This window comes from Macaca fascicularis, chromosome 15, assembly GCF_037993035.2.
Source record: "Macaca fascicularis isolate 582-1 chromosome 15, T2T-MFA8v1.1".
Lineage (NCBI taxonomy): Eukaryota > Metazoa > Chordata > Mammalia > Primates > Cercopithecidae > Macaca > Macaca fascicularis.
Genome location: NC_088389.1, coordinates 81055680 through 81306138, shown reverse-complemented (window position 1 = coordinate 81306138; position 250459 = coordinate 81055680). Strand labels below are relative to the sequence as shown.

The 250459-nt window shown below is 39.3% G+C and overlaps 1 protein-coding gene and 1 long non-coding RNA gene across 6 annotated transcripts in view; both read left to right on the top strand.

Annotated features, from left to right (window-relative positions):
• The window catches only part of LOC123569037 (uncharacterized), a 2038-nt gene extending 1441 nt beyond the window's left edge, over positions 1-597 (top strand). For both annotated transcript variants that reach the window (XR_010581737.1, XR_010581736.1), the window contains exon 3: positions 1-597. This exon is cut by the window's left edge and continues 435 nt beyond it. This is a non-coding gene — a long non-coding RNA (uncharacterized lncRNA).
• Positions 598-12147: 11550 nt separating this feature from the next.
• SH3GL2 (SH3 domain containing GRB2 like 2, endophilin A1) lies at positions 12148-244587 on the top strand. 4 transcript variants are annotated; one of them, XM_045373289.3, is made up of 10 exons: positions 12505-12726; positions 147632-147696; positions 193325-193393; positions 209351-209423; positions 233905-234048; positions 234902-235035; positions 236912-237070; positions 238765-238868; positions 240854-240984; positions 243001-244587. In XM_045373289.3, exons 2-10 carry the CDS (start codon positions 147649-147651, stop codon positions 243198-243200), a joined length of 1062 nt encoding a protein of 353 aa, XP_045229224.1. In that variant the 5' UTR covers positions 12505-12726; positions 147632-147648; the 3' UTR covers positions 243201-244587. The 4 variants fall into 4 exon arrangements, with proteins under 4 accessions (XP_065386555.1, XP_045229224.1, XP_015292604.1 ...); XM_065530483.2 differs by lacking the exons at positions 12505-12726; positions 147632-147696 and adding an exon at positions 12148-12411; XM_015437118.4 differs by lacking the exon at positions 147632-147696.
• Positions 244588-250459: the final 5872 nt, after the last annotated feature.

Genomic DNA, 250459 nt, shown 5'->3' with positions numbered 1-250459 from the left:
TAGGGGCAGTTGGAAAAGGACAGTAAAGGGAGACAACAGGCTGGGCACTAGGGGAGAATTTCATTCGGCACTTAGAATTGGAGAAGGGAAGGAATTTGGGGGAAGCAACTGATGACCACTTTGGAGAACACTGTAAGTGGCAGAGACAATCAAATAACCACGAAGTGGCAAATCTGCCTTGGAATTTAATTTGGAACCAGTTCCATCGGACCTGGAGTTCATGCTACCAACCTCCATGCCCTCCTGTGACAGCAAGAGAGAGCCAGGAGCTTTTCAAAGAGATGACCAGGGTTATAGGTTACAGATCTGCATGGAGGGCATTTTTAGACACACAAATCCAGGCATGATTGTAGCTGAAAAGGAACAAGGGGGAAGGGAAGCAACTAGAATTGCATTTTTCATCAACATTGCCTTTCGTCCACTTTACATGGGTGACTAATGAATATGCTGACTAGTGTTCCATGAAATATTTAGTATGTGTTAACTTTGTCTTTGTTTCAAGACTTCCTGCTTTACTCTTACATGTTAAATTATTGAACATTTGAATTATAGAATTCTCTGAATACAAGTGTTTATCTCTGAGGATTTCTTCTACAAAATTGCCTCTGTGTACCAAATCTTTGTTATATATAAGCCAGCAATAGATCTGGAATTAGCTTAATGCAATATATATATAAGTCATAGATATACAAATAATTTTACTGGGATGTTACCTTAAGCTTCAGATATAACCATAACCACAGTCATACATCATCTTTTGTAAGATAATTGTTTTGATTATATAGATTCCCACTGGAGGGAATTTAGATAATACCATAAATATAAACAAGATAAAAATTACCCATAGATCTTACCACTCAGAGATCATCATTCATATTTTAAAATATTTTCAACTACTCTTTTTTTAATGCCTATGCAGACAGTTATGATTATATAATTGAAATTATTGTGGCTTTTTACTTTTATATACTGCCGTTGTTAATTAATACTAAATTCTGACAATTTTAAGATACCAAGAAATGTTCTTTAGAAATTTAATTTATAATGGCTATGCTCTATTCCCCACATGTGGATACATCATAATTTATTTGAACCTTCGTTAATGTTGGAGTTTTAGCTTGTTTTCATTATTTTCCTATTATATCATGTTGTGATAACTATCTTGATACAGTACTGATATTTGCCTGAACTTTTGCTTTTATAACAACTTGATTGAGCTCTAATTCACACACCATACAACTCACCCATTTAATGTGTACAATTCAATGTCTGTTAGTATATGCACAGCCTGGGGCATCTTTCACCAACATTCATTTTAGAACATTTTCATTATCCCCAAAAGAAACTCCACCCCCTTTAGTCATCAACCCCCAGTTCTTCCGTATGCCCCACCTGCACTGTACACAACCACAAATCTATTTTCTATCTCTAAAGATTTGCCTAATTTGGACATTTTAAATAAATGAACTCATATGATATGTAGTCCTTCCTGGCAGTCATTTTTCATTTTGCATAATTTCAAGGGTGATCCATGTGATAGCATTTATCAGTACTTCATTCTTTTATTACCAAATAGTATGACCTGCATGGCTATACCACATGTTACATATCCGTTCATCAGTTGGTGGATATTTGGATTGTTTCCGCTTTTCAGCTATTACGAAATAATGTTTCCATGAACATTCATTTACAAGTTAGTGTCGACAAGTTAAAACACAAGTTAGTATTTTTATTTCTCTTGGATATATAACTAGGAGTGGAAATGCTGGGCCCTGTGGTAACTCCATGTTTAATCATTTTAGGAATTGCCAGACTGTTTTTCGAAGTGTCTGTGCCATTTTATATTCCAACTAGAAATGTATAAAGGTTTCAATTTCTCTACATCCTCACCAACATTTGTTATTATCTATTTTTTTAAATTATAACCATCCATTTGGGTATGAAGTATCATCTTGTGTTTTTGATTTGCATTGTCCTGATGGCTAATTGCCTGAATTTCTGTTGTTTCAAGCAACCCAGTTTGTGGGCCTCTGTTACAGCTGCCCTTGCAAACCAACACAGGCTCCAAATCTCTAGCCAAACTGCTTAATAATTTTGCCTCTATTTCTTTATCTGTGGGATAAAAGTTATAATAGCAGCCCAGTGTAAGGATCCAATGGACTTCTTTATAATGGGAAAGCGTCTACGTTTGGCTACCTGGGGCTTCTGGCCTTAAACCTTGCACCCTTCCCTGTCAGCACTACTGCTGCAGTTTAGAGACAGTGGCTGTTAAACTGCAGTACACATTAGAATCACCAGGAGGGCTTGTTAAACACAGGAGGCCTGACCCCACCTCCAGAGTTGCTAATCCAAGAGGTCTGAAGTGGGGCCTTGATAACTTGGGAGTCTAACACATTCTCAGGCGGTTCTGATGCTGCAGGTCCAGAGACCACATTTTGAGTACTATGGAATTTCACTTGGGGAAGATTTATGGGGAACAAAGTAACAAGGCCAGCGTTTGAGGGAGTTCTGAAAGGGCGGGAGGCTTTGCATCATGCGTAGATAAGCCTTATTCTTGTCATCACAATGGTCTCAGCTACCCTGCCCTTCTCCTATGCTGTAGCACATGGACATTTATGCTATCTTATTGGCTACAGGTTCTTTTCCAGTCTTCATTCTGAACTAGGAAGTTATTTTCTTGCACATTCTGGGCTTGGACTTGAATATCTACCTATTTTCCGTTTTGAGCTTCCCTGAGTGATGAGGTTTGAGATCTGATCTAAAGTTAATTTTAGCATCCCTTTGTTTGACCTCCCCCATGAACCCTTTTCTTCATGACCTCTTCCTTCCTAACACATACTTTCTTTTCTAAAATTTCTTACATATATGTATGTATATATATATTTAATTTATTATACTTTAAGTTGTGGGATACATGTGCAGAATGTGCAGGTTTGTTACATAGGTATACACATGCCATGGTGGATTGCAGCACCCATCAACCCATCATCTATAATAGGTATTTCTCCTAATGCTATCCCTCCCCTAGAACCCCAACCTTCAACAGGCCCCAGTGTGTGATGTTCCCCTCCCTGTGTCCATGTGTTCTTAATGTTCAACTCCCACCTATGAGTGAGAACACACGGTATTTGGTTTTCTGTTCTTGTGTTAGTTTGCTGAGAATGATGGTTTCCAGCTTCATCTACGTCCCTGCAAAGGACACGAACTCATCCGTTTCTATGGCTGCATAGTATTCCATGGTGTATATGTGCCACATTTTCTTTATCCAGTCTATCACTGATGGGCATTTGGGTTAGTTGCAAGTCTTTGTTTGTGAACAGTGCCGCAATAAACATACGTGCGCATGTGTCTTTTTTTTTTTTCTGTTTTTTATTATTATACTTTAAGTTCTAGGGTACATGTGCACAACGTGCAGGTTTGTTACATATGTACACATGTGCCATGTTGGTGTGCTGTACCCATTAATTCGTCATTTACATTAGGTATATCTCCTAATGCTATCCTTCCCCACTGCCCCCGTCCCCACAATAGGACCTGGTGTGTGATGTTCCCCTTCCTGTGTTCAAGTGATCTCATTGTTCAATTCCCACCTATGAGTGAGAACATGTGGTGTTTGGTTTTCTGTTCTTGAGATACTTTGCTGAGAATGATGGTTTCCAGCTGCATCCATGTCCCTACAAAGGACACAAACTCATCCTTTTTTATGGCTGCATAGTATTCCATGGTGTATATGTGCCACATTTTCTTAATCTAGTCTGTCACTGATGGACATTTGGATTGATTCCAAGTCTTTGCTATTGTGAATAGTGCCACAATAAGCATACGTGTGCATGTGTCTTTATAGCAGCATGATTTATAATCCTTTGGGTATATACCCAGTAATGGGATGGCTGGGTCAAATGGTATTTCTAGTTCTAGATCCTTGAGGAATCTCCACACTGTCTTCCACAATGGTTGAACTAGTTTACAGTCCCACCAACAGTGTAAAAGTGTTCCTATTTCTCCACATCCTCTCCAGCACCTGTTGTTTCCTGATTTTTTAATGATTGCCATTCTAACTGGTGTGAGATGGTATCTCATTGTGGTTTTGATTTGCATTTCTCTGATGGCCAGTGATGATGAGCATTTTTTCATGTGTCTGTTGGCTGTATAAATGTCTTCTTTTGAGAAGTGTCTGTTCATATCCTTTGCCCACTTTTTGATGGGGTTGTTTGCTTTTTTCTTGTAAATTTGTTGGAGTTCTTTGTAGGTTCTGGATATTAGCCCTTTGTCAGATGAGTAGATTGCAAAAATTTTCTCCCATTCTGTAGGTTGCCTGTTCACTCTGATGATAGTTTATGCATGTGTCTTTATAGTAGGATGATTTATAATTCTTTGGGTATATACCCAGTAATGGGATTTCTGGGTCAAATGGTATTTCTGGTTCTAGATCCTTGAGGAATCGCCACACTGTCTTTAACAATGGTTGAACTAATTTACACTCCCACCAACAGTGTAAAAGTGTTCCTATTTCTCCACATCCTCTCCAGCATCTGTCGTTTCCCAACTTTTTAATGATCACCATTGTAACTGGCATGAGACGGTATCTCATTGTGGTTTTGATTTGCATTTCTCTAATGACCAGTGATGATGAGCTTTTTTTCATATGTTTGTTGGCTGCACAAATGTCTTCTTTTGAGAAGTGTCTCTTCACATCCTTTGCCCACTTTTTGATGGGATTTTTTTTTCTGGTAAATTTGTTTAAGTTCTTTGTAGATTATGGATATCAGCCCTTTGTCAGATGCATAGATTGCAAAAATTTTTTCTCATTCTGTAGGTTGCCTGTTCACTCTGATGCTAGTTTCTTTTGCGGTGCAGAAGTTCTTTACTTTAATTAGATCCCATTTGTCAAGTTTGACTTTTTCTTTTTCTTTTTTTTGAGACGGAGTCACCCAGACTGGAGTGCAGTGGCATGATCTCATCTCACTGCCACCTCCTTTGTATATGACTTACTAGGTGCTTAATCATACATTCACCTATGGAACGAGTTTTCATGTGGTTGTCACTCAGAGACTTTCCTCTTGATTTGTAAACCCCCCACCCGCGCCTCACTCTGATCATGTTCAGCTAGACTTAGGAAGCTAGGCCATCACTGATCCTCCAAAACACTTTAATTGCTTTTAAGTTTTACTAAATTTTCCAAAACTTTCCCACCCATTCATTCATTCATGAAATGTGGAACACCTCCTGTGTGCTTTCAGTGTATGCTCGGCATGCAGTGGTGAACAAAACCCAATGGTACGTGCCCTTGAGTTTGCAGAATAGTGAGAGAAGGGGGAGATACACATTTGAAAAAATCACATTAATACATGCAAAATCATAGCTGTAACAAATGTATCAAAGGAGAGTAGTACTTAGCTCTACAGGACTATACTGGTAAAATTTGACACTGTTAGGAAGTTCAGAGAAGTCTTTTGAATGGAGATCTGAAGGGCATTCAGGGAATTAGCCGGGTATAAAGTAGAAAACGATCAGGCAGAGAGAATAGTGTGTGCAATGCTTGGCTAGATGAAGGAGTGTACCAGAGACCAAGCTTTAGTGTGGGCATCAGGGTACATGAGAGGTGCCGTGCCGTGTGGCTGAACAAGTGGGGAAGTGCCCAGAGCGCATAACGTTCTTAATGCTGTGTTCTCATTCTGACCAGATCTGAGCCTTTGGGCATCTCACTTGTTTCCACTGGCTGCCCTCCCATCTGTCATCAGACTTCCTCCACTTATGATGTGGACTTCATCCCTCTGCACCTTCTCACCAGTGCTCTGTCTCAGGGGAATAGGCACCCCACGGAAATAGGCATCCCTTCTCCTTTCCCAGGTGACCTCTCCATTTGGCCTTTCTTCCTTCCCTACTGCATTCTCCAGTGAGTGTGCTCAGTGAGGCCGTAAGTCTCCAGTGTGACTTATATCTGAAATGTAACTGGTTCCTTCCCTTTATTCATTAACACACCCAGATGGTCCAGCTTAAGAAACAAACAAACAAACAAAGAAACAAACAGAAAACTTCCTATCAGTTCCTTTGTTATCCATGACCTAATGACTGGCTTCTCCCTTTTCATTGGTGGTAATGGTGTAGGGGGACAACTGCTTTTGCTTCTTCACTTCCCCTCTTCCCCTGACTCCTCAGTCAATTCTGCCTTAATAGAGAATTCTTCATTGTTAAATGTGTTCACTGGTCTTAAGCTTGAGCTTCGGATGGGATTTCCTCCCCTCTGTAATACACCTTCCAAGTTAAGGAAGGGCATCTTAAGAGTTGCCGTCAACATTCCCCAATTCAACTTAATTCCATTCACAGAAAACTAAAACTATTTTCTAGATCTTTGATCTAAGGAATTTCCTACTTGGCAAACTTGCTGTAACTGGACCTCAGAGAAAATTAATTTTCCTGAAAGGATAGCATTTTAACGTTAAATGTTTGAAATGTAGTTTTTAAGTGGTGATTTATATTTGATTTGATGTCTTTGAAGTCGGCATTATACATGTGGCCCAGAGAAAAATACAAGCTGAGCATGTTTAATAAAACAACCAATCTGAAAAATTGTTTTTCAAGGGGAAAAAGAAAAGCCTGAGCCAAATAAAGATGAATCATCTATATAAATAGTTGTAAATTGCTGATTGTTTTATCCCTTCTTAAAGTGTAATTTTCTGTTAAAAACATAGTAAAGTAGGGCCAGGCTGGTGGCTCACGCCTGTAATCCCAGCACTTTGGGAGGCTGAGGTGGGCAGATCACAAGGTCAGGAGTTTGAGACTAGCCTGGCCAATATGGTGAAACCCCATCTCTACTCGAAATACAAAAATCAGCTGGGTGTGGTGGCGGGCACCTGTAGTCCCACCCATTCGGGAGGCTGAGGTGGGAGAATCACTTGAACCCAGGAGGCAGAGGTTGCAGTGAGCTGAGATTGTACCACTGCACACCAGCCTGGGTGACAGAGCGAGACTCCGTCTAAAAAAAAAAAAAAAAAGTAGAAAAGTAGAATAAATATATTATCAGTATTCGTTTCATATATAAAGTTGATACAGAATATTGGAAGCTTGTACTCAGAGTTGTTAGTATTGTTGACAGGTTTATACTAAATTAAATAATCTCTCCTTTCACACTTGGATTTTCTATAATCAAGAGAATGCATCATTTAGATGATGGGGTAACGTGCACACTGTGACTAAGGAAAAGCTTTTCTCTGTAAGGCTAACTAGCTACTAAAATAGCAACAGAACCTGGCCTTTTTTTTTTTTTTTTTTTTTGAGACAGAGTCTCACTCTGTTGCCCAGGCTGGAGTGCAATAGCATGATCTCGGCTCAATGCAACCTCCTCCTCCCAGATTCAAGTGATTCTCCTATCTCAGCCTCCCATGTAGCTGGAATTACAGGCACATGCCATTGCACCTGGCTAACTTTTGTATTTTTTTAGTGGAGATGGGGTTATACCATGTTAGCGAGGCTGGTCTTGAAGTAGTGATCCACCCACCTTGGCCTCTCAAAGCGCTGGGATTACAGGCATGAGCCACCGAGCAAGGCCAGAACTTGGCCTCTTTAACACAGTACTTTAATAGGCTGACTAGCCAAATCCTATGTTCAGGGTTAACAATATGCCTTCAACATTTCTAGTGATAATATTCAGACAAGGATAGAATAAATAAGCCAATGGTAAAGATGCCCTAATAATTTGCCCTTAATTAAGATGATTCTTATTACAGAAGTGCCACTGCTGTCTCAGAGTCCAGTTGCTTGGCATTTATTTGCAAGCATTCAGATGCCAATTCCCAGGGGATTGGGAGGTTCAGACCCTGGCAGCCTGAACCATATCAATCACATAAACAAAAGGTTTGATTTATAAATCAGAATGTCAATATCTTATAGGGAGAATTGACAATTTGCTAAAAGACTATACTCCTTGTCACTCAATCTGTCCACCCTTTTCTGAGAAGGAAGCCTAATGCAGTGCTTAGCAGGAACTCTAGTTGCCTAAATATCTGAGTTGCTAGCCAAACAAGAAATGGATCTGAGATTAGAATATTATTGCAGAAAGGTGAAAGGGGATGTACCGCCAAGTGTTTTTGATTGCAAGCAAGAGAAAGCAGTGTTGCCTGAGTGAACAAAGGGGAATTTATGGGAAAGGCATTGGGAGCTGAACTGTCAGGACCCTGGAGAACCGGGCTTGGACACATCGAGGAAGTAGTAACCATAACCACTGAACAATCTGGTCAGCCAGTTTCCCAGTCTTTTTGACCCTCTGCTGGACCTAGCTTTCAAAATTTAATCAGGCTTTTAAAACTGCAATTAGCCCATATCTAGCAAGTATTTGTATTATCTGTGAAGAGTTATAAAGACACTGCACTCAAAGAGGTAAGCAAACATCAGAGACTATATATGCATGTCTACAGTACATATTCGACCAAATACAACACAATCAGGGCTGAGGCCTCAAAAATAAAGAGGGGACATGAGGGTAAAAGGATGGGGAAAGACTTCAAAGGAAAAACACTGCAAATGGGCACTGGAGGTGGCAGGATTTTGTGGAGAAATTAGAACTATTTCAAACTGGAATGGAAATAGTGACCATGGTACAGATATAAGAGTCTGACATGAGTCACCCACTTGGTTAAGCCTTTTCTTCTCCTCTGTGATTGGGTTAAAAGGGTTTAGCTAGGTGACAAGGAAGTTTTTGCAGGGAGAGGCCCCTGTACTTTGGAGGGAGGAGGGCTATATGGGAGAGAAGGAAAGGTGGGGAAGGTGGCCATCCCTGGCAGAAAGACCACACATCCACTTGAAAAGAGGTTAAAAAAAAAAAAAAAAGCTTCTCTCTGTGTATCTGTTGGAAAGTGGGTGGTAGATGACAAAACTGGAAGCAAGGAAACAAAGATGGTCTTTCCCTTGCTTTCTACTCTCTAGGAAAGGGCATGTTAGCCCTGCCCTAGCTGGGTAGGGGGTTCAATGCTACTGGTCGCATCCAAAGGCACAAAATCTTACGTTAAGTGCCACTCACCCTGAAACAACTGTCTGGGTCATGCACAATCAAGGTTTTAGTATCTGGTGAAGGCTTTTGAACATCAGATCCAATGTGGTCAGAAGAAAGCATCAGTGTCAATGATACAATGGTTCATTCTTTTATTCATTCATTCATTCATTCATTCCTTTTCTATTTATTAACACTGACTGGAGGCTCTACCCTGAATTGAGGCTAAAGGCTAGAGTAGAAAAAGTAAGGATAAGTCACTTCCTTTCATTGCCTCTGTTTTCTCATCTCTAAAATAAGAAGTTGGAGTTTAATGCCTTTGCTTTGCAATGTCTCTTGTGCTTAATGAGCTTACACATGAAGTCAGGGGTAGTTTGCCCCGGTATGAGCCAGAGGCACAGTGACAGGGGTTGAAGCTCAGAAAGATGAATGCTGCTGCTTTTCCTCTGCCTCCTTGAAGCTAGGGACCCTCTGAAAGGTGCCAGGGATGCAGCAGCTCTATGCAAATGAGAGGTCTGGTATTTGCCGGAAGCTTTAACATAATGCAAGGAGAAATAGTGCATGAATGATGTGATGGGATTATTGCTGACCACAAATTTACTGCCCAATTAGTGAGCTGGTATTGTGTGGGGGTTTCATTTAATTGGGACTTTCCTGAGTGGATCTAGGCTTATTTACATTTTACATTGATTTTTATCTTGGGAGACTAGGGCAGCATGCTGAATTACAACAACCTTTTACCAAACAAAGCTCTTCCTCATTGACTTTTGATTCCCCTTTCTCTGCATTTCTCTCCAAAGCCTCTATTGAAGATTCTTTGCAACCAAAGACAGCATCCATGTTTAGAATTGCTCAGTGTCTGGGGTATTTACTCCTCTGTATTCAAGTAACAATAAATGTCCATAGGAAGATTTTTTCAAATTACTGGTCTGGAAATCCCTTGGGATTCAAGGTCCAGCCCACACATGTCTTGATACCTTCCCTTCTGAGTCCCAGCATCTCCTACCATGATGCTTGCTAGTACGAGGAGCTTAACACATTTCTTCAAAGGTGACATCTCAAAGGTCTTTAAAGGCATAAATTGTGGCTTCAATATAAATGCTGGCTTTAGATGATATATCAGTCCGTTTTTACGCTGCTGATAAAGACATACCCGAAACTGGGCAATTTACAAAAGAAAGAAGTTTAACTGGACTCACAGTTCCACGTGGCTGGGGAGGCCTGACAATCATGGCAGAAAGTGAAAGGCACCTCTCACATGGCAGCAGACAAGAGAAGAGAGCTTGTGCAGGGAAACTCCCGTTTTAAAAACCATCAGATCTCGTGAGACTCATTCACTATCACGAGAACAGTGTAGGAAAGATCCACCCCCATAATTCAATCACTTCCACTGGGTTCCTCCCACGACACATGGAAACTGTGAGAATTACAATTCTAGATGAGATTTGGGTGGGGACACAGCCAAACCATATCAGATGAGGTGCAGAGGATGCCTGGGAGACTGAATCAATGGTTTCCAAAGGATTTAATGCCCTTAAGTCGTTTTTTTCTCCCAAGGTAGTTTCTTTGAAGTTAAGCAGCATGAGACTTTAAGTTGGTGGATGAAGAACCAGGGAAAGATAGAAGCTGCCTTTTGTATAATGTAGGGCTCAGTTAAGTATTCAAAGTTCCAAGGAGGCGATTCAGGCCCCCATTTCACATCTTTCTTGGTTAGAGAGCAGAGCTCCTATCCATCCCAGGCCCTTCCACTTTGTAGATCAGTTGCTCTATCTTTTGGCAGCTTCATCCAAGATCTATCTTATGAAAACGTTTCATTGTTCAGATCAGGGACCCGGTAGTAAAAATTAACTATAAAATGCTTTTTTTTTTCTATTATGCAAGTAATTGGTAGCCTTTTAAAAATTGGAAACATAGAGAAAAAAGTTTATTCCTAACAACCAGAGCCTCAGTGGATTAAAATTACTCATGTTTCTCACTGATGCTACATGCCCATTGAACATCAGCTGGGGACTCTGCCCTGCTTTAGTCTCACTCTGGATCCTGGCTGGCAGACCACAGCTTTTTAGAATATTATGGCAGAGGAAAAGAGAGCTTTGCAGCATCTCATACTCACATCTCATATTGCTTCTGCAGAAGTGATAGTCACTTTTCCTTCTAACCCTCTAGTCAAAACTTGTAACCATGTCTCCACTTAACAAGAGGTTTGGAAAGTGCAATTCTGCCATGTAGGGAAAGGTATATGAACAGCGGTAAGGGCTACCACACGGAGAATAGCTCCTTTCATCTGCCTCTCTCTGCAGCCCGTGTCCCTAGTCCATACGCTTTACTGCCCCAGTGCCCACCACTGCTTGACTCTGCTTTTGTGTGTGTCAGTTCACATTATCAATAAGGACCATGACTGGTAGCTCTATGGATGGAGGACCCTTTTGTATCAGGTGTTCACCCTGTGCCCAAGCTGCAGTGCCTAGAAGAGTCGGGGTGGGTCTGTGGTTCCTATCAGACGGCAGGAGTTGTGGAGACAGGGAAAGTATTTCTAGGACTCCCATTTGGCCTTTCTGTCTCTACGCATCCTTGGCAATTTCTGCCATCTTGGCTTCTCCTTCTTATCACGTTGGTCCACATACGGGGACAGCGTCTAAGTTTTTTCTGACCAGCTCCTCAGTCCTAGAAAAACCAGATTTGGTTAAGTACCGGAGCACAGAAGGCATTTGGTGCTGCTCTGCTCCCAAGTCATCTATCAGTTTCACTTTAGCCAGTCATGCCTCCTTAGTTACATATGAAGTATCTATATATAACTTCGTATCATGCTTTTTCACATTATATTTTGATTTTTATCGGATCAGAAACCCTAAATCCACAAGCATAACACCAAGTTCACATTTGGGCTTTTTCATTTCTGTAACCAGATGATTAAACGCTAGTTTGTAGTAAGACTTCAATTCAATTCTATTTATCTGTCCAGGCTTAAGGGTTCCTGTTCTTCTTTTTAAGTCATTAAATTGTATCAGACAAGGGGGAAAAACCGTGTGTGGCTTTCCCTAAGGTAAGATAGGCTTAAGGGATATTGAAACTAGGGCAGAGAAATGTTTTCTGTGACCAACCAGTCACGGCAAGGCATAGAAGGAGCAATGACTTATTCATTAGTCCAGAAAGAAGGCCAGTCCTTTTCGGGCTGCGGCTGCAGAGAGGCCAGGCTCAAAGGGGAGGAGAGCCGTCTGCAGGCAGCGCCGCCGCGGCCACCTGGAAGCCCAGCAAGTCACCTGAGTCGTGCGGGTGCCTGCGCTGCCAATCTGCAGCGACCCGTCCGCAGCCCCCGGGGGCAGGAACACCAGCCCCGGGACAGGAGGACGTCCTCGGCCCGCTGACTGGGGATCCACCCGCGGGTGCCGCTGAGCCACATCCTCGCAGCGGGCGCCGGAGCCCAGGTACCGCGCGCCACAGCACCTGCCCGGGCGTTCCCGCGCTTGGGGCGGGGCTTCCCGCGTCCCCTTTAAGAGGCCGCGTCACCCGCCCTTGACGTCAGAGTGTCTCTCCGCACGAGCCCGCGTCCTGCTAGGCTCCGCGCCCTCGCGCCCACAGCCCCGGCGGCGGCACGACCAGCGGCGGCCAGGCGAGCGCGCCGCCCCGCTCGGCCCTCCCGTCCCGCCCCGCCGCCTCCCTCCCGCACCGCAGCCGCCAGCGCGGCCTCCTGCACCATGTCGGTGGCCGGGCTTAAGAAGCAGTTCCACAAAGCCACTCAGGTAAGGCGCGTGGCAGGTGCGTCCCGGGGCAGTCCGGGGCGAAGCTGCGAGGGGGGCGCTCGGCGCTGGCCGTCCGGCGGTAGCTTGGGGACCTCGGCACCGCGCCTCGCCCGCGCCGGCCGCGCCCCGCCTCGCAAGCCAAGGCGGCGGCTCGGGGCATCCCCAGGCTGGGCGTCCGCCCTCGGTTCCCCACCCCCGGCTTGGTGCGCGCTGCCTGCCCGCGGGTCCGCGGCGTCCCGCCTGGTTGCGCCGCTTGCCGCCCCCGCATCACCTCGCGCCCGTGTTGCAGGAAGGGGACCGCGGCTGCACTGCTGCCCGGGCGGCGCGGCGGGGATTATGTAAAGTCGCCTTTTCCCGGGTGACCTTGCGGAGTCGGTGCGCCCGGCTGTCCCGGGATGTGTTGGCGTGAGCGGTGACCGCACTGGGGGTGGCGGCGCGGAGGCCGGCGGTCTGCGCTCCTTTCCCTTCTGTGGTCAGAACCCTCCTTCCCCGCCGCCCGCAGGCTCCAGAGGAACGGAAGGCTGGGGGCTTCCTTTGGAGACTCGCATACATTAACTTTTCCCCGGAGAACTCGGTCGTCAAACTCCTTTGAGGCCAGGGCATGACCACAGTCTGCGGGTCTTAAATATTTCCCTTCAGCAACCAAATTGTTGAAGACTTAAAATCATCATGTATTTTAAATCGTTTTTAATGAACATTTGACATCGTGGATGTGCCCATTTTTCTTTATGGGGTTAATAGGTTGTGACTGTAATAAAACTAATTAATTTAGATTCTAATAATTAAAATCATTGGACTCGAAGAATTTTACATAGGGACAATTAAGCGAATACTTATGCTGTGACCTATTTCTTACATAATGTGTGTGATTACTAATTTTTTGTCTTTCCGAAACAGGTTCAAATTTACGGGATCTTTAGCTAAGGATTTTGATGACTTACCTCGAAATGTTTTTCATAATTTAGTGTTAAATAGTTTTTCATAGGTTAGCCTTAATTCATGAGCTTTCTCATAATTTCTCGGAAGTAGTGAGGTTTTTCCTGGGCTACCCCAGTGGCAGCCCTGTTATGAACCACATCCAGAAAAGGTGAGGGTTGTGTTTTACAGAACCTTGGTTAACTTAGGGTGACAGATGTAGCGTGAAATTCACATCGTGTGTGTGTTTCCACGCATGTGCATCATCTTCATCACATAGACTTGCCTTTATAGAATCAATTATACCTGTCAACTTAGGAAATCAGGAAAAGTAAGACTATTTAAAAATATTTCCTAATGTAATTATTTTTGCTTTTCTATTACAATTGGAGTTATGTGTGACCTCTCTGCCAGACATGTTTATGAAAGTAAGTGCTTTGTTTGTTGATGTAGTTTGGAAGGCTTCTAATAACTTTATACTGCAAGTTCTTTCGGATTTACAGAACCAAGCATATGTGCTGCCCAGGAATTCTCTGGAAAGACTTCTTCGATATTACTAACCTTTTTGATTGCTCAGTTGGTCACTTCTCTATAGCATACCTCAACAATACTGCGTTTACCAACACGACGTCTTTTTTCCACTTTGATTCCATAGATTTCTTTTGCAAAGCTTAGTGCCCTCAAAGGCAATTAAAAGTCCTGGCTTTGGAGTGGGAAAGGCTAAGGTTTGAATCCTGCCTCTACTGCCTCTGACCTTGAGAGAGTATTTAACTTCTGAATCTGTCCTTGCTAAAGTGATAATTTCCATTTCTCAGGGTTGAGGTGAAGAGAAACGAGTGTGTAGAACACACGTAGAAAGTGTTCAATAAATGATAGTTGTTGACATTAAGGATATTTTTATTAGTATAAAATACTACCCCTTATGCTATGAAGAAGTTACCCAAGCTAGACTTTTTAGTTTTTCCAACTTAAAAAATAATTAGAAGGCTCCATTTCAGCTAAAGCTTGAAGTTCTATGTAGCTCTAAAGTGTAGAAAAAATAATTTGAACTGTGTTAGGAAAGAAATTAAAAGGTTGGAGAAGGTCAGCGTGTGATGCGATACAGTTACTATTTATCACACCGAATCCAAATGCAGAATCACTGCGTCATTGTCTTCCTTTTACTGAAAAGCCTTTTATTTGAAAGGTGAAGCAGCACGTGATCTCTTTTCCATAATTTAGTGTAGCACACTCTTAGAAAGTCTAAGGCACAGGTTACTGTTCTGTGCATATGTATACTTAGGAGGGTATGTAATATCTGTGTTAATGTTTGCATGTGACAAAAAAATTACAGAAATAGTCCTGTCCTACTTTTTTAGCGATTTTTTTCCATGCAGGTCCGTGAACCTGATGTTATCTACAGAGAAGCTTTAGACCTAGAATTACTTCCTTTTGAGAACTGATGTGCTGGATAATATAGCCTGGGTTGGTTGGTTTGTTTATTTATTTGAGACAGAGTTTCGCTTCTGTCGCCCAGGCTGGAGTGCAATGGCGTGATCTCAGCGTACTGCAACCTCTGCCTCCTGTGTTCAGGCAATTCTCTTGCCTCAGCCTCCCGAGTAGCTGGGATTATAGGCATCTGCCACCACACCCATCTAATTTTTGTATTTTTAGTAGAGACAAGGTTTAGCCATGTTAACCAGGCTGGTCTTGAACTCCTGACCTCAGGTGATCTGCCCACCTTGATTACAGGCTGAGCCACCGCACCTAGCCCGTAGTCTGGGTTTATAAGTGGAAGGAGTCTGTTCAGGCAAACGTTTCTTTCTATGGAATTGAGCTTTTTTGCTTGTGTTAGTAAGGGATGATATTTATGTTAATAAAAGTATATTGTTTGTACTTGGAATTTCTGATTAAATGTGTTACAACTGTTGTCTTATATTAAAATTGATTATTTCTACCTTGTTGCTGACAGTTATTTTCAATATATTTACGATTTGGAGGTAAAAAATGCTTTTGCCGAGTAAAATTTATTAGAGGAGAAAATCCTTTCCGCATGAAAATATATAAAGATACAAAAAATTGATCATCTTATTTTCATATACTTCATTACTTAATTGCTCATAAAGATTATTCTTTTTTACTGTAAAAAAGGGCAAATGATCTTGTGTTGCTCTTTTAGTGAGTTTTATTCATATTGAGATTTCATTTTACAAAAGTCACGTCAATTTTTTTTCACTTGCTTTAAACTGGCAGCAACTTAGTTAAAAATAGCTGTTTCCAGTGAACATGAAGCTCCTACAAAATCTGTACTTTTAAAAATTCACTCTATCGTGCATATGATGTGTACACATTTGGCTTTATAATAACATCTAAAAGTCTATTATAAAGTAAAATATATTAGGTCATTTTATGATTTTGCTGGAGCTGCTGTAACAAAGTACTACAAACTGAGTGGTTTCAACAACAGAAATGTATTGTTTCCCACTCCTTGAGATAAGCACACTTGAAGTCTGAGACCAAAGTGCCAGTAGAGCCATGAGCCCTCTGAAGTATGAGACAGGATCTGTTCCAGGCTACTTTCTTAGCTCTTGTGCTTTGTTGGGAATCTTTGGGCTTCCTTGGCTTGTAGATACGTCACCTTGGTCTCTGCCTTCACGTTCACATGACATTCTCCCTGTGTGTGTCTCAGTGTCCAAATTTCCCCATTTTGTAAGGACCTCAGTCATATAGGGTTGGGCAAGACCATCCTACTCCCAGTATGAGTTTATCTTAAATAATTACATCTGCAATGCCCAGCCGGGTGCGGTGGCTCACGCCTGTAATCCCAGTACTTTGGGAGGCTGAGGCAGGCGGATCACGAGGTCAGGAGATCGAGACCATCCTGGCTAACACAGTGAAACCCCATATCTACTAAAAATACAAAAAATTAGCCGGGTGTGGTGGCGGGCACCTGTAGTCCCAGCTACTCAGGAGGCTGAGGCCGGAGAATGGCGTGAACCCGGAGGGCAGAGCTTGCAGTGAGCTGAGATCGCGCCACTGCACTCCAGCATGGGCAACAGAGTGAGACTCCCTCTCAAAAAAAAGAAAAAATTACATCTGCAATGCCCCTATTTCCAAATAAGGTTGTATTGTGAGCTACTGTAATTAGGACTTTAATATGAATTTTGGGAGGAGCACAGTTCAATCCATAAGTCATTATTTGCCTAAAAGGATTAACCACACTATTCTATATTTGATTCAACATCTAAGAGGACAATTCAGCCTGTAAATAACATATAATTTTCTATTGCATCAAAAAGATATACTTTCTTCTTTTTTAATGAGTTGGTTAGTATATTGCTAAGGTCTGATTGTGTCCCCCTAAAATATATGTGTTGAAGCTTGACTGCCAATGTGACAGTATTAAGAAATGGGGCCTTTAGGAGGTGACTAAGTCATGAGAGCACTCATGATTGAGTCATGAATGGGATTAGTGCTCTCTTAAAAGAGGTTGAAAGGGTCACCCTGTCCCCTTCCACCGTGTGAAGGTTTAGCAACAAGGTACCATCTTTGAAGCAGAGGGTGGGCGCACACCAGGCACAGATCTGCTAGTGCCTTCATCTTGGACTCCTAGCCTCCCAAACTGTGAGAAGCAAATTTATGTTATTTATAAATTACCCCATCTAAGGTATTTTGTTAGTAGCCTGAACAGACTAAGACAGAAATATACCTATAATAAACTGTGTTTTCTGATTTTTTTAAATGATAAAATTAATTTGGGTAGTCTGGGTTTTATGATACAGTCTGGTATGTGCTTATTTGTCACACTTGGATTCCATAACTGGGAAAATTTCATTATGTTTGTGTTCTGTGTCTTTTTGTTTTACCTAATTTCCTCATTGAGAATGCTGTATTTTATATAGATGCTTTGCTCAGGAGACCATTACATAAATCTTTTCATGCATTTGTTGATTTGGTGAAATGTTAAACTTGCTAAGATATTGGATTAAATAGCTAATTAGTTATGACTTTATATCAGTGAGGTTTTCAGTTTTTTAATTGCCTCTAATCAGTCAACTCTCTGCTGCCTTTAAAATCTTGGCTGTGGCTTGTTGCTTGACCCAGGATTTCTACACCCGTACCCTATCAGATTCTTAGCCAGTAGTCTCTAATAGGCTGCAAGGGGCCTATATATTTTATAAAATTATAAGTCACATTTTATACATGCATTTTTCTGAGGGAGAATGTCCTTAGCCTATCACCACATTCTTAAATAAATTCCTAATTGCTGCCCCTCCCTCCTCCCAAAAAGTAAAAATACGGTGGGGCGTGGTGGCTCACTCCTATAGTCCCAACACTTTGGGAGGCCAAGGCGGTTGGATCACTTGAGGTCAGGAGTTCAAAACCGGCTTGATCAGTGCAGTGAAACCTCGTCTCTACTAAAAATACAAAAAGATTAGCTGGGCGTCATGGCAGATGCCTGTAATCCCAGCTACCCAGGAGGCTGAGGCAGGAGAATTGCCTAAACCCAGGAGGCGGAGGTTGCAGTGAGCCAGGATGGTGCCACTGCACTCCAGCCTGGGCAATAGAGTGAGACTCCATCTCAAAAATAAATAAATGAATAAATTCATCATGTCATCAGGAGAAAGTGAGTGTTTCTTACAATACCATCACTCCCGTTCTGTTACTGGGCTTTAGGATGCCTGATCAAAATGCAGCCTTCTCTGCATTAGTTTTAGCAGCAATCAAATATAAAAAACCTTTCCAGAGGTGTCAGGATTGAATGAGATAATGCTTGTGAGAGTGCCATGCTTGCATAATAAGGATCACTTGAACCATGTAAAACAAAATGTTAATGAGCTTGAAGTCATCGATACGATGATACACTGGCACATGGGCCTGTGGGGTATATGAAAAGAAAATGGTGACTGAAAATGATTTCCCTTTAGACTGAGAGTCCTCTTGATTGAAGTTTGTGTTGTTGAAACAGTTGTATTTTTGCAGGCTTTTTTCCTGTAGTAATTCTTTAATGTTTTAAATTGAGTTTATATGAATTTTGGTTTCAGTCTACTTGGAAAATTTTAAAGTAGCCTGCAAATTAATTAGAAGTGCCCTAAAAAATGGCAAGACTTGGTTGGGGCAAATGGTGACTGTTTTGAGACAGATGTCATGGTGGAAGGGAGAGGTTTAATATTCAGTGGAGGGGAGCTGAAGCTTGCAGAGCAAATTCCATTCTGCCAGGCTTCTTGTGCTGCATACAGAGTCTCAGGGCGTCAAGCAACCCGAGGGCTTTCTTCAGAGGAGTAGCTTAAGGCAGCGGAGAGAGAAGGGCAGCACACACTGACGAATGAATAATGAGAATTAGGTGAGGAGATGGAGTTTAGGAACTGCTTCAAACTTTAAGGTGGATTCCTGGTGGGCCTTTCTAGGGATGAGCAATTCTTCTGAATTTAAGGCCAGATAGGGGAGACGCTAAGTGGGTAAGAAGTCAGTGGATTTTTTGGCCTCCTTTTTTCTCTTTTTGTTCTTTTACTCCTTTGTCCTGTATTCTTTTAGGTAATGGTCAGTGAGGTGTAGCCACAAGAGGGGACACTGGAGAGGCTCAAGAAAACAGAGTTTATTATACTCACGGGTCTTAGAATGACAGTAGCACTGTATAGGAGGATAGGAGGGGGACACATGTCAGGTGGAGGTAACAGCTCTGAGAGCAGGATCACCTAAGCAGGTGGGAAACAGGTGGGAGCAGAGAGAGCAAGGACTGTGGGCCAGTGCCTTTACTAGTGGTCTCGGTGCAGTTCACAGGAAAAGGTGGGGGGGGATTTCACTGGTGCATTTTGGTGCATTTGGTGCATTTGCATTGGTGCATTGGTAGGTCGTGGTCAAAAGAAGACAGAGTTGAACTTGTGGTACGGGCCAACCTTATCAAACTTGTGCACCTGGTTACCTGGGTAGGGTGTTCACAGTTAGTGTATGTGGGAAGGAATGTTGAGACAGCAGTAGACAAACTATGAAGTTTTGAACCTTTGTAATACAACTCTTCTCAGTGTTTTTGGTTTAGAATTTCTTTGTTTCCATAAACACTTAAGGAGCCCAAAAGCTTAAGAATGATGCACATGGTATCTGATGGATAATAAAGACTAAAAAGAGAGCTATAACTATACTTATTAAAATACCATGATTGTGAGACCCTGCCAAGTCTTTTATGTTCTACCAGCAAAATATTTTCATGCTGTACTAAATCATTAGCTGATGAAAAATGCTTCAGGAAATAACTTCACTATTTATGAAGGTTTTACATTTAGTACAACTTCTAAATGCCAAATATGATGTTGTAGTTGCTCTACCCTAATCTCCCTCCCCACCGGGTCAAATTGTATATAGTAGGGATGAATATGGAGAAGCTGTCAGTAATACTTGTGAAGAACCCACAGCTCCATGGAGGTTTGCTTGGGTACTTAGGACACTGAAGGACCTCTAGGCAGTGTTTTCTGGATCCTTTTGAATTATGATATATACAAAAAATAGAAATATCTTTTTTATAGTTCAAACTAACCTTTCCCCATAGATATTAATGGAAACAGTTTTATAATGCTGAGAAATATCTCAATATCAAGGTATATATTAGTCTGTTCTCATGCTGCTAATAAAGACATACCAGAGACTGGGTAATTTATAAAGGAAAGAGGTTTAATTGACTCACAGTTCTGCATGGCTGGGGAGGTCTCAGGAAACTTAAAATCGTGGTGGAAGGGGGATCAAAAATGGCTTTCACATGACAGCAGCGTGGAGAAGTACAGAGCAAAGCGGGGGAAGCCCCTTATAACACCTTCAGATCTCGTGAGAATTCACTCACTATCATGAGGACAGCATGGAGGTAACCACCCCCATGATTCAGTTACCTCCCACCAGGTCCCTCCCATGACACATGGGGATTATGGGAACTACAGTTTAAGATGAGATTTGGGTGGGGACACAGCCAAACCGTACCACAGAGTAACGCTTGAAAGAAACATAAAGCAGATAGTCAGCTATGCTTTTAAATGTATGGGAAATCGGCTGGGTGTGGTGGCTCATGCCTGTAATCCCAGCACATTGGGAGGCTGAGGCAGGCAGGTCACTTGAGGAGTTTGAGACCAGCTTGGCCAACATGGCAAAACCTCGTCTCTACTAAAAAAACAAAAATTAGCCAGGCGTGGTGGTGTGCATCTGTAATCCTAGCCACTCAGGAGGCTGAGGCAGGAGAATTGCTTGTGCCTGGGAGGTGGAGGCTACAGTGAGCCAAGATCATGCCATTGCACTCCAGCCTGGGCAACAGAGCGAGACTGTCTCAAACAAAACAAAACAAAACAAAAAAACCTAAAACAAAACAAAAAAACAGGAAATAATGTCCACAGTGAACGATCCCAGTGAGGAATGGAAAGAAGGGGAGTCAGGACAGTTATTGTCTGTAATAATGATGGCATCCTGCAGGGGGCATCGTGGAGTCCCCTGCCTGCCAGTAGAGGAAGTTCCTTGGTTTTGCAATCTGGCTCTGCAATCTGGGAATAACTCTTTTGTTCTTTCTTGTATGTATTTGGCCAGGTCTAAGGAGGGTGAGAAGAAATGTGCCCTCTTTGGGAACAGCATAACTTTTTCAGTCAACGTCCTGTTTATTTAAATTTGGGAACTGTTTTACAGTCACAGGCTTTTAACTACCCGTGGTTGATTTGAGTAATGAAATTTCTTCAGAAACTTACTAGGCTTCTGGCCAAGTGCTGTAGCTTATGCCTGTAATCCCAGCACTTTGTGAGGCTGAGGTGGGGAGATCACTTGAGGCCAGGGGTTCAAGACCAGCCTGGCCATCATGGTGAAGCCCCTTCTCAAACTACAAAAATTAGCCAGGCATGGTGGCCTATGCCTGTAGTCCCAGCTACTCAGGAGGCTGAGGCACGAGAATTGTTTGAACCTGGGAGGTGACAGTTGCAGTGAGCCAGATGGTACCACTGCACTCCAGCCTGAGCAATAGAGTGAGTCACTGTCTCAAAAAAACTAAAAGCAAAAAACAGAAAAACTTCAACTTAATAGGCTTCTGATCTGTTTTCTTCTTGTCAGTTTCATTTGCCAATTTTGATGATGGAAATTCTTTTTTCGACCTAATTTTCAACCAGTAGACTTGGTTGTGTTACTCTGAACTTAGCAAGAGGGCCTGATACTTTGGCTTAGCCGAGAAGTCTTAATGGTACTTTGTTGCTCAAAGTCTTTTTCATTTATATTTCCCGTTATTTGCTTCAGGGACTCAGGATGACCCTGGATGGGTTCTGCCGTCTGTAACACATGGTTTTCAAGGTTGCCAAAGGGAAAGAGTATGTTTGAACAAGCATAGGAGATATCCATAAGCCAGGCCTGGAAGAGGAATATGGTAGACAGAACGCTATGAATGTTGGTGACTCTTGCTGTTGTGTATTCTCCTCCCCTTTGAGTGTGGGTGCAATGTTCAATTTGAAAAGATGTTATTCCTGAGATTTTAACTTTATAAGACAAAAGGGAGATTATATGATTGGACTTCATCTAATCTCATGAGCCCTTTAAAAGCAGGATATTTTCTCTGGCTGGTAGCAGAAGGAAAAATCAGACAGACTGGAAGTATGAGCAGGACTGGACATGCTGTTGTTGCTTTAAAGAGGGAGGGGCCATGTGAGTACTAATGCAGTAGCCTCTAGGAGCAGAGAGCAGCTCTTGAATGATGACCACCTAGGAAAATAAGGACCTTAGACCCACAGCCTTAAAGAACTAGACTCTGCCAAGAATCTGAGGGGAAGGGAATTCTTGCCCCCAGCTTCCAGATAAGAGCCCAGTCTAGCCAACACCTTGATTTTGGCCTTGTGAGGCTCTAAACAGGGAGCTCAGTTAAGCAGGCCCAGACTTCTAATTTATAGAATTGTAAGATAATAAATGGGTATTGTTTTAAGCTGCTAAATTTGTGGTAATTTGTTATACAACAGCTGACAACGAAGAGAAGGAATAGTTCCTTCTGTTTATGTTTGGTTGGCTGGAACTTGTAACATGGCCCCTCTGTGGGCCTTGTTAAGCCTTTTCTCTAAGAGAAAAGCCTAGCTATGTGCCCAGGATGTAAAAGTGGGTTTTTGGTTAAAAAGCTAGGAGTTTTGCCATTACTGTGCCTATAATTAATTAATTGTGTGTCTGTATATTAATGTATTTGTGAGCTTGTAGGTGTATGTAGATGTGCATATGTACCTACACAACATGCATATGCTTGTATGAATTTTAAGTCTAGTTTGCTGAATAAGTCTTTTCTTAATACCTACGGCTCAATATGTTCCATGTGCCTTTTGAAACAACATTTCACTCTGTCACCCAGACTGGAGTGTAATAGCGCGATCACATCTCACTGCAGCCTCAATCCCCTGGGCCCAAGCAATCCTACCACCTCCGCCTCCGGAGGCATGTGCCTCTATGCCTGGCCCGTATGCCTTTTTAATATATTTTATATTTTATAGATTTTTTCCTACAGTGCTTGGGCTTTTTGATATTTAGATGTTTTTCTTTGATGAGGCACAAGTTTATTTCTGTGGCCCCGATCAGTTTTTTGTTTTGTTTTGTTTTGTTTTGTTTTGCGGATCAGTTTTAAACAATGGCACTGTTCAGTACTTGCTGAGCAGTACCTTAGCTTGGTGGGCTGGTGGAACAGTGACAACTTCACTAACCTTGGAATAGGGGCACTACGGATCTGCAAAGAAGTTTCTGAATTCTTAGTCTCTGACAGTGTGGCAGGGATTTCAGTGAGAGTAGAGGAGTTGGCTGTTAACCCTACATCTGTTTTTGTGCTTGGGGAAGGCTGACACCAACACAGACAGTTAAATGCCCTTACCTAGTACAGGCACATTAGATGGCTACATGGTACTTTGAAGTGGTTCATTATGTTGTTGAGGATTGCAGATTTGTGTAACACACTTGAAGTGTGTTGTGGTGTAAACAGCAGGGGTGAGGGTGGTCGTGGGCCCCGTAGCATGTGGGCCATTGTCTGTGATGTGTTAACCCCATGCTCTTTGATGTGATTCATGGATCCTTAGCCCTGAATGGTTTTCTAGGTACATGTGGTAGACGATGCCAGACACAATTTGGAAGGCATGAGGTCTGGCATCCTGAGATATATTTTAGGGACTTGGTGTCAGTTGAACAGCTTGGCCAGGGAGAGAATAGTGAGGCCTGATTTTGTATCTGAGTGGTAAGTAACCTGAAGGAGAAGTGTCCTATAGAAATTGATTACAGGGAGGACACACCTCTCACTTCTGTTGTCATTTTCTGCATATGCTGCTCACTGAGGTGACCCTAATGTGCTTCTTTCTGTTGAGTTAATGTTGTGTACAGTGGCTTGATGGTTGAATTTGTACCATTCATTATTTTACTGCTTAAGTGGCTGCATCTGGGCAGGAAGGACCTACAAACCCTTTGCCGTGGCCATCGCACATCGTCATCCTCTAATTCACTGGATAAAGGAAGTGTTTTCTGGAGGTGTTCGTCAATACTGTAGTTAAGAGTTTACTGATTAATATTAATAGCCTGTTGTCCAGAGATCTTCTACTTCTTATGATCAACCTTGCACTTAAGTTCTATCTCCCATTTCACTTTTTAATTAAGTTTAACAAACAGTGAAATTGTTGTCCCTTGTTCTCTTTTCCATTCATCTCATCCATTATGCTCTATGTATTTTGGGCCATTTGAAGCTCATAAATATAAAATCTTTGGATTTTTCACCTTTTGGTCATCGTATTCACCTTAAACCCAGTCCAGATTTTCCAGAGATATTTATAGTGCTCATCATCCCTGTGTTCTAGACATGGAAAGCTCCTTTTTCCTAGCTCCGAGAAAAGCTAGAATGTCATTCTTTACGCAACTTACGTTGTTCAGAAGATATTTTTGTGATCATTAAGGTGCATTTAGTTCATTTTTGCTTTATTTTGTTTTTGAGACAGGGTCTCACTCTGTCTCAGTGGCGTAATCACGAATCACTGCAGCCTCGTCCTCCCAGGCTGAATCCTCCCTCCTCAGCCTTCTAGGTAACTGGGACTATAGGCTCACATCACTACTCCTGGCTAATTTTTTTGTATTTTTCGTAGAGACAGGGTCTTGCTACATTGCCAAGGCTGGTCTTGCACTCCTACTCAAGTGATATGCATTCCTCGGCCTCCCAAAGTGCTGGGATTACAGGCATGAGCCACTGTGACTGGCTAACATTTAATTCACTTTTTACAAGCTCTTTAAGCTACTTTCTTTGTCTGAAGACATACACATTTAAAGCATTTTGATACATTTTCACCAAAAAAAATCACCTTACATAAAAGGACATGTCTTAAACAGAAAGCTTATCATAAAATCTCTGTGTCAATTGTTTTCCTAAATTGATGACTGTTACCTCTTCTCCTTTTATGAAGCAGTGAGTTATACTGATAAATGATGTATACTGGCTTGCCCTTTATAATATCTAAAGTACCTAAGTTCTTAGTGTTGTCACCCCTCCAGTGACCGCCAAAAAAGGTCAACAGGTCAGAGGTAAGTTAGCATTTATGCAGGAATGGGGGTTGCAACCTGGCTAGCAGTCAGAGATTGCACCACTCGAGAAGGGCAAGGGGGCTATTTATAAGAACTTATTTAGATTATGTAAGTTGCTTGTCACGTTCTTTCATTGGTGTATTAAACAGAGAAGTCTTTGATCAGTAGTAGAAGGGTACATTTGCATCAGTCAGTCAGGAAAAACCTATATTCAGAGGGTTTGTAAAGATTAGGACCAGTTTTACTTGTATTGTGTAGTGGTGAGAGCACGGTTGTTTGTGAAGGAATGTTTTTCACAGTTCCTTTTTGGGTCTCAAAGTTCATCAGCAGTTTAACATGGAGTCAGTAGCCCAAGATGGAGTTACTCTGATGTAAAGCCTGGAACATTGCTAAGCTCATACTGTCCAATAAAACTGTGTCTAGTGGTCGCTGCTGTGAGTGACTCAGGTGAACGTAGGCATTTTCCGTAGGCTTCTTCCATATATGGTAGAATAATTTGGCTGTTTCCTAAGTGTATCATTCAGTTGTATCTTTATGACATTTTGTCGATCTGTGTTCGTGTTTACTGACTATATTAGGGTTCTCCAGCAAAATAGAACCAACATGATGTATAGATATATGAGAGGGATTTATTATGGGAATTGGCTCATGTGATTATGGAGACTAAATCCTGCAGTATACTTTCTGCAAGCTGGAGAACTAGGAAAGCCGGTGGTGTAATACAGTCCCAGTCGAAAGGCCTGAGGACCTGAGGAGCTGCTGGTGTAAGCGACAACCTCAAAGGCCCAAGAATCTGGAGTTCTGATGTCCAAGGGCAGGAGAAGATGGAAGTCTTGCTTAAGAAGAGAGAGCAAATTTGCTTTTTGCTCTTCCCAGGCCCTCAAGTGATTGGATGTCTGCTGCCCTCAGATCTTCTTTGCTCAGTCTACTGATTCAGATGCTAATATCTTCTGGAAATACCCTGGCAGACACACGCAGAAATATTTTACCAGCTATCTGGGTATTGCTTAACCCAGTTAAGTTGACACATAAAATTAATAATCACACTGACATAATTTAAAACTGAATCATTGTATCATTTTCATAAATGGAAAAATCACTATCAATTATCTTATAAAACAAAACTAAGTCCTGGATACTCTTGCCTGAGTAAATCTGTGAGCTTGAGGTTTATTCTGGCTTTGTTAAAACAGGAGATTAACAAATAAACAAGTAGTAGATATTCTAACAATACCCTGAGATTTCCTCCTTCACTAAATTAGAATGGAAGAAGAATAAAACGGATATTTTAATTTGGGGATTCAGTGTTCTTAAGGACCGTGATATTGTGAAATATGTATTTTGTCTCCCTGTTTCCTCACAGAAAAAAACTTCTAAAACCTATGGGATCACCAGAGTGGTAACTGTCTTTTCTCTGCTATGAGATGACCGGTGGCTGGGGACTCCTATAGCTTCAGGTTGGGGGCCATTCACCAGAAAGACCAATGTATGCTTAGAGGGTTGGGACTTTCAGCTCCACCCTCCAGCCTCCTTAGAGGGGAAAGGGGGTGAAGGTTAAGTGGATCACCAAAGGCCAGTGATTTAATCAGTCATGCCTACTTAATGAAGCTTCCATAAAAATCCAACATCACAGGGTTTGGGAGGATTTTCACCCAGCTGAACATGTGGCGGTTCCTGAAGGAGGGTATGCCTGGAAAGGTTATGGAAGCTCCAGGCTGCTTCTCCCATACCTCGACCTATGCATCTCTTCCATTTGACTGTTCATCTGTATCCTTTGTAATACCTTTCTAATAAATGGCTAAACCTAAGTAAGTGTTTCCCTGAGTTCCGTGAGCTGCTCTGGCAAATTAGTTGAACCACAGGAGGAGGTTGTGGGAACCCTGATTTATAGCTGGTAGGTTAGAAGCACAGGACTGTGCTTGTGACTGGCATCTGAAGCCAGTTGTGGTACTGAGCCCTCACCCTGTGGGATCTGACGCTATCTCCAGGTAGTGTCAGAACTGAATTGAATTGGAGGACACCCAGCTGCTGTCCAGTGGGGAATCATCTGTGGAATGGGTTGCTGGTAGGGAGAAATCCCCCACATTTTGATGACCAGAGGTCACAGAAATAGTCTCTGCTGGGTATTTTGAGATATATATAATAGGAGAAACTGAGTTTGTTTTTTTTCTACATCCTTACAAGGACACAAGTCTGTACCAGCTGTCTTGTTCAAAACATGGCCCTTCCCATACATAATTTGACTATGGAAATGGTTGACCTTTTTCTGACTACCAAGGAGTTTGCTGGCCATAACGGGTATTTAATTATATTTTAGAAAAAGGAAGGTCATTTGGTTAGAGCAGCACTGAGTCATCTGTTCTGTGCTGATGTTCAGAAAGGAGGTAGACATGTTCTTTAAGGGAGGCTCTTGAGATAATTTAGAAAACGGTGCAGCAGCATCCATCATCAGGCTGTGTGGCACAAGATCAATAGGAGCCCAGAATTAGAAGCTCAGAGACTTCAGATCTCCTACTTTTCCCCTTCTGAGCACTTGCGAGACCCCAGGCCGTCACTAGTCATTTGATCTCAACTTCTTCCTCCTCACACCCACATTTTCTCGGTTGCACAGCTGAGGTGATGTGGTCCTGGGCATGATTTTAGGTTCTGACATTGTGTGCTTCTGGTCTTGTTCCCCTCTGGTTCATTATCTAGTGTGGCTATAGTGACTTTTCTAAAGAGCAAATCTAGCATTTTTTCTTCTTCTTGAAACTCTTCAGTGGCTCCTTATGGCTCCCAGGATAAGTTCCTCTGGAGTCCTGTTCAGGAGTCTGAAGTGTCGTCTGTGTCCTGCTCAGTGATCTACTCTCCTCTCACGCTCGAAATGTACCCTGAGCTGTAGCTGTGCTAGTTATCGTGACATCTCGCAATTCTACCATACAGTGTTCCTTGCCTTTCAAGCCTTCCCACCATGCTCTTCCCTCTCTGTGGAAATTCCCTTCCTTCCACTTTGTATTTGATTAATCACTACTTTAATTTATCAGCTTGATATTTTCTCAGAGAGGTTACCCTTCCCTCATTTAGTGTGGGTTAAATGTCCTTCTGTGTGCAATGAAAATTGCGTGTTGTGGGAGAGGAACAACATACACCAGGGTCTGTGGGGCAGGGGTGGGAGAGCATCAGGACAAATAGCTAATGCATATGGGGCTTAAAATCTAGGTGACAGGCTGATAAGTGCACCAAACCACCATGGCATATGTATACCTATGTAACAGACCTGCACGTTCTGCACATGTATCCTGGAACTTAAAACAAAAATTAAAAAAAATTGCCTGTTGTACCTCTGTGAAGTGTAGTGCTTGGCCCACTGCTTTACAAGCACCAGTCTCCTTGATGGTGTCCTCTAGGGTGGGTATAAAGAGAGGGACCCTGCCTTTCTATACTTCATTCTGTTGCCAGTTCCTAGCCTGTAGTGGGCATTTAATTGATAGTTGTTGAATGAATATGTAGTTCCTGTTTCTTTCTATTGATCCTTATGTATATTTAAAAGGGGGTCCTATGCATATATTTTTGATGTATTCATTTCTGCTTAAAATATATCACAGATTTCTAAAAGTGAATGTAGAATTTAAAGCACACCCTCATAAAATTGTAAGTCTGTAAGTTTAAAATAAACTTCCTTCATTGTACAGATGGCTAGCCTAGGTACTATTTTAACTCATTTATTACAGCAACCCTGTGGACACTATTCTCCCCATTTTACAGATGAGGAGGCTGAAGCACAGAGGTGGTTATACAGCTTCAGTGGCAGAGTCAGGATTGAAACCACACCACCTGGTTTCAGAGCCAGTAACTGCCCGTAGTTTTTAACCATGAGTCCTATTGTCATCTTAAACATCAAACCAGGACATATCTAAAAGATCTTAGCAATCACCAAGAAGAAGAAATGAACACTTTAGTACAAAAATTAGGCAAAAATATGGAAAGGCAGTATTTGAAAGAACAAGTGGCCAAGATACGAATGCAAAAATCAAGGAAATCAAACAGCAGTATCTGACATTTTTCATTGTTTAGATTGGCAGAGATGAAAAGGATAATAACATTCTGGGTTAGCAAGCGTGTGAGAACATGAGTCCCCGTTTATGGCGGGAGTGTAAACTGTTAAAACACTTCTGGAGATCAGTAGTTCTTTTCCCTGTAATTCTATTTTTAGGAAACTATTCACAGAAAATAAATGTTTAAGTATGTACAACTTATAAGTATGTACAAGATTGTTCACTGTAGTAGTTATTGTGGTGAAAAATTGTAAACAACCTAAATAAGGGATAAGGAAGTAAATCTGTATGTCAATATTGTGAAATCTCTACAGTTGTTTTATCTATAGGGCAATATTTATTGCAGTAGGGAAAGATTCATGATTATTGCCAAAATGAAAAAAGCCGGCCATAAAGCAGATATGTAATATATAGTAAGCCTGATATTGTAAAAATATAGCCGTTATAGTAGCCAAAATGCACTGAGAATTTATAGACCAGGCACCATGCTATATTGTTACAGTAAGATTATTTTTTAAATGAACATTTGAACAGTGATTATTCCTGGTCAGTGGGTTTATAGGTGAGCAGTTAGTGTTTCTACATTTTTTTTCTTATCTTTGGTAATTTGATATATTAAAAAATTTTTTTCCACTTCATTATCTTTACTTGAACCCCACTTTCTCAGGATAAGTTGAAAACAGGGAGTGAAATAATTTTAGGAACCATCATGGGGACTAGGAGCAAACCTAGTTTCTAGCCAAGTTCTAGAACTATAAATAGATGTCAGTTTGTTTCATTAGGCATTTAGCTTAAAACTATGGGAACACCTGCCCTGCCCTCCATAGAACCCTGAATTAAGTTGTGCTGCTGGGGTTTCTTCTGAATGCATGGCTACTTTTCTGGTTTCACCAAGGAGAAGTGTACGAACATTATAAATAAGCAGCTGCTAATGACTTTTGCTGGCATTTCTTTTAAATGAAGATTTTTTTTCAGTTCCCTAGTCTTATCCCTAGGAAAAGTAGTGTCATAGCATTGACACTGTTTCTTCGTAAAGGGAAAGAGGGCAGCTAAGACGTGTATAGTGTATTGGAGTGCACCTGTAAGATGTTCTTGGTAATTTGGTGTGGGCTGTTCAGCCTCATTCTCCAGCCCTTAGGCCAGGAGTCTCCAGGGCATCTGTCACTTCTTAGCTTCTCAGCAAAAAGCCTGTAGGCAGTGCCACTCTAGCAAAACAAACAAGCTAACAAAAAATGAAGTGAGGGAGTGATACCTGAGAAGATAGGAGACATTCCCAGTGATCCCTGTTGAACTTGAATGCAGAACATTGTTAACAGTCTTTGGCAGGCTTCTATTTTGAAGGCGAAAATACAAAGTTTAGGAAACCATAAATGATAATATATTCTTCTCACCAACCCAAACAAAATAGATCAAAATGGAAAAAACACTACCGTGAAACACAGCCTCAGTAATGAGATGGGCAGGCCACTTTTGCCTTTCTCCCAGAGAGGACACGTCTAGCAAGATCCACCGGACTGCTGATGGTGGTAGATTGCTGTGTACAGGCATGCGTTTATGGAAGGTCTGGCTTTGTCTAGGAACTGCCACTCTTTGATGGCTTCAATGGCAAGTGCTTCGACCCCTGAGATAAATAATTTCTGTGAAATCATTTCTAGAGTAAGGCTTACTTTTCCAGCCTCTGCAGCATCTTGTGATGTTTCTGGGGACAATGTTAACTTGTAAGTTGAGAAACAGTTGAGACTGCTTCAAGAGATTTGTTTTCTTGTGTAGTAATCTGCTGAAGCATATACCAAATTGATGTTTTTATTTGCTGCAAAACCTCAGGTTTTGGTCCTTTTAAAGTAGTTTCAGATATCAACATTTAAAAATAATTAGCCAGGCACGGTGGCTCATGCCTGTAATCCCAGCACGTTGGGAGGCTGAGGCGGGTAGATCACTTGAGTTCAGGAGTTCAAAGCCAGCCTGACCAACATGGTGAAACCCCGTCTCCACTAAAATACAAAACAATTAGCTGGGCGTGGTGGCACACGCCTGTAATCCCAGCTACTCGAGAGGCCGAGGCAGGAGAATCGCTTAAACCCAGGCAGTGGAGGTTGCAGTGAGCCAAGATCATGACACCGCACTCCAGCCTGGGCAGACAGAGTGATACTCAGTCTCAAAAAAAAAAAAAAAAAAGAAAAAAAAATTACTATGTAACAATTGTTTTTGAATGAAGGTAGATGTAGCATAATGGACCTTTGTTACTTATGTATTCTGTATTATGTATTATGTGCTTCTTAGGTGGTTCTCTTAAGAGTGAGGGTTTTACAAGATGCTTCTTTCATAATTGGACACTACTTGTAGAAAGTGAGCTGTGAGTTTGTTTGATTTGTATGTTTTTCTTACCAGATTATGGCACTATCCATTAATGAGCTACTCTATAAATTATTTGGATTAAAAAACTCTCCTTGGAGAGTTGCAAGGGCCTGCCTGATCTGACCCTGGCCTCTCCATCCTGATTGAGGGCCAGTTTCCCCCCTCTCTATTCTCTGGTCATCCATTTGTTACAAACAGTAGGCATTCATCCATTACCTGCCAGGCTCTGTGCCAAGTTTTAGGTATAGAGAGATGCATAAAATACTCATTCCCTGCCACCATGGAACTGGCAGTATAGTGTGGGAGACAGGCCAATGATTATGCAAATATATAATTAGAATTTGTCACAGGTGCAACAAAGAGCAATGCAAGGGCACTCTCACGTGGAGGTCATACCTGACATTCTGTTGTGGAGAGAGACCATGTTCTTTTCAGTATGTAGAAAGGTTAAGGTTGTCTGTGAGGTACAGCTGGGGAAGCTCTCATCAGCTGGCATCATTCAAAAAGTGAACAGGATACTACTATTTGTACATAAAAAAGAGCAGGCTATGGTTTCACAGACACTTTAGATTCTTACTCAGAGAGGATAGCTTTGAGGATAAGGAACTACTTCTCATGTCTTACTGAAGATAGGGTCATGGAACATCTCCAGCTGGAATAGTTTCTGTTTAATAAGATTGTATGATATGATTTTACATCATTATCTTTCTTACCAAAGACCATAACTCTGTCTCACAGAAATGTGTGGTCATGGAGTGTTTCCCTGAGGTTGTGTCTTTAAACTGAGAAATTGAGGCTGAGAAGAAACCAGGCCTTTGCAGAGCTGCTGGCCGAGGGGTTTGAGCCCACCCCCCACCTGCCCACTTCATGTCATCTTGGAGCTAGTTCACTCCCACTCATCCTTTAGACTTTAATCCAGATGGTACTTATTGGAATCCCTTTCTCTGACCTAGTAGGTTGGATCAGGTTCCTTTTATTACATTCACCATGGTTTGTGATTGTGCATTAACTTTATGGCCATTCGATTAAATGCCTGTCTGCTTCATTTGGTCTCTAAATTCCTGAAGGGAGGGATCAAGTATCTGCTGATCTCTTGGGGTAGTTACCATTATGCCCATTTTACTGATGAGGAAACTAAGGCACAGAGAAGTGTAGTGCCTCATCCAAAATAATACATAGTATTAATGGTGGAGGCAGAGTTTGACACTGGCAGTCCATCCTTTCGAAGTTGGAATAGATTTTAAACGAATCATTTAATTATTTAATCGGTCATTGGAACAAAATAGGTAGTCCAGCAATAAGTAGTACATTGTGGTTATTTGGTGTACAATAAAGGCAGTATTTAAAATCATCAAAAAAAAATAGATTATTTAGTAAATGGCATTTGGACAGTTAGCTTTCCATTTGAAAAATAAAATTTAATCCTTTTTGTCACATCTTAGAATAAATTTTAAGTAGTTGGAAAATATGAAGGTAAAAGAGTGTAAAAAGAAAATATGGTTTCTTTTTAACTGGGGGAATACTTTGTAAACGTAACGTATCGTACAGAGACTATGCACTATGGATGAAGGCTGGTGAATTTTTGCTACTTGTAAAAATGAACTGCTGAGTAGCAAAGGATGCTAAAGATGGTTGAAGTGACTAATGGAATTAAGATTTGCAGCATACTAGTAAAAAATAAAATTTACAAAACCCAGCCTTGGCAAGGGTATGGAGCCAAATGGCACTGTATTTCCTGCAGGTTCTTCTTTCTGGGATCCAGTTAGGCAATATGTGGCAATATGCAGATTCCCTTTGATAAAGGTGCTTCTTGGAATTTATCACAAGTAGGATAATTGGGGATGTGCAAAGATGTATGTTCAAAATTTATTGCTGTGTTAATGGTAGTGAAATATTGGTCCAGTCATATGATAGAGTTTTGTGAGGCAAGTGGTGTGATCGATATTCACATGGAAACCTTTCTTTGTTTCTTTGATATTCACATGTGTTCGGTTGGGAGACAGATTCTAGCCAGGCATTTGTAGCATGAACCCATATGTAAAATTGTGGGTGTGGCCTGTGTATGTACTTTTGGATGGGTGGTGATTTGGAACTAGGGTCACAATGTTAATTATCTCTAGATGTGGGCTTTCAAATGTCTTCTTTTTCTTACAATTTTTAAAAATGTTTCCTTTAAAAAATATAAACAGCAAACATATGCCTATTGATAATAAACCTATCCAGAAATGGGAATAAATATCTAAGACTAGCTATCTTTTTTTTTCTAATCTGAACAGTTTATTTTGCTTATGAAAGACAAAATTAGGACACTTTGTCATTTTGTGTTTAAATTCTTATAATACTTATTTTGGGCTCCTATACATGCTCTTCCTGCGTTTGGCTTTCGTAGCCACTGTAGTTGGGATGTTTGAAATATTCAGGGTGCTGAACAGCAGTTTAGACACAAAAAAGTACATGGGTGCAGAAGCATTTTCATTACAATTGCATGAACGCTGGAGTTTATTCTACAGCACAAAGCCTTCCTGGATGAACTGGATCAATGTTTGATAGAAACACAGCCTCTTAAGCATCAATGTTCTTAAACTCTTTAGTTATTAATTAAATGTCCTATGTTCTTTAGCCTTAAAAAGTAGGAGAAACTAAGACAAAGGAGAAAAAAAAATCAAGATGTCAAAGATAGGAATGTAATGTTGAAGGGAGAATTTCAGATAACCCACCTCCACACACGCCTTTCTCAGAGTGACTATTAAACAGCACAGCTGGCTCCGATTCTGATCTTTTCTCAGTCAGATCTTCAGAGAACGGTTTTAATAAAGCATTAATTATGGAGCATCCCTACACAAACTGTAGACAGGGATCATTCAGCTGCGTAATGTTGCTAATGATATATTTATGGAATGCTATTTCCATCCTAGTTTACGGTATCTGTTGCTCTTAGTTACTGGGACTATGCTGATTTCAGAACTACAAACAGCTTTTAACATTCAACACGCTAACTGGTTCGGTGTGTATGTTGTACTACTTTGGTTTTTGTGGGGAATGGACTTTAAAGATTAGTTTCATGCTTATCCACAGTGTGGGGACATGTTTGGTATTTTTAAAAACTCTTTACTTGTTGTCTGAGGTGAGAAATTGTTGGAAGGCAGAGCAAAGGGGAGAAAGATTACGATATTTATGCAGGTTAAAAATACCATGTGAATTTAGAGTTTAGAGGGTAGGATATGGCAACCTTAATGAGTGTTGGAGCTGCAGTAGGTAATGGATCTTTAAATTTTTTTCTGCAATTTTTGTTGTTTTCATTAGCTCAGTGACAATCACTGTGATCACCTCCCTTAGTCAGCATGTCCCTCAGCATTCTTAACCATTGTGTATGTGTATTACTAAGCTTTTCCCTGGGTGCCTTGTATGTGGTGGTGTTTCTACAGCTTTATTGCAGTGCTCGATGTCTTCACTTAATAGGTCATGTGGTGGCTGTGCCTGACCTTCACATGGTCATTTCTTTTTGGTTGCTGAAGCCCACACATTTTTGTTGTTGTTGTTGTAATCAGTTTTTTTTTTTTTTTTTTTTTTTTTTTTTTTTAACAAAAGGGCATACAGCAAGATGGGTGAAAGGTGGAAAAAATAAACACAGGGCTTAATGTTCACAGGATATTTTTAGACTTAGAAGCAGCTTGCTGCTTTCCATGAAATAGTTGAGTGTAATTCATGACTCATGTTTCCTTTTTGGTGGTTTTTCTTTAAAGGATGAAGGCTGGATTTAATTGTGTGTTTGTGCATGCCCCTGCAGTTTGGTTCTCTAGATTCATAGGAGTGTGTTTATTTATTAACTATGTCCATAATTTCCTTTCATCCTTTGTAAAATATCTTTTTAGTCATAAAAATCAAATCATCTTCCCATGTAAGCTTCGGAAAGGTGAGGTTACATATTGAAACAAACTATGACTGTAGTTAAATTTTTTTATTTTTTAGGGATAGCAGAGGAAGCGAGTGAGTGGTTCAATAACATTGTTAATTTTCGAGTTCTCTGGAATGCTTAAATAGAGCTGAAGTAATTTTTAGGTCATTTTGAGTTGGTACACTTTATTTTGTGACTTGTTGAATCCTAACCCCAAAAACTTGGGTTATGGTCACTGGGGAAGAGAATCCTGTTGGTGGGAAATCTTCATCTGTCTGTGATGGGTTTGATGCTGCCAAATAGTTAAAAGTAATTACAATTCTGGTAGTTATGAAAGAGAAATGGTCAAGCTTGGGAGTCATGAATTGTACTTTTGGGCTGGGAATCTTATAGATTGTTCATATATGGAAAGCATTTTAAGGGCATTGCAGAGAGCCTTATGGTTTAACTTCATGAAACTTAACTCTTCCTTCCAGACTCCCACCTTCAGAAAACCACAGAAACAGCTCTATTTATTGGGTTCTATGACTTAAAAGAAGAAAAGACTGATGAGTGACAATTAGACGTCTTTAAAGTTCTTCTCTGGACCTAAGGCAGGATGCTTGTGGCATTTCAACACCTTCCTCGGGATCAGAGTGGGGAGAGAGAGAAGTGATCTTTATTGGCCGGGCGCGGTGGCTCAAGCCTGTAATCCCAGCACTTTGGGAGGCCGAGGCGGGCGGATCACGAGGTCAGGAGATCGAGACCATCCTGGCTGACACGGTGAAACCCCGTCTCTACTAAAAAATACAAAAAACTAGCCGGGCGAGGTGGCGGCGCCTGTAGTCCCAGCTACTCGGGAGGCTGAGGCAGGAGAATGGCGTGAACCCGGGAGGCGGAGCTTGCAGTGAGCTGAGATCCGGCCACTGCACTCCAGCCTGGGCGGCAGAGCGAGACTCTGTCTCAAAAAAAAAAAAAAAAAAAAAAAAAAAAGAAGTGATCTTTATTTTTGGGACCACAGCTTGAAATGGGGCCTCTGGACTGTATTGGATTTGATTCTGTCCAAAAAGTGAAAGTAATGATAGCTGCTGGGCTCCCATCTCCCATGAAAACCCAGTCAGTTCCCTGTCAGTTTAATTGTTGTTTTCTGAGCTCTTCTGTTTTGAACATTTTTAAAAAAGGCTTCTGCTTTCTTCTAAGTGTTTTGTATCATACCCCAGTGCAGAGGCCACCGGCCACCTTGCCTCTTTCACCTCTGTCTCCAGGAGATTGGCAGGTCTAATGGCTGTCACAGTAGAGCAAACCTTCCAGGTGACTCTTGACCCCTTGAATGAGTAGTAGCCTGATCCCATGTAGACCTGGCAGTATAAAAAAACTTTAATATTATTGATTTTCAAAAGAAGGATTATAAACAAAATGCTAACAAGACAGTTGATTGTCAGATTTTCCTCTTTATTTCTCCATTTTTGGGGAAGATGGAGTGGGAATAAGGTAGGAAACACATGCACCAAAATGAAAACATTTCGTGTAGGTTAGAATAACAAGGACTTCTATTACTGAAGCATTCCTTTTTTAATGTTGACTAACTGCAGGATGGTTAAAGAAATCCTACAATTATTCTAGACGTTGATGTGCTATCAAGAAAAATCCATCTTAAATCCCCTGCAAAGTTCATTCAGATCTTCCTCATTGTGTTACTCTACTTGAGATTAATTTCTTTAGGTAGCATGTTTTTACTTTATTCTTTAGTCATAGGCAAAGGGCCACATTTACAACAGGAGCTTCGGCCCAGTAATGAAACAGTGCTATGTGTGCGCATCCTGTGGGACTGATTCTGGGGACATGCCACTGAGTCTTTGCGCCTGTGCTTGGAGAGGTCACCTTAATTCCAGAGCAGCAAAGAATTTTGTTTATGAGAAATGTCCTGATATATTAAAATATGTTTTTGAAAATATATTGGATCAATTTGCCTTATTAAAAACCCAGCATTATTTGTATGCCAATGTTCATTGCAGCATTATTGCCCATAGTCAAGAGGTGGGAGCAACCCAGGTGTCTGGGGAGAGATGAATAGATAAACAAAATGTGGTAGACCCTGTCACATGGTACACCACGGATGAGCTGTAAGGACATTCAGCTAAGTTAAATAACACAGAAATAAAAGACAAATACTCTGTGATCCCACTTATAAGGTACCTAGAGTGGTCAAATTCATAGACAGAAAGTAGAACGGTGGTTGAGAGGGGAGGACAACTGGGGAGTTGTGTAACAGGTACAGAGTTTCAGATGGGAGAGATGAAAAGAGTTCTAGAGATGGATGGTGGTGATGGTTGCATAAAACATGAATACACGGCTGGGCGTGGTGGCTCACGCCTGTAATCCCAGCACTTTGGGAAGTCAAGGCCAGTGGGTCACCTGAGGTCAGGGGTTCGAGACCAGCCTGGCCAACATGGAGAAACTCTGTCTGTACTAGAAATACAAAATTAGCCGAGCGTGGTGGCGCATGCCTGTAATCGCAGCTACTCGGGAGGCTGAAGCAGGAGAATCGCTTGAACCTGGGAGGCGGAGGTTGCGGTGAACTGAGATCGTGCCATTGCACTCCAGCCTGGGCAACAAGAGCGAAACTCCGTGCCAAAAGACAAAAAACAACCATGAATAAACTTATGCCACTGAGTTGTACGCTTACAAGTTAAGATGGTAAATTTTATGTTACATATATTTTACTACAAGTAAAAGTTAAAAAATAGGAAAAAAGGGTGAGTCTCCGATGTTTTGTTTTTAGTTTCTGGTCATGGTGGGGTGTGGCTGCCCTGGTCCTATGCTTGTTGCAAAACTACTGGTAGGAAGGGTCCTTAGACCTGTCATCTGCTCCAACACTTTCATGTCATACGTGAGAAAACTGGGTCTCAGAAGTGAGGTATTTACCCCGCCTTGTGTGGGCTTCATCCTTCAGTTTCCTGGAGAGGCTGTGCAAAGTGCAGCAAGAGCTGGACACTGGAGTCTACTGCCTGGGCTCCACTCTGCTCTGCTGCTTACTCGCTGAGTCCATACAGATGGTCAACTTTTCTACACCCTTTTCTGATTGTATAAAGTGAGAATAATGTCAGTATGCTATGAGATTGTTATGGGGATTAACTGAGTGAATGCCCTTTGGGTGCTTAGCATAGTGTTTTCACACAATAAGTAACACATGAATCTTAGCTGTTTGCTATTGCTTTGTTACTGCTGTTGTTACTGGCATGTGCTGCAAAGAGCCTTTAGCGACAGAGGTTTGGGATTGAGGCTCAGTGGCAATTACTTGTTAGTTCTGTGTCCTTAGCCATGCTGCTTAATTTCCCCTTGTTTCCCAGTGCATGAAGTAAGGATGGATGAAGTACTTGTCTTGGTCTGGTGCTTGTGAAGGGAGAGAGTGGAGTACCAGACAGAGCACTTGGTGAGTGGTAATGATCCAGGTCAGTTTTAGTGCATGAGGGGAGGTCACTGCAGCCTGGAGGGCTGGCGTCTGCCCAGGTGTGGTCTTCAAGAGCGGTGCTGAGAACAGGCATGCCCAGCTCTGACCTTGGGCTACAGTGGAGGTGTGTTCTTCTAGGCCCACTTTCTAGGGCATCCTGAGAAAGGGGTCACTGGACTTCTCTAGGTCGGTTGTCCCTAAAAGCAGGTCGGGTGCCTGCAGGTAGAGCCTGGTATAGTTTGAGTCAGGGACAGAGGTATTAGTGTTCTTTCACAAGTCCCCCCCTTTTTTTTTTGAGATGGGGTCTTTGTGTCCCAGACACTGGAGTGCAGGGGCACAGTCATGGCTCACTGCAACCTCAACCTCCTGGGCTCAAGTGATCCTCTCACCTTAGCCTCCCGAGTAGCTCGGAATACAGGCATTCATCACCATGCCCAGCTAATTTTTTTGGAACATTTTTTTGTAGAGATAGGATCTTCCTGTGTTGCCCAGGCTTGTCTTGAACACCTGGCCTCAAATGATCCTAACGCCTTGGCCTCCCAAACTACTGGGATTATAGACACGATCTACTGCAGTGGGCTACGGTTACTTTTGTTTCTGATCCCAGGTGATAAACATCCCCTCACTACTGACTCATCGCCTTGCTGGCTGTTTTTTACTAGCTTAGCCTTACCCACTTCCGGAGGAAGACTTCATCCGATATTGATATGACCAGGGAGGTCATTTGTGCTCAAGAAAAATTCATCTAGAACCAATATATGATGGGGTAAGAGGCTAGAAATATAAAAGGAAATGAAATGCTCCTGGCATGCGGGGGCTTAGCACTTTCAGTATACAGTCCTAGTACCTGAGAGTTACCAAAAAACAAGCAGAAATGTTCCTCTCTTAGCCCAGGCAGCTCCTCAGTGTGGGGGCCTGGTGCCAACATTGCAACTGTATTGTGTATTATTTAAATGTGTTTGTATGTTTGTGTTCAGTGTATATATGATGTTTTCAGATTTGTGAAAAATATATAATAAACTGCATGTCATAAAATTCGTGGTGTGAGATTTGTCATAGTCTATTACATTCCTAAAGACTCTCTCAATATTGTGGGCATTCAAACCAAGTGATTCCAGAAAGACTTTAAAATGCTGATGTCAGAGCAGGCCGTAGACATGTCTTCCTGTATGGGTGTGGGCATATTCACCTGTATGGGGCCCAGGCAGTAACTGAACTGATAGTTTCATCCAAGTCAACACATTATTTTATGAACTCTGGCACTTCTATGCTTGATATGCTTGAGCACATGATTCCTTTCATTAATGGCTTATTTTTTTCAAGTAGTCTCATTCTACCCTTCTCAACCCTAACAACAGGGTTAGCTTCACTTGGGTGAGGTTTTTTTTTTCTTTTTTCTTTTTTTTTTTTTTTTTTGAGATGGAGTCTCACTCTTGTTGCCCAGGCTGGAGTGCAATGGCACGATCTAGGCTCACTGCAACCTCTGCCGCCCAGTTTCAAGTGATTCTCCTGCCTTAGCCTCCTGGGTAGCTGGGATTACAGGCGCCCACCACCATGCCTGGCTAATTTTTGTAGTTTTAGTAGAGATGGGGTTTCACTTTCTCAGCCAGGCTGATGTTGAACTCCTGATCTCGTGATCCACCCGCCTCGGCCTCCTAAAGTGCTGGGATTACAGGTGTGAGCCGTCACGCCCGCTCAGACCCCATAACTCCCAAGGCCAACTAAACCAGAAGCTTCCCAAGTGTTACCAAGATGCAGCCTGGCTTGGGAATCATTGGCCTATCCAAAAGCTTGACTAGCATCTCCCTTCCCTTTTGATTGATGTGAACGATGCTAATCTTGCTTTGATGGTCCACAGCTGTACCAGTTCAGCTGCTTCTTTGTAGCCATCATGAGAGATCTGATCTAGGAAGCAAAGCTGAAATCAATTTTAAAAGTTTTTCCAGATTTGCTTGATGTTCTCTGATGAAGTGAAAGCTTGATATCCTCCCACTATCTGAGCTGCCTGCCACCTTCTGTTTTCTGTTCTGTTTCTCTTTTCTTCATTAGGAGAGTAAAGGTGAAACTTAATATTAGTTGTTCCATATCCTGCAATGCTGAAAACTACCACAACCAAGAAATAAAATTATGAAATTCAAGATGTATTTTGACTAGCTTCACCCTTTGTCCGGGCAACTTCAGTCAAGTGGCAATTTAGAAATACAGGATCAGCAGTAGAAAGTAAGACCCCACTTGTGATTTACCCTGAATTCTTCTGAAAGATGCAAGCCCTCCTACAAACACATGGTGATTCAGAGGAGCATGTTTACCAGCTGAAGCCTTTTTTTTTTCCTCTTCTCATAAGGCCGGTTATCAAGGGGCTTTGTGTGTCTGGAGAAAGGACTGCTTTATGATAGTTCCTTAAAATTATGATATACCGTTATGCATCATGTAACAATGGAATATATTCAGAGAAATGCATCATTGGGTGATTTCATCATTGTGTGAACATCCTAGTGTGTAATCACACAGACCTAGATGGTGTAGCCTGCTGCAAACCTGGGCTATATGATGTAGTCTGTTGCTCCAAGATAATGAATCTGTACAACATGTTACCGTACTGAATGTTGTAGGCACTTAAACACCATCATAAGCATTTATGTATCTAAACATATTTAAATGTGGAAAAGGTACAGTAAAAATATGGTGTGAACGATTAATAATAGTATACCTGTCCAGGGCACTTTCCATGAATGCAGCTTGTAGGACCGGAAGTTGCTTCTGGGTGAGTCCACGAGTGGTGATGAAATCATCTAATCAATTATGACATAACAGAGTTTTTCAAGTCTTATAATCTTATAGGACTACTGTCATGTATTTGGGCCATTGTTGACAAAAATGGCTATGTGGCACGTCGTGGCTGTATTTAGCTGAACAATTAAGTAGAAATAACAATATTAAGACCTTTTTCCAAAGTATTTTTTGCAGGTTTCACTGTTAACATTCTGTATGTATTTACATCATACTATATGGTCTGCAATTGTATTTTTGACTTTTTCTTCAAATTTTGAATGACTAAAAATTCCAGCAGGCTTCAAGAGCTTGTCCTTTTTGATTGTGTTTGTTTCATCTATAGCAGAATTGCCTAGATTGAAATAAAATGAAAGTAATTGTATGACACTTGGTACCATCACAAACTGATCATTCAAACGAATACTGTTCATGTCATGATTTATGGAATGTTTTCCTGTCCCAAATACTTGTGCTTTGTTCTAGATATACAATTATATAAAATGTTTATTATAGTGAAGAAATTCAAGATTTTCCTTCACCTTACTTCATCTATTCAAATGAAAATGGTATCCTTGTGTTTGGGGGGCTGATTTGCACTTGTGTATGAACAACTGAGGAAGCTGGATATTTAGGAATAAAATCTCTTTTTGAATTTAGGATTTGTAAGCTTTCCTCTTAAGTCAATCTTACTTTTAGTAAGTAAGTCAAATCTTACTAAACAAATCCGTTAATGGAAACTTTGATAAACACCATGAACAGATTTGGTTCTTCCTCATCCACATAGGTTGGAAGCAACAAGTATTTTGATTTTTGAGTCATACTTTCTCAAGTGAAGTGACAATGTGTTGATGGATTAAACACAGTTATTTTTAAGCTGCTTTGACATGCTCTAGGCAAAGTATTATCAGGAACAGAGCCCTGAGATTTGAGAGTTGCAGATGCTTTCATGATTCTTCACTGTCTCTCCTTACATAAATGTTTCAAGAAAGCTAATGAAATTATTCCTCAAGGTTGAAAACAAGGGAGTTACGAGCTGGATTTGGGGTTGAAATTAGGTGGAGGAAAACATGAATTATTTTCTGTCACGTAGAAGTGGAAACAATTTAATCAATCCTTTTTAGTTTTATTGAATGTAGACACACACTTTCATGAGGGTGGCTGCATTGCTTTTCATTTACAGTAATTAAAAAACGTTTGAGTAAAGCAGCTCTGTTTTGGTGGACAGAGATCCAGGAGACCCACTTTCACTTACAGGTGATCCACGCTTTCACTGATCCCAGCATCTGCTGCTTCGGTGTCACACCACTTGGGTGGGGGGGAGGGGGGATCCAGAGCTAATGAAGGCGTGGTCCTGGCTCTGCTTTGTCCAGCAACTGACAATGTTAGCAACCTGCATTATTGAGCACTTAATAAACAGTAATTCTAACAGCCCGATGAGGTAGTTTTTTATGGCATCCTCATTTCTAGATGAGGAAATAGAAATGCAGAGATGTGGTAGCTTGCCCAAGATCTGTCTGTAAGAGGTATAGAGTTTGAAGCTAGGTAACCAGAGTTTTACAGCCCAGGCACCAAATAAGATAGAATTTTTTTTTTTTCTGGATATTTTGCAGAGAAAGTTTGAGACTTAAGGAAAGAGCAAAGATGCTCTTGTGTTGAAGCAGATCCATTGAGCACTTTTTGGGTCATGGTCTCTGTACACATAAAACTGAAAAGTACAAGGGTTACAAATCATATGCCTGCAGAAGCCAAGCAGGTGGAATAGAGGCGTGAAGTTGGCCAGGTGGTCTGTGGTGAGCCGGGGAGCTCTCCGTGGGGCCGTCTTCCTGCAGCGGTAGCCAGTGAGAAGATGAGCCCAGTATGGCTGATCTCTAGAAGGGAAGCTAATTAAAAGTTTAACAAAACATCTCTGGGTCATAAAAACTGATCTTTACGTCACACCAAGTTTGTCAGTATGCATTGTGAAACCTTTAGATATGTACTTGATATGGCTTTGGGGAATTTATTGAGAATCGGGGAAAACATTTGTTCTCGAAAAGAAAGTTGCAGATCATACTGCAAAGTGACAGCTGAGCAAAGGCTGCCCCTTGAGAAGGGCATGTGCTCCTCAGCTCATGGCATCTGGGCTCTCATTGATAATGGGGGGTAGGTCGGAAGATTCTTAGAAGCCACAGCAAGACACATCACACCTGTGCTCCCATCATCATCTTGCCACCCTTGAGAGCTCCAGACACACGATTGGCCCTCTAATAGGAGAACATTTTAATACAAGTGTGTACTGCTCAAGGACTCATTTGCTGTTAGGGGCAGACTCTTTTGTACCATCAAATCCTGTTTTTCCTAAATTGGTCAGTGTATTGTCATATCCCCTGGGTGCAGTTTTAACTCTGTGGGTCTGGGTTCGAATGGACGCCCGGCTTTATTCTAGCTGTGCAACTGTGGTCAAGTTCCATCTTCTCCAAAGTTATCTTCCTCAGGGTATTGCAAGAATTAAATACCAAAATGCACATAAGCGTCTGGCATACAGTAAGTGATAGCTTCCTTTCTTTTCCTCATTTTAATCAATTACCCCGTTTGTGGATGTGATAACAAATGAGCTTCCTGAAGATCAGAGCTGTGTGTGAGGGTAGGGCTCAGATCCTCTTTATGTATTCAGTGAACACTATGTTCTGTCTAATAGGCACCCGCTCTAGGGCATTAGGGGCATTAAAGGCGTGTTTATATTCTCCAAGAGTTTACAATTTAGTGAGAGACACAGAAAAAGCTGATGTGCGATTGTTAGATTAGTTTAAGTGGTCGATATATACTTGGAATGACTAAGATCACTGTTTAACATCGGTGAGTGCACACTGCAATGGGAACTTTATAATGTTGGAGAAACCCTCAGCTGTTAAACATATACTTAAAAAATCAGGGTGTAAGGATCCCTGACTGAATAATGTTGAGTTTTTTTCATTTTCCTTTTTTTGACAAAGAAGTTTAACACAAAGTTATTAAGCAAAGCTGTTCAAGAAGTATAGCAAGTTTTCTAAATTTTTTAAAAATAAAAGCTAACCTTATCTTCTCCTATAAACTAGTTTGCTGACCCAGAAATTGAATTGTGATTAAAAAATAGGGCAATGCCCCCTCAAAATGAGAGTTCTCTTATGTTATGGGGCACTTTTTTTGGTGAATACATTATATTTAGTAATCTCATAAGGTTGTAGGCTCCCTATGGTAAAATTAATACAGTGAAAAATTACAGTCTGAATAAAGAGAAGATGTGAGTGCCAGTGTTAAATAAAACCCTTATTTCTTCTTAATGAAGGTTCTTTTTTCAATTGACAATTAACTGGATTTTTCTATATTTCTCTAAGAGTTATTCATTATGACATATTTTGTTTCATGAAAGACGTAAAGAACTTCTTTAATTTTTGATGTTCACAGAGTGGTCATCATACAATAATAACCTTGCAAATAGGAAGTATCCTTCATTGGTCTTTTTTATTTCATAAAGCTTAACAATTATTTTACCATAGGGAAATATATAGGTTGAGTAACTCTATAGTGTTCATGGTCATGAAGTAACTTCCAAGTTATTTCATAGGGTAAATGTGGGTACATGATAGATATGTAGGACATTTTGTGTTCTTTTTTTTTCGTTTTTGCTTTTGGTTGAAATTGTTCATGGAAGCTAAAATACATTCTGCGGTGAAATAAATTTTCACTTTTCCTGGGGGCAGTACAATTTAATAGAAAGAGAAGCTCGTTTAGAACTTTATTGGCTTCGGTTCCTTCTGGCTACAGCATAATCAGAGACCTTGACTTTTCATGTCATCGCAGTGGTGTGTTTGAGATGTGTGTGACTTGAATATAGGACGTATCTGAGACTCTGTGACTGGTGACCGAGGCTCCCTATTATTAAGTTCATGATATCACATTGCTGTTTTCATGAGAAGCCAGTGGATCCCTGAGACAGGGACTAAAGCTTTTAATGCCTCTCAGAACATGTCTGGTTAACTTTGGTCACTGCAGTCTTCCTGCTCTGGGAACCGGCCTTGCCCTTGCTATACCCCGTCAGGAGATTAGAGGTGATCATTGCTTTGGGCTCTGTCTTCAGTGCCAACAGAAGGAGACGTCAGGACTTGCTGGCCCCAGTTCTGCCCAACTCCTCTTGTCTTTGGTGCCCATAATGGGAATTGTGATGACAACTTGCCTGTCTCAACACTTTCCCACCATAAAGTAATAAAATGCTTTATGGTTTTGTAAGCTCTTTTTGTGTGCATCATCATCTTTCACCCTGAAAACAACTTTGTGAAGTCAGTAGGTAATAGTATTGGAACTAGTTGTACATATGGGGAAATTCTCAGAGAGAGGAGGTGCCCGGGGCAAAGTTGCCCAGCAGCAGAGCTGGCATAGAAGGCAAGCCCGTGACCTGTCTGTATGGGCCAAAGTCCAGCTCTTCAAGGGTGGCATTGCCTGTCCTCTCTCTCTAGTTCTGTGCACAGGAGGAACGGGGAGGAAGAGCTCTTCCCAGGAGTGCTCCTGAGTGTGGCTTGTGGTGAATTTGTGGTAGTAGCTCTGGTCAGATTTTAGCACTTAGAGTATGTTTTGAATCCATATATGCAGTACAGTCTTTTTGTGTGGGACTGACACAGCCCTCTTAACCTTACCACATCTGGGTACTTGCTTGAACTGCTGAATCTCAGACCCTATCTCAGACCTAAGGAATCATAGTTGCTCTTAAACAAGGTTGTCAGGTGATTCTTATGTACATTAAGTTTGCAAAATGCAGCTCTATTGAAATACAGAGTACCAGAGTAATTGAGAATAAGATGAGGAGAGGAAGGGGTGCATGTGTGTATGTGCGAGAGACTGGGAGGATGCGTTTCACTTGTGTATGTAATTGTGGGAGTGTGTTCTCATTTCACTTGAAAAAGCAGCTCACCGAGATATAATTCACATACCATGCAGTTCACCTATTGAAAGCGCACTGTTTAAAGTAAACCACTTGTTGGTTTTAAGTGTGTTCACAGTCTTGTGCACCCATAACCACAGTCAATTTTGGAACATTTTTACACCTAGAAAGAAACCCCATACCTACAAGCAGCACTCCCCATTTTTCCACAATGCCTACTTTGCTTCTGAGAAGCCCCTGATTATCACTCATGTACTTCTGCCTCTGTCTATTGGATTTGTCTATTCTGGTTATTTCTTGTATGGCTGAAATCATACAATATATGGTCTTTTGTGTCTGAATTTTTTCACAGTTCATCCATCTTGTAGCATGTATTAGTGCTTCATTCCTTTTTTACTGCTGTCATTTTGTTGTCTTAAGTTTATTTTGAGCAAGAATACAGAGATTTCACCTTTATCCTTAGCTTTGATGAAGCTAAGACTTCGATGTCTTTAGGCTGTCCAAAGACAGTCTTTTGTTGTACAATAATATTCAAGAATAATTTCTTAGTGTGACCATTTCTTTTCTGATACCACATACTCTAGAATCTGAAAATTGGCAGTGAGGCAGTAGAAGTATTCTTAAACGTATTCAATTGAAGAAGCAAAATATTAGTACTTTCCATTTGTAAAGTTTTGGTTCGTTAATTTTCAACCACTTTCTCTGTAAAAGCAGTGGTATGCCATCCATGCTCTGCTGAAAACTGTGCATGTCTTTATAAAATATCCAGCTGATGTTGCTGAAAATTAAAATGACAAAATATTGTGTTTAGATAAATAACAACAATGGCAGTATTTTTGGCAAGAAATCACATATTGTCCTTCCCCCAAGCAGTCTGTTCCCTGCAATTCTGAATGTTTGGTAATTTTAAGCACCCCAGAGGAAGACAGCATTCTTCCCTTGGTGTCAGTGCTAAGCTCTGAGATTGTTATTTGTCAAATAAAGCGCAAATGTGTTTTCCTCTAGATATGTAAAGACCTTTCAAGAAATTTTTCGTGTAGAATGCCTTACTGTTTGGAGAAAATCTTGGTTTGGTTCTTGGGCTCTCTGGTGATCATTTTATAACGCTCATCATGAGAGGTGACAGGGGAAGAATGGCCAGCAAGACGCTCCAGCCTGCAGAATAGTCACTTTAGCATTTCCCTGCTTTGACTATGGCACACGGACATTTGGAAATTCTTATTCTGGTTTTAGCACGCAAAAAACTTTCCTTTTTCCTCTTCCCTCCTTGCTGACTAAACTCATCTTAATGCCACTAAATTACCAGTGCCTTATTTGGCAGGCTGCCTGGTAAATCAAATGAATGACGACAATACTGGAGATCTTGTGTGGTCACTTTCTAAAGGGTTTTGTGCCTCCTTTATACTCTTGTCTCCTTCTCCCTCTTTGGCGGGTTGACTCAGTTATTTGGCTCTGTTTGAGAAGGCTCTGGGAAAAATGCCATTTATCTATCTTTTCAACTTGAGGGGACATGCTTTCTTCACAGATTTCTTTGGGATGGAAAGTTCTTTCTTTAAGCTGATTACTATTTCTAGGTGCTGTAAATTGCCGATGATTCTCAGTACATCACAGGCATTCTGTTCTTTATCAGTCCTGAAAAAGTTGCCGTTGTGCATATGTGTATTTGTGTGTGTGTGACAGGGAACATGTATGGTTTCTGAAAAGAGAGTAAAAAAAAATCCTTGCCCCTTTTAGACTTGGAAATTAGCATGGCTAGGCTAGCCAGATCCCTCTTTTGGAGGAAATGGGAAAGATTGGATTGAGCCCTTATGTCAAGGAAATTGACTTGGCTGGATTTCAGGAAGCAGGGTGGACTGGCTCACTAAAGATCTGTGTCAGTATCTTTAGTGGCACTGGAATTGGGACAGCGTAGCTATTTTCTGTAATAGGGCAAACTCGGGGGGGAAAGGGCAGGCACCCAACATTCTGTGAGAACTTCCGTGTGTCAGAGAGTGTTGTATAAACTCTATATTCTTGTGTAGTATGACAACCTTGTGAACTGTATATTACTATTATTGTTATTATTGTTGTTATTACCATCACTGCTTCATAAAAGGAGAAACTGAGGCCCAAGGAGGTCATATTTCCTAAAGATCTATAGCCAAGAAGTGGGCTACGGAGGCTGCTGTCCTTTTCTACCAAGTGAAGCTTGTCTTTGCTCTTTCTCCGCCATATTCTTTAAAGGTGCAGATGTTACAAGGTTGATGTGGCCGATAGAAACACTAGCATAGGACAGAAATACAAAGTCCCCTTCACAGACTCAAATTTCCCCACACCCAAAAGGCTGTACGACAGCATTTCCAGGTACAAGGGCAAGCTTCTGTGGCCTCCAGCCACCCCAGAGGTGCCCAGATGCCGATGACACTGTGACTAGAGTGAGCATGTTCTCTCTGCTCTCAGAGTCCTCCGTCATTGGCCTTCTCCCAACTGCTGTGGACACTTGGGCTGTGTGCTGCCCACGCCCAGGTGTTAAGTTACTGGTAGGACCCACTGCTGTGTGTTTATTGGACAATTTGGTGAATCGAAGGCTGACTTCCTGGTGAGCACCCCCTAGTAGGGTGAGGTATGGACCTTTCTTGGAGTCCATTTTGCCTAAAGTGTTTACTGGGATTTTTTTTTTAATTTTTTTTTTATTATTATACTTTAAGTTCCAGGGTACATGTGCATAACGTGCAGGTTTGTTACATATGTATACTTGTGCCATGTTGGTGTGCTGCACCCATCAACTCGTCAGCACCCATCAACTCGTCATTTACATCAGGTGTAACTCCCAATGCAATACCTCCCCCTTCTCCCATCCCCATGATAGGCCCTGGTGTGTGATGTTCCCCTTCCCAAGTCCAAGTGATCTCATTGTTCAGTTCCCACCTATAAGTGAGAATATGCAGTGTTTGGTTTTCTGTTCTTGCGATAGTTTGCTGAGAATGATGGTTTCCAGCTGCATCCATGTCCCTACAAAGGACACAAACTCATCCTTTTTTATGGCTGCATAGTATTCCATGGTGTATATGTGCCACATTTTCTTAATCCACTGTCACTGATGGACATTTGGGTTGATTCCAAGTCTTTGCTATTGTGAATAGTGCCACAATGAACATACGTGTGCATGTGTGTTTATGGCATGATTTATAATCCTTTGGGTATATACCCAGTAATGGGATAACTGGGTCATATGGTACTTCTAGTTCTAGATCCTTGAGGAATTGCCATACTGTTTTCCATAATGGTTGAACTAGTTTACAATCCCACCAACAGTGTAAAAGTGTTCCTGTTTCTCCACATCCTCTCCAGCACCTGTTGTTTCCTGACTTTTTAATGATTGCTATTCTAACTGGTGTGAGATGGTATCTCATTGTGGTTTTGATTTGCATTTCTCTGATGGCGAGTGATGATGAGCATTTTTTCATGTGTCTGTTAGCTGTATGCATGTCTTCTTTTGAGAAATGTCTGTTCATATCTCTTGCCCACTTTTTGATGGGGTTGTTTTCTTCTTGTAAATTTGTTTGAGTTCTTTGTAGGTTCTGGATATTAGCCCTTTGTCAGATGAGTAGATTGCAAAAATGTTCTCCCATTCTGTAGGTTGCCTGTTCACTCTGATGGTAGTTTCTTTTGCTGTGCAGAAGCTCTTTAGTTGAATGAGATCCCATTTGTCAATTTGGGCTTTTGTTGCCATTGCTTTTGGTGTTTTAGACATGAAGTCCTTGCCCATGCCTATGTCCTGAATGGTATTACCTAGGTTTTCTTCTAGGGTTTTTATGGTATTGGGTCTAACATTTAAGTCTCTAATCCATCTTGAATTAATTTTCATATAAGGAGTAAGAAAAGGATCCAGTTTCAGCTTCCTACTTATGGCTAGCCAATTTTCCCAGAACCATTTATTAAATAGGGAATCTTTTCCCCATTTCTTGTTTTTGTCAGGTTTGTCAAAGATCAGATGGCTGTAGATGTGTGGTATTATTTCTGAGGACTCTGTTCTGTTCCATTGGTCTATATCTCTGTTTTGGTACCAGTACCATGCTGTTTTGGTTACTGTAGCCTTGTAGTATAGTTTGAAGTCAGGTAGCGTGATGCCTCCAGCTTTGTTCTTTTGACTTAGGATTGTCTTGGCGATGCGGGCTCTTTTTTGGTTCCATATGAACTTTAGAGCAGTTTTTTCCAATTCTGTGAAGAAAGTCATTGGTAGCTTAATGGGGATGGCATTGAATCTATAAATTACCTTGGGCAGTATGACCATTTTCACGATATTGATTCTTCCTATCCATGAGCATGGTATGTTCTTCCATTTGTTTGTGTCCTCTTTTATTTCACTGAGCAGTGGTTTGTAGTTCTCCTTGAAGAGGTCCTTTACATCCCTTGTAAGTTGGATTGCTAGGTATTTTATTCTCTTTGAAGCAATTGTGAATGGAAGTTCATGCATGATTTGGCTCTCTGTCTGTTACTGGTGTACAAGAATGCTTGTGATTTTTGCACATTGATTTTGTATCCTGAGACTTTGCTGAAGTTGCTTATCAGCTTAAGGAGATTTTGGGCTGAGATGATGGGGCTTTCTAAATATACAATCATGTCATCTGCAAACAGGGACAATTTGACTTCTTCTTTTCCTGACTGAATACTCTTTATTTCTTTCTCTTGCTTGATTGCCCTAGCCAGAACTTCCAACACTATGTTGAATAGGAGTGGTGAGAGAGGGCATCCCTGTCTTGTGCCAGTTTTCAAAGGGAATGCTTCCAGTTTTTGCCCATTCAGTATGATATTGGCTGTGGGTTTGTCATAAATAGCTCTTATTATTTTGAGATATGTTCCATCAATACGGAATTTATTGAGAGTTTTTAGCATGAAGGGCTGTTGAATTTTGTCAAAGGCCTTTTCTGCATCTATTGAGGTAATCATGTGGTTTTTGTCTTTAGTTCTGTTTATATGCTGGATTATATTTATTGATTTGCGTATGTTGAACCACCTTGCATCCCAGGGATGAAGCCCACTTGATCATGGTGGGTAAGCTTTTTGATGTGCTGCTGGATTTGGTTTGCCAGTATTTTATTGAGGATTTTTGCATCGATGTTCATCAGGGATATTGGTCTAAAATTGTCTTTCTTTTTTTGTTGTGTCTCTGCCAGACTTTGGTATCAGGATGATGTTGGCCTCATAAAATGAGTTACGGAGGATTCCCTCTTTTTCTATTGATTGGAATAGTTTCAGAAGGAATGATACCAGTTCCTCCTTGTACCTCTGGTAGAATTCAGCTGTGAATCCATCTGGTCCTGGACTTTTTTTGGTTGGTAGGCTATTAATTATTGCCTCAATTTCAGAGCCTGCTATTGGTCTATTCAGGGATTCAACTTCTTCCTGGTTTAGTCTTGGGAGAGTGTAAGTGTCCAGGAAATTATCCATTTCTTCTAAGTTTTCTAGTTTATTTGCGTAGAGGTGTTTATAGTATTCTCTGATGGTAGTTTGTATTTCTGTGGGGTCAGTGGTGATGTCCCCTTTATCATTTTTTATTGTGTCTATTTGATTCTTCTCTCGTTTCTTCTTTATTAGTCTTGCTAGTGGTCTATCAATTTTGTTGATCTTTTCAAAAAACCAGCTCCTGGATTCATTGATTTTTTGGAGGGTGTTTTGTGTCTCTATCTCCTTCAGTTACTGGCATGTTTTAGCAATTCTCAGATGAATGTATATGATAGCCTACCTTTATTTCCTATGAATAAATTGGATATTTAAGATGTATATTCTTTTCATTTGTCACTTTCCCTGGGTTTAAAAATTTCCCCTCATTAATACATGTTTATTGTGAAAAATTTAGGACAAAAGTTAAAGAAAACCCATACTTCTTAATTACAGATATCTTCATTACCATAATTCTGTATTTATTTTCTATAGGAAAATTTTTAATGCTAACTTTCTGGAACTCAGTCAAAAAGTACTGTAATCATTTTAATCAGCTGATTAATTTGCTCCAGCAGCTTAAAATATTTTTGCTTCATTTTACTTTTTCTACTGCATGATAGAAAAATTGTTGTTCTGTGAATGAGAAAGTTAAAATTTGTGCTCAATGGCAGGACGCCAGAGAGATGTTTCTGGAAATTGAGAGTCAGAGGCAGCCTGCATTCAGCTTTCTCCAGGTCACCTTTATTAATGAGGCCCTTCATCAGTAAGGTGGATTAATTACCCATTACACTTATTCTGCATCAGCCATAATGTTTTAAGGAAAATATATTTACTAAGCTGTTTGTGTACAGCAGTATCACACAGTGGATGAAGCACTTAAGTTCCTGGAAAAAAAAAAAGATAAATTAGGAAGTTTTCAGATTTGTTTATAAAAGAAATACAAGGCTAGGAAAGAAGCATGATGACTTTATGTGATACACACAGTGAGTCAGCGACCTGCTTTCCAGAAGTTAGCAGCTGCATTTTTTTCCATTGGGGGTAAAACATAATATATGGGTATAACTTTAGTGCTAGCTAAGTATTTCTATTGGTACTTAAAAAATTTAAAATCAACAAGGAGAAATCTACCCAAATGATCCAATATACACTGAACTAATAAAAGAAGGAGATGTACTTTTTGTGGGGTGGTATTTTTATTTTGATTATATTGAAGTGGTAGAGAAAGAGGGGGAGAGACCTGGGGGTCTGAGAGTCAGAGGAGACTACAAATAATATAGCAAAGCAAATAACTAGATTATGAATCTTTTGAAATCAAGCAGGGGAAAAAATATTGTTACTGCCTTTTCAAAAAGTATTTTCTCCTTTATAATTAAAAAATCAAGCAGGTATCAACCTTAAAAATCATATCATTGAATATGGTAAGTTCCTTATTTCTTTTGTTGATATAGCCTGTTGTTTTAGTAGATTTTTGCATCTTATTGTCTGATGTTTATACCATACAGACTGATAAACATTAGTTTATGCACTTTTCACTTTTATTTCTGAATATGTAATACAGTTGGCATAGTATAAAAGGTTAGACAGTGATGTCTGAATTCTACTCCTTCCCGTAGCTAGTTTCCTTCCCAGAGGCAACCATTGTTACTGTTTCCAGGTTTTTCTAAAGATAGTTCCTGCAAATGTTGGCAAGTTTGTGTGTGTTCTCTTTCCTTGTCTCTCTCCCTTCCTTTCTTACACAAATGCTAGCATACATAATATAATATTCTGGGTCTGTCTGATTGTTTTTACTTCATGAACTCTGTAGATTATTTCAGTACACCAAGAGCTTCCTCATTGTTTCATAGTTGGGTAGTATTCTGTTGTATTATTATGCCATGATTTATTTAAGGAATATGCTATTGGTGGACATTTAAATGTTTCCAGTTTGCTCCTTTAAACAATGCTGCAGTATATAAAGTTGTGCACATACGTAGGTTTGTTGAGAAATAAGTAGAAGCCCATAGCTGAAAGTTGGTTTTAGGATTGTCTCTGGGAGTTAGGACTCTGTCATTGTTTCCCAGGCTGGTGCTGCTTGGAACCCTCATCAAGGAAATAGGCATCATTGGAGCAGAAAACAAATGGGATTTCATGGCCAAATAAATTTGGGAAATGCAGTATCCTTGATTATTCCTTGAAGCTTCCTAAAACAACTAGCATGTTAAAGGCTTAACGTGCTCATGTGGTGGTAATAACAACAAGAAAACTGTCAAAGATCAATTTTCAGGCTTACTTGAGTATCACATATTTGAGGATGCCTGTTGACATCTTTCAAGACAGTTTCTGGGAAAAAATGGTTTTGGAAATGCTGACCTGTGTGATTATCTGTCTCACCAATTCCAGAGATACTGGAAACTAGCTAACTGATTTTTCAGCTGTCAAATTGCTTGCTTTTGGAGTCAAGTTTCTTGACATCTGTAGCTTGTTCACTTCTCTGGTCCCACTGCTTAAAGTGAGAAATAGCGTATTTGGAAGGTTGTATGTCAGGACCATCTTCTGTTTGTGAGCGTGAGAGAAGGTAGGATCAGCTGTCTTGGGTGGAGCTCAGTCTCCAGCTCAAGACTTCTCATTTGTAAAAATCGTGTTGTATTTTGGGACAAAAATCAAGAAGTTCATTTTGGCTAGGGTTTGGGGGATAGAAATGGGTAGAGGAGAGCCGTAAGGCTGTCTAAAACAAGCAGCGCTACAGCAGAAGTTGCAGTTTGGAGTTCTGTTGTAGAATATGTAGAGGAAAGCAGTAGATTTTTTCCTCTAGTTTGCATTGGTTCTCAACCAGGGATGATTTTGCTCCCCTGATAAACAGGACATTTGGCAGTGTCTGGAGACATTTTTGGTTACCACGATTGGAAAGGTGCTACCGGCATCTGGTAGGTAGAGATCAAGGATGCTGCTAAAAATCCTGCAATGCACAGGACAAAATTCCACAGTAAAGAATTATCTAGTCCAAAATGTCAGTAGTACCTCCATTGATATGCCCTTCTCTAGTGGGATTCTACCAGGGTTGGAGAGTTAGGAAATTGTTACTTTTTTTCTTCATACATGGAGAGGGGCATAAGTGAGCCATGTGCCATTCCTGACTGAGGTGCCACCATGATGCCAGCATTTGATAATAGTAAACTTATGACCCCTTATTCATAGTTTGAAAATTTAGAAAAATGCTGGAAAATGTGACATTTCTTCATAATTCAGTTAGCAGTAAAACCTTGCCTGTGTTGATGTAAAGGTATTTATAGTCTTGATTTACCTGATTTTGTGTGAATGTTAATGTGCTTGACTGTAGGGTGCTGGCCTAGACCTGGCTTGGGGTTTTAAATAGTAAATATACTGTATCACTCTTCTAAAGTCTGTAACATTCTATGCTTGGAAACACTTTGGGCCCCAAAGGTTTCAGAGAAGAGATTGTGAACTTATATATTGAACTAAATTTTTGCCAAATTTGGCTTATTTTTAAAAATTCAGAGCTTTTAGTAATGTTTATTGATTTTTTTGAATTCCATAAATGACATAAGATTGTTGTGAAGTGTTTAAGTACAAAAAAGCAGTAATGTTATCAACCAAATGTGGGGTACTTAACTGTGTGCTAGATACTATTCTCACTACTTTATATGCAGTAACTAATTTAATCTTCGGAATCCCATTATACATTCTTTACAAGTGCACAAACTGTGGCATAGTAACTTGCTCAAGATCCCCTAGTTGATAGCAGAGCTGAGCTTTGAACTCTGGCACAGAGAAGGAAGTGACTCATAATCTCAACAGCTGGAGAGGGCTGCTGTGTTGACGTGAGTGTATTTCCTTATAGCCTTCTTTCAGGGCCCCCTACTCAACTGTATTTGAGAGTTTCCCCTGTTGTCTTAAATATTTTCTAAAAACTTGAGTGTTGAATGGCTGAAATAGGTGAGGTGGGGCATGGTGTCTCACGCCTGTAATCCCAGCACTTTGGAAGGCTGAGGCAGGCAGATTACCTGAGGTCAGGAGTTCAAGACCAGCCTGACCAATATGATGAAACCCCATCTCTACTAAAAATACAAAAATTAGCTGGGCGTGGTGGCATCCACCTGTAATCCCCCTACTTGGGAGGCTGAGGCAGGAGAATCGCTTGAACCCGGGAGGCAGAGGTTGCAGTGAGCCAAGATTGTACTATTGCACTCCAGCCTGGGCAACAAGAGCGAAACTCCTTCCCCCCAAAAAAAAAAAAAAAGGATAGATGAGTGAACCATAAATTATTTAAACATTGTTTTGTTGTTGGGCATTTAGGCTCCATCCATTTTTTCACAATAGAAAGTTGACATGAACACACTTATGTATAAATATCCATATCTCTGATTATTTCTTTAGAGAATGTTTTAATGGGACTTTTTGATAGACTCTTCATATATACTGTGAAATGTACCAGTTTATTCTCTTATTAGAATTCATTGTCATCAGCCTGGAGTGTTAAATGCTTTTCTGTTTGATTTCTGATTCTGTGATGTAGTATCTTGAAGTTTTCTGAGAAAATCAGACAGATGATTAGAAATTTAGTATGATTTTTAAAATTGATCAGTAAACAAGTAGTTGGAATAACTGATTTTATAAAATTTTGTATTTCAAAAAATTCAATTTTAGAGCCATTTTATTTTCAGGTTAACCCATGAAGTTAAATCAAGGCTCCATTTCACATTGTTATGAAGAACTGGCAGAAATAAGGATAATGCAGCATTAAGAGATACTCTGACCTGAAGCTTACTGGTATGTGATCAGTATATGCCTAAAACAATCATTCAGTAAACATTTATGGAGGGTCTGCTGTGCACCATACACTGCATTTTGCATTGGATTTCCAGTGAGGAACAAGTTTATAAAAAGAAAAATAGCAAATACTTACACAGTGCTTTTTAGGTGTCAGACACTGTTTTAACAGCTTACGTATGTTACTTAATTTATTACTCCCAACAACCCTGTGAGATAGATGCTATTATTGTATCCATTTTACTGATGAGACTGAAGCACAGAGAAGATAAGTAATGGGCTCACAGACATGCAACTACTAACCAAGCCAAACCACTGACTGTGCTAGTTTGGAGGAGCAGACAGAAGAGGGTTGGTGCAGTACTCTGGGCATGAGAAACTGGTGGCTTTTGCCACCAGCAAATTGGTCAAGCAGTTCAGCAATGTGATTGGAGAGAAATGGAGGGATCAGAAAGATTTTTCAAGATAGAATTTATCAGACATGGTGATTGAACATGGAGGGAGAGGGAGAAGTCAAGGGCAAAGCCTAGGTGTCTTGGTGTGAGTGACCTGCTAGATGATGGAGCCCTTCAGCGAGTCCAGGAACAGTAGGAAAGAATGAGGAGCATGTTTTAGATTGGTGATGTCAGAGGGGTCTTAAAGGCGGAGGTAAGCAGAGGGGCATTATCTCCAAAATATTTGGAGTCATTAGCTTTGAAGCTCACCAAATATGCCCTGGTGGTTTACTTATCAGAAAATGAGTTTTTAAAAATACTTACAATGCGTAGTTCATGAAAAAGTTTTCCAGCGTTTAAAGATCTTGACAGAGTTTCAATTGATTGCTGTGGTTTTCGTGTATGAAAGACATGTAAAATTTGTGTCAGATTAATGCCCTTTTAAAGACTAATTTCAATGCCTATAGACAGATTTCTAATGTAGTTGTATCATGATTTGGGTTACAATAATCTGTGAATGTATAGATTGTTGCCATTTTTCTTCATTGTAGATAATTTTACAATGAATGTCTTTATGCATAAAACAGTTTTGAGATGCAGGATTATTTCTTTGGAGGTATAGCTGAACTATAATTACTGAATCATACATATCACAAAATTACTTTCTAGAAAGACTGTGCTAATTTATGTCTGCCAACTACGTGCAAGACCTGCCTCTTAATCAGCCCGTGAATTGAATTGTCCTGATGATTTTTGTGGCACCTTCATTCACTTCCTTTCCGTAACATATCCCATGATCACAATCATATGATGACTTTGTATCCTGTGTCTTTATTTTATTATAATCAATGCCTGATTCATGCAGAATATTGCCAAGAAGTTTTACAAATATAATCAGATAAGAGAGGAGAGATCAGGATCATGTTCTTTAACTCTGTATTGATGTCTGGATGATACTTCAAGTTGTTTGAGATGAAGTCTTTGTGCCAAAACCTGGCTAATGGCTGTGAGGGCACCTAGAGGACTCACTAAAAGATGACTGTTCTTCAGTGTGCACGTTACCTGCCTCCATATGGTAAGTGGTGGAGAGTTAAAACCATTACATGGATCACTTAGGACAAAAAAAATTTTACTTTAAATTTTCTGGTGATTTGGGAGCAAAACTAGGATAACTCTTTCGCACTTGCAGTATTCCATAATTGCCGCAGTTTTTGACTTTTTCTACTTTGCGCAGTAAAAATGTTGCTCTACAACCCTTAATTTCTGTAATTTTTCCAGCCTCAGTTTTCCTCAATGAATGTTCCTAGTTTGTGTAATGTTCTTTAGGTTGCTAATTTCTGCCTCCAGAGCCAGGAGGTCTGTCTTCTTTTAATTATTCAGAAACGTAAATTTTGGGGAAACCAGAATCAGGCTATTTCCCTGTTTTTCATTTGGAAATTCCTGCATTCATAAATAGTTGCTTGTAACCTTTTAATGAATATGCATTAGGAACTGTTTTGAAAATTTATTATTTAGGGATTATTTATTAGCCTGGTTACTTGCCAGAGTGGTACATTTAAAAAAAGTTTGTCCACCCGTCTGCTTCGTCCCATAATCCCCCCAAACAGTCATCAACTAGGAGAATTGTAATATGCAAATAGGCCATCTGCAGTGTCTAAATGGGAGGATAGCTTCCAAGTTTTAGTCAGAAACCTGCCAGGGGCAGGGCAATAATTTCAGTAGCATTCTTCAAAGGGGGAGGATCTCTTAAGAGGCAGCATGATTAAAAATGCTTCCGTAGTAAATAAGGACACTAGAATTGGGTGTCCAGGCCACTTGTGAGCAGAAAGTCTCCTGTTTCCAGATTTGGCTGCACTTATGGGATACTCATGTTTCATCATAGGTGTGTGTCCTCAGCTTTATTCTTTTAATACCTCTACAAAGACAAAAAAAGTGATACCAGTTTAAAAATGTGGAAGAATATTAATTGGAATTGAACAGTACCTGTGGTTTTCTCGTATGACCTTGGGCTTGTCTTATTCTCTGAGAAAGTGGGCTGGTAGGTAGGTGCTCTCAATGTCCTTAATTTCAAAATGAAGAAGGTCAGAGCAGCCATGGTAAGTAAAGAATAATGGATCCTGAGCCTGACCTTTTGGTCACTCTGTTGGCAGGGTACGTGCCTGGGGCATGAAAACCAAGACTTAAAGACGGCCAATCCTCTGCGGCCGTTTTTGAGAGTAAGACTATGCTTGCTATAATATGGCAGAATGAAATTATACCTGCTCCTTTCTTAGTTCTTCCCTTTCTTTCTTTCTTTCTTTTTTTTTTTTTTAAGCATTCATTCTCCTTTAGTTTGTTGTTTGAAAGTGTGAAATAAAGTCCTGGTTCTATTCTTTCCCCTTCCCCTTCCATCCAAGTGGGCCCCTTTGTGGTAAGGGTGAGGGATGAGAAGATACATCTGAACGTTGCCAGATGTAGAAGCTGTGTCCTGTCACTAGGAGGAGCTTGTGGGAAGCTAGCTAGAGAGGTTCAGAAAGTAGAGTTGTTGGATATATGGCCCTAGGTGTTGTATATGTATGTAGTTCAAATGGAATTAGATTCTATATAGGGTAGTGTGTAGACTGAGAACAAAATGACCTATCAGTCTTAGGGAATGAATTAAGAAGGTTGCCTGTGAAGGACAAGCCAGAGAGAAAGTAGGAAATCCAGAAGAGATTGATGTTCTAAAAGTTAAGACTGGGCAATGTTTCAAGAAGAATGTAATCGGCAAATGAAGGTTCAATGTGTTTTTTGTTTGCATTTGCTTTTTATTTGGAAATCATTTCAAACTTACAGAAAAACATTATAAAGAATACCTGTTCCTTTGTTTATCTAATTCACCTTTTCTTATATTTAACCCTATTTACTTTATAATTTCCTGCACACACACACACACACACACACACACACACACACACCACTCACCATATATTTTTTCTGAACCATTTTGAGGATACGTTACTATATCATGGCCCTTACTTCTAAATACCTAAGTATTATTCTCTTATACTATAACCCCAGCACTATTATAAACTTGAGTAAATTTAACATTGATACAATTTTAAAAATCAGATCTAATATTCAGATTCCAATTAACCAGTTAACCCAATGACATTTTAATAATATTTTTCTCTCTCATACTGGTTCTATTCTGGGGTCAAATACTTCATTTTGTTTCATTCATTCTTTTCTTTTAATCTGAAACATTTGCACAGTCTTGGTTTATCTCATTTTTAAGACTGCATCCTGCCCATTAAAAATGCAGTGGCTTTCAGTTTGAGGTTGTTATTGCCTCTTGATTAGATTCAGGGTAATGCAATCTCAGTTGGAATATTGTGTAGTGATGTGTCCTTGCCAGGATGTACAATCTGCAGGCACCTAATGCCCATTGGTGGCGATAATTTTGAACATCCCTTCACAGTGTTGTCTAGTTTCTTGGTTATATAATTATTTTCTCTTTCTTCCCTTGCAGTAAGTGGTCTATGGGGAGCTACTGTAAGGTCATGTAGATATCCTCCTTCTCCTCAAAATCAGTGCAAGATTTAGCATCCATTGATGATTATTACTGGGTCCAGTCTTTACAGTGATAGGTGCGCAAACATGATTTTCCATCTCCATGCTCTTTCCATGTTTACCATTCAGCCTTTGACAATTTTACTGTAAGCAAGAGTCTCACATCATTTCCATTTATTTATTTTTTATTTGTGTGCACTCATGAGCTCCCATTTTCCATTGGTTCATAATTTACCACTCCATTCAATTTGAGCCCTCCATCAAATTTGAGTTGGTCAGTGTGGGCGCTTTCAGCCTGGCTCCTGTGTCCATGTGGCATGTTCCCTTTACTTATTTTTGACAAATTTTTCACTTTCTGGCATAACAATGTGATTAGGCTCATCTTGTATATACCGTAGCCCTGGAGCCATCCATTCCTTTGAGGAGCCCAGATTCCTTTTAGTGGATAAAGGGTACAGGCAGTGTGGTCTGTGTTTTCCGTGAGCCTCTGTGCCGTGTGAAGTGTTGGGCCCAGGCTTTGGGAACTATCTGTTTCTGGGTAGATGCTGGGTCAAGTGGAAATGTTGGGGGTACTAAGGAAGAACGGTTTTGATTTGCAGTTGTTAACTGAAGAATATCTGTTCAGAGTGTGAGTGAGATGAAAATTGTTCCTGTATTTAATTTGTTTGTAAGCCTTGGCTAGAGTTGGCCTGACAGATTGTATCCCTTTCCCTCTGGTCATACTTTTTTGGGAGGGAGCTGGCCTGCATTTTAATGAACACGCACATTTTGGCACTCTCTCATGCTTGCATTTTTAGTTGTCTTCTTGTCTCACCATGCTCTGTGGGTGCCCATTTAATACTGGTTCATCCTATGTGAATGGGCAGGGGGAGGTGGTGAGTGGAGGGTATTCTGGTTCCCTTGGTGGCAGCAGCCTGCAGAGGCCACATAGTCCACTTCTGTTGTTGATTGAATCCTGGTCCAGAAGCCCCACTTTGTATTGCTGTGTGGAATGAGCAGAATCTTTACTGTGGCAACACACAGTTCATTTTTTACAGTCCCCCTCCTTTCATTGCCTCCTAACTTGCAAGTCACCTGATGCTTTCTGACACTTTCTTACCAGTATGGAGCTATTTAAAATGCACTCCTATTTTTCTCATCTCATGGGATCCTCTGGACAATACCTTGTGTGATAATCAGGCAGAGATTAATTCTATTTTACAGACAAGGAAACAAGGCAAAGAGAGTAAGTTTCCAACGGGGAAAGTTAGTCTCTTTTCCTTAGTAAGTAACAAAGTGCTAGTAAGTGGCAGAACCAGAACTTTAACTTGGCACTTCTGCCTCTCTGTGCTTTCTTCTTGTCTTAGTCAAAAACTGAAGAAGAGAAATGACCCCTGTGGACGAAGCTTAGGTACAGGAATTGGTGGGGTAGATTTCTTCCTCCTTAATCAGCTTCCTGTCTGAAGCTTCACATATTAGGGGTGTCATTTTTCAATGTGAAAGAGAGGCTGAGGTCACTTTGCGTCTTCATGGGAAACCTGTCCCAGGAGGTATGTCTTAAACCCCAGGCTTACCTCAAAACAATTAGAGAACACGGTGTGTGTGACAGCATCAGTCTCACTGCCTGTGGTTGATGAAGCAGAGCAGAAAAGCTGTTTTCTTCTCCTTGTCCTTTATTTCAGTCTTCCTCATCTCATCTTCCCTACCTGAGCTGATGGACTATCTTGTGAGGCTGGGGAGGTGTCCACTTGGCTCTCTGGTTTTGGTTCCCAGAGGGAGGCTCTGGCCGCAGGATACAGCAGATGGAGCCTGTGGGAACCCACGTTTGTGCCTCGGCAGGTGTGGGTCCGGGATGGGTCTGACCTGCACCTGGCACCTGCTTCTTTTATTGCCTCCATATGTCAAGGGGATATGAGCCCATGTGAGTGCTTTCAGATTGCTCTGACCTGAGGCCATAGTTGGGAACGGCAGGAGCATGTTGGGAGGAACAGGGACCTTTGTGAGGGACAGTTGAGGAGCCAGTCTGAGGTTAGAGGACTACACAGCTGCCCCTTTTAGAAACCTTGCTGGGCCGGGGGTGTGGCTTCATTAAGGTCCTAGTTGGGCTGTGTTCTCATCTCCCTTTTATTTCCTGCTCTATTTTTGATTTTGTTATTTTGTTAAAATCTTCATGCTCATGGATTTTTCAAATGGCAGTAATGATTTTTATTTTTATTTTTTTTAAAGAGTAAAACAATGGCAGTCTAGTGCAATTACTTTACGATGTAGCAGGTAACCTCTACCAGTAAATCGAAGGCCATTGAATCAGGAATGTATAAGGATCTGTGAACTCCCTAAAATTAGATGCAAAATGTTACATGTTTGTATGAATATATTTTTCGGAGGAATGGCTCCCATAGCTTTCTGCTGATTCTTGTGGACGTTTGATAGCCCCTCTCCAAAGCATGGCCTCCAATATGTCTTCTTCACATTCCTTTGGAGGACTTGCTTTTCCTTCTGTGTCTCATAGATATCTGAGCACTTTAATTTGTGGAAGAGTCAAAGAAGAGGAGGCCTTGAAAATAGTCTCCTTTCTAGCTGCAAAATTTAGGGGCTGGCTCAGCTTCCCTTCCCCCATTACTGGTTCCCTGAGCAGGTCTGAGCCAGGATGATCTTCTTTAACCTCCACTTTTTGTCAGGCCCTGGTCGTGTGCTGGATGTACCTCTCCTCATCTAATTGTCACAACTACCCTGTAATGAAGGTGCCAAAGACTGAATAACATGTTTCAGTTACCAAATAGAAGAATTGGGACTGTTGGTAAAATCTGCCAGATTCCAAAGCCTGAGTTCTTTCAATACACTCAAGGAATAAAAACATCAGCTGCCGTTTTTATTAGCACTCACCAATGAGACACCATCCTGTCCTATTCCCTCTTGTTCATCCTGCAGCACCATGTATTGCTTCAAAGCCTAGATGGTGCCCAGAGCCCACCTACAGCTCATCTTTCTGTGAGGCAGAGAGCTAGCTTGATCTTTGGGGAATAATGACAGAGCTCTCAGAAGGTGCTGGATCCCTAACCACTTTGCTGGGTTCTTCATTCCTGGCCCACCCGAGAGCTCTTTTGGAAGTAAAGGCCTGAAACCGTGACCTTCTTGGCAACAGTAAAAAGTAACAGATGTCAAGTGTTAGCAAGCAAACCCTATCTGTTATTTGACTTTTAAAATCACAAATAATGAAGTAATCATTATTACAAGGTGTTTTTAATGTAGTCACATTGGCATGAAAAATTTTAATTCTGAGAGTGTAATTTGTATGAAATGCTACGAATATAGTAAATTAAAAAACAAATTGCTGTGACTGTGCTCTGATGGCATTTCGAAAAGGTGTTTGTCATCCTCCCCTGCCCCTTCATCCCTCTGTGATAACGGTAGACAAAGGATAAAACCGAGGTGGACCTCCTTACATAGAGGCTCCAGATGGCATCAGCTGAAAAGACACCTGGCGTCCAGAGAGGCCGTGTGGCTCTTTGTACACAGACCATGGGGATTGTTTATTTTTACTGCTCTGGTGACTCAATACAACAGTGGTCTGGGAAGATTTGGCTTTAGCCTCCTCTCTGTTGTGTTTTAACCTCTTCATGTCTCAGGCTTCTTACTTTTCTCCTGGTGTTTTAGAGTGCAGAGTGGTTGTGTTGATGAGTTCACAGACATTTAAGAGCTCTGAGTTCTTTTGGGTCAGAGGAGTGATTTCTCTTTTTTGCAGTGTAAGGTACAAAACATTAAATATCTGAGACGTGACTGTGAGACCCAAGTCTCAGTTTCTTCTTTGAAACGTGATTATATCATTCAAAATAATAGACTGTATCTTAAATGAGCCAGAATGGATCAAACGTTTTGCATTGTTACTGGCACATGGGCATTCACGAAGTATCTAACTCTTCTCTGTACCCCCTCACTTCTGTATACATGCCTTCAATCTAAATAGAATCTTTGGATTGGCTGGAAGTAGAGTAGGAACATTAATCTATTTCCCAAATGCAGTGCCAAGCTTAAAAATGCATCTCTAGTTCTGGAGATGCCCAGATAACTGTATTTTGGGTGCGTGTGTGTATGTGCACGCACATTTATCTATTTGTGTAAGTATGCATAAATCTGGGTCACCAGATGAAATGTGGCTTGCCTTGCTGACTTTGGACATTTTGATTTAAAGATCTTAAGGTAAGAGTAGTAGAGTAACAGCATACATTTAGAACTAGATGCCTTAGCAGCTGGCTTGGAGGCTTTTTTGTTTTTCTTTTTAATGGGTAGCTTTTTTTTTTTTTTTTTTTTTTTAAATGGGTAGCTTTAATTTCAACCAGAAAGTTCTGGGTAGATTTTTTCTAGCTCAAGGGAGAATTGTATATTGGGCACTAAGTATTAACAGGTAAAATCCTGCCAGCTGCCCTTTTATAGATCTTCAGTGTGAAGCAAGGCTTCGTATAGATTGCCAGTCAAAAATTGATATTGGATCCAATTCCATCAGAGAAGCTTTAGTATTTTTAGAAGTAACACTCACCCTAGCATAGCATGCGGTGATACATAATACCAACTGTTTATAAAAATCCATGTTTTAATTAATTTCTAGAAAATTAAATTACCTTTTTATTTTCCCCCCCGATGCCTTCTGTCTATCAAACAGAAGGAAACTGCATTAGAGTTCATGATGTGGCCTTTGCAGGGACTTAGATGAACTGGGATGTTGACCTTTATAGTATGATGATTGCGTGGAGTTTGGGTGGCGGGGAGGCAGGAAATCTGGGTTCTAGCCCCAGTTCTGCCTTCCGTGAAGTATGTGACCTGGACTAGTCACAAGGCCTTTGTGGCCCTCAGATTGTGAGTTATTAAACAAAGGGGTTGCATGAAATTCCCATTGTGTTTTAATTTTGGTAAATTATTATAATTTCATGATAGAAATGAAATATAGTGTGCAAGTATTTTTCCTAAAATTGTGAGATCATGTCTGTTAGATCCATGCAGCTTGGGTGGATCCACCAGCCTTTTTTATAATGAAGGCTCTGAAATATTTATTGAATGAATGAATGGTGCTAATAAGGTGATGGAAATAATTTTTCATTCACAAATTGCTAACATGCTGCCTTTCATTTCATAACATTCTTCCAAAATATGATATTCTTGTGGCTGTTATTGAGTATAAACTGGATACTTCTGGATACAGCTCTGGTTGTACATAAGTGTTTTTCTAACTAAAGGATAGTTTGGGGAAAATGAGATTTAAAGAACCAAGATAGTGATTTTTGGTGATTTAGCACTATATCCTTGCCATTTTTCGTGGATTCCCTTGTCTTATATTCAAAGAACATTTTCAGATTGCCTTAAGCCTGTTTCCTGTTTATCCAGGTTTCACTTTTCATTGGTGGGCTACTACAAGGCCTAACTCCTGCATATACCTGTGTCTGGGTGTCTCAGTCCAGGAAGTTCTGTAGTCCTGTTTATGCCATGGATTTGGACTTTGAAATATTCAGCAACTATTTTTTTCTGTATATATTTTGGGTTCTCTTACACCACTGTTTAAAATGTGGTTCCCAGGCCACCTGTAATGGAATCACGTGGAGGTGCTTGAAAAAGGGGCATGTTTCTGGTTAATGTGCCATTCTTACTGGAGCAGAACCTGTTGGGGACAGACATAAAAAGACTCATATTTTGCAAGTGACTCAAATTTTAACTCACCTCAGAATCATTGCTTTTGGAAATCAGGGTTATAGCTTTGTTCATGTTCTTAGAATCTAACATAGAATTCAATGAATATTTTTGAGCAATAAGTGAGCCATGTGAGTTGCTGGATTTGTAGTAATTAGAAAGCTATACAATACCTTTACCAGCCTTTTTATAATGAAAGCTCTGAAATATTTATTGAATGAATAAATGGTGCCAATAATAAGGTGATGGAAATAATTTTTCATTCACAAATTGCTAACATACTGCCTTTCCTTTCATAATGGTCTTCCAAAAACCAGTATTCTTGTGACTGTTATTGAGTATAAACTGGATACTTCTGGATACAGCTCTGGTTGTACATAAGTGTTTTTCACCTTGTATTACACACTTACACACACACACACCCCACTCTGTTTTTTGGAAGCCTGCAAGTGATCACACGTATCAATGCTAGGAATGACGTCAAGTAGACTGGCTGGGAAGGGCAGAATGTGGTAGGTGGTTAAAAAGCAAAAGGCGGCCGGGCGCGGTGGCTCAAGCCTGTAATCCCAGCACTTTGGGAGGCCGAGACGGGCGGATCACGAGGTCAGGAGATCGAGACCATCCTGGCTAACACGGTGAAACCCCGTCTCTACTAAAAAATACAAAAAACTAGCTGGGCGAGGTGGCAGGCGCCTGTAGTCCCAGCTGCTCGGGAGGCTGAGGCAGGAGAATGGCGTGAACCCGGGAGGCGGAGCTTGCAGTGAGCTGAGATCCGGCCACTGCACTCCAGCCTGGGCGGCAGAGCGAGACTCCGTCTCAAAAAAAAAAAAAAAAAAAAAAAAAAAGCAAAAGGCACGTGCTCTGTGACTTTTTGCCTTTTCTTGTTGTCTTAAGACTTTTGTGATGGTTACATAACACCAGTGGGACCAGAGACTAGGGAAGGCCAAAGATGCACTGCTTAAGGAAATTTCTACTGCTTAACAGTTATTCTGGAGCTCAAATATTTCCTGTTTTTTATGCAATAATGTACCCTTTCCAGTCTCCAAATCCCATTAGGCAGAAGGAGGTCGGGGAGTTGGAGATAGTAGGTTGGATCTGAGGCTCAGTCTCTTGCCTGCTGTTTTATGGGCAAGGTGGGGCAGGACCTGTAAAAATTCCTTCACCCATGGCCCTTTTCTCCTACAATGACTGTAGAAAATTAGAACCCTTTAAGCGTAAGGATCCAATTAGGATGATAGGAAGGAGAGATAAGTAGCAATAGATTTAATATGTGATTTTTGATAATGTTAAAAATATCCCAAGCCTATGCATGCAGTGATTGCTTGATATTCTAGTTTTAATTTGAGTTATAGCATAGAGATGGTGACACTATAGAGGAAAAAGCCCGCAATTACTTTTGCACCAACCTAATACTAAGTTTTATATTTCACATTTATAGGCTTGTTTCATCAACAGAGCAGTTTCCAAGGGTTCAAGGAAACGTTGTTCGATGTTTTCTCTCATCCATCCCCCTATGGAGGGACGTGGAGAGGAGAGTTGGTTTTGAAGGTGCAGTTCTTGCTTTTGTAGCATGTAGTTAAAATAAAAACCACAGTGTAGTGTTCTGACATCCTCTCTTGCTCAGACATGGGGCGTATTTGGTGAACCTTGGCCATTCTAACAACTGTTCCTGCGGCTGTTTCTTGTGTCATTCTTTTCTGGGCTTTATTGTAATGTAAACCCACCAAATAAGATTTCTGGCAGTTCTGTAGATGGAAAATATAAGGACTCAATTTGTAGGTAAGTGGTTTCTATCCTGGAGAAAGCAAAGCCCATCATACTGGATGTTCACATCAGCTGGGCTGGATGACAATGTTGGTGAGTCAGTGCTTTGAAGGCCCTAAGGTTAAATGTTTTGAATACCACTCTCATGCATAGTATTTTGGGTTCAGTGGGGCTTTAAAACGTCGTTTGTTCTCCTCATTTTCCATCATCTTCTGCAAACTTAACAATTTCCTATACTTTTTCTGAAAATGAGCCTTTTAATCTCCCAATCCATAGCTGGAGGAGCCTCACTTTGAAAAGTAAAGTGGTTGGCTTATTGATAACTTCAGGGCTGCTCCTTGCTTACATGCTGATGTTTACTTTTTGAACTTGACCTAAAAAATGTCAATACTTTGTTATGGTTTTGAAATGTATCTGATAATTTCTTTCTGAGCATGTTAAAAGTCTTAATTTTCTTGGCAAAAGAATTTTCCTTTTAGGGTTCAGTATCTGCTTTTCAGGGTTGTTTCTGGAAAGATTTTAAGATAGCTTAAGGGCTTTCTTAACCACATAAAACATAATTTCCTCAATACATTTTGGGGGAAAAATCAATAATCAGTGTTAGTGTAACACTAATTAGTGAATGCCATTTGCTTTAATGCTGGGCTAAAATTGCCCTTGAATTTAAAAATTACTTAAATCTTATAGCCAAAAAAAAAGGGAAATATTGCAAACAAGTCTTTTGTCATAATAACAACCTATCCATGGCAGTAGAGAAAAATAATTTAAAAATCTACGATCTCTAACACTACTGTTTTTAGTTTTGCATGTTCTGTCTTTGCTGACATAGCTACAAAGCACAATTATTGGAACTACAGTATTTATTTTGATTTTTGGTTTTTATTATGTATCTAATCACCGTTTTCATTTTCCCATATACTCTACAAATGTCACTGTCATGGCTACACATTGGGTTGTCCAGGTGATTTACTGTGAGCATGCCCATATTCTCAGAGTTTAGATTCCATCCAGTTATTTGAAATTGTAGATTATGTTATAGTGAATGTATTTTTGCCTATGTTTTTCTTTTAATGATTACATCTTTTAATTAAATTTGGACTTTTAAATTTGGAATTTCTGGGTCACAGTTATTTTGTGGCCCTGAAATAATATTCTGTGTTATACTTTTAGAAATAGTTTTTATTCTTCTAACCAACCAGAGCACAAGTGACAGGCAAGCTTTTAGCTTTAGTACAAGGATATTCTTAACGCATCCTGAAGATTTTGTGCTCTCAATGTGTCCCTGCTATTTTGAGCTTTCCTGAAAAAGATTCTGTCAGGGGCTTCTGCTAATTAAATTGAATTGGTCCAGTTTTGTTGCAAACAGGTAACGGATTGTGGTGTTTTATTCCTTGATACTTATTGCTGAAACAAGTTTTATGAAAAAAAGGAGAGTATTAGCCTGGGGACAAAAGTAGTTTGGAGTTCTGTAGAGGAGCTGCCAGTATTAATGAACTATCACTTGGAGCCTGCAGCCTGCCAGACTCGGCTTTTCCTCTCCTGGGCCAGCCATCATTGGTCTTCCACATTGCCAACTAAGCCTTTTCAGTGGCTTCTGATATAGGTCTTGTTTCTCAAGTGAGTGTGCCCTCAGGAGGGAAACTGGGCAATCTGAGAAGGGAGCTTTGATTTCACAACCATGTGGGAATGCCAGTAGAATGAGATGCCATGATGAGCGTGGGTACCTGCCCTTCTTGGCAGGAGTAGACTGGAAATCACTTGGTGTTACTGCAAGCCTTTCCATTGATGTGTACCTCCGGTGTGGGAGGATACTACTCTCGATGGCTGCACTGCTGCCAGTGACGTTAAAAAGTCACCCAGGTAAAAGCATGGGTAACTGCTTAACATGTATTAAATGAAAAAGCAAAATGCGAAATGGTCTAGGTACTGTACAAGTGTCCTAAAATTTCAGCATATGGTCAAAATAATATTAATATAAGAAAGTGCAAATAGCTGTAATAAGTTGTAATGAGATTAAAAGGCATTTCTTTTTCTTTTTCTTTTGCACCAACATGTTCTTTTTTTTTTTTTTTTTTTTTTTTTGTTTGGAGCAAAACAGATTTATTTATTTATTTATTTATTTATTTTTTTTTAAAATTTATTTATTATTATTATACTTTAAGTTGTAGGGTACATGTGCATAACGTGCAGGTTTGTTACATATGTATACTTGTGCCATGTTGCTGTGCTGCACCCATCAACTCGTCATTTACATCAGGTATAACTCCCAATGCAATCCCTCCCCCCTCCCCCCTCCCCATGATAGGCCCCGGTGTGTGATGTTCCCCTTCTTGAGTCCGAGTGATCTCATTGTTCAGTTCCCACCTATGAGTGAGAACATGCGGTGTTTGGTTTTCTGTTCTTGTGATAGTTTGCTAAGAATGATGGATTCCAGCTGCATCCAAGTCCCTACAAAGGACTCAAACTCATCCTTTTTTATGGCTGCATAGTATTCCATGGTGTATATGTGCCACATTTTCTTAATCCAATCTGTCACTGATGGACATTTGGGTTGATTCCAAGTCTTTGCTATTGTGAATAGTGCTGCAATAAACATACGTGTGCATGTGTCTTTATAGCAGCATAATTTATAATCCTTTGGGTATATACCCAGTAATGGGATGGCTGGGTCATATGGTACATCTAGTTCTAGATCCTTGAGGAATCGCCATACTGTTTTCCATAATGGTTGAACTAGCTTACAATCCCACCAACAGTGTAAAAGTGTTCCTATTTCTCCACATCCTCTCCAGCACCTGTTGTTTCCTGACTTTTTTAATGATTGCCATTCTAACTGGTGTGAGATGGTATCTCATTGTGGTTTTGATTTGCATTTCTCTGATGGCCAGTGATGATGAGCATTTTTTCATGTGTCTGTTGGCTGTATGAATGTCTTCTTTTGAGAAATGTCTGTTCATGTCCTTTGCCCACTTTTTGATGGGGTTGTTTGTTTTTTTCTTGTAAATTTGTTTGAGTTCTTTGTAGGTTCTGGATATTAGCCCTTTGTCAGATGAGTAGATTGCAAAAATTTTCTCCCATTCTGTAGGTTGCCTGTTCACTCTGATGGTAGTTTCTTTTGCTGTGCAGAAGCTCTTTAGTTTAATGAGATCCCATTTGTCAATTTTGGCTTTTGCTGCCGTTGCTTTTGGTGTTTTAGACATGAAATCTTTGCCCATGCCTATGTCCTGAATGGTACTACCTAGGTTTTCCTCTAGGATTTTTATGGTATTAGGTCTAACATTTAAGTCTCTAATCCATCTTGAATTAATTTTCGTATAAGGAGTAAGGAAAGGATCCAGTTTCAGCTTTCTACTTATGGCTAGCCAATTTTCCCAGCACCATTTATTAAATAGGGAATCCTTTCCCCATTTCTTGTTTCTCTCAGGTTTGTCAAAGATCAAATGGCTGTAGATGTGTGGTATTATTTCTGAGGACTCTGTTCTGTTCCATTGGTCTATATCTCTGTTTTGGTACCAGTACCATGCTGTTTTGGTTACTGTAGCCTTGTAGTATAGTTTGAAGTCAGGTAGCGTGATGCCTCCAGCTTTGTTCTTTTGACTTAGGATTGTCTTGGAGATGCGGGCTCTTTTTTGGTTCCATATGAACTTTAAAGCAGTTTTTTCCAATTCTGTGAAGAAACTCATTGGTAGCTTGATGGGGATGGCATTGAATCTATAAATTACCTTGGGCAGTATGGCCATTTTCACGATATTGATTCTTCCTATCCATGAGCATGGTATGTTCTTCCATTTGTTTGTGTCCTCTTTTATTTCACTGAGCAGTGGTTTGTAGTTCTCCTTGAAGAGGTCCTTTACATCCCTTGTCAGTTGGATTCCTAGGTATTTTATTCTCTTTGAAGCAATTGTGAATGGAAGTTCATTCCTGATTTGGCTCTCTGTTTGTCTGTTACTGGTGTATACAAATGCTTGTGATTTTTGCACATTAATTTTGTATCCTGAGACTTTGCTGAAGTTGCTTATCAGCTTAAGGAGATTTTGGGCTGAGACAATGGGGTTTTCTAAATATACAATCATGTCATCTGCAAAGAGGGACAATTTGACTTCTTCTTTTCCTAACTGAATACCCTTGATTTCTTTCTCTTGCCTGATTGCCCTAGCCAGAACTTCCAACACTATGTTGAATAGGAGTGGTGAGAGAGGGCATCCCTGTCTTGTGCCAGTTTTCAAAGGGAATTTTTCCAGTTTTTGCCCATTCAGTATGATATTGGCTGTGGGTTTGTCATAAATAGCTCTTATTATTTTGAGGTACGTTCCATCAATACCGAATTTATTGAGCGTTTTTAGCATGAAGGGCTGTTGAATTTTGTCAAAAGCCTTTTCTGCATCTATTGAGATAATCATGTGGTTCTTGTCTTTGGTTCTGTTTATATGCTGGATTATGTTTATTGATTTGCGAATGTTGAACCAGCCTTGCATCCCAGGGATGAAGCCCACTTGATCATGGTGGATAAGCTTTTTGATGTGTTGCTGAATCCGGTTTGCCAGTATTTTATTGAGGATTTTTGCATCGATGTTCATCAGGGATATTGGTCTAAAATTCTCTTTTTTTGTTGTGTCCTTGCCAGGCTTTGGTATCAGGATGATATTGGCCTCATAAAATGAGTTAGGGAGGATTCCCTCTTTTTCTATTGATTGGAATAGTTTCAGAAGGAATGGTACCAACTCCTCCTTGTACCTCTGGTAGAATTCAGCTGTGAATCCATCTGGTCCTGGACTTTTTTTGGTTGGTAGGCTATTAATTGTTGCCTCAATTTCAGAGCCTGCTATTGGTCTATTCAGGGATTCAACTTCTTCCTGGTTTAGTCTTGGAAGAGTGTAAGTGTCCAGGAAATTATCCATTTCTTCTAGATTTTCCAGTTTATTTGCATAGAGGTGTTTATAGTATTCTCTGATGGTAGTTTGTATTTCTGTGGGGTCGGTGGTGATATCCCCTTTATCATTTTTAATTGCGTCGATTTGATTCTTCTCTCTTTTCTTCTTTATTAGTCTGGCTAGTGGTCTGTCAATTTTGTTGATCTTTTCAAAAAACCAACTCCTGGATTCATTGATTTTTTGGAGGGTTTTTTGTGTCTCTATCTCCTTCAGTTCTGCTCTGATCTTAGTTATTTCTTGCCTTCTGCTAGCTTTCGAATGTGTTTGCTCTTGCTTCTCTAGTTCTTTTAATTGCGATGTTAGAGTGTCAATTTTGCATCTTTCCTGCTTTCTCTTGTGGGCATTTAGTGCTATAAATTTCCCTCTACACACTGCTTTAAATGTGTCCCAGAGGTTCTGGTATGTTGTATCTTTGTTCTCATTGGTTTCAAAGAACATCTTTATTTCTGCCTTCATTTCGTTATGTACCCAGTAGTCATTCAGGAGCAGGTTGTTCAGTTTCCATGTAGTTGAGCAATTTTGAGTGATTTTCTTAGTCCTGAGTTCTAGTTTGATTGCACTGTGGTCTGAGAGACAGTTTGTTATAATTTCTGTTCTTGTACATTTGCTGAGGAGTGCTTTACTTCCAATTACGTGGTCAATTTTGGAGTAAGTATGATGTGGTGCTGAGAAGAATGTATATTCTGTTGATTTGGGGTGGAGAGTTCTATAGATGTCTATTAGGTCTGCTTGCTGCAGAGATGAGTTCAATTCCTGGATATCCTTGTTAACTTTCTGTCTCGTTGATCTGTCTAATGTTGACAGTGGAGTGTTGAAGTCTCCCATTATTATTGTATGGGAGTCTAAGTCTCTTTGTAAGTCTCGAAGGACTTGCTTGATGAATCTGGGTGCTCCTGTATTGGGTGCATATATATTTAGGATAGTTAGCTCTTCCTGTTGAATTGATCCCTTTACCATTATGTAATGGCCTTCTTTGTCTCTTTTGATCTTTGATGGTTTAAAGTCTGTTTTATCAGAGACTAGTATTGCAACCCCTGCTTTTTTTTGTTCTCCATTTGCTTGGTAAATCTTCCTCCATCCCTTTATTTTGAGCCTATGTATGTCTCTGCGTGTGAGATGGGTCTCCTGAATACAGCAGACTGATGGGTCTTGACTCTTTATCCAGTTTGCCAGTCTGTGTCTTTTAATTGGAGCATTTAGTCCATTTACATTTAAGGTTAATATTGTTATGTGTGAACTTGATCCTGCCATTATGATATTAACTGGTTATTTTGCTCATTAGTTGATGCAGTTTCTTCCTAGCCTCAATGGTCTTTACATTTTGGCATGTTTTTGCAATGGCTGGTACCGGTTGTTCCTTTCCATGTTTAGTGCTTCCTTCAGGGTCTCTTGTAAGGCAGGCCTAGTGGTGACAAAATCTCTAAGCATTTGCTTATCTGTAAAGGATTTTATTTCTCTTTCACTTATGAAACTTAGTTTGGCTGGATATGAAATTCTGGGTTTAAAATTCTTTTCTTTAAGAATGTTGAATATTGGCCCCCACTCTCTTCTGGCTTGTAGAGTTTCTGCTGAGAGATCTGCTGTTAGTCTGATGGGCTTCCCTTTGTGGGTAACCCGACCTTTCTCTCTGGCTGCCCTTAAGATTTTTTCCTTCATTTCAACTTTGGTGAATCTGGCAATTATGTGTCTTGGAGTTGCTCTTCTCGAGGAGTATCTTTGTGGCGTTCTCTGTATTTCCTGGATTTGAATGTTGGCCTGCCCTACTAGGTTGGGGAAGTTCTCCTGGATGATATCCTGAAGAGTGTTTTCCAACTTGGTTCCATTTTCCCCCTCACTTTCAGGCACCCCAATCAGACGTAGATTTGGTCTTTTTACATAATCCCATACTTCTTGCAGGCTTTGTTCATTTCTTTTTCTTCTTTTTTCTTTTGGTTTCTCTTCTCGCTTCATTTCATTCATTTGATCCTCAATCGCTGATACTCTTTCTTCCAGTTGATCGAGTCGGTTACTGAAGCTTGTGCATTTGTCACGTATTTCTCGTGTCATGGTTTTCATCTCTTTCATTTCGTTTAGGACCTTCTCTGCATTAATTACTCTAGCCATCAATTCTTCCACTTTTTTTTCAAGATTTTTAGTTTCTTTGCGCTGGGTACGTAATTCCTCCTTTAGCTCTGAGAAATTTGATGGACTGAAGCCTTCTTCTCTCATCTCGTCAAAGTCATTCTCCGTCCAGCTTTGATCCGTTGCTGGCGATGAGCTGCGCTCCTTTGCCGGGGGAGATGCGCTCTTATTTTTGGAATTTCCAGCTTTTCTGCCCTGCTTTTTCCCCATCTTTGTAGTTTTATCTGCCTCTGGTCTTTGATGATGGTGATGTACTGATGGGGTTTTGGTGTAGGTGTCCTTCCTGTTTGATAGTTTTCCTTCTAACAGTCAGGACCCTCAGCTGTAGGTCTGTTGGAGATTGCTTGAGGTCCACTCCAGACCCTGTTTGCCTGGGTATCAGCAGCAGAGGCTGCAGAAGATAGAATATTTCTGAACAGCGAGTGTACCTGTCTGATTCTTGCTTTGGAAGCTTCCTCTCAGGGGTGTACTCCTCCCTGTGAGGTGTGGGGTGTCAGACTGCCCCTAGTGGGGGATGTCTCCCAGTTAGGCTACTCAGGGGTCAGGGACCCACTTGAGCAGGGAGTCTGTCCCTTCTCAGATCTCAACCTCCGTGTTGGGAGATCCACTGCTCTCTTCAAAGCTGTCAGACAGAGTCGTTTGCGTCTGTGCAGAGGTGTCTGTGTGTCTTAGTTTACTGTGCCCTGTCCCCAGAGGTGGAGTCTACAGAGACAGGCAGGTTTCCTTGAGCTGCTGTGAGCTCCACCCAGTTCGAGCTTCCCAGCAGCTTTGTTTACCTACTTAAGCCTCAGCAATGGCGGGCGCCCCTCCCCCAGCCTCGCTGCTGCCTTGCCGGTAGATCACAGACTGCTGCGCTAGCAATGAGGGAGGCTCCGTGGGTGTGGACCCTCCCGGCCAGGTGTGGGATATGATCTCCTGGTGTGCCTGTTTCCTAAAGCGCAGTATTGGGGTGGGAGTTACCCGATTTTCCAGGTGTTGTGTGTCTCAGTTCCCCTGGCTGGGAAAAGGGACTCCCTTCCCCCTTGCGCTTCCCAGGTGAGGCAATGCCTCGCCCTGCTTCAGCTCTCGCTGGTCGGGCTGCAGCAGCTGACCAGCACCGATCGTCCGGCACTCCCCAGTGAGATGAACCCAGTACCTCAGTTGAAAATGCAGAAATCACCGGTCTTCTGTGTCGCTCGCGCTGGGAGTTGGAGACTGGAGCTGCTCCTATTCGGCCATCTTGCTCCGCCCCCCCCAACATGTTCTTTAGTGTTTTAGCACGTTAGTAGTAGAGTTTTGAAGTTATTTTTACAAATCAGATATGTAGGATTCCAGGTCTGTGAAATGAAATTGAATGAACAGGATTTGACAGTCTTCTTAAACTTCTGGGAAATAAAGGCTGAAAGCAGCAGGCTTTCATCTGTGTATCTTCTGAAGCTGAAATGAGCACTGTGCCCATTTTCCTGTATGTCCATTTGAGTATTTTCTAAAATCTTTTTGGGGAGCAGGTGTATCTTCAGCTGAAAGAATATTTCTAAGTATCCAAGTCCTTCAGGAAGCTAAAAGTTTTGAGTTATGCAAGTGAGCCTTCGGTGTCCTCTGGCAAACCCTTTCTGCACTTTCTCCACTGCTGTGATATGTATCTCGAATGACCATGTCCCTCTTCTTGCTCAAAAAAGCCTTGAGCTTAGTTGTATATACCTTGCATAAAGCAATAGAGCACAGAAGTAAAGAATGCCGGTTCTGCACTCAGACTCTTGATGTGGAGTCCTGGTTGATTTTGGGAATTTGGGCTCTTGAAGGGAGTATCCTCATCTGTACAGTGGAGACCACACAGTACCCTCAAGTGGCTGTGAAGGTTTCATTGGTTAACACTAGTGAAGTCCTGAGTGCAACGCTTGGTCCACACTAACTCAAAACTGCAGTGATGATGATACATATGATACATCTTCTTGGGTAGTTACATGTTTTCTTCTTGTTACCAGAGTATTCATTTTAACTATTGAGAAATCAGAAAAATACAGAAAATCACAAAGAAGAGAATAGAAATAAACCAAAACTCCACAACAGGTTTTGCTTTTTGTCTTCTCTGATGATGAAATAAAAGGTGTTGGCCGTTGGGAGAAGTAAAGATGTTTGTAAGTGGAGTGTTTCCAGACCCCCTGAAATATATGCCTCTTTTCTTGCTAGTCCTAGTACAATACGTCACTCATTGTCACCCTGTAGAGACTTAGCTTCTTGTTCTTGGTTCTACTACTAAATTTTGTGACTTGGGCAAATCATTTAAATATTTCTAGGTGTTCTTTAAGGCTTAAAAACCAAGGTTAGTTTAGCTTTGTCATTCTTTCTTCTCTTAACCTGTGACTTGGTTTATTTATGGTTTGTTCATTTCCTTTATATGTCTTCAGTGAAAGGAGCCCAGAGGATGACTTTGGCCACCTCTGTCAGCCAACAGCTTTTGAGCAGACACTCTTCTGGCCCTGGGAGTTACAGAACCACACAATATATACACGGTCTGTGGCTCTTGGAGCCTGTGGCAGGGCCCTGGATAGGGAAGGGTAAGCATTCTAATGCTATAATGTGATGGAAACTTCTGTGTGGAGAAGCATAGGATTCAGTGCCAGTACTTGTGATGCAAGTAGTTATTTGAGCATTCTTTTTGTTTTTAACTTTAAAGTTCAGGGATATGTGGGCAACACGTGCAGGTTTGTTATATAGGTTATATAGGTAAATGTGTGTCATGGGGGTTTGTTGTACAGATTATTTCATCACCCAGCTATTAAGCCTAGTGCCCACTAGTTATTTTTCCTGGATCCTCTCCCTGTCCCCACCTACCACCCTCCTATAGGCCCCAGTGCATGTTGTTCCCTCTATGTGTCCATGTGTTCTCATCATTTAGCACTCACTTACAAGTAAGAATATGTGGTATTTGGTTTTCTGTTCCTGCATTAGTTTGCTAAGGATAATGGTCTCTAGCTTCATCCATGTCCCTGCAAAGGACATGGTCTCATTCTTTTTTATGACTGCATAGTATTCCATGATATATACGTACCACATCTTCTTTATCCAGTCTATCATTGATGAACATTTAGATTGATTCCATGCAAGTTCTTAGAGACCTTCAAAAAAATTTGAGCATTTCTAACTGGAAGGAAGTGAAAAAGAAAGGTGTGGTGAGTTGAGCAGCTGGCTGGCTATTCAGGAGTCCTGGGTTTGAACTGCTTTATCTGTAAGAGCTCAATTTAATTCAGAGTTAAGTGCCTAAAAGGTATCCATCACATACCTCCTGGGGTTCGGGATGTACTGTTCTTGACCTCACAGAGCACCTATTTAAGCTGAAAGGCATGTGCCTGCTGTGAGATTGGGCGCTCTGAGTGTACACAACAGGGGAAATCTGGCTGGTCTATGTTATCTCCTTGGAATGTCTCATGGAGTCAGCTGTGATGCCCCTAGGGGTTCAGGAACAAGGGAGAAAAATGAGTGGACATCCTAAGGCTCTCTGAGGATTTCCTTGTTTCTTCCAACTCAAATTGAGGAATATTACCAGAAGGTTTGGAAGGATAAAAGCCATAAATGGCAGTTTCTATTTTCTCTAACCTCCATTTATCAGCCTGGTCACAGCAGCAGGGAACCAAGAGGTCCTGAATGCAGTGTCCAAGCTGTATGTGGGCCCAAGACCTGCCAAGGTTTTCAAGTACAGCCACACTGAAGCTTTGCTTTCTAGGCACAAAGTTTGATTATCTTGTGTCTCCTTGCCATGCTTTTTAATATAACTGGAGTTAGATGTTGGGGTTTCTCAGTATGTGGACAAATATGCAGGTGTTTGTGTATGGAATATTAATGATGGAGTTTAAAAAGTTACTTAAGAAGTAGTATCTAGCATGGGATAATCTTGGATTGAGAAGCACAAAGTGCGTCTTATGACTGAATTTCTAGGTCCGAGCACAGAATTTTCCACTGTAGGCAGCATGGGAATGTTCAGTAATGGATGGTTGGTCTGTGTTCTGAATAATCTGCCTGACCTATCTGGAATTTCCAACATTTATCCCACACCCAGAACTCCCATCTTTGCAAACAATATTATATTGCCCTTGCTGCTAAACTGTTTGTGTAAGGACACCTTATAATGTATAACAGCATGGCATAACCTGATCCATCATTCCATTCTCCACATTGATCATAGCTCTACAAAGTGACCTTCTTCACTACTGGAGTCGTGCCACAATACAACTTCCAGCAGTGTTGCTGTTTTGATAATGTTAAGGGAAATTAGGTATCATTTTCTTTTGGTCCAGGAAGGTTATTTTCCCATTGTGCAGGTTTACTACCCATAGAGTTAATAACCCTCACCTTTATATCAACTGGCATATTTATATTACTCTGGGAAATGATTTTAAGTGGATATTTAATTCAAATCTTGTTACTCTTGTGTCCACTGAACATACTAGTTACCTAATCCTTGGTTTAATCTTTAATGCCCAAATCAAAATTAAGGCCAGTTCTCTATTTATTGTGATAACAGTTGCCTACCCTGCTTTTCCTGGGTGGTTTTCTTTATGGTTTAAAATTCATTACAGTGATCCTAGTGTGTTGGATACTAGCATAAAAAGAAGGTTTTCAGTCCCTTCATGTGTGATGTGTTGTTACTGCTAAATTTTCTTAAAATTTACTTGTAGTAGGATACTTGCGTTAACCTGCCAGTTGCCTGGAAGGGAAAGGAATATCAAAGGTGAACCTAGTGCATGAAGTAATTATGACCCAGATGGTCTCTTCTGTTCTGAGAAGAACTGAAGTTGTTGAGTGGAGTTTGCAGTAAATGGTGGTGTCTTGGTTTGATAGCTTTGGGACAGGAACACAAACATTTAATGGTGAATTCAGGGTATGTTACATTTCAGCCCAAAGTTAAGACCAAAGCACAACTTTAGCCACATATTTTATTAATGAAGCTTATTAAGTGAGTAAAGGAATGAAAATGGAAATGGTTGGAATGTGACCATCAGATTCAGGTCTAACGAGAGTATTCTTAAATTCCCAGTCTTACATAAGAGGTTGCTTTGGAACTCTGGGGACCTTGTCTGAATTGCCATAAACGTCTGCTTATAGCTCCCTTGTAGCACTTGTGCTGTTTGTTATTGCTTTTATGTCTGTGTTCTTTACTTAGTCGGGAACTCCTGTAGCTAGGAACTGCGTCATAACATCTTTGAATGAATAAATTCGTATAAAAGACAGAATTCCACCCTGGCCTTCCTACAGACAAGGAAATAGTGGCAACAATATTATCTTTGGACACACAAGTGTGGTTTGAATCCTGTTTCTTTTGTTTACTAGCCATATGCCTTTAGGTAAGTGTCTTGTCCTTTCTGAGCCTTAGCCTCCTCACCAGTAAGAGTGGGATAAAAATCTCAGAAGTTATTAACATATTCAGAACAACCTAAGTAGGTGCTTTATGGAGTTGTAGCGTGTAATGAAGTACCTAGCATAAGGTCATGATTACCGATAATCTTGATCAGACACTTGATATAATATCTGTTCCTCCATCCAGCTTACCTTTTGATCTTTTTTTTTTTTTTTTTTTTTTTTTTTTTGAGACAGAGTCTTGCTCTGTCGCCCAGGCTGAAGTGCAGTGGCGGGATCTCGGCTCACTGCAAGCTCTGCCTTCTGGGTTCGTGCCATTCGCCTGCCTCGGCCTCCAAGTAGCTGGAACTACAGGCACCCGCCACCATGCCCGGCTAATTTTTTCTTTCTTTTTTTTTTTAGTAGAGATGGGGTTTCACCGTGTTAGCCAGGATGGTCTCGATCTCCTTACCTCGTGATCCACCCACCTCGGCCTCCCAAAGTGCTGGGATTACAGGCTTGAGCCACCATGCCCAGCCACCTTTTGATCTTAAAACACTGATTTCATAGGACCAATGTTTTGCAAGATATCCTAAAGAGGACCTTAAAAATGTATCATTTCTCATTTTCAAGTCAGTATCCAAAAAGTCCTTATTTTGTTAGATATTCATTTATGATCCATTATCCAGATAGTTATTGGGTTTCTGCTATATTCCAGGCCCTGCGCTGAGTGCTAGAGGTATGTAAAGCAGCAAAACAGATACGTTTTGGGTTGCTCTACCGGTATCTTAGTTACAGTAGAGACAGACAAAAGAGTCAACAAGTAAATGAAAACATTGTTGTGAAAGTATCATGAGGAAAATCAAATGATGAGCTGAAGACTGGTTGGGAGTGATGGAAAATTATTTTGTATAGGGTGGTGAGAGAATGCCCCTTTGAGAAATGATGTATAAGCTGAGGCTTAAAGAATAAGACACTGTCACCACGGCTCTCCTCTTTGTGGGCTTGGGGGACGTGCAGAACAAGGACTTCTTGCCCTGTGGGCTGAGGCCGTACCACCAGCTTCCACTGAGGTTACCCTGCCCTTGGAGCTAATATTAACAGGTAGGTGGGCCTCCCCTCAGCTAACCTGCCACCCTCTCCTCAGCAGAGGGTCGTACCAGCCACCCCTCCTTCATGTCTTATAAGCCGATCCCTTCAGACTGGGGGAGGGGGTGGTGGTGTCTGGCTTCTCTCCATTTCCCTGGTTCTGCAACTTCTAATGGACATCTGAATTATGGGGATTTTGTGAGAATTACATTGTTGAATCCCACCTCTAGAGTTTCTGGTTTAAGTAGCACTGAGAATTTTCATGTCTAGTAAGTTCACAGGTGAGGTTGATGCCCCTGGTGTAGGGACTACACTTTGAGAGCTACTAGTGGCTTTTTGCCCTCAAGTAAGTTATGTCATTTTCTCTATCTATAAAGTAAATATTGAGGAGGTGACAATTACGTAGTGCTAACAATATGACAGGCAGTGTCCTCAGTGCTTTGCGCATGTTAGGTCCCTAATACTTATAGGATCCTTTGAGGTAGGTGAGTTATTACTATTTTTCTGTGTTACTGATGAAATTGAGACAGAGAGAGATTGCAAGCCTTCGAGGACATTTAGCCAGGAAACGGTGGAGCTGGGATTTGAACAGGAGCAGTTAGCTCCAGAGTCCACGCTCTTAATGATTAGGCTAAACCAGAAGTAGTGGTAGTATGTAATGCCTATGATATTAAAATGATGATTATATTAGATAATCTAGATAGTGGGCTGAGATGTGTCTTTTTATTTTATTTTTTTGGCTTCTTTCCCCTATCATTCATTATGCTATATGTAAAAATGGAAACTAATCTATCCATTATTAACCCTGGTTGTACTTTAAAATTCTGATTAAGAAATGACTTTTGGCAGGAGAGGCTACTAAGTAGCCAAGTGTAATTTATGTAACACTTACTCTGTAAAGGTATGTTGAATAAATGTATGAATTCTAAATTGTAAGATTTGAAATGAAACCATTGCCATTTTCTCTCATGACATTTGATTATGGAAAGATTTATTTTAAAAGACATGGAAGGCATGAACTATAAAAGAAAAATGTGGTAAAATGGACTTCATCAAAATTTAAAACTTTTGTTCTTTGAAAGATAGACCTGGGGGAACAAGGCAAGTCATAGACTGGGAGAAAATATTGTAAAACATAAATCTAATGAAAGGCGTATGCTCAGAATATGTGAAGAACTCTTACAACATATAAAACTGACAACCCAATAAAAATATGGACAAACGGTTTGAATAGACATGTTATAAAACAAGATACATAAATGATCAAAAGTACATGAAATTTCGAGGAAATGCGTATTAAAGCCACAATGCGATACCACTGTATACCCATTGGAATGGCCAAAGTTAAAAAAACAGTACCAAGTGCTGGTGAGGATGTGGAGCAACTGGCACCTTTATACATTTTTGATGAGAATTCAAGTTGGAAAACATTATGGTTGTATAAAATAGCATAAAATTGCTATATAATTCAGCAGTTCAACTCCTTGGTGTTAGTTGAAGAGAAAGAAGAACATGTCCATACAGGTTTTATGTGAATATTCATGGCAGTGCTGTTCATAATAGTCTTAAAAACTGGACACAACGTAATTATGATATGTCTGTACTATTGAATATTACCTAACAACAAAAAGAATAAAATATTAGTACATGAAAAGACATGTTGAATCTTAACGAAACTTCAAAAAGTTATGCTAAGTGAAAGATGTCAAACCAAAGAGAATAAATACTGTTCAATTTCTTTATATAAAAATTGAATTTTGGCAAAGCTAGTGATATAAAGCAGATTAGTGATTGCCTGGCCTGGGAGTTGAGAGACAGCATTTGACTACAAAAAGTACCAGGAAACTTTTTAGGGTGATAGTATTATTATTTATATATCTTGAATGTGGGGGTTATAAGGTTGTGTGCAATTATGAACACTTATCAAAACATAAAATTAAAATGAGTGCCTTTTATTACAATTTATTATTTTGTTGTTAATTTGTAAAATTATAAATTGTACCCCAATAAAGCAAAAACATTTAAAAATATATAGTCTCTGCCAGTGTATATTATTCGCTTCTACTGATGAAACATTCTGCAGTGTTTTGTCATTAAATATAATAATAAAGGATTATTTTTCTAAGCATTTTATTTTCTTATTCTTTTACAAGTCATTATATGACTAGAGAATTTGGAAAAGGGTTACTTTTTTCTTTGTTTTTTTTAAACCATATTAATCCAATTTGCAGACCTTTTCTTTCTTTTTCCAAGGGCATTATTTCCACTATGAAAAGACTGGACAGGTTTATGGGGCACATTTTTTGTTTTGAATCAAAGAGCTTGTCATAATATTAAGGAAAACCAACAACACTGGTATGATTTAAAAGGAGCGCTCTCAACCGGCTGTCCTTGGTAAAATAGGCCCAGTCATGCCCACCTGCAAGGCTGTTGTGAGGATGAACTGAGACCACCTATGTCAGATGTAGCAGACAGCATATGTCCTCAGTAGGCTGGTGGCTTTACTGTGTTTTTCCATAACACTTCTCATTTCTCAGAGCCAAGGTCAGGGGATGTTTTGAAATGTTTATTTGAAAAGTATTTATTGTGCATATATCATTTATTCATTTACTTACAATGTCCTTGAAATGGAGATTGTATTATACAGATATTCAGGTCAGCTTTAACATATCTTTTAGACCTAATAACTTTTTTCTTTCAACATGCCTAATGTAGCATAATAGTTAATAGCATAGTAGTTTGACTTTTAAAATGGATTTCTAGGGAAGAGTGTAAATATAGGAAAGCTTCCTGTTAAAGATAGTAAGTAAAACTCTGAATTTAAGTATGTAATTGTAGAATCCCTTTGGTTATAGGAAAATTGAAAAAAATTGTTTTTTACCTAGATGAGTTTATTTTAAAAAGTTATTAAGCATTTATAAAGGAGCCTTTTTTGGTGTGGTTGCTAATTATTACCAAGTTTCCAATATTATAAACTCTGTGCTTGAGTTGAATATTACAGTTTAGGCTTCTATCTCCTAGTAGTGTTTCCAAGCAAACAGTTTGTCCAGTCTCTCAAAAGTTCATTTCAGCTACCATCTCCTCACTATTCCTGGAGTGTATGTTGCTTATGGTAGCAGCTCAAGGGACAGATGTATGAATGAGAGCAATCCATAAATGTTTGAATTCAAATTATAGTTTTTTTAAATAAATTCTGCTATAAAAAGAAGTGAAATATTTGTCCATGCTAAAACATGGAGAAACCTTGAAAACTTTATTTATTTGTTTTTATTATACTTTAAGTTCTGGGATACATGTGGAGAATGTGCAGGTTTGTTGCACAGGTATACATGTACCATGGTGGTTTGCTGCACTCATCAACCCGTCATCTACATTAGGTATTTCTCCTAATGCTATCCCTCCCCTTGCTTCCAACTCCCTGATAGGCCCCAGTGTGTGATGTTCCCCTCCCTGTGCCCGTATGTTCTCATTGTTCACACACATTTATGAGTGAGAACATGCGGTGTTTGGTTTTCTGTTCCTGTGTGAGTTTGCTGAGAATGATGGTTTCCAGCTTCATCCATGTCCCTGCAAAGGATATGAACTTATCCTTTTTTGTGGCTGCATAGTATTCCATGGTGTATATGTGCCACATTTTCTTTATCCAGTCTATCACTGATGGGCATTTGGGTTGGTTCCAAGTCTTTACTATTGTGAATAGTGCCGCAATAAACATATGTGTGCATGTGTCTTTAGAGGAGAATGATTTATAATCCTTTGGGTATATACCTAGTAATGGGATTGCTGGGTCAAATGGTATTTCTAGTTCTAGATCCTTGAGGAATCACCACACTGTCTTGCACAATAGTTGATCTAATTTACACTCCCACCAACAGCGTAAAAGCGTTCCTGTTTCTCCACATCCTTGCCAGCATCTGTCATTTCTTGATGATGAACTTTTTTTCATATGTTTGTTGGCTGCATAAATGGCTCCTTTGGAAAAGTGTCTGCTCATATCGCTTGCCCACGTTTTGATGGGGCTGTTTGTTTTTTTCTTGTAAATTTGTTTAAGTTCGTTGTTGATTATGGATATTAGCCCTTTGTCAGATGGATAGATTGCAAAAATTTTCTCCCATTCTGTGGGTTGCCTGTTCACTCTGATGATAGTTTCTCTTGCTGTGCAGAAGCTCTTTAGTTTAATTAGATCTCATTTGTCAATTTTGGCTCTTGTTGTCATTGCTTTTGGTGTTTTAGACATGAAGTCTTTGCCCATGCCTATGTCCTGAGTAGTATTGCCTAGGTTTTTTTCTAGGGTTTTTATGGTTTTAGGTGTGACATTTAAATCTTTAATCTGTGTTGAGTTAATGTTTGCATAAGGTGTAAGGAAGGGGTCCAGTTTCAGCTTTCTGCATATGGCCAGCCAGTTTTCCCAACATCATTGATTAAATAGGGAATCCTTTCCCCGTTACTTGTTTCTGTCAGATTTGTCAAAGATCAGATGGTTGTAGATGTGTGGTGTTATTTCTGAAGCCTCTACTCTGTTCCATTGGTCTATATATCTGTTTTGGTATGAGTACCATGCTGTTTTGGTCACTGTAGTCGTGTATAGTTTGAAGTCAGGTAGTGTGATGCCTCCAGCTTTGTTATTTTTGCTTAGGATTGTCTTGGCTGTATGGGCTTTTTTGGTTCCATATGATATTTAAAGTAGTTTTCTCTAATTCTGTGAATTTTCTAATTCTGTGAAGAAAGTCAATGGTAGTTTGATGGGAATAGCATTGAATCTATAAATTACTGTGGGCAGTATGGCCATTTTCATGATATTGATTCTTGCTATCCATGAGCATGGAATGTTTTTCCGTTTGTTTGTGTCCTCTCTTATTTCCTTGAGTACTGGTTTGTAGTTCTCCTTGAAGAGGTCCTTCACATCCCTTTTAAGTTGTATTCCTAGGTATTTTATTCTCTTTGTAGCAATTGTGAATGGGAGTTTGCTCATGATTTGGCTCTGTATTGGTCTATTTATGGTGCATAAGAATGCTTGTGATTTTTGCACATTGATTTTGTATCCTGAGACTTTGCTGAAGTTGCTTATCAGCTTTGGGAGTTTTTGGACCGAGATGATGGGGTTTTCTAAATATACAATCATGTCATCTGCAAACAGATAGTTTGAGTTCCTCTCTTCCTATTTGAATACCTTTATTGCTTTCTCTTGGCTGATTGCCCTGGCCAGAACTTCCAATACTATGTTGAATAGGAGTGGTGAGAGAGGACATCCTTGTTTTGTGCCTGTTTTCAAAGGGAATGCTTCCAGCTTTTGCCCATTCAGTATGATATTGGCTGTGGGTTTGTCATAAAAACTTCTTATTATTTTGATATATGTTTCATCAATACCGACCTTATGGAGTGTTTTTGTCATTGGTTCTGTTTATGTGGTTTTTGTCATTGGTTCTGTTTATGTAATGGATTACGCTTATTGATTTGTGTATGTTGAACCTGTCTTGCATCCCATGGATGAAGTCAACTTCATTGTGGTGGATAAGCTTTTTGATGTGCTGCTGGATTTGGTTTCTTAGTATTTTATTGAGAATTTTCACTTTGATGTTTATCAGGGGATGTTGGCCTGAAATTCTCTTTTTTGTTGTGTTTCTACCAGGTTTTTGTATCAGGATGATGCTGGCCTCATAAAATGAGTAAGAGAGGAGTCCCTCTTTTTCTGTTGTTTGGAATAGTTTCAGAAGGAATGGCACCAGCTCCTCTGTGTACCTCTGGTAGAATTCGGCTATGAATCTGTCTGGTCCTGAGCTTTTCTTTGGTTGGTAGACTGTTAATTACTGCCTCAATTTCAGAACTTGTTATTGGTCTGTTCAGGGATTTGACTTCTTCCTGGTTTAGTCTTGGGAAGGTGTATGTGTCCAGGAATTTATCCATTTCTTCTAGATTTTCTAGTTTATTTACATAGAGATGCTTATAGTATTCTCTGATGGTATATTTCTGTGGGATCACTGGTGATGTTCCCTTTATCATTTTTTATTGTGCCTATTTGATTTTCCTCTCTTTTCTTCTTTATTAATCTGGCTAGCCATCTATTTTGTCAACTTTTTCAAATAACTAGCTCCTAGATTAATTGATTTTTTGAAGGGTTTTTTGTGTCTTTATCTCCTTCAGTTATTTTCTGATCTTAGTTATTTCTTGTCTTCTGCTAGCTTTTGAATTTTTTTGCTCTTGCTTCTCTAGTTCTTCTAATTGTGATGTTAGGGTGTTGATTTTAGATCTTTCCCTCTTTCTCCTGTGGGCATTTAGTGCTATAAATTTGCCTGTAAACACTTCTTTTGCTGTGTTCCAGAGATTCTGGTACATTGTGTCTTTGTTCTCATTGGTTTCAAATAACTTACTTATTTCTGCCTTAATTTTGTTATTTACCTTGTAGTCATTCAGGAGCGGGTTGTTCAGTTTTCATGTAGTTGTGCGGTTTTGAGTGAGTTTCTTCATCCTGAGTTCTAATTTGATTACACTGTGGCCTGAGACTGTTTGTTATGATTTCCGTTCTTTTGCATTTGCTGAGGAGTGTTTCACTTCCAGTTATGTGGTCGATTTTAAAATAAGTGTGATGTGGTACTGGGAAGAATGTATCTTCTGTTGATTTGTGGTGGAGAGCTCTGTAGATGTCTATTAGGTCTGCTTGAGCTTAGTTCAAGTCCTGAATATCCTTGTTAATTTTCTGTCTTGTTCATCTGTCTAATATTGACAGTGGGGTGTTAAAGTCTCCCACTATTATTGTGTGGGAGCCTACGTCTCTTTGTAGGTCTCTAAGAAGTTCCCTTATTAATGTGGATGCTCCTGTATTGGGTGCATCTATATTTAGGATAGTTAGCTCTTGTTGCATTGATTCTTTTACTGTTGTGTAATGCCTTTCTTTGTTTTGGTCTTTGTTGGTTTAAAGTCTGTTTTATCAGAGACTAGGATTGCAAACCCTGCTTTTTTTTTTTTTTTTTCTTTTTTGCTTTCCATTGCTTGGTAAATCTTCCTCCATCCCTTTATTTTGAGCCTGTATGTACCTTTGCACATGGGATCTCCTGAATACAACACACCAGTGGGTCTTGAATCTTTATGCAATTTGCCAGTCTGTGCCTTTTAATTGGGACATTCATCCTGTTTACATTTAAGGTTAATATTCTTATTTGTGAATTTGATCCTTTCATTATGATGCTAGCTGGTTATTTTGCCCATTAGTGGATGCAGTTTCTTCATAATGTCGATGTTCTTTACAATTTTGTTTGTTTTTGCAGTGGTTGGTACCGGTTTTTCCTTTCCATATTTAGTGTTTCCTTCAGGAGCTCTTGTAAGGCAGGCCTGATGGTTACAAAATCTCTCAGCATTTTCTTGTCTGTAAAGGATTTTATTTCTCCTTCATTTATGAAGCTTAGTTTGGCTGGATATGAAATTCTAGGTTGAAAATTCTTTTCTTTAAGAATGTTGCGTATTGGCCTCCACTCTTTTCTGACTTCTAGGGTTTCTGCTGAGAGATCCACTGTTAGTCTGATGGGCTTCCCTTTGTGGGTAACCTGACCTTTTTCTCTGCCTGCCCTTATCATTTTTTTCCTTCATTTCAACCTTGGTGAATCTGACGATTATGTGTCTTGGGGTTGGTCTTCTTGAGGAGTATCTTTGTGGTGTTCTCTGTATTTCCTGAATTTGAATGTTGGCCTGTCTTGCTAGGTTGGGGAAGTTCTCCTGGATAATATCCTGAAATATGTTTTCCAACTTGGTTCCATTTTCCCCATCACTTTCAGATACACCGTTCAAACATAGATTTGGTCTTTTCACATAGTCTCATATTTCTTGGAGGCTTCGTTCATTCATTTTACTTCCTTTTTCTCTATTCTTGTCTTCATGCTTTATTTCATTAAGCTGATCTTCAATCTCTGCTTAATCGATTTGGCTGTTGATGTTTGTGTATGCTTCACCAAGTTCTCGTGCTGTGTTTTGCTGCTCTATCAGGTCATGTATGTTCTTCTCTAAATTGGTTATTCTAGTTAGCAATTCCTCTAACATTTTATCAACGTTCTTAACTTCCTTGCATTGGGTTAGAACATGCTCCTTTAGTTTGGAGGAGTTTGATATTACCTACCTTCTGAAGCTTACTTCTGTCAATTCGTGAAACTCCTTCTCTGTCCAGTTTTGTTCCCTTGCTGGCAAGGAGTTGTGATCATTTGGAGAAGAGGCGTTCTGGTTTTTGGACTTTTCAGCCTTGTGCTGGGTTTTCCTCATCTTTGTGGATTTATCTACCTTTGATCTTTGCTGTTGGTGACCTTTGGATGGAGTTTTTGTGTGGTCTTCTTTTTTTTTGATGTTAATGTTATTGCTTTCTATTTGTCAGTTTTCCTTCTAACAGACCTCTCTTCTGCAGGTCTGATGAAGTTTGCTGGGGGTCCACTCCAGACCCTGTTTGCCTGGGTGTCACCAGTGGAGGCTGCAGAACAGCAAAGATTGATGCCTGCTCCTTCCTCTGGAAGCTTCATCCCACAGGGGCAACTGCCAGATGCCAGCCAGAGCTCTCCTTTATGAGATGTCTGTCGACCCCTGCTGGGAGATTTCTCCCGGTCAGGAGGCACAGGGGTCAGAGACCCCACTTGAGGAGGCAGTCTGTCCCTTATCAGAGCTCAAGTGCTGTGCTGGGAGATCCACTGCTCTCTTCAGATCCAGCAGGCAGAAACGTTTAAGTCTGCTGATGCTGTGCCCACAGCCACCACTTTCCCCGGGTGTTCTGTCCCAGGAGATGAGAGTTTTATCTATAAGCCCCTGACCGGGGCTGCTGCCTTTCTTTCAGAGATGCCCTGCCCAGAGAGGAGGAATCTAGAGAGGCAGTATGGTTACAGTGGCTTTGTGGCGCTCTAAGTTCTTGTGTTCTAATGATCTGAAGTTAACAGGATGCAGACCGCATATCTGAATTGACTTGTAAACATTTATTTTAGGAAATGATAGTATATTCTCTCATCACCAATATATTTCTGTTGCTTCAATGTGCAAAACACTATGCTAGATATTGTGGGGAAGACTAAAATGAATAATCGCTAACACTAGGCAAGGTCACATTGTATGCCAGATGCTATGCTAAATGCTAGATGTGGGTGATTTCATTTAGTGCTAAAACAGCCCTATAACAGAGCTCTTGTTAGTCTCTCTCTCTCTCTCTCACACACACACACACACACACACACTCTCACTCTGTCTCTCACACTATCTGTCTCTGTCTCTCTCGCTCTACCATTTGAGGAAACTGATGCCTTAGGAAGACATAAAGACGCAAATAGTGCAACTGGGATTCAAATTGAGACCACAAAGCTGTTGTTCTTAAATCTCTAACATACAAAGCCTCACCTTTCTCATCTGAAAGTGAGGGTAACAAGCTACTTGTTGCAAAGATTAAATAAAGTAATGCTATAAAACACTTGGTACCACAGAGTACTACCATTACTTCTTAATGGTAATAATTATTATGGCCACCATAGAGGAGGGATTCTAAAGATTAAAATAAATGGTACACATAAAGGATTTAGCATGGAGTATGGCATGTAAGGGCAGTCACCAACTCAAAGAGGCCATCCTTTAAATTGGAGCATGAAAATTGACAGAATTTTTACAGTTGAACTTTGAACAACACAGTTTGAACTGTGTGGGTCCACTTATCTGCAGACTTTTCTTCCACCTCTGCCACCCTTGAGACAGCGAGGCCAATCCCCCCAGCTTCCTCCTCCACCTCAGCCTACTCAACACGAAGATGAAGATGGTAATGATGCACTTCTATTTAATGGACCATAAATATATATTCTCTTCCTTATGATTTATTAATATTTTCTTTTCTGTAGCTTACTTTATTGTAAGAATACAGTATATAATACATATAACGTACAAAGTGTGTTCATAACTGTTTGTGTTATCGGTAAGGCTTCCAGTTAACAGTAGGCTATTAGTTAAGCTTTGGAGAGGTCAGAAGTTATGTGTGGATTTTCAACTATGCAAGGGGATTGACGTCCCTAATCTCCATGTTGTTCGAGTATTTCACTGTACATAGAGAGATCTGTGCTTGGGGGAAAAGAACATGATCAAGATTAGGGGAATGCATGTACAAAGGTGCTGTACAAAGATGAAATTAACACTGTTAAGTAGTCAGTTTAGCTACACAACGGTACTTAGGAAGGTAGTTAGGATTGGAAAGTAATTTGGGAACAAATCTTACAGATCTTCAAGGCCGGGCAAAGAAGTTTGGCTTTTGTCTATCTTTTGGAAAGCCAGCATACTCAAAGTTAACTCAAAAACATCCAGAGTTTATTTCTTAGCATTGGTAAATGAATTCTTTAGACACTGAAAAAGGAGGGTTCCCTTTGAGTACTTTGTTGTTGTCATTATTATTTTAATAAATTTATTTTCCAAAATGTACTGAGGTAGTGACTTGACAGAATCAAAGCATCTCAGAAAATGAGTCATTGACTTCTTTCTAATAACTGCTTAGGATTCTAAGTTTTTGTGTTGGCAGATCTCACATATTTTCTTAAGTCTGTGTGAAATGTTCAAAAGAGTTTCCTGTGATAATGTTTGGTTCATTCAGGTTGAAAATGATGAAAAGAACTTCTGGAAAGAGATGACAGTGTAGGTTACATCTCACAACCCAGAAACAAAGTTCTGTAGACTACTCATCACATCAGTCATTTTTCCCCAAATTATTATGGTGAAATCTAGATACAAAGAGCACTGTTCCATCAGGGATCTTATCTACCTCCTGTGTGATGTTGTGTGTGAGTGCTTGTATATAAAAATAAATCTGTCAATGTGGCCTTTTTTTCCTTTTTCTCTTAACTCAAGGATTAATGATAAGGTTCTATAGTGTACATTTTTCATTATTGTTTTGAGAAAGAGTCTCACTCTGTCACCCAGGCTGGACAGTGACATGATCTCAGCTCACTGCAACCTGCACCTCGTGAGTAGGTAGAATTACGGGCACGTGCCACCTCACCCGGCTAATTTTTTGTATTTTTAGTAGAAGTAGGGTTTTGCCATGTTGACTAGGCTGGTCTCGAACTTGTGACCTTAAGGGAACCACCTGCCTTGGCCTCCCAAAGTCCTGGGATTACAGGCGTGAGCCACCATGCCTGTCCTGTCACGTACATTGTTAAAGGCACAATTAAAACCAATGTTTTGAATTAAACCACTCACATTAGCTTACAAATACTACATTCTGATTTGGTTGGATCTCTGTTTTCAGTATAATTTAAGTGAAAAAATAATAATTGTATTATAAAGATAAATCGATGTTACCAAAGTATGGTATTTAAAAGGGCATTGGGAAATGCCACAAAACTTGTTTTATATTTTAGATGAAAAAAAAATAGTTTACTATGTGCCTATTTAACTTACACAAGTGAGTTTGCTTTATCAGAGTAACTGCAAATGAGGCAACAAAATTTTTCTTATGGTAAATACATATATTAGGTCTCATTTCAGGTTTGAGGAAAATAGTGAATGTTTTCGGTTATTTTGAATACAAATATATAATATTCTTTTTCTCAAAAGTCTAAGTAGTTTTTCTTGCTATGCCTGAATTTTTACAGATAAACATGTCAAACCAATTTGTTATACACCTGTTGTAACAGAAGTGAGGAAGAAAAATCACAGTTCAGAGTTTTGATGGGTTTGTACCAAAATGGTGTTTAGTATATCTAGGTGTTCTAGCTAGAAAAAAAAAAAAAAAAAAAAAAAAAAAAAAAAATATATATATATATATATATATATATATATAGAATGGCTTAACTTTAAATTAATTAATCTAAAAAGAAAATCCTTCATAACCACCAGTTTTTATTTAGTTTTCCACACATTTCTAATATTCCAACAAGGATATCTTCCCTGGAGAGAGTAAAGTTGACATCATACCAACTCTGATTAGAATTTTCACTTAAGAACAGCAGTTGAGATGATGTTATCTACATTCAGATTCCCAACTTAGTTACGGAATAAAATATTGCACATGCTGTGTTTGATGTAATAAAAAGTAAGTGAAATGTGAGTATTGTCAGGATTTTAGTTAAACTAGAAATAAATGATGTCCTTGTAACAGTGTGAAGTACACAAAAGTACATGATATATCCTCTTTCTCAAGCCTTACTAATCATGTTGTCTTTATGGATTGGTTGAAGATTATTTGAGGTGATACACACTTGAGATTTTTTTTTTTTTAAACGGAGTCTCGCTCTGTTGCCCAGGCTGGAGTGCAGTGGTGCAATCTTGGCTCATGGCAACCTCTGCCTCCTGGGTTCAAGCGATTCTCCTGCCTCAGCGCTGGGATTACAGGCGTGTGCGACCATGCCTGGATAATTTTTGTATTTTTAGTAGAGACAGGGTTTCACCATGTTGGCCACTCCTGACCTCATGATCCACCCGCCTCAGCCTTCCAAAGTGCTGGGATTACAGGCGTGAGCCACCACACTCGGCCTCCACTTGAGGTTTTTATGGCTGAAGCATACTTTTGTAAATCATGTTAATAGTGATGTGATGGATAAAGCAGACCTAAATACATTACACAGTCTTTCCTATTGTGAACGTATTAATTAACTTGTGAGATTGCTCATGATAATTCTTTTTACAGCATCTTGAGACTGCCTTCTGCTGCATTCGGAGAGTTTATTGTTTTATGAAATACTTGTTTTCTCCCCATCACTGGTCATCCTATGTCCTAATGCTAGTACAATAAGAATTTTCCCAGGGCTGAATTCTGGCACCATGTCATACTAGACCTTTTCTCTGATTCTCCCCTTTTCCTGTGTGTGTGTGTGTGTGTGTGTGTGTGTTTGCACCTGTGCACACTTGTATGTGTGATGTGTGTGTGTGAGAGAGACATAGAACACCTGTTCTGTTTCTTGGCTTTGCTTTTGACTTTTTCATTAGTTTTTACTGTTCTTAATTCCTAAGACATAATTTTAATATCTGGTGGGGTAAACTTTCAGCTTTTATTTTCGTGGAAAAAAAAGTCTAAGCCATTAATTTTCTTTTTTTCTCCATGTATATTTTTAGATTTAGTTTGTTAGACTTCCGCAAATTCCTGATGGGATGTAATAGGAAATCCTCTGAAACTATAAATTAATTTTACAGGGATTTGACATCTTTAAAATGTTGACTCATCTCATCCACGAGCATCTTCTTTCTCCATTTATGCAGGGAATTTTAAATGTCCTTTAAAGTTTTGACATTATCTCCTGAGAATCTTGTGTGATCTTTGTTAGATTAATTCCAAGATGTGTTGTTTTTGTTGCTCTGATGATTAATGCTGTATTTGCCTTTTTTCTGATTATTGCAGAAGAATACTCTTCACTTTATGTATATTGGTTTTATATTTTACAGCTTTGCAGAATTCTGTAATTAGTTCTCAATTATCTTATTAGCTGCATATCTTTGTTTTAGCAGTTCGTGGGTGATAAATTCTTTCTGCTTTTGTCTGTTTAAGGAAGTCTTTATTTTGCTTTTTATTTTGAAAGAAATTTGTGTTGGCTAAAGAATTCTAGGATGACTTTTTTTCCTTTCAGCACTTTAAAGATGTTTTAATATTTCCACTATTTCCTCATCTTTACTATTGATATTGCTTAATGTGTTTTAAAGTCTTATTTTGTCTGTTTTCTCACTCATAACTTCAGTAGTTATTTTTCCTCTATTTTTATTCCGTCTTCAAACTGCCTAGGGTTTGCTTTTACTTATGGTGTGAGTTAGGGATCTTTGCCAAATCATTGCCTCCTGTCGCTTGTCAGTCTTGCCTGAGAAGACTGTTCCAAATTATTAGCCTTTTCAAAATACCACTTAGTGGTTCATTAATCAGTCTGAGTGATGAATTGATTGATTGGGTTTTTTTTTTAGTTCATTGATTTCTGCTTATATCTTTTATTTTTTGCTTTTTCATTTCTGGCTTTATTCTCTTGGATTTGTCCCCTTTGGTGGATTTAGTTATCAGCTAATTGTAAATCATTATTATTTTCTGTTGAAGGTATTTAAAGCTCAGAATTTACCATTGTTACTGTTTTAGGTGCATGCCATAAATTTTGGCATGAGTTCTTCCCTTCTCATTATGCTTTGAGGATTTTATAGTATCCCTCATTTCTTCTTTAAATCATTATTATTCATTATTATTTTTACATATATATGTTTTTATTTTAGATTTCAGGTATGTACAGTCTCTTCTAGTCATCTTTTTTATTGTTTCTACCTTTATTATATTGAGATAAGAACATAATCTGGTGGAGTTTTGTAATTTTTTGGTCTATGAAGTGATCAAGTTCTGTGACTGTTCCGAGTGCTTCAGAAGAGCAGCTAGTCTTTGTCACAACACCATTAATTAGTGTATTTACATTTTCTCTGTCATTTCTGAGATGGGTGTCTTAATACTATATCTATGTTATATAGAGTGAGTATCCCTAATCCAAAAATATAAAATCCAAAATGCTTTGAAATCTGAAACTTTTTGAGCACCAACATGACACTCAAAGGAAATGCTCATTGGAACATTTTAGAGTTCAGATTTTCAGATTACAGATGCTCAACCTGTATTATTAATTGATGTAAATGTTCTAGCAGTTACTATGAGAAGCATACTGAATTATCCAGTGAAAATAGTTGAATTTGTTATTCTAGTAGATCTGTTACTTACTTACTTCTGTATTTTGAGGTCATATTTTCAGGTACACATACTTCTGTGATTGTTGTATTTTTGTTCTACAGCATTCCCTGTAGGTAAATTCCTACAAAAATAGGTAAATTTCCTCTTGGTCCTTTATGATGTTTTTGGATGCAATTCTATTCTGACAATAAAATTGCTACATGGGGTTTCTTCCATTTTGTCCCTGTCTGACATAATATTTTCCATACACTTAATGTTGACTGGTTGAATCATGGTTTTTTCAAAAATCCAATCTGAAAAGTCTTTCTTTTGGTATTAAGTTTCATCCAATTATAATATTTTCATCATGATTACTCTTCTATCAGGTTTATTTTCACTGTCTTGTTTTCTGTCTTCTATTTATCATAACTGTTTTGTCTCTTGCTCATATTGCTATTTTCTTTTCTACCTTCCAGTGGAGACTCTTTAAATCAGATGTCTTATTTTTTTCCCTCAGTTCTGGGAAATATTTGACTGTTACTTCTTCAATACTTTCTCCCATCTGTTTACTTTCCCCTATTCTTTTGAGATTCCTAATACTTCTAGCCTCTAGATTTTTAATCTTATATCTCATTATTTTTCCCTTTTAGATGCCATCTGGAGAGATTTTTGGCCTGATATTCTAAGATACTATGTAGGTTTTTGAGCTGTTATCTTTTATTGATGGTGCTTGTACTCCTCAGTTGCCTCATAATTTTCTCTGGACTCATCTTTAATTCCCCTGGAGTTATTGCCTGCTGCTGTGGTTGGAATGTGTCCCTTCCAAAGTCCAAGTGCTGCCAATGTGATAGTACAAAGAGGTAGGGCCTTTAAAAGGTGATTAGGCCATGAGAGCTCCTCGTCTTGTGAATGAGACCATTCCGTTGTGCGCTTAAATGATTTATTGCTCAGAGGAACTTAACTTTTACGTGGAAGTCTGAAAGGTGAAAGCAGTTCAATTTGAGGGTGGCTGAATTGGGCTAGTCTTATCAAAGAAGAAGACAGATACTGCCTTGGTGAACATTCATGGAAATATTAACAAGGGGCTGATGCAGAGGATATGTGATGACCTAGCTTCAAACAGGTAGAAAACATCACGTCTGTAACAAAAGAAATGACTAGGCAGATCTTCTTTTTAAACTCTGGGAAGAGCAGTTGTGTGCTGTATTTACACAGCAGCTATCCTGTCATTCCTTCTGCATTTAAGCTTTGACTTTACCCTCCTCTCTCATTAGCAGCTAGCTTCTAGAAGGCATCAAGACACGGAGAGAACTGCAGACTGGGGGAGGGCAAGAAATCTAGAGTCAAATGATCATCTTTCCCAGTTAGAAGAAAACCAGACTGGAAAAACTAATACTTTGGCTGCTCCTTCTTCTCTCCACTGACCACTCCTATGCTGCCGAAGACTGAATCATCCTTTCTCTGTCTTTGCTCATGTATCATTCATAATATTGCTTTACTGTGTTGATGATAACATATTACCCTATGGTTTTCTGTGCTGCTTCCCCAGAACAAATGGACTCCTTGAGGGAAGCGGGATTGTCGTATTTTTTTGTGTGTTCAGTATGCCTGTCAGTAAGACTAGTCTGTGAAAGCATAGTTAGGGCTCGGAATGGATAGAATTTAATGATGAAAGTTAATCTTTATCATCTATCTATATCATGTCTAGCCATCTTAGAAAATCAATGCTTAGAAAAAATTATGAAAATAAATTTGTAGATAAAAATGAGTTTAATTATCACTGACTGTATTAACCAATAGCTAGTGTGAACAAGAAATAGCATGCTGGCGGTAATGAGAACACATTAGCATGTGACAGAAGTGTAATACCTAACTGCAAAGGTGCTGTAGGGTCAAAATGCATAAAGGAAATGAGGTAATAGTTCAAAATAAAAATAACCAACTCCTGGTAACATGTAGACAATTTCCATCTAAATTGTTACTTTGAATGACAAAGTCATGCTGCTCCTGGAGGATGTGATGGGAGCTGTGCAGTGAGATTAAAGACGTCTTGGAAGAAACCATAGTTTGGTGTTCTGCAGTTGTTCATAGATCAAATAATTCTTTGCTTTGCTGTGAAAAATCCCCCAGCAGAGAGAGACGAGGAGGAGGAATCAGATCATCATGAATTTTCCTTTTCCTCTAGAAAGCTTCAGACACCTAAGGGCTTCAAGCTAGAGTCCGTAAGTGGAAAACTGTAAGGGGAAAAAGAAAATTTATAATCCAACAGGTGAGAAGACTGTAATTTCTGATGAAATAAATACCTAAGTGTTTCACTGTCTCCAACGAAAGGAACTACTACGTAGTACTTCCTTTCTCAAATAACCTTCAGCATACATGCTGTCTTTTGTCCCTCCCTCTTCCTATGCCCAACTGGTAAGGAAATTGGATGTTTTACTACAATCTCTGGCTCCCCACACCTGCCCCCTACTCAAAAGCTTGGGAAGTGATGATATGCACTGAGTCCATTCTAATAAAACACACAACATGACTTACTGTTTCACGATATGTTTTAGAAGATGGATTGATTTATGCACTTTTATAAGTTGAGTCTGAATAATCAGTTTTCAAAGTGAATTAAGAATAAATTTTTGTTACATTGCATCTTATCAATAAGCATTTTAAAACCCCAAGCGTATTTATTTGAACATATCATTTAAAAATAAATATTTTGAAATGGTGGTTGAAGAACCTTTTCTTTATTTTTCACATTTTCTGATGTACTTGCTGTTCTCATCTTCTGGTTTCACACTCTCTGGCCTTTTAGCCCTGTTTGTGGTTTCTGAGCACATTAAACATGTCCGATCCATGTAGTCTGAACCTGTTGCTCTCTGCGGGTTACCATACCCATCTCTGCATGCTTGCCTTTATCTGGAACCAGCCTGATGCATTCCAAGAGGAGGATAGAGGTGGGTCCAGGTCACATTGCACAGGCATCTGCACTTCGTGATCCAGAAGAAAAGTGCTTTGAAAGCCCAACTTGGCACATTTTAAGTCAAGATTAGGTTTGTGGCAGTTGGTGCATCTCTTAAATTCTCTATTTTCTAGTCCCCTGAAATCATATTTGGAGTGAAAGAGCTGAAAGAGTTAGAAATCACTCTCTTAGATTGGCTTTCTATAATTGATTTATCGGCTGCTTAGGCAATACTCCACTTTCTTTATTTTCTATGTAAATTGTGTTGATGGATCGGTACACAATATTACATAATTTATCATTTCTATTGGAATGTTTTTTATTTTAATTACTTTGGTACGCTGATTTGCACTAAGAAAGTTACCCAGGGATAGATATGTTAGGGGATGTTTTAATATTCTTTAATATGTAATATTCTTCAGAAGATTAACTGACTAATGTATCATAAAATCAGTAGGGTAAGTAGCTTCATGAAATTGTAAGTTTGTTGAAAATTGAATTTTTTTTTACTGGAGATGAGAGTTCCATAATTGAAAAAACATTCCATGCCAGTGCTTTGTACATTGCAAGTAATGTGGATAACCTTTCCGGTAGTTCTTTGATGAAAATGATCTGTTGCGTTTACAGTATCACAAGTAATAAATTATTAAAGTATATGCCTGTGATTGGTATGTTTTATCTTAATTTATTTATTCTCTTAGTCATGCAAAGAAGAAATAACTGCCAGTGGTAGCTGTTAAAATTACTTTCATATCTATTGAGGAGTATGTTTTGAACATCTTTTATATTTATTTAAAAAGACTTTTCTATGTATGAGATTCTCATTTGTTTAAATTATACATGTGATTACTTGACAAGTTAAAGTGTACACAATTTAGGAAAATGGGATTAAAAATCCAGAAACACTAAAAAATTCTTATGGTGAAGATTAAAAAAGTGATTTCATTTAATGACTTTCAGAAAAAAAAATCACTGGGTGGAACATAAATGGTTGAAGTATTCTTGAACAGAAGTGCTCTCTGATACTATAGACATAAAAATTCTTAAATTACCCATGAAATGTGGCTGTTCCTAGGGAATGGTTGTGAAATACAGTTTAGTCACTCACCTCATAGAGAAATGTAGTCTGAAAAGCTCGTACACACTGAATTACTACTTCAGTTTAACTTCTTTTGTGCCTACTGGTTAGCTGCCAGGCACTTACTAGTAGTGAATAACAGACACCTGCTTTTCAAGAGCTGCTTCTGTAGTACGAGAAAGAGATACATGAACAGACAATTTTAATATACTGTAGTGAATGCTGTCATAGATGTGCATGCACATGACCTGTTGTAAAATCTGGAGCATGATAGGAGAGAGAGAGATTTGGGGGCAGGTTGTCTTCTAGGTCTCCTTTCCCTCAACACCATGTAGATGTGAGCTCTCTGGTCTCGGCAGTAGTGTGGTTGTACTACAAACATGGGCAGGCTGATGAGGTTGGCTTGGATTTTGATGTTATTCTAATTATTCCTTTGAGCAAGTCATTTACCTAAGTCTGTTTCTTCTCTGTGAATTAAGGAAAGTAGTAAAACTACCCTGCCTCCCAAGGCAGTTCTGAGGACTAGTTGGGGTAATGTGCCTGAATGGGCTTTGTAAATAGGGAAAATGTATATAAGCTAATCGTTAGAATTTGTGGCACTGACTCTGTGATTTGGCCTATTTCACCTCGCTATGCTCTGGATTTATTATCTGTACGAGGGGGACAATAATGGTTGTTCTTACAATGGTAATTGCGAGGATTAAATGAGTTAAAATATGTGAAGCCTTTAAAACAGTTTCTGGCATACAGTAAATATTGGCTCTTATTTTAATATTCTTATAGCAGAAGAGGTTGACCCTACCTCTCTGTTACCCTCATAGAAGGTTTTCAAGATACTCATTTTGTGGTGCCCTGGACATTAAGATTCCATGTAATTTTGATGGCATGATGAAAACTTTGTTGTTAGACAGCTGTTGTAGATGAGCATAGAGAATTGGATTAACTGATCCACTGCAGGTAGGAACTTATGAGGTGAGCAGTGCTCCCTGTTAGCTCACACTATTTGCTGAATAGTTTGGAAATGCCTCTTTCTGGCATTCAAATAATATACTCTTCTCTAGTTGCAGAAAGTCAGTTTAATGAACAGTGATTAAGATGCTACCTTTTGGGGCCGGGCACGGTGGCTCACGCCTGTAATCCCAGCACTTTGGGAGGCCGAGACGGGCGGATCACGAGGTCAGGAGATCGAGACCATCCTGGCTAACACGGTGAAACCCTGTCTCTACTAAAAAATACAAAAAACTAGCCGGGCGAGGTGGCGGGCGCCTGTAGTCCCAGCTACTCGGGAGGCTGAGGCAGGAGAATGGCGTAAACCCGGGAGGCGGAGCTTGCAGTGAGCTGAGATCCGGCCACTGCACTCCAGCCTGGGCGACAGAGCAAGACTCCGTCTCAAAAAAAAAAAAAAAAAAAAAAAAAAAGATGCTGCCTTTTGGACAGTCATTAATAAATGTTAATTAAAAACCCCACTCTGGAGCATCTGCCATTGTCCCCTCAGATGGGTAGCTACCATTTCAGATTTGTTTAGAGAACTACAGCAGAGAACTACAGCAAGCTGAGTAGCCATTTTCGATACTGTTTTAGTAGCAAGTTATAGTGCTGGTTTGATTTCTTCCAGTGACATATTTTATTTTCCTGCCTCCTCAGAATGTCTGGCAAAAAGCTTTATTTCATCTGAATTCCGCTGGGTCATCACATTGGACATGTGGAAGAAAATGGATTTATAATAGCAATTAATAAAAAATAGTAAGAAATAATATTGCTTAATAGTAAACATGTACTATATGTGCCAGCCACAGTGCTAGGCGTTTTAATACAAAAGCTCATTTAAATCATAAAATAACATTGTGAGATATCCCCTAGCAATTTTAAACTTAAACTAGATGTTTATTTGAGGGCAGCTGGAAGCTGCATTTGTATAGCAGGCGCTTTACAGTGTATTTATTGGGGGGAGAGCTGTTGGAAATCAGAGAGCTGTTGGAAATTAAGCCCTAGCTAATTCTCAGGGTTTCTTCCAGTATTGAACTTGTCTGAAAAACTGTTGGAAATTAGTGTGCACTGACTCCCCCAAGATGCCCCTGGAAATCACCACCACTTGCTCTACCAAGGTACCAGAAAATCTACCCTGGAAAATGAGTGCTTTGGATTAAATCTTTCCATGTTTATGACCTGCTTGAAGTGCGGGTGTCTCTGGAGAGGGAACTAATTAAATCATTTAACAGTTAAATAGGGATTCAGTTATGAAATTATCTTCTGAGAAAGAAAGGAGCTGAAGGCTCAAGTAACTTTTAATGGGAGAAGAAAAAGGTGATGGAAGATTTCTTGCTAGTGGTACTTCCTAGGGAATTAACTGGAGATAGAACTGGGAAGCCAGGGAGAGAATATAGAGTGCAGAGGAAGAACGGGAAAGGGAGGATGGGAGTGAGCTAAGCTCAGCCGCCAAGGTCCCTTCCTGTATTTACACTGGGATCCCATATCATGGAGAAAGTCCATTTGGCTCTCTTCCCCATCTCAGACAAAGCTTTGGTTCCCTTTGGTTGGCAGCAGTGTCTGTGTTCCTGGGAGAACTCTTCAGTTCCATTTATTGGCTCAGCAGTAGATGCTGTTGCTATAGGATGATGGCTGGCAGAGCCATTCCCGAGTAGCCTTGTAGGTATGGGAGCCAGTGTCATAGAATTGTCCTTGGAATGTCATCCATTGAAGTAAGTGGTGTGTGTGTGTGTGTGTGTGTCTGTGTGTTTTCTCACACCAGTGTATCTTGTATTCGTGAGTTGGAGAGATGTTAATGAATTTGTGGAGGTTAGGAAAATAGCTAAGCTCTAGATTGTCTCATTTAGGTTCATGGAGAGAAGGCGTCATCCTTGTAACACAATGTTGCACTTACATGCTGTCTGGAATTTGAGTTAGAAACTGGTGGTATAACACAGAAATGCGTTTACTCTCAGAGTTTACTGATTATTTCATCAGATGTGGCTCAGAATTAGTGTTGTTCCATGAAAGTTGAAATTGGTTCATTTTAGAGGCACAAGAATCTTGACTTTCAAGCTGAACAAAAAATAATTGGGAAATTAGGAGGTATCTTCTAGTTTAACACTCACTGCTTGAGAGCGCTTCATCGCCATTAAAATGGGAAGACAAAAGTATTTCAATTTTCATAAAGCTGGGTTCTTGATATGACTTTTGGCTAGAATTTACTAATATCTGAGATTACTTTCCCCAGTCTGTAAATATGGATAATGGTAACTGCCTGTAAGGGTAGTTGTAAGTATAGTGGAAGTATTAAGTAAACAGGCTTGGATTATGACTCTACCACCTATTGGCTATGTGGACAACTTTAATTAGTGTCTTTGAGTTAGAGTTGCCTCATCCATTAAAACCCTGGCAGGGTAAGAATTTAATAAGATGTATGTTAAATGCCTGGTATGCATTAATTTGGTTTGCCATTCACATGTGCTTTCTTTGGCCAAGGCTGTGTTAAATTTGAAATAGTTTCTAACACTTAAGCATCAGATGATTCCACTATAATAATCTGGATTTCAGAAATCAGAAGATCTGGCAGCCTTGTGTCTGTACCTCTAGCTGCCTGACTCCTCAACCTATGTGTCTGTGGACCTCTTTGGGTAGGATGTGTTCTCCAGTTTTCCACAGAACTGCTGCTTCCTATAGGCTTCTACTCTGACTGTTCGTTCCCATATGTTCTGTAGCTGAGCCTGTAGACATTTATTGTTCTGCCAGTAAATGGATGTTTTGGTTAAAAAGTATGTTGCACTGGGTGTGATATTTGGTGCACAATAGATGGTCATTAAATATTTCCCTTTTTCTCTGTTAGGCTGCTGCTGATGTAGTGAAGAAAAGGTTTAAATCCAGATGATTTCAGCCCTGAACTAGAAGGTTCTGTTTCAGTGGGCTGTGTGATCTCAGAAAATCACTTAATTTCTCCAAGGCTCAGTGTTTTCCTAGGGACACTAGAAAATTTGGACTAGCTGATTCTCAGGGTTTCTTCCAGTGTTGAACTTGCCTGAAAAGTGATACATAACCACACACAAACTTCCATGGGGTGTTTGAATAAAAACTTATATCCTATAAATAAAATAGTGAAGTATGGATTGTAAGAACAATTAGATTAATTACAAAGTGGCTTAAAATTAATGTCCAGGCTGGGCACAGTGACTAACGCCTGTAATCCCAGCACTTTGGGAGGCTGAGGTGGGCAGCTCACTTGAGGCCAGGAGTTCGAGACCAGCCTGACCAACATGGTGAAACCCTGTCTCTACTAAAAATACAAAAATTAACTGGGCATGGTGCCAGGTGCCTGTAATTCCAGCTACCTGGGAGGCTGAGGCAGGAGAATCACTTGAACCTAGGAGGCGGAGGTTGCAGTGAGCCGAGATTGTACCACTGCACTCCAGCCTGGGCAACAGAGTGAGACTCCGTCTCAAAAACAAAAACAAATTAATGTTCAGTGTTGTTGGTTAGTACCAATCTACAAAACTGAAGAATTTAATCTTTTAGTCCTGTGCTGTTGATTTGGATAAAGCTATGTAGGACAGGAATATCAATATAGGAGCTTTTGTGAAGCTGGGTGTGACAGTCATATGATGGATGACAGGCTCAGGATGGAAAGGTATCTTCATAGCATGGAGCAGTGGACACAAAATTGAACAAAGATATGCACACAATGATGTGATTGGGTTTGAAAAAAACCAACCGAACGAGTAAAGATGAAGAAGGAAATAGCAGGTGGAAAAGATCTAGGGTTTTAGATTAAATGTTCAACCTCAAGTGATATACATGGCCATCACTGTGTCACATAAAGAGAATATTAGAATTTCCATTTATGTTTATTTAGATAAGCAACTTTTCAGTGTGTGTGTGTGTTGAATTACATAGCGGGATGGTAGTACATGAAAAAAACAAAACGCACTTGGGGTGTTGCTGTAATCTTTTTTTAACTAATAGGAGAGTGTGATCAAAAGTTTGCTGGCTGCTGGATTGGAAGTTCCGTTTGTTGAAAGGTAGCATAGTATAGTGGAAACTACAGGCTTTAGGATCAGATAGTCCTAAATATAAACTTTAACACGTAATGCTTATGTAACATAACTTAATGAGCCTCGCTTTCATTGAATGTAAAATGTATGTTATAATACTTCTCTCATAGGTATGTTGGGTGGTTGCAATGGGATGATTTTACTGCTGTCTTTTGGTTAATTTCTCTGTTTTTTGTCTTTTATGTTTGATTCTTTAGGACTGGAGAAGATACCCTGTATAATTTTACTCTTTTAAATTTGTTGGGTTTTAAAAATGACCCTTAACTTTCCAATACAAAGTGTATCTTGCTGAATATTTCATGAGTGCTTGATAAGAATGTGCATTCTTTGTGTTCTGTAAATGTCAGTTAGATCCTGTTGGTCGATGTCTTATTCAATTCTTCTGTATCTTTGCTAATTTTCTATTCATTAGTTCTATCAGTTGTTGAGAATGGGATGTTTGGTCCCCATGATGAGATTATTTTTTACAATTAATTTTTAAAAATGTACATCTGTGTCTGGCCTTGTGTGACCCAGAGTGGTCAGCGTAGTATAGAAGGAATGCAAAGAAGCTGTAGTGAGAGAATAGCCAGCTTCATACAGCAGAAAATGTTCTCATCCTATGATTTCCCATGAATTCAGCAGCAGAGTCTGTCACCATTAGCTTTCCGGGGTTTGTAGAAATACTGTCATGCCTTTGGTCTCCTTGTTATTATTGAGCAACCTTGCATACTGGAAGCTCCAGTGCCTTCTTTATACAATGAGCTGGTTTAGGTTAGTTTTCTAGTATTTAGTGACTCTTTCAGTCAGATACAGACTCATGTTTGACCCCCTCTTTTGACATGTTATCATGCAGAATTAACCTGTTTTCACATTTCGCAGTAGCACTTGTGAAAATACATGCTTTCAGTTTTTGGCCAAGTCCTTTTCTTTTTTTTTTTTCTTTTTTTGAGACAGAGTCTTGCTCTTGTCACCAGGCTGGAGTGCAATGGCACGACCTTGGCTCACTGCAACCTCTGCCTCCCAGGTTCGAGTGATTCTCCTGCCTCAGCCTCCCGAGTAGCTGGGATTACAGGCACCTGCCGCCACGCCCAGCTAATTTTTGTATTTTTTAGTAGAGATGGGGTTTTGCCATGTTGGCCAGGATTGTCTCCAACTCCTGACCTTGTGTTCCACCTGCCTCAGCCCTCCAAAGTCCTGGGATTACAGGTGTGAGCCACCGCGCCCGGCTGGCCAAGTCCTTTTAAAATAAACCTCTTGGGGAAGATATATTCTAGTGAAAAAGAAAGGATGTTAAGTGACAAAAAATATCCTCAGGCTTTGGGTCTTAACAAAGCAGTCATTCTTGAAAAGTCACATTTTGTTTCTGTATTCCTTATTTTCTAGAGTAACCCATCAAGTTCTTTTAAATAAATGTGTCTGTTTTAAATAACAGATGGCTGGAAAGATACCCCAGCTGAGAATTGATCTTTTAGGTGTTGATTTTAGTATAAAACAGTTACATTGTCTCTGATGATTGTTACATTGGGATTTATATCCTTCAGTTTTTTTGTGTTAGATTTGCTTTTTTACTGTTTATTAATGCTTTCCTTTTTTCTGCTTTCCTCCTATTAAAAATTTTTTCTTATTATTTTCCCTCTACTCGTTTGGCCATTATGTATTCTGTTAGACTGAAATTTTAACACACATACTCTGATTAATTTTACAAAAGATGTATCTGGGTTTTAGCAATTTTGTGAATCAAAGAACTAGGAATTTATTATCATATCAAAAAACATGACCACAGGGTTCTGAAATATGGATTTATTGTTGTTCTGTGACTCTAGTCCGTTTCGTAGCTACCTGCTAATTGTGTTGTTATTAATGGTTCTGGAGAAGGATCCATCATAGAGATGTCAAGGCTGGTATAAATTTACTGAGGAACAGTTTAATCCATGCTTCAGCACCGCAGACTTACTGTTAACAGATCTGCAATTAAAGTGAAGCTGCTGCCAGTTGTTGAACTTGAGTTAGAAACTGCAATAAGCCACAGGAAAAGAAGCAAAAATAAACCTCTTTTCAGATGAAATTGAAAATATCTATTGGAATAACATGAATTAAATACTTGTCACTTCATTCGTGAACTTTTGTTCTTTTTTTCCTTTTTGTTACGGAGACAGACACTTCTCTAGTCTCCATTTCTTGGTTACTGTCACCAACAGTGGCAGTTTTCGATAAAATAATGTCAAGGGAGAAGAATACTGAAATGTAAAAATGTGGTGGTGGTAGTTATATTTTAAAAAAATATGTATCCTGTGGAAATAGTTTGCAGTTTTAGCTTCGCTGTATCCACCCTCCTGGCATTAATTCAGTATCCTAAATGAAGTTGCTAGCTACTAAAGGAGTAGTTGGACTGCTGTGAAGCGAAAATCTTGAATTAAAACATGGAAATTGTTTTTCTAATTTCATTTGGGTAAAAATGAATTCCCGTGAATACATGTCAGCAAATAACAAAACTTCCTTTGTTATTTCTCTTACCACAGAGACAATATCCAGAAATGTGTTGATGTGAAACAAAATCAAGGTGGTTGTCATGTGGATGTTGGATCAGGCTTCTGGAATGTTCAGCTCGTGCGTTGCTTTGCAGTTCTCAGTTGCAGATGCACTCACAACTTTATACCTCTTTGCCTTAGTTTTTTGCACTTTAAAAATGAAAACTATAATGATCTTGAGCTCACATAGTTGTCAGACAGTGAAGAACTTTGAAAAAGGCAATTTTTCATTTAAGTACATTACATATTAAAAAATTAATATCAAACTTAAGAAAAATAAGTTTATTTGACAAAAAAGCAAGTGATATTGGCTCTACAAAATGTACTTCTGAACTTTCTGTATGATTATGTATTTCTATAATATATAGAAATATATGGAAATATTCTGTAATATAGAAATATATAATCATGTAGAAAATTCAGAAGTCCATTTTGGAGGGAGTCGGAATATTTTTCATCCACTTTCGTGCATAATCTTTCTTTCCTAGCCCTTCTTTTTTCCACTTTTAATTCACTCAGCTGTCCTAGAGGACAGTGACATTTTAGGGGAAATTTATTCAAACCAGAGGGAATATTTAAGAAGAGTTTCTTTGCTTGAAAAAGAAATATTTCTTTGCTTTGATATTTTAAAGAAATTAATACTTTTAAAATTACTTTTAATTTCAAAATGATATCAAACTTATATAAAAGTTCCACAGGCAGCATAAGATACTTCCATGTGTACTCTTTACCTTGATTCACCAGTATTCATCTGTTTGCTTCATTGACTTTATCATTAGTTCTGTCTCCCTTGTACACAAACTATTTTTCTCTGAACCATTTAAGAGTTCTTGTAGACTAACCCTTAACTGTTCCAATGCATACCTCCTAAGAATAAGGACATTTTCTTATATAACCATAGTACAGTGATAAGAAACAAAACTTTTTATATCCAGTCCACAATCTGAACTTAAATTTTATCAGTTGTCTCAATAATAACTTTAATAATATTTCTCTCCTCCACTGGGTCCAGGATCCATCTACATGTATTGTGTTTAATTACTGTGTCTTAAGTTTCTTTTAATCTTGAATTGTTCTTCATCCTTTTTTCTTCCGTGACCTTGATGTTTTTGATGAGTACAGGCAAATTATTCTGTAAAATGTGTCTTAACAGATTTGTCTGCTGTTTCTTCATAATAGTATTCAGGTATTTATTTGCTTATTTATTCATTAACGTTTATTATGTCCTCTTGGATTCTCATATAATGTTATAAACTATTACTATCAACATTTATTCTGATGCTCAACTTGGTACAAATCTGGCCATTAGGAGCCCTGTCAGCGTAAAGAACGATGTCATCACTGTTCTTTACATCATACATCATCTTGTACTTTTTCTGCTGCATCCTTGGAATCAGCCAGTACTCTCAGGACCCCTGGTTCTTTTTAGCGGAGAGTGGTGTTCAGGTCTTGGTGCTAGATGTGCTTATTGCTGCCAGAATGTCATAACTTTTAGGTCTTCTTGGAGATCAAAGTGAGGGGAAAAATACACACACAAATAAATATGCCGCTGTCTGTTCATCCATCCATCCATCTAGTTGTCCGTCTATGCATGAAAAACCACGACTTTATCCTGATACCTTCAGTTTCAGTCTAGTACCACAGGGTTCATTGCAGTATTCCTCCTTTCCATATTTGTAGCTCTACCACCTAAGAAACATGGCTTTATTATTCTTAATATACCTACTTATTTGCTCACTTTTAACAGAAAAATATTTAAAATTTCTACCCTATAGCACCATGAAAAAGTAACCTAATGACTAGAGTTTAGTGTTTGCTTATGGTTCTTTTTGTCTTAGGCTGAGGTTATGTAGTCAAAGTACTGCATTCAGAAATTACTTGGGTTGGTTCCTTTTTTCCTCTCTTCAATGTTACTGTGTTCTTTATTTGAAATACAGTAAGGTTCATATGTTTCTGTTGTATTCCCTTTTAGCATTCCTTCACACATGCTTGTTGATTTTATTTGGATATATGAAACAATATGGTTTCAAAAGTGAAAGACGTCCCCAGAAACATTATGACTCTAATTCTTTCAGTTTCTCTGCTCTGTTTATGCAACTCCCACCCTAGTTCCTGTAACCTGTAGGTCACTAGTATCATTAGTTTTTGGTTTATCCTTCTTGTATTTCTTTTGCAAAAACAAGCAGATTCGTGTGTTGTCTTTTCCCACTCTTTCATACACAAAGGTAACGTGTGTGTCTGTGTCTCTCTCTCTCTATATATATATTTTCTTAATAGACCTACTTATTTGCTCACTTTTAACAAAAAAAATTTAAAATTTCTACCCTATAGCACCGTGACAAATATGTATATGAAGTTTCATATATATGTAGTTTGCTTTTTTCATCAGTTCATAGAGATCATTCTTGTTCATCCTACCAGCTTACTCAGCCAGTTTTGTAAATAATCGGCATTTTGGTTGTCTCCAGCAGCTTGTGGTTCAGAAGCACTGCCGTGGATAACCGAGTGCATATATATGTTTACAATGTTGGAGGTGAGCATTCTGGGTAAATTCCTGGAAATAACATTGCTAGGTCAAAAGGTAAATGTAAGTACTTTTGTTGGCTATTGTCAAATTCCCCTCCGTAAAAGCTGTACCAGTTTTCATTTGCACAAGCCAGGTTGTGAGAGGACCTATTTCTCCACGGTCTTGTCAACAGAATGTGTTGTCAAATGTTTAAATATTTGCTGATCTGAAACATGAGAAATGGTATTGCAGCATAGTTGTAATTTGCTTTTATTATGTGTTAAGTTGAAGAGTTTTCACATGATAAATACAATTTTTAGATCTTATTTTGTGAACTGTCAATGTCTTTTGGCTGTTTTTTAAGTGGTGTTTTTGATCTTTTTTCTCTTTTAAACATTCTTGGTATATATTATTAGTGTTATTGGCTTTTTAACTGTTATACACGTTGCAGCAAATATTTTTTTCTAGCTTGTCATTCGTTCTTTTTTGATTAGGATATAATTCACATACCATAACATTAATCCTTTAAAAGTGTGCAATTCAGTGATATTTAGCATATTCACAAGATTGTACACCATCATCACCATCTAATTCAAGAACATTTTCATCTTCCTAAAAAGAAACCCATGCCCCTTGGCACCTACTCTCCTCTACCCACAAATCCCATGACAATCACTATACTTTCAGTCTCTAGGGGTTTGACTACTGTTTTTTTTATGGCTAACTTCTTTCTCTTAGCATAAGGTTTTCAAGGTTCATATATATTATAGATGCATCAGTACAACATTTGTTTTTATAGCAGAATAATATTGTATGAATATAAAACATTTTTTCATCAGTTGTTGGACATTTATAATGTTTCCACTTTAAGGCTATTAAGAACGATACTGTCATGAACCCTTGTGTGCATGTTTTTGTGTGGACAAAAGTTTTCATTTTTTTTTGCATATACCTTGGTGGAACTATCAAGTCATATGGTAAATTTATGTTTAACCTTTTGAGGCACTGCCAGACTGTTTTCCAAAGCAGTTGTAGCATTTTCCAATTTTGGCAGTGCTTGAGAGTTTCCATTTCTCCACATCCCTGCCCACACTTGCTCTTATCTGTCCTTTTGACTGTAACCATCTTATTGGGTGTGAAATTGTATCTTATTGTGATTTGATTTCTGTTTCTCTTGAGACTAAGGATGTTGAGCATCTCTTCATGTGCATATTGGTCATTTGTATGTTTTATTTAGAGAAACGTCTTCTTTAAGTCTTTTGCCCATTTTAAATATTGAGTTGTTTTTATTGTTGAGTTTATATATTCTGGACACTAGACTCTTGTCAGATATATGATCTGCAAATATTTTCTCCCATTCTATGGGTTGTCTTTTCATGTTCTTGATGAGGTTCTTTGAAACACAAAGTTTTGATGAGGTTCAGCTTACCAGGGTTTTTGTTTTTGCTTTGCTTCATATCTAAGAAGCCACTGCTTAAGCCATGTTTACAAAGACTAATGACTGTGTCTTCTTTTAAGAGCTTTATTGTTTTAGCTTTTACATTTAGATCTTAAATTTACTGTGAGTTAATTTTGTGTAAAGCACATGGTAGGTGTCCGGCTTCATTCTTTTGCATGTGAATATCCAGTGTCCTATCACCAGTTTTTTTTATTTTTTATTATTTATTTATTTATTTATTTTTATTATTATTATTATACTTTAAGTTCTAGGGTACATGGGCATAACGTGCAGGTTTGTTACATATGTATACTTGTGCCATGTTGGTGTGCTGCAACCATCAACTCGTCAGCACCCATCAACTCGTCATTTACATCAGGTATAACTCCCAGTGCAATCCCTCCCCCCTCCCCCCTCCCCATGATAGGCCCCGGTGTGTGATGTTCCCCTTCCCGAGTCCAAGTGATCTCATTGTTCAGTTCCCACCTATGAGTGAGAACATGCGGTGTTTGGTTTTCTGTTCTTGTGATAGTTTGCTAAGAATGATGGTTTCCAGCTGCATCCATGTCCCTACAAAGGACACAAACTCATTCTTTTTTATGGCTGCATAGTATTCCATGGTGTATATGTGCCACATTTTCTTAATCCAGTCTGTCACTGATGGACATTTGGGTTGATTCCAGGTCTTTGCTATTGTGAATAGTGCCGCAATAAACATACGTGTGCATGTGTCTTTATAGCAGCATGATTTATAATCCTTTGGGTATATACCCAGTAATGGGATGGCTGGGTCATGTGGTACATCTAGTTCTAGATCCTTGAGGAATTGCCATACTGTTTTCCATAATGGTTGAACTAGTTTACAATCCCACTAACAGTGTAAAAGTGTTCCTATTTCTCCACATCCTCTCTAGCACCTGTTGTTTCCTGACTTTTTAATGATTGCCATTCTAACTGGTGTGAGATGGTATCTCATTGTGGTTTTGATTTGCATTTCTCTGATGGCCAGTGATGATGAGCATTTTTTCATGTGTCTGTTGGCTGTATGAATGTCTTCTTTTGAGAAATGTCTGTTCATATCCTTTGCCCACTTTTTGATGGGGTTGTTTGTTTTTTTCTTGTAAATTTGTTTGAGTTCTTTGTAGGTTCTGGATATTAGCCCTTTGTCAGATGAGTAGATTGCAAAAATGTTCTCCCATTCTGTAGGTTGCCTGTTCACTCTGATGGTAGTTTCTTTTGCTCTGCAGAAGCTCTTTAGTTTAATGAGATCCCATTTGTCAATTTTGGCTTTTGCTGCCGTTGCTTTTGGTGTTTTAGACATGAAGTCTTTGCCCATGCCTATGTCCTGAATGGTACTACCTAGGTTTTCTTCTAGGGTTTTTATGGTATTAGGTCTAACATTTAAGTCTCTAATCCATCTTGAATTAATTTTCGTATAAGAAGTAAGGAAAGGATCCAGTTTCAGCTTTCTACTTATGGCTAGCCAATTTTCCCAGCACCATTTATTAAATAGGGAATCCTTTCCCCATTTCTTGTTTCTTTCAGGTTTGTCAAAGATCAGATGGCTGTAGATGTGTGGTATTATTTCTGAGGACTCTGTTCTGTTCCATTGGTCTATATCTCTGTTTTGGTACCAGTACCATGCTGTTTTGGTTACTGTAGCCTTGTAGTATAGTTTGAAGTCAGGTAGCGTGATGCCTCCAGCTTTGTTCTTTTGACTTAGGATTGTCTTGGAGATGCGGGCTCTTTTTTGGTTCCATATGAACTTTAAAGCAGTTTTTTCCAATTCTGTGAAGAAACTCATTGGTAGCTTGATGGGGATGGCATTGAATCTATAAATAACCTTGGGCAGTATGACCATTTTCACGATATTGATTCTTCCTATCCATGAGCATGGTATGTTCTTCCATTTGTTTGTGTCCTCTTTTATTTCACTGAGCAGTGGTTTGTAGTTTTCCTTAAAGAGGTCCTTTACATCCCTTGTAAGTTGGATTCCTAGGTATTTTATTCTCTTTGAAGCAATTGTGAATGGAAGTTCATTCTGTTCTTTCCTCATTGAATGTTCTTGGCATCCTTGTCTGTCAACAATCAGATACCCATAAATTTGTGGATTTGTCATTTGTCTTTTGAGATTGCTTATGATTTTTTTTGGCCATGCTCAAGTTCGAATATTCATGTAGCTGAATTTATCAACATTTTGCTTATCGTAATTTTGAGTCAAAGAAAGTTTTTTCCTACACTTAAGTTATGGAGGAATTCACCCATGTTTTCCCCTTGTAATTGTGTCATTTTCAAAACGGCTGTTCTTTTGTCTCAGAACCGTTTATTTTATTTTATTACTTTAGAAGCAGGGTCTCATTTTGTTGCCTAGGCTGGAGTGCAGTGGCACAATCATAGCTCACTGCAACCTCAAAGTCCTGGACTCCATTGATCCTCCTGCCTCAGCCTCCTGAGTAGCCAGGACTACAGGGGCATGTCACCATGCCCAAGTCGTTTTTAAAATTTTTAATAGAGATGAGGTTTTGCTATGTTGCCTAGGCTGGTCTCAAGCTCTTGGGCTCAAGCAGTACCCCTGCCTTGGCATCCCAAAGTGCTGGGATTACACAGGTGAGTCGCCATGCCTGGCCAGAATCATTATTAAAAGTCTGTTTTGCTCAGTGATTTCAGGTGCCACCTGTTGCAGAAACTAGATTTGCATATGTATATGAGTCTATTTTTGGACTTTCAAGTCTGTTTCTCTGTTTATGTAATACCATGATTTTTTTAATTAAAAATTTTATTGTGTGTTAGTTTTAGATTCATATACAGTTGTAAGAAATAATATAGAGATTTTCTGTAACCTGTATCCAGTTTTCCCCTGTGGTAACATCTTGAAAAACTGTAGTGTGATATCAAAACCAGGATATTGACATTAATAACAGTCTACAGGTTTTTTGCAGTTTACTTGAACTTATTTGTGTATATATGTGTGTATTTACTTCTGTGCCATTCTGTCACATATATAGGTTCAAGTGTTCACCACCACAGTCAAAATATAGAGCAGTTTCATCACTGCAGGGATCATTTACGTTGCTTTTATAACCAAACCGACTTCCTCTTTTATCTTCCCTAGCCTCTGGCAACCACAGAAATATTCTCCATTTCTGTAATTTTGTCATTTTAGGCATTAGAAAAGCAGAATTATACAGTATATAATCCTTAGGGATTGGCTTAAAAATTCTTTTCTCAGTGCAGTTTCTTGGAGATTTACTCAAATTGTTGCATGTTTATTGTTGAGTAGTAGTGTACAGTATGGATGGACCAGTTTGTATAATTGTTTAGTTTTGAAGGACACTGGGGTTGTTTCTGGGTTTGTACTCATAAATAAAGCTACTGTGATCACAGGTTTTTGTGTGAACATAAGTCTTCCACATTCCTCTGAGATAAATGCTTATGAGGGTGATTGTATTGAAGTGGCCTTGTTTTTCTGGAGTGACACTCAGAATTCTTGGTCTCATAGCCAAGGGAATCAAGGACATGGATACACCAAGGGTAAAGTTTAGAGCAGAAATTTAATAGGAGAAAGAAAAAGAACAGCTTTTTGCTACAGAGAGGGGTCCCAGAAAAAGGGTTGCCATCCTGCAGTGAAATGCAGGAATTTATACAGATGAGCTAGTAGGGAGGCGATATCTGGACACAGGGTGAGAAAAACCAGTTAGGACCAGGCGTGGCATCTGCATAGGGTGCAAATCTCTGGAAGCCCCTACCCCAATCTTTTATCATATAGGCAGGCCCTCAGCCTGAGCTACTCCGTATTGCTTATTTCTTTCTTACTGTGCATGTGCTCAAAAAGGGGAGGTGGAACCCCCATGGTGGACATGCCTGGCTCCAGCTAGCCCTTTCTGTCCGTGCAACTGCTGGCATCCTCCAGTGCAAGCTTCCGGGTTCCTTATCTATGTTTGCAGCCTGATATTCCAGGCTACTCTTTGTTAGAAAATAAGCAATTTCTTGGGCTGCTTTTTGTTAGAAGGGAAGTTCTGCCAAGGATGCTTTGCCCTCACTATCTGCCTAGTTTTTTCTACTTCCTGTATCATGACAATGGCATGTTTAGTTACGTAAGAGACTGTGAAACTGTTTTAATTATAGGGGCTTTTCAGTGTGTTTTAATATCTGGTGGGGCCAATAGCCCCTAACAGCTTTTCTTTTCAAGTATTTTCCGAGCTTTTACACACAACAGTTGTATTATGCCAATGATAATGTTTTTGTCTAAATGATCCTGCTCATAGGATTGCAGATGGACCAAGTAGCATTTCCTTTGTTTTCCCAACTTCAGCTCTTGACTATCTTTAGTCCAACTTGGCTGGCAAATTGTCATTTTAGTATGTCACATTTGCTTGCACCTTTTCTGAATTTCTCTATTCTTTTTAAGAAACTAAAATTATGACATTTTTATTCCTCTTCATATTCATTTCTTATCTACTTGAAATAATGGGACTTACATATACATCAGTAATTCTCAAACATTAGTGGGTAACAGATTCACCTGGAAGGCTTATTAAAACACAGATTGCTAGGCCTCAGCCCCAGAGACTCTAATTCAGTAGGTATGGGGTGAGGCCTGACTATTTGCATTTCTGCAGCACCAGGTGATGCTGAGGCTGCTGGCCTGGGGACCACATTTTGAAGACTACTAGTCTATGTTAGTGTAATGGCTTATGGAGTGGCTCTGGTAAGATTGCTGGGTCTTACGATTGACACTATATTTGAATGATTGTGTAGGGCACATGTCATTAGGTCTGTACTGCTAAAGAAACAAGATACATGATGCTGGTATCTAATAGACTTTTAAATCTTAGTCCTGAAAGGAGATAGAAAAGTTCATCTTTTAAGTCATTCATTTATTGAATCTTTCATTTATTCATCAGATTTCTTCGCTTCCAACTACATTTGCTAGGCAGTGAAATGGATTTTGTTTTACACAGTGAGGAATTTTTTTTTTCGCCCAGGCTGGAGTGCAGTGGCGCGATCTCGGCTCACTGCAAGCTCCGCCTCCCGGGTTCACGCCATTCTCCTGCCTCAGCCTCCCGAGTAGCTGGGACTACAGGCGCCCACAACCGCGCCCGGCTAATTTTTTGTATTTTTATTAGAGACGGGGTTTCACCGTGGTCTCGATCTCCTGACCTTGTGATCCGCCCGCCTCGGCCTCCCAAAGTGCTGGGATTACAGGCGTGAGCCACCGCGCCCGGCTAGGAATTTTTTTAAGAAAAGTTAAATATATCTTCTAAAATTCTATATTTAAGAAGTAAAAAGTTACTAGAGATTAGGAAGGGTAGTGTGTCGCAGGGTGAGGGGAACGTCATGAGACGACAGCACAACAAGGTGACTGTAGTCAATAATAATTTAATTGTACATTTAAAAATAAAGAATATAATTAGATTGATTGTATCACGAAGGATAAATGCTTGAGTGGATGGATATTCTATTTTCCATGATGTGATTATTACTCATTGCATGCCAGTATCAAAACATCTCATGTACCCCATACATATGTACATCTACTATGTACCCACAAAATTAAAAAAAATTATAAAAGCAAAAAAGCAAAAAAGAAAAAGAAAAGCCCTTGACTTTCAGAAGCCTCTGAATAACCTTTGCAGTATTGTGCCTCTATTCTACACATAATTAACTGTGTTGAAACTGAGAATTAAAGCTGAAATGTAATTTTACAAACTTGGTAATGGCCTTTATAACTGATAATGACATTTTGGTTGCCTTGAGACAACAACCAAGGACTTGATTTCCTTGAGATAAGGACTTTGGTTGAATCAGTATTTCTTTAAGTATTTATCTTGTCTCATAATAATGGTGTTACCTCAACAAAGGTTGTACTCATACTTTGACAAATGAAACTATACCAGTAAATTAATTATATTTAAGAGTAGGATTGACTAGCAGTTACCCACAGACTAATATCAGAGCCCAGTGTGTTCCATGAAACTGAATTGGAAACTGACCTCTGGAACTCGATGTTTTGTTTTGACCTAAATCTACTCTGCAGTGTGAGGTAAATACAATTGCTTAAAGATTCTTAAGCAATTGATGTTGAATTTGCTTATTTAGTATTTGATTAAAATGGTACATACAGATATGTGTGTAGTGTGGTTTGGCAATAGTTAAAATTGGGAGCAGAGAAGGAAAATTTTAGAAATCTTGGTTTCCAAGCAACCAAACACACAATATCAGATCCGTGTACCACTTGCTTAATGTTAAGATGCCCTAAATGTAAATAATTGATTGAGCAGAGACTGAAACAACCATTATAGTCAGCTGAATTCCACGCTCCTTGACCTGAGCTCATTATGTTCAGGTTGGAGAATAGGGTGGCTGAATTCTCTCAGAAAAAGAGCCCAGATAATTTCTGGCATGCACATAGATCTCGAAAATTAGCTGGACTTAAGTAAGCAATTGGTTTTCACGCTTTAGTTTAGTGAATGTGGGGATCCTGATCTGTAATCCTTCAGGAGGCAAATGAGCTGCAGCAGAGCCATGGTCTCTCCCCCGCCTTTTCTGGGAGCCACACGCCCCCTCCACCCAATACAGAGGACCTAAGGAGTGATTGATTTTATAAAAGATACAGAGTAACACACTCTATATATTCATCAAGCCCTGTAAGTAACTTTCACTTCTAGACCTCTCTGATACAAATATATCTCTTTTCACTGGGTGATTTCATCCATGTTGGTGGTTTTAACTCTTGTGCTTATATGGATGACTTCCAAATGTGTATCTCTGCCTCATTCTCTTTCAGAATTAGATTTTCATATTGTAACATATGCTGGACAGTCATTCATAGGTCCAACTCAAAATGTCTAAAATGAATTAATCTCTTAGCTGTCTTCTGCTCCAGAGAAGACTACTCTACCTGCCCTGCTCTGTCCTGTCTTGGGTTGTATTTGGCAGTATCACTGGGCTCTTTCATTTCTTGCCCTGTTATCCTTACATGTGGCTGTTTCCCATGGTCTGTCAATTTTGCCTCAATAGTCCTCCCCAATAAATCTTCCCTCTCTTTTACTGTTAGAGCCTCTCACCTTGACTCTTTTTTTTTTTTTTTTTTGGAGACACTCTCACTTTGTCACCCAGGCTGGAATGCGATGTCTCTTTTAATTCTTTTGCTTTCAAGACTTTGCTCTGGCTCACCCATCTGCTGTCATCCCAGATTATGTCAGTTGACTTTATCCTAAGGTCTCCATAGGGCGTCCTGTGTCTATCTCTGTGGTACATCCTTGCCCACTTTATTGAGCTCATCTTTAAGCTCCTTGAATGGAGGGTCTGTGTTTTATTTCTCTGTTTCCCTCTTTCCTTGTGTGGCTCTTGAAATCATTATTAATTGATCTATGCCTTATGGAGGCATGCAGAATAAACTCCATAATTGTGGCAAGAAATGTCTTTGCTTTTTCTTTTTAATGCCAATGAGAGTTAGTAACATGTTCTTTGTATTTATCTTGGGTATCCATTGCTGCATACCAGATCACCCCAAAACTAAGCAGCTTAAAACAATAAACATTTTGTGTGTATGTGTATGATTATTTTTTTAAGATGGAGTCTCTCTCTGTTGCCCAGGCTGGAGTGCAGTGGGGTGATCTTGGATCACTGAAACCTCTGCCTCCCGGGTTCAAGCAGTTCTTTTGCCTGAGCCTCCTTAGTAGCTGGGACTACAGGTGTGGCCCACCATGCCTGGCTAATTTTTGTATTTTTCGTAGGGACACGGTTTCACCGTATTGCCCAGGCTGTCTCGAATTCCTGACCTCAAGCAATCTGCCCACCTTGGCCTCCCAAAGTGCTCAGATTACAGGTGTGAGCCTGCCCAAAACAAAGAACATTTTATTTGTTCACGATTTTGTTGGAAAATCATGGACTCATGATTGAGTTTGGCTCAGCTGGGTGTTTCTTCTTTTTGTCTTGGTAGGGGTCACTCATGGGTCTTCATTCATCTGGTCGCCCAACTGAAGGTAGAAATTCTAGAACGATCTTACATCTCTGGCAATTTGTTGCTGGCTGTCAGCTCTGCCTCCCTCTCTCATGCCTAAAGGGACTGGCCAGGGTTTCTTTCCATGGCAGTCTCGGAGCAGCAAGAGACTAAGGGTGAAAGTTGCAAGGCCTTTAGAGGTCTAGGTCCAGAAAGTGTACAGTGGCAGTTCAGTAACATTCTCTTGGCCAGTGCAAGTCACCAGACCAGCTCAGATTCAAGGGGTGGGGAATAGACTTCATGTAGATGGTAGGAGCCACCAAGTCACATTGCCAAGGAGTGTGCATACAGGGATGGGAGGAATGTGATTGTTTGTTGTGTCAGCACATATACCTTGCTAGAACTGAATTGACGTCTCTACTTTTTGAGCATTTTTTGTACATTGTTTTGTTATTTCTCTGTGGTAGTCATCTCACATGCTTTAAACTTTGTATGTCTTATTTCCTTCCTTAGTAGGTCACATTGGGAGCTCATCTTCCTCTTACACTTAGGAGACAATGCAATAAACATTTATATGTCTCATAACACATACCAGATTTTTAAAATTTGGCAGGCTTTAAATAAGGACTTAAGGGGTGAATTATCTTTTTAAATAAGTAGTTCAAGTATATAGAAAAGTAAAAGACAGGCATTTACCTAATACTCTGAACATCTTGAGATAAAGTAGTGCTGTGAACTGATAGCTAAAATAACATTACCAAATTTAGTTGGGTCATAATTTGGGGCTTGCCTTTAAAGCTAAAGAAATTCCTTTATATATGAATATTACAGGCATTTGTGTAATATCAGTATATCTCTGAAAAGACAGAACTCTTTAAGTTGTACAGAGGCTATTTTTCCCTAGAACTTCAAAATTCTTTGCTCCGCAAGAGAGGGAAGAGTAAAGAAGGTGCCTTAAGGATGTAGACATGCTGTATCTAGCACTGTTATTTGTTGTCAATAATATACTGATAAAAATGCTAATGCCAGGTCGGGCGCATTGGCTTATGACTGTAATCCCAGCACTTTGGGAGGCCGAGGCAGACAGATCACGAAGTCAGGAGATTGAAACCATCCTGGCTCACATGGTGAAACCCCGTCTCTACTAAAAAACACAAAAAATAGCTGGGTATGGTGGCGGACACCTGTAATCCCAGCTACCGGGGAGGCCGAGGCAGGAGAATCACTTGAACCTGGGAGGCGGAGGAGGTTGCAGTTGGCCGAGATCACACCACTGCACTCCAATCTGGGCTGACAACAGCGAGACTCCGTCTCAAAAACAAGAAGAAAAAAGCTGATGCCTTTCTTGCATATTGGGTTTGTTCCATGGATGACTTTTTCCTAGAGTTCTGAGAAGCTATGTGTAACCAAAGGGGGCTGGAGAGTGAGAGAAAGCAAAAGATTTGACTAGAATAATGGAGAGAAATACATTCTGGTTTAGGGGCTATGGGTAGACCTAAGTTTTTGCACTGCGTTGTATCTAAAAAACATAAATCCTTGCTGTTAATCTTAATTTCTAATCTTAGTCTTTAGTGTCTCTTCTTTTCTCGTTTTCCTTCCCTTCTTCTCAACTTTGCCATAAAAAATATTGACGCATGTAGAATGGGAAGAATTATTTTTGCCCAAACTGTAAAAAGTGTATCACAGGCTGGGTGCGGTGGCTCACGCCTGTAATCCCAGCACTTTGGGAGGCCAATGTGGGTGGATCATTTGAGGTCAGGAGTTCGAGACCATCCAGGCCAACATGGTGAAACCCCATCTCTACTAAAAATACTAAAATTAGCTGGACATGGTGGCGGGCACCTGTAATCCCAGCTACTCCAGAGTCTGAGGCAGGAGAATCACTTGAACCCAGGAGGTGGAGGTTGCAGTGAGCCAATATTGCGCCACTACACTCCAGCCTGGGTGACAGAGCAAGACTCTGTCTCAAAAAAAAAAAAAAAGAGTATATCACAAATATTGTTACATATTCTTCCTTAATGCATACTTATACATCCCTAAAAGTGGCATTTTACTACATAGCCTCAATACAGTTTTCACAACTCAATTTTGCCCTCTTAAAACAAGGTTGCTGGTACCATCTTCACTGATGAAAGGCTTGTGGCTAAGAAGGTCTGAGACATAACAGATACTTCTCCATCTTGCTTTCCCATCTTTCTCTAGTTAGTTTATTTTTGTCCTTTTAATCTTTTTATATTATTTTTCTCTTCTCCGTAATTCTGCCTTCTGCCCTCTTATAGAGATGTCCGCTCTCTGTGCCAAATATGCCTTAAATTCCTTCATCTTGGCTCCCCTTGGGAGAGACTAAGGGAAGACACTGCAGTACTAGGTCTGCTCAGAGGAGATCCCGGCCTGCCCTCATGGGATCATTTGGTGATATCTTCCTCCATCACGCCTGCAGTCACGCCTGTGGACTTCGAGGCTGAGCAGGATCTTCTGTCCTGAGAGAACTCACGTTCATATTCTGACTTGGTCTCTGTGAAGATTTTAAAAACATTTTTGTTTTCTGAGAAGATACAGCTGTACCCATTTATACACACATGGAAGTCTGTTCATTATTTTCTCCTTTTTATTCATTCTCATGTTCACATTAACTGTATAATCTTGTTTTTGGCTTATCTTTGACCTTTTTTACATACTACATAGATTGGACAATTTTCCTGGTGATAAGGTACTCTGACATTGTGAAGGGGTGACTCAATATTAATTTTAGAGTGGATGCTTTGAAATACTATCAATGAGAAGATTTTAGCATTTTATAGCCTTCAAGCTCTTATTTTGGGGGTCTGCAACATTCCCTTTATGTGTTAAATGAATGAATGATTATTTTACACAAGTCACACCAAATCTTTTAACTACCCATGCTTATGGAAGCTTTCAAGGAATCAAAAAGGGGCTGTATTAAAATGGGGAAAAATAGGAAGAAGCTTAGAAATAATTTTTAGGAAATATATTACCTTTAAATATAGAACTAAGGAGGAAGAGGTAAGTGGCAAGACAACAACAACAACAACAAAAGACAGTCTATTCAGTATGTGGATTGGAAGCCTGTACTGTAGTGAGCAGTACTTTACAATATTACCAATTAATGCTTGCCTTTTTCTGTTCTCTTTTTCTTTGTCATCATTGTATTTTCCTTTGTCTCTTGATTTATCTGCAAAAATACAGGCACATTTCTAAATCTGTGTTAGGGTTTCCTGTAGCATGGTCATATGTCACCAGTGAGTCCACTGACTCTGAATTAAGAAAACATAGGCTTAATATGCAGAACACTGAAACGGGACTCCTTCTTTACACCTTATACAAAAATTAACTCAACATGGGTTAAAGACTGAAATGTAAAACCCCAAATCATAAAAACCCTAGAAGAAAACCTAGGCAATACCATTCAGGACATAGGCATGGGAAAAGACTTCATGACTAAAACACCAAAAGCAATTGCAACAAAAGTCAAAATTGACAAATGGGATCTAATTAAACTAAAGAGCTTTTGCACAGCAAAAGAAACTATCATCAGAGTGAAAAGGCAACCTACAGAATGGGAGAAAATTTTTGTAATCTACCCATCTGACAAAGGTATAATATGCAGAATTTATAAGGAATTTAAACAAATTTATAAGAAAAAAAAACCTATCAAAAAGTAGACGAAGGATATATGAACAGAAACTTCAACAAACATACGAAGAAAAGCTCAACGTCACTGATCATTAGAGAAATGCAAATCACAACCCCAATGAGATACCATGTCATGCCAGTCAGAATGGCGATTATTAAAATGTCAAAAAACAATAGATGTAAGACTGTGGATAAATAGGAACGCTTTTACACTGTCGGTGGGAATGTAAATTAGTTCAATCATTGTGGAAGACAGTATGGCGATTCCTCAAGGATCTACAACCAGAACTACCATTTGACCCAGCAATCCCATTATTGGGTATACACACAAAGGATTATAAATCATTCTACCCTAAAAACATATGCATGCATATGTTTATTGCAGTATTATTTACAGTAGCAAAGTCATGGAACCAACCAAAATGCTTATCAGTGATAGACCAGATAAAGAAAATGTGGTACATATACACCATGGAATACTATGCAACTATAAAAAGGAATGAGATCAGGTCCTTTGTGGGGACATGGATGAAGCCAGAAGCCATCCTCAGGAAGCTAACACAGGAACAGAAAATCAAACACCGCATGTTCTTATAAGTGCGAGTTGAACATTGAGAACACTTGGACGCAGGGAGGGTAACAACACACACTAGGGCCTGTTGTGGAGGGAGGCGAGGGGAGGGAACTTAGAGGATGTGTCAATAGGTGGAGTAAACCACCATGGCACATGTATACCTGTGTAACAAACCTGTACATTCTGCATATGTATCCTGGAACTTAAAGCAAAATTTAAAAAAAAAAAAAAAAAAAGGAAAACATAGGCTTAAATAGGGCACCAGATCTATTCCTCCTTTGGAAAACCCATTAAGTTTGGATAAATTCTAAGAGGTATTGTTTTAACTAGCATCCTAAGCACTTCCTAAGCACATTCTCATAGTTTGCAAGTTAGCATGATGTTTGTGTATTTATGTGTTTTAAACTCCAGCAACTTTTGTATTATTGAAACCAAAACTGACAAGAAACTTCCTATGAACAGTCTTCTGCTGGGGTGTAGAAAGCTGATAAAGTGTTGCCTCCATGCTTACAATAGTAAAAAATCCAGATAATATGCAAAAGACAACTTTTGGTCTCATCAGAGAATTTTGGTCATGGAGCAACTAGCTAGCCTGAAATCTGAGGAAAGGGTATGAATTTCCGAGTAGACAGGACAAGACATTTGCTTAACTGGGGTAAATGCTGATGCTGATGTCATATAAGCTAGTAAGAAAAAAACTCAGTTACGTTTTAAGTACTAAAAGCTGAATGTATGTCAGCATGGGAACTGCAGCTGCAAGGAGTATTCAGTCACATGCAAGCACTTCTCCACAGACCTCACCTTGTGCTCGTGGGGAAGACTAGGGGCAAGGCAAGTGATAGAAGAATGCCATTCTTACAGGGCAGGCCTTGGGGGAGGCAAACAGCAATCAGCGCAAGAAAGGCATGGAGCCCTCTGGATCCTTCTTCCCTAATCCTTTCTCTCTTATGGAACAAAAGCTCCTGGGGGAAGGGCAGCAAACTCTAGGCTCAGGGGAAAGGTGAAGACCTATTTCAGCTAGGGAAAAGGAACAGGAAAATTGCTCCACATTTGGAGGAGGGTCAAATAAATATTATCCACTGGGACTACTCCAGATCTCCTAACATTGTGGGAAGAGGTAGATCACTTGGAACGTCCTACTCCTATACCCAGGCAAACAGATCCTGCCTAATACTGAGGTTGAACCAGAACAAGAGAGTACTTTCTCTCTACACACACCAGGATGCTAAGCTCAGAGTAAGAAATACTGATGGTGTACTGCTAGGGGAGCGGGAGAACATGGGGAGAGACACTTCCTAAGGTACAGGCACAAAGGGAAGACCTAAAGCTGAAGGTGAAGCAGACATTGAGAAAAACACTGTAGCAAACCAGCCCCACCTGAAGAACAAAGTAATGCTGAAGACACCTGAAACCTGGGTTGTGCAGAGGATAATAAGCCTAAATTCAGGTCTCAACTCCTGAATCCTGACTAAATTGAATCAACTCCTCACACTTAAGACTAGCAGGATGCGAGACATGTTCATTTCCAGGAGTAAATACTACATAGCTCCGTCTCTATAGTTTGGCCCAAGATGGCTGGCTTTTAACCAAAAATTACTGAGATGCACAAAAAGTGAGGTAAAGCAGCACACATAAAAGAAACAAACCAATCAATAGAACCAGACTCAGATATGAACCAGATGTTAGAACTATCAGAGAATTTTTAATAACTAAGATCAATATATTGAGAGTTCTAGTGGGAAAAGTGGGTAATATGCATGTACAGATGGGGAATTTTAGTAGAAAAGGTGAGATTACAAAAAAGAATAAAATGAAAATGCTAAAATGAAAAACTTAGTAACAGATGAAAGATGCTTTTGATGCCTCATTGGTAGAATTGATGCAGATGAAGAAATAATCAGTGTATTTGAAGATTGGTCAGAAGAGATTTCTGGGAAATCTGAAACAAAGAAAAAAGAGGGTGTGGCAAAAAACTCCAAAATATTAGAGCCCGTAAGAGCTTTAGTACAATATCAAAAGTTCCAGTGTGTATGTAGTTAGAACCCCAGAATGAGAAGAGAGTGAATAGTATGGTATAAAATAGTACAATACAAAAAGTATTTGAAGAGATGATAGTACAGAGTTTTCCTAAACTAATGATACATACTAAATAACAAATCCAAGAAGCTCAGTAAGCAGAATGAGTATCCCTCAACACCACGCATACAGTCAGACATGTCATATTGACACTGAGAAAAAACAAAATTTCAACGTCAACCAGAGAAAAAGACACATTATACACAGAAGAACAAAGATGAGTCAAAGCAGACTTCTCATCAAAATTAGACAAGATTATAGTCCTAACAGAATAAACTGTCAACCCAGATTCCTATGTCCTGCAAAGTATCCTTCAAAATGAAAGAAAGCAAATATACGTGATCTTATTACTCTTCATTTCACTGCCAACATTTAAATATCAATGGAAATGAAGATAAGGCTCTGGTCTCAATCACATTGATCTGAACTGACAACTGTGACAAATCAGCTATGTGTCTTGATTTATGAATTTGTCTGATGTTTGAGTTTTGTTTAATCCTAGTACATTTGTCTGATGTTTGAGTTTTGATGGCTTTTAAGGGTAGTGTACTTGGTACCTGTATCAGCCAAGGTTTTCAAGAGAAACAGAACCAGTAGAATGGACAGGGGTGTGTGTGTATGTCTGTGGGTGTATGTATATTTATAAATGGATGGATATCAAGATATTTATTTCAAGGAATTTGATCCTGTGATCTTGGGAACTGACAAGTGCAAAATTCATAGAACGTGTTTGGATGAAAACCCCCCAGTCAGGAGTTGATGCTGCATTCTTGAGGCAGTTTCTTCTTCTTCAGGGAAAATATAATGCTTGCTTTTGAGGCCTTTCACTTGATTGGATGAGGTCCCCCACATTACTGATGATAATCTTCTTGAAGTTGCTGAATGTAGATTTTAAGCATATCTACAAAATACCTTCACAACAATACCTAGGTTGGTGCTTAATTAAATAACTGGATACTATTGTCTAGCCAGGTAGACTTATAAAACTAACCATTACAGGATCCATTATTAGAATTGTGGGAAGATCGACAAGGGATTCTTTGCAAAACAATGGAATTGCGACGGTGAACTACATTTTGTTTGTATTTTTAGCATGGTGATAAGAATGATCCCAGACTGAAGATGCACATTAAATAAGCTGGTAATAGTAAGAATTTAAGATGTAAACTAGCATTAAAAAATTATAAGCCTTTAAATATGCTCTCTCACATTAAATGTATGCTTTGATTTTTCTTATAATCATTTCATCATCTAGAATCATTTAAATTTGAGTTTTTTCAATCCAGTTTCACTTAAGCAGTCATCTTTTCATGGAAATCATCAGATTAACATAATTGGTATGAGGTATTGAAAGTTTGCAGTTCACTATGACTTCATCAGCAAGTGAAAAAGTATTATTTTGGGATTTTGTGAGAACAGGAGAGCCTTAAAAGGCTCTCACTGAAGTACAGTATTGTTGCAGATATTGGAGGAGGAGTAAGCTGAATGGTGACACTGAGACTGTTTTTGACTCTGCCTGTAACAGGGTACATAGGTTAGAAAACAAACTTTTTTAAGTGCAGCAAAAAATTTCAATTGTAAATACAATTGTAGACATACAGCATAGCTGAGGTAAAAAGTATGTTCTTCATAGTATAGTCCTGAAGTTCTAATGATAAAAATCAGAATGTTAAAAACAAACTATAACATACATATAGTTAAATTGAAAATCATGTTCCCTATAGAATATAATGGTATTTCTCTGTCGTGGTGATAAACTTTAAATCGAGGATTTGTCTTTGGCCCCTGAAAACATTATTTTGCTGATTCTAATAATCATACTTGTTAAACCAGAGAGAAACAATGATGTGAATCTCAAGGCAGTATGGGGAAAGGGTCTCAAAGACTGCTTATTATCTGGGGCATATAATTTAGAAAGTAATTTTCATATTTGATACCATGGCAAGGATTGCTGCCTACAGCCAGTTTTGTTATGTAACAAAATTCATTTATGAGACGCCTGACAGTATGTTTCTGTAATGCTCTAGTATTTAAAAAGCAAGGACATAGATTGTGTTGCATAGTTCAGTATGATGGTAGCTGCTTCTCTAGTATACGAGTTAGCCTTCTGCTCCCTGCTTTCACCTAGGTTCATCTGTTCCAGTCTCTGTCTACTTATAAAATTAAAATACCTCTGAACTTGTTTTGAATTTGCAATGGCTGCCTCGTGTCAAGGGGTACCAAGATTATTTGGTTCTAACCACTGAGTTCAATTTTATGGGAGACTCAGCATCACAATGGGCAGCCTTTTTGGCCAGATTTTTCAACCAGTAGAATTGCCTTTTGGAGAGTGATTTTCTGTTTATGTAGTATTTTCTATAGCTTGCTTTGATCAACAGTGGAAAAATATGGAGTTTGGGATGGAAATTGGGTGAAAGGAGAATATTAGATATAAGAGAAGTAACATACTCTTTAACAGGTGAAACTCTGGATACATTATTTATAAGCAGGAGAAGACAAAGGAAAATAAGACCCAGTGTGAAAAAATAACAGAGATCATGAGCACACCTAGTGCTCAGCTCCAGTTTCCAATACCATTCTTCAGTAAAAGGAAACAGGACACCTTGGAGAAATGGCTGATTCTAGTACTGGGGCAGGAAACATGCAAGATGAGCTTGGAGCATTTTGTAGTGCGAGAAAGGAAAGAGGTGCTAAAGAATAAAATCTCCAGAGAATATGCTGATGGGAGTATGTCAAAGGGATACAGAAGCCAACTCAAAGAGCTCCTAATGGCCAAAGATAGAAAAATTTGAACAGAAAAATAACACAGTATTGCATCATAGAATGATGTATCAAATAAATATGAGTTCTTACTGATGGAGGTAAACGATGGGATAAATTAATAAATGGGGGAGAAGACACATATTTCCTGTGCAGAGGAATTCCAAATTATACACTCTGTCCTAGCACACCTGCCCACTCTTTAACTGTGAGGTGCTCATGGAGACTGCCTCTTGAAGCGTACAGAATGGAGAGGGGGTGCAGTGGGAGAGTCACTTTACAGTGCAGAAACCCACACACACTACCCAAGTCAGGTGATCAAGGTCCACGTCATCAACAGTGGTAAATCATGTTGATAGTGTGTTCCCTTAATATGATGTGATGAAAGTGACACTTCACCTCTGTGGTCTTCCTCCCTTAAACACCCACCTCTAGTTTCATCTTGAGAAAGAAACACCAGAAAACCCCCAATAGAGGGTCATCCTATAATATACCTGATCAGTACTTAAAACCTTCAGGGTCATCAAAAACAAAGAAAAGTCTGAGAAGCTGTCAAACCAAGAGGAGTCTAATGAGATATGAAAACTAAATACATGGCACCCTGAATGAGTTCCTGTAACAGAGGGAAAAAAAAGCCACTAGGTAATAAGCAAATCTGAATAAACTGCTTTCGTTCGTCATGATGTATCAATATTGACTCATTGATTGTAACAAATATGCCATACTAATGTACAGTGCTAATAAGAGGGGACACACATATTTTAAAGCTCAGTGCACATGACCCCTCCTTTTGAGCGTCCTCACCATTGCCTACAAGGCCCCATGTGATTTGGCCCTTTCATCTCTCTTTAATTGCATGTCTTAGCCCCTCCTCCTTAGCACTGTCCCTGCTACTCTGGCCTGGTTGCTACCCCTTGAACATGTAAGGTTATTCCTGCCTTTCATTTGCCATTTCCTCTGCCTGAATCTTCATGTATATTGTTTATTTCATTTTGGTCTTTGGGCAGATACCAAAGCCTCTTCTGACCATCCTGATATAATTGTATCTCCTGCATTAGAAAAGCCTCTTCTGACCATCCTGATTATAATTGTATCTCCTGCATTCTATAACCACAAAAACCTGTGTTTTTTGTCTTCATAATACTTAGTTACTGAAATTATTTATTTTAACTTCTTATCCCACTAGAAATTAGGCATATGAATTCAGGGACCTTGTTAATTCTGTTTATTCCTCTTTCTGTAGCAACTAGAACAACTCCAGGCAAGAGGTAGGTAACACTGAGTAAATATCATGTGAATGAAAGAATTCTCAAATTCTGCCTCCTTCCTTTCCTCTGAATGCTTAACTGCACATTCTGTGTGACGCTTGGAAAGGTTGTTCTCTGCTGTGTATTATCTTTTAGTGCATGTATGAGACTTTGTTTCCCTTCTGGATTGCCGACACTGCAGCAGTTGTATACCTCTGATTTGCGTCTATACCCCCACAATATGTAGCTGGGTGCCTGCCAGAAAGAAGTGACTGCTCAGTAGCGTTTATTGGATAAACATATGTTTCTGCTTTGGACCTGTCCTTTTACTGCATTTAGCATTCCCCTGGGAGAGGCCTCAGGCAATGCATAAAAAGTTGAATATGTCTGAGTTTGTTTTTACGAACTCCTCCAAGCTTTACCTCCCTAACCACTATCTGAACTTTGTGCTGTAGCTCCCTTGATTTTGACCTGTTTGGCTTTGGTCTTGGTTTCCCCAACATCACATGTCCTCTTTAGACTTAAAGACATCACTCCCATTTTTAAAAACAAGGCCCTGACCTAGAAATCCCATAGGATCTCGCCTCATTTTGCTCAAAAATTATGTTACGAGGCCCACCAAGCTCCTGTGGCTAGCTAAGCCCAAGACAGGTGTTAGCACACCTGTCTGGGGTGGAAGCCCAGTGGTAGAAATGTACACTGTGACTTGCATGTGGCAATCTACCTAATGGGGAATTACTCTCCCTTCTTTCCCAGCCCCTCACATTTATTAAGAATAACATGAAAAGTGCCAGGTACTAGGGGCACCTATGTGAATAAAATACAAAGACTGAAGAACTCATAATGGAAACATATGGTCCCCATATCATGAGAATCATTATTTATCCTCTGGAACACCAGGGAATTTGTTCATGAAGCTTTACCCAGAGTCCTCTTGTCTACTTAGAAGATCTAGCCAGAATGGGTTACAGACATAGTGACTAGCTAGAAGTAAACAGACTTCTGCAACCTAGCCTTCAAAACCTTACCACCAAAGTAGTGGCAAATATTATACTCTCAAATAATTTCCTCCTGTGGAGAAAGGGACATGCTTTGTCAAACAGAGACTTTTGAAACTTTTCATAACCAATAAGAGCTTTAACATGCTAGGGTAAAGTTAATGATGAATTGGTCTCAGCAGGTGCCACAGGCTAGATTTTCTGCCATTTAATGTTTGTGGTTTTCACTTGCCACGGGGTGACCAAATATTTTTCAGTGTTTATTTCCTGTCCCAGTTGTTGCTTTATAGCTTTTTGCCAGTTTTCATCTTTGAGACATAAATTGGTCTTTTAATTCCTACTAACCCTAATTCTACTTGTATTTTACCTGTCAGAAAATATTGCCACAGTTATCAATAAAAACATTGGAAAGATGTGTTTTGTTTGTCTCTTTTTACATTTGTTTTACAGATAATAGAAAATTTAGATAGTAATATATTGCATGGAAAAATGTACTTAGGACATTTCTTTCTGACTTTAATTTTTTGGGCAGCCTACAAACGAATCCCTATATAATTGATTTTTGTTAGAGTTTATAACATTCTAAGCCTGATCTTTAGTTGATTTGCATATGACTCCTACATGTTGAAACCAAAACACTCAGTTTATTGAACATATGAAATAAGGCTGGATTTTTAAAAATCTCCAAATTGAGTTGCTTTCTTTTAGCTCTCAAAAAATTAATGGGATTTATAGTAAGAGAAGATTTTACATTAACATAGTTGGTATTTTATTAAAAGCAAATTTGTACTATTCAGTAACAATATAGATTATAGATGTCCTTATTCTTTTTCCTGGAACATTGCTCTTTATCTTGTCAGTATTTGATTTGGACTTTAAAATTAGTGGTTTTGTACACTTCTGACAGTTATTATAAAGTACTATATATTCCACATAAACTGCATGATGTTCTTTGAGAGTACATGCTGAAAAGTTTTTTTTTTTTTCAGCCAGCAGAAGAAATGGAAGAGTAGGACCTACCTAATTTGACAATATCTATAAAAGTTACAAATGCAGTCTATTTCTCAGAATTCATTTCTGAAGTATTCTTTCTTATGTGTGACATAACTCGTGCACATTTATTAAATACAACATTTTTGAAATCATAAAGCATTGGAAAGAGACCAAATAAGTGTATATTAATAGAAGATAGACTAAGGGATGGTACATCTATATAGTGGAATATGCAGATGTTAAAAAAGTAGAGGGCACTTGCTATGTATGGATATGGAGGACAGCAAGGCGCAGAATATGCTTATGTGAGCTTTTATGTAAGAAGGAGTGCTATATAATGATATTTTTATTTCATTGTATTTTTTATTTTATTTATTTGTTTTATTTTATTTATTTATTTTGCCTAAAGAAACCCTAGAAAGATATTCAAGAAACTATTAAATGTGCTTTCTTGTAAATATTACTTGGAGAACCTGGGTGTGGTGGCTCACACCTGTAATTCCAGCACTTTGAGAGGCCAAGGTGCGTGGATCACTTGAAGTCAAGAGTTCGAGACCAGCCTGGCCAATATGGTAAAAACCCATCTCTACTAAAAATACAAAAATTAGCTGGGTCTGGTGGTGCATGCCTGTAGTCCTAGCTACTGGGAGACTGAGGCAGGAGAATAGCTTAAAGACGAGAGATGGGGGCTACAGTGAGCTGAGATTGTGTCATTGCACTCCAGCCTGGGAGACACAGTGAGACTCCATCTCAAAAAAATAAATAAAAATTTACTTGGAAAAAATAGGGCAGCTAGGAGGGGCAGAGGTGGATAAGAAATATTTTTCACTGTATACTTTTTATTACTGTATTAGTTCGTTTTCACACTGCTGATACAGACATACTTGAAACTAGGAACAAAAAGAGGTTTAATTGGACTTATGGTTCCACATGGCTGGGGAGGCCCCAGAATCATGATCGGAGGTAAAAGGCACTTCTAACATGGTGGTGGCAAGAGAAAAATGAGGAAGAAGCAAAAGTGGAAACCCCTGATAAACCAATCAGATCTCATGAAACTTATTCACTATCATGAGAATAGCAAGGGGAGAGACCAGCCCCCATGATTCAGTTAACTCCCCCTGGGTCCCTCCCACAACATCTGGGAATTCTGAGAGATAAATTCAAGTTGAGATTTGGATGGGGACACAGCCAAACCATATCAAATACTGTTTGGGTTTTTTGAGCCATGCCACTGTATTGTCCATTGAAAATAAAACTTTTTTTTTTTTTTTTTTTTAAGTATTGGGAACTTGCATGTATACTAATATTGATAGTGGGTTTTGGAAATTTACTGAGTGTCTGTTTTTGAGCAGAAAATGTTATGTTTGGACACATCGGAGTCCTCCTTTTGAGACTTTTGGTTGTTGGTGATTTTTTTCTCCATTGTCAAGTACTTGAGCATTTCTTCTGCAACAGAAACCCTACCATTAGGAAGCTTAATGGATGCTCTTTTGGTTGCATTAGATGGATGAAGAAACAAAGATGAACTAAATATCCAACTTCTACTTTCTAGGAGTTGCCATTACTTCTGTGTAAAACAGGGATAGAAAGTTTTTGTTTTATTTTATTTTATTTACTTCTGTGTAAAATAGGGATAGAATGTTTTTGGTTTATTTTGTTTGCAGAAATGTGAATGGTGTAAAGCTTCTTCAAACATGGACACACATACACACACACAAATAAAAAGAAAGGCTACCTTTCCTTCTGCCATTTTATGTAAGAGTCTTTCTATACATAAAAACAGACAGCAAAATTGCTACTGAAAATTTGTAATTCTTTTCCTAGATGATATTTTTCAAAAGCCGAAGTTGCTAAGAACTCCAGTTCTCTGCATGAACGAAATTTCGTCTGGCAAGGCTGTTGATGGGAGAGGAGTCTCATTTTGCTTTCAGGATAGACACTAAGCGTCAGTACATTTGTAATCGTGGTAACTACTCCTGTCTTGGTTAGAGCTTTCATGGTAATAATTTCTCTTGATAAAAAATTTATTACTGAATGTATAGTGGAGAAGAGGAAGCTTATTAATAATCTGAATTTATGTGAGGTATATGCTATATTTTATTTTCCCACTTTCTTCCATGTCAAATATTTTTCAAGATTTTTAGTGGCAGTGCTTCTCTCTTTTTGCTAGTTGGAAACATTCATATTATTCAGAAACAAAAAATCCTGTTGAGGAAATTGGAGACCAATTTTCTGTATTAGTCTGTTCTTATACTGCTATAAAGAAGTACCTGAGACTGGTAATTTATGAAGAAAAGAGGCTTAATTGGCCGGACGCGGTGGCTCACGTCTGTAATCCCAGCACTTTGGGAGGCCGTGGCAGGCGGATCATGAGGTCAGGAGATCGCGACCATCCTAGCTAACACGGTGAAACCCCGTTACTACTAAAAACACAAAAATTAGCCGGGCGTGGTGGCGGGCGCCTGTAGTTCCAGCTACTCGGGAGGCTGAGGCAGGAGAAAGGTGTGAACCCGGGAGGCAGAGCTTGCAGTGAGCCGAGATCACTCCACTGAGCTGAGATCACTCCACTGCACTCTAGCCTTGGCGAAAGAGCAAGACACTGTCTCAGAAAAAAATAATAATAATAATAAAAAAAAATAAAAGGCTTCATTGACTCTCAGTTCCGCCGTGTGTCCAGGAAGCTTGTCTGGGGGGGCCTTAGGAAACTTAAAACCATGGCGGAAGGTGAACCGGAAGCAAGCGCATCATCACAATGGCGGAACAGGAGAGAGAGAGAGCAAAGCTTAGAATATACCAGGAGTCTGGTGTTGCTTGCCTGTTTTTAATGCTAATAAGTAAGTGTTAGCTCTTTTTCTCTGGGGGATTTCTTAACTGTTCTATTGTAAAAGCAACTACTATAATTGCCTTGTGTAATACCCAGATCACTGGATTTGCTATATACTAGGCTTCATGTACCTGAAGCTGCTAACAGGATTGTCGTTTAGTTTTCAGAATTCAATTTATAAAATGTCATTATTTTCCCCCTTCCACTGCAATAGTGGAGCTGAAGACAGGGAAAAACAAGCAAATATTTGAGAGTGTGAATTGCTTAAGTTGAGGGTGTGAATGTTGGAAATAAACATACTGACCTCTAAATAAAGTGAGAGAAACCATTATTCTTTCTAAATTTTCCATGTGCCCGTAAAATGGGAATGGTGATTTCTTTAAGGTATTGCTCTGGAGAATTTAAATAATTGAGTTAAATACCAAACTTCACATTTATAGAGCCTACTAAAACCTTCACAAGTGGAGGCTTACAGACTAGAGTTTTAGTTTTATTTTTATTTTTTCTGTAGGGAGTGGAGTAGGGGAGGCAGCAGCACACTTAGGTGATAACTTGCACAGCAGTCACAATGTTGAAATTTGAAGAAATCTAGTGAAAATTAGAAAATTAGAAAATTTTCACTAGACATGAATAAATAATTAGGAAAGAATATAAAAATAGCTGGAGATCACTAGAGGGGAAAGAGGCACTGCAAAAGTTACTGGAGGCAATACAAGAGAAGAAAATAATTAGGAAACAGTCAATAAGAAATGTCATCCCATTCTCTCCCCTGGCTGCTTTTTGTGCTTTGTTCAGTGGGTGAAAATTCTGGAATGTTTGTTGGTGTCTCTTAGCACAACATCTTATCAAGATATTTTCATTTTCTCAAAGTGAAATGCGATCCCTCTACCTTCTTAGGATGACAGGCACATGTGGAAGCATCAGAGAGGAACTCGGGATCCCACGAGCTAGCCTCTGCTTGATGCACAGTGGAGGAGATGCCTGAGGTGTCAGCAAATACTGAAGATTTTTATTTCCAGGGGGTTAGAAACTTTACCTAGCTTCTCTGCTCTGCACACATAAGGAGTAATTGGATTATTTTCCCTGAGTCAGTAAGGTTTTCGGTGTCACATAATCTCAGGGAAACAAATGCAATTGCTTAGATCTCAATATACTCCTCAGATGGCAACTTTGAGGAGGTAACCAGGAGGTATCTGCACTCCCTCTGTGCTCGCCTGGGGCCTTCTGACCTTCTCTATAAAAAGCCCTTTTTGTATTGATGCTCCTGGGTGGTAGTGGGTCGGATGGCCATTACATAATAACAACCTCTTTTTTTTCAGTCAGGCTAGCTGTTATGCAGAGAGCTAGGAGTGGATTACTTCTTGGCAGGAATAGGCACAGAAAAATCTATCCAGATTTTTTTAAAATGGAAACATTGTGAAAAAAATCTTGATGTCTCTGAAATTGGAGGATGTATTTTATCTGAAGAAAATGGGCTAGGGAATGTTGGGGTCGTTTCTTAGCTCTGACCTTAGTAAGTCATACAGGCCTTTTTATACTGATGTTGCATTTTTAAAAGACATCTTTACCTCATGGGGGGAAAACACTAGACCAAAAGAAGGCAGACTTGATAGTTTTAGTTCAGGCTGTGTTGTCTGAGTTGTCCTGCAAGCTGATACCAATCACAACTTCCCCGAGCCTCTCCTTTCTCATCCCTTCAGTGAAGGCCCTCTGTAATACCCAAGTCCTTTCCAGTTCTGAAGTCTGTTCAAATTGGGGGCAGCTGGAGGACTCATGGAGGTCCACACTACTGAAATTAAGAGGACTTTTTTTTTTCCTTTTTTAAAGAGAACATTTTTAAAATCTGGCTTTATAACTCAAGGATATTTTAAATACAGATTACTATTACATTTGTATTTTGTAATGAATATTTCAGATTTATGTTTGTGCCTTAAAGCTAATTGACTGTGAAGAAAACAGTTTTATAAACAGAGCCAAAGAGAAAGTATGTATGCCTGGATGTATTACATCAGACAAATAATCACTTTACTCTCATGATATATTAGTCCATTCTCATACTGCTATGAAGAAATACCTGAGATGGGGTAATTTATGAAAACAAGAGGTTTAATTGACTTACAGTTCCACATGGCTGGGGAGGCCTCAGGAAACTTACAGGCCTGGCAAAAATTGAAGGGGAAGAAAGGCACCTTCTTCACAGGGCAGCAGGAAGGAGAAGTGCCAAACAAAGGGGGAAAAGCCCCTTCTAAAACCATCGGATCTCGTGAAAACTCACTCACTGTCATGAAAACAGCATGGAGGAACTGCCCACATGATTCCATTACCTCCTACCGGGTCCCTCCCATGACACATGAGGATTATGGGAACTACAATTCAACATGAGATTTGGGTGGGGACGCAGCCAAACCATATCACATGGGTTTGGATTATCCCTTCCTTTTTTCAGTTTTTCATAGCCCATTTTTTGTGGATGCTAAAACCAAAATTGCTGTCCACATGCATAGCATATCCATAACCCTCTTACCTTCCATCACTTTCTGGGACTTGTTCTTATTTTAGAGTAATTTTAAAGACTGAACATGCAGAAGCCTCATTGCCTCTTAAAGATAAAGGATGCACTTTTAGAGGATGTACTAAGTCTGGTGTTGGAACCTTGATACTGTCAAGGGCTGACATTTCCTCTTTAAGAATCAGCTCCCTCACACCACAGGGTACTAGAGAGGTCACATGGGCTGTGAAAACTGGGCACTCAGGGCTGGATAGATTGATTGCTAACAGACATATATATAGTCTGCTTTCTTCAGCAGAATTAGTACCTGGCTTTGCACCTTCAGCTTGAGCATGAGCTCAAATGCATTTTCTTTCCTTCTTTTTTTTTTTTTTTTTTTTTTTGAGACGGAGTCTTACTCTGTCGCCTAGGCTGGAGTGCAGTGGTGTGATCTCGGCTCACTGCAAACTCCACCTCCGGGTTCAAGCGATTCTTCTGCCTCAGCCTCCTGAGTAGCTGGTATTACAGGTGCGTGCCACTATGCCTGGCTAATTTTTGTATTTTTAGTAGAGACAGGGTTTACCATGTTGGTCAGGCTGGTCTCAAACTCCTGACCTCATGATCTGCCCACGTTGGCCTCCCAAACTGCTGGGATTACAGGTGTGAGCCACCGTGCCTGGCATCAAATGCATTTCTATACAAGGTCCAATCAGAGTAGTGGCCAGTCCCACTCATATGTTCAAAATATATCCTGAGGAATGCAAAGCAACATTTTTAGTCTTTTGTCTTAATAATTCTTCTATTAGCAACTTCATTAGACATGCCCTAGTGTGTAACTTCGTCACTGAAACCATATCATTGCCTCCCAGATAGCCTTCTAGACTCCTAACCTTGGAATAGACGGAGGAATATTTAAACTGTCTCTTAGTTTTACAGAAGCAGAAAATGCTAGGGTTGTAACCCAGGTCTCCCTGACGACTTGGCCTGTGTTGTGCCTACTAAATTCTTCTTGTCGTCTCATTTGCTCTATTGTCATGATGTTGGTTGAAGGGAATTAGTAAAATCGGGCTGGCATTAAATCTCTGGGAACTAGAAAATGGGCTAAGATTTAGATGGCATATTCACTTTCTGCATTCCCTTTGTCTGTGTGCTTGTTCTTATTCACTCCTAATTTTTTCCTGTAGCTGGTCTTTTAGCATTTTGTTGTCAACCTTGCATATAATTGCCTGGGTACTCCCTGAGGTGATCCTGCTAATTTTAGAAGAACTGAAAGATGAATATTACATATGGTAGTAGAAGGAGTCCTGGATAGGAAGACTTTGCAGTCCCGGCTTCAAGTCCAGATGCAGGCAGTCACCTGTCACTTTGGTCAACATCTTAAGGCCTCCAGGCTTCAGTTGTCTTGTCTAAAACATGGCACCTTTTGCCTCTGAATTTCTGACTCATAAAATGGTCCAAGCCATATTGTCAGTGATTACTGCTTTTGATATCAGCTTCATACGAGGTAGCTTTCCAGGCTGCTCTAACTTTCGGATTACATAACAGAGAGAGAGAGTGGCTGATGGATGGGTATCTCGATATCTGGCATGTTGTGGTGAGTGGGAGAGAGCCAGAAGAAAACCCTTGGAAAGTATTTTTTAAAATCTGTGTGAATATGTTTATATTGGGATGGTTCTGAATTCTAGACTTTAGATAAACTAAGAAAATTGGATGTAATATCAAGAGATAAAATTCCATGAGCTGAAGCTGATGAGTAATATACAACTAAGAGAGGAGAAAAGGAAATAAGAGATTAAATGAGGTAGAGAAAAATGATGTTGGGCAGGCCATTTAACAAATTATCTGACTTTGTTTCTGCTTATGCAAAACAGTTGGACTAAATTATACCTGAACTCCTGTTCTGTGAAGGTCACAAGTACAGATGTTTCTAACCTTGAAGGGAAGTAAGATGTTTATTCATTTTTTGCTTTTAGTTTTTGTTCTTTCCCTAAAGATATAGAATATGCAAATTATTTAAAAATCAAATACAGGCCAGGCGCGTGCCTGTAATCCCAGCACTTTGGGGACCAAGGCAGGTGGCTTACGAGGTCAGGAGATTGACACCATCCTGGCCAACATGGTGAAACCCCATCTCTACTAAAATACAAAAAAACTAGCCGGGCATGGTGGTGCGTGCCTGCAGTTCCCAGCTACTTGGGAGGCTGAGGCAGGGGAATCACTTGAACCCAGGAGGTGGAGGTTGCAGTGAGCTGAGATCGTGCCACTGCACTCTGGTTAGGTGACAGAGTGAGACTCCGTCTCAAAAAAAAAAAAAAAAAAAAAAAAAAAAAATCAAATACAGAAAGACATGGGGGAGGAAAAGCCAAAATTCTCTTAAATATTCCTCTCTATATAAAACCATGATTGCGTCACTGTCAGTGAATTGGTAAAGATACTATTAGACTTCTGTGCAAGCAGCATGAACTGTTGCATAACATTCAAGGTGAAGGAAACAAGCAGTCACAGCTTATATTTTTCCAAACTAAATTAAATCCAACTGAAATGTATACTTGCCAGATTGACAGGAATTTCAATATCACCCTCCAGGGATATTCTCTCCTGTGCCTAGTTTGCCAGCTCCTGAACCCCAACTACCGCAAGTGTGTACAGTCTAGAAAGGAATTTGGTGAAATCTGCTTTCAAGCAGAGAAGAGCCTTACCATCCACCAATCTCCTACTGCCATCCCTGCCCTGCCCTCAGCCTTACTGCCATGTGGCACCACTATTGAGCACTAGCCCCTCTTGGCTGTCCAGTAGCGCTTGATTTTGATACTGTGAAATATGAGCTTGAGCTCCCAGAAAAGACCACGTGCCTCCTTGAACAAGGGCAGCTCTATTAGTTCAGTGCATCAACCATTTTCTGTGTTACATAATATATCATTGATGACATATGCCATCATTTATTCAGCCAGTCATCTCATGGTAAATGCTCAGATCAGTATTAATTATAAATAGTGTCACGATGAACACTTTACATATATCTTTGACCATCTATCTGTGTTTTTAGAGCTAACACTCAGGAGTCATGTTGCTGTATCAAAAGGTTTACCCGTTAAGTTTTGACCTGTATTGCAAGTTTGCATTCTGGAATAGATGCACCGGTTTACATTCCCGAGGTGCATTGGAGTGCATTTCCTTGTCACGTTTGCTGATGATCTCTGTGCAAGAAGAAAATAGTTCTGGCTACCACAATCTCAGAAGAAGAACATATGGTCATACACATGGCAACATTATCTCTAGAGAACTTGGGTTCCTCTGGTGTTCAGGATCCATCTGCTATGGATTTATAATTTTTCTTGTTTCCCCTCCCTAAGTTGGTGTTGAATTGGTCATGTTGACCCATTTAAATTCAGAGGATGAGCTATTTTATTTATCTCACATTCTCTTACCATATTTGAAGAAATGGCCAGATTTTTCTCAGCCTTCCAACCCTTTCACTGTGTTTTGTCATGTATGTAGGATTTACCCAGTAGCAAAACTATGAATTCAGGGTCTTTAAGCTAAAACTTCCTAAAGCAATACCCAAAGACTCAGTTGTGAACTAAAAAATCTATGGGACTCTAGAGGAGTGGGATATCCCCCCCCTTGACCTTTTGGTTCCCTGGATTCCTGTGGTTAGGTTAGCTGGAACTAATTGCTGAATATTTGTTGTTTTCTGAAGATAACCAGTTATTGTCTTGTGTTATCTTATTGTTCTTTAGCCACATTAATTTGTCTTTCTGACTTGTGTATTTTACCCTTATTCTTTTTTTTTTTTTTTTTTTTTTGAGACGAAGTCTCGCTCTGTCACCCAGGCTGAAGTGCAGTGGCCAGATCTCGGCTCACTGCAAGCTCTGCCTCCCAGGTTCACGCCATTCTCCTGCCTCAGCATCCCCAGCAGCTGGGACTACAGGTGCCCGCCGCCACGCCTGGCTCATTTTTTGTATTTTTAGCAGAGACGGGGTTTCACCGTGTTAGCCAGGATGGTCTCGATCTCCTGACCTCGTGATCCGCCCTCCTCGGCCTCCCAAAGTGCTGGGATTATAGGCGTGAGCCACCGCACCTGGCCACTACCCTTATTCTTTAGAAATATTTCTCTGTTCTGTGCTTGTGATTGATTTCTAAGGTCTCCTAGAAGTTACAAAGGGCCTGTGTTAAAATCCTGTCAGCAATAACGCCATATGGTTTCCTAGATGTTCTGCAGACTAAAGAAAACACTTGTTCTGATATTTTAATCAAACTCTGAGGACTTAAACATATGGTATAAAGAATGCTAGTTAATAGCTTTTTGTGTTATTTTAATGGCAGAAACTACAAGTATGTTTGCACCAACCTAAAGAGAACCATGTCAGAGTAGCAGAAGAGCTCATCTCAAAGCCTATCTTAGAGAGATGGGTGGACCTGTTCACTGTGTTTCATCATGCTAATATGAAGTGTGCCTGCCTTTGGGCAACTCATTTCATATTGAGCCTTAATCCCAATTGGTAAAATGAACTATAATCTTTCATCATTCCATAGATTTCAGCTTGAAGTGGGCCCACAGAGTAAGAGAGGGTAGGGAGTGAAAATGGAGTCACAAACCCAGCAGAGAATCCTCCCTCTGGTTTCTGAATAAACGTCGTATATGCAGAAGAAATCAATACATAGAACCTTCCCAGAGAAATCAGACTAACTGCAAAACTTGAAAAGCTTTTGCTACAAAATACGTAGAAATGATGGATAAAACAAAACAAAAATATGTTTTCATTCAGAGCTAACCAGAAAGTGTTATCAGGAGCCTAAAATGAAGAGGGAAGCCAAAGACCTGAGCTGTTTCAGGAGTGAGGGGAGAGGTGGCAGCAGGTAGTGGGGGTGAGGGTAGGGCTTGAGTATATCATGTATCATTTGGGGCCTCTTTGAGAGGAGAGATTGGAAATGAGTCACAAGCATGAGTATAGAAATTGGGAAAGAGGTAGTAAAATAATTACTGTTATTAGTTGATATGATTATATACCTAGAAAACTTTACAGGAGCAATTGAAACAACACGACAAACAATAAGCGTGTTCATTTTAACATACAGAAATATTAGCATATAGAAATAGCCTACATAGATGCAAACAGCCACTAATTAGAAGATATCGTGTAAGGAAAGATCTCATTTGCGGTAGCGTTAAATAAAGATAAAATTCCTAGGTATAAATGATATAATTTTTCTATTTAAAAAATAAATATACCACATGTATAATTTTTCATGAAAGAAGACATAAGAAACAGAAAAGCATACGATGTTCTTTTTATGATTGAAAAGACTTAGCATCATAAAGGAGTCAGCTTTCTCTAAGTTAAACTATAAATGTAATGTGATACTTATACAAAAGATACTATTTTTAGTAAGACAAGCCTATTATAAATTTATGGAAAAAAGTTAAGTATAGCCCAGGAAAATATAAGGAAGGATAATAAGGAAAACTAGCCCTAATATATATTTAAAATTTTTTTAAAATCTTTGATATTTAAAACAGTGTATTACTGATTAATGAAGAAACAGATTAATAGTTTAACATAAGATACAAGTAGATTTCAAATCAGTAAAAAAAATAGATAATTCAATAAAAGGTTTTGGGAAAGATGGATAGTCCTCTTGGAAAAAAGACTAGATCCATAATTCACATCTGGGATCCATAATTCACATTGGCAGGACCAGGAAGAGTTTCCAGTGGAATAAATAAAGATGTAAATGTTAATGAATGAAATCATAAAAATCACTAGAAGAAACCATTGAAGAAATTTGAAAGTAGTTTTGATTTAATGGAAGCTTTTCTAATTATGATCCCAAACGCAGAAACAATAGAGGAAAGAATCAGGATGTGTACCTATATAAAGAGAAATCATGTTGCAAAAAAAAACAAAACATGAGCTGGGTCATGAAAAAATTTAAACAGATGAAAAAGCAAGGAACAAAACATAGTGAACCCTCTTGTTTCCATCTCCCAATTTCAGCCATTTCAAACTCATTTCAAAGCTGAATTTCTTTATTTTGAAGGTAATCCTTGCTTATCATATCATTGCATCTAAAACAATCTGCCTGTGAATAGAAAAGAGTCCTTTTTTTCCTCAACATATTAAAATGCCATTATTACAATTAGGAAATTAGTGATTCCCTAATATTCATGATCATTTTTAAGGCATAGGGAAAATGAGTCTTCCAGTAAATAAATAATATCCACTTAAATATTTAAAAGGCATATTCTGTGATTTTCAGAAATTTTTTTTAAAAAAGAGATTAATATACTACAGAAATTTCTATTAAACTAAATTTAGACACGCTTCCCTCTTTCAGTGTTCCAAATGCCCTGAATCTGTTAATGCCTTGCCGTCAGCTGGTTATGCCACTTGATTATGCTTTTGTTAATCCTGGATCTTTCTCTGACCTGAATGAAGCCCATTGCTTTATCCTGCCTTAAAAATCGCTTAGGACTGTGACAGATGACGGCGCAGCAGTCTGTAATAAATCCCTCAAGATGGGGACACATCAGACATTGTCAGGACCCTCAAGCTCTTGAAGGAGGATTCAACAGAGATGAAATTTGGAGGTAGTAGTAGCCTGGGTGCCACCAGAATTTCCCACCCTTTATCAAATGAAAATGAGCTGCATTCTTTGGGTAGGGAATGATTTTAAGGATTGTATGGCTCGGGGAAAAAAAAAAATAAAAATATTTTATAAACAACTAGCTTGAGTGAATCTCTTTTCATAAAAATATTTAAGATGCAGGTAACATCAATCAGTAATGAGTGATAGATGTTGAATTTTGATGTAATAATCACAAGTTTGAATATTAAAATTAGTGTGTTTAGAATAACATGGCAGTTTCATTTCCAAACAGTTGAGGAGGAGGGACTCCACCTTAACTCATTCTGTGAGGTCAGCATCATCCTGATACCAAAACCTGGCAGAGTCACAATGAAAAAAGAAAACGTCAGGCCAGTATCCTTGATGAATATAGGTGCAAAACTCCTCAGGAAAATACTAGCAAACCAAATCCAGTAGCACATCAAAAAGCTAATCCACTATGATCAAGAAGACGTTATCCCTGGGATGCAAGGTTGATTCAGCATATGCAAATCAATACATGTGATTCATCACATAAACAGAGCTAAAGACAAAAACCACATGATCATCTCAATAGGTGCAGAAAAGTCTTTTAATAAAATTCAGCATCCATTCATGTTAAAAACCCTCAACAAACTAGACATCAAAGGAATATACCTCAAAATAATAAGAGCCATTTATGACAAGCCTACAACCAGCATCATACTGAGTGATGAAAGCATTCCCCTAGTAAACTGGAAGACGACAAGGATGCCCTCTTTCACCACTCCTATTCTACATAGTAGTGGAAGTCCTAGCCAGAACAGTCAGCAAGAGAAGTAAAAAGCATTCAAATAGGCAGAGAGAAAGTCAAACTATCTATCTTTGTAGACTATATGGTTCTATACCTAGAAAATCCCATAGTCTCTGCCCAAAAGCTCCTTGATCTGATAAATAACTTTGGTGAAATTTCAGGTTACAAAATTAATGTACAAAAATCAGTGGCATTTCTGTACACTAACATCATCCAAGCTGAGAGGCAAACCGAGAAAACATCACAATAGCCAGAAAAAGAATAAAACAACCAGGAAAACAGCTAACCAGGGAGGTGAAAGATCTCTACAATGAGAATTTTAAAAACTGTTCAAAGAAATCGGAGATGACACAAAGAAATGGAAAAATATTTTATGCTCACAGATAGGAAGAATCAATATTGTTAAAACGGTTATACCCTCCAAAGCAATTTACAGATTTAATGCCATTCCTATCAAAGTACCAATGACATTCTTCACAGAATTAGAAAAAATATTAAAACTCCTATGGAATCAAAAAGCCTGAATAGACAAGGCTAAGCTGAAAAGACAAAGCTGGAGACATTGCATTACCTGACTTCAAATTATGCTACAGGCTATAGTAACCAAAACAGCATGGTACTGGTACAAAACAGACACACATACCAATGGAACAGAATAGAGAGCCTAGAAATAAAGCCACACACTTACAACCATCTAATTTTTGACAAAGTTGACAAAAAGAAGCAATGGGGGAAAGTATTTCTTATTCAGTAAATGTTGCTGGGATAACTGGCTAGCCAATATGCAGAAGATTGAAACTATACCCCTTCCTTACATCATGTAAAAAATTAACACCAGAAGGATTAAAGACTTAAATGTAAAATCTAAAACTGTAAAAATCCTAGAAGGATAACCTAGGACATATCGCTGTGGACATAGGACTTGGCAAAGATTTCATGATGAAAATGCCAAAAGTAATTGCAACAAAAACAAAAATTGACAAAATAGAGATCTTCTGAATAGCAGAAGAAATTATTAGCAAACAGACAACCTACAGAATGGGAGAAAATATTTGCAAACTATTCATGCAACAAAGGTCTAATATCCAGAATTTATAAGGAACTTAAATTTTATAACAAAAAAACAACCCCATAAAAAAATGGGCAAAAGACATAAGCAGACACTTTTCCAAAGAAAGCATACATGTGGCCCACAAGTATATACAAACATGCTCAACATCACTGATCATTAGAGAAATGCAAATCAGAGTGACAACGAGATACCATTTCACACCAGTCAGAATGACTGTTATCAAAAAGTCAAATAACAGATGTTGGTGAGATTGCAGAGAAAAGAGAATGCTTATACACGGCTGCTGGAAATGTAAATTAGTTTAGCCATTGTGGAAAGCAGTGTGGCAATTTCCAAATGGAATTACCACTCAACCCAGCAATCCTATGTTGGATATAATCCTAAAGGAATAGAAATCATCCTACCATAAAGGTACATGCATGCGTATGTTCAGCACAGCAGTATTCACAGTAGTAAAGACATTAGAATCAACTGAAATGGACTTGATGTGGAAATATGTATCATATGTAGCATATTCAGGCCACTTAGGTTGACATAGATTCAACGTTTTACAACGTTTTAGTAGATATCAAAGTAATGTCTATATATCTAATGTAAGAGATAAAGTAATATATTCTAAGTAAAACTTAGATTTGTGTCATTTGAGAGTTTACCCCTTTTATTCTGGAGTGCAAAGGGACATGCCCAAGGCCACTAAGTAGGGCCTGAATCCCATCTCACAATCTCAGTGCCTTTTTCCTTTTCATGTGATCATACTTCTTCCTTTCATACCTTTAAATCGATTATCTTCCTGCATTAGAATGTGTGTTGAAGTTTTGAACAAAGCGTAATAGGCATGAACGTGTTTTTATGCTTTCTTAATGTAAACTGTTTTTCTCCCCATTGCCTGTGATGCTAGCACCTCTTCATGAACTTTCCTGTCCTCTCAGTTGCACCAGGCTTTTGATTCTGCCAGATGCAGTGGGAAAGCAATTGCTCTTCCTAAGGAAATCCATGGTTGGATTTATTTTCCTCTTACCTTTTCTTGCCATGGTAAACTTTTATGGTCATTTATCTCTGTCATAAAAATGAATGAATATAGTACATGTAATCTTGCCTGTCTTAAATTATATGACATATACTGTTTATGTCTTCATTCTAGTTTCTTTTATGTGAATGGGCATTTTGGTTTATGAAGAAAGATTTGTATCTTGTTTTGTTCCTCCTGGCTTTAGACATCTTATAGGTGAGTCCCTTAGGGTGTTGGATCTTCCTTGCAGGGCCCTCTATTCCTGATATCTAAGACTAATCTTACACCATTAAAATGAATAATGAACCTGAAAAAAATGGAATCCTGCTTCTCACATAGGAGAGTCAGGAGAGGCTAGAAAATGTTGCTGTAGGGTTTTGCCTCAACAAAATAGTAAGCATTTGAAAGGAAATTCAAGCAGTGTGCTTTGGCCAGAGAAGTGTAGCATCTCAGAGTAAAGGGGATTTTTAGGCAATTTATATGTACATGCACTTGACATATAAAACCCTTACACTGCTAACCAGTAGTCAGCCAATCCTTGGTTAACCCTGCTGAAGACCAGAAAATCAGGAGAGCAGCCTACAGTAATAGGAGGAACTTGTGCTTTTAATCTGGCAAATTTCTATATCCTGACTGCAACACACACATGCTGTGACCTTGGGTAAGACCCTTGACTCTCTGATTCTCCATTTCCTTATTGTGGTCTCATTAGAGAATTAAATGACATATTAACTACTATTATTTTAATCTATCACATCTGAGCTGAAATATCTTCCACTAGTTCTCATTTATTCCTTCCAAATCTTCCTCTTGGGGTCATACAGAACACAGTTGTAATCTCACTAGTTATCTTCTAGGTGTGTTTAATTTCAAGTCTCAACTCTCTCTAGGGCTGTCACTATCTTTTATGTGTTTGAAAGCTGTGCAATCAAAGGACAATGGAGACAGAACACTGGTAAGCTGAAGTCGCCTTCTAGCATTCTCTATGATCTACCTGTATTTTACTGTGCTGTACTAACTTTGTGCCGTGCAACAGTCACTTTGTGAACTTGTGGTGTTTGTGAACAGAAGCTCAAATTAAATACTCAATTTCAGTCATTAACTGATGTGAAAAACTGTTCCTTTTCTGGATGAAAATATACATATGTTTGGGCAAAGGAGCGTGAAAGTTGATATTGGTACCAGACACTTTACAGCTATTAGACCTTACCCCTAAATCCTTACATCTAAGATTTAAAGCACGGTCTTTACGTAAGCCTGTTTCACTTGCTACCGATAATAAAAATCCTGTCCTAACACAGACAATTGAAAAAGTAACCTCATATGCATATTCTGTTTCACACTCCTCTTGTGTATTTACTCTTCATGTGTCTCTGAAATCCAAATAAAAGGTGAGACCTAGAGAGACACATATTCACGTTTGTCCTCTTAGAAGCATGTAGATTTTATGCATGATGTCCCCATTATTGTAATTGGAGTGTGCAAAGATAATTCAGCAAGTCCTTATGTCTCAGTGTCTCAATTATGAATAGTTTTTGATTCAGTGTTGCCCTGAGGGCCTCTGAGATGGGTAAAGAAACTGTCTGTCTCCAGATTCTGGACTCTTCCCAAGGTCTTGGCTTCTTTCTTGCCATCGTGGTCATTGTTCTTCCCAAGTTCTCTGCCTGCTTCTTGACATCCTCATCACTGTCCCCACTCCTTTCATTTTTCTCTTCATTTTTCTACAGTCTCACTCGTATTTGTATTTGGTTTTGATAGTGAGACTGAATTTTGTTTCATCCTAAATGATTGTCACAGTTTATTTCATTTTTTGATTTTGACTCTTAGTATTCTTTCATGTCAAATGTTTCTGGAGAAACTCTACTTTGCGTAATTTAGGGACCCCAGAGTAGAGCAATTCCAGTTTGAAAATATTCTAATTTGGCTTTTAAAAATGTAAAATGTGAGAATGAAACCATTAGAGCTTGACTTTCTTAGAAATTTGTCAAGTATATATTTAACAAATATATATGGTTACATTATATTCTATTTATAAATTAAATGTTCTTTAACGATGAACACCTGGTCAAGTCTCTCTAGTGGCTTTAAGTAAAGACCACTTCATTTACCCTCATGTGGCTAAGATAATGCTTTTTGTTGTGCTTCAGGTTCATTATGTGAAAGCAGTCCACTTCTGAGATTAGTTTAAAATGTTCTATTTAAAGGCTGTTTGTGTGGCCCCATTTAAGAAATTAGGCTATGCAAATACAACCTGATTACGAGATTCAGGTTTAAAGAAATTTGAGGTGCATTTGAGGTTCTTTGTTACCATCGATCGTAGGTTTTACTGGAACTAAACCCCTGAGATTCAGGCTTGTTAGGTTTTACTCAAGAATTCCATTTCCAGCACCAGTACCTTTCATTCTGAGTGGTAAGTGACCAACCTATGATTTTTCTCCCTATTCAGCAATTGATTTTGTTTCCTTGATATACTTTTATTTGTCAGTTTCCTGCTGCCATAATTCTTACTCCTATCAAGACATTCATTTTTGTTTCTAATGTGGGTAAAGTGTTTAGACCAGAGGTTCTGCTGATCTGTGATTCTCTAAATTATCCAGGTTGAAATGTTTCCCAGGGCTTGTTCATTTGGGGACCATGAAAAATCCATTTGGCCTAAAAAGCTTGGTTTATTTGTGTACTGCTTATAAGATAAGTCAATCGCTTACAATATCCTGTCGTGGATGGAATAGACCACTCATGAATAGAAAACAGAACGTATTAAAACCTTTAATCAAAGGGTGGCGCCAAGATGTCCAAATAGGAACAGATCGGCCTCCAGCTCCTAGCATGAGTGACACAGAAGATGGGTGATTTCTGCATTTCCAACTGAGGTACTGGGTTCATCTCACTGGGGCATGTTGGACAGTGGGTGCAGGACAGTGGGTGCAGCCCAACAAGCGAGAGCCAAAGCAGGGTGAGGCATCACCTCACCCAGGAAGCGCAGGGGGAAGGGAATTCCCTTTCCTAGCCAAGGGAAACTGTGACACACACCACCTGGAAAATCAAGTCACTCCCACCCTAATACTGCGCTTTACCAAGGGTCTTAGCAAATGGCACAAAAGGAGATTATATCTCACACCTGGCTTGGAGGGTCCCACGCCCATGGAGATTCCCTCATTGCTAGCACAGCAGTCTGAGATCTAACTGCAAGGCGGCAGTGAGGCTGGGGGAGGGGCGCCCGCCATTGCTGAGGCTTAAGTAGGCAAACAAAGCGGTCAGGAAGCTCGAACTGGGTGGAACCCACCCCAGCTCAAGGAGGCCTGCCTACCTCTGTAGACTCCACCTCTGGGGACAGGGCATGGCCAAACAAAAGGCAGCAGAAACCTCTGCAGATGTAAATGTCCCTGTCTGACAGCTTTGAAGAGAGTACTGGTTTTCCCAGCAGAGAGTTCGAGATCTGAGAATGGACAGACTGCCTGCTCAAGTGGGTCCCTGACCCCCTGAGTAGCCTAACTGGGAGACATCCTCCACCAGGGGCAGACTGACACCTCATACCTCACACGGCCAGGTATACCTCTGAGATGAAGCTTCCAGAGGAACGATCAGAGAGCAACATTTGCTGTTCAGCAATATTCACTCTTCTGCAGCCTCTGCTGCTGGTACCCAGGCAAACAGGGTCTGGAGTGGACCTCGAGCACATTCCAACAGACCTGCTGCTGAGGGTCCTGACTGTTAGAAGGAAAACTAACAAACAGAAAGGACATCCACACTAAAACCCCATCTGTACGTCACCATCATCAAAGACCAAAGGTAGATAAAACCACAAAGATGGGGAAAAAGCAGTGCAGAAAATCTGAAAATTCTAAAAATCAGAGCACCTCTTTCCCTCCAAAGGAACACAGCTCCTCGCCAGCAATGGAACAAAGCATGACGGAGAATGAGTTTGACGAGTTCAGAGAAGAAGGCTTTAGATGATCAAACTTCTCCGAGCTAAAGACGGAGTGTGAACCCGGCATAAAGAAACTAAAAACCTTGAAAAAAGATTTGACGAATGGCTAACTAGAATAACCAATGTAGAGAAGTCGTTAAATGACCTGATAGAGATGTGAAAACCATGACACGAGAACTATGTGACAAATGCATAACCTTCAGTAACCGACTCTATCAACTGGAAGAAAGGCTATCGGTGATTGAAGATCAAATGAATGAAATGAAGTGAGAAGAGAAGTTTAGAGAAAAAAGAATAAAAGGAAATGAACAAAGCCTCCAAGAAATATGAGAATATGTGAAAAGACCAAATCTACGTCTGATTGGTGTACCTGAAAGTGATGGGAGAATGGAACCAAGTTGGAAAACACTCTGCAGGATATTATCCAGGAGAACTTCCCCAACCAAGCAAGGCAGGCCAACATTCAAATTCAGGAAATACAGAGAATGCCACAAAGATACTCCTCGAGAAGAGCAACTCCAAGACATAATTGTCAGATTCACCAAAGTTGAAATGAAGGAAAAAATGTTAAGGGCAGTCAGAGAGAAAGGTCGGGTTACCAACAAAGGGAAGCCCATCAGACTAACAGCAGATCTCTCGGCAGAAACTCTCCAAGCCAGAAGAGAGTGGGGGCCAATATTCAACATTCTTAAAGAAAAGTTTCAACCCAGAATTTCATATCCAGCCAAACTAAATCTAATAAGTGAAGGAGAAATAAAATCCTTTACAGAAAAGCAAATGCTGAGAGATTTTGTCACCACCAGGCCTGCCCTACCAGAGCTCCTGAAGGAAGCACTAAACATGGAAAGGAACAACCAGTACCAGCCACTGCAAAAACATGCCAAAATGTAAAGACCATCGAGGCTAGGAAGAAACTGCATCAACTAACGAGAAAAATAACCAGGTAACATCATAATGACAGGATCAAGCTCACATATAACAATATTAACCTTAAATGTAAATGGGCTAAATGCTCCAATTAAAAGACACAGACTGGCAAATTGGATAAAGAGTCAAGACCCATCAGTTTGCTGTATTCAGGAGACCCATCGCACATGCAGAGACACACATAGGCTCAAAATAAAGGTATGGAGGAAGATCTACCAAGCAATTAGAAAACAAAAAAAAGGCAGGGGTTGCAATCCTAGTCTCTGATAAAACAGACTTTAAACAAAGATCAAAAGGCACAAAGAAGGCTATTACATAATGGTAAAGGGATCAATTCAACAAGAAGAGATAACTATCCTAAATATATATGCACCCAATAGAGGAGCACCCAGATTCATAAAGCAAGTCCTTGGGGACTTACAAAGAGACTTAGACTCCCACACAATAATAATGGGAGACTTTAGCACCTCACTGTCAACATTAGACAGATCAATGAGACAGAAAGTAAACAAGGATATCCAGGAATTGAACTCAATTCTGCACCAAGCAGACCTAACAGACATCTACAGAACTCTCCACCCCAAATCAACAGAACATACATTCTTCTTAGCACCACATCGCACTTATTCCAAAATTGACCACATAGTTGGAAGTAAAGCATTCCTTAGCAAATGTAAAAGAACAGAAATTATAACAGTCTTTCAGACCACAGTGCAATCAAACTAGAACTCAGGATTAAGAAACTCACTCAAAACCACTCAACTACCTGGAAACTGAACAATGTGCTCCTCAGTGTCTACTGGGTACATAAGGAAATGAAGGCAGAAATAAAGATGTTCTTTGCAACCAAAGAGAACAAAGATACAACATACCACAATCTCTGGGACACATTTAAAGCAGTGTGTAGAGGGAAATTTACAGCACTAAATGCCCACAAGAGAAAGCAGGAAAGATCTAATATTGACACCCTAACATCATGATTAAAAGAACTATAGAAGCAAGAGTAAACACATTCAAAAGCTAGCAGAAGGCAAGAAATAACTAAGATTAGAGTAGAGCTGAAGGAGATAGAGACACAAAAAGCCCTCCAAAAAATCAATGAATCCAGGAGTTGGTTTTTTGAAAAGATCAACAAAATTGATAAACCGCTAGCAAGACTAATAAAGAAGAAAAGAGAGAAGAATCAAATAGAGGCAATAACAAATGATAAAGGGGTATATATCACCACTGACCCCACAGAAATACAAACTACCATCAGAGAATACTATAAACACCTCTACGCAAATAAACTAGAAAACGTAGAAGAAATGAATAATTTCCTGGACACATACACTTTCCCACGACTAAATCAGGAAGAAGTTGAATCCCTGAATAGACCAATAACAGGCTCTGAAATTGAGGCAATAATTAATAGCCTACCAACCAAAAAAAGTCCAGGACCAGACGGATTCACAGCTGAATTTTACCAGAGGTACAAGGAGGAGCTGGTACCATTCCTTCTGAAACTATTCCAATCAATAGAAAAAGAGGGAATCCTCCCTGACTCATTTTATGAGGCCAACATCATCCTGATACCAAAGCCTGGCAGAGACACAACAAAAAAAGAGAATTTTGGACCAATATCCCTGATGAACATCAATGCAAAAATCCTCAATAAAATACTGGCAAACCGAATCCAGCAGCACATCAAAAAGCTTATCCACCATGATCAAGTGGGCTTCATCCCTGGGATGCAAGGCTGGTTCAACATACGCAAATCAATAAATGTAATCCAGCATATAAACAGAACCAAAGACAAGAACCACATGATTATCTCAATAGATGCAGAAAAGGCCTTTGACAAAATTCAACAGCCCTTCATGCCAAAACCTCTCAATAAATTTGGTATTGATGGAACGTATCTCAAAATAATAAGAGCTATTTATGACAAACCCACAGCCAATATCATACTGAAAGGGCAAAAACTGGAAGCGTTCTCCTTGAAAACTGGCACAAGACAGGGATGCCCCCTCTCACCACTCCTATTCAACATAGTGTTGGAAGTTCTGGCCAGGGCAATCAGGCAAGAGAGAAAGAAATAAAGGGTGTTCAGTTAGGAAAAGAGGAATTCAAATTGTCCCTGTTTTCAGATGACATGATTGTATATTTAGAAAACTCTGTCTCAGCCCAAAATCTCCTTAAGCTGATAAACAACTTCAGCAAAGTCTCAGGATACAAAATCAATGTGCAAAAATCACAGCCATTCTTATATACCAATAACAGGCAAACAGAGAGCCAAATCATGAGTGAACTCACATTCACAATAGCTTCAAAGAGAATAAAATACCTAAGAATCCAACTTACAAGGAATGTAAAGGACCTCTTCAAAGAGAACTACAAACCACTGCTCAGTGAAATGAAAGAGGACACAAACAAATGGAAGAATGTGCCATACTCATGGATAGGAAGAATCAATATCGTGAAAATGGCCATACTGCCTGAGGTAATTTATAGATTCACTGCCATTCCCATTAAGCTACCAATGACTTTCTTCACAGAATTGGAAAAAAACTGTTTTAAAGTTCATATGGAACCAAAAAAGAGCCGACAATGCCAAGACAGTCCTAAACCAAAAGAACAAAGCTGGAGGCATCGTGCTACCTGACTTCAAACTATACTTCAAGGCTACATTAACCAAAACAGCATGGTACTGGTACCAAAACAGAGATATAGACCAATGGAACAAAACAGAGCCCTCACAAATAATACCACACATCTACAACTATCTGATCTTTGTCAAACCTGACAAAAAGAAGAAGTGGCGAAAGGATTCCCTGTTTAATTAATGGTGCTGGGAAAATTGGCTATTCATAAGAGAAAGCTGAAACTGGATCCCCTCCTTAAATCTTATAGAAGAACTAATTGAAGATGGATTAGAGACTTAAATGTTAGACCTAACACCATAAAAACCCTAGAAGAAAACCTAGGCAGTATCATTCAGGACAAAGGCATGGGCAAGGACTTCATGTCTAAAACACCAAAAGCAATGGCAACAAAAGCCAAAATTGACAAATGGGATCTAATAAAACTAAAGAGCTTCTGCACGGCAGAAGAAACTACCATCAGAGTGAACAGGCAACCTACAGAATGGTAGAAAATTTTTGCAATCTACTCATCTGACAAAGGGCTAATATCCAGAACGTACAAAGAACTCAAACAAATTTACAAGAAAAACACTCCATCAAAAAGTGGGTGAAAGATATGAACAGACACTTCTCAAAAGAAGACATTTATGCAGCCAACAGACACATGAAAAAATGCTCATCATCACTGGCCATCAGAGAAACACAAATCAAAAGCACAATGAGATACCATCTCACACCAGTTAGAATGGCGATCATTAAAAAGTCAGGAAGCAACAGGTGCTGGAGAGGATGTGGAGAAATAGGAACACTTTTACCCTATTGTTGGGACTGTAACCTAATTAAACCATTGTGGAAGACAGTGTGGCGATTCCTCAAGGATCTAGAACTAGAAATACCATTTGACCCAGCCATCCCATTACTGGGTATATACCCAAAGGATTATAAATCATGTTGCTATAAAGACACATGCACACGTATGTTTATTGTGGCACTATTCACAATAGCAAAGACTTGGAACCAACCCAAATGTCCATCAGTGACAGACTGGATTAAGAAAATGTGGCACATATATACCATGGAATACTATGCAGCCATAAAAAGGGATGAGTTCATGTCCTTTGTAGGGACATGGATGCAGCTGGGGGCCATCATTCTCAGCAAACTATTGCGGGAACAGAAGGCCAAACACCGCATGTTCTCACTCATGGGTGGGAGTTGAACGGTGAGAACACTTGGACACAGGAAAGGGAACATCACACACCGGGGCCTGTTGTGGGGTGGGGGGAGGGGGGAGGGATAGCATTAGGAGTTATACCTAATGTAAATGACGAGTTAATGGGTGCAGCACACCAACATGGCACGTGTATACATATGTAACCAACCTGCACGTTGTGCACATGTACCCTAGAACATAAAGTATAATAATAATTTAAAAAAAAATTTCAAAACATTTCTATCTTAACACAGGCTGCTTTTTTAAAAACTTTTATTTTAAGTTCAGGGGTACAAGTACAGGTTTGTCACATTGGTAAACTTGGGTCATGGGGATTTGTTGTACAGATTATTTCATATCCCAGTTATTAAGCCTAGTACCCATTAGTTATTTTTCCTGGTCCTCTCCCTTCTCCCACCCTCCACCCTCCACCCTCCCAAAGGCCTCAATGTGTGCTTTTTTCTTCTGTGTCCGTGTGCTTTCATCATTTAGCTCCCACTTATGCGTGAGAACATGTGGTGTTTGGTTTTCTGTTTCTGTGTTAGTTTGCTGAGAATAATGGCCTCTAGCGCCATCCATGTTCCACAAGGGACATGATCTCATTGTTTTTTTGGCTGCCTATGAGTTTATGTTTTAAGTTTCTGTGTAATAGTGAACCCTATTTGTATCTGTCAATTTTTCTGTCTAAAGTAATACATGTTGACAATTTGCTTATGTATATATATGAAGGTTTTTCTCCAAATGTTGAACCATATTTGTAGAAATACCGTATATCTATATATCTATCCAATATATAAAAACCATCTGGAACTAATATATACCTAACTAAACTGCAACAACAACAATAAATAAGTCACAACATTCCTCTTTAAACAATAAGAAATAAATAAATAAAACCTTTAATCAAGAAATCATACCAAATTCCTAATTGCAGATGTAAGAGCGTATTTCTTGTGTGGCAAGTCCATGAAACTAAAGGCCTGATCCATACATAAATGTGTGATACCCCTCAGCAGAGAGAGATGCTCCAGATATTAGGCTGTTTTTGGTACTGTCTCTAACATGCAAGTGGGCTGTGTATCATTGGTGTCTTTTTCTCCAGTGTGCCTAGTAGAGCATCCTAAAGTAAAGCATCTTCAGCATTACAACTGAAGGTGTAAATGAGCATGTGAATAATTACATGCTTCGTAAAAAGAAAATGTTTCTCATTATATTAACATAAATATTATATAAGTGTGTGTATATATAGTTTAACCTATTTGTATTAGAGAGACACACACACACACACACGTTTAACCTGTATTCTGTCTCCCCTGTTACTTTGCTTATTTTAGAGTATGGCAATATTTTAATATATTGGACAGCTGAACTGACATTTATTCAATGTATTGAGCTCCTAGTATGTTCCAGGCACTGTGGAAGGATGGTGAAGATACAAAGAGGAGTAAAAATATGTATCCTTTTCTTAAATAGTTTGAAGCCTAGTGAGGGAGATAGAAATATATACCATTAACAATAGTGAGGGAGATAGAAATACATACCATTAACAATAGAATGAGGGTGGTACTCCTAGAGGCCTTATAGGTACAAAGTGCTTTGAAACCTTAGAGGAAGGAGTGGTCCTTAGGGTTGGAGTGGAATTCTCTGGGAAGGACCTGCTATGTTGAAGAGTCTGAGTTTCACCCTAAAATCAGTTAGAGAATTGATAAGGTTTTGCTGTGTCCCCACCCAAATCTCATCTTGAATTGTAGTTAGCATTCAAGATGTAATCCCCATGTGTCATGGGAGGGACCCGGTGGGAGGTAATTGAGTCATGGGGGCGTTTACCCCGTGATGCTGTTCCCATGATAGTGAGTTCTCACAAGATCTCATGGTTTAACAGGAGGCTTTCCTCCATTTTGCTCTGCCCTTCTCGCTGCTACCATGTGAAGAAGGATGTGTTTGCATCCCCTTCTGTGGTGATTGTAAGTTTCCTGAGGCCTCCCCAGCCCTGCAGAACTGAGTCAATTAAACCTCTTTCCTTTGTAAGTTATCCAGGACATGTCCTTATGACAGCATGAGAGCGGACTAATACAGGGACCATTAAGGAATTTTTAGCCTTGGAGTGATAAGGTCAGGTATTCCTTCTAGAAAGTTGATACTGTGGACTACAATTTAGGAATGAGAGGCCAGAGGAATTTTTCAACAAATTAAAACAATGAATTACTATATGATGCAGCAATTCTACTTCTAGATGTAGACCCAAATGAACTGGAAGCACAGACTCGAGCAGATATCTGTACCTCCATGTTCACAGCAACATTACTCACAATAGTCAAAAGGTGGAAAAACCCAAATGTCCATCAACAGTTGAATGGATAAACAAAATGTGGTATATATATATGCAATGGCATATCATTAAAACCTTGACAAGGAATAAAATTTTGACATATTCCACAATAGGGATAAACCTTATAGACATTATACTAAGTGAAATAAGCCAATCCTCATCTTCGAAGTGTGGTGATAATAATACAGCTCTCCCCTCTTATCTGCAAGGGATATGTTCCAAAATCCCCAGTGTATGCCTGAAACTGGGTATTACTGAAAGCTGTATATATTGTACTGTGTTTTTTCCCTATACTTGCAATACTATAAGATTTAAGTTATAAATTAGGTACAGTAGGAGATTCACAATAACTAAAATAGAACAATTATAACAGTACACTTAATAAAAGATATATAATTGTGCACCTTCATTATCTGTCTCTCAGTCTCTCAAAATACCTTAACTATGGGTAACTGAAACTATAGAAAGTGAGATCACAGATAATGAGGAAAAAATTGTATCTATTTAATAAAACTACAGGGTGGTGGCCCTGAGGAATAAATTGGCTAACTCATGTAAAGTGCTTCAAAGGATGCCTGACACAGTAACTCCTCAATAAATGTGAGCTGCTACTGAAGTGCTTTTGTTACCACTGCCACTATTACTGTTTTTTTATTTGAAGAACTAACTTAAAGATATGGCATATTAATCTTGTTTCCTTGACTTTGATGGGATATCTTATTTTAATAGCTTTATTGTGGTATTCTTCACATATGGAAACTGTACTTATTTAAAGCATATAGCATGATAAGTTTTGACATACATGTACATCTGTGAAACGATCACTGAAATTCAGAAAGTGAACAGCATCCATTACTTTCTCAATAGAACCCAGTGCTTTCTCAAAGCCCTTGGTAATTCCTCCATTTCCCCAGATGACCACTGTTATTCTTTCTCTTACCATAGATTAGTTTGAGTTTTCTAGAGTTTTATATACCTGTAATCATATAATATTGTATTCCTTTTTGTCTGACTTCTTTCAATCAGCATAATTGTTTTCAGACTATATGTTTTTGTGTATATAAAGTTAATTCCTTTATGTTGCCAAATGGTATTCCATTGTATGAACATACCACAGTTTGTTCATCCATAAGCCCTGTTGATGGATACTGGGTTGTTTTCAGTTATAGAGAATTATAAATAAACCTGCTATGAATATTCTTGTACCAGACATATTCTTTTAATGGATGTATATTTTCTTTAGGGTAAATCTAAGAATGGAATAGCTGGATTATGTAATAGATATATGTTTAACTTTTTAAAACAGTATTCAACAGTTTTACGAAGTGGTGGTTCTGTTTTACATGCCAGCAACAGTGTACGGGAGTTTCTGGTGTTCACTAATACATCCTCACTAATACTTGGTATGGCAGACTTAAATTTTATCCACTCTGATAGGTGTGCAGTGGTATGTAGTTGTAGTGTTAACTGATATTTCCTTAATGACTAATGATATTGAGCATCTTTTTATGTGCTTGTTTGCTATTCTTGTGTTTTCTTTGATGATGTGTATGTTCAGGTCTGTTGCTCATTCCTTTATTGGGTTATTTTCTTATTATTTCTTTAGTTTTGAGAATTATTTATATACTGTGGATACAAATTCTTCGTCATAGATATGCTTGTAAATATTTTCTCCCCATCTGTGGCTTGATGTTTTATTTTCCTAACAGTGTCTTCTGGGGAGCCGAAGATTTTAATTTTGATAAAAATCCAGTTCATCCAATTTTTCACTTACGATTTATAATCTTGGAGTCATCTCTAAAAAAAATCTTTGCCTAACCCAAGGTTACAAAGATTTTTCTCTTTTCTTTCAGAAGTTTCATAGTTAGGTATTATAGGTAGACATGTGATCAGTTTGTGCTAATTTTGTATATTACTGAAGATGTGGATTGAATGTTTTTTGTTTTGCATATGAACATCCAATTTCTCTAGCATCATTTATTGAAAACTCTGTTCTTCCTTCACTGGATTGCTTTTCTATCTCTGCAAACAATTATTTGTCCTATATATCTAAGTTTGTTTCTAGATTCTTTATTCTGTAGCATTGATCTATTTGTCTTTTTTGATGCCAATACCTCATTGATTACAGTAGCTTTATGATAAGTATTGAAATCACATTCTTCTAAGTTGTTCGTTCATCTATGTCCTTCACAACGTTCTCAAATGGATTTAGAATCAATTAGTCAATCTATTTGTCTGTATATCCATCCGTCCGTCCATCCATCCATCCATCCATCCATCCATCCATCCATCCATCCATCCATCCACCCAGTCATCCCTCTCACTAGCTATAACCTAGATTACAATGTTCAATAGAAATAGTAAGCGTGAACATCCTTGTGAACATTCTTGCTGTGTTACTGATCATAGAGAAGAAGCATTCAGTCTTTCACCATTAAGGATGATGTTAGTTATACATTTTTCTTATAGGCCCTTTTTAAAGTTTAAGGACATTCCTTTCCCTTCTTAGTATGCTGAGTTTTATTTTAATCAAAAGTAGATGTTAGATTTTGTCACATGCTGTTGAGATGATCATGTAGTTTTCCTTTTTGGTTTTTTTAATGTGGTGATTGATGTTTTGAGTGTTAAGCTAACTCTATATTCCTCAGATAAACTCCAATTACCACTTTAAAATTTGTAGAATCTGTAGTGATATCCTCTCTCATTTGTAATATCGATAATTTATGTATTCTTTTTTGTGATAAGTTTTCCTAGAGATTTATCAATTTTATTGATCTTCTCAGAGAACCTGCCTTTGGCATCATTGACTTTTCTCTATTGTTTTTCTGTTTTTTATGTCACTGACTTTGGCTGTGAGCTTTATTGTTTCCTTTCTTCTGCTTACTTTGGTTTAATTTGCTTTTCCTTTTCAGTTTGTTAAGATCATTCGTTTGAGACCTTTCTTCTTTTCTAACATAGATGTTAGGTGGTATAAATTTCTTCCTGAGTTAGTACTATGGTAGTGTCATCCCACAAATGCTATGTTATATTTTCATTCAGCTCAAAATGCATTCTAATTTTCTTTTGATTTATTTATTACCCAGTAGATTATTTAGAGGTGCATTATTTATAAATATTTGGGGATTTTTGAGATCTGCTTTTTATTTCTGATGTAATTTCATTGTGGTTAGAGAAAATACATCATATAACTTGAGTCCTTTTAAATGTATTGAGAATTATTTTACAGTCAAGAATATTGCGTGTCTTGTATACATGTTTCATGTACACTTCAGAATTTATATTTTGTTGTTGTTGGATGGAGTCTTTTATAAATGTTAATAAAGTCAATTTGGTTGATAGGATAGTTCCAGTCTACTGTATGTCTGACAATTTTCTGTCCATTTGTTTTAATTATTGGGAAAAGGGTACTGAAATCTTCAACTTTAATTTAGGATTTTGTCTGTTTTACTTTATTTCTGTGTTTTTTCTTCAGGCATTGGAAGAAATAATATTGGGATGTAAATACTAAGGATTGTTATATCATCTTGATTAATTGAGCCCTTTATTAGTATGAAATGATGGTTTTGAGCCCTAGAAATAGTCCTTACTATGGTGTATTTTTTACTTGTGTTGACGTGTTACTGTGTGTGTCTTTTTCCATTCTATTACCTTTTGTTCTAATCTATTAGTGTCTTTGTGTTTAAAGTGTAGGTTTGTAGTAAGCAAATATTGTTACGTCTTTATCTTTTATCCAATCTGAAAATCTCTGCCTTTTTTGTGAATGTTTAGAATATTTACATTTAATATGATTATTCATATCTTTAGGTTTAAACCTGTCATCTTGCTGTTTGCTTTCTATTTGTTTCATCTGTTATTTATTCATTTCCTTTGTTTTTCCCTGCCTTTTTTTGGATTGAGTATTTTAATGATTCTGGTTTATCTCCCTTGTTCTTATATTGTTCATAGCAGTTTGTTCTGCTACTTTAGTGACTGGTAGTGCCTACATGGTCTATAACATTCCTCTTTAACTTATCACAGTTTAAGTGATATTTAGGACTTCACTTATTGCATACAAACCTTAGAGCAGTATACTTCATTACTCTCTCTCTTGGCCTTTATGTTACTGTTGTTGTGTGTGTGTGTATGTGCGTGTGTATATATAGATATATTACTTATAGCTATATTATAAAACCCTGAGTACATAGTTGTTTTTGTTTGAATAATCAATAGTCTTTTAATAAATTTTAACAACAAACAAATCTCCCATCTACAACCTGTAACATTTTCTATGCTTTTCATTTCTTATGTAGATCCAGATATTCATCTGGTATCATTTTCTTTTTGCTTGAAAGACTTTCTTTAATATTTCTTTTTCGTGTGGTTGTCGAGTGATGAATTATTCCAGCTTTTATATGTCTGAAAGTAAGTCTTTATGTTGCCTGTGTTTTTGAAAGGTGTTTTCATTGGATATAGAATTCTTGGTAGACATTTTTTGTCCTTTTAGTGCTTTAAAGATGTTATCAGCAGTCTTTTTGTTTTGTATTGCATATGCAATATTCATATCTCTCATCCTTTGTATATAATTATGTCTTTTTCCTCTAGCTTGTATTTAAGATTTTTTTCCTTATCACTGGTTTTGAGTGTTTGATTATGGTTTCTTTCTTTCTTTTCTTTGTTTGTTTTTTTTGATATGGGTTCTCACTTTGTTGCCCAGGCTGGTCACAAATTTGCTTTGTTGTCCAGGCTGGTTATGAATATGATTTCCTTTGATGTAATTTGCTTAGTGTTTCATGTGTTTAGGGTTCATTCAGCTTCTTGGATTCATCAGTTTGTTGTTTTGCTCAAGTTTGTACATTTTCAGCCATTAACTTTTCAAAAATTTATTTGTCCCTCTCCAGTTCTTCTCTCCTTCATGAACTTCACTTACTCATCTGTTAACTCACTTGATATCGTCCCATATCTTACTGATTATTTTCTTTCTTTTTTGATTCATTTTCTCTGTGTGTTTCATCTTTGGATTGATTTTATTGCTAGGCTTTAAATTTCACAAATCATTTTTCCTGCAAGATGTCCCGTGGTTAATACCATCCAGTGTATTATTTATCTCAGACATTGTATTTTTTATGTCTGGGAATTATACCTCATATTTATGTGTATGTATATGCAGCTGTTCCTCAACTTGTAATGGGCATCACATTATGTCCAGATAAACCTATCATAAGTTGAAAATATCGTAAGTTGATAATGCATTTCGTACACCTAATATACCAAACATTATAGCTCAGCCTCGCCTACCTTAAACATGCTCAGAACCCTTACATTAGCCTGTAGATGAGCAAGATCATCTAACACAAAGCGTATTTTATAATGAAGTGATGAATATCTCATGCAGTTTATTGAATACTGTACTGAAAGTGAAAAGAAGAATGGTTTTATGGGTGTTCATAGTGTGATTTGTACTGAATGTGTATCACCTTTGCACTGTTATAAATATGAAAAATCTTAAGTTGAACTATCATAAATTGGGGACCGTCTATGTTTGTATGTGTGTATGTATATATTCTACATCTCAATTTAACTTTTTAAACAAATGGAAAGTAATTATAATTATTTTAATATCTTTGTCAAACAGTTGTATCATCTGTGGCATACTGAGTTGGACTTATTTGGTTGTTTTTTCTCATTATGGATCATATTTTTTTTGCTTCTTTGCAGTGCCTAATAATCTTTAGTTGTATGATATTGTGAATTTTACTTGACCTGGGGGGCTGGGTGTTTTAATTTTTCTATAACAATTCTTGGTCTTTGTTCTGGGACACAGCTAAATTACGTGGAAACAGTTTTATTCTTTTAGGTCTTGCTTTTACTATTTGCTAGGAGGGACCAGAGCATCAGTTAGTTTATAGCTAAAGCGCCTTGCTTTGCACTACTGAGATAAGACCTGTCTGAATTCTCTACTCAATTCCAGGTTAATTATAAGGTTTTCCAGTATGTCCAGTGGGAATAGGCACGCATCCTGGCCCCATGGCAATGTGCTGAGTGCTGTTCCCTCTACTGTTTTTGGATTCTGTTCTCAGTCTTGGTTAGTTTCCTCACATGCATGTGTTGATCAGGACTCTACTGAATAGTTAAGGGAAACGTTTTATAGATATCCTGGGTTGTCTCTCAGTGCAGCTCTATTCACTCTGGTACTCTGTCCTGCAAACGCTAGTCACCTTGGTCTCCTCAGATTCTGATCTCTCTTCACTCTGTTCACCTGTGTTCTCTCTCTTTGCATTGTGACCTGGAAAATCTCTCAAAGCAGTAAACTGGGACAATTGTAGGGCTCACTTCAATTGTTTCCTCTCAGTCAGGGATCACTGTCCTTCATTTCTTGATACTTATTCTTGAAAATGGTTGTTTCTTATATAGATAGATATATACATACATATGGCTGATTGATTGGTTGGTTTCAGGCAGGAGGTTAAACCTAGTCCCTCTTACTCCATTTTGCCCAGAACTGTTTGCTTGCTTTTTGTTTTGTCAGAACCTGGTAGCTATCTATATCTTTAAAGGCATTCATTATGGTCCAGTGGGAACAGCAGTTTAAAACTGAAGGTCTCATCCTATTTCTACCAATTACCAGCTGTCTCAAGGAACAGACTTACGGAGTCTCCTACTCAGAAGGTCATGTGGCTGATCCTCCAGTGCTGCATAAATCGCTTTCTGTACAGTCTCTCTTTTATGCTGTCACATGGTGGGCAGCTCTCCCTTTTGAAGAACACATTTCCTATTTTAGGTATTTCTCATAATTCGAAACATCTTTTTCATATTAGCTGAAATTGGTCTTTTACTAACCTCCACCCACATTTATCTAGCAAAGTCATATGAGATTAGTCTAATCTTTTTTTCCCACACAGTAGCCCCACTCTTATTTGAGGGCTTTTGTCCTCTTCCTTCCCAGGTCTCCCAGAGTAAAACCTTTTGAGCTCTGTGAGCCTTAGTTGTCTAATCTATAAAATGTTCTATTTATTTTAAAAGGATTCCTGTATCTGTGAGTGCCTTCTTTAATGAGTCAGATACCATGCCAGATGCTCAGGATGCAGAAGAGAATATGCCCTGTCTGCCTTCCAGGGACTCAGACGAACTGGGGGAAGAGAAATTAAATGATACAGCACGGAGATAAAATTGCTAATAGAAGTATGCCAAGCATGCTGGGCACTCCATAGGATTTTATAGATGAAATTAATGCAAGTATGTGAAATGTACTCTATGTGCTGTAAAGGACTGTATGTTTGATTATGTTTGATATTAGTAGTAGTGGTCAAAGATGTATCAGCAACTGCTCCATACCCATTTTTTTTTTTTTCTGGAGTGTGTTATGCTTTGACCTTTTCAATGTTAAGGTTCTGTTTGAAACCTCTGGGTTCCACATAATTAATTAGTTTTAGTGTGTGCCAACAGGAGGTGGAAACATGATAATAAGTTCATTTTCCTCCTGCTGTTGCAGGTTATTTAGGCTTACTCTTATAAAAGACAACTTGTACCCAGTGAATTATCATATGAATTCTAATCTTGTAAGCTAGGAACACTGTAAATCTCTACTGATGCTTTATTGAGTAGGACTTTACAACTCCAGATGGCAGTTGTAGTACTTTAGCATTTACCATACGGAGAAATAGAAAACAATTTTCTGAAGAAAGCAGTGACAAAATTCCAATATCATGGTTTTGTAGCACTAGTTCATGCCATCCTCCCTCACACAGTGTTGGAACTTCTTATTGTGGTTTATCAAGCATTTCATTACGTTGCCAACAATATAAAAAACAAAATTAAGAACTACTGTTTACTGATGTGGCATGATGCTTAAGTCAGGCTTTGGGGAAGTACACAATGTGGCAGCATTTCTTAAAGGCTTGGAGACCATGTTAAAAATGCAGATTCTGACCAGGTGTAGTGACTCACTCCTGTAATTGCCACACTTTGGGAGGCCAAGGCTGGTGGATTGCTTGAGCCCAGGAGTTCGAGATCAGCCTGGGCAACGTGGTGAAATCCCATCTCTACCAAAACAACCCACAAAAATTAGCTGGGCATGGTGGCACGCCCTGTAGTCCCACCTACTCAGGGGGCTGAGGTGCAAGGATCACCGGAGCCTGGGGGAGGTCAAGGTTCCAGTGAGTTGTGATCATGCCACTGCACTCCAGCCTGGGTGACAGAGACCCTGTCTGAAAGGAAAATGCTAACTCCCAGGCCCCACCTCCAAATATTCTTATTTAGCAGTTCAAGAAAGTGGAGGCTGCACTGTACTTTTAATTAGTTTCTGGATGATTCTGGTTCAGGTGGGTCCTGCTTCGAGGAACACTGGTGGAGGGAGTGACCCTGTATTGTAAGGAGAATCGATTTTCCTTCTTCTGCCTGTGACCTTGTATTTATTCTGCCATCCACTATAACTTCTGAGGGTTTACTTTTTATCAGGAATTTAAATCCCAAGGTGTCAAAAAGAGTTAAAATGGTTCTGTTATTGAAGTATCTTCATTGTGGCCTGTCTGGTTTAGTCAGGGTAGCTGCCTAATCTTGAATGGGTTACTTTTGAGCTCACTGCATATAATTGGAATAATATGGTCTACCTAATCTTCAGGAGGGTTGTTGTGAAAACCAACTGAACATCAAGTACCTTGCAACAGTCATAGCTAATACTACTTAGTCCTCTCTTAGCATTAATTATGCCAATATTACTTCTTTCCAAAGTGGTTAAGGTATCTAAATAAGATTCTGAACTCTAAAACTTGAAACACTGTAAAGTGATACATGTGAGTTAACTATTTATAGACTGTTTCTAGGAACTGCCAGGCCTAATTCCAATCAATGTTTTCATGATCTGCCAAATTCAGAGCAGCTTATAAATATGAAGAAGGAACAGAATCCTGTCTAGAGTGTAAAGTTAAGCTATTGGAGTCAGATACATCATGTCCTTCTCAGTACATTTGCAAGTTTTTGGCTGGGCACACTGGCTCATGCGTGTAATCCCAATACTTTGGAAGGCCAAGGTGGGAGGATAGCTTGATTGAGCCCAGGAGTTTGATCCCAGCCTGGGCAACATAACGAGGCCTTGTCTCTACCAAAAAATAAAAAAAATTAGCTGGGCGTGGTGGCATGCACATGTGGTCCTGGCTATTTGGGAGACTGAGGTAGGAGGATCCTTTGAACCCAGAAGTTAGAAGCTGCAGTGAGCTATGATTGCATCACTGTACTCTAGCCTGGGTAGAGACCCTGTCCTAAAAAAAAAAAAAAAAAGTTGTAATGCCCTTGTGCTATTGGTATTTAAAATAGCTATGTGAAGAATCATTTCCACATTTGATTTCATGTATCACCTGTGTATATATAATAATAAACTATAAATTATATTATTTTTGATAAGTAGAATTTCTTTTTATTTCTATATGCTAATTCAAAAAAAAACCTCCTCTTTATTTTTGGTGTGTTGAATATCCTGTTTATAAAGTTGCAGTTGACCAAAACAAATATACAAAATCTTCAGTGACAAATTAAGTAGTATTACATTTTATCAATAGAAGGAAAGATGTTTATTTTTCTTGATTCTCAAATTTTAATTTTAGCAGCATCCCCTCTTCCAAAGAAATTAACTTGGTACCAGAGACATGATGTGTCAAAGAAATTGTCCCAAAAGAGAATTAACTGCATCATCTTCTGCCTCTTTACAGACAGGAGGGGACAAAAGAAGAAAGTTACTTTCTAACATGCTTTCGATACTTGTATTGTTAAAAGAAAAACCTTAGACAAATGAAATTTAACGGAGTTTAATTGAGTGAAGAATGATTCGCGAATCAGGCAGCCCCTGAGCCAGAATACGTTGAAAGAGACTTTGGCCTGCCTTGTGGTTGAGGGAGATTTATGAACAGAAAAGGGAAAGTAAAGTACAGAAAATGGAAACGAGGTACCGAGACAGCTGGATTGGTTACAACTCAGCATCTGCCTTATTTGAACATGGTTTGAACAGTTGGCAGCACTTATTGGCTGAACCCTGGTGATTGGCCCAAGAGTTGGTCACAGTCTGTTTGCACATCTAGTTAGGTAACCTTACAATTCACTACCTGCTAAGAAACCTTTAGACTGAACCTAAATTATGTAAGGAGGCAGTTTTAGGCTAAGCTCAATTTAACAAGGTGAAATAAGATATAAAGAAATGTAAGAAATAATAATGAAGGACTTACCACTCAGTTTTCTAAATTTAACTTTTCGAAAAGCCTGATGGTCTTGGTATTGAAGATGCATACCTGTCTAAACTGGTGGTTCTTGACTTATCAGCCATGATATGCTTTTCTTCCAGGACCTCTTCATAGATGAGCCACCAAAGTTTGATGAATGTGGACAATTAGCATTTGCTGCAGTGGTCACTACAGTGGCTTTCCAGAGGAAACATTTTGATTGGATTGAGTGGTAGTGTGTTGTGAAGCCGGGTACAACTTGTGGCACATAAGACATGGAAGCCTTGTAGACTGGTAATAAAACGAGGTCAGTGTTTCAGGCCACATCTGCTCTGCTTTCTGAATTCGCACACTCTCCTCTGGCTAGTTCTTACTAACCTACTTGGTCCTGAGTCTCTTTGTGGCCCACTAGATTGGCAACTTCGTTAAACTGACTGCTTTGAATCCCTGGTTCTCAGGCCTAAAGAGTTGGAGTGAGCCATACCGCTGGCTCTTCTGGTTCTCCAGCTTGAAGAGAGTAGGCCATAGGCCTTCTCAGCCTCCACAACACATGAGCCCATTCCCCTAATAAATACCCTTTCGTTTATCTGTATGTCTATATCTCCTGTTGATTCTGTTTCTCTGGAGAACCCTAATACAACCACTAATAGGAAAATTAGGACAATGAGATGGGGGTTAGTTCTGGAGAGAACCCAGTGGAGGTGTCAGTAGTGAGGTGAGGCGAGGTTGATAGTTATGCTGGTGCCCAAGACACACGTATAATTTTCATAACAGTAGCTAAGGATTCACTCTCTCTGCGTTGCTATATCCACTTGTAAGTACAATTTGTAGACTCTACTTTGGAGGAGTCTGAAGGTGGTGAAGAAGTGAAAGACCTGCCCAAGGTGACATACCCAGGAAGTGGCAGGATTGATACCCAGGAAGTGTGACTTTTTGGGCTTCCTCTCTTTAAGTTAACCTCAGATCTGTTCTGTTCCTGCAAAGAGAAGGTAAATATGTTTATGAAAATCTTCTATTTAGTAAGCTTTACTGGTCTCTACTTTTAGACAAAATGTCAGTTGTCTGTATATGCAGTACCAATATATTGCAGATACAGAAAACTATTGCATATACAGACATATAGTTAATGTCTCAATACTCAAGAGAAAGTATTTCTCCATGCAATCATGAACAATCATTTACTATTGGAAATAGTCATTGCATGTTTGCACTCTAAACCTTTCATGATTGAGTGTGGCAATGAGTATGCAGTAAAATGTTTTTTTAAAAAATTCCTCTATTTACCAAATAGCTCATCAGAATTTACATACCTCTGGATCACTTCCCTTCAGCATCTGATAAGGCTTATACATACATTGTCACTTATTTTCTTCATAAATTAGCCATTTTTTTCTGTCAGTAATTTATGTCCATATCTGACTATAACTAGGATTCTGGTAGGATGTGGCAGATACAGGTGAGAGATGCATATCCTGGTTCTTTGTATCAGCTCATTATCTCAGCTTCACTGCTGATCCTTTCTCTCACAGAGGCTTTGAATCAAAATCACCAGTGCCTGCTTAGTAATTTTACTAAATTGTAAAAGATAAATAGTACTATACAGTCAAAGTACATTTAAAACACACTCACAGTTTGTTTTCTGTCACAGAAAACAAAACGGAAAAATGTTTTCTGGATGCCATTGCAAGCTTATTGCATTGCTGTAGATAAATGGTCTTTGTGGATTTTATTTGCTTCATATTTGTACAAAGCTTTCATAATGTACTGTCAAATTCTCACCTTATGTATTTTTTATGTTTTTTAAATTAGTGTTCAGGGAGCCTTGTAACATTTCTTCTATGTTCACTCTTTTTACCAAACTTCACTATCTATATTTTCAATTAAAAAATTAGAATGAATAAGTTCTCTGGTTGTTTATGTAATTAATATCACATTATTTTTGCCTTCAGTATCATGTACATGGTACATGTTTATGAACTGTTGTTAATAATTTAGCAACTTCTTTGTAAACAAATGATTTTATACATCTTTCATATATGAAGCTAAATACAGAGCAGTTCACTGCCAGATGTGGTTGAGAAATGTATCTCAATAATTTGTTGAGATCAAAAGTTGTTAACTTCTCCTAAACTTTCAGGCTGTGTAACAAGAGGGATTGCCTCTATTTAACCTTTAATGGGAAGGCAGGTTTCAGATAAAGTCTTTTGACACCCGACATCTTTTTCTTCATGACTGTGTCTTAGAATTTCCTTGCTACCACTTTTATCTTCTTCCTCTATTTTCCTGAGGATTTCTGTTGTCTATGAAGACTTGTCTCCAATGATTTTTATGTTTTTTTTTTCTCTCTCCCAAAATAAAAATGTACGTGCCTTTCCTGATTTCTTTCAGCACTTTGAATGTGTCATCCTGGTGTCATCTGGCCTCCATTGTTACAGATAAGAAGTCATCTGTTCATCTTATTGTGATGCCATCATTACATGATGAAATTTATAGTTTTTCTCTTATTGATTTCAAGAGTTTATTTTTCAACATTTTGAAGTGACTGGTGTGGTTCTCTTTGAGTTTTTCCTACTTGTAGTTCATTGAGCTTCTTTGAAGTGTAAATTAGCATTTTTCATCAGTTTGGAAAGTTTTTAACTATGATTTCTTTGAAGATTCTTTCTACTCCTTTCTGTCTCTCATCTCCTTCTTGTATTTTGATTATGTGTTGGTTTGCTAACTGCTATCCCCCATTTCTGAAGCCCTGTTTACTTTTTCTTCTTCTTTTTTTTTTTTTTTTTTAGTTCCAAGTCTAGTTTATTTTTAGTCCCATAGAAATGCAACTATCCATAGATACAATTAATACACATACTCCAACGATTCCAACTACGGGATACATGGGAAATACCTGAATATTTTTACAGGGAAAGTTATAAAAGAGGCAGCAGGTTGAATAAATTGCATTCTGGATTTACCCTTCTCTTTGTATTAGTTAGGATCTTGGACTTCAGAATAAGGCGAAATTGAAATGTACATATTAATACAAAATAACTACAGTATTAAAAAGTAGAGGCACAGAGCATGCATGCACACCAAGCATTTCAGATGTGTCAGCCCGGGCTCTCACCACAAGGGGAAAAAAATAAAGCCATTCTGGGAACCACTGGGACACGGGTCCAGCCCCTAAATGTGAAGCCTGATAATAGAAGAGGACAAAATCCTTCTGAGTGGGGCTCCAGGCCCAGAAGATTTCTGCAAACTATTATCTAATTTGATTCCCCTCATTGCATTACAGGGGGATTTAAAACACATCACCTCCAGTTGAAATAGGTTCTGGTAAATTTCTTTTTTTATTTTATTTTTATTTATTTTTTATTATTTATTTATTTATTTTTATTTTTATTATACTTGAAGCTCTAGGGTACATGTGCATAACGTGCAGGTTTGTTACATATGTATACTTGTGCCATGTTGCTGTGCTGCACCCATCAACTCGTCAGCACCCATCAACTCGTCATTTACATTAGGTATAACTTTTTCTTCTTTATTCCCTCTGTGTTCTTCAGAGCATGTCATCTGCCTTCACGTATCATCATGCCTGCCTTCATCAGGTTTGCTGATTCATTCTTTTGCCCATGCAAATGAAGTGTTTAGCCCTTCTTGCGAATTTTTCATGGAAATTTTTATACTCTTCAAGAGTCCCATTTGGCTCTTTTAAAAAATAATTTGTCTGTTTATTTATATCCTCTATTTGATCAGACTTTGTCATCATGCCTTACTTTACTTCCATAGGCATGGTTTTCCCTTAGTTCTTTGGACGTATTTATAATGACTACTGCCAAGCCATATCTGCTAATTCCAACATCTGGGCCCTGAAAAGGAGCTGTCTATTGCCTGTTTTGCACACCCACCTTCCCCTCGTGTATGTTTCACATTTTCCTGGGGGTGTATGTGTGGATGTGTGTGTGTGTGCACATGTGTGTGTATGCATGTATTTGAATGTCTCATAATTCCTTGTTGAAACCTGTACATTTTAGATACTATGGTAACTATGGATATTGATCCTCTCCCTCTTCTGGGGAAAGTTTCTTGAAGTTGTTTGCTCATTTGTTTATTTGTTTAGTGACTTGGCTGTACTAATTATTTGAAGAATATTTTTCTCGCTCTTTGTGGCCCCTGATGTTTCTGCTCAAATTTTTTTCTTTGTATTTATCTGTTAGTGTGGGTTCCTAGGAGTCACCCCTGGGTCTGCCTAAATCATTTGTTAACCAATGTTTGTACTTAAGCTGGCTTAGCCAGTTGGATGTATGTGTGGCTTTCACAGTTCAGGGAATTTATACTTTTGTCCTGAGTTCCACCAGGCTCTAGTAGATAAGTGGTTCTTTCTTCATTCTCTCCTGAGAGGGTGCAGCATGGACATCCATACAGTCTTCCAGACCATGACAGGTTAATGAGATTTTATTTTATTTTAACTCCCTTCCTAGGAATCACCCCTGGGATAGAGTAGCTTAACATTCAGCAAGTATTTGGTCAAAGGTTATGCCTAAGCCCCTCAAGTTAGTAAGCCTTTTGCATTTTGCTGATGGATCTGTGTACGACTTGGAAAATGTTTTTCAAATCTGTTCCACATTCCACTCGATTTACTCCTGAGTAGAAATAAAAGAGTTGTGCATTCCAGGGCATGTGCATAGCCTTCTGAGCCCGTAGGGATGAGTGTGATTCCAAGAGCACTCTTCTTTGGTGTCTCTCCATTTCTTGGTCCACCATTTCACTTTTTGTTACTGTTTTCCTGAAGCTACCAGGCCCTGCATAACTGCTTGCCACCAAAATCTCCATTGTTTTTGACAATGCCCTTAGGCGTGAACTTCTCGCTCTTTGTTCCAAATAGAGTCGATCTCCTCAGGCAGCAAGGCAGAGCTCCCTGTGTCCTCAGGGCGTGCCGTTTCTCCTGCATAGAATCTGTGGCACTGAGCCAGAGTTTTGGTGATGGTGGCTCTGGTCTTTGCCGCCTGCCTCTCTTGGTGGACTCTCTACCCTATGAGTGAGCTGGGGTTGGGGTGTTAAGGGCCCCAGTATACTCAGACTTTGCTCTTGGCACACAGCCTTGCTACACAAGTGGGAACTGAATGGGCAAAGGAGACGGTGTCCTTTTAGCAGCACCTGCCAAGAATTGTGCTTCCACAACACGTGGTTGGGGGTTGAATAGGCAGTGAGAGGCACTGGCAGCCTGCCCCTTTCAGGTGAAACTCTAGCCCTAGACTAGAATCTGGGGAGAGTGGGAACCCCTGTGTTCTTGGCCATATCTTCCCATAGCAAAGCTTCCATCACAGAGCTGGCAGTAGGGGTGTAGGGAGGGTGTGGGAGCAAGTAGTCATTGCTCCAGTGCCACAGATTCTTGCCATTCTTACCAAGATTTAGTGTATTTTCTTGAAGAGATGTTTCTCCACTTGCTGTATGCCCTTAGGAAAATTTCCAGAAACTTTAAATGTTTCTTTAGTTTGTTTTAAGTAATTTTCACCAGTTAAATAAATGGTGGTTGCACCAAGAGAGGATCTGCTAATCTCACACTGCTGTTCCAGAAGGCTCCCCTTCTTGGTGTGGTTTGTTAAGGCTTTTCTCCAGCAGAGTGACATTTAGCTTATGTGATGGGCTAATCCTTCATTGTCATTGAATGTGTTCATCAGGCTGTGACCTCTTATATCTTTGTGTTCCCTGTCTCCAGTATGATGAATGCTACTTCATAGAAGTACTCAATAAATGTCTGAATGAATGAATAGATACCACATTTTTCAAGTGGTGTTTTGATTTTTATTCGAAAGGACTGATGCAAACAGTGTGGACTTTGGGCAGTGTGGGTCTTTGCTGGCTGTGGAAGTAGGTTTTGACTCTGCTGACCCAGCATAATCATAGTGAACTAGAACGTTTAAAAATAGAAGGGGTATGAAGAACTACTACACAACACATGAATAAGAAGAGACAACCCAATAACAGAACAACCAACAGTAGCAGCAACAACAAAAAATAGATGCATGATATGCCTAGGCAGGCTATAAAATAGGAAGCAGAGAAGATCGGTTAGCATTAAAGATATTCCACCTGTCAGGAATATGACATTTAAAACAATGATGTAACATAAACTTATGATCATCAGATTTGCAAAAATTAAAAAGTCTGACATATTGGGGAAGATGTGGAGAAACAGAAATTTTGGTAAACTGCAGGTAGGACTATAAATTGGTATAATTCCTTTGGGGAGGAATGTAGCAGTAACAAAATAGGTTGAAGATTATATAGTCACACACTAGACACAGTAATTATACTACAAGGTATAGATTCCAAGGAAAACTCTCACTCATGAGCAGCAGGAGACATTCGTAGAGAGGTGCTTGTTGCTGCACTTTTTGTAATAGTGAAAATCATTAAACAACCCAAATATACATCAGTGAGGAAATGGAGAAGTAAATGTTAATATAGTCTTATAGTGGAACACGATGCAGCAGTTAAGATGAATAGTCTGTCTCTATGGAGAGCAACATATACAAGTTTGATGGGTAGCAAGTTACAGGAGGTTGTATACTGTATAATATTATATACTGTTTATGTAAGTTAAAAAACAGCAAATAAGTTTTTGTTGTTTATGGATGCCTTAGCACAGGTGTCAGCTATCTAAAGTATGTAAGCTGAATGGGACCCATGGGCTGTTTTTGAACAGCTCACAAGCTAAGAATGATGTTTACATTTCAGAAGTGTAAAAACAACCAAAACATGTTACATAGACTCCACCTGACCCTCAAGTTTTAACATATTTCTATTTGCTCCTTTACTAAAAAGTTTGCCGGTTTCTGCAGTACAGGTGATCTATGTGCCCAGGGCCATGCCCTCCAGCCCAAGCTTGGTGGATAGCTCCCTGAAGGCCACCTCTGACTTTCCTGCCTCAGGAGTTATTCCTGTGCGTTGGAACTTCAGCTCTTCCTGGGGGCAGCCTGAAACATAGGGATTAACACACTGGAGTTAGCCACAACCACTGGGAATGTGAATCAGTGGATGATGATTTCCATATCTTCCTCTTCATGCAAGGAACTGTGCTGAGGCATGTTCTTCATGTTCCCTCACAGGGACCCAGCACAGTTCAGCCGTTTTGCCTAATTTAGTGACCGGCTCCAGAACATGCCCTTTACTGACCTTGCCTTTCTCTGCCCTGCCCTTCTCTTCTGGCTCCTTCCCTCTGTTTGCTGGAACCATCACCCAGATAATCTGCTGTCCCTTCATCCTCATTCCAGGTTCTGCTTTGGAGGACTCCAGACTAAGACAGACATGTGGGCAGTAAAAAAATAAAACTGCCGTTGGGAAAGAGAATGGTTATCCCAGGGAAGACAGGGAGCATAAAAGGGGCTTTCATTGTATTTGTTACATGTTATTTCTTTATTTGAAAATATCTGTAATAAATATGGCAAAATGTTTGCTTTTTAAAAGCTTGGTATTTACATTTTTGAGTTTGAAATAATGTACCAGATTTCTGTGTGAAACTAGTCTTCCTCCTTGAATTCAGGAATTCGTCAGGAACCTGACTCTTGTGGTTCTTAAAATCTGGTTTCTACGTTGGCACGTTCCTCATATCCTGAGGAAAATGGATTCACTATAAGAATAAAGGAAGGGTATATGTATTCAACTAATAGAAAAGATGATGTACCACAGCAATTAAATCAAAAGTGGCTTTTCCTCCATTATTTTGTGCTTCATAATATAACTTACTCTTCCAGCAGAATGGTAGTGGTATCTAAAACCTTCTACTTAAAGATACTCTTCTGAATTCTTTTTTTTAATTGTTTAATTTTTAAAATTGTTTATGTATGTATTTATTTTTATTATACTATAAGTTCTGGGATACATGTGCAGAACATGCAGATTTGTTACATAGGTATACATGTGTCATTGTGGTCTGCTGCACCCATCAATCTGCCATCTACATTAGATATTTCTCCTAATGCTATCCCTCCCCTTGGCCCCCACCCCCGACAAGCCCCAGTGTGTGATGTTCCCCTCCCTGTGCCCATATGTTCTCACTGTTCAACTCCCACTTATTAGTGAGAACATGCAGTGTTTGGTTTTCTGTTCTAGTTTTAGTTTGCTGAGAATGACGGTTTCCATCCTCATCCATGTCCCTGCAAAGGACATGAACTCATTATTTTTTTATGGCTACATAGTATTCCATGGTGCATATGTGCCACATTTTCTTTATCCAGTCTGTCATTGATGGGCATTTGGGTTGGTTCCAAGTCTTTGTTACTGTGAATATAGTGCCGCAATAAACATACGTGTGCATGTATCTTTATAGTAGAATGATTTGTAATCCTTTCGGTATATACTCAGTAATGGGATTGCTGAGTCAAATAGTATTTTTACTTCTAGCTCCTTGGGGAATTGCCACACTGTCTTCCATAATGATAATTTTACACTCCCACCAACAGTGTAAAAGCATTCTTGTTTCTCCATATCCTCTCCAGCATCTGTTGTTTCCTGACTTTTAATAATCATCATTGTAACTGGCATGAGATGGTATCTCACTGTGGTTTTGATTTGCATTTCTCTAATGGCCAGTGATGATGAGCTTTTTTTCATATGTTTGTTGGCTGCATAAATGTTGTCTTTTGAAAAGTGTCTGTTTAAATCCTTTGCCCACTTTTTGATGGGATTGTTTGATTTTTCTTGTAAATTTGTTTAAATTCCTTGTAGATCCTGGATATTAGCCCTTTGTCAGATGGGTAGATTGCAAAAATTTTCCCCCATTCTGTAGGTTGCCTGTTCACTCTGATGATAGTTTCTTTTGCTGTGCAGAAGCTCTTTAGTTTAATTACATCCCATTTGTCAGTTTTGGCTTTTGTTGCCATTGCTTTTGGTGTTTTAGTCATGAAGTCTTTGCCATGCCTATGTCCTGAGTGGTATTGCGTAGGTTTTCTTCTAGGGTTTTTATGGTTTTAGGTCTGATGTTTAAATCTTTAATCCATCTTGAGTTAATTTTTGTATAAGGTGTAAGGAAGGGGTCCAGTTTCAGTTTTCTGCACATGGCTAGCCAGTTTTCCCAACATCGTTGATTAAATAGGGAATCCTTTCTCCATTGCTTATTTTTGTCAGGTTTGTCGAAGATCAGATGGTTGTAGATGTGTGGTGTTATTTCTGGGGTCTGTGTTCTGTTCATTGGTCTATATATCTGTTTTGGTATGAGTACCATGCTGTTTTGGTTACTGTAGTCTTGTAGTATAGTTTGAAGTCAAGTAGTGTGATGCCTCCAGCTTTGTTGTTTTTGCTTAGGATTGTCTTGGCTATACAGGCTCTTTTTTGGTTCTGTGTGAAATTTGAAGTAGTTTTTTCTAATTCTGTGAAGAAAGTCAGTGGTAGTTTGATGGTAATAGCACTGAATCTATAAATTACTTTGGGCAGCATGGCCATTTTCACGATGTTGATTCTTCCTATCCATGAGCATGAAATGTTTTTCCATTTGTTTGTGTCCTCTCTTATTTCCTTGAGCAGTGACTTGTAGTTCTCCTTGAAGAGGTCCTTCACATCCCTTGTGAGTTGTATTCCTAGGTTTTTTATTCTCTTTGTAGCAATTGTGAATGGGAGTTTACTCATGATTGGGCTCTCTGTCTATTATTAGTGTATGGGAATGTTTTTGATTTTTTGCGCATTGATTTTGTTTTAATCCTAAGACTGCTGAAGTTGCTTATCAGCTTAAGGAGTTTTTGGGCTTAGATGATGGGGTTTTGTAAATATCCAATCATGTCATCTACAGACAGAGACAGTTTGACTTCCTCTCTTCCTGTTGGAATACGCTTTATTTCTTTCTCTTGCCTGATTGTCCTGGCCAGCACTTCCAATATTGTGTTGAATAGGAGTGGTGAAAGAGGGCATCCTTATCTTGTGCTGGTTTTCAAAGTGAATGGTTCCAGCTTTTTGCTCATTCGGTATGATATTGGCTGTGGGCTTGTCATAAATAGCTCTTACTATTTTGAGATACATTCAGTCAATACCTGGTTTATTAAGTGTTTTAGCATGAAGGGGTGTTGAATTTAATCAAAGGCCTTTTCTGCATCTGTTGAAGATACTCTCCTGAATTTTAAATGACAGGTCAAACATACTCTAAGTTGCTCTAAATATGACGTGAATGGATGGTAATTCAACAAAGTGGCAAAATTTTCAGGAAACTATAATTCATTGGGAAAATTTCTCTTAGACTTCAGAAAATTAAATCTCACTGAAGATTTTAATATGCTGTGTAAGGAGAGGAACCAAAACAAAAGGATAGAAACAATTTTTTAAGTAAGTGCACACTTAAGCTTACTTAGAGAACAGGATGTTTTTATTAGCAGATTTGGGACTTGAGGCATGCAAAACTTTCGGAGAGAGCCATATGTTCTTGTACATGCCAGCCTTGCGACAGTCACGACTCTGGTTCTGCAGATGAAAGCAAAACGTTGTATAGCCCTTATGGTAGGAATGATACCTTTTCCTAAAGCAGTGTCCTTTGGTTATGCCAAGCTGTTATTTGGCTGAGTGGCTTTGCACTAAGTATATCTAGAGTGATGTTTTAAAATTATAAATGTTATGTTTCTCCCTGCTATGGACTGAATGTTTGTGTTCCCCCAAATATATGTTGAAGCCCTAATGCCTAATGTGATGGTATTTGGAGATGGGGCCCTTGGGAGGTATTTAAGGTTATATGAGTTCATGAGGGTAGGACACTGCTGATGGAATTCATGCCCTTATAAGACGAGGAAGAGGGAGGGAGGCAGGGGGAGGCGGGGGAGAGAGAAAGAGAGAGACAGACAGAGACAGAGACACAGAGAGAGAGAGAGAGAAAGAGAGAGCATCTTTCTCTCTCCACACAACCACAGAGGAAGGTTTATGTGAGGACACAGTGAGAAGGCGAAGGCAGCCACATGCAAGCCAGGAATTGAGCCTTCACCAAAAACCAACCACGTTGGCACCCTTATTTTAGGCTTCTAGTTCTAGAATCACAAGAAAGTAAATTGCTGTTGTTTAAGCTACCTGGTCTCTGGTATTTTGTTATGACAGCCCAAGCTGACTTAATAGACTCCCTCATTGCTGTTAGGATGGAAGCCTTTGTTTCGTCCAAAGGGGCTTGCAGGTTCTGGCTTTTGCCAGTGTCTTCAGCTTCATCTCAAGTGCTCTCTCCCTTCCTCTCTGATTTTCATCGGTGCTGGTCTCTTGGAGGAGCCATGCTTTCCCTATTTACCCCTGGGCCTTTGCACATCCTCCTCACAGTATCCTCAGTGCCTGACATACAAAAGACATTCAGTGACTATTTTTAAATGAACAAGTGGCAGAAATTACAAGGTAGTCAGGTTCTGACCTGTGATGGCGGAGGAGGAGATACTGTGGAAGGGAAACAAGCATATAAAAAAGACAACACATTTGACTGTCATGTTATGTCTGATCATGACTGTTTTAAATGACATGAGCGTTGAGTAGGCCAACTCACTTTCACTCTTTTTTCAGACTTCATCATATTCTCAACAACAATCATAGCAGCACATTAATATTACCCTTTAAAACATAAACTGTTAAGGTAGTGCTGTTGGGAGATTGTGACCGGAGTTGTTAGTTACTTTTTTTTCCTGGAACTGACTTTTGCCCTCAAGGTTTGCCAGTGCAAGAGGTATATTTGGTGGGAAAGAGGAAAAGACAAATACAATGATGGTTCAGGGGAATGATATCAAAGAGAATTAATTAGAAATTGGAAGTTAAAGGAAGAATAAGCAGAACAAATTAGTATAGAGGTTGGTATACTGTTCCACTGCCTCCTTGTCTGCTGATATATTCTGGAGCATGTTTCAGGCCTGCACTAGGCACTGGGAAAGAGGGATGAACAAGATCAAAATCACTGCCTTGCAGGAACTCAAAAAATTTGTAGAGACATGCATATAAACAACGATACTTTAAAATACTATCTAACAATACTATCTAAAAGGGGCCATGGGAGCACAAAGGGGTTTGGAAGTCTTCATGGGGAAGAGTATAATTGGCCTAGTAATAATGTGATTCAATAGGCCTATAGGCAAAGGAAGGAGATTATGGATTTATTATTGAAGGACAGTAAAGCCTAATTGATTTTAATCAATTCTTGTTCATTTCCAAGAAAGTGTTTACCAACAGCTTTTAACAATATAAACAGATATAAGAAGCAAATTTTTAAAAATTTAAAAGATTTTTGCACACTGAAGTTGCATGTTGATTATAGCCAACCCAAATAGATCCTTTCCTGGGAACAGAATTTTGATTGGGTTTGGAATCAGGGGACCTGGGTTTCAGTCCTCTCTCTGTAACACCTGGCTGTCTGAACATAGCACACCTGGTCACTTCACTCCCCACGTCCTCAGCAGTTCTTACTGCTGCTGCCTTCCCCACTCTTCAGCACAAGTATGTACCCGTGGGATGATATCTTCCCATCAAATCATAAGTTTACTTCTGCAGTGATTCTTTTTTGATGGGTGGTCAGACCTCCTCATTCCTACAACCTTCACCCCACATCAAAAGTGTAATCCTTCGTTTTGCCAAAACAAAACAAAACTAGACTGCATAGGCTAGTGAATGTGTTTATTTCCCTCTCACATTCCCTTAACCTCTGCTTGCCAGCTCAGTGAACCAGTGTACTAAAGAACTCTTGTAACCTGAGTTGATTTGATAAGAAAGCTTAATATAGGTCCCTTCTAGAAAGTGCACTCTCAGTAGAGAATTGCATTTTGAAATGTAAATCTCAAGTTCATCACTCCATAACAGGTGTCCACAGGCACATTATTTTGCTTTTCAAGATCATCTGGAATGACACCCTTTAGACTAATTGCCCTCAACCTTTTAATTTACCTGGATTTTTGGAAAGTATCTGTGCTTCCTCCTTCAGCCACATGTTTGTCTGAGGCAGAAGCATTTTGGAAGTTTATAGTTACCATATCCGTGAGTTTTCATATGATATCACCTTGTTCTTAGGTAACAGGACATATATTGGTGCTCATAGATTGACACTAATCTCTTGCATTGGTGAAGTACTTTACAGTTGACAAAGCACTTACTCAATTATATTGTACAGTCTTCACATAACTTCATGTATAACTGCCCTGTGAGGTAGCTTTTATTTATCCACATATTAGAAAAGTTAAGAGGTAAGACAGTTTGCCCACAGTTATCAACCTAGTAAGTAGCACACAATGTCCATCAACAGTTGAATGAATAAACAAAGTATGGATTATCTATACAATGAAATATTATTCAGCCATAAAAGGAATGAAGCAGTGATGTATGTCACAACATGAGGAACCTTCAAAACATTATGTTATGTGAAACAAGCCAGAGACAAAACACCACATAATTATATTATTTCATTTATATAAAACATAGTAGGTAAACCATAGTAGGTAAATCCATAGAGACAGAAGTATATGTGTGGTTACCAAGGGTGGGGTGGAGTTGGGGGAAGGAGCCTGGGCAGTGAATGCTGTAAAAAAATTCTTTTTGATATGATGAAAGTGGTCTAATATTAGAGTATGGTGATGATTACATAACTCTGTAAATACACTAAAAATCACTGGATTGTATACTTTAAGTGGATGAACCTTTTATGGGATATAAATTATATCTTTACAAAGTAATGCATTTTATCTTCTTTCCCCTACATTCCAGAGCTAAAGGACAAGTAACTTCAAAAGTGCTGCCTTCGGGCTCCCTTCCTGGTACATATTCTGCTTCACTTTTGCCACATCATGAGAAGGGGTAGCCAGTCTCTTAAAAGTCTTTTCTTTCTAAATATTCCTCTATCTCTTCCTCTCAGATCTCACTTGACTAACTAAAAGGACAGCCTCCTAGAATCCTGATATTCGCTACCTACCACTCACTGGCAGATGTTGACATTAGCACATTACTAAGCCTAAGCAGAGTTAAAAGGAGACTGTTTCCTGTGTCCTTTCTGTATTTTGTTTTTTGACACATTTTCATCAGAGCTCTGCAAGCAGTCAACTCATTCAAGAGCAAGTCTTCCACATGGCTTGAAAAGCACTAGGCAGAAACTTGAAAGAAAAGGAAGCCATTAGTGCTGGGTTGGAATCCTGCAATAGTACTTAGCGCCTGTCTTCAGTTTAGTGTATGAGTATAAGCACGCTAAATCTATAGAAAATCCAGAAATGTCTGTTATTTATAAAATGCTCCCTATATATTTGTGTGTGTGCATGTATGAGATTTGTGTTTATGTAAGAGTGTGACATATAACTACAGTTGACCCTTGAACAATACTGATTTGAACTATGGGGTCCGCTTATGCACGGATTTTTTTTTTCAACCAAACGTGGATGGAATATATAATATTCATGGGATGTGAGCCCTGCCTGTGCAGAGAACCAACTTTTTGTATATGTGAGTTCTACAGGGCCAGCTGAGGGACTTGAGTATGTAAGATTTTGGTAGGCACAGGGATTCTAGGTTCCAGAACAATCCCCTGCATACAATGAGGGACAACTCTATTGGCACAGAGTTGACTGAGGCAGTAGGAAATGGAAAGATAAAGCTGGCAGCTCTGTCCATACGTGGAAAGCGTAATGGGAAGGAAGAGCTTAAGTTAGCAGGTAGGTGGTATGGGATTCAGTGACATTACTCTGCATATATGTTTCATCTATTGCAGCAGCCTTTCGTGTTACATACTTATACTCTGTGGGGGCAGAGGACAAGTACAGTTCTGATACCTGAGACTGTGCGAAGAAAACAAGCCAGGAATTTGTGTAGTAGGGGAGCCTCCACAATTTCTTGTCTGATTCAGCATAAGCCTGTATTGTTTATCAGCAGGGAGTCAGCTGCATTGCAGGCAGCAGACCTCACGGCTTGGGGTGGAAGCAAAGTGGAGCATCTGTCAGTGCATAGCCTTCTTAGACGGTGATGAGCTGCTTAGCATTCAGGACATTCAGCCCAAGATTATAAATGAAATGTGTTTGTGTATGTATGGATGAATGGATATGTATGTCTGCCCTGTCATTAGGAGGCTTTTTACATTTTTTGATTTAGATCATAGAATTACTACAGATATTAATTTTCTAATTTCATACCTCAGACAGGAATCCTTCTTTCTGAGTTTTGTGTGGTTATATTTTTGGTCCTAATTTCTCAGTAACAGGACTTTTATTTCCTCCATAGAGAAGTCAGTGATTTTTCTGTCTGGGGTCTCTTCTTGCATGCCCCCTGGTAGCCCATCCACTTTTATGACTACCTCTGCAGTCTCTTTATATCTCTTTCTTATTGTTAGCTAAGGTAAAGCTTATGATTTATTATTGCATCTATGAGCATGGTGCCAGTAGCTTCCTTTGGCTTAGGAAGGAAGAACATTTATCTCAGGATAGAGCTTCACTGCCACATTTGGTGACATAAAATGCTATATGGAGAACTGACTATACTGAGGTGTGAAATACATGTAGGAAGTCTCTCAGATATATTCAAATATCCATCAGCTTGCAGTCTGTCCCTGATGTTGGCTTTCTGCAAAGCTGAAATGCCTACCTTGAATGGATGGGAAAAAAGTGTCCAAGTCTTAGAGCCCTGCAGCCATCAATTACTGTACTTTTCATGAGCATTTCCTGTGGTTCCAAATGATATTTCTGTAGGCAGAAAGTGAGATGGAAGAGGGCAATATTGTACACAAAAACATGAGGATGTGAACAGAGCAGCATTGTTCACCATAGCAAAGACTTGGAACCAACCCAAATGCCCATCAATGATAGATTGGATAAAGAAAATGTGGCACGTATATACCATGGAATACTATGCAGCCATACAAAAGGATGAGTTCATGTCCTTTGCAGGGACATGGGTGAAGCTGGAAACCATCAATCTTACCAAACTCACACAGGAACAGAAAACAAAACACCACATGTTCTCACTCGTAAGTGGGAGTTGAACTTTGAGAACACATGGACACAGAGAGGGGAACATCACACACCAGGGTCTGTCGAGGGATTGGGGGATAGGGGAGGGATAGCATTAGGAGAAATACGTAATGTAGATGACAGGTTGATCGGTGCAACAAACCACCATGGCACATGTATACCTATGTAACAAACCTGCATGTTCTGTACATATATCGCAGAACTTAAAGTATAATTTAAAACAATTTTAAAAAGTAAATGAACAAATAAAATTTATCTGAGAAAAATAATATGGGGATGTAGTTCCTATTATCTGATTCCTAGTGTCTTTTGGATCATGCTTATTTTGTCTCTAAGCCCATTGTATTAACCTACATCACATATATGCAGTTTGCACTGCCGGAAGCTATCAGACTGTTATTCTAATGACTCTGAAAAGATTGTTTCAGCCGCACCCTACTGCTACCTCCTTGCCCATCCTCTGGGCTTGCTTATACTCATTAGGGAAACTTCTTTGAATGTTGTGACCTTGTTCTTTCCTAATTTTCCCTTTACTTTCTGTTTTTTGGTTTTGGTTGGTTTCTTTGGTTCTTTCCCTGCTTCATCTTTAATTGTTATTGATGCTCAGGGTTCCTTCCTTGACTCACAACTGTACTCTGGATGCATGTTCTCCCTGAGCAGTCACCTCTGAGCTCTGACAACACTGAAATATATGCACTCTCCTGTGCATATGCTACATTTGTTGCTTGTTTGCTTTTTGTCATATAGAAACTTCTATGTAATAAAGCTTCTTCCCGATCCCATGTCTGTTCATCTGGCTTACTAATTCCTTTCAGAATCAGCCCAGCCTACAGGAAGCTTTCCCCAGCCTACTCTTCTCTCTCAGCTATGTTCTAATTGTCCATGATGAACTCTGTACTTTTGTTAATGTATGTACACCATTGTATTGAAATGATTTGTTTATATATACAGTCACCTAAACAAAACTGCAGGTTCCCAGACAGCATGTGCCTATTTTATTTGCATTTAAAACCTTCAGTGCTTGCAAAGTCCCAGGTATATAGTAGGCATTCAATTTGAGTGCTGCTATATTCATTCCATTTGGTGGGTTTAATCTTAACATGTTTTTGTGTTTTTTTTTCTAAAGAATGGAACTTGTACCAAAATAACCCTAATCTGAAAAAAAAAAAAAATGTGTCATAGCATTTTCTTTATAAGCACCTTGCATAGTACTTTCTCTTTTCCTCCCTTTCCTAATATATGGTCTGCCTGTGTTATGCTATAAATAGTACTGCAGCAGGTAGAAATTGTAGCAGTTAGGGTTCTCCAGAGAAACAGAACAGTGATACATGGATATACATACACACATACATATGCATGCATATATATACACATATGTATACATATGTGTGTGTGTGTATATATGTGTGTGTGTGTATATATAGAGAGAGAGAGAGAGAAAGAGAGAGAGAATTTTATTTCAAGGAATTTCCTCATGCGGTTATGTTTGACAAGTCAGAAATCTGCAGGTCAGGTCAGCAGGCTCAGAAACTCTTGGTCAGAAGCTGATGCTTCATTCTTGAGGCAGAATTCCTTCTTCCTCAAAGTCAGCTCAGCTTTGTCCTTAGGGCTTTTCCATTGATTGGATGAGGCTCACCCACATTATGAAGGATAATCTTCTTTACTGGAAGTCAACAGATTGTAGATGTTAACCATTTCCACAAAACAGCTTCACAGCTATTGCTTTAGTTTGGTTGAACAACTGGATACTGTAGACTTGTGAAGTTGATGCATGCAACTCACCATCACAGAAATAAGCATGAAATTTATAGTTGTAATGTATCTTAGAACTCTCCTGATTACCCAGGCCCACCCTGTTCTGGCCCCATTTTGTGGATGAGGACATAGGCCCAGGGTAGTTTGTAATTTCAATTCACAAAATTGGTTAGTAGAAAGGGGCTAGCCAGAAACTTTCTCTTAACAAATGAGAAATCCTGATTGACTTGCTTTGGACTTATCAACTGAGTCATCAAGCATTAGGTTCTAGACCACTTAGTAACCAGCTCAGAAATCCCAAAGTAATTACTAGCACTTTTTTTTTCCTCTTTATGAGTTGCTTTTTTTTTTTTTTTTCTCAAGGGGATTTATGACTAGCTTTAAATAGAATTCAAAAAACTACTACATGGCATAAATCAGACCTCAAGTCTTAGATTCTGTTATTAGCAGACACTGTCTTTTTATATTTTGTGTAACTTCAATGGGTTATTGCAGTGGACTATGAAAATGTATAAAATTTTTTCCTATTGCCAGGGATGGGAAACTATGGAAATATCATCCCTGCTTGCTGAACTGCCCTCTTAAATTGCCCCTTATCCGATGATAAACTAAATTATTTTGGGGAGTTGAAAAATAGAGAAATGCCAGTTATTTTTTGTTCAGCACATTGTATATACTCAAAAAATTTTCTGTAATACAAAAACAGGAAACCTTGCAAATGAAACTATGGGTAGTTATAAACCATCTTTCCAGGAAGGAGCTGAAATCTCTGTATGATCCCTCTATCATAAATTTTTCCAACTTCTTTTGAAGGATGTAAGTAATTTGCCCCATAGTCTATGGGAATTTTTCATCTTGGGGAAATGGGGCTGAAAAAGTTATTACTTTTAACCCCAGTGAACCACACCAGAAACAATCACAGCATCATACAAATCAATTTCTGCATTTTCCATAAAGTGTTTGGCAAGGAACAAAATAGGCTGGAAGCTGGGAAAAAGGCCAAGTACTTAACTCACTCAAACTTGTTTTAAAGTTTTTAGCTCTAGATATTCAAAGAAAATCAGTCTTCATCCTGTTGAATTTGTGGGAACATCACTGTTTTTTATATTATATAAAAGGAAACTTTCCAATTTTCTTAAATATACAATTTTTTGATAGTGAGAAATAAAATTATCTCAATTTAGATAGACAGAATGCCTTTACTCATTTTCTAAGAAAATGCTAAATTTCTGGATAGGAAAATAAATATGTATTTTTTGAAATCCATTTTCAAAACATCATGGCATTTAAGCATTCCAACTTAATGACAGCTGAGAAAGACTAGTGTGAGACATACATTGCGTAAAGTGAATCCACCCTGTCTATTATACATGGGGATACCACCATCTGGAAAAACAAGATCTATGTGTATTTAGCCAAATACCAAAAGAATACTGCTGAAATTTCACTCTTCTTTTTCCCTCTAAATATTTGATATGTCATCAAGTATTGTATTGTATTTTTAAATGTTTTAGTACTTTACTAAATAACGAAGAATAACAAAGAGCTTTCGCACAGTCAGAGGATGGTCTTTTATATATTATCAGAGGTGATGCCTTTCTATAAATATTGAGAATACAGTAGTGCCCTACAGGGCTAGTTATTATGTCTTTCTAAAGAGCTTGTACATTAAGTAATGTTGTTCTTTAATAATACACTTAAATTACGTTTAGATTTTTTTGCTAAATGTATGTAATAGTTTAAAATTCCATCTTTCATTTAAGACTGCTTATTAAGGAATAATAATCCCTTATTTAAATTATGCTCTTTGATAGTTGACAAAGGGCTTTTACACATATTTTCTCATCTAATTCTAAAAACAGAGTCAGTGTTAGATGATGTTGGTTTTCATTGCTCAGGTGAAGAAATTGAGGCAGCAAGAGGTTAGGTGTTTTCTTTTTCACACAACTATTAGGTGACATTTCCAAGACTGGAATTCATGTCTCTTGACTCTAAATCCAATTTTTAAAAAGCTTGCCTAAAGTGACTCTCATTTACTGAATTGTCATTGGTATTTCTTTGTACATATAAATAAATAATTTTATGGATTGCCCCATAATGCAGATTAGGCAGGATACTCTATGAATTCTGATTTCTACTCTTCAAACTTATGCATACTTAATTTATAGAATGTTAATTAAAGTAATTCTGTTTTAATATGAGTAAACAAATGGTGCTATACTTAAAATTATGGTGATTTTTCAAAAAAGTATTTTGGAAAAGTATTATATTTATTTTCCATCAAATGTATGTGAGTATACACACAAAAACACACTTGCCAACATTTGTGTATGTTTATATATACAAATATGTGCATATGCATATAAACTAAAATACATGTATTTAGATGGCACCAGGATTAATGAAAAGAATTAAGTCATTAATGCTAGTTGCAGTTGTAATGAAAGTCATTTAGTGGATGAATGCAGAATAGTTACAACGAAGATAGAATTTTCTTTAGCCTTGGCTGTAACTAAAATGTCATACATCATAGTTTGTTGAATTTTCTTGCTCTTTCCCTGTTGTTGATAGAGTAAAAGATATACTTTGGACTGGAGATTAAACTCTTAAGAAATACAGACCAATGCTGACTCATAGTTAAGGGTCCTTATTTAATTTACATGCAATTTTTAGTTTTAGAATAATTCATTGAGATAAATATTTTCTGCTCTGCTCTTCAAGCACTATGTTAATTACTGAAGACTCAGACATTTTCAAATAAAAGAACCTATGATAGATGATCTCTTCCGTTAGCAGCTTACAGTTCATATGAGCAAATACGCTCAGCAGTTTTACTCATGGAGTAGTTCATTCCAGGTAATCCAACAGATGATGTCTCATTAAGAGTGCAGAGGAAGTGCGATAACTTCCAGTTCGGATGGGGAGTCACAGATGATGGAGAAGATGTCATCTGGGTGGGCGTTTTTGGCAACTGGTAGAATTTGAAGATTAGAAAAGGGAAATACTTTCAGGTACAAAGCAGAGGGAACAAACAGCACATTTGGTGGATGGTAAGGAAACCTGGCTTTGCATGATGAATAGTGGCTGAACAAAATCAGGGAAATTCAGAGGTAAATAAACTGGCAATGTGGGAGGCATGAATAAATTTGGTCTTAAGTCTATTGAATTTCACTGATGATGCGATTTTCAAGGAGACCTTTATAAATGGCAGTTTGTAGGCACAGTAGTTGGCTCTTAAGCATTTAGTAAATGAAACACAATGCTGGGAAGAATCAGAGCCACCCCTAGAGGATGGAATGTCTTCTGCATAGAGGTGACAGCTAACTGGGGGAGGATGAGTCATTATTGGAAAGCAGGACAGCATCCTTTGGGCTGAAAACAGTAGTCATTTATTTAAGCTATCTCTGGCTGGTGGTTGTCTTTGACATTTTTCTTATTTGGTATAGGAAAAAATGTAGCACAAGATGTCCGATACTGCAGGCTTAAAATTAAGACTTTTAATTTAAAGCGTGAGTTGATTGTATTAGTTATTTTCTTTTTTGAAAATTGAGCTATTTGAAATACCATCCCAGAATGAGGTGGGCAGTCTTATTTGCCTTGGTTTATGCTGCCTCTAAGGCATCTTTACATTAGTATTTGCAATCTTTACTGAATACCTCTTGTGAGGAAGACAATAAAGAATAAGAGGAAAATGAGATTTTTAGTTTGTTGGGAATACAGAGTGTATGGGAAGTGTAATAGATTAGAAGTATAAAGTCTCAATGTTGTACTAAATGGGCACCTTTAAAGGTTTTGAACCATCAGTGTTTTTAGGCTTTTAGGTGGTACAGGGGATTTGTTTTTAGGAGTTGTTTTTAGGGTTTTTTTGGATGATATAGGGGGACATATTGGTTCACTTGTACTGTTCTGTTTGATTCTCATATCTTTTGCTTTTAAATAGGTGAACAATTTCTCAAATGGCAGATATGTTAAAGTGTACTAAGTGGCATCAGATAATATTCAGTACTGTAAAGTCTCAATTTTAGATATCACCTCGCTGGAAAAATAATAGCATCAAATAAGCGGTACCAGGTAAGGAGAAACAGAATTCATTATCAGTGAGCCTGTATTCCTTACCTTGATCCTTATGCATAAAATAAAAGGAAGTTTTAATAACATTATTTAAAGAAAAGGAAGAAAAAATATTTGCCATACTCCTAAGGAATGAGTCAGTTGTTACATAGTCCACTATGTTTAATTCAGGGCCTTGATAGATTTAGCTCCTTTGTGACTTGGAAAAATAGCCCAGAGAACAATATAGATGTTATTTTTAATATTACTTTTTCCTCCAGGAATCTAATTACATAAGAATTTTTTTATATCAACCAACCAGTCAGGCCAGTATCAGTGTCTAACTGCTAACATCATTCGCTATATTCGGTGAACTGTCTCTGTCAGCAGCTCAAATGTCAGCTTTTATAGAGAAGAGAAAAGCTGTCTCTTGTTCTCATTCTCATTTAGGCACTCCTCCCTTTTTCTTCCTTTCCCTCTCTTCCTCCCTCTCTCTTTTTTGAACACACACACACACACACACACACACACACACACACCCCAAATAGTTAAAGCCAATGGATTGATGACTTGACCTCAGTGTGTTGTCAAGACTAGTTCCGAATTGTTAATGGCCAGTGGGATCCAAGTATCTCATTTGATAGAATGATCTAGCTACTGTGGTGCTACGATGTTGATGGATGCAAGAGAGGAAATTAAAATCACTCTATATTTAACAATATAGGATTGAAAATGTGAGCTTTTGATAAGGGAAATAGTTTATTCTCTAGAGTTGGTCAAAACATGATTAACACAGGGTTACCAGGATTCTCTATTAATGAAGGCGTCTCTCAGCTATATGTTTCCTTGTGTGTCTGTTTTTTAAATGAAATTAAATATCACAGGTCACAGGTCACATGAGGGGTTGATCTATGATTCTCTTTGACAAAAAAAGAATCTTGGAATATAGTGAGACAGTCATGTAGAATGGAGACAACAATTGATTTGGGGTTTTGTAGAAAATATTTCTTTATTGTGTGGGAGTTCAACTAGATTAGAGTTTCCTAACCCAAGTTTGGTGGTAAACTATGTACTTGAAAAATATGACACAGGAGGGAACTGACATGTGGGCTAAAACTGCTGTCACTGAGCAAAATGAGAGGGAATCGGTGTGACAGTAAAAATTGGTTTGGTGATACGGATAATATTATATTAATAACCTTTACTGAAACCTGAATATGCTGGTCCACTCACTGGCGGTTGTTTTGTTTTTTTTTTGTTGTTTGTTTGTTTGTTTGAGTCTGAGTCTGAACTGTCACCGAGGCTGGAGTGCAGTGGCACAATCATGGCTCACTGTGGCCTCAACCTCCTGAGCCCAAGCAATTCTTTCACCTCAGCCTCCAGAGTATCTGGGACCACAGGTGCACACTACCATGTTCAAATAATTTATTTTTATTTTTGTAGAGGCAGAGTCTTACTTTGTTGCCCAGGCTGGTCTTGGAAATCCTGAGCTCAAGCGATCCTTCTGCCTCAGGCTCCCAAAATGCTAGGATTACAGACTTGAGCCACTGTGCCTGGCCTCATAGGTTCTCAACTGAATTCTAACCTCCCCCCCACCCAATTTCTAGTTTGGTAAAAACCCTTACGAATGCAGACCAAGAAGCTGGCTGACAAACAAGATCACAGTTGGTACAGGCTTCAGGTTAGGTGGTATTGATGTCAGACACATCCTAAATCTGTGAAGACTGCTGAAATAGGGCATCATCAGTCAGCATCACTCAGGGCACAAGTTAAGTGAGAGGGCTGATATCAAGAATTAAGAGTGAAGGCATGAGTACACCTCTAGCCTTCTGAGTCTAATGGAACTTCAGACAGAAACAGCCAGCACCACGGACAGCTCTTCAGAGCTGTTGGGTGGATTTAAAAACTCCTAGGGGTTTTTCCTGGAAAAACTGCTTCTATTTCTTCCTAGCTAAAGAGGTCTACTGTAGACAAGTATCGTACTTTATGCAACCCCCACTTTTTTCATCTGCAATGTAGTAATGATATATATTCTATATAGTTCTCCGGGTATACATATTAAATGATAAATTGAAAGTGAAAGTATGTGTCAGTGATACAAATTTAATAACCTTTCACTTTAAATCATTGCCCTTTATCTACCTAAGATTGTATTATGTCAAGGAAAATTGCCAGCTTCTTCTCAGAGTATGAAATAACAGTTAAATAAACTGATGGGAGAAACTGGGATACGGTAAACAGATACACATTTTATTGGTGAGAGATGGGAACTAGGATTTATTGTATACCGTTAGGGTCAAACATATGCTCTTATAATTCTTATGCCATTTAATTTTCATAACCACTCTGTGTTCCTATCAAGGAATGGAGCGTCAGTCCATGTCATGCTCTTCCACTGTGCCATGTTTCTCCTATTCCTACTGATGGGGTGGAATGGGTGGCATCTGGTATGCAGGGCCAGAGTGATGGTAGAGTTCCAACTCGTGGCTGTCCCAAGAGTGGTCTCTTTTGAGAGTTTTCCTGATGGCAGGAAGTGGAAGTGAAGAACAGACAGAGGGGGTAAGGAACACAGCTTAGGCCCCCCAACAAGGAGATATCAGCGCATTCCTGGCCACGAGGTGGAGCAGGGTATCCAGGGGCCCTTTGGAGGGAGGTGAACCAGGTTGTTGCTGAGTTTACTGTGGGTTGGTCATGGTAGGAATCTTCTCAAAGACCCTTAACCTAGCTGATATTGAAGGAAATTAAAAATCATACTTTGATATCTGTGTGTGATAACTTTATGTAATACAGTGACAGCTTAGGGAAAAGCATCTATCTTTACAATTAGGGTATTTTAAAGGGAATGAAAAAATCTTGTGCCATTAACGTTTAGTATTTCTGTCTTTGATAAAACCAGAGTATATTTTGTGTGATCCCTTGGTGTTTAATTTGAATCATTATTTCAGAACAATTTCAGAACATAATAGTGTATCTAATTTTTATGAACATGAGTTTTACATGTGATTAATGACTCTTTTCATTTGTTATTTGACAAATATAAAATGTGTGATAAAAAATGATCAAGTAGCAAAGAAATGCCCTCAACAACTTTCCATATGTTTTGTCTTGTGTACATAAGGATGTAGACAGCTTTATGAGACAGACTATACTATACAAGTACTTTTGTCTGAAGATTAGCTGGGCTGAGACTTTTTTCTTTTTATAACAGCTTGATAGATGTTTGTGATTATCTGTTCAATAGCCCATTTAGGACTAGGTTGAAGAAACAGCAATTTTCTACATAGGTAGCATTTTAGATCTATTATCAGAGGGAAATGATTATTGTATGGTGCTGTTGTCCTTTAGAACTTTCAAGAGGAAAATGTTAGGATTAGGTAGTTATATAATGATTTATTTGATGGAAGGAGCACTGAGGTGGAAATCAGAAGGTACAAATTTGAATGCTTGCTTTTATACCCACCAGATGCATAGCCTTTAGTAAGTTGTTCAGACCGTCAGACCCACAGTCTGCTGTTATAAAAATGAGACTCTCCACGTAACTCAGGGAATGGTTGTGAGATTACATTAGATGATATTTGCGAAAGTGCTTAAAATGTCTAACACATTTTTTAAAGAAACTGTTTATAATAATCCTTCTTTGTGTTTATTTTCTACAGAAAGTGAGTGAGAAGGTTGGAGGAGCTGAAGGAACCAAGCTAGATGATGACTTCAAAGAGATGGAAAGGGTAAGCCTTCACTACTGCCTAGTGTTCCCTTTGACATAAAAATGTCTGCCATAATTAGAGGAGAAGAGAAAACGGGAGAGGGCAACTGTTTTCCACTGGTCTCTGAGAATACATTTTGTTATTTACAACTACTTTTCATGTATATTTTAAAACATAAAATGTAAAATATTCTGTCTTCCCTTTGTACTGTCCTGAGAGCAAAACCTCAGTGAGGGTGAAAGGTCACAATGTGCTTTTCCTGATGGGTTTCATCATCATTTTTAAAAAATAAGGACAGCGTTGAGCTGATGTTTGACTTAGGGTGAGATGGGTAGAAAAGAAGCTGTAGAATGACATCCGAAATGTTTTTGGGAGAGTTTAAGTCACTTTCTGGCTTTAAGGACCTTCCTTACTAGATGATTGGCCAGAGGCAGCCAGGTATAGTGGAGAGAATACAGTTTTGGAGCCTGTCCGACCTTGGCTCAAACTTCCCTTTCTACCATGTGTCGCCAAAGTCCATCTATTGGTCAGAGACTCTTTTTACTATTTTATTATTATTATTGTTATGATTTTTTGAGATGGAGTCTCACGTTGTTGCCCAAGCTGGAGTGCAGTGGCATGATCTTGGCTCACTGCAACCTCCGCCTCCTGGATTCAAGCGATTCTCCTGCCTCAGCCCCCTGAGTGTCTGGGATTACAGGCGCACACCACCACATCTGGCTAATTATTGTATTTTTGGTAGAGATGGGGTGTTACTATGTTGGCAAGGCTGGTCTCGAACTCCTGATCTGCCCACCTCAGCCTCCCAAAGTGCTGAGATTATAGGCGTGAGCCACTGCGTCCGGCAGAGCCCCTTTTTAAGTGAATGTAAAGTGAGAATACTAATACTCATTTGGGGGATTTTAGTTAAGGATTAAAAATAATGTAGCTTATTTAGCTTTCTGCTTAAAAGATAGGTTCTCAGCAAGTGAGGGTACAAGTGATGAACAAAACATCTCATTTTATTTTTCTTGGGACATAAGCCATGTTTTCTCTTTTACTTTAAGGCTCTTCAGAGCAAGTGATACTTAGGGTTATGATTAAAAGTGTATATTACATTGTGCACAGAAACATTTTAGGTCTTAAGTGGGTGGTGGGTAATGGATCTGAGAGTACCAATCCTGTACTTGAACAGAAGAGGATGTTGCAATCCTGTGGCACCTAGAAACCGCATTTAAGCATTGTTAAGAATATTGCTTGTGTACTTCATTATAACAAACCAATTTTTTAATATTCTGATTTTTATTCTACTAGAAGTTTTTTAGGGACTGGATATTTTTTTAGTCTACATCAGATCCAACAGGCTACCTCAGTTTTGCTGTTTTTACTATGTTTGTATGAAGAGTCAAACAAAAAATTCCTAGGTATACATCAGTGTAGTATGGGAAATTTTAAAAAATCCTAGGTACTTTCTGCCTTGTCTTTTTTAGTTTTTCTCTTGAAGAGTTTATTGATGAATTCAATAAATATTTTCTTTGTGTCTTCCATGAACCAGGAGGTAGGATATAGACAAGGTTCCTGAGTGCATGAAATTCATAGTCTAGTGGGGAGGGCAAACTTGGGGCAAGTAATGACCAGCGTGGCAAGAAGGAAAACTCATGGGGCTACAGAAGCCCAGCACAGTGGAAACTCACCCATACTGCATTGTCAAGGAGAACCTTCCTGACAGTTAAGTGAAGACGGGGAAGAGTTAGCAGAGCCTGGTAAAGGAAACAGCCTGCAAGCAGGCAAGAGGGAATAGCTGAGTTCCTCCCTCCCCCCCAAAAAAAGATAAGTTGCCAAGAGGCAGGGTTTTGTGAAATCAGATTGCATAGTATTGACCCAGCTGGTCATTCTGGCTAAGTTCTTGAGATAGACCTCACTGATGCGTACCCGCTGGTGAGGAGATTTTATACTGGAATTTTGAGTCCCAGCCTTCAGAAGTCTGGAAAACCAGACTTACGGCTGAGGTCTGCCTGCTACGTGCTCCAGGTAGACCAAAGTCTGCATTGGTTCCTATTTCTTATCTCTGGATGGTTCTAAATACCACCTGATCCTCAACCCAAACTGGTAGCCACTAATATCTATAGTTCTGGAAATAGCATTTTACCCATCAATCTTGTAAAGCATCTGACACTCCAGGAACTGACACACATTTCCAAAATGTCTTGTCTTTGACTTTTCTACTGCCCATAAAATTGGAGTTCCTCACGTTTCATTCGAGCAGCCCATGGGTTAATCAGCCTCTGTCTTCACCCAGTCTTGCTTGATCCCTCCTTGTCCTTTGATGCTCCTCCTTCCCTGCACCCCTGGAGAGCATTTATAGTATGCCACGTGGCCAATGTCATGTAATTCATGAAAGATTAGGCAGGTATTTAGGAATTTGGAACTAAGTACCAGGAATCAGAATTTGACACTTCCTTTTAGCATCTGCTGGTACTAAAGGGAATAAGCTAGGCAGCTCACTGTCTAAACTGAGACAAACTAACTTTCTGTTTCTTAAATGAGACTAAAAAGAATAGGAAATTTGGATACCTGAGTAGAATCTATCACTGAGCAACTAATTAGACCTTTGGAGATTTATTTTGATGAGAAATGTATGCCAGTTTTGCAAACTAATTGAAATAAAAGAGAATCCTGCAAGGATTTTACTTCAGGCAAATACCAACAGACCTTTCTCTGAGTCTGAAAGTAAGGCATAAGGATTATTTCTCCTAATTTATAGAAATGTTTCTGAAGCTTTTATTTCAAAATACAGATATTCCGGCAACAAAGTAAACTTCTGATTGACTGAAGAACATACTCATGGCTCTTTACTTGGGTTTTTACCTGAGTAAATTGAGAGATTTAGGTTTCAGTGCAGTGTGGAAATTGTTTTGCTCTGTTTAATTCTGTTTATCTTTTGTTTCATCTGTGTCTCTATTGCAAATTTTGTACTCTCGACCCATGCTAAATTTACATGGATAGTGTAAGATTTATGTGGTAATTGAAAAGCACTTGCTTTGGATTTAGACTCTCAAATCTTTTCTCTCCTGTTAATTTATTATTCACACAAATGTTTTAGCTCAGTGTTCCCAAGCAGACAGAAGAATTGCCTTTCCATAGTTGGTTTTCTGCTCATCAGGCATTTGGGGTAGAGAGACCTTTGCTCATCTGTATTCTCGGAGGTGCAATTAGATAACAAAATGAAATAAATTAGAGGTTTGCTTTAAGCAGCACTACTGGGAGAGAGAAGTGGGTTTTCCTAGGGGTGTTTCTCTAATCAGCCACCCCAGCCGCTCTCTGGCTGAGGTGCAGTAAAATCAGCATGTGTATCCCTTAGCTCTGCAGCCCTCCTCTCCCTGAGCTGATTGGATGGAATCCTGCGGCTGTGCTGTCTCTGTAGGATCCCTGCCCATCATTATTTCTCTCCTCTTAAGTGCCTTGCATGGAAATCTTTTTGTTTTCATTTTAAATGCTGTCTGTTGCTTACAAGCTTTGTTTAACACAGGCTACATGTCTTACTCTGGTGCAACATTGGAGGATTTCTTCTTTGAAAACCTATAGGTTTTTTTTGTCAAGAGGAAGTTCTAAAATTTGAAGAACTCTGATTCCTTCTCAAATTTTCTCAGTTGTTGCAATGATTGTGTAGTTTTTTGTTGTGTTTACAGTTACATTCATTAATTTATTCAGAACGTGCCTCCATGTTAAGGCACTATCCCTGTCTTCAAGGGGCTTCCAGTTTTGATTTTTAAAAAATAGGTACGTAAATCAGTACCTTACAGAACATAGTGCTTGGTGTCCTGGGGAGGATTCCCATGGAATCTTCAGGCTGGGTATATCAGGCTTTCTAGAAGAGAGAAGGTGTCTGAGCTAAATCCTGAACATGTCTCTTGTCCCTGATTATATGGTTCATTCAGAATTCTAAGCTGAGGAATATAGTATCGCTTTTGCAGCCTGAAAATTATCCTGGGAAATCTCTACTGTTGAACCCAGAAGATGTACTAGGGATAGAAACATGTCTATAGGTGCTTCAACAAAAATGGGATTCTTTTTAAGGAGCAGCCTTGAGTTTTAGGAAGAGTAAGTTGTTGAGAAAGAATGCCATTTTGTATGAGAGTAAGAGAGGATTATTGGCAGAGTCGGTGTGGAGAAAGTCCAATAGGGAAATGTCCATGGTCATTATCTTCATACACTCAGTCACTGGGTGGAGAGGGGTTCAATTTTTCTATCCAGCGCAAGTGGTAGAGCTAGAATTAAGGAGTAGAAACCATGGGGAGATAGATTCTGGCTCAAAACTTTTGGCTCTCAAAGCTGGGTTTTTGGTGTGTGTTTTTTGTTTTGTTGTTTTGTTTGTGTGTGTGGTTTCTTTGCCTCAGGAATGACTGAATTCCCTATCACCGCCCATGTTTGACTCCCTAGTTCCCACTGCCCGTGTTGGAGCACAGGCCGACCCGCTAGTTCCCTGCCATCATGTGAGGCACACCAGTCATCTCTTGTGAGTTTTGTGTTTAGTGATTTGTTACTAATAATGTCACTTTTTAATGATGTCACTCTTACTTGGATTCCAGCGATCTCTCTCAAGTGGGAGAGAAAGGAGTAGAGTTCCAGCTAGAATGCTCTGAGCAACACATATCCCCGAGTGCACCTATGGACGTCTCCTTCATGGTGTGATAGGAAAGGGGGAGGCATGGAGCATTGTGCTAAGACACACACCCCCTGGTGTGGGGATGTAAGAAGGGCCAGAGTCCCAAACAAGATGAGCTGTTAAGACATCTTTCTCCTTAGTCTGAAATTCAGTGATAACAAGCTTCCTGTAAGTTACATGTTTGCAATATAGTTCCAAGCTTATATTCATTAAAGGTAAGGACCAAGAAAATTAACAGCAAAAAAATACATTGGAGCAATCACAGCATTCTAATAACCTTGTTTGTTTTTCTTTTTAACACGTCGTCAGTTGGGCTTTCTGAATACATAAGATAATGCTTTAAATCATGGCAGCTTGGGGACAGATGCATTAACTCTTCCGAGTCAGTAGGGGACTATTAAAAACATCACTCTTGTACCTGCCTGTATCTCGCTGCCAGACAGACCTTCCCAGGACACTGTTTTCATCATGTCTCCGTGATTGTTTATTTAGCTGTTCTTGTTCAGGAGTCTCAGTACTTTAAGTGGGTGTGTATACATTATTAATAGTTGCATTTTCTTCAGTGACAGAGAAGTTAAGAATTTGAACATATTTTAGTTTTTCATATGACATTTTAACATTTATGTTACCACTGTGAGTTACCCCATGTTCAAGTGGGCAATTCATCTACTTATTTATCTAATTTATTTATTTACTTATTTGGAGATTGAGCTCTCTCTCTTTTGTCCAGGCTGGAGTGTAGTAGCTCAATCATGCTCACTATCACCTCAAACTTCTGGGCTCAAGTGATCCTCCTGCCTCAGCCTCCCAAGTAGCTGGGACTACAGGCACACACCACCATGCCTGGCTAATTTTTATTATTTATTTTATCTTTGAGGTCCAATTTATTTCTTTTTTTAAACTTATTTTAAGTTCAGGGATATATGTGCAGGTTTGTTACATAGGTAGACGTGTCATGGGTGTTTATTGTACAAATGATTTCATCACCCAGGTATTAAGCCTAGTACCCATTAGTTATTTTTCCTGATCGTCTCCCTCCTCCCACCCTCCACCTTCCATTACGTCCCAGTGTGTGTTGTTCCCCTCTATGTGTCCATGTGTTCTCATCATTTTTGTCCCACTTATAAGTGAGAACATGTGCTATTTGGTTGTCCCTACCTGCATTAGATTGCTAAAGATAATGGCCTCCAGGTCCATCCATGTCCCTACAAAGAACCTGATCTCTCTTTTTTATGGCTGCTTAGTATTCCATGGTGTATACATATCACATTTTCTTTATCTAGTCTGTCATTGTTGGGCATTTGGGTTGGTTCCATATCTTTGCTATTATTAATAGTGCTGCAGTGAAAACATGTGTGCATGTGTCTTTATAATAGAACAATTTATATTTCTTTGGATATATATAGAATAATGGGATTGCTGGGTCAAATGGTATTTCTGTCTTTAGGACTTTGGGGAATCACCACACTGTCTTCCACAATGGTTGAACTAATTTACAGTCCTACCAACAGTGTATTAAAAGACACAGACTAGCAAATTGGATAAAGAGTCAAGACCCATCAGTTTGCTATATTCAGGAGACCATCTCACATGCAGAGACACACATAGGCTCAAAATAAAGGGATGGAGGAAGATCTACCAAGCAAATGGAAAAAAAAAAAAAGCAGGGGTTGCAATCCTAGTCTCTGATAAAACAGACTTTAAACCATCAAAGATCAATAGAGACAAAGAAGGCCATTACATAATGGTAAAGGGATCAATACATCAGGAAGAGCTAACTGTCCTAAATATATATGCACCCAATACAGGAGCACCCAGATTCATAAAGCAAGTCCTTAGAGACTTACAAAGAGACTTAGACTCCCATACAATAATAATGGGAGACTTGAACACACCACTGTCAACATTAGACAGATCAATAAGACAGAAAGCCAACAAGGATATCGAGGAATTGAATTCAACTCTGCACCAAGTGGACCTAATAGACATCTACAGAACTCTCCACCCCAAATCAACAGAATATACATTCTTCTCAGCACCACATCGCCCTTATTCCAAAATTGACCACATAGTTGGAAGTAAAGCACTCCTCAGCAAATGTAAAAGAACAGAAATTATAACAAACTGTCTCTCAGACCACACTGCAATCAAACTAGAACTCAGGACTAAGAAACTCAATAGAAACCACTCAACTACACGGAAATTCAACAACCTGCTCCTGAATGACTACTGGGTACATAACAAAATGAAGGCAGAAATAAAGATGTTCTTTGAAACCAATGAGAACAAAGTTACAACATACCTGAATCTCTGAGACACATTTAAAGCACTGTGTAGAGGGAAATTTGTAGCACTGAATGCCCACAAGTGAAAGCAGGAAAGATCTAAAATTGACACCCTAACATCACAATTAAAAGAACTAGAGAAGCAAGAGCAAACACATTCAAAAGCTAGCAGAAGGCAAGAAATAACTAAGATCAGAGCAAAACTGAAGGAGATAAAGACACAAAAATCCTTCCAAAAAATCAATGAATCCAGGAGCTGGTTTTTTGAAAAGATCAACAAAATTGATAGACCGCTAGCAAGACTAATAAAGAAGAAAAGAGAGAAGAATCAAATAGACGCAATAAAAAATGATAAAGGGGATATCACCACCAGCCCCACAGAAATACAAACTACCATCAGAGAATACTATAAACACCTCTACGCAAATAAACTAGAAAACCTAGAAGAAATGGATAATTTCCTGTATACTTACACTCTCCCAAGACTAAACCAGGAAGAAGTTGAATCCTTGAATAGACCAATAACAGGCTCTGAAATTGAGGCAATAATTAATAGCCTACCAACCAAAAACACTCCTGGACCAGATGGATTCACAGCTGAATTCTACCAGAGGTACAAGGAGGAGCTGGTACCATTCCTTCTGAAACGATTCCAATCAATAGAAAAAGAGGGAATCCTCCCTGACTCATTTTATGAGGCCAACATCATCCTGATACCAAAGCCTGGCAGAGACACAACAAAAAAAGAGAATTTTAGACCAATATCCCTGATGAACATCGATGCAAAAGTCCTCCATAAAATACTGGCAAACTGAATCCAGCAGCACATCAAAAAGCTATCCACCATGATCAAGTGGGCTTCATCCCTGGGATGCAAGGCTGGTTCAACATACACAAATCAATAAATGTAATCCAGCATATAAACAGAACCAAAGACAAAAACCACATGATTATCTCAATAGATGCAGAAAAGGCCTTCGACAAAATTCAACAGCCCTTCATGCAAAAAACTCTCAATAAATTCGGTATTGATGGAATGTATCTCAAAATAATAAGAGCTATTTATGACAAACCCACAGCCAATATCATACTGAATGGGCAAAAACTGGAAGCATTCCCTTTGAAAACTGGCAGAAGACAGGGATGCCCTCTCTCACCACTCCTATTCAAAATAGTGTCTGAAGTCCTGGCTAGGGCAATCACGCAAGAGAAAGAAATCAAGGGTATTCAGTTAGGAAAAGAAGAAGTCAAATTGTCCCTATTTGCAGATGACATGATTGTATATTTAGAAAACCCCATCGTCTCAGCCCAAAATCTCCTTAAGCTGATAAACAACTCCAGCAAAGTCTCAGGATACAAAATCAATGTGCAAAAATCACAAGCATTCTTGTACACTAGTAACAGACAAACAGAGAGCCAAATCACGAATGAACTCCCATTCACAATAGCTTCAAAGAGAATAAAATACCTAGGAATCCAACTAACAAGGGATGTAAAGGACCTCTTCAAGGAGAACTACAAACCACTGCTCAGTGAAATAAAAGAGGACACAAACAAATGGAAGAACATACCATGCTCATGGATAGGAAGAATCAAGATTGTGAAAATGGCCATACTGCCCAAGGTAATTTATAGATTCAATGCCATCCCCATTAAGCTACCAATGACTTCCTTCTCAGATTTGGAAAAAACTGCTCTAAAGTTCATATGGAACCAAAAAAGAGCCCGCATCTCCAAGACAATCCTAAGCCAAAAGAACAAAGCTGGAGGCATCACGCTACCTGACTTCAAACTATACTACAAAGCTACAGTAACCAAAACAGCATGGTTCTGGTACCAAAACAGAGATATAGACCAATGGAACAGAACAGAGTCCTCAGAAATAATACCACACATCTACAGCCATCTGATGTTTGACAAACCTGAGAGAAACAAGAAATGGGGAAAGGATTCCCTGTTTAATAAATGGTGCTGGGAAAATTGGCTAGCCATAAGTAGAAAGCTGAAACTGGATCCTTTCCTTACTCCTTATACGAAAATTAATTCAAGGTGGAATAGAGACTTAAATGTTAGACCTAAAACCATAAAAACCCTAGAAGAAAACCTAGGTAATACCATTTAGGACATAGGCATGGGCAAGGACTTCCTGTCTAAAACACCAAAAGCAATGGTAACAAAAGCCAAAATTGACAAATGGGATCCAATTAAACTAAAGAGCTTCTGCCCAGCAAAAGAAACTACCATCAGAGTGAACAGGCAACCTACAGAATGGGAGAAAATTTTTGCAATCTACTCATCTGACAAAGGGCTAATATCCAGAACCTGTAAATAACTCAATCAAATTTACAAGAAAAAAACAAACAACCCCATCAAAAAGTGGGCCAAGGATATGAACAGACACTTCTCAAAAGAAGACATGCATACAGCCAACAGACACATGAAAAAATGCTCATCATCACTGGCCATCAGAGAAATGCAAATCAAAACCACAATGAGATACCATCTCACACCAGTTAGAATGGCAATCATTAAAAAAAAAAAACAGGAAACAACAGGTGCTGGAGAGGATGTGGAGAAATAGGAACACTTTTCCACTGTTGGTGGGACTGTAAACTAGTTCAACCATTGTGGAAAACAGTGTGGCGATTTCTCAAGGATCTAGAACTAGAAATACCATTTGACCCAGCCATCCCATTTCTGGGTATATACCCAAAGGATTATAAGTCATGCTGCTATAAAGACACATGCACATGTATGTTTATTGCGGCACTATTCACAATAGCAAAGACTTGGAATCAACCCAAATGTCCATCAGTGACAGACTGGATTAAGAAAATGTGGCACATATACACCATGGAATACTATGCAGCCATAAAAAAGGATGAGTTCGTGTTCTTTTTTAGGGACATGGATGTGGCTGGAAACCATCATTCTCAGCAAACTATCGCAAGAACAGAAAACCAAATACCGCATGTCCTCACTCAGGTGGGAATTGAGCAATGAGATCACTTGGACACAGGAAGGGGAGCATCACACACCGGGTCCTATTGTGGGGAGGGGGTTGGGGGAAGGATAGCATTAGGACATATACCTAATGTAAATGACGAGTTAATGGGTGCAGCACGCCAACATGGCACATGTATACATATGTAACAAACCTGCACATTGTGCACATGTACCCTAGAACTTAAAGTATATATAAAAAAAAAAGAATAGCATTGAATCCATAAACTGCCATTAAAATGGCAGTATCGCCATTTTAATATTGAATCTTCATATCCATGAGCATGGAATGTTTTTCCATTGTTTGTATCATCTATGATTTCTTTCAGCAGTGTTTGTAGTTCTTCTTGTAAAGAACTTTCAGCCAGGTGTAGTGGTTCATGCCTGTAATCCCAGAACTTTGGGAGGTTGAGGAGGGCAGATCACGACGAGGTCAGGAGATGGAAACCATCCTGGCTAACGCAGTGAAACCCCGTCTCTACTAAATATACAAAAAATTAGCTGGGTGTGGTGGCAGGTGTCTATAGTCCCAGCTACTTGAGAGGCTGAGGTAGGAGAATGGCGTGAACTGAGGTGGCAGAGCTTGCAGTGAGCTGAGATCACACCACTGCACTCCAGCCTGGGCAACAGAGCGAGACTCCATCTCAAAAAAAAAAAAAAAAAAAAAAACTTTCACCTCCCTGGTTAGCTGTATTCCTAGGTGTTTTATTATTTTTGTGGCAATTGTGAAGGAGATTGTTGCTGATTTGGCTCTTGGCTTGACAGTTATTGGTGTATAGGAACACTAGTGATTTTTGAACATCGATTTTGTATCCTGAGACTTTGCTGAAGTCTTTGGCTGAGACCGTGGGGTTTTCTAGACATAGGATCATACCGTCTGCAAACAGGGATAGTTTGACTTCCTGTCTTCCTACTTGGATGCCCTTTATTTCTTTCTCTTGCCTAATTGGCCTGGCCAGGACTTCCAATACTATGTTGAATAGGAGTAGTGAGAGAGAGCATCCTTGTCTTGTGCCGATTTTCAAGGGAAATGCTTCCAGCTTTTGCCCATTCAGTATGATGTTGGCTATGGGTTTGTCATATATGGCACTTACTATTTTGAGGTGCATTCCTTTAATACCTAGTTCATTGGGACTTTTTAACATGAATAGATGTTGAATTTTATTGAAAACCTTTTGTGCATCTATTGAGATAATCATGTATTTTTTTTCTTTAGTTCTATTTATGTGATGAATCATATTTATTGATTTGCATATGTTGAACCAACCTTGCATCCTAGGGATAAAACCTACTTGGTAATGGTGGATAAGCTTTTTGACATGCCTCTGGATTTGGTTGGCCAGCATTTTATTGAGGATTTGCATCAGTGTTCATTAAGGACCTTGGCCTGAAGTTTTCTTTTTTGTTGTATCTTTGTGCCTAATTTTTAAATCTTTTGTATAGGTGGAGTCTCACTTTTTCCCAGGCTAGTCTTGAACTCCTGGCCTTAAGCAATCCTCCTGTCTTGGCCTCCCAAAGCATTGGGGTAACAGACATGGGCCACCATGCCTGACTTAATTCATTTATATATTAATGATCACTAAACTCACAAACTGTCAGTGCTCCCTTTAAGGTGTCTATGTTTTTCTTAAACTTCACTCTGCTACAGCATCTGGTATAATGTGGTATCTAATAGTATGAAATCATATCTTTCAGTCCTTTTATTGCTCCAGAAATAATGCCATGTTGTTCACGAGTCCTATCACCTAAGTTCAGGAAACACCAACTTTTATTTTCTTTAGGGAAGAAGGTAATATTCACATGTCTCTGGAAGAGTAACCCCATTGTAGTCATTTCCATGCCTTCTGTTCTCTAGTATCTTGTCTCTAAAGACTGAGACAGCTGGTGAAATAATCAGCATCATCTGTAGATTCAGCATGGCATTACTATTAGTGAAGCTAGCACCTAGCACAGGGATCAAGGTTTTTTTTAAGTGCTTTAGGTTTTTTGGGCCAGAGGGTCTCTGAGGTCTCTTACAACTCCTTGCCAATGCTGTTGAAACACAAAAGCATCCATTGACAGCGTTTAAATGAATGATTGTGGCTGTTTTCCAACAAAACTTTATCTAAGGATGCTGAAATAATTATTTTATTCTGTAAAATAGTAGTCTCATTTCAAATTTTTTCAACCATTTAAAAGTGTAGAAATGGAAGTTTTTATTACCTAAAAAAACATGTGTGTATCTATATATTTACAGTTTCACTTTCTTTAAACTGCCTTCCCTAATGGCTCCTCACACCAATCCCAGGCACGGTTAGTTGAAGATGGAGGCTCAGGAGCTTATAAGATGAGAAGTTCTTGTAATTTAGGGTGCATCAAAACTCACTTTCAAGTAGAAATAGGAAATTTTGGACATTGAGAAAAATAACAGTTACATGTCGTAAGTTCAGAGTTAAACTGTGCTGTTCTCAAATGGCAGTAAGCTGAATTCTGGGAGTTTATGGAAATTGCTAGTTATAATAAATTACTTAAGCGTAAATCTTCTTTAAGCTAATTTTGTCAGGCCTGTTACTAAGAGAATATGTACTTGGATATTACCAGTTTAGATATATAAATAAGTCTCCTAGCAAGTGCATAACAAGGCACATTCAGGAGTCTCATGGTGTTATGGCCCTCAGCTTGTCTCTGGCTGACACAGTCTACTTTAGCAAAAGAGTCCTGGGCATTATTATTGAGGACAGAGGTGGACAGAAGTTAGAAACTGGTCAGCCTCCTACTGGCAGATGACTTCAGAATAGTGACTAGTCATTGGACCATTCAGTTCTTCTGGTACTTTTTTAAAGAAACCCTCTATTTCACGGTCTTCTCCTTACAACAACACTCAAAGAGCTCCTTTCCCTTCTCTAGGTCACAGATGTGAACACTTAATTTAAACAGAATGCTCCCCTGGTCTCTTCCTCTTATGTCCATGAACTCTGTCACGTAATTACCTGTAAGAATGCAGTCATGCCTGGCTCTGTGTCTCATGCCTGTAATCCCAGCACTTTGGGAGGCCAAGGCGGATGGATCACTTGAGGCCAGGAGTTCAAGACCAGCCTGACCAACGTGGCAAAACCCCATCTCTACCAAAAAATACAAAAATTAGCTGGGCATGGTGGTGCGTGCCTGTAGTCTCAGCTACTTGGGAAGCTGAGGAGGGAGAATCGCTTGAACCCAGGAGGTGGAGGTTGCAGTGAGCTGACATAGCACTACTGCACTCCAGCCTAGGGGAGAGAGAGAGACCCTGTCTCAAAAAAAAAAGAAAAAAAAAAAAAAAAAAGAATGCAGTCAGTAGCAAGGGCCTAGGAATGGATTTGCCAAAAACCGGTCCCTCTTTGGTATATTTCCTGATGATGAAATGCATATACAACTATATTGAATAAAGTTGTTTTCAGAGGTGGTGGATTTCAAGTGAAGGTTATTTTATGCTGTACTCAAAAGGGGTTACATAGAACTTGCTCTGTAATGATGCCTGGACTAGGTAACCAAAAGTGTTGAAGGAGTCCACCTCATTGGGCACAAAGTCGGCAAACATCCAGGTGGGATGAGCTCTTTCTTTAGACAAGTCACAAGGTACACTGGGATGGTTTTTATTCCTACTTCTCTTTTAAGATGGAATCCTGCCCTGGGGACCAAATGTAATAATCTAACTTTGGTGTCCCCAGGGTCTCTGGGTCTCTCCTGAGACCACTGGTTTAGCCAAGTTAGTGGTGTCTGTTTACACAACATGAGTAGTTGGGCTCCCTACACAGAGCTTAAAAGGGAAGGGGGTTCTGTAGCCAAAATGAGAACTAACTTTCACAGCCTTCCTTGTTCACCTCCCTGTGGGTCAGTTGGGATAGACACTGCAAGCACCAGCCTCTGTAGGGAAACCTGTGAAACTTGAGGGCGTGTGGTCCAGCAGGTCAGCGTGGCAGGGCCTCCCTTCCAGAAAGGCCCAGGAGGGAACAGTCTTGTGGATGAAGCTTCCACAGACTTTGAGGAGTTTCAAAACCAAAACAGAATATGGGATGGCAGGTACCTTCCTGCTGATCCTGTTTGGCCACTACTGCCAGGCCCCCAGCGCCGTCTTGGGAACACAGCACATTCCTGCTCGGACTTGGCCTCTCTCTCAGACTGGGAGATGCCTCTGTTGCCTGTCTTTTTAGGAAGAGCTTTTGCTTTCAAGAAGTATAGGATGGTCATTAAGAACATACACCCTGGAACTAGAACTGGGGAAGTTTCTTAACCCCTCTGTATCTGTTTTCTCATAGACATTACAGAGTTTGTGAGCATTGAATGTGTAAAGATATTCATAGTCCTTAGAACAGTTTCTGAGAAACAGAAAACAGCTTATGGTGATGATGATTATAATTATTAAGGACAGAGATGGGGGAAACTTAGAAATTGGTCAGCCCCCTAACAGTAGATTACATCGGGATATCAAACAGCCATTGGAAAATTTAATTCCTATGGCACTCTTTTTTAGAAACCTTGGCTTTTTGAGTGATTTTTCTTCTCATCATAACTACAGGATATTTGGGCACATTTTTCATCTAATTCCTTAATCCCCATCACATAGTCAGGAGGAGATCTACATTTGTACTCCTATCACACACGTACCATGGAATTTCAGCATATTTGTTCCATACACACCTTTGATCCATTTCCCTGGCATCAGACATTCCACGACTTGAGTACATAGTGGTTGTTTGACATTTTGCTAATACTAGGACCTTCACATATGGCTTCACAAGTTGTGTGCTGCACAACTCCAGGGGGCCACTGAGCACTTTAAAGCTAATCACTACCTAGTGCACACTCAATCTTACAGATCTTTGAAATTTGAATAAATCCAAAGGATATTTATACAAGATTTATATGTAGACAGGCACATTTGAAATTGCATCCTTTTTAAGATAATTTTATATCATTATAACCTCACAAGAAAAATTTTGTTTTCCTCTATTGATCCTAGTAATAACAAACACACACAGTAATATGACTGCCATGGAATGGGAAATTATTAAGTATTGAAAAACTGAACTGAAAGATAAAATCTTTCAATGGGTGGATTGTGGAAAAGGAGGAGGCTTACTTTATGCAAGGTAGATACTATATGTGGGTACAGTAGGTTATGGAAAAGTTTCTAGTAGTTGAAGGGGGAGCCTTTTAACAACAGAAAACTTCTCCAGTTGACTTAATTGATACCTAAATTTCTACATTAAAATTTAATCACTTTCATTTATACCTATGTCATATATTACATGTACATACCTTGAATGGGAGGATGCATTTATTCTCACTAGTCATTTACCGTATAGGGTGAATAGGAGGCCCACACGTGCTGATAAGAAAAGGATTTCTTGGAGAAAGACAGAGAGGACCTAACTGCAGTGAGCAGCTTCTACGATCTCTTTCAAGTGGGGAGAGGGGCCTGACAAAGAGAACATGGTGAGATGCTGAAAGTAAACATTGACCATTCCAAATTTAGAAATTTAGAGGATGGACCAAATTTAGAGGATAGACTCTAGCATCAAGATTTTTGTTTAGAATTAACCAAAAGTTCAAGGACAGACTAGAAGTCTTTGCTCAAGATTTGATATTTTTAGGATGTTCTCAGAAGTTAAATAAAAAGCTCCCTGCTTCTTGAATAAGCAAAGTTGATGCTGTGTGATTCTTTCTTGAGGGCAGCAAAATCTGCCTGCATGCCTGACCCACTGTAGGCATCCAATAAATGTCTCTGGGCCAAAATCTGTTTCATTTTATTCACGTTATTTTTACCAGAAGGTAATGAATTATATTTTGAAACAAATTTTAGGAAACTACCAGCTGCTTCTTCAGATCAACAGGCTTTTCACATCTTGGCAGAGCGCTGCTGAGTATAGCGTCAGCATGACTTCCAGCCCCCACTCAGCCTCCCTCACCTGCTGCGAAACTTGTCCGGGCTCTGTTGCATTCCCCGCCATTGTATACAGACTCAAACAAAACCCAAGGTTCTAAAGCTCATCATTTTTGTCATTTAGAGCGTTTATTTTGTCATTTCAGAAAGTGGATGTCACCAGCAGGGCTGTGATGGAAATAATGACTAAAACAATTGAATACCTTCAACCCAATCCAGGTAAGGAATCATCTTGTACGTTTAAAGGATCCCTCCCGGTAACTTTTAGTTTCTCTTTGATAGACATTTTAAGTTTGGTGTGTTTCTTCTTTTGGTGTTGCTTCCTCAGTCTACTTTTCTGAGAGGTTAGGGACTTCATGGATAGCACATTTTAACAGGGGAGAAGGGCTTTTTAAAGCTCACGTTGAAGTAACTGGAAGATCTGTGGTATTTTATCTGACTGTGGTGTATTTAACAAATAATGTATACAAACATTTCAGGTGACACATAATACCAGAGTAGCTATAAACTGTTATCAGTTGACGTTGAACTTTCAAGAGATGGTAAGAAGGAAAATTAGGATAGTTTTAAGATAAGATATAATGATTCCCAGAAGATGTGAAAAAGTAGGGAGGCGAATCGTTTTCATGAAACACAGAGGGTTTCTTCATTGGGCGTCGCCAAAGTCTTCAGAGCGTTGATCTTGATTCTGATCCTTCTGCAGGCGCGTCACAGATCAGCATTGGTTCCTACTAACTTGTTATACTCTAAGAAAAAGAAGTGCTAATAGAGATAATGGAGCTATATGTTGATAAGAGGACCAGGCAGAGTTGGGGCAGTCTCGGTAGGCACCAGGTATAGCAGAGCAAAGCAGCCTACCTCACACACCTCCTCATTACCGTTCCTGTGTGTCAGTTTCTAACTGCAGGGCATGGAAATGGGAAGCAAGGCTGGTTGTGTTTAATTGAGATGTGTGAATATTTGGAAGACCCCTTAACCTTGAGGCTAGTTTCTTTGGAAGTTTCAGGTTGGGGTTCCATGTCTTTTATGGTCATAGAGAGGCTGATGCCGACAACTGCTTCAGTCCCAGTGAGCTTGGATACTGAGCAGTAGTGGGCAAGCGATAAGAAAAGTGGGGGGTGTGGGATGAGAGGAAGCAGATGTGTGCTGTGCTAAGTTCTGGCTCCTTCTCTATGCCCCCTGCTGCTGGCTGCAGCCTCCTTCCATCTTTATTCACCTATGACCAGCCCAGCTGCTATTCTGAGGATTAGCAAACTATGTAGGAATGACTTTCTGGATTTTTGTTGCTGCTGTTTTTGTTCATAAAACACATTAGAAATGGGCTTATGTGAGGGAGAAAAATATGGAAGAAAATGTGGTAAGCTATAGGAATCAGGAATTTAACTGACAGTGGACTAGATACATTTTAGCAAATTGGTCAAAGAACAGCAAAAATCAAGTTTCTGATTTTTACCCAGAACCTTCTTTGTAGCCACTGTTTTTCACAGAGATGCAAAGATCTCTTGGATGCACATTTATTCCTTAGTGTTTAAACCACTGTCGTAGGTCAAGTTCTGAAAGAGAACTGCTCGCCCTGCTTCCCCACAAGAAATCATTATATAGGGGCAAGAAGTTTTGGTCTTTATGTTTGCCTAGAACCTTGAAGTACTCCATGATTTCCCGGGATTTTCACGTGAGTTGTACTTGTAAGTCATGGTTGTAGGGCTAAGATAAAGGGAATGGGAGGAGGAATATAGTATTTATTGAGCACTGAAGCATTTTCAGTGTAGTGCTAGGTATGTGAGGCACTGTCTCATCTTTAAAAGTAACGATTTTTCTCCATATAAAGTACAAACAGTTGAAGAATTTATAGTATGAACATAGACTAAAAATTCATAGTAACACAAGTTCTCAGTGGGAGCTCATCAGTTTTCCTGAGTGTAATGGAACTGTGCTCTGTTGTAGGTAGGTGTGGTGGGTTGAATAGTGTGTCTCCCCAAATTCAGGTCCATCCAGAACTAAAGTTATAAGGGATGTGACCTTATTTGGAAGTAGTCTTTGCAGATATAAGTAGTGATGTAGGATCTTGAGATGAACTCTACCTAGATTTAGGGTGGCCCCTAAAACCAAGGATGGGTGTCCTTATGAGAAGAGGAGAGGACACAGAGAAACACAGGAAAGAAGGCCACGTGAAGAATGAGCAGAGGTTGGAGTTATACATCATGAGCCAAGGCATGCCAGGAGCCACCACCACAAACTGGAAGACATAAGGAAGGATTCTCTCAGAGCCTTCAGAGGGAACCAACTTTGCTGACACCTTGATTTCAGACTTCCAGCATGCTGAACTGTGAGGGAATCAATTCTCTTTTGTTTCAGGCCACCCAGTTTGTGGTCATTTGAAATGACAGCTCTAGAAAACTAATACAGTAGGCTAGCCTCATATTATTCAGGAAAAAACAGGGGTCAGAGAATTTAAGGAACTTTCCCATTCATACACCTAGGAAGGGCTGAAGACAAGATTGGAACTCAGGTCTGACTACCTCCTAAGTCTCTGCGCTTCACACTGCAGGATCCTGCCTCTGAGAAGGGTAGGCTGCATTTCATTTAGGTGTAAAGGGTCCTTCCCTTTCAGAGTGAGTACAATAGAAATTCAGAAAGGAAATTGTGGGATTGAGGCTTATTTTTATTTTAATAAAAAACATCAAAGGAGGAGGTAATTGAGAAGATCTGAATATTTAGAAATGACATTTTTAGTACAATACCACATGTGCTAATTGGCTGCCAATATAATGGTTTTCTGACTATTTGAGAGTTGAATGGACATCTGCCACTAAGGAGAACAATGAAGGCCATTACAGGCAATTCGAGGTTGGTTTCAGAAAAGCAGTTATGTATGGGCACGTCATATATATATATGAATAAGTACTACCCAGAAGAGTCCAAAACAAAACAAAATTTTGTGTAATCATTCCACAGAATGTAAACAACCTGCATTTAATTGTTTACAACAGGTGCAATTTCATCCCTCCACCAGCTTCTTGCCCTGAGAGTAGACACTGGCCATAGAGCCCAGACCAGGTAACTGGTGAAGTTCAGAGTTAGGCAAACACCCAGAGAGACAGTCCTTGGGCACAGGAGAGCAGAAAGAATATTCCCAAACTTGTGCAGTTTGCTAAATATTTTGCCCATTCAGCCTTTCAGTGAACCCTGGAGCTGGGCCAACCAGTGTGGATACTGGTTGCTGGTTCTGAATAAGCAAGATGTGGCTTGGGTTAGGACAGGGCCTGATGCCAAGTAACAAATTTACATGGACAGGCCGGGGGAATCAGTAGGATTTGCTGCTTTGAGGGTACTTTGGGAGTACATCTGTATTAGTTTACTGCTCCAGGGTGCTTGCTGGCTTTCACATCTTGGGGGTGTGGAGCTTACACATGTTTTCTATTCTTAAAACTCAGTTCCTATTGAAATGACCAAAGTGATTTTGTTTAGCTTTTAAGAATACATGGCTATGCTCTTTGAAGATCTCACATCCATTCTTGCCCATCTCCAGAGTGATATTTTAAAAAGCAAATTTGGCCATGTTATAGAAAACCCTTCCATGCCTTTTCATGCCTTCAGGATTAACTTTCATTTTTAACATGGCTTAAGGGGCCCTCCCTGCATGGTCAGCCTGCCCTTTCCCCAACACCTTGTGAGGCTAACAGCTCCCTCAGGTCCAGCATAAAGGTCACTTATTAACCTTCCTTGGCTCCAACCACATTAGGTTCCCCTATCCAACCCTATTAAGTCCCTCTTGTAATCCCAGTTGCTTTTCAGTGGGTCACATGCCATACTTGTGGTTTTGTTTTTCCTCCCCTGTGAGTTCAGCACTGTGCCTGTCTTATTCACCACCACATCCCCAGCCCCCAGCTCAGTTCCAGGCAGCCAGTAAACACTTGGATATTGGAATAAATGAATGATGAAGCACAGTTGACTGGCAGTGTCTAATGTACTAAAACTTCTCTAATACAAAAAGTAGGAGGAAAAATTCTTCGTTTTCCCTATATCATCACATACTCCCTATATCATCACATACTCATATGTAACCAACATTTGTCGCGTGCATTTACTTTGATGCAAAGAGCAATTCTCGATGTTGTGGGGCAGAAATGAGACCAAGACTGGAGGCTCGTCCTCTGGAACCTCACAGTCTTAGTGTAAGTTACCCACAGTCTGAGGAGAGGAGCCCAGAAGACTTCACAGCTCATTCCTCCTGGGAAGTCCAGCTGACTGATGAGATGTGGAAGCGTGAGCAGGATCACAGGCTTAAAGGTCTGCCCTGTGAAGGCGGGCTTTCGAGAACGCAGGACAGACAGCTGTAAAGTCATCCAAGCTTGAACTGGAATAGCATAAACCAGTACAGATTCCTAAACTGCTTAAATAGGAAATAATTTGAATATAAAAGTACTGTGCACAAATTCCATTCCACTGGTTGTAAGTGCCTATTCTTATGGTATCTTTGAGCAAAAATCATTGGAGAAGATATGTCACTTTTCTTTACATATTCTGATGCCTTATGGGGAAGCAAAAGGCGCTAAATCAGTCTTGTCCAATAGAAATAAGATGCAAGCCACATATGTAATTTTGAATTTTTTAGAAACCACATTATAAAAGTAAAAAGAAAGGTGAAATTGTCTTTAATAATATATTGTATTTAACTCATAGCCAAAATATTAATCACTATTAAAATTATTGAGATATTTTATGTTTTTTTCATACTTTGAATTTCGGTCTGTATTTTATACTTACAGCACGTTTCAATTTGGACTAGCCACATTTCAGGTGCTCAGCAGCCCGCTGTGGCCAGTGGTGCCTATAATAGACAATACAGCACTAGATTGTTTACCTTTCCGTTCAATATGTGTTTCATGTTTACCTCCTGTTTTATGTTTTATCAGTGTTTTTGTTTTTTTTTTTCCTCAACAGAGCAATGGACTCTTGATTTAGAATTAGGATATCTTTAAGGACTGGATTTTTAAAAAAATTTCTGAAAGTCTGTTTCGTGACACTTGAATTGAATTATAGACATAGTTAGACTGTGGACCCTTTTCAGCCTTAGCATCCTTGTTGTGAGACAGGCCTTTTCAGTTTGCACTGAGAAGTTTCTCTTACCCTAATATGATAATCTAATACAAATTTCCAAACTGCTTACATAAAAAGCAGCTTGAATGTGAAAAATGTTGTACACAGTAGGGGTTTGTTTTTCTATGGAAATGCTTTTCCCTTGAATGCCTATATGGTCTAGATTTTTCCAGCATTTCTGAGATTCGGGTATCAAAGTGGGGTCATTCAATGTCTATTTAGAATTTTTTAATAATTTCAAATCTCATTTGTGAAATATTGCCTGTGGAAATAAAAGCTAGCTGTATTAGTTTCAAAATGTCCCATTAGTCCCTAGAAAGATACTCTATCAAAATTAGTGTACTTCTTTTCCCACAGGCTGTGCTCTTAATCATCTCCTTCTAAAGATGAATAAATACAGTGGTTATATGTGGTGACTTTGGAACTGAAAATAAATACATGTATTACCTGGCATTCATGTAGCCAAATCCTTGGTCTCACAACACACTGAATTTGCCGTTTTTCCTGGAGGACAGGATAACTTGTATTCATCTTTGCATCTTTTAGAGTCCGTAACATTATGCCTGGTACATTGTTTGTCCTCAGTATGTCTGGTGAATAGGTGTATGAATGGATATGTCCGTCCTTCACTTAAAGAATAAGGGATGTGTGCTGAGTCTAGTAGCCAGAGCTTTTCCATTTCCAAATCCTGACAATGAAAAAGAATCAAAAATGCATAAAGGACAAATTACAAAAGCAGTTGTGAGGAATATGTTGTTAAGCTTCAAAGGAATAGGGTCTTTCAAGGAAAAATATATTAAGAAAGAAAATTTAGGTCAGGTGATGGGTGATATAATTCATATACTAATGTATTGAAAGGCTGGAGGATTTCTACTTCTACATCTTTGGGGAAAATATTGAAAATTAATAGGTTCCTAAAATATTTGAGACACTGTAAGTGATTCAGAGTTTTAAGTCAGCTAGAACTGGTGGAATAATGATATTCTTTCCCTGTGTGTCTAAACAATGAATGCTAAAGCCAGATCCTGTTTAAAACATTCTTAATCAGGGCCAGGTGTGGTGACTCACGCCTGTAATCCCAGCCCTTTGGGAGGCCAAGGCTGGCAGATCACGAGGTCAGGAGATCGAGACCATCCTGGCTGACACAGTGAAAACCTGTCTCTGCTAAAAATACAAAAAGTTAGCTGCTCATGGTGGCGGGCACCTGTAATCCCAGCTACTTGGGAGGCTGAAGCAGGAGAATGGTGTGAACCTGGGAGGCAGAGCTTGCAGTGAGCCAAGGTCATGCCACTGCACTCCAGCCTGGGCGACAGAGCAGGACTCTGTCTCAAAAAAAAAAAAAAAAAAAAATTCTTATTCATAACAAATATAGTATACATTTAAAATGCATGTGTGCAAATATATTGAGAATTAAGCTAATGGCGCCTCACATGAATAGTCCCTAAATACTATAAATATATACCATACCTAAATCCTCAGCATGGCCTTTAAGATCCAGCATGTGGTGGCCCCTGTGCTTTCTGTCTCTCCTAGTTCCTTCTTCCTCTTGTTCACCCTGTGGCCTTTAGTTTCTTCAGTTCCTCAAATTCTTTGCTGTATCAGGAATTTGCAGCAGCTGTTTCCCCTTCTCCTGGTGGAATGTGGGCCCTCACCTACCCCTTCTTCAACTGTCTTCTCACCGTCCCTCCTGTCTTAGCTTATATATCTCCTCTGAGTGGCATCTCCTGAGGGCCAAGTCGACACCAGTTCTACTCCAGTTTTATATTTTCATGTTATCTTCACATCACATGAGTTCTCCTCCACAAATCTCTTGAGAGGTTCCTCAGTTAGAATAAAATTGGAAGCACTTATGTGGGTTACAAAGTCCTGAGGAACTGAACTCATTCCCTATGTTCCTGGCTGTCTCCATCTTGTTCCTTCTGAGCTAGCCTTCCTCAAACACACAGGCATGTTGTTCATGGGGCCTGGCCAGCCCTTTTGCCTCAATCACTTCCTCTCCATGTCTTCTCAAAACCTTCACTGGGGGGTCTGCTCAAATGTCACCTAATTTGTGCAGCTTTCCTGACCATCTTGTTTAAAACATCCGTCCTTCTAACTTCCTAAGCCTTTTCTTGTTTTACTTTTCTTCAGAGCATTTAGCACCACTTCAACTGTACATTTACTTGTTAAAATGTTGCTTGTCACTGCCACCGTAATGCAGTAACTTGAGCATACGATTGTTTGTACACTGCAAAGAGCCCAATTCTATTTTTTATTGCACTTTTCATAATATTTACTTTACGCAACTTACGATTTGTTCACTGTACTGCCTTTTTCCATTATTACTCTCTTGTTTTACATTCTCCCCACAGCAGCCAGTTCTATCCATTAAAGATGTAAATCACATTTTGTCATTCCTCTGCTTGTAACTCTGCACTGGCTTCCATCGTACTGAGCGTTATCCTCAGCCTTGTTCCTGTCTTGGGGTCTTTGCACAGGTGTTTCTTCTGCCTGGAACACTCTTCTCCAGCTCCTGATAATGTCTGCTGTTCCTCATCACTACACCTTCAGTCAGATGCCGTCTCCCTGTACAGACCTTTCCTGGCCTGCCCCCTATTGAAAATAGCTTCTCCTCATCCCTCTGATACCTCCTTATATTATTTCCTATCAACATTTGAAATTATCTTTTTTTTTTGTTTATTGCTTTCACGTCACTCCCATTTCTCATATAGAACATAATCTCCAGAAAGGCAGAGTCTTGTCTATCTTGTTTACTATCTGTCATAATGGAAACAGTGCCCTCAGTAAATATTTATTGAATGAATGCTGTTCATCTCTTCCAGTATATTGTAAACAAGTCATTGACGTCAAGGACTATGTCTTTTTTACTCCTTTATATATACCCAGTTCCTAGCACAGAGTTTGGTGCTAGCAATTGGTTAATTGGCTTAATGAATGAATCAAATCATGTTAAGCATATATAAGCTCCATCTTATAGGAGTAGCTAACTTTTCAGGTAAGAGTCAGGGTCTGCAGACTTTTGCAGATCAGGATCAGAGCTGTTCTCTGTGTAATATCTATTTGGTGTCATGCACAATTAATATATTTCACAATTGCTTTGGGAAAAGTGTGGATGTGCATACTCTCATGTATAACATCACTGTGCTGAATCTATTAATAGACATTTATGTTTATATACGTAGATAATAGCTGTATCTGGTTTTGGATGAGAAAACTGAAGCTGCAAGGTGACTAGCAATTTGCCCAGTTTTACAACAGAAGAGCCAGAATCTTTATTCAGATATTACTATCTCCAAAGCACATTCTGTTTTCAAAACAAAATGTCTTATGCTACAAAGTCTTAAACTACAAAGATACTTCCAGGCTTGGTATGTGTGGCAAGTACACTCTAGAGTGACTCCTACAGATTCACACCCTTGTTTAATCCCTTCCCATTGAGTGTAGATGGAACCTGTGACTTGCTGGTAACCAATAAATATGGCAAAGGTAATGGAATCAACCACTCACCACTCCCTTGATGTGATTACATTATGTGGCAAAATCGATGGTGCGTCACTCCCATAATCATGTCACATTATGTGAGACAGTCTTAGCAGACTAATACGAGAGACATTCCCTTCCTGGTCTAGAGGAAGCACACTGCTGTGTTATGACAGCCTAAGGAGAGGACCACATGTCAATGAACTGGGGGTGGTCTCTAGAACCTAAGGGTGGCCACTAGCTAACAGCCAGTGGGAAGCCAGAGCTCTCCATCACACTGCCACAGAGAAGTGAACAGCCCGGACTCAGGAAGACAGCAACCCATGTGAGCCTGGATGCAAACTTTTCCCCACTCCAGCCTCCAGATGGCAAAGCAGCCTGACTCACACTTTGTTTGCAGCCTCGCGAGACCCTGAGCATAGGACTCAATTTAGGCATGCCCAGACTTACTTGTTCGAAGCCACTGAGTTTGTGGTACTTTGTTATTCTATGTAGAAAACGAATACAGTGTGGCTGTTCCCAGCCAGAGCTCCTATTTCAAGCATACAGCTGTCTGCTGGGGCCATCAGGCTATTTGCCCAGGGGCTTTAGGCTCCCTGGATACCTTACACTGAAGCAGGAGGTAGATTGGGAACACCTGTTACTGTCTTTTCAGCTTAAGATGAGGTCTCCTGAACCCCCCAGGGAGTGTAGGTTAGTCCAGTTCCAGCAAAGACTGAAGATATCTTTGTGTTTTGAAACATGATAGCAAAGAACACTTGGCACAGTGCCTGACACTTAGTAGGGACTCAAGAAATGTTACGTACCTTCCTGTCAGGGTACTGCAGCTCAACCTAGGGCATCTCAGATGCTAACCCAGCAGTTCCTCCCTGAGCAAGGCCTTTAGAAATCCCACTGCAGGACCCTTCTTACAATAAGGTTATAGTATCAACTACCACCCTCTATTTGCTCTGAAAACCTGAGAAAGCAAAGGCTTATGATGTTAGTACACTGAGGGTTGTGTATTTTTCAAATTGCACAAGCTGTTTTATGCCCTTGGGGGGGCAATTGCCTGCTTTCCCAGGGCATGCTGTGAGACTGTGTTGGCACCTTGCAGCACCCCATCTTCAGGTGGGAGATGTTTGCTGCCCCATGCCACAAGTTCTTAGGGCTGCTGACTGTGTACTACAGCACAGTGTCTTACTATCCCTGCCTGCTGTTTCCTAACTGCGGCATAAAAGAGCTTTGTCACCTTGGAGAGAGGTGTTATATATAAATACCATTATTTGGGTTGAGAGTAGCATGATCCAGTGCTAGGGGTGCCTATTTGTATAAGACAGTAGGCAAATCTTCCTCTTCCCTTTTCTCAGTCTCTTCTAATAGTTAACTACAAAAGAAACAACATAGATATGAGTGTATTTACCTAAGTTCTCATTACAGTGTAACTTTTTGTCATTTAGTAATTGTTAGTGTGCAAAACTGCAGAGGACATTGGTGTCAGTGCAGAGAGCATCAGAGGGCCAGGTTTCAGACTTGTAGATGCTCTGAGACTTGACCTAAGAAAACCAGGCCATAATATGCAATAATTACATGTTGCCAAAATGAAATGCATGCTAAGATGCTGTTTATTACATAAATTTTGTTGCAAGTATTAAGCCCCTATCTTATTTAATGTGATTTGAAGATTTATACTCATATTACAATTGTAATCTCTATATTAGACTTCACAAATTTAGTTAAAATAATTTAGAATTAATTTTTGTCATTTTCATAGTAAAACATGCATAACATGAAATTATCTTAACTATTTTTAAGTATACATTTCAGTGGGATTAAATACAGTCATAATGTTGTGTAATCACCATGACCATCCATCTCCATAACTCTTTTTGTTTTGTAAAAGTAAAACTATAGCCCCCTTAAATAATAACTCCCCCTTTCCTACTTCAGCCCCTGGCTACCACCTTTCTACTTTCTAGTTCTGTGATTTTAATTATTCTAATTACTTCATATAAGTAGAATCACATAGCATTTGTCTTTTTTGTGACGGGTTTATTTCACTTGGCATAATGTCCTCAAGGTTTACTTATATGATAAGTGATAGTGTATGTAAGAACTGCCTTCCTTTTTAAGGCTGAATAATATTCCATTGTGTGTAAATAGTACAATTTTTATATTGGTTCACCTGTTGATGGACAGCTGCATTGCTTTCACATTTTAACTATTGTGAATAATGCTTCTATGATCATGAATATACAAATCTCTCTCTGAAACTCTGCTTTCAATTATTTTGGGTAAATATCCAGAAATGGAATTGCTGGAACTTAAGGGAATTCTATTTTTTATTTCTGAGGAACCACTGTGCTCTTTTCCACACCATTTTACTTTCTCACCAGCAGTGCACAAGGGTTCAAGTTACTCTACATCCTTGCTAACACTTGTTATTTTCTGGTTTTCTGAGGTTTACCATACTTATGAATGCGAGGTGGTATCTCATTATAGTTTTGATTTGTAATGACCTAATGATTAGTGATGTTGAACACCTTTTTATGTGCTTTTTAGCCATTTGTATATCTTCTTTGGGGAAATGTCAATTCAAGTCTTTGCCCATTTATTAATCTAGTTGTTTGAGTTTTTTGTTGAGTTTTAGGAGTTCTGTACATATTCTGAATGCTATTCCTTTATCAGATTCAACTTACAAATATTTACTCCCATTCTGTGGGCTGCTTTTTTACTCAGTTTATAGTGTCTTTTGATGCACACAATTTCTTAACTTTCATGAAGTTGAATTTGTGTAATTTTTTTGTTGTTGCCTATGCCTTTGGTATCATATCCGGGAATTCATTACCACATCCAATGTCAAGAAGCTTTTGCCTATGTTTTCTTCCAAGAGTTCTAGAGTTTTAGATCTTACAGTTAGATCTTTAATGTATTTGGAGTTAATTTTTGTATATGATATTAGAAAAAGGTCCAAATTCATTTTTTTGCATATAGATCCATTTTTCCCAGCACCATTGGTTGAAAAGACTGTTATTTCTTGTGAGTGGTCTTGGTACCTTTGTCAAAAAACATTTGACCATGTATGCAAGGGTTTATTTCTGAGCTCTCTACTCTGTTCCCATGGCCTACATGTCTGTCTGTATGACAATACCACACTGTATTATCATAGCTTTGCAATGAGTTTTCAAATCAGGAGCTATGAGGCTTCTAGCTTTGTTTTTTAAGATTGTTTTTGCTGTTTAGAGTCCCTTGAGATTCCATATGAATTTTAGGATGGAATTTCCATTTCTACAAAAAATGTTACTGAGACTTTGATAGGGATTGCATTGAATCTGTAGATTGCTTTGAATAATGTTGACATCTTAATAATATTAAGTCTTTGAGTTCATGAACATGAGATGTTATTTCCATTTATATATGTCTTTTAAAATTTCTTTCAGCAGTGTTTGGTAGTTTTCATTGTTGAAGTCTTTTACCTCCTTGGTTAAATTAATTCCTGAGTATTTTATTCTTTTTGATACTATTGTAAATGGAATTATCCTTTTAGTTTTCTTTTCAGATTGTTCATTGTCAGTGTATAGAAATGCAACTGATTTTTGTGTGTTGACTTTGTGTCCTGCTACTTTGTTGAATTCATTTATTAGTTCTGACAGCTTTTTGTGGGAAATCTTTAGAGTTTTTTATATGTAAAATCATATCATCTGAAAATAGATAATTTTACTTGTTTACATCCAATTTGGATTCCTTTTTCTTACCTAATTGCCCTGGCCAGAACTCTCAGTACTGTGTTGAATAGATGTGGTCACAATGGGCATCATTGTCTTGTTTCTGATCTTAGAGTAAAAGCTTTCAGTCTTTTGCCATTTAGTATGATTTTCATTTTGAAGTTTTCATGTATGACTTTTATCATGTTGAGGTAGTTTCTTCCTATTCCTAGCTTATTGTTTCTATCATGAAAAGGTGTTGAACTCAGTCAACACTTATTCCTGCATCAACTGAGATGATCATATGTGTGTGTGTATGTTTTACTCTATTATGTTAATGTGAAGTATTAGATGGATCCATTTTTGTGTATTGAACAATATGCTTGTATTTCAGGAACAAATACCACTTGGTCATGGGGTGTAATTTTTAAAATATGCTGTTGAATTTGGTTTGCTAGCATTTTGTTGAGAATTTTCACAACAATGATTATAAGAGATATTGGTCTCTCGTTGTCTTGTAGTATCTTTGTCTGGCTTTGATATCAAGATAATGCTGTCCTCATAGAATGAGTAGGAAATTTTCCTTCAATTTTTTGGAAAAGTTTGAGGAGGGTTGGTGTTAGTTCTTCAAATATTTGGTAGAAGTCACTGTTGAAGCCATCAGATCCTGGACTTGTCTTTGTTGGGAGATTTTTTTATTACTGACTCAATCTTCTTACTAATGATAGGTCTGTTCAGTTTTTCTATTTGTGAGTTAGTCTTGGTAGGTTTTGTGTTTCTAAGAATTTGTCCATTTCATTTAGGTTATACAATTCATTGTTGTACAGTTGTTCATAGTAATCTCTTAATAATCCTGTTTACTTGTGCATATCAGAATGAATATCCCCACCTTTTATTTCTGATTTTAGTAGTTTGTGTCTTTTCCTTCTGTTTTTTTTTTTTCCTAGTCCAGCTAACTAAATGTTTGTCAATTTTGTTGATCTTTTCCAAGAACAAACTTTTAATTTTTTCCGTCAATTAAAGACATCCTTGGCTCTTGATAGGTGATGAAGAGGCAAGTATATTTTTAGCTGTTGGTTGCCATTTCAACGAAATAGCCATCAACTGTAATTTTCTCCAAAAGTGGGAAAATAGAGAAAAGAACTAACATTTGTTTAGTGCCTGCTTTGGTTATCCACACCCGCTCATTTCACCAGCACAATATTTTGAGCCCTACTCTGTGTTATTCCTTTGATACTATGTACCCTTGCATTAATTGGTAGGAAATGATAATAGATTCTGTTATAGGAAAAGGCATTTCTAATTTTTTTATCTTCAAAAAAAGATTATATTTTTAAATTTAAATGTCCCTTTGGTCCTCTGAATTTTAATGCTTGTGTAAAAATGTTACTTGTATTTAGGAATTAATTATCCTTAATTAAATTTGTCAATTTTCTACAAGAAGGGAGAATAAATTACCTTTTGTTTTCCTTGAACTATTTATTTGATATATACTTTTTAAATTCTTATTTTTGCACAGACCCATACACAGAAACAAGATAAACATGGTCTGGCTATAGTAGACATTCTTGAAGAAATTTTAAAAAGAGGAGGGATTTTTTAAATGAATTTTTCTTGGAGTTTTAAAATAAGACCTATTGGTTTTTATCTCAGTGATGGTTTTGCAAAGGAGTCTATTTCTTTGGTTTTGAAAATATACATTAAAATCTGTGTACACTGACATAGATGCCATCTACTAAATGACTTCATCCACTTGTTCTTGTGGATTGTAATGTACGTATCAGAGATTTTTAGATTGGGAAAGCAATATGAAGTTCAGGAAGCAATCTTCTTATGTTGAGTGTGGAAGCGGAGGTTTAAGAGGTTAAGCAGCTCGTCCAAGGTCATGCAGGTGGAACAATCTCCAGGCTTCTGACTCACATGGGCTCATCCTGCCTCTTGAATGATTACACTTTATCACCTCTGCATTTTTAAACACCTAACAAGTGTAAGTATGGCTAAAGCTTTTCATTTTGCTGCTGAGAAGTCTTCATTTGACCTGTTTTAATGAAGATGTAATAAAGCAGTGAGAGCCAGTGTAGCCTTCTGGGAATCTGACAAGAGAACAGTGAGCTTTTGGGAAACAGCTGTGATTCAAATTCTGGCCCGGCTTCTTGTTGGTACATGTCCTTGGGCACCTTACATCATTTTTCTTACTTCATTTTCCTTATCTGTAAAATGGAGAAACAAAACTCATCTCTTGTGTTTTGCAAGGCTGAATGATGTGTACAAATTATATATGTAGTAGATACTTCTGAAATAGTTATAGGATGAAATCTGGTTATGATCTTCAGTTTTTCAGATACTTCAGGGCTCTTTCTAAGTTTTCAGACCAGATAGTAGCAATTAATTAATAGTATTACAAATTATTTGGCATTTGTCCTGCTCAAGATCTCTGCTCCTTTGGGCAATGAGGCTTGGTTTCTATAAGACAGATAGAGATGACAAAGGACTGAAATTACTAAAAGCAGTGAAAGACTTCAGAAACCATGTTTCATGTCTTTGGTCTTCCCTGATGGATGCTAAACCCATTAGGTTTCCCCCAACAGTCAGAACACGAAGATGTGACTTGGAGTACTGTGGCCACCTGTTCTGCCCAAGTACATTAGCTGTGTTCATTAGCTCACACCAAGGGTGGGGCCTGGATTTTCTTCTTCCCTGTTGTGATAGACAGATGCCCTGTCAATATGTTTTTATTTGAAATTTCACAGTGAAAGAAGGAAGCTACTCTTGAGAATACAGCAGTTTAAATCAGGTTGTAATTTTTAAAAAGTGACTTACAAAAGGTCTTTCCCCAAATACTCTCATCATAATCACCTAGGGTGGGGAGAAAAATGGGGTGCAGAGGGCAGACTCACCCCTCATCCCTGCCCTTCCAGCAGGGAACACTCATTTTCACATCCCTGTGCCTCTGCAGCCCCGTCCTGTGTTCAGGTTTGTGCTGGGCATCTCTGTTCCCCAGAGACTGCCGGTTTCCGGCGCAACAGAAATCCCATTTGTTATAAACCTTGATTTGAATCGTAGTAAATGAAACTTAAAAAAGGCAGACATTAAAACTCCCTGTTTTTTTCCTTAGAAAAAGGAGCATTCCATCTTCTGGCATCACTGTCCTTGGGACTAAACCCTCTTAGAAAACACCGCTTTTGCCTGGCCCTCAGAGGCTTGTGAGCCACAGGTCCCCTAACATTTTACATCTTTCCGGAAAAAGAATCTCACAGGCTTTCCTACAAACGTCTGTCACAACCTCACCAACCTCACAACCTCAAGTCTGTCCTGTTTTAGAGACAAACACACGAAAATACTATAAGGGAAGTATTAATACTTGTTCAGAGATTGTCAGGAACACAGTACTTAACAGTGAGAAATATGAAAGATGTGGATATGAGTGTGTTATGTTATTCTTTGTACTTTGCATTTTCAAATATCCTATCTTTTTTTTTTAAGCCAAGAAGTATAATAATACTTTACCTGGCCACCACAGATGAGAATTGGAATGCAATAAAACTTGTCACAAGCTGGGAGGAACCAGCAGTGTGCTGCTATAGGCTTAACAACCATCTTTCTGGAAGAAAAACCTTGATTTGTAGCATGAGCCAGCTTCTGTGTCTCCCATGGCCATTTTCAAGCTACCTGTGTGACATCACTGAACTCTGACTTGGAAAAAGAGACTCACACTTGGCTCCCCCGAGCAGTGCTGGCCTAACTCCAGCATACCACTGGGTTGAACTACCAAGGAAGAGTAGCTCCCACAGGTAGGGAGGCAGCAAATGCTCTGTAAATACCTGTAGACAGAGGCAGGGAGACCTTTGTAGAGTGGAGAATGTTAGGGACCTGCCTCTTCTTTATTTCTGAAAATCTTAGATTACACATTCATTGATTGATTTCATGCTTATGTGCTTATAGAAGTAAAGCGTTTAGTCAGTAAAATATTGCTACCCAAGGACTCAATAAATGATGCAGTCAAGAAATTGTATATATTTTTGGAGGCTTCTTTCAAACTCAACTTTTTAAGATGATTTTATTCAAAAAAAGTAAACCCAGGTGGAATATTTATAAAGATAAAAGCTTCAGAAATCCATGTGAAATGAAAATTATATAATTGGTTTGCTCACAAACGTAGGAATTCAGATAGTTTTAAAAAATTACTTTGATTTAACGTTTGTTAAAATAATCAGGTATAGAAAGAAAGTATATGAGTTGAATGGTATCCCTCCCAAATTCATTTTCCCCTGGAACCTCAGAATGTGACCTATGTCAGCTCAGGCTGCCTTAACAAAATGTCAGGCTGGGTGGCTTAAACAACAGAAATTTATTTTCTTGCGGTTCTGGAGGTTGTATAGTCCAAGATCAAGGTACTGGACCATGTTTTAATTTCTGATGAGGGCTCTCTTCCTGGCTGGTAGATGGCCACCTTCTCACTATGTCCTCATGTGACCTTTTTGCGGTGTATGTGTGTGCGTGGAGAGAGAGAGATTCTTCCCTCTCTTCCTCTCTTAGAAGGTCACCAATTCTATTGCATTAGGACTTTGACCTCCTGACTTCATTTAATCTGAATTACTTCCTAAAAGTACTATCTCCAAATACAATTACATTGGGTATTAGAGCTTCAACATATAAATTTGGGGAGGACAAATAGCAGTCTTCTTACCTTTTTTACATTAATCACTTACCAACTCTATTCTTTTGGCCTAGGTTGGGCCCTCCTCCCTATCTTTAGTTTTATACTAGAGGCAAACTAGATATTTATAGCCAAACCCACCAATGCTAAGAACTTTCCTCTTGTCCGTGATAATCTGGGAATGCCATATTTATACATTTCAGTAGACCTCTTGATTAACCTCCTTCTATAACACAGTTTATCATATTGGTCATAGCCTCCATTTTAATGAATATTTCCGTAAGTGCCAGGCACAGTGCTGGATACTATAAAACATCATTTCTAATCCTCACGATAAACCCAACAAGGTAGCTTTGATTTTCTCCATTCTGTGGATGAAGAAATCCATTCATTTTTTTCAGTTATCTTCCATGTTTACTCTAAGGCAGTTCTAAGCCCTGGGCAGGTATGAGTGAATGAGGCAGGCAAAGCCCTTGCCCTCATGGAGCCTATACTCTGGAAGGATGAGACTGATAGAGAATAATACCTAATGTCAGATATGATCAGTGCAATGAAGAAAAATGGAAGTAAGAGGGGCAGAGTGTGACTGGGTCCGGGAAGTCCTCATATATGTGAGAACAATGAAGAGCCATGTTGGCAGGGGGAGGTCAGAGGGGCAAGAGAACATAGGACCTTTTCACCATTGTTGGAAGTTTTGTTCCTACCTTGAATAACATGGGAACACATTAAAGTGCTTTGGGAAGAACGGTGACGTGATCTGAATTACACTAAATAGGACTGTCTTTACTCTTCTAGTGAGAATAGATTATAGGGGGCAAGCATGGAAGCAGGGAGCCTAGTAGGAGCTTATTTTAATAATCCAGGCTAGAGATTGTAGTGGCTTAGACTGGAGTGAGAAACAGTCTGATCCTAGATGTGTTTTGAATGTAGAGCTGACTGAATACTGACTAATTGCATATTAGGCAAGAGAGACATCAAAGATGACTATAAAGTCTAGGGCCTGAGCAAGTGGGAGAATGAATGGAGTTGTATTCATTAATATTGAGGGTACTACAAGAGGAGCAGGTTTGGGATGATGATGGGAAATCTGGAGTTTAGTTTGAATATGTTAAGTTTGAGAGGCCTACACATCCTAGTGCAGTCAAGTAGATATTAGAATACCTGAGTCTGCAATACAGTGTAAAGGGCTGGCCTGCAGAGATACATGAGCATCATCAGCTTGCCAACTCAAGGAGGTGATGCAATTGGCCAGAGCTGATGAGAGGTGGGACTTCAGGGCCCAGGCTTGCTTGCTCATATCCCCAAGGCCCATTGGACCCATGCTCGGTGGCCTAACCCACTGGATATTCTAAATTATTAAGATAGAGATGGGGGTCCTTACATCTATGGTTTTAAAATGTTTTCTGCGTAATTCTGATATACATTAGGTTGACCACCACTAGTAAAAGCCTTTAGAAAAGGATTTTGTGTTTTGGAGACTTAAGGTTTTCCATCTGAAACTTTTAGTCCCACAGGAAATTTAATGGAATGGGAAAGAGAATGGGTTTGGGAGTGACTCAGACCTGAGCCTGAATCCAGTCTTTGCCTGTTAGTAACTATGAGAACTTGGATAGGCTTTCCAGCCCCTCTGAAGTTCCATATCCTTACTCTATAGATGCAGCCCATCCCTCTTTCTGAAAGTGAGAGTAATTGAACCAGACCCACAGAGTTGTGAAGATTAAGGTAAATTTTTATATAAAGCTCCTGGCTTAGAGTAGACATTAATTAAAAGCTAATCTGACCTGCCACATATAAAACCACTGGAAGAAAACCCTGTTCTTGAATTTTGTTTCATCTTCATTTGGGGGCAATTTTCTTCTGCTTGTTATCTAATGGCCTAGCCTTCAAGATTCCAGATATTGTCAGATAAGTTACTTCTCTTTACCCGCCACCAACCTCCTTTGAGCTCAAGACTGATCTGCTTGGTTGTCTGCTGTACGGCCACATGGATATTGTTAGACTTTCTGTTTCTGCATTTGAAGTACTTACACACTTCCGCTCTAAAGTCTTCTCTTTGTCCTGCGTTCTTCATCTCAGATTTGTATCATCACCTCCCACGTTTTCAGTCTAGAGGCTTTAACACAGTGGTTCTCAACCTTGGCTGCACATTAGAATCACCTTTGGGATTTTAAAAATGCCGTGTCCAGACCACATGCCAAACCAATCACATCAGAATCTTTGGGAGTGAAATTTCTGAATTTGTTATTGATCTATAACATACAAAAAGTACAACACATACATCGTAAGTATATTGCTCAATGAACTATTATAAACTGATGCTTCTGTTAAAAGGTACATAATTCAAGAAACTGAACATTGTCAACATTCCAAAAGCTCCCTCCACAGACACTATCTGCCCTGACCTTTAACACTATACACTTTTATCTGTTTTGTAACTGAAATATGACCGTAGAACATGTATTCTTTTGATCTGGCTTCTTTTGTTCATCTTCTATTTGTTCTGCTTCTTTCATTCTTACTGCTCTGTAGAATTCCCTTGTGAGAACATAGCACGATTTATTTATCCATTTTCTCCACTGATGAGCATTTAGGTGTTTCCATTTTCTAGATATTTTGAATAGCACATTTTTGTACATGTCTGTTATGCATGTACACATTTCTGATGGATATACACTAGAAGTGGAGTTACTGGGCTACAGGGTGTGTGTCTATTCAGCTTTAGTAAACCCTACCAAATTGTTGTCCAGAATTTTCTGCCAGTTTGTTCTCCTACCAGCGGTATTTGAGAGTTCTGGTTGTTCCAAACTCTGAACACTTGATCTATCTCTGGTTTGTGTCCTTTACTCAGATTCTCCAGGTACCTAGAATGGCCTTTCCCAAGTCTCTCCTTTTACGGTTCACTCTTCCAGCAAGCCCAGCTCGAGCATCATCTGTTCGTTAGCCTCCCCGCCTTACTCTTTCAGGTAGAATTTGTTGCTGTGTCTTCTGCAGTGTAAATATTAATACATTACAGCCTCGCCCACGCTCTGCCTCACAGCAGTGAGTGAGCACTCTGACTCTCCACCTGGATAATAAGCTTTTTAAGAGCAGAGGCTGCACCTCACTTCTTTCAGAGTCCCCCTAGCCATAACCCTTTCACATTATAGGTGCTTCATGAATATTTCTTTTGCTGACTTTATCACAGAGAAAATATTTTAAAAATAGATTTTTGGTAAATGACTATTCAACCAGGCAGTGAAATGTCACAGTTTTTCTGTATGAAGAATGCGTAATTGTTTCCAGTGTAACCTACTTACTGATTTTAATTAATTTAATCTTTTTTCAACTCCTTGATGTGGGACTCATGATTTAGCTTGGGAGCTCTCTTTTTCGGGGAAAATAAGAGCCTTTTTTCTGATTCTGGGAGAGCATGTGATCACTTTTTGTCATCCTCGCATAAAGCAGATTTTCTTTTTTTTTTTTTTTTTGAGACGGAGTCTCGCTCTGTCGCCCAGGCTGGAGTGCAGTGGCCGGATCTCAGCTCACTGCAAGCTCCGCCTCCCGGGTTCACACCATTCTCCTGCCTCAGCCTCCCGAGTAGCTGGGACTACAGGCGCCCGCCACCTCGCCCGGCTAGTTTTTTGTATTTTTTAGTAGAGACGGGGTTTCACGGTGTTAGGCAGGATCCTCTCGATCTCCTGACCTAGTGATCCGCCCGTCTCGGCCTCCCAAAGTGCTGGGATTACAGGCTTGAGCCACCGTGCCAGGCCAAAGCAGATTATCATGGCACAATTTAAGAAGGAATTGCTTCCAAAGAGCCAGATTCCTAAGGGAAGATTGGAGTGAGTGATGGCAAACCATATAGCTTTTTAGCCTACCTGAGAAGTGGAACTGTACTCTTCTGTACTTTACGAAATGGAGTCAGGAGAAATGAAGAGACTCAGTGGTAGCCTTGGAATCCTTAACATTTAATTAGTGTGAGGGAAAAGCAGGTCTGGTGCCAAGGAGACCTGCTCTCTCAAACCATCCTGTGAGACCACAGAGTGGTGTGACCAGATTGTATCAGCAGCCTCTAGTGTCATTCCAGAGCACAGTGGGCGGTCATGGTACTTTTGAACAGGAAAGCTTTAACTAAGGGTTTGAAAAAATGATGTGTACAGAAGCATTTTATAAAAAATTAAAATGTTTAAATGAAGTGATTCAGCCCACAGTGGGGAAGAGCAAGGAAAAACTGGAACCCATGGGCACCTCTGCATCTTTCTGTCACCCCCTCTCACTAACGCCAGGCTTCATAGTGTTAGGGCTGCTGCTTCAACTTCACTTCCCACATCTTTCACAGCCTCATTTTGGACCAGTTCTGACTTTTGTCTATGGAAACACGCAAGGAAGGGACTCTGGGCAATGCAGTTCCCTGTGGAAGCAAGTTGTCAGTAGAGCATTCCAGAACACACACTCATAGACAGGAGAGCCTGGAAGGAGGAAAGAAAGAATATTTTCCCCAGTATCCAGTGCCTGTTGTGTTGTCTGTGCTGGTTTTTGCTGTTTATCATTGAACACTGATAACAGTCTTACGAATGAGAGATTTCTCAGGGATTCACAGCTAACTAGCAAGATTTAGAGTCTGGATTTTTAGCTATGTCTGTATGAGCTCAAAGCTAATGTTCATTTTAATGGACTCTGCTGTTTTCCATGGAAAGCAAGACCTAATGGTTTTCCTGTTTGTTTGTTTGTTTGTTTGGATTAGGAAATAAAAACTAAGATTTAGCAGAAGTACTGAGTTTTCAGCATCCTCAGCTAGCTGCCATGCTAGGTAAGCAGCTGTAGGACAGATCGGGCAGTGACTCACATGGACACTGCTTTCAGGTCAGAGGAAATAACTCAGGCAGGGCTAGCAGAGCTTCTGTTTTATTCTCAGCAGAGCTTAGACCTCCCTTTGGCTGTTACCAGAATTAGAAAGCTTGTCAGGGATGCTACAGATGATACTTTAGAGTTGGGAGTTAAGATTGAACCTCAACTGCCCGCATTTGTCTTCCTTAAAAGATAGCATCAATTTTAAGGTCAAAAAAGAAACTACTCATTTTAACAGAGGACAAAATAGTGGGGCCCTTTTGGGAATAGGTCAACCTTTTATGGTCATTCTAATTTTACTTCCTGCTGTTTTAGTTCACCCGATAAATTTCCTTCTGGGAATCACCTAGAAGTAGATGCATAGAAGTTTGAAGGAGAGGAGTTAGGTTTGTTTAGAAGAGAAGGGACATGGATCTCTAAGGGCACATACAACTTGGTAAAAAAATCCAGGCTGAGGATAGATAATAGGAATTTGAGTGCTTTCAATTTGTATTTTCCAAGCTCACTCTCAGTTTATTAAAGTACTGCTTTAAACAATCATTTAAAGACAATTATGTTAACATTTAAAGATGGTTAATTCAGAGGTCTGATGATATTTTTAATAACACAGAAGTTTCATTAACCCAAGATTCTTAATATGTAATAAATTTGTGAATGAATTTAAAAGCTAGTCTCTTCAGATATGTGGATTAATAGACTTTTTTTATCATTTGAAGTAGATAAGCTAGTAGAAAATGGCTTTCCTCCTCCTTCTCATGAAAATATAGAACATATCCAAGATATTCTTAGTAAAATAATAAAGCTCTTCATAATTGAACAACATTCAAAATGGTGTATTTGAAATTCAGCCACAATGTATTAAACTGTTTAGAATTACTTACCTGGAGACAGCCCTTATTAGAGCCAAGATATAAGCACTTAAACCACATCCAGCTTTTATAAAAGGCATACATCCTTAAATGTAAAACGGACTGAATAGGATTTGTAGGGATTAACTCGTGTGGTTTCATTACTCTGTTTCTCCTTTCCTTCTGTTCATTCTGTACATTTTAGATGTTTGCTTAGTTTATTTGTACTCTTTTCATTTTATTCATGCTGTCATTCCTCAGTGTCCCCCTAGTACCATGATATCAGCCATGATGATATTTATCATACTTGTTGCCTCTGTTTATCTTACTCCTCACTATATTGTGAGCACCTTGAGGGCCAGGACTATGTCCTTCCTGGATCTCCGATATGACTCACTGCAGAAAATAATTATATCGTCCCCTTAAAAAGGGTTTTGTGGCATTTTCTCTTTTAAAAAGAGACAGGGCCTTGCTGTGTCACCAAGAGTGGAGTGGTACCATTATAGCTCACTACAGCCTCAAACTCCTGGCCTTGAACAATCTTTCCACGTCAGCCTCCCTGGTAATTGAGACTTCAGGTGGGCACCACCATGCCCTGCTAACTTTTAAATTTTTTTGTAGAAATGGGGTCTTGCTATGTTGCCTTGCTGGTCTCAAACTCCTGTCCTCAAATTATTTTCCTGCCTTGGGCACCCAAGATGCTGGGATTGTAGGCATGAGCCACCACACTTAGCCTACATTTTCTATTTTTCAAATTTAACATATGATCCCTTTTATATGAAAAAGCACATAAGAAGTAAATTTTGTATTTTTCCAGTCACCACCAGCCTTTACATGTGCTGTTAGCCTGACTAACTGCTACATACTGTTTGGTTCTAAACTTAAAGATACTTCCCTCTAGGAATCCTTTGCAATGCCCCTCCCCCACAGGCGAGGACAGTGCCATATATCTGGGACTCTTCTCAATACCCCATCATGGCACTTGGTATATGTACTTCACTCTAATTAATTTTAAAATAGAGTCTACCCTCAGTTCATTATAAACTTTGTGAAAGCAGGAACCATAATTGTCTTGCTCATTGTAATATCCATGGGACAGGGTTGCAGAATGTCCTCTCCTGATAACTTTTCTCATCTCTATTCAATGCCTCTAAGACTCAAAGTTTAAATAAAAGCCTCGTGAAATAAATGTTCAAGATTGTCAGCCACTGAATGCTGGAAGTACCTTAAGCTGTGATTCTATCTGGGGTTTCCATGATGATGGGATTTGGGATACAGTCCTAGGTTAATGTGTAATCCCAACTTTAATTATGAACCTGAGGAACCTAGCTATCCTAGCATCAATTAAGTCATAGGCTATAACAGTTTTTTTAATAAAGCTGTTTTTGCCACTAAAACTGGAATTGCTTTCTAGGCAACTTCTTTTATAAAAACAAAAGCAAAGAAACAGAAATTGAAATGTTCTCTTTGAGGCACAAAACTAATTTTCTCTAGTTATGTGCTCGATAAGTGATTAAGTCTTTTACATGAACACAGTATTTTTGCTCTTCGTGGGTTTGTTTACCATCAGAATCTTAGTTGAGAAATGATTTTGAAAATAGTTCTATTTCATACATGGTATAAGTGAAACAAGGCATAAGGCCCACTCTGCATGAATTTACCATTGGTTCCTTACTTTAATTCTTAGACTCCTAGAATTGAACTATAAAACTAGAATAAAATTTAGAGGTCATCACATAATGTGAGAGTTTCTAAAAAGCTCTCCATGGAAGCACCCAGCTCTCCAGAGTCACTGCAGGGGCCACCACAATGAAGGGAGGATGGGGAAGGGCACACAGCGATACGATTTGAGCCTGTAATCCTGCTTCACCCGGAACAGTGTTGCTGTAATTCATTATAAGATCTTAAGGGAAAGGGAGAGCTTAGTGCTTTAAAAAAGTGATTGATTAGACTGACTGATGGAGAGAACACTGGAGCCTACTGAAGGTACACTTACCAGTAGCTGAGCTACTTTGTAGGCCTCTTTGAGACCTGATCCTCCATCCAGTCCTGTTCCGCTGTGTCACATTGCCTACTCTGAAAGCTTGTTCTCTCTTCACCTTCAGCTTCCAGAGCTAAGCTCAGCATGATCAACACCATGTCAAAAATCCGTGGCCAGGAGAAGGGGCCAGGCTATCCCCAGGCGGAGGCGCTGCTGGCGGAGGCCATGCTCAAATTTGGAAGAGAGCTTGGAGATGATTGCAACTTTGGTAACAAGTGCTTCCTCACATTGTAATTGTTTCATTTTCCATGGGGATTTTGGTGCTGGTAAGAAATTCTGTAGAAATGGGATAAATCATTTTATATTTTGGTTTTCAATTTTAGATCTTATATTCATGGGCCAAAAACTTGTTTTCAGAATTATTTCGTTCGCTCTAATGTGTTTATCTTATAAGCTTTCTTCCCCCCACCGCTGCCCCCCATAAGACCTCAGTCTTTGCAACAGCTTTAATTGACGTATCCAGATGCCTCCTCGGCACTTTCTGTTGGGTATTTCTGGCAGTCATTGAGTATTGAAGCAGAGTGAGCAGACACAGTCAGCATGATTCAAAGCCCTGCTTCATGGGCTTTTTCGTAGATCTTTGTTCACTTGTATATGGTACCTAGTTTTACTGCCCAAGGTGAAACATGATTTATTCCTTCACCCTGTCTCCCCCAACACTCAGCTACCACACCCAACATCTTCTTGTTTCACCCCCTTGTGATGTGGGATCTCCTTCCTGGTTGAACCCTGCTATTTCTGGTACTTACTTCTGCTAAACAGATTGGCCTTAAGCTAGTCGCGTATTAGGGAAAACTGGTACTTACAAGAGAGGGCAGGGAGCTTCCTAAATTGCTTTATAAGGGAAAAAGTAATTGTTAAATTCTTGATGAGAGGTATTTACCCTCTTAGGGTGCATTGAGTCTGTTGCTGGGAGTGAACTGAAGATACCTGTTCTCTCTTGTCTGTTGTCTTTAGAAGACAAGTGGTAATCCTTTGGGTTTTCATCTGTGAAGGGCCGTGTTATTGCGAGTGCATTTCATCTTTATTCTGTAACATGAAAGAGCTTTGTTCTCTCCTAGGCCCAGCGCTTGGTGAGGTCGGGGAGGCCATGCGGGAACTGTCGGAAGTCAAAGACTCTTTGGACATAGAAGTGAAGCAGAACTTCATTGACCCTCTTCAGAATCTTCATGACAAAGATCTTAGGGAAATTCAAGTATGTACAATGAGTCTTCTGGAAAGTGGGCAGTGAAATCATACAGATGCAGATGCCTTTTTTCTGTAGAAAACATTTTTTAGCTTACCCTGCATGTTGTCAGCTCTGGGCACGTTAATTACAAAACAACCCAGTAAGACAAAATGAGAGGAACTAGAAATGTGATACTTTTCAGCCTGTTATGACTGTGCCACTCATGAGGGGTGTTTCTGACTTCTCCGTGTTTCATTTTCAGATTGAATAGTTTTTTTCAGACCTTTTCTCCAGAGGATATTATTATTTCCCTGAGAATACAGTTTTATTAATTATTCTATGGCGTGCTGGGCTGATTTCATCCACTAAAATGTTAGTTGTACTAGTTGTTAGCTTAAATAGTTATTCTATCACTCTATAAGCACATTTAAAAATTTTTTTATTTTTTTCCAAGTCCAGAAATTAGATGCATGCATATGTTTTTATATTAATATTTTCATAATGGCTGTTAGGATTGAGGAAGAATACCAACTAGCTTCTTTCTAAAACATGTAGAGCGGTTAAGCTATTTATAATAAATAAAGTTCATACGTCTTTGAGTGTGGAATGTTTGCTTACTTTTTTTTATCTAACAAATATTTGTTGAGCTTTTTTGAAACTTGGTTGGGTGTAAAATGGATTGCCATAACTTGAACTAAGGCCTCCTCCTTCTCCTTATTCTAGCTTAAATCTCCTTTAATAGTACCATTTGCTCAAGATTATAGAGTTAGTAAGTGACAGACTCACCCTAAATCCAAAATGTAACTCTGACTCCAGTGCTGTACCCCGTAACTGACTGTAAGTTCAAATGTTTAAAAAATAAGGTTCCTTCCAAATGAGCATTTAGTTTGGATCAAGGTATGGACTGGGGGGCAGGGGATGCAGTGTGAGGGAAGGTCTAGAATATTTTTCGTCCTCCTTTCCTTTTCATTTGTTTTTAGCCACTCCCTACTTTGTTTTCATTTCCTTTCATTCTGCTCCATACATACCTAGTAATAAGGGAAAATCCAGGATTTTCCTTCATCCATTAGTAGTGAAAGACTAGCTATCAGGGAAAAAAAAAATACTTTTTAGCTTTGAAAAACTACTTTGCTACCTGGTCACTAGAGATGATGGGTGGAGCCTGGGCAGCCATCTACTAGGGATGGTGCAAGGAGGAGATTGAAGCTTGGCATGGAGCATTAGGTGTAATCCCTTTGAAGGTCCCTTCCAAGTGAGATTTTGTTCTTGAGCTCAATTATATGTCAAGTTGGAGGCTTACACTAAATCACTGGTTCCCTGAAAGCTGCATCAGTCAGCTGGGGCAAGTGTTAAGATGTAGATTTCTAGGCCCCAGCCCTAGATATTGATTCAAGAGATCAGGAATCCAAATTTGTAATAAGCAGCCTAGGTGATTCTAATAGACCGGATGATTTGAAAAGCAAGAATGCGATTTCTGTCTCAATTTCAAGGAAAGTGTTTTTCCTCTGGCTTCTCATGAGATACCATTTCTCTTGAAGACAGGGCCTGTGGGGCCTGTGAGTGTGTCCTTTCAGGGCATGTGCATTCCTTCTCTGTTTCTGTCATGGGCTGGAAAGGCTTAGTCCAGCTTGGCTTTGGCCTGGCAAGGCCAGAAAATAAAGGGCACTGATACTTCCTACAATTTATCTTTTATTCTTAATTATTTAAAAAGATATTCTCCCATATTTAACCTTTGAAAGCATTGGCCCCATTGATGCATGTTTCCTTATTTCTCTGGTGATGTTGTATTTTAAAACTTAGCCTACCTTAATTTGGAAGTTAATGGATGTGATGGAGAAGTGAGCTCAAATAAGCCTTTTCCATAAGCCCTTTCAAAGCCTATTCCTGCCCTTGACTTTTTAAGCATCATCTAAAGAAGTTGGAGGGTCGACGCCTGGATTTTGATTATAAGAAGAAACGACAAGGCAAGATTCCAGATGAAGAGCTTCGTCAAGCTCTAGAGAAATTTGATGAGTCTAAGGAAATTGCTGAGTCAAGCATGTTCAATCTCTTGGAGATGGATGTAAGTGACTCTCCTGTGGTTTTCAATTTAATCTTATCATCAAGGCACATTAATGTGTTAAAGGGCATAATCCTTAAAAGCATTAATATCTGATTACACTGTGTGATAAGAACTTCAGTAGATAGTTATTTATTTTAAATAATTGTAAGTGATAAAGTAGACTGAGAAATAAAAAAGTTTTTTTCTGCATCCTGTAGTTTGATTTAACTAGATTCTTGTCTGCTAGTGAATCTTAAAGTACAGATGCTCCTTAACTTACGATGGGGTTAAAATCTTGAATATATCGTGTAATTTATTGAATAGTGCGTTAAAAGTAAAAAAAAAAATGGTTGGGGGTACTTGAAGTATGGTTTCTACTGAGCGCATAACAGTTTTGCACCATCGTAAAGCCTACAAATCGTTCGGTCAGGGACCCTCTCACTTATCGATAGTGGAAAGATAAAGGATATTTCTGATGATCTATGTATAAATTCACTAGAGACTTGAGAACTCAGTTGTGGAGCACGAGGCATCAGTAGTACAAGTAGTGCAAGTCAGTAGTGCAAGTCCCAGAGTCCAAAGGCCAGAAAGCCTATAGCTGTGACATCCAAAGACAGGAGCGTATGGGTGTCCCTTCCTTAGAAGAGAGAGAACAAACTTGCCTTTCCTCTGCTTTTTGTTCTGTGTGGGTCCACAGCTGAGTGGATGGTGTCCACCCCCATAGGGAAGGGCAGCTCTTCCTTAGTTAGTCTACTGAGTGAATGCCAGTCTCCTCTGAAAACACCCTACCAAACACACCCAGAAACAATGCTTTACCTGCTCTCTGGAGATCCCTTAATCTAGTCAAGCTATCACCTAAAATTAACCATCACATTGCCTGCTTGCCTTACTCCTGACTGTGGCACAGGAGGCATGTTGAACATATCCAGACTTTCCCCCCACCTGGAAACAGTGTAGGTTTGTTTATGTAAAACAACTTGTGCCCACCTAACTCCTCGAGAGGAATACTGTGGGCCTGAGGGGTGACCCAAATCACAATGCTCCTTCCCTGCAACACAGCACCCTTCCCCATCCCCAGATTCATGGGACAACACTGCCTCTGTTGACTTGGAGGCTGCTACCTAGCTGGATCGTAATGTGAAACGTAAAATCAAGAGAAATCAAGCTTAGAATATTAGAGCAGGAATGCATGCAAGATGTCACTTGATTCAGCCCTTTTACATTATAGAGGAGGCTCAGAGAGCACAGAATATTTTTCTGTCATACCATGTCGCCTCTCCGGGTACATTATGTGAGATATTGTCACATTTTTATTAACAGTACCAATATTAACAGCATGAAAAGTATAGGGAACAAAGAGTCCTTTGGCCAGCATACTTTCTTTTCTATATCAATAAAAGAAGTCAAATCCCAAATACAAGATTGTAGCTAGGCATGAGACTCTTTAGAGCTTTATGGTCTTCCTGAGGGTTTCCAGTGTTGCTTCTCCTCATGGTACTGATATGCATGATTCTAAGCATAAGGTTGCTTTCTTTTATCCTTGATGGATTTGAAACCTGCTGACCTATCTATCTTAATTGGCTTATCACACAGTCATCAGCACCACCAAACAGGGTCTGTGTGTTGAGTGCAACCTGTTGTATGTATGAAACAGTAGTGGCTGTTTAAGGATGGTAACATGGAAACTAAGGCATGATTTTCCCATTGATCTGCAGATTGAACAAGTGAGCCAGCTTTCTGCACTTGTGCAAGCTCAGCTGGAATACCACAAGCAGGCAGTCCAGATCCTGCAGCAAGTCACGGTCAGACTGGAAGAAAGGTATTCTACAGTTCCCTGAATTTCATATTTGCATTTCATTGCTATAAAATGATATATACAGAAATGGAAATCATAAAATACATTTGGAGACAAACATCTGCCAGAATTCCTGCTTATCCTAAACAGGCACCTTGTGGATTGTTTTGATTTTGTTTTTTCTTGTGCTTTGTTTGTTGAATCTAATTTTCTGTTTATGAGAGGTCGATACTTGGGTTGTATTTTGGTTGCCACAGGTGGGACACCAGGATGCTACTGCTGATAATGGATGCTGGATACATATCATCAATAATCTTATAACAGCCCTATAACCTAAGTATTTTTAGCCTCGACTAACAGATGAGTAAACTGAGGCTAAGAGAGGTGAAGTAACTAGCCCAGGGTCACTCAGTGGTACGAGTGGAGTTCACAGCCAACCATAACCTGTTTGAAAGGCTGTTTCTTTTCACATCTTGTGTTTCTCTGAATGGTAGTCAAGTCCACTGCCATCAGAGAGAGCCGCTTTCACCTTGTTCGATGTACCTCACAGCAGGGCTGTGGTAGTAGGAAACTACCGTGTGAATGTGGCTCCGTGGAGTTGTGGGGCACAGCCTGTGTGGCTGTATACCAGTGGTCCTGTGTTATAATATAATATGTGTTATTTTAATTCAGCCAGATCAAACAGGGTGATTTTGCTGAACACGTATACCTCAAAGGGTCACCTCAGCAGGCTTTTTTCTTAGGCCACATGGCCAGATTAGACTCTCATAGCTGATCACGTGGCTGCCTGCATCATGATGACCCCAATCATACGATTCCACGGCATTGAAAACATCACCTATTTTCATTGTTTTCCCTCAAGCTGATCTCATCTCAGCATCTTCTTAGATTCGTGGTCTAACTGAGCATTTTCCTTCAGCGCACCCTTGTGGAAACTTATGTAACGCTGAAGCCTCCAGAAAGGTTTTAAAACCATATACTTCAAAATACTAAAGAAATATTATGTGTCTTTGTAATGTCTCTTGAGCATGAAGGGAGCACTTTCCTTTCTTTCCTCTGAAACATGTTCAAAGTCAGTATCATTCTACGGTTACCATACCCTAAACCCTCACCCTCCCTTGCAAATCTCTTACATACTTTGTTTATTGAATACCTGAAACCATGGGAATTATTTAGGGGTGTGTAGAAGACAATTATTGGCCATACCTTTCCGATTTCCTTCTGTCTTCCCTCTTTCCTTTCCTCTTCCCTATATCTCAAACTGCTCATTCTTCTCACAGCACACAGTGTATTTCCTCCTTCCCTCTATCCAAATCTTCTCATGTTCTGAATGGAATAGCTCCCTTTCACATTTTCATCTGGAAACAACTCCTGTGTATCTTTTAGTTCTTTCCTTAAACCTCCTCCACCTTCCTTATGGAGAGGTAGACTCCTTCCCACCCTCACCCCCAACTACACCCCTGTGTTCCTGTGGCACTTTGTAGCTATCTGTGACAGTGCTTACTAAAACTTAGGGTCATCCCTTACAGACCATAATCTGTTTGCGTCTTTTTTAAAATTGAAAAAATTATGGGTACATAGGTGTATATATTTATGGGATACATGAGGTGTTTTCATACAGGCATGCAGTGCATAAGAATATCATGGGGAATGTGGTATGCATCCCCTCAAGCATTTAGCTTTTGTGTACAAGAACTGTGTTTTAATTCGTTTCTGTGTTCCTGGTACCTAGCACAGTGCATATTTGGATAAAGGACTCTGAATAAATGAGAGAGGAAGTCAGGGATTGAGAGAGAGAGCGAAGACAGTGAGGACATGGCCCCGTAAAGGGGCGTCACCAAAATCTCAGACATGCACACACAAGAAAACGAAGGGTCCTTGTTTGATTTCCCACACTTCATCATGGTAGCGTGGTGGGTGACCCAGACATTTCCTGAATCTTTATATTTCCTTTTGTTTTTACTTAACTGGCCACATAACCTTTCCCACCTCTTTTCTTTTTCCTGCAGAATAAGACAGGCCTCAGCTCAGCCTAGAAGGGAATATCAACCTAAACCACGAATGAGCCTGGAGTTTCCAACTGGAGACAGTACTCAGCCCAATGGGGGCCTCTCCCACACAGGCACTCCCAAGCCTTCAGGTAAGGAGCTGAGACGGCAGATCCTATTGCATAGGCCTTGGCACATGCATTGGCACTCTTCCAGAAATTTTAGGAATAATCCAATCTGGCTGCATAGGAAATATGCAGTAATAGATTTCTTATGGAGTGGTTTGTCAGGTAGAAACTGTGTTAAAGGAATCCTTTTGTCTTTTTTCATTTACCTTTTCTTTCCTTCCTTTTAATTCTGTATAAAACTTTATTTGTATATCCCTTTCTCTCTCAATCATCAGCACACATGAACACATTTTATTTTGACCCTCCTTTGTGGTCGTAAATTGCCTTTCCTTGTCAGTTTGGTCTGCGTGTGTCATCTTTTCTCCTTCCTGTTCCCTCTGAATCCAGCCTGTATGACAATGAATGCCCCTGGACAGTGTGTCCCCATATGCATTCACATAGAGCCCACAGACGGCAAGCGGCTCCAGAAATGTGCTGATGAGCTGGATTTCTTGAGTCACAGAAGCATATGGTTAAATATATTTGCAGAAGATATTTTGAAACTCGACACTTGCTGGGTTTTCTTTCCCGTGCCTCACCTCTGATCACTTTATCATGCTGTGGCACTGGGGTTGATATAATAAAAGCTAGATGATATTTTATCTCAGGAATATCGATGCATACCTAATAGAGCATTCTTTTCCTTGTCACGCTTGCTCTCCACTCCCTACATGCAGATTACACAACAGCCTGTGCTGGAGACATTTTCAACCTCCACATTTGCTTGTTTGAAGTGGGAACTGTCTTATACTGGATGTGGATGTTAGAGATAGACAGCTTTCTTTTATTTTTCCTGTATCCCCAGTGCTTGATGTTCTACGGTAGAAAACTGTTTGTAAGATGCTCTCAGTTATTAAGAAAAAAAATAAGATCTGAGCCAGCAGGTGGCGCTCTCTGCCCTTTGTGCTCAGCACTTCTGGGCATGGCATAAGCAGCTGTGGCTACTGATGCTGGCCACCAGGACTAGTCATAGAAATTGTGTATAGCTGTGCTTCTCCCTGCCTGCAGACCAGCCATATATTTCACTTTTCATCTGGAGACTCAGTCATTTGCTTCTTTCTCTAAATCATTGTTTCCTTTCCAGCCACCTAGATGGCATGGGAGCTGTGTGCACTTGTCTGAGTCTGTATCTACATATGTATGCATCTAATACTAATGCAGTGGGTCATTTGGAATAGATCCCTCTTAAGATATGATTTCATCCTTCATTATTTTACTCGAGGTAGAGTACATTATTTTTGTATGCCGTAGCTCCAGTGCACTGCCTATATTTATATATGCAACAGTTTACCAAGTATAAATTATATAATTTTTTTTACATAATCTCATTTAGTAGCCACAGTAGTAATGTGAAGTAAGTCCTACTGTTACATCCAATTTCAGACAGTGAAACTGAGAGTGAAGTGCCCTGTGTAAGGTCACAGAAAGTAAAAACTTGAACTCAGTGTTTTATATTATTCTGTTGTTACCACGTTACAGCAGTTTTCCAGAGGCTGGGATTATCATTTTAAACAGCGATAACCAAACTGTTACTCAAAAACATTCTCCATGTAATTAACCATACTTTTTCAAATATGCAAAGATTTTAAAGTGCTCACATGAGACAATTCAGGCCATGCTGTGTTATTAACCTACATCATTATATTCTTTTTAAGTCATTGTCCCTCCTATTTCTGGGCATTATCACAAAGGCAAACTTTAACGAAATCTGTTGTATGTATCACAAGAATAGTTGTGACCGTTTTTCATACTGGAAACAGAAACAGGAATAAACAGCAACTTCCAAAGGTCCGAGAAAGCTTCTGAGGACTGGTAGAGGGCAAGATGCCCAATGAGTGTACACTGAGGTCCAGTAGCAAGAAGAAGCTTCAACAGGAAGAGGAATGAGGGAGGAAAGACGGGGAGCAGCAAGCCAGGTGGGTGCAGCAGGCAGCAGATTCTGTGAGTTAAATACCCCTTATCCTTGTGTGTTCTTCTTTTCTCTCCTGCTCTTACTCCCAGGTGTCCAAATGGATCAGCCCTGCTGCCGAGCTCTGTACGACTTTGAACCTGAAAATGAAGGGGAGTTGGGATTTAAAGAGGGCGATATCATCACACTGACTAACCAAATTGATGAGAACTGGTATGAGGGGATGCTGCATGGCCATTCAGGCTTCTTCCCCATCAATTATGTGGAAATTCTGGTTGCCCTGCCCCATTAGGATGTTATGCTGGCTGGCTCACCTCCTCTTGACTCAGATAGTTACGGTTAACCACTGCTTTGGTAATGCTGCTTATAACACATCCCAAGTGCAGGCCGCAGTGGTCCACGTCATCCAGCCCCACCAAGTGTATTTGGTTGACTTGTGGGCTCCCACAGGAGTCATGGTGATGGATGATATCCTCTTAGCCTGGTGGGCATGGCATGTGCTTTTTAAAACATCATCTGAGACCAGCCAGTAGTCACAGAACTGCTGTTTACACAGTTCTCAGGAGGCTGTGGTTTCTTAGAATATGACCATGAGCCACATCACAGAAAAACCTTCCCACCGAAGATATTGTCTATCACCCCAGGGGGCATCTGAAGGTCTTTTTGCATTTCTCCATGCAAAGAGGAGAAAGTTTTTGCTTTCACACTGTCCCTTCCCAAATATGTGAGTCATGGAATTGTCAAAGTAAGCCTTCCCTCACCAGCAAATTGTCTCCTGATCTGAATGAATTTGTCTCTTAATGCATCCCTAGAAAAGTGTTAATTGTGGGTTCAAAGCATTCTCTGCAAACAGGCATCTCAGCTCTTCACACTTATGGCTATTTCTGAGGTATAGCCAGTTTTCTTCCCTCCTTGCTACTAAAGCCAGAGCGGTAATTCCAAATTATTTTTCAGTAAGACAGTTAATCAGCATTATTGTGAGAGAGGCTGAAAAGAAATTCTCCATTATGAGGAAATGGGAAGAAATCTGGTATCCAAGCTTAAATTTCTTGGTGTACAGAAACTCTGTATGTATTTAGGCTATTTCTGAAGGGCACAGGGAAGGGGGAACAAATCTCTTCAGTTATATTTGTGAATTACATGTTTCATGAATCCATTTGGCACAGAGACACGAGGAGGAAAACACTAGTAACCATCTTTCCACTAGTTCATAGACTGAGAAACAGTAAATACCTTTCCTTTCCACTTTTACCCTGTGTTCTTTGAACATCATTTGTGCAGATTCTGCCCTCAATGAGGACCAAATAAAGATGATTTTTGTGCTTAGCAGTTTAAGGTATATGGCTGCATATGCAAAACTCTTTCCCAATTCAGTCGCTACTTTTACTTCTGCCCCTTCTATCCATAATCTTCATTTTGTGTATACAGTGCTGTGTGTAAGCTTATCAGTGTTTTTTTGTTTTTGTTTTTGTTTTGTATCAGTCATGAAAGTCCTGTTAGGTATCCAGAGTTCTATTTATCTAGCTGTACAGACTCTTTCAGAGGTTTAACGTGCTGCTTCCGATGTGCCACCTGCAGTAGCGGATCATGTGGAGTGAAAGGCAAATCTTACTGCTTAATGTATAAACTCTCACCACAGGAAGCATCGCTGTTTCCAATAAATATTGCTGAAGACAGAACCAAAGGCTCTGCTTCTTCATTTTGTGTCAGTTCTTTGGGTCTAACAATGGGTGGATGGGGGCTGGTTTCAGTCTCCATTGCTTTCTCATGCAGCCAAACAAGACCTGGTTCCAACTTCATATCTATCTCTTTATATGTAGGAAAAGTTTCAGCAGCAAGGATGTAGCTAGCCTGGACATTGGGATCTTCCTGGTAACCCCAGGAAGGAGGAGAATTTGGGAGAGAAGAAAGTAAGGAGAATTTCGTCTCATAGATGTTAAATGATATATTGTTAAAAGTGATATCATCTGAAGAATATAATGTTAGGAAGGGGAAATAAAATATATCTCTTCAACTAGCCTTTTATTTTATTTCATAATTGAAGATAAAGAAATAGACCTGGAAATATAGTTTGATCGAAAGCCAGTATTAGGCCAGGTGCAGTGGCTCACACCTGTAATCCCAGCACTTTGAGAGGCCAAGGCAGGTGGATCAACTGAGGTCAGGAGTTTGAGACCAGCCTGGCCAACATGGAAAAATCTTGTCTCTGCTAAAAATACAAAACTTAGCTGGGTGTGGTGGCGCATGCCTGTAATCCCAGCTACTCAGAAGGCTGAGACACGAGAATCACTTGAACCTGGGAGGCAGAGGTTGCAGTGAGCCAAGATCATGCCATTGCACTCCAGTCTGTGTGACAGAGTGAGACGTTGCCTCCAAAAAACAAAACAGGCCAGGCGCGGTGGCTCAAGCCTGTAATCCCAGCACTTTGGGAGGCCGAGACGGGCGGATCACGAGGTCAGGAGATCGAGACCATCCTGGCTAACACGGTGAAACCCCATCTCTACTAAAAAATACAAAAAACTAGCTGGGCGAGGTGGCGGGCGCCTGTAGTCCCAGCTACTCAGGAGGCTGAGACAGGAGAATGGCGTGAACCCGGGAGGCGGAGCTTGAAGTGAGCTGAGATCCCGCCACTGCACTCCAGCCTGGGCGACAGAGCGAGACTCCGTCTCAAAACAAACAAACAAACAAACCAAAAAAACCCAGTATTCTCTTGATGTATATGTTTGGGTGTGGGTGGGAATAGGGGAGCAGCAGGGCACACAGAATATGTATTTTCTGAATTCCCAAGAAAATGAACATGTTCTTTGTGTATTAGGGGCCATTTCTATTATTTTGTGAAGAGGCCAATAGTCCAGATTTTCTAATCTAACATGAATAGTTTTGTAATCAAATATACTAAGTTTCTATTAGTCCATTTTCATACTGCCATGAATAAATACCCGAGACTGAGTAATTTATAAAAGAAGAGATTTAATGGACTTGCAGTTCCACATGGCTGGGGAGGCCTCACAATCACGGCAGAAGATGAAGGAGGAACAAAGATACGTCTTATGTGGTAGCAGGCAAGAGAGCATGTGCAGGGAAATTGCCTTTTATAAAACCATCAGATCTCATGAGACTTATTCACTATCACGAGAACAGCATGGGAAAGACCCACCCCCATGATTCAATTACCAATTAGCTCCCACCCAGTCCTTCCCACAACGTGGGGATTATGGGAACTACAGTTGAAGATGAGATTTGGGTGGAGACCCAGCCAAACCATATCAAAGTTCTATATGTGAACTAGTCTAACATGAAAATGTTTTTTTCTAGCTGTATGAGTTCTAGAGTATTACAGATCAATTCTCTAAAGCAATTTTAAGAAATACTAATGATATTGTGACTATAGAAAATCATAATCCAAAGATAAACTATTAGAAAAATCAGTGAATTTAATAGGATCACAAGATATGAGGAACATACAAAAATTTTATTTTATTTCTATATATCAATAGCAATCAGAAAAAATGCAGTTTAAAAAAATGTCATTCACAAAGGCATCAAAAACCAAAACCGGCTGGACGCGGTGGCTCACGCCTGTAGTCCCAGCACTTCGGGAGGCTGAGGCGGGCGGATCACGAGGTCGGGAGATCGAGACTATCCTGGCTAACATGGTGAAACCCCGTCCCTACTAAAAATACAAAAAATTACCCGGGTGTGGTGGTGGGTGCCTGTCAACCCAGCTACTTGGGAGGCTGAGGTAGGAGAATGACGTGAACCCAGGAGGCGGAGCTTGCAGTGAGCCAAGATTGCACCACTGCACTCCAGCCTGGGAGACAGTGAGACTCCGTCTTAAAAAAAAAAAATATATATATATATATACACACACACACACACACACACACACACACACACACACACACACACACCATAGATATAGATCTAGCAAGATTATGCATGATCTCTGTAGAAAATCATGGAACATATCTGAGAAAGTAATTGAAAGACATTCTGTGTTTTTAGATTGGAAAACCCAGTCTTGTAAAGGTATCATATTCCCCCAAATCTAGCTGTTAAAAAAGTGCAATTTCAAACAAAAAATGCAGGAAGTTTGTTTCCACGTGTTTGAGAATTGACAAGTTCAACTTTTAAGCCTGTCATAAAAATTTTTGTGGAAAAGCAAAAAGATGTTTTTTTCCTCAAAGAAGAACAAAGTTGGAGGACTAACTCTTTCTAGATATAAAACATTAAAAAGTTACAGTAATTAAGGTAGTATGGTTTTGATACAAAGAATAGATGGTCTATACAGAACAGCGAGTCCAGAAAGAGACATAGATGCATTCGACCATATTTGAAGGAAAAGCATTCCATTATGTTTAATGTGATGCACTCATATCAACGGAACCTTTTTAATATTAGTTCCATAACCCCAAAGTGAAAACAGCAAGACCTTGCACCAAATACAGTAATCTCACTATGAGTCAATGTCACATGAAACAAGTGTCGTGACCACAGATTCCAGGAAGAACTTACTCTTGATTTAAGGAAGTCTTTTGGAGACCATTACTAATGTACTCACCAGATACAGGACTGTTAATTCCTTATTTTTATTGAAGTATAGTTAATACCTTAGTACAAAACCTTACGTATGGAAATTACTCAGTGGACCACCACTAGAAGTTGAACTTACCAGAAAACACTTGTTCTTCTAAGTCAGATCATTGGAACAAACTGCCTGAAGTGGAAACAGAAACAAAATCAAACTGAACTAAAATGAATAATAAATTCAGTGGGACAATCGTTTCGTTTCTTTTTCTAATAGGTCTACTAGGTTTAATAGGTCTTAAAGAGAAAGCTCTAGGAGTATAGTTACTTTCACATAGTTTCTCTTTGCCATAAATCAGTAGATGATAAGAATGATATGACCTAGAATGGAGATTTCCCTGGGGCTGTGTATAGTACACAAAATACTCTGGAACATGCCAAGTCCTGCATACGTTATTTAGGAAATTTAGCCCAACACTTTATTTTCAAGATAGCTTCTAGTGTTCTGGATGAAACTATTAATGTGTGGGCACTTTTATTTTCTTTCATTGAGATTCCAGGAAACAGTATGTGGGCACTTTTAAAGCCTGTGTTTCATTAGCCAGAATTAGAACTACTGCTAAACATGCAGACTGCCTTCCATCCCACGGGGATGGGGAGGTGATGAAGGAGGGACGTTATGCTGAAGAAGGAGGCAGACAGCTGTCATTAGAACTCTGGCTAATGGTTGGTGGAAGAGACTTAGAGTGCTGCAAGGCCATACCAGCAATTTCTAGGCCCAGCTTTATGGGATCTAGTTATGAGCCCCTTGGTTAAAGGGGCTTTCAAGGAAAACAACAAAGCTATTTTTTAAGGACCCATTGAATGCTAACCGCTGACAGGTCAGGCAGTTGAATGTTACTCTGCTATCGCGTATGCCTAAGTGACGGCAGCCTTCCACTTAGGGCAAGAGACAACTGTGATTCCTGACAGCAGGGGAGTAGGCTGTCAGCTTTGGGAGCAAAAGAATGGAGTACAGCATCTCACTACCACTTTCTTGAAAAGGAAACTGAATATGATGATTTGCTAGTCTGGGAAAAGACCAAAGAATCCATTTTTAAAAAGCTCTGTCGGTCATTTTTATGTGCGTCCCTTATCAAAACATCTGCCTCCAGGACTCATGGAGATAAGAGTCCAGGTGACTCTTATTATCAGGTAATAAGATAACTGTACAAATTGGATTTCCAGGTTCTCATTACAGCTGCTCAGAATCAGAACTGCCCATAGAGGGACCCCTAGCAAGTGGTATTTACCGCTGAAAAATTTAGGAAAAAATCTACAGGGCATCTAAAACTGATATGCACCAGAATCACCTGGGTCTTGTTAAAACATGCCTGGCCTCCATCTCCAGATGTTCTCATTCAGTATGTCTTTAGTGGGGCCTAAGAATGTGCATTTCTAACAAGCTCCATAGAGATGTTGCCAGTCCCTGGACCACACTTGAAGTAGTGCTGCTCTACCAAATAAACTTAGGAAGAGCCAACTGTTGGCCCTGTCGTTGGTGTTGAGAATGATCAGAAAACACAGACATATTATTCAGTCGTTTTCCTCAACTAAAATGTTCTTTGGGCTCACACCGTGAATAAAACTTTTGTGGAGAATGATGGCTTAGGGAAATCCAGGCATTTTTTGCAGACCCAGGAAGTCCCGCTTGAATTGTGCCCTGGTAGCTGCTTAAACATTCCCTCGAGGGTCAGCATCAGGTTTTTTAGCAAGCTTCCCAAGCAACTCTCCCATTCAGGCAAGTTTGGGGAGCTCTTGTGTGTATGATAACTTTTTAAATAAGCAGCCAACTGCTCACTGACTTTCTTATCTACTGTTTTTGCTTTGAGACATTCGCATTTTTTTAAAAATTTATTTATTATTATTATACTTTAAGTTGTAGGGTACATGTGCATAACGTGCAGGTTTGTTACATATGTATACTTGTGCCATGTTGGTGTGCTGCACCCATCAACTCGTCATTTACATCAGGTATAACTCCCAGTGCAATCCCTCCCCCCTCCCCCCTCCCCATGATAGGCCCCGGTGTGTGATGTTCCCCTTCCTGAGTCCAAGTGATCTCATTGTTCAGTTCCCACCTATGAGTGAGAACATGCGGTGTTTGGTTTTCTGTTCTTGTGATAGTTTGCTAAGAATGATGGTTTCCAGCTGCATCCATGTCCCTACAAAGAACACAAACTCATCCTTTTTGATGGCTGCATAGTATTCCATGGTGTGTATGTGCCACATTTTCTTAATCCAATCTGTCACTGATGGACATTTGGGTTGATTCCAAGTCTTTGCTATTGTGAATAGTGCTGCAATAAACATACGTGTGCATGTGTCTTTATAGCAGCATAATTTATAATCCTTTGGGTATATACCCAGTAATGGGATGGCTGGGTCATATGGTACATCTAGTTCTAGATCCTTGAGGAATCGCCATACTGTTTTCCATAATGGTTGAACTAGTTTACAATCCCACCAACAGTGTAAAAGTGTTCCTATTTCTCCACATCCTCTCCAGCACCTGTTGTTTCCTGACTTTTTAATGATCGCCATTCTAACTGGTGTGAGATGGTATCTCATTGTGGTTTTGATTTGCATTTCTCTGATGACCAGTGATGATGAGCATTTTTTCATGTGTCTGTTGGCTGTATGAATGTCTTCTTTTGAGAAATGTCTGTTCATATCCTTTGCCCACTTATTGATGGGGTTGTTTGTTTTTTTCTTGTAAATTTGTTTGAGTTCTTTGTAGGTTCTGGATATTAGCCCTTTGTCAGATGAGTAGATTGCAAAAATGTTCTCCCATTCTGTAGGTTGCCTGTTCACTCTGATGGTAGTTTCTTTTGCTGGGCAGAAGCTCTTTAATTTAATGAGATCCCATTTGTCAATTTTGGCTTTTGCTGCCGTTGCTTTTGGTGTTTTAGACATGAAGTCTTTGCCCATGCCTATGTCCTGAATGGTACTACCTAGGTTTTCCTCTAGGATTTTTATGGTATT

What these genes read in the sequence shown, in the direction of transcription:
- SH3GL2 (XM_045373289.3), top strand. Translation starts at nt 147,649, where the DNA reads ATGTGTTTGAAAGCTGTGCAATCAAAGGACAATGGAGACAGAACACTG. An exon ending in ACAATGGAGACAGAACACTG is followed by an intron (nt 147,697 to 193,324) that starts GTAAGCTGAAGT and finishes TATTTTCTACAG; the next exon opens with AAAGTGAGTGAGAAGGTTGG. An exon ending in ACGGTCAGACTGGAAGAAAG is followed by an intron (nt 238,869 to 240,853) that starts GTATTCTACAGT and finishes TTTTTCCTGCAG; the next exon opens with AATAAGACAGGCCTCAGCTC.